Here is a 258,362-nt window from a genome sequence, read left to right as displayed (position 1 = left end):
TGTTGCATACTTATAATCCGTGAAATATCGTGACCGTTTAAAACGAGGTTGCGCGTGTCGGCTGTTTGCATCTGGATTATGTATTCATGAGAGATTATATGGGTCTTTTTCAGGGTGGTTGTACTAACCCTTCCATCCTTTTTATCATCCTTCCTCTCTCTCTCTCTCTTTCTTCCTGTAAAATGGGACAACCATGATATCATCATCATCATCATCATCGTCATTGACATCGTCAACGAATCATCTAAATGGAAAGAAAACAAAACCAGGTAATTTTGATCATTAATTAAATTGTGTAACAATAATAATTATTTAAATTATTTTTTATACAGAAAATTTCCTTTTTTTTTAAACTTGACGTATCATTAATGGTCATTATTATGATTCTCGTAGTTAAATTTTACGATTTGATTACCAAGTTTTGATATTACCTGCAAGAACAAAAAACATTTATTAATTTACGTAAAATTTAAATTATTTTTTATACAGAAAATTTCCTTTTTTTTTAAATTTTACGTATCATTAATGGTCGCTATTATGATCCTCGTAGTTAAATTTTACGATTTGATTACGAAGTTTTGATATTACCTGCAAGAGCAAAAAAAATATATATTAATTTACATAAAATTTAAATCATTTTTTATACAGAAAATTTCCTTTTTTTTAAACTTGACGTATCATTGATGTTTGTGTCGCTGTTTTGATCCTCGTTGTTGTTAAATTTTACGATTTGATTACCAAGTTTTGATATTACCTACAAGAACAAAAAAAAATACATTAATTTAGATAATATTTAAATTATTTTTTGCTATTTTTTACAGATTTGAATTGAATTATAATAATTGGTCAAAGAGTTGCATTTGTAACGTACTTTTTTAATTATCAAACCAAACCTTTTATTCCAACACACTGACTATAAAAAAAATTTAAAAATAAAATCATATACAATTTTTACAAATTTATTTATACAATTTCTGTATAAAAAAAAAAAAAAAGCAAAAATTATTGAAAATATATGTACAGTACAGTCCAAGAAAAAAAAAACTTGTAGAAAATATTACGTTGAACTTAAAGGAATAGAAGAATCACAGGTGTATTAGAAGACCTTAAAGAAAAGATTAGGATGATCGTGAAATATCCTCCCACGTGTAAAAGGAACCGGCTACTCTCTCTTTACCCCTCCTCTCTCTCTCTTTTTTTTTCTTTTTCTTTTTTGGTATCTGTTATGACTGACGAAGAGAGAGTGAGAGAGAGATAGAGATAAGTTAAGTCCTCTTCTTGTTGTCACCTCGAGCGACAAAAATGCTGTTTTCTCACAAAACACGTTGACAATACGTTCAAACACGATAAAGACGCGTTGACAGAGACCGGTATACTAGCCTAAGCGGATTATCCCGAAACTTAGAAAGCGATACTTACCAATACACTCATATATATATATATATACACACAGATATACGTATACAAATAAGAGCACGTACTAACCCAGCTTCCGTATTTTGCATTGTTAGATATAGGATCCTTTTTATAACCTTTTTATACAAAAAAAAAAACAAATTCCCGTTTATTTTCATCTTTTTCCAAATTCCCTCTCCCTTTCTTTCTTTTTTTTTTTATTCTATTCTGCCTCTTCTAATCGTACTATCTTTCGAGAGATCTTTTCTTCGAGTAAGAGTTCTCAATGATCATGCTTTTTTTTATTTCTTTTCATCTTCCTTTTGCTATCCCTCTTCTTCCTATCATTTATTCGAATCTATTTAAAAGTCTTATTTGATCATACATTTTTTTCTTTTTTTTTTCTTTTCTTCTTCTGTAAAACATTCAACGCGTTGTCCCGAATGAACATCCTCCTATATCGTTTGATCAAATATTTTTATAACATACCTTCCAATTTATTATAATAATAATAATTATTATTATTATTATTTTAATCAGTAATTAATTTTAATCAGTTCGTCAATGACGAATATACACGTCAATCGCAGTTAATCGATTAAAGGAATGTCGAGCAAAAAAAAAAAGAAGTACGCTGTTGATACTTTGCTAGAACGTCAATACAAAAAGTAAAGATAAAAAGAGAAGGGGAATGATAAAGAATCTAAAATAGTAAAAAAGAAAAAGGGGTGGGGAGAGGGGAGTTGGGGCCATTGTACTACCCTCTTGTAACCCCTCAGAACCCAACCCCTCTGAAATCGGAACATACTCGTAAGGGTTCTTCCTCGTAGCAGTGCAAAAATCATTGGCTCGTAAATATAATCAGCCAGTGAAAGAGGGGAGGGGGGAGGGTTGCTGCACGTAGCATAACTCGAAATCGGATTGGCTAATTACAAGGGTAAAAGGGGAACTCCTGTGACGTCATGGGGCGTGCTCCCATACAGGGATTGGCTAACGGTAAGGGAGGATTTTTCTTGACAGCAGGCCAAACCCACCCCTCATGTTCGTTCACAGAGTTTGCGCGTTATTTCCAACCTCCCCTAAGTTGAAATGGGGGTTGGTAGACGGTACTTTGGATAGGGAGTGTTGAAAGATGAGGAAGGGGGAGATGAAGGAATAGAAATAGGGAGAAAAAAAGAGCTCTCTTCGAAGGAGGACCCCATAGTTAATCGATAAGTGTATTTTATACCCGTCGAATGTGAATTATAATAAAAAATAAACATGTAAATACTTGAGAGGTTAGAATGGCAATGTTTTGTTCAATACAAATCTGTATAAGTATGTATATATGTGAGGATGTGTAATTATTTGTCGAATTTTTCTATATCATTCAAACGAGAAACCTTTAGACACAGGTTTATTTCTTACAGTATTTTTTTGGAGAAGACGTTTGTGTTCAGTATTCCTAAATAGAGTTAGTATAATTACAGGAGATCACGCACAAGCCAGATGGGTCTCGCGTTCTCCAATTTTCAATGCGTTTGCTCGAATTTTTGCCGGACTCTTCTTGTCACGACATTTGCAGCTGGCAAACGACGGGAATGAGAAACTGGCTCGTGCCATTGACTTCTTTCAAGGACAAGACGTTTATCTGAAGAAAGATATTGTTTAATATTTAAATTTAATACACACATTTAATGTTTATATATATATATATATGTTTGATCATTCAATCATTATTTCTATTTTAATATTAGTTCTTGTTATAGAAAACTGTATAAAATGATGTTGGGGGGAGGGGGGCTAGTGGATTTATTTACGTATGAAGAATAAGTGCAACTTTGTGAAATAATCTTCCGTGACACATGATTCGTACGCATCGACGATCACTATGCATCGGTAGATCCCATCGTTAATATCGATGACGACCAACGTATATACATGGTGAACCGTTACAACATGACCATAGAAGAAAACTTCAAATAAAGTAAAGTAAAAGAAAACAAATATTGGATTGTTCAAAAAAGTAATTTGTTTTTCTCCTAACACAATAAAAACATTGTTTGATGCAAACCGGCAAATAATAACCCGTGATTTATCAAATTCAACTGTTTATGTCCACTTGAAAAGGCCTAAGTTTTAGGTTAGGATGTAAAAGTTATCTTCATTTTTACAAAAGAAAACTGAAATTACTTTCCAAACAATCCAGTAATTTATGTACGACAAGTAACTTTGCACGTGATTGTATGGTGTTGATGGTGATATTGCAATAAGAATTGTCGTCTTTCCTGCGTGTGCCATATTCGTATTGGATTACGTTATCGATATCAAATTATACGCCGTCTTAAATCGATATCTTAGAAGGGTGAAGAAGAAAAAAAAAAGGTTTATGTGGTTCTGATACCATAAAACAAAAAAAACCTAACCAAAAATAAATCTCACAGTCATAAATTGTAAAAATTGTTCACCATGAACAGATACCTGTAATATCAACGTATTGTCTCCATTATAATTTCTTTATTTTTTTATTTTAATAATTTTATGAAATAAAAAAGACATAAACTGACTCAAGTGGTGCTGGTGGTGGGGGGAAGGTACGGCCGAGTAAATTCGTGTTGCGGTATCAGAGAAAAAGGGAAAATAAAAAAGGAAACAAGAAATGAACAACAACAACGAAACAACAAAAAAAAAAAAAAAAGAAAAGAAATATATAAAAAGAGGAAGAAGAAAGGATGAGCAGAAGTTGTGATGGGAGGTGGGGGTGCAGGGGGAGGGGGGGATGTAGGTATTCTCGAAGGGTCGTTGGTTGCAGTTCGCTCCGCGAAATTTCCTTTGTGCGGTTTTGCACGCACGGTATACTTCGTGCTCTTCTTCTTCTTCTTCTTCTTCTTCTTCTTCTTCTTCTTCTTTTTGTTCTTTTTATTCTTTTATTTTTTCTTCTTCTTCTTCTTCTTCGTCTTCTTCATCTTCTTTTTTCGTTGCAATGTTTCTGAAGAAACATTTGCGATCACCATAAGAGAGAGAGACGTGATCATCTCTGTTCAACAGTATCTTCTACAGTTTTCTTTACCGGTATGTTTTAGGTTAGGTTTTCTATTGATGATGGCAAAGTAACCGTGTAATCGAAACTCTCCGAGAGGAATTGAGAGAAAGAGAAAGAGAAAGAGAGAGAGAGAGAGAGATAATCTTTTTCTTTATTTCTTTCTTCTATTCTTCCATGTATTTTTTCTTTTTCTTTTTCTTCGAATATTGCTACCGATATACACACCCAACTAACTATTGGTCGTAAAAATCGTACGAAATTTCCATCCCCTCTCCCAATCAATCCTCTCTCCCCCATTTTCCCTTCTCTCCCCCCCCCTTGCCCCCTTCCTCCAATGAATGCATTATTTAAGGGATACACAAGAATAAGGTTTTTCTACCGTTGTCCGGCAAGAAGAAAACGTACAAGTCAATCCGGTTAAATTGTTCGAACCTGGAACGAATTTTTCTCAATGGGAAGTTCGTTTCTGTATTTTTTTTCTTAGTTGTTGTTGTTGTGTTGTTGGCCCTTCATAAACTTTTTCCTGCTTTTTTTCTTTTTTTTCTTTCTTTTTTTTTTTTTCAAGAAATAAATCTTTTCTTGTTACAAGTTTCGGATACTTTTGAGAAAAGATTTATTGAGAAATAAATTCGTTTATTATACGTGTATCTATGTATATGTGTGTGTTAAATCGTTGACCATGAATTTCGAAATATACAGTAAATAGTAAATATTATAGAAATTTACAAAAAAAAAACAAACAAACAAACAAACGTTTGAATCGAACAAAAGGAAAATGATTGACCAAAGGAAACAAATATTGTACAATATTATTTACATAGTTGAGAAAAGTCACGAAGGTTTTTGAAGTTCATGGTGTCATAATAAACATCTGGAGGATCCTCCATCACATCCCTTCGATCCTTTCAAGAAGCTCTCTAGAAAATGAGTCGAGGACTCCAACCATGATGGGACGACGATGACGACGACGACGACGACGACCATGAGTCCTTTTTAAAGGACTCTGTGTTAGTTTTACAAACACACACTTATACAATCGTATCCAACCGTTTTCTATTTTTAGTTAAGAAAACAGGAAAAAAAGAAAATAGAAATGAAGGAATGAAGGGAAATATTTTTTCAAAATTTCACAAAATCAAATCAATCTTGTCAAATGATTATTTTTACATGATAAATTAGATTTGATTTTTTAGATCAAGTATATTGATAAAAGACAATAAATAAATAAATTTAATTTAGATTGAGATCTTTTAACAAGTTAAAAAAAATAAAAAAGTCAAAAAGATTCCAGACCACCCTGGCCATTTAAACGGTTTAATGCAAAAACTGGGTACCCAGTAGTACTGAAAGACTCGTGTAACGGCTGATTATAGAGAACAAAGAGGGCATATTTTTGTGCACGGGTGGCACAAAAGTACAAAGTGCAGCCTAAGGACAATAGGGGTGGGGGTGGGGAGAGAATACAAGGACAATGCTAAGCATCGCTTTGATTATTATGAGAATTAGGGAATTACAGCAAAAGGCTTAATTGCCTGTCGAGACTTATCACGTCAACATTCTACAATTCTACATATATATATATATATATATATTTTTTTTTTTTTGAATAGATATCAAAGTACTTTAGACACACCCTCCTAATTTTGGATCATAGGCGTTAAACGTGACACTTCGTGAATTATGCTATGAAAAGAATCATTAAACAAAACACAAACACCTATGATTTTAATTAGTAATTAAAAAAGGGGGTTGTATATGTGTATATATATATATAAATGGCGATGGGTGTATAGAAATTTTCTTTTTAATATTTTATATTATATTATATTTGTGTGATTATTTTGTAATTATATATATAAATAATTTTTATTTTTTAAATTTTATTTCGTATATTTATAATAATAATTGTTAAATTATTTTTTGTTATAAATATGGATATAATAAATTATAATATTTAATATTTCCAAATACAGTTTTTGGGAAATATAATATTTAATATTTCTAAATACAGTTTTTGGAAAATATAATATTATAATATTTCCAAAAATACAATTTTTGTAAAACATAATATTTAATATTTCCAAATTACAATTATATATATGTTTTATATTCTTTAATATTTCCAAATATAATTATACATATTTTCCAAATATAATATTTACAAATTTATCCAAAAATTGTATTTGAAAACGTTAAATATTATTTGAACAATATCCAAAAATAGTATTAGCAAATACTAAATATTATAACATAAATATAAAGCTTACAACACCTAAAACAACAACAACAACAACAACAATAATAATAATAATAATAATTTAAAAAATAAAACAAAACAAAAATCAAAGAGAATCAACTACAAAGGATGATGACCGATGATTATAAAAGATATGTTTGAAGTTTAACGCGTAGGAGTGAATTAAACAACACCGGCTGCATTTTACGATCCTTGCATACCCTTTCCTTTCTATATCTATCTCTTCCACTCTTATACAGTGATGTACAAAATGTTAATATCCTGCGACGAGAAGTTAATGGACAGTCTGCCTGCCTGCCTGCCTGCCGATCGTGTAAGGTAGGTGTGGGCTGTAATATATAGTGGATGTAACAAGGTTATAACTGCGAACTTTAGGGGGTTCCGTTCGTATCGTTCCTAACGCTCGAACCCCTTCCTTTAGCCCTTTTTCCTTTTTTTTTTCCTCTATGGTTAGAAAGAGAGAGAGAGAGAGAGAGAGACTGACACGTTAAACGTGACGAGGACAAATTGTAGATACGTCGTCGGTCCCTTCTTTTCGTTATACAGTTCCTCCCTCGCCTGGTAGACGTCTTTTTCTACATGTGTATGTGTACCCCAAGTATGTATGCGTAATGTACACGTACATGTTCCTTTCGTTCTCTTTTTTCTCTTTAAAAACGTCCCCTCTTCCTTTTCGTATCGTGTGATAGATGGTTCTACCAGGTGATGCACCCTCTCTATTTCTCCGTCAAATTCACCCCCAACTATTTAACAACGACTTACCCGTTCTTCTGCTTTCAATCCACCCCCCCTCTCCTACTCCTCTCCCTCCTCATCTTTCTCTTTTTCTCAGATACCATTTCACGCTATCCACGTCTTCCTTTTTAATACTTTCATGCTCGTTAAACAATCACTTATGGGGAGTAGTATATTATTTGATTCGTTCGATTAATTTTTTTTCTTGTATATTGATAGTTGTTTTTTTATTTTTTTTTTTTTTAATGAAAATAAGGTATTATTAAATCTAAAAGTGAATAATAAATTATATAATAATATCTTTATATATAAAAATTCATCGTCACAATGTTTGTCCACGAATAACTCGGAAATTGGTTAATCAATTTGAATGAAATTTTTGGGTGTATTTTGTGTGATTTGTTTTCAATTTAGAATATAGGATAATTTTTACTCGCGTTTATTTTCTATTTTTTATCGCAAATTTAAACATTTATTATGTAAAAGTTATCTAGATTTCTATCTACTGTAAATTTTCGTTAGATGGCGCGTATTGTATTGCAATTCAATTTATTTCAATTTACGTGATAACATAACCTTACTTTTTCAATTAATAATTAAAAGTATTGATTAATAATAAAATCATTAAATTGGGATATCATCTAGTGTGCGCGTATTATTTAAATCATTGAAATTATTGTTTATATAAAACAATTAATTTTATTATTTAAAAATGATAAATCAATTTTCGTTTTATTTTTTTTTTTCTAAGTTTTTTCACGATAAATTTATTTTCATACTAGCTTCAACGGTCTTAACTTATCAATAGTGTGACTATTTGATTCCATTACTTTTTGTTACCACAATGACTCGTGTCTAAGTTTCGATTTAATCGTCCTTCCATTCGTCCCGCTATCTGGGCGTATTCGTCTAAATCTCAATGTCATCCTACAGAAGACCAGTTTTTTCTTTTCTTTTCTTTTTACACTTTCTAACCCCATTTTTCACGGGGGTCCATATTATAGAAAAAAAAAAAAAAACAAAAAAAACGTTTACAGTTAGTTAGGTCTATCGTAATATCACTGATCTTCAAAATCATCCATTACCAATTTTGTTGTTCACATTCAAATTTAATACAAAAATAATTAATTTTATTTAACCAAAAGAAAAAAGAAAAAAGAAACAACAATCCTGTAGCTTAAAGTTTCGAAAAAAAAAATATTTCTCGAAAAGATAGTAATTTTCCCGATGTTCATAGAAAATGGCGTACATTTCTAACGAAATTATCACAAAATAACCTGGAATACACGTCTCAATAACGTCTACTACAGACGTTTATAGTTTTAATGACTATGAAACATTGCCAAAAAGTTCAGTCAAATCTTGTTGAATGATAATAAACAAATCTAGGAAGAAAAAATTATACGAGTTTTTAACTATTATTATTATTATTATTATTATTATTATATCGTATAGAAGTATGATCATTTTAGTGAGACGAAAATTGTTTGGATTCCTTTACAAGCTTATGTGCATGTTCCTCATATGTATATAAATATGTATACATAAACACGAATAAAATGGCTATATATGTGTGTGTATGTGTGAGAGGGTGGAAGAGGGGGTTAGAAGGGGGCAAGGCATAAAATGTCGCCTTTGACAGACGCCGCGTTACGTTTAGTGCAAAGGATGTGTGTGTCTGGTGTCTAAGAAAGATCGTAAACGATTTATCTCATTCGAAACGATTATATCTTTCAAAAACTTTATTTATCTTCTATGTCTAACTCGATCACAATTAAGAAAATGGTGTTATACCGCGACCGGAAATCGTGTTAAAATAATAAATATTTAAATATTGTTATTAAATATTTTATTTTATTTAGCGTGATATTTTCAATTGTAATTTTGAAGTATCAAATCAAATATGTGTTCATCGAGAAAAGATTAAGTAAAATAAATTCATTGGGGATATAGATTTCATGTAATATTTTTCTTTTTTTTGAGACACAGTTTGAGGTTAGGAAAAAATTCGAAAAATTTAGGATGAAACAAACAAATGACTTATAGATAGATAGAAATATTTTTAAAGGAATCCTTTACGATTGATTTACAAATAAATGAGTACATTTAGGCTAATAAAAAGTTAGAGTGTGTTACTAATAGGACAGCTATAAATAATGATCGATCACACACAGTTTAGATCCTCCCATGTGTGAATGAAGGAAGAGAGGTGTTATAAAAGGAAAGCCCATTCCTTTGTCGATGGATAGAATACAAGCTACTCTAAGGGTTTTACCTGTGTGGACAATGTCCACTGCATGCTTAACCTACCGGTCAACCTTACGCATTTCACGAAATTGACCTTCTATCCGAAAATTGGCGGTACCTACGGTTGAAGTAGGCGTTCATAAGTTAAACCATCATCAAAATGTATTTTATATATATTTCCTTTTAATGAAATACCCCTTTTTTCATCGTCACCAAAAAAAACAAAAAAAATATACAGGCGTGAACCTAACCCCACTTCTTCTTTTTTTTTTCTTGCGAAATAACCCCCTAACTTTCGTTTATTTCATTCATGTTTCTTTACTGTTTCTCTGGATGAACTTTGGCGTGGGCCCAAAGTGAAATAAATCTAAAGAAAGTAAGTTCTTTTAGTTTAGTATTTTGGGCGTTTAAAGGGCAGCTGTTAAGGTAACACATTCTCGACTACACTGTCGAGCTTAATTGAGAGAAGAAAGCTCGCTATGGGGCCACTTCGTTCATCCCATCGAATTTAGGGCCCAAATTCTGCTTACCTATAATTCGATCTAGTATAAAACCAACCCCATATGAGCGTAACACGGCTGTTGACATTTGGTTATGTTTAGACGTCAAGCTGAGCCCATCATCGTTCTTAGTTCGATGACGATAACTGAACCAAAAGAGAGAAAGAGAGAAAGAGAGAGAGAAAGAGTGATGTATAAAAGTGTTAGAGTAGAAAATACTCGAACTGTGTTGCTATTACCTTTTTCAAGAGAGAACCCTGAAGGGTTGTTGTTCAAGGACCACCCGTTGAATCCTCACAGTTATGCTCATTTCATTCTACGTAATTTTATTATTTCTATTTTTTTTTTTTAACGTTTATCTACCAAATCGTTCATTCCAAAAATTATCCTCACAATTTTTAGGTTAGTTTCGGTAATACAAATGGAATATATTTTTGTTAACAACAATATTATTACTAACTTCATATATTCTTCTTAAGATTCTATTATTAATGGCGAATATCGTGTCACATTCCAATCTTTAAATTATCGTCATAGTTTTTAGGTTAGTTTCGATAATACAAATGGAATATATTTTTGTTAACAACATTATTATTACCAACTTTGTGTAGTCTTTTTAGGATTCTATTATTAATGGGGAATATCGTGTCGTGAGTTAACAGTTATTAGGTTATTACTAAAACGTATTGTAAATCTTGTTGAATTATTGTTTCTTAAACGACTGTGAAATTAGCGGTTTTCAAGTCTTGAAGGATAAAAAAAAAAAAAAAAAAAGACAAGATATGCGTTTCATGCTACTCGTAACTGTCTTCTAGGTGCTAAATTTCACGCGGGTTTCTTTTTATAACCAAATTGGGTATTCAAAATACTATTTTGAGACGCCTATTATTTCACATTTTTTCAAAATAACAAAAACAAACGAAATATTTTTTTTTTTTCAAAATATCATCCAAAATATAAAATCATCACGTTAAATTATTAAAAATAAAAAAATAAAAAAAGAACGCTTTTAGTTTAATTTGTTCAAATAGAAAAATATCACTCGTACTCTCGTTTCACATTTCGTGATATATATTTTGTTAACCTAACCTATAATTATTAACCTAAAAAAAAAAAAAAGAATAAGAAAAATTCTTTAAGAGGTGAGTGGAGAGGGGGGGGTGAATGGAAAAAAAGAAAAAATTCGTAGTCGAATTTTCGAGTATTCAATGAAATCGTTCAGACAGTATTTCCGTTCAATAGGTCGAGGACGTTGTACATTTCAATCTTTCAGAACAAAAAAAAAAAAAAAAAAGAAAGATGGACGTTGACAGGATAGAAAATGTTTTTCTAGCAGGTAGGAGGGATGAAAGAATCATCGTCGAATGTTCTTTTATTGCCATATCTTGCGATTTACACCTAAGAAAAATCTTCAAGGAATAATACCAAATAGGATTCTTACTACTACTATTACAACTTCTTCTTTAATTTTCTGTTTTTCTTTTTTTTTTTTTTGTGTATTGTGATATACAACTATGGACAGGGTGATGGTGGCCATTGACGAAAACGACTTCCCCTCACGCCAACCGTTCGAGTTGTTGTCAATTTCTTTCATTCCATCTCTCTTTCTCATCTTTTTATTTTCTATCTTTGGTTCTCCTATCCAAAAACCTTCTTCTTCTTCTTCTTTTTCTTTCTTTCTTTCTTTATTCAACATTTCTTTTTTTTCTTCTTTTTTACATTCTTCTTATCCTTTTCGACTTCGTTCGCATCGTCTAGTTCCCCTTTTCGGCCCATCATTCACATTGGACCATAAGCCCTTTCGGTGTTGCCCTTATACTTCCTAAGGGTTGGCTACGAATGCAGAACGAATGTAGAAAGAGAGATAGAGACAAAGCTTTTTGATCCTGTTTTATTGGCAAACAGTCCTACGCTTTCACGTAACTAACGTCTCTATTATTACAAATGATTCACGTAGTAAGTAAGGTGCATCCGACATTTTATTTCTTATTTAATATATATATGTTTCTTTGATTTTTATTTTATTGAATATTTTTTGAGAGTTGAATTATCGTTTAAATATTATTTTAATTACGAGTTGAAATTTATTGAATTAATTTGTAATAGTTGGAAAATGTTTAATATATTTTTGTAATTTGTTTTTTTAGGTTATGTTTAATATGTATATGATTATTGTGTGATTTATTATTTAAGATTTTGATAGTTTTAATGTAATGTAGGATAATTAATAGGTGCATCCTAAATTTTATTTATTATTTAATATATATTTCTTTGATTTGAATTATTTTATTGTTTATTTATTAAATATTGTAAACGTTGAATTATTGTTTAATTAATATTATTTTAATTAGCAGTTTGAATTTATTTAATTAATATTTTATAGTAGTTGGAGACCATTTTCTACATTTTTGTAATTTGTTTTTAGGTTATGTTTAATATACAATTATTCTATGCTTTAGTATCTACAATTTTTATAGTTTTAATGTAACGTAGTATAATTAATACTATATAGTAATTACTATAATTACAAATAATTGTTTATAATCATTTAAAATTATTTCAAAAAAATATTTTACTCAAACTAACAGCTGTATTCTTTATTTTGTGTTTCTTTTTTGCTTACAAAATTCAAAAATATTTTCCACAATACTTATGCTAGTTTTTTTTTTTTTTTTTTTTTTTAAATGAAATGTAAAAATAAAAATTATCAATATCTATAAAATAAAATAAAATAAAAGAAAATCAAATATCGTTAGATCTGTCATCAAATTACACGCGTTAAATAAAATGGACGTATATTGACGTTTCAAATTGCATAGAAAAAAAAAAAAGAAAAAAAAAAATAAGAAAGAAAATAAATTTCACTTTTGCTTTTGATGTGTTCCTCATCTTTCTTTTTTCTTTTTTTTTCACCGACGGGAAACGGAAAGGGAAAATAGAAATGATCCACCAATGGACGTTTACCTATGATCAAAAATTCGGACGTAAATAGGGTAGCCATAAAAAGCAGGTAGATATATGCAGAAAATATTCCACATTTTGTAACAAAAAAAAAGAAAAAAGAAAAAAGAAGAAAAAAACGGATCGGTCAAAAATTACGACACATCTACGAGGAGCCGACAGTTGGACAATGCAGTCATGGCATTCACCATTCCTTCAAACGAATTACACGGATCAAAAACTATCAATACCTATCGATCATACCACGCGTATACTGACTTTATCCTAGAAAAATGTCGTCTATGCATGAATAGATATATTCAAACAAAATATATTCTCGCGTAACTGATAGCTCTTGACTAGAATAAAAACCATAACTTTACTTATGGGGATGATTTTCAAGTGTGTTACGTAAAATTCAAGAGGATGATGGCGGATACAATTCAAACTAACCTCCAATAAAAATATAAAAATATAAAAAGAAATATAATATAATATAAAAAATATTAAAAAATATAATATAATAATATATTAATAATTAATAAATAATAATTATAATTTAATATATTATTCAAACATTGCCGATATAAAACATCAAATATCTCGTAAACTGTTGACATTTCGATGATCTTCACTGAATACTTTTTAACGCAGATTAAAAAAAGGAATCGAATGGTGTAAAAAAAATTATAAGGTTCCATTTAAAAAAAAAGTGCAACTGCATCTAGCGGGTGCATCGATGCATTTTCAAAAAAAGTAAGATCATTAAAAGTTGACATTTGTTGTGTCATATAACTTTTTCCTTTATGATTTTTTTCTATTGTTTCTTTAAAAAAAGTTATTACCCGTCTCCGTTCCAAGAGAATCACCTGTATATAATAAATATATATATATATATATATATATGTATATATATGTCTATTTTTCATATGATTGGTGATATGTGAGGAAAATGATTTTATTGATTCTAAGAAAGTATATTGAAATGTAAACATATACATACTATATATATATATATATATAGATGTATGTATATTTACAAGGTTATTTACTTAACATCGATGATCACCAACACATCAAAATAAATTGCTAAGATCGTAGTTCTTCAAAGGACACCGACGAGTGTGTTCGTCCTAAGAGAGCAGATGGTGTTATCTTCCGTCGGATGAAACGGATACTTTTCTTAGTCCATTCTTTACTTAAGAGAGAGAGAGAGAGAGAGAGAGAGAGAGAGAGATTTTGAGAGTTAGAAAAGAAAATCTATGTAGAGTCGAATGAAAAGAAAAGAAAAGCGTTGCCATATTGATAAAATCTTTTTATAGAAAGAAAGAAAGAAAGAAAGAAAAAGAACTAGAATCCCTTCTACCTTTTTATTTTATTATTTTTATCTTAAAGAGCAAATCTTTTGAAGGGTTTTAGCAAATATTTTTATTTTTTTTTTTTTGCAATGTATTATATTTTTATATTATTTTTTTTTGGGGGGTTTTTTTGTTTTGTTTATATAATATTTTGTTCAAAGTTAAGCAAGTAATGTGAAATAATGTGTTTTTAAAAATAGAATAAAAATAAATTTGTCTTTAGTGTTTAATTTTAATTAATACGAATGATTAATATTTTATTTTGAAGTGTGTAAATAATAATAATAATAATAATTATTATTATTAAATATTATTGGTGTGTAAATTAATAAATTAATAATATAAATATAAATAAATTAACCCCGTTGAGTGGTGAATACTTTGAACTAAAATAATTTGTAGTAACGGAATAATTTATTAATTTTAATTATATTATTAATAATAAATTAATATATTTATTAAATAAAATAATCTAATATATATATATTTTTTTCAGTGTGAAGGTTTAGTTTCTCTGTGTGAATATAATATAATTAATTAATATATAAACATTATATTAATTGACATTAATATTATATATAATGAACGCATATATGCGTCCATAGTACATTCTAAGGTTTAATATAATAAAAATAAATGAATAAAATAATTCTAAATATTTAAATGTTGTTTATTAGTTGATGAAAAAGAGTAGTTTCGTTGTTTGATTTTCCCATATTGGAATAATGGCGGTAAATTTGGTAGGATGTTGATCTACATATAAGAATCCTTTGTTGAAGTATTATTCGAATATAGGTAAACATAGGAATAGGCATGGTAGTGAAGCTTGCTTGAATCGGCTTAAGTACCATTTTGGCCTCTGACGTTTTGACGTTTATCGTTTATACGAGTAAAAGGGGTATTATCCGTTCGAAACTGATATTTTTCGCATAATCCTCAAACTATTATGATATTAAAGAACGTGAGAAAATCAATTCATATATTTATAATAATATCATATCGTTATTATCACTATTTATTTTTATTAATATATATATTTATTTATAATAAAATATAAAAGTTAATCTCGTGCAAAAAATTCCGTGCAATTTATTTTAATTATTTTACTATAATAATAATACTATATATATATATAGTATAGCTATATATATATATATATATAGCTAGCTTATATTTTAATTAAAAAATATAAATGTAATAAATATAATAAAAATATAATATATATATATCTATAATATATAAATAAATTAATATAAAATATTAATTATTAATTTTATTATATTAAATATATAAAATGTTAATATATAAAATATAATATACAAAATATATTTAAAACAAATTGAAATAATATTAATTAATTTTTTTATATAAATTAATATTCTATATAATATGTACTATATAAATTAGTATATTATAATATATAAAATATTTTTTTTTCTATTTTTTTCTATTTTTTCTATTTTTTTTTTATGTCCATTATTATATACAATAGAATCGAAATTAATTTTATTTTCCGATAAATTATGGATAGAAATAGTAACCGATAAGTGATTCGTTCTACCACGTTTGACATTTAACTCGAATAACATTACTTTCATAAAAGAATTGACGTACAACCTTTTTTTTTTTTTTTCCCGATAAACATGGAAATTCGTGATCCACCCTTACGTTAAAAAAGGGAAAGTTCGTCGTACTCACTCACTCACTCAAAACGACGAACGGGTAACACATGTCGATATAGTTACAACTAGAAAATGTCTGGGGGTAGATAGGGAGTGATGGGGTTAGATTCGTACAATTTTTACCCCAAAAACGTTCTTTAGTGTCCCACGTGAGATAATAAATCAAACAGGGTGATAAGGGGTTGTGGTGGGGGGGGGGAGAGAGAGAGAGAGAGGCCGTAAAATCAATTATCTCTTACATCAAGCCTAACACGCGCGTCGTCCCACCTTTTTTCATATTTTTTTTTCTTTTTTGCTTCTCAACTATTTCCCCCCAAAAAAATTAACCTAAAAAAATAAAACTTTGCAAAACAAAAAATTCAATAATTGTATTCTACAATTAATCAAAAATTACGAATTTAACATGAACGAGTTATGAACAAAGAGAAAAACGAAATAAAAGGGTTTAATTCAAACAAAAAACAAAAAAAAAAGAAAAGAAAGGGGTGAGTACAAAAATATGACGGGGGTTGTTTCGTGTAACAGTTTCACCAAATTTTCACAGGTAACTCTTTCTACTAACTTCTCTCGCACGGGTTGGCCGATTTTTCTAGTTCGTCGCCCTGTAGAAAGATTTCATGCTTGTTGTTGGTACCCCCCCTCCCCCTTCTACTCTCCCCTCTCCACTCCTCTCTACTACCTCACTCTGTTCTTTTTCTTTTCCCTTTTTAACCCCCTTCGGCACCTTTTATTTTGATTTATTCGACGTTAACTCGCTTTGACGCTCAGTGGGTCGTGCCCCGTTCGTGCCCCCGAATACGAAACGCGTAAGAGCCTAGCGAGTGAATGTAATTCACGTACGTGATGGTGGTGGGGGGGAGGAACGAACGGGGGGATTCTCAACAGGACTTCTTCCTGTTTGAAGAGAAAGAAAAGAAAGCAAAGAAAAAAAAAAGAAAGAGGAGAAAAAAAGGTCTTTTAGTAAGGGTGCAACGCACCTTGATGATGATGATGATGATGATGATGATGGTGTTACAATAAGTTGAAGAGATCTTATTGCATTTTGACACACGCCGTGAAGATGTTTAAGTTATCTTTATATTTTATTATTATCTAGATATCTAATTTTGTTAGATTTTTATTTTGATATGATAGGAGGATGATTATAGGTTATAATTGTATATTAGGAATTGTTTGTGAAAGGTGTTACAATGTTTTTTGACACACGTAGTATTGAGGTTAATTTTGAATTAATTGACTTCAAATATTTTTATATTTATTTATTTATTTATAATCAAATTATTATTAATCTTGTAAAATTTGTATTTGATATGATAAAAGGATTATTATAGGTTATATATGATATAATAATAGGAATTGTATCAAAGGTGTTACAATATTTTGACATACGTAGTATTGGAAGTTAATTTTTAATTAATTACAAATAAAATAAATAATCAAATTTGTTTATATTTATTTATTTATAATTTTATTGTTATTAATCTTGTAAATTTTGTATTTTATATGATAAAAGGATTATTATAGGTTATATATGATATAATAATAGGAATTGTATCAAAGGTGTTACCAAATTTCGACACACGTAGTATTGAGGTTAATTTTGAATTAATTTACTTTAAATGTTTTTATATTTATTTATTTATAATAAAATTGTTATTGATTTTGTCAAATTTCCATTCGATATGATAACAAAATAATAATAAATTCTAATGATATAATAGAAATCATTTGAAAGATGTTATAACCTTTTTTTGACACACGTATTGAAGATTTAACTACTTGAAACATTTTTATTTTTATTTATTGACAATTTAATCACATTTTTATTTGATATAATAAAAAAATACAAATGAAAGTATTTTTAAAGATTTGCAAAGGTCTTAAAGGTTTTAAGGATAATGAGAATCATTTGGAAAGGTATTGGAAAGGATTGACGAGTCAAATGATCTTCTTTTAAATAAAGTAGATTTAAAGTCAAATTAAAAAGAGAAGAGTATAGAATAAAGGAGAGGTAAAAAGAAATTCAATTAGAGCAAGTTGTTCATTGACGCAAGCGCTGTTATAATCCCGGAAGCCATTGCTACATCACCATGGATACCAGGGAGGAGATGCAGACACAGACGAATCTCGTATCGATCGTTTAAACTTCCGAGGGTTCTTGTCCTCTCAAATACATATACATATATATATATATATATATACATTATGTAGATTTATTTAATGTTAATTCACCAACAGTATTATTTTATTATTTAACAAATGCATCTTTTCAATATCATAACCTTTTATACGAAAAATATTATTTCTTTAGGTGTCAAATGTTCAAAATATAGTTTTACAGTAGTACAATTAGTAAATTAACAAAAAAAAAACTAACCTAAATTATTTAGGTTAATTTATATATATATAATAGTTAGGTTAGTTTTTATATACATAAATATAATATAATTAGGTTAGTTTTTATATAATATATAAAGATATCAAATATAAGGGTTAATTGTATTATTAAAATATCGAAGAGATGAGTTGAAGTTGAAAAAAAAAAAAAGAAAGAAAGAATTGAAAAACAAGATGTCGGTATTATCCTAACAATTTTTCTAAATCGTAAGGGACGGAAGGAAGGGTTTTTCTATAGTTCACATTGTGTTCTATAATTTACTGTCTGCAAACATTGAACTCAGGCGTTCATTGAAAACATGTGCGAGCATACGTTGCACTCTGCCGTTGGATTAGAACGATTTCTTTCTTTCTTTCTTTCTTTCTCTTTCTCTCTTTCTTTCTTTCTTTCTTTTTTCTTTTTTCCTTTTCCTTTTAGGTTAGCGCGTACGTATCGTTTTCAATTCAATACCCCGTGCACACCGAGGATTTATTTGGAAGAGTGTAAAGTGACTCGAGTCGATTTCATTGCTACACACACACATACACACATATACCTTCTTCTTTTTTTACATTTTGCTATTATCCAACTAACAATTAACAATGAAAAACATTTTTTTTTTTTTTAATATATCCTTTGAGTCCTTCCAAGGATCATCCTACCTTTTTATATTCCTTTTTTTTTTTGTAATAGAAAGTTATTTATATATTTCATATCATTTATTTATTGTATGATTCCTTTTTTTAGGTTATGTTATTTTTAGGGTTAATTAATTTCAAAATATTTTATTTGAAATATTAATCAAATACTTTTATTATTAAACATTTTTGTTAAAAAAAACTTTTTTAATACATAAATGAAATTAATTGTTTTGATTTGATAAAGGTTTCGTTTCAAATTGTATGATTTAATTTTTTAGGTTAACTTATTCTTAGGAAGTTCATTGAAGTTTGATGGAGGATAAGATAATAGTTTTAACGTTGATTATTAAATTCCTTGACATATTATTTGACGAATAATAAATTATCTTTAAAATAAACAGATAAAAATATTTGTGAAAAAGAAATAAGACAAAAAAAGAAAAAAGAAAAAAGTAAGAAAGAAAGATAGAAGAAGTAATAATAATAATAATAATAATAATTGCGCATCACGATTGTGCGGTTAAACTGTTGCGGTTAGTTTCATCATAAGTTTTTCCTTCTTTCTTTTTTTTTATTTTTATTTTTATTTTTTTTTTGCGAGACGTAACAACATAAAACAACACACAGTCTCAAAAAGACAATTCACCGTGTAAGATTTATGAATAAAATCCTTCCATTTCCATCTAAAATGTTCCTCGAATAACGACACTTATGAACTCAACTGGAATAATAATTTTACGTATGAGTAAAGTGTGTGTGTGGGGGGGGGCGAGGAGGGGGACGGAGGGGGAGGGTCTTGGGAAGAAATCGTTTATAACAAAATATCAATTGAAAGAGTTACAAATGCTAGGACAAAAGAAGAAGACGATGATCATTTGTATCATTTTCAAATTAGTTCTACCACTTTTCCGAATGACTGCTCAAAAACCCTTTTTTTTTTTTTTTCAAAGGTTTGAAGTGTTCTAACCAGGTGAGAAACACCGTTATGTCATTCTTCGTGGTATAAAAGTGAAAGTACGAGAGTTCAAATATTTTTCACATGATTTCATTACGAAGGCGTAAAATATTCCATTAGTCACTCCTCTTGATTTTCGATAGGGTGGGGGAAGAGAAAAAGAGAAGGGAGGGATACCGATTTAATCTATAAAAATAATAATTTTAATAACGTATTCAAATTTTTTTATAGGTTATGTAATAACATCGTATTCCCAACACTCGTGTTATCAAAGTTTTTCATTTATTTATACTTTTAATTTTTATAGGTTATGTATCACATTTTCAGTGTTCCTCCTACTCGTGTTAACAAAGTTTTAAATTTATTTATACTTAAAATTTGTATAGGTTATGTATAAAATTTCCAGTGTTTCCAACACTCATATTAACAAAGTTTTCCATAAATTCATACTTTAATTTATTAATTATGCATCATAATTGTTCTTAAATTCATATCATCATTAATTTTTAAATTATTTATACTTCATTTGATTTAAAAAAATAATTGTAACACATTTTTGAACTACAAATGTTATACAAATTGAATTAATCGAAAAGAGGATACTTTTTTTTTTTTTTAAAGGGGAAGGGGGATGAACAATTATATTCATTCGAATGTTCAGGTGGTAAGTTACTGTCATGATTAATATGTCAACTGATTTAGCATAACTGACGGATTTCTCTGTCCTAACGTTAATATATTTTAATTTTCCGCTCTTCCCTATACCTAAACGTAAAACAGGGTTTGTTGTAATAGTAATAGTAGTAGTAGTAGTAGTAGTGGTAGTTGTAGTATATCGAGTTCGCGACTCGATAAAGATCCGTGAAATCATGCGTGTAGCCCAATAGCACCCTTCCAGGACAAAAGAACATAACGCATAACGTTTTGCGTACGTCATTCACTTTTGATAGATCTTTTCTCATCCAACCTTGGGTCTTAATATTATTTCTAATTATTTCAATTTAATTTTGGAATATTTATTACGATTAATTATAAAAACACGAATAATCAAACATAACCAAAATGTTGTATAAAAACATTTGTTTTTTTTTTTATTTCATTGATTATTGTTTTTATTTAAAACAAAAGTAAATGAAAAATAATCCAAACGAATTGAACGATTAATAAAAAAGGGAAAAGGAATATATATATATAGACAAAGCTTAAAGCGGATTTCCAGTTCGCGTATTCAGGTGTCTGTTCTCATAGGATCACGCGGAATCTTCTGGGTTTACTGTTCTGAGTGTTTGATGTTCGCATTACATTGGAACCCACTCCGGTTTCTCTATGATGGTATATTTGAACGCCTACGAACAGAAGATTCACAACGCATCATCGAAGTACATTATCTTCTATTATTCGTCTTCTATTCCTCGTTCCCTTTCTTTACTTTCTTTTTGTTGAAATAAAATTTGAAAACTACAATAGATCTTAACGTTTAGTCAAACTTTTTATTTATAATCAATTCTATTCAATATATTTTATTGTTAATTTAATGATTTATTATTTGGAGGTTATGTAAATCTTTAAATATTGTAAATTTTCAATAGATGGCGTTGTATTTACAATTACAATTATTTCAATTTACATACCACATAATCTTACTTTTTTCAAAGAATATTTTTTAAAATTGAAATAATTTATCTTGGTCTTAAGGTTGTTTAAATATCCAATAGATGACACAGTATTTCAATTATTTCAATTTACACACAACATAACCTAACTTTTTCAAAGAATAATTTTAACAATTGAAATGATTAAAGACGAATATTGGAATACTATGTTATCGTTAGATAATCAGATAGCTTTAAATAACAATCCTATGTCTTATTGGAATATCCCCGGGTGTGGATCGTACTTTAAAACATAATCGTTGAGAGAAGGTAGAAACTACTCCCTACAGTTGGGAGATAAAAGTACGTAGAAATTTTCGTGACGACGACCCTCGTCGCACAGGATCCAAATCCACGGGTTAGATTATCCCAGCTTATACCCGGCTTATCCCAATCATTTCTGTCCCGTTCGTCTCCTTTCCTGGTGCCAATTACGTCAAATCAACGTCACGTGACAATAGTTCTGACGTTTTAGACGTCCTTTTTACATAGTCGACATTTTTCAACGAATACAAATCAAAAGAAAATGAAGAATAATTGTCACTATTGATTATTATTAATTATTTATAAAAATAAAAATTCAATAATTTATGATAATTCATAAATAAATTGTACTGCGTGAAAATGATTTTCTTTTATTTTTTTGTATCGATTCAAAAAAAAAAGAACGAGAATTATATCCGATGGTGATAAGTTTAAATTTAGAATTGAAATTTCATTTCAATTGAATCCGACGTTTCAATACTGTTTGGAATGATTTGCATATAGTTTCTCGGTGTTGACACCCTCACCCTGCGAATAAGAGCAACGTAAAGTGGATTACGGTAATGGATAGCCTTAGATTGATCGGATTAGATTGCGCACGATTGGACTTGTGATAACTCGATCCATGCAGTCAGTGTGAAACGACATACGTTTCACAGTTACATGCATCGACAACCTCAACTATTTCTTTCTCTTTCTATCTTTGTGTTGATATTTTTATTCAACAGTAGATAAATATATCATTTCTAAATAATTTACATCAATTTTCCATTAATTTTGATTGAACATTTTGAACAAAATTTTCTATTCTAACTCTGTCGATAATTTTGATTATTCTTTTCATAGTTTATTAAAATTAATAAAAATATTGATACAGTAATTTGATTTAAATATTAAAATATTAAATATTAAATATTAATAAAGTAAAAACAAGAACAAACCTAACCTGAATAATTGCTTTATAATTACACCCATGAAATGAAAGATAATATAAAATTGCACACAATTTATTAAAATATAATAAAAATATCAATACATTAATTAGATTAAAATATTAAATTAAGCGGGGATAAATTAATAAAAAAAAAAAAAAAGAAGAAACCTAACCTCAATAATTTTTTTAAAATTACTCCCATCCAATGAAGGATAAAATATAATTAACAAATTAAAAAATAAACGAACAAACCTAACCTCTATAATTGTTTCATAATGGCATCCAATTAAAGGTAATATAAAATTGAAAAAAAATAATTCTAATAACAAATAATAAAGCATTTTGTATTGCTGGTATGTAAAATCATCGTTCCGTTGTAAAATCGTTAAAAGAGAATAATAATAATAATAGTAGGAACTAATAGAAATTCGCCATACGATTCTAATTGGCACTAATTTTCGAAGACCTGTTAGTTCTTAGTGTTTGGTAGTAGAAAGGTAAACAGAAAAGCCGGGGATACGCTCAATCGGTCGTACAATATTGACCCTCCCGTATACACACACACACATACACACACATATATATAAATACATATCAATACTTTATACGTGTATAGAATGAGAAGAGAAGAACGAATGGGAACATAATACTGTTCACCGCCCCCGCCTGTAAACGAGCTGCCAAAGCGTTTCCATTCTATTCGAAAAAGGGAACCTCTGAAGTTCGCATTGACAGCCGGTCATCAGTAGTACCTATGAAGAATTCTAGTAGCAGTGTTCACTTTTTCAATAATGAAACTCTCTCTCTCTCTTTCTATTGCTGGACTTTGTGTCGCTCGATCAGACAGGGAAACCCTCGTAATGCGATACGAGAGAAAGAAAGAAAGAAAGAAAGAAAAAAGATGGTTCATGTATATCCCAAAGCCAGACTATACCTGAGTTTGCTTTCTGCCAAATTCAGCCCCATTTATGTGTCAAAGTACCTATGACTTTTCGACTTTTCATTTTGAACCTTTGACTGATCAATGAACATACGATCAATGATTATACTTATCACCCTTCATACATTTTTCCCCTTGATCATTTATTAAAAATTGATCATATGATTTTATTTTAAAACGTTTGTCTATCAGGTAGATCAAGTTGTGATGACTATGCTAGATAATGTTCAAATCCAGTGATCTATTTATTAGGGTGGGGATATAATGTTTTATTCGTCCTGTCATCGCATATGTCGACCTTGTCTTTGATGAGTATGACACCACTATGAACGTGGTAGTTGTTTAAAAAACGTTCATTGATTAGAACAATCATTTTCTTTAGGTCCTATAGGATTCCCTTAAAGGTTTCGTACGTACTAAATAAATCGTTGAAGTATAATAATAGACATGTCATACGATTTTTGTATTCCGATTCTCATATAATACGTGACGTGTAATTAAACATAGTAGTCGCACGGAAATCGTGAAGAGTCGCGTGGCAGGGCACCTTTCCTCTTGTTGTTGGTTGTCCTCCTCCCGCGAAACGTTCCTGTCCTTGTTCCCTTGATCCCCCGTGATGCTGGCAATTATCGAGGGTTTATATAGTATAGGACCGAAGCTGTTGCGACATCGAACCTAAAGGTCGGAATCGGGGGTGAGGAAGAGGGTGGTACAGGGAGAGGTTAGGTTGACAGTGAGGAACCTTACTAACGTGCCCCAAGCAACTCAGTCAGCCAGCCACCCCCTGCTGATGACCCCAACCCACCCTCCTATCCTGAATACCAAACTTTTCGATGAACGGCACGTGTCCCTGGATATTCGAATATTCATATCCTTCTAACATTGTACTGATCTCTCTCTTTCTCTTTATATTCTTCCCTATTCTAATATTTTCTTCATGAATGTTTCCCTCATATAAAAAAAAAAAAAACAAAAAGTCCAATCATTTTTTTGCCATAGGTGAAAATCATGAAACTGTTACAGTTCCTATAATTGAGATGATTTCTTCTTTTTTTTTTAAGTACCAACATAAGTATGATATCATTATCGTTTATTCGAACGTCTCTGTGTGTTCACGTTCTTTTTATTTTATTTTATTTTTTTTTTACTTATTCTATTTAAAAAAAAAAACAAAAAAAAATCCTATAGGAACATTAATAACACTTAGAATGTTAATAGATTTCTTTTTTGGTTTCCTACATGCAAATGGGGGAGGGGGAGGGGGGGTTAGGTAATAGTAGTAGTAGTAGTAGAACACGTGCACAACGCTTATCGTGATTTATGGTTTTCTCGTAGTGAGCACGGTTGTGTTTTGCATTTAACGAGGGCGGTACCTAGAATTTAAATATCCGAATTGTACTACTCATGTATATAGAGAAGTACTACACACGTGTGCGTGATTATTACACGTGTTTGATTATTTAACTTAATCAATTCGAATATAATAATTGCATAATCAATTAAGACAATAAAAAAACAATCTTAATAATTATTTTCATTCAATTTTATTTTTATAAATATATAAATGATAGTGAATTCCAGAAGAGGGGTGAAATTGAAGAAGGGCTTGTAAGAATATTTTCGTTCGAAGAGAGAAAACAAAATGTTAAAATGGAATGCAATATATAAAATTCGACTGATTAGTCAAAGTATGCAAACTATTCCATTAACCGTTGTTGTAAAATAAAATAAAAGAAATACCAAGCCCCCCCCTCCCCTCCCCATTTAAAGGAACGCACATCTGTGAGGCGTGCAAAGCAGTCATGGGGTCGGTAGTTTTATTAATTCACTCTTTTTCCCCCCTTCCCTTTACTTTTCCCTTACGATTCGGACGAGTGCTTTCGTCGACGTAACGAAAGAAGAAAAAGAGACAAGGGGTGAACATGGTTCTTCCTTCTTTATTTCACATTCTCTTTCTTTCTTTCTCTCTCTCTCTCTCTCTCTCTTACTATTTATTACCTAATTGCCGAGCTGTTACATTCGTAAATTATACTATCGGATGCACAGGTGCTTCTCACACGTACGTATTGTACAAATGTACAAGAAAGATCACTCAACCAAATTCTCTAATTAACCTTCTACTAAACATTTCTCATTATTATACTACTCGAAATAATTATAGCAAATAAATAAACGTTTATCCTTTTCCTTTTTTTCTCTTTTTTTTTTTCAACAGGATACGAACATCTCGTTTCAAAAGGTTCTATTTTTTTTCTTGTCCAATTATCAAATATAATTGCACAACACCGTAATATAAAAAGGTTGGACTTTTTTGAAACAAAATGATGCTCATTTGAAATTGGTTTGTTTTTTTTTCTTTTTTTGAATAAACAAATGATAAATTATTATTATTATTATTATTATTATTATTATTGAAACTTTATTTATTTATTTGTATAAAATGTGAACATCAGTTTGATGTACAACGTGTCGAATCCAACTGGGTATAGTCAACCATTGAACGAAGGCGGTCATCCGTGAAACGCATTTAGCTTGTTGGCACACAAAACTCAACGGGACAACGAGAGCCCTCCCTTTTATATGTGTGTGTTATATGTCTCTATGAGCTTTAGTATTATATATATATATATGGATTTATTCGTGTTCACGTGCGTATGTGTAATCAACTAAATAAATTGATAGCACATCTAGGGGGTTTTTCTTTTTTTTTTTTCATCAAATCTGGAATACATTTAAACTTGGCTCTGTCATTTGCAGGAGAAGAAATATTTTCTTTGAATTGATAATATGACCTTGAATTAATAAACGTGCGTATAAAAATGTAATAGTAAGTTGTTAAAATTAATTTAATAACAAAAATAAATTAATATTATAAATTATCTTTTGAAATGAAATTAGGTATGCAATTGGAATTCTATTTTTATTAATAAGAAAGAATAAACATAACCTTAAAATAATAAACGTGCGTATAAAAATGTAGTAATAATTTGTCAAAATTAATTAATTAATAATAAATTAATATTTCAAATTATTTTTAAATTAAATTATAAATGAAATTAGATTTGTATTTTTATTAACAAGAAACTAATTGTTCATATAAATAAATTGATGCAAATGTGATGTGATTCGTTGTTATATAAATATGAAGTATTAATTTTGTTAAAAATATTTAAACAATAATCTTGTTATACTATAAGAATTGGTAATGTGAACAAATAGAATTTGATTGGATCTTAAGAAAAATGTAATTCCAGGATAATCTCGTACCTTTAGATAGAAAACACGTAGGTAACAGGAAGGGAACGATTTACGTAATCTCCAACCTGCGGTGTATCATCAAGGGATTATAGTTGAACCTTTAGTTATCTTTTTCTTCGTCTTTTCAGGTTGGTTACTCTCAACCCCTCCTCAAAAATTCCTCTTAATTCTCCTGTAATTTTTTTCTCCATTTTTTTTTCTTATTTTTTTTTATATAAAAGTAGCTAGCTGTACATCATCTTCAATATTTGAGTCCTGTTTTTTTTCTCTTTTTTTTTTTTTTTCTAGAAACGATCTTTTATAATAAAATCCTTAAATGTTCGGAATAAGTGAATCGTGAAAATTGAAACTCAACAAAAGATAAAATAAAAATAAAATAAAACTAAAATAAAATTAAATTAAATAAAATAAAAATAGAATAAAATAAACTTAGAAATTAACCAGAAGACTCCTTAAGAGTGTAATGAGGGTTATTTGTGAGTGTTAAAAATATAAAAATATAAAAATATAAAAATATAAAAATACAAAAATATAAAAATACAAAAATATAAAAATATAAATAATATAAAAATAAAAAAAAAAATTATGATAGTTGATGACACTAATCAAACTTTCAAATTAAATTAACTATATATATATATATTTTTTTAAAATTTAATTTTTCTATTCAAATCCAACAAACTTATTTTGTTGTAATTCAATTACAAAAATATGTTTCGCATTATTATAATAATTAATTATATTATTATTATTATCGAGATAGAACTTAATTGAATTTTATGATGTCGTATTAGGTAACACCCTGATTTTTCTTTTTTTTTGATCACAGATTTCTTCTTTCCATTCCCTCTCTCTCTCTCTCTCTTTTTCTTTCTATTTATTTTCTTCTTCTTCTTCTTCTTTTTTTTCTTCATTTTTGTATTTTTCAATGGCTACTTGAAGAAAGAATCAAAAGTTATTTCTGTAGTAACTGAAAAGGACCCTGGAGATGAGGGGTTCTCTCTTACTACCCAAGCAAAAGAGTCATCAATTACGATTGGAAATAAATCGAAGGCAGATGCGACGAGTAGTAGCTACAGGGCTAAACACCGCGGGGTTTGACAGATTTTTTTCACCCCTCAACCCCCTACCGACAATAGCACTGTTTGCTACAAATACAAAACGTTTTGAGCAAACTAAAGCGTTCAAATCTTTATTCAGGAAGTACCTTTAAAGTTAAGTATTACCGAATTCCTATGTGTCATCCTTTTCACATATTTTATAAACCTTCCAAATGAAATTGTTAACTTTTACATTAAATCATCCTTTTTTTTTTCTTTTTTTTCTTTTTGAGTCACGAGGTTGACAATTCACAAAGTGAATCCTGTATACTTTTTTTTTTTTTTTTTTTACAAGTAATAAAATATTGCTTATTTTTTTTTTGGTTGGATTATTCAGAAAGAATTTGAATTATTTGAAACATGTAAGTGGAATTTGTTAAATTTGTTTGTTAAGGGGACCTTCTACTCTGAGCACCTAAAAAAAAGGCTATTTTCGCGAATTTTTTCCAAGAAAACTATAAAAGATATCGATCTAAAAGTTGTTGGGTTTGTTAAATTGAGTCTTAAACTATATTATTATCGGCCCATTACCGGCATTTATTATCGGCCCATTACCGGCATTTATTATCGGCCCATTACCGGCATTTATTATCGGCCCATTACCGGCATTTATTATCGGCCCATTACCGGCATTTATTAACGGCCCATTACCGGCATTTATTATCGGCCCATTACCGGCATTTATTAACGGCCCATTACCGGCATTTATTATCGGCCCATTACCGGCATTTATTATCGGCCCATTACCGGCATTTATTATCGGCCCATTACCGGCATTTATTATCGGCCCATTACCGGCATTTATTAACGGCCCATTACCGGCATTTATTATCGGCCCATTACCGGCATTTATTATCGGCCCATTACCGGCATTTATTATCGGCCCATTACCGGCATTTATTATCGGCCCATTACCGGCATTTATTATCGGCCCATTACCGGCATTTATTATCGGCCCATTACCGGCATTTATTATCGGCCCATTACCGGCATTTATTATCGGCCCATTACCGGCATTTATTATCGGCCCATTACCGGCATTTATTAACGGCCCATTACCGGCATTTATTATCGGCCCATTACCGGCATTTATTATCGGCCCATTACCGGCATTTATTATCGGCCCATTACCGGCATTTATTATCGGCCCATTACCGGCATTTATTATCGGCCCATTACCGGCATTTATTATCGGCCCATTACCGGCATTTATTATCGGCCCATTACCGGCATTTATTATCGGCCCATTACCGGCATTTATTAACGGCCCATTACCGGCATTTATTATCGGCCCATTACCGGCATTTATTAACGGCCCATTACCGGCATTTATTATCGGCCCATTACCGGCATTTATTATCGGCCCATTACCGGCATTTATTATCGGCCCATTACCGGCATTTATTATCGGCCCATTACCGGCATTTATTATCGGCCCATTACCGGCATTTATTATCGGCCCATTACCGGCATTTATTATCGGCCCATTACCGGCATTTATTATCGGCCCATTACCGGCATTTATTATCGGCCCATTACCGGCATTTATTAACGGCCCATTACCGGCATTTATTATCGGCCCATTACCGGCATTTATTAACGGCCCATTACCGGCATTTATTATCGGCCCATTACCGGCATTTATTATCGGCCCATTACCGGCATTTATTATCGGCCCATTACCGGCATTTATTATCGGCCCATTACCGGCATTTATTATCGGCCCATTACCGGCATTTATTATCGGCCCATTACCGGCATTTATTATCGGCCCATTACCGGCATTTATTATCGGCCCATTACCGGCATTTATTATCGGCCCATTACCGGCATTTATTATCGGCCCATTACCGGCATTTGTTATCGGCCCATTACCGGCATTTATTATCGGCCCATTACCGGCATTTATTATCGGCCCATTACCGGCATTTATTATCGGCCCATCAAATTTATTTTCTACAAATAATATAATACAATTTCAAACAAAAATATTTTATAAAATCTCACCCCCCTAAAAGTATTTTGAACAAATTTCAAAAATATATTTTCCTTGTTAGACACTACAATATAATTTTATATATATATACAATATAATATATATATATATATGTGTGTGTGTGTATAGTTCTTATCGTATGTTTCTTATTTTAAATTCATTCTTTAAAACACACAAAAAAAAAACGTAATGAAATACTAAACTTTATTTTGGTCAAACATACTAGAGTTTAAAATGATATGAGTGTTTATCTACAAACCACAGGAAGTTAAAAACGAGACTGACTGTTTAACGATAACAATTCTTTTCTCTTCTATTTTTTCCTTTCTTTCTATTTTTTTTTTTTCTTTAATGAAATATATTCTCAACGTGGTCATCTGTGTAATCGTCAAAAAATGTGTCAAGGTAATTTCAACTATAACTCAAAGATTCTTTTCTTATCTTTTTCCTTTTCTTTTCCTTTTCTTCTTTTACTTTTACTTTTACTTTTTCTTCTTCTTCTTCTTCTTCTTCTTCTTCCTTTTTTTATTTTTTTATTTTTATGAGACACATATATAAAGAGACACACACACACACCCACAGATACTCTCGTTTTTAACAGAGAACGATCATCTCGTGGGAAGTTTCGTATTTTCTTGTTCCCTTAACTGGTATCGACTATCCAGAATCTGAAGGGCTTCTTATAAGAATTCCTTCGTCTACATTATCGTCTTACAAACGTCAAGTTCACGTAATTATCGTCTCAACAAATACACACACACACACACATTTTTATTTTTTATTCTTATTTTTTCTTATTTTTTTCTTTCCACCCTATATATATATATATATATACTTTTTTATTTTATTATTTTTTTTATACACTTTTTCTACATCAACCTGTTGACCTGACCCAACCCCCTCCATTCTTTTTTATTTAATTATTAAAATGAATATTAAAAGCACTGTAATTGCAAAAAAAAAGAAAAAAAAATACAAGATAACCAAAAATTTATTTTAATATTAATAATACCCTAGAATAGTAAAAAAATAAACTAGGAAACAAAATAATATTGTTTCTTTTCTTGAATTTTAATTCATATATACATAAACACTCGACATACACAGGTGTATGCACTCACATTCACATAAACATATACTCGTAAGGAATTTTTTTAGGATTGGTTGAATAATCAATAAAAAGAACTACAATTGTTTTTTTTTTTTTTGTTGGTTTTTAATTTAAAACTTAATGAGATTCACAATTATATTTTAATCCAAACTTATATTTAAATTCTTTACAAATATTTACAAGACAACGAAACATAAGCGTGATAATCCATAATCGTATTATAAAAAAAAAAAATAAAATAAAAGAAATTAGAATCAAATAAAAATATAAAATGAAAGAAAAAAAAAACCGAAGTAAAATATACAATGAAGAAAAAGCGTAAAAAATGAGAACCAAATAAAAATACAAAATGACAGAGAGAAATGGAATCAAAGAAAAATTAAAAAAAAAAAAAGTAAAAAAAACCAAAATGAACAATCAGAAGATAAATAAAAATAAAAAAATAAAAAAATATTCAATACATATACAATGAAAGATGACGAATAAAATTTACAAATGATTTATTATACAGTAACGTTTAAATTATCATAGCTTATATCATCGATGAAACAAATAAAATATCCCATGAATCATCATGAATGTTACCCAGGAAAAATTTAAACGAGTTGGACGATCATCCATAAAGTGTATGTGTGTGTGTGTGTGTGTGTGTGTGTGTGATTCATGTATTATTTGTATTTCGTAAATATTTTAAACACAAACACAAGTATGTTTGTGTTGTTGTTGTTGTTGTTGTTATTTTGTCTCTCATGACGTAATACAATAATTTGCATCAACTATCCTTATTTCTTCGAAGAATTTCAAACTAATTTGCATTTGATCACGTGAAACTATTTGACGTAGGTACACACACACACATACACACACACAAATAAAAAGAATTAAAAACAAAAAAAAAAGAAAATCCCACTCGTTGTTCAATGTTAATCGTAGTAAAGAATTTGATTTTTGTTTCAAAAACTAATATTTCCATTTAAAAACTAACAAGTTAAATAATAATAATAATAAACGTTTCATAATCATAATGATTTATAAATATATATATATATATCAAATGAATGAAATATATTTATAATAATAATAATCATAATAATAGTCAATCCAGATTGACTATAAATCTGAATGAATTTCAAAATTAAATGGAATACAATTTTTGTTGATCTCATTGACGATGATATTCTGAATCTATACTTTCAAATATATATATGTATATATATATATAATTTATTATATAACATATATATATTATTATTATTATTATTAATAGAAAAAGAAATAACACCACGTGCAATGAATTTATTGGATAAAATATAAATTTAGAAATTTTGCTTACAAATAAGACATTTGTTTAAGCAAAATTTAAATAATAAAAAAAAATTGTAAAAAGAAGAGCCAACGAAATGAAAGAATGTGTGTGTGTTTTTTTTATATTCAGATTACACGTATGTATATATATATATATATGAGATGTATAAGTATAATATATATATATATATATATATACAGAATACATATTATGTGATTGTAATTCTTATCATTTAAAAGATTTCATGTTTAATACTTTACATGTATATTATTGTTAGATCAAATAATTTCTTGTTTTTTTTTTATTTCATTTATTTATTAATTTTTTTTGTTAAATTGATCTAACTAAAAAAAAAATAACAGATGATTTTTAACTGAGAAATCTTTGAAAATGTTTGATGCTTAGTTTTTAAAATGTGACGTGATTCTCGTAATAATATTATTAATTAATTAATTAATTAATTATTACCATTTTAATTTTTTATACCAGCTAAAAAAACAAAATGATATATCATCACTCGTTCAATTGAAATCATATGTTATTTTCAAGAAGAAAAAAGAAAAAGAAAAAAATAGAAAAACAAAAAAACATTCAATCATTTTGTTTATTTATGAGATGTCGATAAGTCTCAGTAAGCTCTAAGCCTGACTTCCATTTCTGGGTCTTGTCGATGGGTCATATGTGGTTCAATACCAGCACTTGTAGTACCCGTACCACCTGTACCAGTCACATGATGACCCTGATGATGATGAAGATGGTGATGATTTAAATGTGGTGCTTGAGCTGTCCCACTCCTGTAACTTTTCTCGTGCAAATCACGACCACGTCTGCTGTAAACTTCCAATTGATTGCGCAAATGTGCATCTTCCTCGGCAGCCAATTCTTCATCGTATTCCAAACAACCAACACCATCTAATCTATCAAGGTCGATCCATCCACGCCATCGTACACAAACACCGTTCATAATCAAATGGGATCTTAGGTGTACCTGGAAACAATTTCAATGACAAACAAACCTATAACCTTGTATCACAATTATTTTTATTGGAATTATTATTGTTTAAATATTTGATTGTTAATTAGAAATGTTTTTTATTCTATTGTTTTATTAGGTGTTTTAATTTTTTTGATTTATTTATTTATTTATATTTTTCAATTGTATATTTTATCTTAATATATATAAATTAGGTGTCACGTTGTTTGTCCGCAATGGACTCCTAAACTGCTGAACCGATTTTAATAAAATTTTCCACACTGTGTGCAGTTTCATCTAACTTGAAAGATAGGATAATTTATATCTCAATTTATTGCGAATTATTTGTTTATTAACAAAGAGTCATGAGTATCTTTGTTAGTTCGATAAGATTTTAACAGACGGCGGTATAAGGTAATTCGTTCACTTAAAGATGTGTGTTTCGGACTGACTGTGAGCCACAGTAACGCGTGGCGGGACACCCTTAGTATATATATAAGTTATTAATTATTTTATTTAAACAAATATAGGTGTTATATATATTTTATTATATTATTATTTTATTATATTTATTTATTATTATATATATTTTATAAAATAAATATATATTGTGTGTGGGATCTCTGGCAGAGGCGTGGGGCATAAGCAAAATTCGACCTATCTACTCTAATTTTAAATTTAGCCACCAGATAGCGTATTCAAGTGTTAGAGATCCCAATATGTAACATATTTTATTTTTAATATTATTATAATTAATATTTTCAAGAATATATATACACACGTTATTGGTTATAATATTTTTTTTTTGGCGGGAATTGGTTTGTTGTTTTCTGTTCTTGTAAAATGTGTTCCAACCTAACCTCAGATATACAATAATTTATTTTTATCTTCTTTTTGTTAATTATTAAGATAAGTATTTTAACCATACTAAAAAAAGTAATTTCTCTTTACCTTCTTCATCCACTAACATAACCTTAAACGATTCTTATTTCGAAAACGATTACGCAGATTGGAAGGTACGGATCACCGGTGGTCTAACCTTTTTCTTCTGTTTTTTCTTTTTTTTTTTTTTTAGGTTAAGTCTGGGATATCAAATTGCGAGTTAAGATTGTGCCAATCTTCTGAGTTGTTACTTATTCTCGTCAGGATAGAAAATTATTGTTCTTTTTTTACTCAACAGGTAGAATTCAATTTATGTTTCTTATTTTAATAAAATATAAAATGATGTAAAAATAAAAACAGAAACGCAAGAAACATAAGAAACATGAGAAATGATAAAACGTAACAATGATTGTACTAATTCGTGTTATTATTTTGATATTTGTAGTAATACTATAATTTGTGTTGTGAAGGATCATTTTGAGAAAAGAAAAATAAAAAAAAAATAAAAAATAAAAGAAAAATTGGTGTGATAGAAGAAAAAAAAGAGAAAATAGAAATTTGTTGAAGAAGGAGAAAATTTGAGGGGAAAAATTGTAAAACTGTTGTGTGTTGGGTCCGCAAGTTACTTCGAAACGAGCAATTATCTTTCGTCAGGGAGGAGGTTATGTGTGTGTGTGTGTGTGTGTCTGTCTGTTTGAAAGATAGAAAGAGAAGGAAATAAAAAAAGAAGAGAGGGCTATTTTATTTCTTGACAAATGGTACGGTTTCCGGTCCCGGTCCCGTCTCGTTCAGTCCCGTCCCGTCCCGTGAAATCGTTTGTAGCATCGTACAAAATAAAGAAAAAAGGAAAAAAAAAGAAAAAACAAGAAAAAGAAGAAGAAGAAGAAGAAGAAGAAGAAAAAGGAACGCGTTATATAGAGGAGTTAAAATGTATTCTTAAAATTCGTTCTCAAATATATTTCCTGTTGTTTTACGGAAGCACGTACGAAAAATATTTGTCATTGTTCAGTCGACATAGTTTTTTTGTTTTTTGTTTTTTTTAATTTATATTTCGAATTAGTTTATCACTGTATTCGGACAAAAAAAAAGGAATACAAAAAATATCGTTTCAATAATAATTACGTAAATTGAAAAAATATATTTCCAAACAATTTTATAACAAGTGAAATAATTAACAACAACAATAATAATAATAATTTATTGATTATATATTTTATTATTTATTTTCATTATATTTGTTGTTAATTATTTTGTTTTATATATTTGTTGCAATTAATTCTAAATTAAATCAAATTATTTTTTCTTTAAGAAAATAATTAAAATTATTTGTACATAACCTTACTAATTGTATTACCAATTGAACTCAGTACAACTCTAATAAATACAACAATTTATTAATTCCTAAATTTTAAGTAAAAGAGAAAATTCTTGTTGCAAAAAAAGAGACACATAGAAATAATATAAAAAAAAAAAAAACTATGAGAAACATGTACAATAAAACTTACAGCTGTTTGAGTAAAATAAACGTGAACAATAACTAGCAACACCGTAGGACATTTTTATTTATATGAAATTATGAATTGTGAGTATTTTTTTGACAACGGGTGGGCATCGATTTACTTCGATCTAAACGACAATCGAAGGGCTCCACCTTCCTACATCCAATTACAAAAAAAGAAAAGTAGAAAGGTACAATACGAATCAAACGAGAAACTAATTTTTAAACGAAATCCTAACCTTTGAAAAGTACTAGTATAATAATAAAAATAATCTAAATATAAAAATACTATCAAGTGATCTTATTTGTTTAAAAATGTGTTCACGAAACAAATTCTTGTTTTTAAAAAAAAAAACATAATATTAATTTATAATTACTATTATTATTAAAATAATTATGAATAATCAAAGTACAACTAAATTACAACGTACGTAAAATAAACCCTCCTGTTATATAACTATATATATATATATATATATATAAACCTTTTCACGAACCCTCGTTAAACGTTCTCACGCGATCAGAGTTATTTCATTGTTTTTTTTTATTTTTTATTCGAATATGTTTTTTTCTTGTTATTGTTTTTCTAACACCTCTTTCCCTCTATCATGTCTGTGACTTGGGCGTGACCCATTAGCGGCAAATAATGGTAGCCGATATTTAAACTGTAACGTTTTAACACCGTTAACGATGCGTATCTTGTTCGTAAGTCAGAACGGCAACCCTTTCTTCTCACATTGATCTAATTTGCATTGGTGGTGGTAAGAAATAAAAAAAAAAAGTGTGAAAAAAGAAATAGGACAAGGAAAGAAATATAAGTCATAAGTCGTAATACGGATCTGTTAGGAGTAAAAGGGTTGACAATTTTTAGACCACCGTCCTATATATATATATCTGTATATGTGTGTATGTGTTAGAAATGAGGGAGAACACTTTGTAAAGGGAGAAGAAGAACAAGCAATATGTTTGAAAACGTGTGTACGGAGATAAATGACCGGCTAGCTAGAGTTAGGTCCTACTACGAAGGTTTTATACTCTTTTGTTTTTCGGTAGGCGTTACCTAAAGGTACCTTTTTGTGCAAGGTCCACTCTCTTCCTGCACAAAAGGGCGAACATTAGTCAGTGATAGCCCTTCCCCGAACGTACAAATCCCTCGTAGAAAAAGGCAAGGTCGTCAAGATGAGATAGGTTAGAAAGGATATTAAAATTACTATGGTCAGTATGAGTCCAACAAAAAATAAAATAAAATAAAATAAACCTTGAACATAATACTTATGTTTCTTCCTTTTATTTTATTGTATTTTTTTGTTATTGTTTAACTTTGAATTTTTCTCAAACGAACAATAAGGGGGAGGTGCAATAAAAATTCTTCTTTGTAGATTTTAGGTTAGATTTGTTTACTCGTTGCATTATTGTAATATTTTCTGTAACATTTGTTACTATAAAAATAATATTATACTTATAATTAAAAAATTATTTACTTAACAACAAATATAAGTAGTAAATTACTAACCTAACAATTTAAAAAAAGAAAGAAAGCAATGATACTCGGCTAGTCAAAACTATTCGAAACCATTTCAAAAAATAGACGACTAGTCATTGATAAAAACTACGAATTAACGAATATTAAATCAATTATTTTTAATTGTTCACTTATCTTTATTGTCTTTTGTTAATAATCTTAATGAGTGTTAACTCGTTAAATTCCACACACGACAATTTGGATCGTTTCTTAAAGTAAAAAAAGAAAAAGAACAAGAAAAATGGCTCCTACAATATTTTGATAACATCTCTTTCATCATCTAGAAGATCTAGAAATCTCAATGCGTAATTACTGTTCCTCGACAAGGAAGGGCAAAACCCGAAGACAATGCGAAAAGGGCACGTGTCGCCCTAACGTAGTGTTCTTTATGCTGCTGCCGTTTCCTTTCTCTTCTTTTTTTACTCTTTTCATTGTCCGAATAAAACAAAACGTTAGAACGATAGTAGGAGTAATAGATTTGTGCCCTACGATTTATTTTTAAACCAAAAAAAAAACAAAAAAGGTCCTTCACAGTTAACGAGATAAAAAAAGTACCAATTGAATATCTAATTAATTATTTATCAATACTCGTATTTGTCTTTACTAATGATAAACAAATATTTGTTTTCTCGTAGTACATTACATTTGTTTCACGTAGTACACTAAACTTGTTTCTCGTAGTACATACTGTACATTTGTTTCACGTAGTACACAATTAACTTGTATTAAATTATATTCTATTTTATTTTATATATTATTATATAATATTATATTTTTATTTGCAATTATTATATAATTATTAATATTATATATTATTATATTTTTATTTGCAAAATTAAATATTTATAAAAATGAGTGTTTTAATAATATATATTTTTATATTAATATAATTGAAATTTATTAAATAATAAATAAATATATATATATATATATTATAAAATAATTTAATTATAAATATTGTTTAATAAAAATATAAATAAATATAAATAAAAAAAATTTAATATTTATATAATTAAATTATAATTAAAAAAAGTATAATATCAATATATTAATTTATAATAAATATATAAATATATATCTAATGTAATTTGACGTAAAAACTCTATTGATCAAAATTGATTAATTTTAAACAAACAAAATATATAAATAATAATTTTTGAATATTTTCTTACTAAAATTTACTTTTCTAATTTTAAAATGATTGCATCAAAAAGTGAAAAACGATGCAATGGAGAAAAATAAGAAGAAGAAGGAAAAAAAAAAGTGGATTCTATGTTAAACTTTAAAATGACCTGAGGATAACACTCGAAAAGAAGGTTCAAAGAATGCGCCTTGTGTGTGTGTGTCACCTAAGTAGATTTACGAGCGTTCAAATTAACGAACACGAAACTGACTGTTCAATCTCACAAGAATATTCCATTCCACTGTCGAAATAAACTTCGTTTTTTAAAAAGAACACATTAATTCCATTAAACATCCAAATATTAACTAACAATAAAGTTAAATGTTTAAACATAAAATGTATAAAAAAAATAACTTCTACCAATCTTTCCAAAAACAAATAAAAAAATATTTAAATAAATAACACATAAAATTCATATATATAAATAAATACGAAATAATTTGTTAATTTGTTTCTCGTAGTACACTAAACTTGTTTCACGTAGTACACTCAATTTGTTTCTCGTAGTACACACTAAACTTGTATATAAATATAATGAAAAAATAAAAATAGTGTATTACATGAAACATTTTATTTGTTAATTAAAAATATTTAGAATGAAATGAAATGTAACAAATAATTTTCTAATATTTCAAAAACACACCCCACACACCCCACACTCACCCACATGTACAAACATGCATTACACATTAAACGCAATTTACGAATTATTCGTAATAACAATAAAAATCAATGTGTTAATAAATAATTCCTCAAAATATTACGTATCCTTAAAAAAAAAAAAAACCACCTAAATCTGCGAGTTATTTGTAAGTGTAAAAAGAAAATGGCGGGTGTCCAGGAACAAACTATCGATCGCAATGGCGAAGTTGGGATGTTTTCTCCCACCCTTTTGACTATATTTCGTCCTCGAAATACAAGGACAAAGAATAAAGGAAAGATTTGACAATAATAAAAAATTTAAAAAAAAAAAAAAAGGGACGAAGAAAATAATGAAAAAGAAGGTAAGGTATACCTTCTTCCTTCCAATGAAAAGTTTCATAGAATTGATCCTTAGGAATGTTTCCTATACTTTTTCAGATTTTAACAGAAAACCTTTTTTGTTGAATAGCTTCTAACCAATTTGTAGTAATAGTAAAAGACATTGTGAATTATTGGACACCAAATAGAATATATCTATGTGTGTATGTGTGTGTATAAGTTACAACAGTTAAATTCAGAATAGAAAGAGAGAGAGAGAGAGAGAGACTCCCTGCAGAGAGAAACGTGAAAAAATCTTTTCTTAAGGAATTTAGGTCAATTCTATGACACAAAATGATATAATTCATCATTAAATTATCTAAATAAATTGATCTAAGTTTACTACGTGATTCAAAGTCACGATTAATTCTTACAAATGAATGAAAAATTAATGTTAATGTGAAAAATTGAATGTTTTTATTATATTGAAATTAATTTTATTCTTAGATGAATTGTGAGAAATAATATTTAATAATGTAACAATTATATTTTGTTTTATTAATAAGACCAATGAATATTTGAATTTTGTTTAATTTTTAAGTTTAAGATATTATTATTATTATTATTATTATTATTATTATTTATGTAATTAATTTTGAAATTGTTTGATTTAAAATAAGATTTGAAAAATGAATCTTACCTTGCCGTGTTCCTTATCAAAATCACAATCCTCTCTTCTATCAGGTGGGTAATTTCCACAAGCATTACCAAAAACAATTTGTAAATTAGTTCCGGTTGCTGCAAATGCTATATCGACTTGCCCTTCACGGCAACTATTTTGAAAACGCACTTGACGTTCTTCCATAGGCCTATCACGATATCCGGTGTACCTTACCTATAACAATAATAATAATAATAATATAAATTCAGATATTTACAAATAATTATAAATACATACGTTATGTATCTCAAATATTTCTAATCAATTTATATAATATCAGAATTTATTCAAATCAATTTGAAACGATTTATTCAAACAGTTTACGTCAATATTTACACAAATATTCAACGTACATTAAATGAAAAAAATTAAAAAAAATATATATATGTATATATATATACGTATATTTGAATTATTGAATTATAGGGAATTTATAACAGTTAACGATTTTCATATTAGTGAATACATATATATAATATTTAAATAATAAATTAATATATATATGATTATAAAGGGTATTAGTATTAATATATTAGTATATTAATATATATTCGAATTACAGGGAATTTATTACAGTTAACGATATTAACATTAATTAATAATACATATATATAATATTTAAATAATAAATTATACAAAAAGATAAACTTTCTTTTTTTACAGTAATACATGTATTGCTGCATGCATTAACATTTATATTTACAGTAATACATTCGTATTACATTTAATATAAAATAATTAACTAATAACACATATATATATATACACATATAATATTTAAATAATAAATTATACTCAAATCCAAACTTATTTTTACAGTAATATATATATATATATATATATATATATATATATATATATATATAATAATACATGTTATATTTAATGTGAAAATTAAATCAGATTGTTACCTCGCTTTCACGGCTGAGTCTTCGAAATAGTTCGTCACTTTCGAACTTTGCTTTTTGATCTGGTACAACCCGTGGCATTTTTAATGCATAACGAGGCCTTGGTTGTTCGTAAAGTGCCATTGCATCGAATGGTAAAACACCAACACCGAGACCGGTTGCACCGCCGGCGTGCTCGCTCATGGCGTGCATCATTTTTTCGGCGTACATTCACAGGCTTTTTTGGTTTTGTTTTTTTTTTAATTTTCCCCACTTACTTTTTTTTTTTTTTTTGTAAACTTTTCTTCTCTCCTTCCCCTTCTCCCTACACCCCTATTAATATTTTTCTAGATGTTGTAAGAAAATTTAAGATTGCAACAACTCGTTCACCAATCTCTCAAAATTTGCGATGAATCAAAATTCTCACGGTTAAGTGAAAAATCAAAACAACAACAATTAATATTGTTTTTCAATGGTGTGTGTCGGATGTTAAATTGCAAAATGAATATTATTTTGTTTATTAAATAATTGCTCTATCACTCGTGTTTGTTCGATAATAATATACGATATGCTGTATATAAAAGAGAGTTCCGTACTATACAACGTCCCAATGGAAACTGACACAAGTTTACAGTGAAAAAGACCCCTTCTCGGTTTCGGTGGGCCTGTATTAAGTCACGCCCACCGACCAGCCTCTCTATCAATCCCACCCTACTCAACTACTTCCTGATTCGTGAAATCTCAAATAGATGTTTCCCCTCTCCTCTCTCTCTCTCTCCTACCATTCTTAGATATACATGTACTGTATATATGTAAAGATTCTTTTTTATCGTTTTACGTGTATTTTATATAACCAATCTTTTTACACGTATACACATGCACACCATTTTACACAAATATTATGATTATTATTATATACACCTTTTTTTTTATATGTTAATTTTATATTATTATATATACGGTGTTCAAAGATTTGTTTCGGTCAAACAATATAAATGTCAGTAATAATACAGTAACAATACAGATTTCAGTTATATTTTGAAAATAACGTTACATAAATTGAAATTATTTAAAATAGGGTCGAATAATTCTTCGACACCGTTTATATTTATTTATATTAAATGTATTTTATATATAACTAAACTTTAAGTACAAGTTTTTATACAGAATTTCTTTCAATATTATCAAAATATGTTTCAAACATTTTATTTAGCTATAAATACATTTAATTTAGGGATTTTTCAATGCTATGGGATCCTAGAATTGTTGTCAGTTAACTTTACTTTTATTTTTAACACGTTTATAAATATATTTATGTTCATTCTACCTTCCGTCGTATATTTGTAGAAGTTAAAGTTCTTCTTTAGAAAAAAATATGAATCAAATCAACAACATTGTGACAAGATTTTATTTATAGAAATGCAATTTTTGAAAAAGAATCCTACAAGGTCTTATAAAATAAACTGAAACTTAATAAATCATTATACATAAAACTGTTTGAAATTGATCATAACAGTTTAACTAAATATATTTGTAGAAATTAAAGTTCTTCTTTAGAAAAAAATATGAATCAAATCAGCAACATTGTGACAAGTTTTTATTTATAGAAATGCAATTTCTGAAAAAGAATCCTACAAGGTCTTATAAAATAAACTGAAACATAATAAATCATTAAACATCAAACTGTTTAAAATTGATCATAACAGTTTCACTCGAATGAATCCAAAAATAAAATTTACAGCCAAAAAAAAAAAAAAAAAAAAATTATTCGCGTTATTTCTCTCCCCGCCTCTTGAGTTATCCGATTGGTCCGAAAGTTTCGCCAATCCTAGTCCACCATTTCGGCGTTAAGATTAAAGAATACACTCGAGAGAAGATTGCATATGTATACCCCATTTACTATATACAAGTATTATATACATTTATGTACATATGTGTCTATCTCTATGTGTACGTTGTGTTGTGCTCGTTATAAGTTGAAGATTTATACTTACACATATGTAAGTATGTAAAAACGCCATTGAACGTATCATTTCCCCCTAACGATACTCGAAAGACAGTATAACAAAACATGGCTCGTTCACTCTCCCTGAATTTTTCTCCCTTGTCCTTCGTCTATTCCAACGAAAGCTGCTTTCATTTCCTTTTTTCTTTTTTTTTTTTTTTTTTTTTTTTTTTTCTATTACGTATCACGTTACACAAGGACACATATTATATTATACACTACTTCAAGAGAAAATGGAAGTACTGTAACAATATGATTTATTACAGCAAACGTAAATTTGTGTGTGTGTATGTGTATAAAAGATAATAAATACATTTGAATAATAATAATAATAATAATAATAATAATTACGTCGTTATATTGTTAAGATTTTTTTTTTCATGTTAAAGTTAATCTTCATATCAAACAATAGCATTGTAATAATAATTTCTAGTAATTTCTAGTGATTTATGTATTATCTATATACACATTTTGTTTTTTATAATAATATTTCGTTTAAAATTATGATTAAATAATTAAAAAAGATTTTTGATAGATATGTAAATGCTAATGCAACCTTGAAGAAACTTAACATGTTTAAAAAGCTTACTGTTAACAGGTTTGAACAGTTTTGGGCTTATACTACTAAGGCTTAACACTTTTCAACCCTTATTTTAGTAGTCTGACATTAGTTATCACAAATTGATTAAAAAAAATGGCTAATACATTATATTAGGAAACTTTATTCTTGTACAAAATATTTTACAAAGTTTTGTAATGGAAGATATTATTGTTCATCGACTGACAACAAAAGTTTATGTATTTGTATGAGTTAATACCTTCTTTGAAGGGATTCTAATGTAAATTATTATGCGAATAGAATGCAGCTGAAACGAATAAAAATAATCCTGATTAAGAAAGAAGCAAATATTATATTACTGTCAAGATATATTTATTTTTATTATATAAAAAATGATTTACGTTGCACTAATTTTTAATCAATTAACAAAAATATATTTGAAAAATTATATTTTATTACCGACTGTAATATATGTGTCGCCATCTATCCAAAATAGCTATTAATTCATGATACCGACTCGTAGTATAGGTGTCGTCATCTAGCGGTACTAGATGTTACTTCATTGTTACCGACTAGATAAATATGTGATGCCATCTAGCAGAACTAGCTACTACTTCATTGTTACCGACAAGTAAAAATGTGCCGCCATCTAACAGTACGAGCTATTACTTTATTGTTACCGACTAGTAATATATGTGGCGTTATCTAGCAGTACTAACTATTACTTTATCTTACCGACTGGTAAAACATTTATCGCCATCTAGTGGTAGTAACTATTATTTTATTTTACCGATCGGTAAGATAAGCGTTACAGATTTTCAATTGATTATTTGTATTTATTGAAAATAATCTATCTTCAAAATCGAAATCACATTAATGTATTGTAAAAGAAACCATATGTATGAGATTTAAATAAATAAAGTATAATTAAATTAGATTAAATAGTTTGTTGAAGTTATTTCTAACATGTAAAACCCATTCCTGAACAAAAAATCCCGATATCCCTAAGAAACAATAATTACAAAGTTGTAATTTAAAAGTAAGTAATAGTCTTATTAATATTTATAAAATCATTGGCTTATATACAAGTTTTAAAACACATCTTTCAAGTAGCAGTCTGTGGCTCCGTGCTAGAGTCGCCGACTCCTAATCCGGCATCGCGGGATCGAATCCCGCCGGTCGCAAAAAATAAAATTAATTTTATTTTAATTTTATTTTAATTTTATTTACCGCGAAAGACTTCACAGTGACGTAGTGATAGAATTTTATCACTCTTATAAAATTTTAAAGTCCTGCAAGCAATATTACATCTTAAATACAAGTTTTAAAAATCATATGATAAGAATAGTTCGTAGCTCGGTGCTAGGGTTCCCGGTTCGTAACCCCGGCATCGTACGTTCGAATCTTGCCAGCGACGAAAAATTTTATTTAATTTTATTTTATTTAAATTTTTCACGGAATGACGTCACGATGACGTAGTAGGGGGTTGAGACTAAGGGGTTGCAACACCATAATGAATGGTAAAGGGGGTGTGGCTACGAAAAATAATTTGCCGCACCCCTTGGGATTTTCTAATCCTATGTTTGGGGAATATTAATTTTTTGACTGAGAAATGAAGATTTTTAAAATAAAAAAAAAAATAGCGCGTGCCACTTCCTTGCATATCATGTGATCCTGTTACAAATCTTGATTTTTCGAGAAAGTTTCGAAAACTTGTCGAAAAATTTCTTTTGTAACAGGAGAACATGATGTGCGAGGAAGTGGCACGATTTTCGGCGATTCTTGGAAATGAGGTCGACTTCCAAGAATTCTCGACCTTAATAACCTCATTTCCAAGAATTTCCGAATTTTCGAAAAACCTCATTTCCTGGAATCGCAAACTGCTCGAAAAATCCAAATTTGTAACAGGATCACATGATGTGCGAGGAGGTGGCACGCGCTATCTTTTTTTTTGTTTTAAAAATCGTCATTTCTAAAACAAAAAATTAATATTACCATGCATAGGAGTTAGAAATCCCAAGTGGTGTGGTAAATTATTTTTCGTAGCCACACCCCCTTTACCATTCATTATGGTGTTGCAACCCCTTAGTCTCAACCCCCTACTACGTCATCATGACGTCATTCCGTGGAAAATTTAAATAAAATAAAATTAAATAAAATTTTTCGTCGCTGGCAAGATTCGAACGTACGATGCTGGGGTTACGAACCGGGAACCCTAGCACCGAGCTACGAACTATTCTTATCAAGTCTATTTTAAAACTTGTATTTAAGATGTAATATTGCTTTTGGGACTTTAAAATTTTATAAGAGTGATAAAAAAATTCTATCACTACGTCACTGTGCCGTCTTTCGCGATAAATAAAATTAAAATAAAATTAATTTTATTTTTCGCGACCGGCGGGATTCGATCCCGCGATGCCGGATTAGGAGTCGGCGACTCTTGCACGGAGCCACAGACTGCTATTTGAAAGATGTGTTTTAAAACTTGTATATAAGCGAAAGATTTTATAAATATTAATAAGACTATTACTTACTTTTAAATTACAACTTTGTAATTATTGTTTCTTAGGGATATCGGGACTTTTTGTTCAGGAATGGGTTTTACATGTTAGAAATAACTTCAACAAACTATTTAATTTAATTTAATTATATTTTATTTATTTAAATCTCATACATATGGTTTCTTTTACAATACATTAATGTGACTTCGATTTTGAAGATAGATAATTTTCAATTTATAGAAAAAATCAATTGAAAATGTGTTTGTTAAAATCGATAATGAGTGAGAACGTTCTCGTTGCCAGAGAAACTTAGTGTTTCGTGGACTTTCACGAATATATCGAATAAACATTTCTGACGAATATTTGAAGTAGGTGGAATGTCGTTGATTAAGAAACAACCATATAAAATGTCCAATCAAGATGATCACTGTAAACAATATCATTTTAAGGTTAGTACATGTCATAATAAATGAATTATTTTATTTATTGAAATAATTAATATTTAAAAGTTAACAAACCTTTCTATTTTCTTTCTTTTGTACATTTCTTGTAGTTTCTTCTTTAAATTTGATTTCATTTACAGTTAAGAGAAGTTAAATCAGCCATTGATACAAGTCCACCTAAAAGTAGATCTCACGTTATTTTTAATGCTAAACGAGCACAATTGGAACGTGAAAGACAAGCACAAATACTTAAGGATAATTTTATACTTCTACAAAAACTAAATGCGATTAGATATCGAAAACGAACTAAGGATGATTATCAACGATTAATATGGCAAGAATCAAAATGTATTAGAGTACATTGAAATCATCCTTTATTTTTTTTTTTAAATAATTACTGATCAATATTAATATTTTATATTGTACCTTGTATTTTGTTTAAATTGTTCAACAATAAATATTTGTCTTTTTGATGCTAATAACTCGTCCTATTATTTTATAATTATATTATTTCAAAATGAAATAATAAATTTTAACTTATCTAATTCAAGATTGCTACATTAGCACCATCTATGAGTCAAATTTTAAAGGTTGATACGTCAGATTCCGATATTATCATCTGTACATATTATTGAAAATAATCAAAATCAAAATTGATTAAATTTGTTGGTAATTTATCTTCTGAAGATAACATAACACTCAAACTTTACAGTACTATTTTGAACGTAAGATGGTGCTAATGTCTTCTTGAAAATTCAAAGAAGATTTAAAACTTTAAAATGATTAAATTATATATTATCAATTACTATGATATACACATAAGAAGATGTGTTTTATATAGCAGCCATTATTTTAAATGATTTGTATACTTCTGATGTTCTATATAATTCTATATATTTTTTGTAAGAGTATTAAACATACAATACCTACATTCCCATATGCTTTAATAATTATAGAATTTACTTTCATATTTATTTTGAAAAATATTACAATAGTAAACACACATTTAATAAAAGATTTTCTATACTTATACATAATTGTAAGTGTATTTCTCTTCACTGTGTACCAACCAATAGAATTAAGTAGAATTAATTACATTTTTAATAAGTGCGATACCACTCGGCATCAAATATATATATATATTACAAACTATAAATGTATGTGTTTAATTAATTTTTATTGAATGAAATGAATGTGTCATAATTAATGGCATTGAAATGCATCATCTGTCTTTCTATTGATTAAAAATCTTGTCTTGTGTTTAACTTATTATGATTAAAAAATATTGTAATTAAATTATTTAGTTAAAATTGAAAAACTAGTACCCATGTATAATAAATAGTATAAAACATTTATATATATATAGATAGATATTATAATTTGCAAAATTTAATATTATACGCTATTGAATAATTTTTTTTGCATATTCTTCATAAAATATACAAAAATTCTGAATCAGTTTCAGCTATATATTTACAATTTTCGTGCGCTTGTTTTTATTAAAAAAAAAAAACATGCAGTGTATTTGATAAACTCCGGGATTACTTGAATGTATTTTCTATAAATATATGTTTGTTTAAGTCAATAGGTGTGTAATATAAATAAAATTATTAATACAATGTACAATAACAATTAGAGAAAAAAATTCTGTTTCTAAATTATATATACTATTTAAATACTATATATATATATATGTTGTATATACATATATATTTTTATCAATCCTGCAATTTATCAGATATTACATACATGTTTAATAAAGTTTTTATTTCTAATGTTCAATGTAATAGGATTTAGATTGTAGTAATTGAAATATTTGCAAAAATGCTTCTTTCTGATACAGACAAATTCATGCGATAGTTGGACAATTAATTGTGTCAGTCAAATACCAAGATAACTACAAAATGTAAATGCTGCACAGATGCACAAGATTATCAGAAACATTCCAAACCAGAATGGTATTGTATCTGAAATGAATAAAATTTATGTTAAAAAAAAAACATAAGATATCAATTACATATTTTGTTCTTATTAAAATTAGAATTAAAAATTGATAAGAGAGAGAGAGAGAGAGAGAGATTATTTTGTATCTACTTACGTCTAAACGGTATACTGTGTATACAAATTCTGTTATCTATAGAAATGCTAATTACAGAAGTTTCAGTATTACTAGTGATAGGTGGTCCATCTAATTTAGTTGGTAAAAATTCTAAACCAGTTACAAACATATTGTGTGCGCCAGGTACATGTAAAACTCTTCTTAAACTGAAAGCAACGTATATATCTACGCTACCAGAGAACATTGTTCCAACAGCTACAAATTTGCCATCATCTGAGACTGCTAAAGCAGATAAAGTTTCCTTATAAGGAATAGATTTGATAATATTGCCAGATTTTGTATCCCACAATTGAAGAAAACTTGAATCCTTTGCCATAGTTGCATTGGAAAGAAGGAACAATTGATTTAATGGTATATTCACTTCTGATATTCTAAATCGACATCTTTTGTACATATATTTAGTATTATTAGGTGAATTCCACGTAAGTTCTTTATTCAATGATCCACTAGCAACGTCCCATAAAATTGCTTTTCCATCTTTAGCTATGGTTATCAATGAATTACCATCAGGACTAAAATCTATATCATCTATTTCTTTTTGATGTGCTGTTAAATCGTGCAATTTTTGCAATTGGGGAAATTTCCATATTCTTATGCAACCATCCGTACCACCGGTAGCCATTAATTTTCCATTTGAACTTATGCGAACTATTCTTTGCAGTGATTCGTCATCGCTATTTAATACAATAAAAAGAATCAAACATGAGATATTAAAATAATACGATAAGATAAATAATAAGATAGAAATACATTACCTGAAATCTGTTTGAACACTGTCAACTGGTTTGATAATTAATTGTAATCTTTTATTTTTAATATTAGAATTGTCATCTTTTATTTCTTCTATCTTTCCCTTCGTTGATTTTCTTTCCTCTTCCATTTTTTCATTTGCTTTTCTATTTCTAACGCTATCCTTGGTTACATTGGCAACTTTTTTAATAACCTCACCATTCTCTAGATTGACTATTTTAGTATTAACGTTGTACAATTGACAATGATTTTCTTGACCGGCTAATATCCAGGATCTTTTTGCATTATTGTAAGTAGCACAGTTCATTACCACAATAGGACCAGTTTCGTGTCTTGTAACTTCTTCAGCAATAAATTGCATTCCATCGTGAAGAAGTTCAAATATTTCCTGTCAATAATTTACAAATATCTATTTCCAATTAATATTCATTACAATTAATATACAAAATGTAAGAATATAAAAAAAAAAGTATATATCTCTTACAAATCCATTGGCTATTCCAGTTTTTGAAGAACCACCACCACCACCAACAAGTATATGTCTACTAGTTAACATTTGTAATGTGTAAAGTGGAAAATTAACCCTAGCTAAGAGGCCACCTTTGTTTCTTCTTGAAGGCATTATGCATATGTTTCCTTATTTTTTCTGTTTTTTTTTTTTTATAATTGCACTCACTGATTATGTAACTATTTATTAAACATTTATTAAGCAATTACCAATGCTATAAGTTCCACGTTTCATAAATTTGTTCCATTGCAAATTTTATGAGAATCTTAACCTTGTACAAATCACTGTCTTAAATATAACCTTTAAAAGCTATTTTAAATATAAATTAAAACAAAAAAATTATTCACGATAAACTATAAATAAATTACTATTAAATATAAATAAAAAGTATTTGTAATGAGTTTTCTATCAGGAAATAATTGACAAAATATTGATATGAACACGTACTCAATCTGTCGCTTAGTAGTTCTATTATCCACCGCTAGGTCGCGACACTTAACAGTTCTCTTGATGGCCAAAAAAGTGATATAATTAATTCTATAATTGTTTATTATTAGAATGAAAAATTATGGAACAATGTTATGTTTATAAATATATAAATGTTTATATTAAATTATAATTAAGAAAATTCGAATTTTTCGAATGAATTATTATCGGATTTATTAAAAATATTTATTTCTCTGTCACGAGTAGTATTAATTCCTGTAAAATCTGTCAATGTTGTTGCATTTGTTAAAGAAACATCAACTTCTGATTCCATTAAAGGATAATTTGGAAATTGCGAAATTTGTGAACATCTAAAAGAAATGATCGGTGACATTACCGACATGGTTTCGGTAGACACGGAATCTTTTTTATCGACATTATTTTGAGGGTCAAATTTGAAAAGTGTTGGTACACTTTTTATAGAAGTATTTAAATCCATTTGCTTTTTTAATAATTCATCCGAAGTAAAAAATAATTTTGAAGTGGTATTCATCATAGTTGTTATTTGATTATTAGTTTCATTAATTTTAAATGGAGACGAGTGTGGTGAACGTGTAACAAAGCTTGGATTTTGATTAAGTGTTTTTAAATCGGTATCTTTTATGAACCATGATTGCCCTCCAAATGAATTTTGTTGATTTTCATCAACAATATCTAAAAATTGTTTATTTAAATTTCGTCTCGTGTTAATTTCTTCTGTTTCATTAGTTTCCATCCTAACGGTTGAATTCATGTCAAAATAATTAGCTGCAGTATCGTTCAATTGATTATTAGAAGACATTTCTACATCATCCCAATTTAAATGATGAGCCGGTTGAGTAGTGGGTTGAATCTGTTGAACTAATTGAGTCGATTCGAAACTTTCTAAAGCTTCGCATAAAGCTTTTTCTTCCTGTTGCATTTTTTTAAATTCAGCAGTATAACAAACATCAAGCTCGTGTATAAGTCCGACGATATTTTTACGATTGAATTCATTATTTTCTATGAGTTTATACATTGCTGCGACACGATCGTAACACGTCTTCTCCCATGAATTTGGTTCGGTAAAATAATCATCTCTCTTAAATTGAATACAAATAATTTGATTAATATTGTACCAAAAAAATTATTTCAATTTTGTTTATTTTCTTACCTTCATCTTAGTAACTTCTTTTTGTGCATAATCTCGAGCTTTGGTAGTAATGGAAACAGGGAGACCTGATACTTCGGCTAATGCAATACCATAATTGTCTATGGGAGTTACACCAACCATTAATTTATGTGTGTATACTAATCGTGCTTCGTTTAAACCTTCAGTAAATTTAGTTTCAGTCTTGAAGCAATGGCTGTAAAAAAAGTAATAACAATTAGTTACTATATGTACAAATAAATAAATAATAACTTACTTTGTAACGTTGTAATATATTTCAGCTAATTTGGTGAGATAACGAAAATGTGTAGCACTGAAAGTAAACGCTGTGGTAATCAAAAGTCGTTCACATATCGCCCATGAAATAGAAGAACCTTCTTCAACGGTTGTACCTCTGCAAAGTTCGTCTAAGATCACTAATGATTTAGAAGTAATTGATTGTAGTATATATTGTGCTTCTTTCATCTGAAAATATAAAAATAAAATATTTATATATTTTTTGTATAAAAGAAAATTTTCATTAATAATTTACCTCAACAACAAATGTTGAAGCATTGCATTCAATGTCATCACGAAAACATATTCTACAAAATATACGATCAGTAATTCGAAATTCTGCTTTTCTTGCTGGAACATAGCAACCAATCTAAAATAAATTAATTAAATTATTTAATTAATATTTAAAATATCTAATAATATTATTATTATATTATTATATTGATCAAAAGTTTGAGTATACCTGTGCCATGATATGTAATAAAACAATTTGTTTTAAATAAATAGATTTGCCACTCATATTTGGACCAATTATTGTATGAAGATTATAAGGTATTGATGCATGCTGTAATATAATGAAATAATTTATATCATATTAATCAGGAAATATATTTTAGAACAAATTTATACTACCACATCGTTCGGTACAGGTCGTTCTGTTCCGAATACTGCCATTATGGGATGTAACGAATCTATTAGTTCTAATCTTGGTCCAAATATTGGTTTTACGTATTCAGGAGATGAACTTATATGAGATAAAGAAATAACTAAATCTAATTCTGCAACGTCAGCACTCAGTTGATAAAGGCAACCAATGTGTTCACGAATGTTCACAAGTAAATCATTCAAAATCCTGTAAATTTTATTTGTATATTAAATTAATCGATATATTTTTCTACGTTAAATAAACAATTGTTTTATTTATAATACCCCCCCCCAAAAAAAAAACATAACTTACGCGTTGCTCATTATGTGAAGATCTTCACAGGCAATTTTACATTGATGACTCAATACTAATAATTTGTTTGTCGTCATAGAATAAGTGTTCTTATTTTTTTGTACCTATTTACAAAAAAAAAAAATTAAAACATAATTAAAACTAGTTAACAATTATTATTAATATTTAATTTACTTGAACAAATTCCGATGGTAAATTGGATGGTTTGAAATCCATTTGTCGAGATACTTCGGCTAATATATAAAATCCTAAAGATGAATTGCATTCCAATGATAAATTCAATTTATATTGTATCGCTAAGTTTTCGACAAGATCTACAAATTATTACAAACATTTGTTAAATAAAATATCATATATTTCGAAAAGCAAATCTTGAATTAAACTAAAATTCCATTTAAAAGATTAACTTTTCATATCATTTATAAGTTCACAATAAGTTTGTCGTGCAATATCCAACAAATCATTAATTCCTGGCTTAATTGCGAAACATCGTTGCATGTTTGATGACGTATACCCAATCAGGGATCTTGCATCAGAATGTATTATTTGTAAAATTTTATTTTTCATTATTTCAAATTGTGAATTCTCCAAATTCTAAAAAAATATAATCGATACATTGAAAAATTCATTTATAATAATAATAATAATAATCATGTTAATGATTGATAAAATTATTAATAAAACAATTAATACTTTTCGAACTTTAACAAAAAATGAAGCACGACCACTTTCAAGTGCTTCTCGTAATTCTGGTACAATTTCAAGAGAATTTTTTAATAAAAGAACATAATTTAAATTTCTTTCTGCATTTTGTACAGTATTGTTTTGTAAAGTCATCATAGAAAGACTCAAAAGACGATCAGCACCATATAATCTTCTTACAAAAGGCTATAATAATAAATAATTATAATTTGCATCAAAATTATTTGAATAAAATATTTAATAAAAGTAAATATACCTGAACGAGATTGCATAATGTACGATTAGAAACTAACTCAGTAACACTATTTTGACGTTCTATAATTATTTCTTCATTGCAAAGAGGTTGTAAAATAGATGCTCTTAAAAGTCTTCTACCCATTGGGGTAACGCAATGATCCATTGAACTTAAAAGGCTAGCATTTTGTTGACCACATTGTGACACAACTAATTCTAAACTTTGTGCACTTTCTATATCTACAATAAAATCAGAAAAATAAATGAATATGTGTATGTATAAATGTTGGATGTACAAATATTTTATCTTTTTATTGCAATCACCTATTACTGTGGTATTGGGTGAACCTTGGAACTCAATTCTGATTGATTTTGGTGCATAAACGATATGTTGAATAAATTCGATATATTTTAATAAAGCTGCGGCTGCTGCTAACGCGTAATATCTATAATATTAATATTTAATATTTATAATAAATATAACATTGAATATAAATGTACAATAATTAACCCTTTGCATTCGAGAAATTATTTTCGGAAAAAGTCTTCGAATGGAAAGGGTTTAATTTAGCAAATATAATTCCTATCATTACTTTTGTTTCAAAAATAATTCCACTGTCGAATATTCTTTTGCACAATGTGTTTTTACACGATCCAAACCGACAGATTCATTAAAATGAATTCTTGATACCGCAGTGATACATAAATTAGGAAATTTTTCTTTGATAGAAAAATACAATTTATTTCTATTTTTGGTTTCGTTGCACATCGTATCTGGCATTAAAATCTAAAATTTTTATTAATTATATTAAATATACTATTATTTGAAATAAATCATTTTTTTTTGTATTCTGTTATTAAACTAATTATTTACCTCAATTGGATTAAATATATAAATCTTTGTCAATGTATTTATGTATGTCTGATAATCACTCATTTGACAAAGAATTAAATGCGAATGGTGAATATCCATTGCAGCTATTCCTACTTCTCCTCTTGCTTCTCCACGGCCAGATGTTACAGCTAAATATAATATTCATTATATTTAATTACATTTAATTTATATATATTTAAAAAAATTCAATAGTAGAATTTTTTGAATACGCCTGTTGACAGGCAACATTTTATACACTTCGAATTTCGTAGTTCAACGATTTGATCACTAGATGGAAATAATTATATATTCTACAGAAATCTGTATTATCGATCATACCAATTTAAAAAAGAAATGTACGAAATAAAAAATTCGAAATTAAATCAAATATATTATTAATAAACATTGTGTATATATCTTATTAATAACAATATTAAAATTACCGAGTATGATGCAAGATTCTGTTGATGTATAACTTCCTGGAGTTCTTGAAGTATTTGATCTATATATTGATGAATTATTTTAAAAAATCTTATTGTATTAAAAAATAAAAACATATCGACAAAATTTATTACCCAATACTTCCCCTACGAGTTGAACTTGGAAGAAATGATGAAGTGGATGCACTTTTTATATTTCGATGCACATTCGTTTTTACAGTATTTGAATTTGTGGGGCATAGTTCGACCAATGGTTTTCTAATTCCAAAGTCAAAGCCTATTGAAATTATTAATAAAAAGTTAATTATTATAAAAAAAAATGTTTTTTCTATTATTGGATTAGCACAAAAAGCAAATAAATTAATTATATACGATATTTAGGTAAAACATTGGTCGTCATTTCTCCTAATTTTCCTCGTCCTCTTCCTTTAACTTTTCCTCTCACAGGAGCCGCATTATCGTTGCGTATAACATTCATATTAATTATATTATTCTTTTAACAAATTTAAATATTATTTAATTATTAATAGATAATTGACGTTATTATAATAATAAAATTAAAATTTTCAATGAACTCGTTCGAACGTACACGACAATGTTTCGTTCAATCAATCGGTGGCCATATTGAATTTGCCACATTTAGCGGGATATTTGAATTTGAAATAAGGTGCAGATAAAATTAAATTTTATTGCACTCCCACAGATACAATTAATATTAAATTATTTATAGATAATTGGCGTTATTATAATTACAAGATAAGTATTATCAAGGCATTCGTTCGAACGTACGACGATTTTTCGTTTTCTAATAAATATATACGGCCAGAGGTTCGATCGTCATATTTGGCGGGACCATTATTTGAATTTGAATTATAATTAGAATGAATGAATATAAAAATTAACTTTAAAAAAGATTATCTTATAGTCTCATAGGAAGAATTTTTTATTTACAAATTCAATGCCTTTTTTTAATCTTTTTTTTTCTTTTTTTTTTTTTTAAATCCGTCCAACGTTACAGAGTTCCGCACAGAACAACAGACTTAAGCGATAATTAATAAATAAACACAATCACAATTACTATTGTTTTGTAATAAATATTATACCGTCGGCCCTCGAAATTTGTTTAAATTACATTCGTATTTACACACGATTCCTAAGTTCTATTTCAACATTAGATATTCCACGTTTATTCAATGGAATTCGATAGGGACAGTTTGAGAAACTCGTATTTTGCTCTTTGATGTAATTTTCTTATTTTTTTTTGTAAAATGCAGGGCAAGAATTGTAAGAAGTTTTCGTTTATAAAATCTACTTTCAGTAGAAGATATTTAACGCTTGAACCCTTTCAAATGAATTTCGAGTAAATTAGAGTACTCATTCTGGTCCCTAATCCAATCATCGCTCACTTTTAAATCACATCTGTTAAAACTCACATATTTTCGTTTATTTATTTATTAGAGATTTAATAATCATCATCAATGTGATTAATTAATTAAGAAAATGCATCAAAGACTTTGTTATTAATCTTCTTCTTTTTCTTATCTTCGTCATTATCTATTTGGAAATACAATTAAGCATCATCATATTGATTGCCAGATCTGCCCATACATATATATATATATATATGTATATATATAATACAATCCCTCTAAGGGAATATTTAAAGTGCAAAAAATGTTGGCAAGATGTAAATATATCTTGACCACTTTTATTACCTCGAAAATATATATATATATATATGTGTATGTGTGTGTACGTATGTGTTTTATACTATGTGAAAGCTTAACGTGAAAATTAACGTTTACATAAAACGCAATAGTAATTTTTCTTTTACATTGGTCTTTTAGAATGCAACTGCGATATAAATGACTTTTTTTTTTTTTTGTTCTCTTTTATGACGAACGTGATTTAAACATTTAACAGTATATTTCAAAATTCATTGCAAGCTTTCCCATTTCTTATTTTTTTTTTCTTTTTTTTTTTTTTTGATTCCAAAGCATATGCTTTCATAAGATTAAAATGCATTAACTTGAAAATTAGATTATTAACACATTTTTTTCTCTTTATTTTTCTCATAGCATTATTTTCGTAGTTTAAATTTCTTTCATTTTTTTTTTTATAATATATATATATATATATATGTTTTTTGAACAAACGTTTTTTTTATCATACATGATTCTCTTTCTTTCTTTCTTTCTCTCTTTCTCGGTATATATATATAAACTTAAGCCTTTTACTAGACTATAAAATACCATAACAGCAGTCTCGCACTTATTATTAAATTTAAAATAATCTTGATTACAAACTATGTAATACGCGTCGAAAATATAGTATAACGATTTTGTATATAATATGTGTATAATAATAGATACATGGATAGATAGATATATAGATAGATAGATAGACGCGTAATCATTTTTATTATCACATGGTGTATACTTTATATTTATATATATATATATATATATATATGTGTGTGTGTGTGTGTGATGAAGAAGTATAGAAAAATTAACTAATTATTAAATTACTTTTATTTTTTATTTGCTTTTTAAGCAAGCTTAATTATTTTTTTGTTTTGTTTTAATTTTAAAGAGAAGGGCATATGAAATAGAATCTTCGAAGATTTACGAATTTTCATACTTTCACATTCTATCGTTTGAACCCTTATTTTTATATATATATATATAGATTTAGCGCACGTGTATGCATATATATATATATATATATATATATATATATATATATATATGTGTACATATAATAATATGTACAAAATGATGATTAATTATTATTACAATTTGTTTGTTTGTTTGTTTTGTTTTTTTCAACACATAGACAAATGCATCAAAATTCAGCTAATTAATTATACTAAAAACGTTACAACTGTATAAGGGACCTTGTGACACAAAGCCAACGACGCTACACGAGAAACTCACAAATATATGCAAATTGATTATTAAAATATAAATTTGAAGGATTGATTTTTACGTCACGGTATAAAACTATCCTACCGTTCGTGCGGGGCCGGCTTATTATTATATAATTAATATTATTAATATTATTATATATATATATATATATTTTCTATATACAAAAATTTACTCAAATCACAATTCACAAGTATGATGTGTGTGGATAATTGACATGATATATAAATACCAAAAAAGCAAGATTAATTATTACTTGCTTTCTTTAATATATATCTTGGAAACATTATATTACTTATTCTTTGTATTCTCGTTTTAATAAAAAAAAAAAAAAAAAATCGAATAAATTTCTTCATACCAATGATGCACATTGCATTAATACTCAATACAGTTTTTAATACAATATACAGCAAAACAATCTTAAATGTATAATGTATCCCTGATACAACCCTGATCATAACGCGAGTATGTGTATCAGATATACATAGACATTCAGTGCTATTTGTTTTACTGTATAAAATAACATAATAATAATAATAATAATAATAATGTTTAATACAATATAATTTATATAACATAACATAAAATGATTTGGTCAGCTTATTAGCATGTTTGTTGTTGTTTTTTTGCTTCATTCATTTGCAAAACGATATCTAAACTGATACCACATGTAAAGCTGAAGTTTAAAAAATTCAAGTATAAGAATTAATAAAAAAAAATAAAACAATGATTAAAAATGTTCTTTTCTTTTTTTTTTTTTTTGGTTTCGTATCCATGATCCAACGCAATAATATTATTTTTGTTTGTTTGTATAAAGAACTGATGATTCATAAAAATTCTTTGGCACGGATGAATAATTTTTCTTTCCTTTTTTTTTGTTTTTTTTTTTTCGTTTATATAATATATGCATCGCACACCTACGATTCGATGAATTTGATAGCTTTTTTTTTTTTTTTTAAATATATATTATATATATATATATGTATAGATAGATATTTTGAAGAAATAGATAACTATTCTGAGTGTGTTTTTAATGCGAAGATACACAATGTCTGATATCGAATTTGATATGGCTCGTTTAGCAATTCATTGTTACACATGGGGGCGGGGCATTATCGTTATCAATCGAAAGCGAAATGTGGCAGGCATATATAATTATAATTTCATTTGAAATACAGGGTGTCCCCCAATTGTCGCTTTATCGAATTGAAACATTAGAAATCATTTTCTTTTTTATTTTTTTCTGGGCAGGTTTTTGGAGCAGTGATATTATATGTATACACTTTGTTAAACAATACTGTAACTGGTCGTTCATATTTTTAAAAAGATAAACAAAATATTCTAATTCTATTAAAAAGAATGCAATAATATTTGTTTTATGTTTTATCGGTTGAAGCGACTTTTAATGGAACATCATCATCATCATCATCATCATTATCATGTGAATTTCTTAAACGTGACTTTCAAGAGGTACTTTGAAAACTTTCGATGCTAAATTGGCGTCTGGCAAGGATTGTGGTCTCGCATTGGTAACATTAAAAACAACGTTACTCGGGCCACGAAAGCTAACTTCGATTAAAAAACTAGCATCAGCAGCTGGTACATTATTAACACGATTGGTACTTAAATCCGGTGAGCTAGTTCTTAATTGACTTTTCTTTGGCTTGTAATCATTTTTAATAACCCTCTCAGCTTCCGATTGTAATTTATTATCAAGCCAATGAACTTTGTCAAAATCTTTCGTACCACCAACGGTGTGTCTTCTTTTTATTGATCTTTCAGGCATCCCATTTTTTCTCTTCAATTTTGTAGCACTGTCCTTTCGAAAGGATTGTCGTCTTTTACTAATATTACATTCAGTTTTTTCCGTCTTGGTCAATGATTCAGATCGTTTCAATTTACTATTAGGTGATTCCGATCTGTCCGAATGTTTGTTCAAACTTTCCGAACGTTTTAATTTACTATTAGTCGGTGATGCCAATCTTTCTGAATGTTTGTTCAAACTTTCGGATCTTTTTAATTTGGAAAATGTATTTTCCGATCTCTTGTTCAACGATTCGGATCTTTTTAATCTTGATCTTTCCTCGTTATTTGTTAATATCTCGAATTTTTCTAATTTGTTTGAATAATTACTGTCGAGTTCGTGTGCTTTTTTATCATCCGTTTTATTTTCCGATTCGTTTGTTGATTTGCGAATATTTGACGATCCACATCCAACATTTTCCTTCGTAGTTGAATTATCCGATTCTTCTTTCTTTTTATCTTCATCTTTCTTGGTTGAATCTGTTATAATAGTAGCGTTGTTTGTTTCTTTTACATGATTAAGAACAACATTTTTCGTTTCCAATTTGATTGCATTTCGATCGTTGTCCGGTTTTGTCATTGCATCTGGATCGTTTACTTCGGTAACTGTTGAATCTGTATCTTTTTCTAATGCCTCCTAAACATTCATTTATTATTATTAATATCAAAAGATATTATCTTAATCTTAAACTGTTAATATTTGAAATTGAATCTTACGTCTTTAGCTCGAAGAAAATGATTTTTATCGATCGATGATTTATGAAGACTAGGATCCCGGTAGACTTTTTCCGTTGGTTGATTCTTTTCCGAATGGTCCTCCTCAACCTTGATCTTTTTTTGATCATCTGAATTATCTACATTATCGAGTGCTGCAGTTTCTATGGACGTTTGAACTATTTGACTTGATGGATTCACGAGTGACCTCCATTTACGATCGAAGGTTGTCGTAAGGCTGGTCAATAAATCGCTACCTGAAATAAAACAAATTAATTTCAATGAATATTAATTTAAAAAAAAAAGTGATTAATTTGTTTTTAATATTTTTAGTGTGAAAAAACATTCAAAGCACCGTTTAGTTATTTTTTAATTTTTTTTTTTAGAAAAGTATGTGTGAAATATGTTGGATTTTACATCATCATTAAAAATATTCTGCACGAAATATAAATAATTTGAAATAAATAAATCAATCAATCAATGAAACGCACAAATCATTTAAATGAAAATAAAAAGAAAAGAAAAAACGAAAACAACAGTTCTTCCGTACCTAAAAATGAATCACCTGTGAAAAAAATCAAATTTACCATATTTCGAAAAAAAAAAAAACAACAACAACAATATAAATAATCCAAAAAAAAAATATGATGTGGTGAACGATGACGAAAAAATATAAACAAAACAAAAAATTAACAACACAAAACGATAACAATAGCATAAGCGAACAGAAACAAAATATTGTACAAAATTGGTGACTGATATACATATATATATATATTCACATAATGATAATTATTATTCGCTAAATATCGATCATATTTAAAAACGCAACAAGGAGCGGCCATTAGTATGAAAGAAAAATTATTTTATAAATCATAATACCTCACGCATTACAGACGCATCCGCCATTTTACCAATTAAAGCTAATGATTTACGATTATTAAGCTTCACACTTATATGCATAATTATTTATAAAAATGTGACGAATGACAATTACATTTTTTTAACACAAACACACATACGTATTTTTCACATAAAATTATTCCATTGATTTTGAATTATTTAATGTTGCATTTGTCACATTTTGATATATGTTTCAATACTTATTACATAATCGATGATATTGATAATAAAAATGCATGTAATAATAATAATAATAATAATAATAATAATAATAATGATAATAATAATAATGATAATAATAATAATGATAATATACTAATAATAAATATTAAAACTAATAACAAATAGAAATGTTTGTTTTCTTTGCTATTAATCAAACGAAATACATAACGCTTTTGTAATTAATAGTAATAATAATAATAATAATAATAATAATAATAATAGTAATAATAATAATAATAATAATAATAATAAAACGATGACATTAACAATAATAATAATAATAAAAATAGCAACGACAACAATAATGATGATGAAGATGATGGTGATCAGTATAACAATAATAATGATGATAACAACAACAATAACAATAATAATAACAATAATAATAGCACTAAAAGTAGCTGTAAAAGTAGTAGCTGCAGCTGTAGTAGTGATAAGTGTAATAACATTAGTGAAATGATTAACAAAAAAAAAAAAAAACAATTGTAAGCATTTTGGAAAGGATAATAAATCGCAGCGGGACGTAAACGATATAAATAAAATAAAAAAAATAATAATAATATTAAAAATAACAGAAAAATATATTACTGTTCATTTAAGCTTATACAATTTAAAAAAAATTAAAAAAATAAATATATATATATATATATTTGTATTTTTAATTTGAATTTCATTAAAATATAAGCATACAACACATGCCCGCGTACTTGTTTGTCATACACATGATGATTTTCTTTTGCAATTTAATTACCACCGAATATATTTGAGATTGATTTTAATTACTGACGAATAATGATAATTCTTTTGTAAAAAAAAAAAATGTAAAATAATTTAACGATATCTTTGCACAACGATTTATATTCGTATTTTCCATATAACGTCATATCCTCTCCATATCGCTAATTACTGAGAGAGACATATAGTGCGAGAAACACACACATACACTCATCACGCGCACACCCACGTGAAAAAGGAAAAAAAGAGATCAAAAGATTGAAGAAAAAATATATAAAGGACAGAAATATCGAATACTAGAATTTGTTGAAAAGAATCAGGTTGGGGATAAGAAAACAAAAAAAAAAGAAAAGAAAGAGTGATAGAAAGGTGTTTAAGCGGATTAAAGTTTAGAAAAACAAAATACAAAAAAAAAAGAAAGAAAAAAGATAGAATTCGCATGTGTATCGTGTTGGCACGGTTAAAAGACAAAATAAATAAATAAATAAAAAAATAAATAAATAAATAATAATCATTAGAAGAAGAAGAAGAAGAAAAAGAAGAATATAAATTAAAAAAGAATAAGAAGAAAGAGAAAAAGAAGAAAAGATAAAAGCCATTCGAATGAGGCAACTGTCAGCAGCAGCTCCTTGGACACCGATGATGCTCTGTGGTGGTCCTCTGATGGATTTACCTCGGAGAAATCTGTTTAAAGTCTTGGAGGACGCACTGGGCCCTGACCCTGATGACCCTGCTGATCTTGACACCTCTGAAAGGTGCCCTGGTATGAAGGACTGGGTTGCTGCTGACGCTGCTGCTGTTGTTGCTGTTGTTGCTGCTGCTGCTGCTGCTTGGCTCGTTGTTCTTGAGTTTGTTGTTGGCACTGTTGCTGCTGCTGTTGCTGCTGCTGTTGCTGCTGCTGTTGATGCTGTTGAGATTGATGTTCTGTAGAGTGATCTGGTACTGTTAACACCGGTTGATGCTGGATCAGCCGATGATGAGAGCGATGTCTTCGTGGTGGTGCCACTGGACCCTGTGGTACCGTGTAGGTGGGACGATATGTAGCACCAAAAACCCGGGCTTGTTGTATGCCTACGTACGTTCAACGTATTTCGGATTTGTCATAATCGGAACCGAGTGCAAAGAAGGATTGGCTGCGACAGGCGCGATAAATCATCTCTCCCCTTTTACATCTTCTTTCTATATTTAATGTTAGATGTGTGTTTTTTTTTCTTTTTTTTGTTTTGTTTCGTTGCAGTTAAACCCTTCCGCCTCGGTCCAAATTAAACCGATACGTTTTTTTGTTTTGTTTTGGTATTTGATTTTTAATAGTCTTCCTTCACGTGGAAGATGATGATCATTGAAATCAATTTGTTCCTTGTTTGTTTTTTAATCATTGATTGTGGAGTTGAATCCTTTCTGATTTCAATGATCATATATTATTAATATTGAAAGTATAAATAATCGTAGAGACTGAGGCGGATAGGCAATAAAAAAGGCAGGAACTTGACAAAATATGAGCACAGGCGTGTAAGCAGCCAGGCAAACAAGCAGGCAGGCAGTAAACGACGTACTTCGATGCTCGTTGCTTCCAAAAGCGCAGTAAATGTTTCATTTCAATTTTCAAATACCTATATATATATATAAATGTATATCTATATTTATATATATATATCTATAAAATATATATTTAAAAATTGATATTCTTGACGAACTATCGATTTTAAACATTTCCAAACCTGCATGCACGTTTATTATACGCAAAAATTTGAACAAAATCATTGACTGTAAGACTTTTCTAATTCTATGACTAGATTTTTAATTCGTTAATTAAACTATTATTAATATTGTTACATATATATATTATATAAAAACTTTGTCTATAAAATATTTGTCTTTTGTTTTGACAAAAATTATTATTGCAAATGGCAAAAGTTATATTACAAATCAAATGATTTATGGTATTAAAAATTTGTATTAAATATTGTTTGTTGATAACCAAAACTTATTTATGTGTAAATATATATATATATATTTATTATTATTATTATTATTATTATTATTATTATTATTATTAACGATTAGAATTATTGATGTCAAGATTACTGGTAAGAAAAATGTTTATGTATAATAATCAAAGAAATAAATTGATAACACCATGCTTCGATTGACATGCTACGCTAATTTTCGTAACATTGCTGATAACAAAGCAAATTTCTAATTTCGCGTTACTGTAACTGAATAATTGTATAAAATATATGTATAAAAATTAATTTAAAAAAAAAAAAAAAAAACATAAAGAAGAAGAAGAAGATAATAATAATAATAAATAGATAGATAGATAGATAGATAGATAAAAATAAATGTGTACGAGATCAAAAACTTGGATGTATATGTAATAGATGTATAGAAATTTCGTTTGTCTGCTTTGTAAAAAGAAAATGGTTGCTTTATATAAGAACGTGAAAAGAAGTAGATAAAAGTACCTAGAAAGTTTTTTGTTAATAGTGAGAATCTTCTGAGTCCAGTGTAGAAAACATGATCCGGCTACACTCACCGACCATCAGAAGCAAGATTACAAAGAGAAAAATACAGAAAGAGAATATAAATTTATAAGATAAACGAGAAAACACGCGAGCATTTCATTCATTTAGCAATTAATCCACGTCACATTTACTTCTAACAATTATTCATTTATACGTTAATTAATAATCAATTGTTTATAAACATCATGAAAAAAAAATTAATATATTCGACATTTTTTTTCATATTTACAAAAAAAAAAAAAAAAAAAAAAAATAGAAAAAATAAATAAAAATCGCACGAAATTTACATTTTAACATTTTCAATAATTTTCTTTTCATAAATTATCACATCATTATCATTTTTATACTTCACTTTGGTCATCTATCTAAAAAAAATCTTATCTTATAAACAAACATTATTTAAATATTTATATATATATATATTATTAATTAAAGTGTCGTTTTTGTATTACATAATTTAAAGTAAATCTTTGAACTTACGGGTGTACATATTAGATCTGTACAGATTTTGGATACATCCTGATCAGAGATAATGAAGTGCCCAAAAATCAAACACGTTATCAGTCCAAACCAGTTGTATTATCGCGATAAATCGAAAATAGTTTTAATAGAGAAAGAGAGAGATAGATAGATAGATAGATAGATAGAGAGGGGGAAAAAAAATTAAAAATAAATAAATAAATAAATTTAATCTAAAAAAGACAATTCAATACTAACCATCATCCGATACATCTCCAGAAATTCCTCTCCTTTGTTGGGACGGTGATGGCGACGAATGTGGAAGGTTGTGCACTTCGTGAAGCGAATCCAAGCTGCCGTAACGAATAGGCGGTAGGCAAATAGATTCTAAAGACGGCTAAAAATGAAAAATGAAAAAAAAGAACAAAAAAACAAAAAAAAAAAAAAAAAGAAAGAAATTTCAAGGTATATTAAAAATTGTATGGAAATATTTTACCAAAAAGTTGTAGAAATTTAAATATATATATATATATACATATATATTAATGCATAAGAGAATGCATTGATCTCACCTCTTGATCTGTTTTAAACTTTTTGATAACACCATTATTTATCTTCTCGCCTAATACATTACTAAGTTGATTAGTAGCTTGTGCTTTCTGACGTGTCGTTGGTTGTTGTTGTACAGCTATCGACAAAGGAGTAGAAGCCATTCTTGTGGTAGATCTTGATCTGGCATGTTTCTCCGATAAATCAGCTAATGATTTTTCAGCCAACCTTTGATTCACATTAGTTAGTCGTCCGGATAGAAAATTCGGTATCACTGTACTGTCAACTATACTATCTAAGAGATCATCATTTTCCATTTCACGTTTTGCCAATTGCCATTCCTTATCTATTCTTCTTCTTTCCTCTTCACGCTTCTCTGCTTCGCGTCTCTGCCGATGCTGATCTCTCTGCAACATAGCCTTTGTCTCCTGTTCAAACCTTCGTATTCTTTCTTGGGTCGTTGCACTCAGTCCGGCATACGTTCTTATAGCTACCTCATCGTTACTCTGTTTATTCTCATTGGATGCATTAGATGTCATCGAATTTGTATCCAAGCAACTCAAAGCAACCTCGCTCAAAGGCCTCGACGATGATTCCGAACTCGAGGAAACACCACCAACGTGTTGATTCAAATACTTTGATCGACTAGAAGAGGATGAAGCACTTACTGGACTATTGTTATTTGTTGACGATGAACGTTCTAATGGTTCTGATGAATTATTAGAATGATTGTGTTGACTTTTGTTCTCGTGCATCAATACTATTTCACTGACTGAACATTGACGTTCGTTGAGTGCCATACTTTGACGTATTGTCGGTGAACTTTCTGAACTTTCATGCTTTATTTTAACCTATTTAATGATAATTTTTAATGTCATTATATTTGAATCAAAAGTTTATTCATTAAATCATGTACACATGTGTTTTAATAAAACACGAACCTTCTCTTCATCGTGTTCTTCATTCTCTGCTTCATCCTGGCCCTTTCTTCTCCTTTGAATTTTCCTGTTAGCTGCAGATATGATTGAAGATACAATGTCCTTTGCTGATACCATTTCGCGCATGCCTGTTATATCAAAATAAGAAAAAAGCCAGCAAAATAAATAATAGCACATAGAAATAAATAAAAATAAAGTCGAAGCATTGCAATTAGCAAAATTATAATAATCGACTAATTTATGATATTCTAATGTGTTTTCTTTTTTTTTTTTTTTTTTTTTATTTATTATAAAATAAAATGAATTCAACTAAATAAAATGAGTGATACAAATTCACACATATCTAATTTATTAAAACTAATGGAAATATATTTGAATAAAAAAAAATCGTTGATCTGTTAATATACCTTCAACTTTATGTATATTGTTTAGCAGTAGATTATGATTACTATGGGATGTTGGTTCAAGCTCACAACCATCAGCTGGAAGACTTATGTTAACACTAAGTCTACTTAAATCATCGAGATCTTCTTCCGAGAAGAACCAATCAACCTATATCACAAATTTAAATTAAACATTTGTAAAATAATTCAATATACATATATATTGTTTTAATACTTACATTGTTTAATAAACTTTCGACTATTTTACATTGATGAGACATATCAGTGACCATTGTAACCATATTATCCCTTGAACCACTTGCCCGTACTAATGTCGGCCCAAAAACGATTGCTATGTTTTTTAGCTTCCATTTTATTGATTTCACTGTGTTCTACGATTCTCTTCAAATGAAACATTAAATATTTGAGCGTTTCAAAATGATGTTCTGGAAGATCTCTTAATAATTTTCTTATTGTAGCCATTCTCCTTTGTGGATCTTCAATTTTATCAGCATCAATGAACATGGGATACAATTCTGCAGTTAACAACGAATCTGGTAATTGTCGGAAGAAAGATTTCAATAATGAAGATATCACATTCACGTCACTCCATCTTGGATCCTATCAAAAAGAATTAATTTATTAAGATGAAACGATTTAATTTATCTTAATATTATTTAATGAAATATAAAAGTATCTTTATATACCTGTAGATTAATATTCTCAAATCCTTTATTTACACTCTCAGTAAGCTGAGAAATGGCAGCAGTATTTCCTGGCACTCTGTAAATTCCAACAACCTCAAGGCCACGTGCCTCAACTATGCTAGTGCACATTTCAACTATAAGAGGTACAAATTCCGAAAAGGAAGACTACAACAAATTAATAAATAACAATGTAATAAAATAAAATAGATTTTTGTTTGATTAACTTTACGAAATGTTTCTAATTACCGATGGACAAAGTTCAAGGGGTACTTTAAAGGTGGCACCTTCCGGTGGTAATTGTGCAGTAGGCGATGATGGTGAACCAGCTTGTTGACCATGCATTTTTCTAAATTGTTTAGCTACCCTACCCTTCCAAGTTTTAGTTTTTGGTGATGAAAGTGGTTCCACAGTTTGACTTGGTTTTCTTGTTTTATTAACTGGCGATTGTCCAGTTGGTGATCTATTTCTAAATGATGTTAACTTCTTAATACCTTTGTGGCTGGGTAAGGGACTCAGTCTTTGATTAGCATTTTGAACAGAGGCAACACTGGGTGTTGTTGGTCCGGGAGTTTGTGGTACTGCTTGTTGTTTTGAAGTACTAGATGTTACATCCTAAAAATCAAATATTAATAATTAGAAATACTGTACAAATAATTTGCTTCAAAATATGAAGAAATGTATATTTACCAATGGCTTTTCAGTAGCAGCGTATTTATGAAGTGCTCTTAACCAAAGAGCCATAGAAGCTGCATCTTCTGTTTGTAAAAGCACTTCTGCTGTAGGATTAACCACTCGTAAAACATGTTTTCGTTTGGTGTAATCCTCAGCAATATCCACCAATGAACACCTTACATCAATATTTTGTACAGTACCTTCAGTATCGTTAACCGATGAAGGGCTCTGTATAATAATACAATTAATTATAATTATTTATCATGATATTAATGATAAAAAAGTAATTAAATTGCTTTTAATTTACCTGACTGTGACGATCCTTGTAAAAGAATAAAATTGGACCTCGAAGAACACCCCAAATTTGCTTCCAGGAACGATCAGAAGATCGCTGCAATATATACAGAAATATTATTATTAATAATTTGTTATAAACTTATTGTTAAATAATATAATATCAAGACATTTCATTTACCTTGCCATCGAGCACTGTAAATTTAATATGAAGTGTGCCTTCCCGTTCAACTGGTTCAACCTCCTTCGGAATTTCATTGCCACTATCCGTGGTACTTACAATACTGTTACTGTAATAATTCAAACAAACAAATTAATACATCATATTTCAATATTAATGTTGTACTTTAAACGAATCACAGACAATCAACATATAAAGTGTTACGTTGTGTAGTCACTGAAAATTTATATACATTTGATGAGAAACATTTTTTTTTTTTTTTTTATTAACAATTATGAATTTGATTTCATGAGAATGATCATTCAATGAAATATATATATATATATGTTATTAGATATTCCATAGAAATGAAAAAAATTAGATACAGTTGTGCATATATACAGGATGTTTTTTTTTTTGTTTAAATTATAAAATATATTGTTAAAAACTTTGAGGAGAGAAAAGAAAACTCGAACACCCTGTATATAGAAAATATATACAGCACTTGTTATTAATCACATACGATAAAACACTTGCAAGTATTTATGCGCATTCAAACAAAATATTGATAATACAAAAAAGCCTTGTCCACATATAATATATATATATATAGAGAGAGAGATGCGTTGTCTATTATATAACAAAATGACATCACTGAAAACAATCACCTTATATATTAATGAACAATTTTTTAATTACTGCAATAAACCAACATCTGTGTCTGTATATTTTCCCCTACATTAAGAATATTCAAGCTATAAATATTATATCGTTATGGTTTTATCACTCGCATACGTACATATATATATGTATGTATATATATATATATATACACGATAACTCAACATAAAAAGTTATTACATAAAAAAAAAAAAAAATATAAAAACTAAGCCATCTGATCTGGATAGAATAATGTTAGTCATCCTCTTGAGTCACTTTGAAGTGTAGATGATATCCTACATAAAGCAAATAATTCTCTAGTAGACATTGATTTACAAAACACATTATACACACATAATGTATCTGTAACAAAACAATAATCCGCAAATAGATATGACCCAAAACTATTCAGAGAAGGAGAATGAAGAAATATGGTAATGCTGTGCTCATTTCTTTTTTTTTTTTTTTTTTTTTTTTTTTGTACTAAATAAAGAAGAAAAAGAAGAAGATGAAGAGAAGAAGAACCCACGAGTACAACAAAATTAATGAAAAAGAAATTAGAAAATAATAGTATTATTATAACCTCCTAATCTCGCTATTCTCCCCTGAGTATGAGAAAAAGAAGAAATGTAAAAAAAAAAGAAAAAAAGAGTTAAAAGCAATCATAATTAAAAGAAGAAAAGAAAAGAAGAAGAAATAGAACAAAGAATCATATCTTCGCTTGCATACAACAACAACAACAACAAAAATTACTATTACTGTATAAATAAATTTGTCTATTACTAAAAAGAGAGGAAAAAAGAAAAAAAAACCAAAATGGTCGAACGTATTTACAAAAGCAACAAAATTCTAATAAAATTGTTTCAACCAATGGATATCATCAATCAACGAAACTTAAATCATAAATTAATGAACAAAAGAAAGAAAAAGAAAAAAAAAGAAATAAAGACGATGCTTTATCATCTTTCTTTTTTTTTTTTTATGTTTTCATTTTTTTAGGATATCTTTTTTCAAGGCCTTCTACAAAGGATTACACCCTCACCGAAGAGAATGTCGATGAAGATTTGTGGACTGCGTCATATCCTCAAAGATTCGTCTTAATGGTGTTATGTCGCTTGTAAATAATGGTGGTCTCCATCGTCTATGTGCACTGTAAATACATACACATCAACATAACTGAAAAAAAAAACAACTGTTTTGTACGCGCGCGCTCACGCACGTGGTGGAAATGGATTTAATATAACAAATCAAATACAAATACAATAAATAATAAATAATTGCATTACACAGCATCACCAGAAGGAACAACAACAATGACATCTTTTTCTTTAATTATGTGTCGGTGAATTATTTCCAAGCACCCAATACGTGTTTCTCAGCTGTGAATTATACAATGATTCGAAAAGGGAAATGGGCGAGTGGGGAGGGGGCAGACAAAAGTGTTGATTTGTTAAGAGACGCGCTTATATATCACAAATATACATTAAAAATGAATAAACGAGAATGATAAAATATGATGACGAAATATAAGCCAGATTTGTTCAGTCCATCTTGTGTTTTTCCAAACATCAACTTAACCTATACTGATTCATTAACTTATCTATATTAATTATATTATAAATTTTGTTCTACTTTATATTCTCCTTGCATAATGAAATATCTAAAAGTGTAATAATAAAAGAAAAAAGATATTTACCTTCTAAGAACATGAACAGGTTCAGTGTCACTAAGATCTAAATCACTATCAACGTGCATTCGTTCACCCCACGTAGCTTTCAGGTAGGAAACTCTTCTCGTAGCGCGCTCTTCGTCACCTAGAACATCCAAATTATTGTTTAATACTTTGTATTATTTGTAATCATTTATTTTATTAATATAAAAATCATAAAAAATAATACTTACTCAACTGTGCGTTTTTCTGTCGTCTTAAGATTACTCCATTGTTTGATGTTTCATCGCAAGGAGCTGTGAACAAAAATATAATATTAATATTATATTTAATCCTTTTATTATTAATGACCCGAAAAACAAGGACCCCGGTGGTATGAACGACCTACCCATGCGATATTTAGTTACAATTGTTACAAAAAAAATCATAAAAAAATATTATTCTAATTAACTGACCAAGTTGATTTCTAGTAGACTGTCCATAACTTTGGTTTTTACTATCACCATTATTATTATCATTTCGATTGTCCTTTTCATCATCTTCTTGCTCTGTTTGCCACGTATGTCTTGTATTTCCACGCGATCCATTTACAGCTTCCCAAGATTCCGCACTATTACTGCGTGCCCTAAGATGAACTGCTTCTATTTCCATCGTCGGTATTTCTGTAAATTATCATCAAAATTGATTGTAATGAAATTTGTTTTTCTATCGATTTTGTTTACAGTATTAATGGCAGCATGGTAGTACGTGTGTTGGTTAAAAAATCTTTCAGCGAGTGATTAAATGTTTTTTTTTTTTTTTTTTTTTTTTTTTTACGAACAATGCATACAAACTGTTCCAGTTTTGTTCATGCTACAATATTTCTAAGCATTGATCATGTCATCCTAAAGTAAAATTGTTTAATTGACATTGCTTAGACGATAAACATTTTTTTTCTCTTTTTTTTTCTTCACAACACGTTGAATAAAAATTACAACAAAAAAAGCGACGTATACATATAATAATAATAATAATAATAATAATTGTTTGTTATATATATATATAAAAAAAGCTGATCGATTTTTATATTTTAATATCCTGAAAGCTTATTTTATCTTTAATCATGCATTCACACATACTAACAATGGCACACCTCGTTTCCACAATAATATCACTCAACGTTTATTATGACGAGTATAATTTTTTACTGAAATAAATTTTGCAACGACAACAAAATAAAACATAAAGCAAAAAACAAATATCTTTGGGGGGGGGGAAGGTTACTTCTTTTTTCCCAATTGAATCTTTAGGGATACAAATGAATGATCGCGTTCACTTATAAACACTTAACATTGAAACAATATGGAGGACGACGTTCAAACAAAATGCACGATGATCACTATAATAAATCATAAAATGACGACAACAAAAAAAATAAAGGAACACATGAACCGCTTTTCTTATTCTACCTTGAACTTCTTTATAGTTGGCAGGGGGTTCACAATGGATGTACTTGCTGCCTATAGGAAATATTCTGTTTCCGGATAATCCCCTCCCTAAGCCACAATATTTAAATATACTATATACTTATATAGTAATGAATAATAATAACCAACGTCAAATAAAATTCACGTATGAATAGATAAATAAATGAATAAATGAATTAATAATTCAATGTCTGTCATTGATTAAGGTATTGATTGTAAATAAAAAAAAAAAAAAAAAAAAAAAAAAAATACAAATAAAATATTCAAACAATACTCACCGGAATCTAACGATTTGCTTTCCCTGTTAGCAGGTATTCTTCTTGGTTCTTGCGATTCTGCTTTGGATTCGAATTCTCTTTTCATGACGGCAACGTTTGGTACACTTCTTTTGTTCGACAACCTAGACAATTCGCTTTTGTATAAATTAGTTCGATCGCTGGTTGGTTCTTCATCGTCGCTGAGAAGTCTACCGGATTCAAATTGTTTCGCACGTCTGGAAACAATTTGTAATCCTTGAGGTGGTACCACAAATTTGTCATTATTTTTTTTATCCGGACCAGGAGAAGATGGTACGGAGAGTGATTCATTCCTAGAATCTTGTGGATGTTGTTGTTGGTGTTGGTGTTGATTTGTTGCAATAGAATTCGATGCGTTCTCATGGATTTTTGACAATGTACTGACAAACACAGATTTACTGTTAGCCTTATACCTATCCTGATCGTTAGTTTTAGTCGGTGGATAAACAAAATGATTTTCCTTTCCCAATTGACTCTCGTAAAGACTCGAATAAAATCTATCTCTGATGCTAATCTGACTGTCAATTAGATTCGAACGATCATCGTTCTGTTCACTTCGCGAATTATTATAATCCGATTCCGAATCAAGATCAATTTTCACCCTTTGAACATTTTGATTAGACGGTTTGGTTAATGACAATTTGCCATTGCTTTTGTTATCGATTCTTCTCGTAGGCGATTGTTGCCTTTGTTGTTGTTCATTGGGTGGCCAAATTTGCCTTTGAAGTTTTTGCGGTCTTGCGTAAAATTCTCTTTGAATAACAGCCGAGTTTGTACTAGCACTACCACTACCACCACCACCACCACCACCACCAGCACCACTACCACTACTAGCACTACCACCACTACTCTGTTGCAATCTCAATGCATCCTCGGTGACACTCCATCCAATTGGATGACTCGGTCTGCGTAAAAATTCTTCCTTTTGTTCGAAACTCTTACGTAATCTGTTCATGATGACAGAATCGTCGGAACATTCGTTTCCAGTAACAGTCGAATTGGAGTCGAACGAGGACAAACTACCCTTGCTGATTGGGGATGAGTCTCTTCGAGAATCCATACTCAATCTCGAACTTGGATCGTTAGATCTAAGTGCGTCTATACTACCATAACTGGGAACTTCGGATTCGTTAGTTTGACCACCAGTAGACCCACTACCTTCACTCGCTCGTCTTGCTATCACACGTCTGCCAGGACGGTAAATAGGAACTTGTGGTTCCGCACGGGATATTGGATAACGCAACATCGTTAATTGTTGTTGTTCTTTTTCATACTGTCCACCAGCAGATTCAGCTGATCTAACTCTCTCGTAAATAGGATCTTTGATTCTATCGTAAATTTGTTCGCTACTTGGTCTGAAATATCAAAAAAGAAAAAAGGAAAAAAAACAAACATTGTAAACAAATTTAAAACAGTTTTATACAGTTAATGAAAGAATTTCAATGTACTAACCTAGAATAAATCGATTCGGGACGCGTTCTATCGTACAAATCGAACCTCTGATCCGGTGATGGTCGGGTGTACGATTGGGGTGGCGATTCCATGGCTTCGCGAACTTGTTGTTGGTGCTGTAATTTTCTCGATTGCATTCTATCTTCGACGGGTTCGCATGGTATATTAGTTTCCTGTAAATATCTTCTTTGTTGTCCTGCGATAACTGGTATAGACGGTGACATCTTGTTGCCTTGTGATTCCTTATAAAGAACCTCTTCATTATCTCTACAAGTTGTTGCAGTTGTACTTAAATTTTCGGAATCCGGAAGGGAACACATCCATGATTGCCTGGTTGTTCTTGGCGACGGTCCTGGTATCATACTGATAGACCTGCGTTGCTTTTGAGAAATCCTCTCTGGAGAACGTAATCTTGGACGTTGATTCGTCTCAGGATTATGCGCCGTTTCACCAAAATACTATCATCAAACATTTACAAATTATTTATATATATATTGTTATTGTTTATTGTAAATTGAAATATAATTTATATACCTGTTGCAAAATATCGTCTTCCTTCGAAACAACGAGTAAACGTAACCAAGGACCCGCTTGTTGAATACGTTGAACTACACTGGCGTATTGTTCACCTCGTGTCGCTATTCCATCAACTGAAACAACCCGGTCACCCGTACGAAGGCCTGCTTCTGATGCTGGCGAATTAACTCGCACCTGTTTTACGAAGATCGTGTCCATAGGTTCATCGATCTTTGTCCGCTCGTGTCCTGGCAACATCTGAGAATAATTTATCATTTAACAATCGTATTAATTTCATTTAAATGTATAGAATTACATATTCATACAAAACGTTGTCATTTATTTCAACTTACGCAACAGGACTCGGGCGGATAAACGATAAAATGTCGAAGGGTGAATCCAAACCCATTTTCACTACGTCTAAGCAGGAGAGTTCTTGGACCACGTAGTGGCAAACTCTCCTTCCGAGTAGCTGTTGCCGATGTTGGTGCTGGTGGGGGTGGTGATGTATGTCGCACCTAAAATCATTCATCAATTTTTTTTTTTTTTAATTAATACAAAGATAATACCAACATGTTTTTTTTTTTAGTATTTAACATTGGTACTTTAGGAATATATTTTGATGCATATGCGTTTCTACGTAAGCGCAATTTTTCGATTGAATTGTAGATTCGTAACTACGTCAATCGGTAGGTTTCAAAAGACGAAATTAAATACGCCAGATGTGTTCTTTATCATTGATATCCCATGTAACTGCTGCGTATTATCGCATGTAAAACTATATATATTATATACAGTCTGGTATAATGTATGTCTGTGTGAAGTACGAGGTCGTTAGGTAATCGCAGTAGTAAAGTGCATGTTACTCGCACAGGAATGACCTTAATTGTCTGCTTCATTGCCTAGGTTAACTCTCGTTATGTGATTTATCAATATATTATTATGAATAGCCATTTTAAAGATGAAAAAGAAATTCTTGCATTCATTCTTTCATTCTTTCTACACTTGAAACAAAATAAAAAAAAAAACAAAAAAAGAAAAGAAATGTATTTATAGTATAAAAAGAAAGGGGGATGAAATAAAACACGATAAGCAATCATGAATGAATTACTTTCTTTCTTTCTTTTCTAACCTAACCTCCTAACCTAACACAATTCCAAAAAATTAAGATTATTAATTCGAATTGGAAAATTATTTTGGTTTTTAGCAAGAATGTATATAATATAACTTCCTGTGTGTGTGTGTGTGAGTCTGCCAAAAATATATGGCGGTTTTACTTTGAAAGATGTTAAATAATATTTCACAAGTTATATGTTTTAATAATTGCAATGAAATGTTGGTAAGAATTTATGTGGCATATTTTCCAAATATTTTATTTGACAAAAAAAAAAAGAAGAAAAATTAAAATTACATTATAACATAAAAAGCATTCTATTTTAATATCATTTAACACTTTAAAATAGTATTTAAAACTTGAAAACTACGTTTTATAGGTTATGAAGATAAACATGGGATTATTCTAATATGGGATGATATACTGAAATTTCATGTATCATAAACGTTAATTACAGGATTTTGGAGGTACAAAGATTGAGGGAAGGGGATGGGGAGAGGGGGAGGAAGAGGGGGAGGAGGACAAGAGATAGGATTAAGAAAACTTGCCAAGAATCTCGAGTCACATAAAATATTTCAGATAAAAGAGGAAGAGAGAGGTTGTGTTCTCTTTTTCTTTTTCTCTATCTTTCTCTCTCTCTCTTTCTCTCTTTGCTGACGGAGTTCGAATAAAAGGTGGCAACTTTCCAGGAAACAAAATAGCACCACCCAATTCGAAATAGTTTAACCAATGAGAATTTCCATGAGACTACCTTTATTACACACTACCCATTGGTAATAAATTAAAACGAAATTTTTCATTTTTAGAAAAAAAAAAAGGGGAAAATCCCCACGTGTCTCTGATTGCAAAAAAAAAAAAAAAAAAAAAACAAAAAGGAAGAAGCTCATTAATCAATTTTCACTGAATTTCGCAATACTAAGAAAGATTTCATTCCAAGAATCTCTCTCTCTCTCTCTCTCTCTCTCTTTCATTTTATAACTTGAACAAAATACTTTAAAAATGTTACTTTTACTTAAAAAAAAAAAAAAAAAAAAAAAAGAAATCTTATAAAACTGAGACATTAAATTGAAATCCTAAAAATAACACTCTCTCTTTCTTTACTTTCATAATTTTTGTCCTAAGTACTTACTACTTACTTAGTTACTTGTCTCTCAAAGATGAACTATTACGTCATCGTCGTAGATCGCTAGTTCCACTAAACGCCCACCTTCATTTTGGCAAAGCAGCAGACAGAGAAGATCATAAATTACTTTTTTTTTTTTTTTTTTTTTTTTTTTTAAATCAAAATCGTCTAACCTAAGAAAAATTTGCATTCATCAAAAAACCCTAGTTTTAACTTAACGTAACTACTCTAATCAATTATTCAAACTTAACCTAACTATTATTTATGTATAAAATACCCAAGAGAGAGAGAGAGAGAGAGAGAGAGAGAGAGAGAGAGAGAGAGAGAGAGAGAAAGAGAGTTTATTAAAACGGTATAAATGAGGTGCCGTTTTATTTGAATAAACTGTGAACATGTAACGGCACTTAAAGATGAATTAACTTAATTCAACAGATCATACAAGGATTATATTTGTCCTCCCAATCAAACAGTCCCCTTCCCCGCCATTTTATTGTCGTACTCTGTATAGTCCAATTGCTTATTTAGAAAAGAAAATAAATCAAACAGCAGCAACAGCAACAGCAACAGCAGCAGATTCTGAGTCTACTCAAGTTGAACCACAAACGTCTGCCGTGGTTCACCAACGTGTACCAGTGGTTTTCCGTGTTATCTAATATACGTATCACTTTGACAACACAACTAGGCACCCTCCTCTAATGCATTGAAGTACACACACACACACACACACCAGTCACACAAGCGTATCATTGGGTTATTAAAGAGAACGATGGCTTTCGCTTGATTTCGTTAGACCGCATACCAAAAATAATCCCCCAACTAACTTTACCTACGTATTTACTTACGTACGTATGCAGACACGTTTGTAACTCACAATGGCGGGTGTGAGCAGCATACGCTAACTCATTTAGAACAAAACCTGAGTAGCATAAATAACGAACGGGTATTTGTCAATTAAAAGAAGAAGAAGAAGAAGAAAAGGCTTAAACAAATAGACATGTGTCTATAAAACTAAAGGGTTGCTAAAAGGTTTAGTATATCCTAGAAATGTTCATCTACGTCACTAAAAAAATCGATATATTAGTTAACACGTCATACCCCATCATACATCAATGTGTCATCTCTATAGAATTCTCAGGAAGAGGTAACCGGAGAGATAGAGAAAAAAAGAAAAAAAAAAAAGAGAACAACCATGAAAAGAAGACACCCGGTGATCAACGGTGTGTCCCATTTGCACAATTTGCAATCCCCCTATTGAATATATATATATATATATAAGCGTTAGCATACGGTCACCGTGACACCATTAGCATTGTACCGGTGGTACCGTGCTGCTGGTAACTCTGCTGTTGGTTCGTCTGTTTCATTGTGACTTTGCCTTGCTGTTGCTGCTGTTGCTTCTACTCAACGTTGCAGCCGAGCGAAGCCGTCACGCGTCAGATACCACATGCGGGAAACAAAATAGGCACCGGTTTTACTGGAATACGGTAAACACACTCTCGGTATGGTACCTACCTACATAATGCGAAACTTTTGACTTCCTGATTAGAAAAAAAAAAAAAAAAAAGAAGTAAGATGGGGTGAAAGGTGGGGGCGGGACGGGGAGGGGAGGGGAGGCGGGAGTACGGGGAAAATAATGAAAGAAAGAATGATAGTTAAGTAGGTAACCACTTCCCTAAAAGCGTGACTATAGGTTATTCTAACAGGAAACTCTTTTTTAGAAGTAAAATAATAAAAGTAACAGTTTTGTTAACAGTAGATGAGAAACTATTATATTTTCACCATTAGTTGAAGTTAGTTGTAAATCGTGTGTATCCAGCAGACTCTTTTCCAGAGGAACTACATTTCTTCTTGAACATATCAAAAATATACCACACAACCACCACAGATCAGATCAGAGCAGAGCAGAGCAGAGAGTAAGCCCCACCTTTTCTTGGTTTGCTTTTATGATCATCCTTGTCCTTCGTATATTCAGATCGTCTAACAGCTTTTCTGTTAACTATCAACGCCTATAACGTGTAAACTAAAGCCCACTTAGTTAAAGTACATACTTTGTTCATTCTCAACGTTATAAACCCAATTTCTAAATAATATTATTCAATCCCCCTGTAATACAGGAATAAAATGATCTAATATACTGTACTGTATAAAGAGTTTGATCGATATAATGATTATAAAAAAAAAAGAAAAAAAATAAATAAATCTGTGAACTTCGAACTTGGTTTACGATTTTTTTTTTTTTGGTTTGTTTTTTGTTTAATTGGGTTATATTTTTAAAAATAAAAAAAAAAATAAAAAGATTTGGCTATTTTTACGTTTCCTTAAACGACGACGCCACCTATTTCTCTCTCTCTCTCTCTCTCTCTCTCTCTCTCTCTCTCTTTTTCTGTATACAATTGAAACGCGTTCTTGGATACTTTCAAAGCAAATCGAATATGTTTATATGGAAAACAGATCCTATGAACGGGAGAGTGTCAATAAACACATTTGTGTCTGACAAACGGCAAGGAGGTCGGAATTGGAGGGATATAGTTAACGCGTTGAGGAAAGTGGGTCGTGTCGAGGAAAGAGATAAAGAGAAAAGGAGAAGGGGGGGTTTTATAGGAAGAGAAAGAGAGAGAGAGAGAGAGAGAGAGAGAAAGAGATAGAAAGAGAATCGATCGACCATATTACCAGTCGTGAACAATTCACTTCAAAATCATCGACACAAATGCGATGGATTTTCTAAAAGTCGATTTATCGTATATAAAATTAAAAACCATTGAGAAGAAATGAGAGAGTGTGTGTGTGTGTGTGAGAGAGAGAGAAAAGAGACTATAAGATAAACGAAAATGATGAGCCCCATTTAAATTGCACCGTTATAACCCTCTTTCCCAAAACATTTTTAAATTTGCCCCCACTGCGCCGCCATTACCATCAATCCTTTCTTTCTTTCTTACTTTAGCGAAATATAAAATTGGAAAATGGTGTCTAACGCTCTACGAAGATAAATAATTATATAATTATTAATATATTATATTATATATTAATAAATAATATTAATTAATAAATAAATTAATAAATAATATTGTATTATTTTGTATATATGGAAAATGGCGTCTGACGGTCTACAAAAATATAATATCCAATAATAAATTAATTAATAAATAATTAATAAATAAATAATATTAATTATTATTATATATATATGTTTCAAGATAGAAGGATTATTCAAAGATAAAAATAAATAATAATATTAAGATCGTTTTCGTGCAAAAATATCGCGTTTGAAATAAAATAAAAAAAAAAAAAAAATAATCGTCGAAATGCTGATTAAATCCCGTTACGATCGAACGGGTCCTCCTCCTCCCCCTTCCTCCTCTTCCTCTACCTTTCTCGCTAACGAATTATGAGGAATAATAATTTGGAAAGTTTAGCCAATATTTTGCCGGAACATTTGAAAGAAAGTAAAAAAAAAAAAGAAAAATGAAGAATACAATATAAGAATAAATTAAATCTTAGTTTTAATTTTGCGCATTAGAAAATACAATAATATAAAAAGATTAATAACACATAACCTATAAAAACTGTATTCAAAATTTGAATAAAACAAACAAATACAAAAACCCTAAAATAAAAAACCCACAATTATCCAACAGTTCTTCTTCTTCTTCTTCTTCTTCTTCTTCTTCTTCTGAGCAAATTAGTTTTTGTACATTAGAAAATATAATAATATAAAATGATAAACCTAACCTAAAAACTGTGTTCCAAATTTGAATAAAACAAACAAACAAACAAACAAAAACCCTAAAATAAAAAACCCACAACCATCATCGAACGGTTCTTCTTCTTCTTCTTCTTCTGATCAAATTGGGAACAAGAACGAACGGTGGTTTCAGAAAGTTTCGAAATACTTTGGTTAGCGAAAAGATTAGGAGAAAGGGGAAGGAGCAAAAAAAAAAAAAAGTAACGAAAAAGGTAAAATAAAAGGACAACCCTTTTCAGAAGGAATGAGTTGGCTCGTTGGTTTCCGCCTTCCTAGTTGCAGACCTCGTCTATTAAAGACTAATCGGCCGTTAACCGATTGCGAACCGGTTCGCGTCGACGATCTACAGAAATTCCAATCTTTCTGTTTAAAATTATTACCATCGAGTGTAGTTTTGCAGTAACGTCCTCCTCAAACATTTTCCCAACGATACGGGGTTTGTGTGTGTGTGTGTGTGTCTTGGGGAGAGGGGGAGGGGGTAGGTATTAAACTGTGTACTTTTCATAGAAAACAGAAAGAAGGGAGGGAGGGAGGGAGGACGACAGTCTTTTTAAAAAACTTTAAATTCAACTTAACAAGATCTCCGACCATTTAATAACCCATGTCTAATGTTAAATGTAAGATCATCAGATTAGCAATGACTATAACACACTATTACTAATACTACTACTACTACTCCATCGTTCAATTGTAAATAACACGAAAGGTGAATTAGCTGAACAGTCATCAAAACCATTTTTAAATTTAATCTCATCACACGCTTGTGAGAATTAAAAAAAAAAAGAAAGAAAGAGAAGGTGATTGAATAACAGTATAAAAAAAAAAATTGGAAAAAAGTATTGGGATCTGTAGCACTTGAATACGCTATCTAGTGGCTAAATACAAAATCAGAGTAGATAGGTCGAATTGCTACGCTGCGTGAGATCTTCAGCACTTGAATACGCTATCTAGTGGCTAAATACAAAATCAGAATAGATAGGTCGAATTGCTACGCTGCGTGAGATCTCTAGCACTTGAATACGCTATCTGGTGGTTAAATTCAAAATTAAAGTAGATAGGTCGAATTGCTACGCCACGCCCCCCTTGCCAGAGATCCCAATGCAGAATATATCTTGATTGTGAATTACGTAAAATGGTTTTATTTAGATTGAAATTTGAAAAAAAAAAATAATAATAATAATAATCAATTGCAATAACAAGATCTTTGAGAGTGTGTTATCATATTATCGATTATGATTGACTATCGTGTAAAGTTGTGATCGATCGATCGATCGATCGATGATGATGATGATGATATTATCGATGATGTTCTCTCTTCTCTCGTTTAATAAATGCCGACATTTTCTTCTTTTTTCTTTTTTTTTGTATTCCTTTTAAGAAGATTATTCATTGGTGGTCAACACAACGACCATTTTTTTATTGACCCATTTTTTTCATTTCTCACATCAGATGTTGAGTTAGGGTGTTACAAATCATTTAATTTTTGTTTTCTCTGTCTCTCTTTTTTTTATTTATTTATTTCTTTTTTTCTCTCTCTCTCTCTCTCTTTATTCACCCTAAGTTGTTTTATGAGAATTAACAGGCTTGAGATTAAACGAGAGGAAGAGAGAAAAAAAGTTACGTAATTTCGCATTACAGACACGTTCATTGCGTAAGTTGCTACGACGCTGATCAACGATCGGTATGGAGGATGACCGGAGACCGGTAGAAACGATACGATACGATACGATATATGCGGTTTCCGTTTTGACATAGAAAAATTATTTGAGATACCAATAAATTCTTTTTTTAATCATTTATAATTACATAAACCTTGAGATTTTGCCAATATTTTGTGTGTGTGTTTTACAGTCTCTCATTGGCAAACGTAGTTTTGTTCATTCAACAACACGAGAGAAGAAATAAATAAATTTAGAAAGATAGTGTGTTTAACTAAAAATAAATAAAAAAAAAAAAATATTTTCTTAGATTTTTTGTACTTACTTTCTAATTTATCTATCCGATATCAAATCTCGAAGATTAATACTCCGTTGTTATCGATATTAAATGAATCAGAAAGTAATGTTACTTTTTTTTTAACCTCAAAACTTGAACGAATAAAAATATTTATTATTAATTAATAATTAAATTAATTAACTAAATTAAATTAATGACATGTTATCAACAATCTTTTTCTATGTGGTATGGAAAATGTTTAATATCGTTACGTAAATAAAAATCATCAATCGGTTTTTTTTTTGTATTTAAAATATTCGAAAGGATTTGACATGCGTAGTTAAGACGCCATTACTTTTTGATACCTCTATAAAATATATATTTAAAATTATATTATTATTAATATTATTATTAATATATTGTGTATTAGGTATTTATATAATATAATAAATATTATATAATTTTTTATAATTTATTAATTTATGTAATATAAAAGTTAATAATATTATAAATATAATTTATAATAAAATTTAATAAAATAAAAATTAATAAAATATTATAAATATAATTATATATATTTCATAATTTTTCAATTACCTTTGACACTGTAATCGATAAACATTAAACGATAAACTCCTATGCGTATGTGTGTGTGTGTGTGTGCATATGTGTTATGCTAATAAACGGATTATACATGTAGATCGTTTTCTCATTCATAAAATATTTTCTCAATACTTTCATGTTACGTATGTTGGATATAATTGGATAATAAAAAGAACATTCTTTTTTTCTTTAAATAATAAATCTTTATAAAAAGCATCTACGATATTCATAAACACACACACACATATATATATACATATATATATGTACAAACTCACCTAAGAAATTAATCGAGCGTAAAACGCATACACCGCTGCAATAAACCCCTTGACGATGATGCCGCAGTGCACTTTCCGAATGAACACAAAAATCTAACCACACGGTTCATCAATTTTCTAAACTTCGAATAAATAATTTCGATAATCCAAAACTACGATATTATTAATAAACATTTATATATATATATATATATATTACACCTATACACACACATACACACACACACACGCACACATAATCCTTCAAGTCACTATTTTAAAATAAACCTTGTTTTTATTTCAAACAGATAGATGTAACAATTTGTACGAGTAAATAAATAATAATTGCAATATCATCAAACGATTATTTATACGATCAAAGTTCGATCTTCTTTTTTAAGACGATAATACAGGTAAAGTGAAACAAACTCCATAAAAAGGATTTCCCTTCTCTGGTCACGTTTTTTTTTTCTTCTTCTTCTTCTTCTTCTTACTTTACTTTACTTTATTTTATTTAAGTTGAGAAAGAGAAAGCGACGGGGAAAATAAAATTTAAGGACACGAGTGACCAACTGTTTGCTACTACTGTAACTTTTCTTTTTTTCTTCAAAAGAAGAAAGGTGAGAAGGTAGAAAGGTAAATGAAGGTAAAAACGAATAACTCAGAAGAAGAATAAAAACAACAACAAGAACAACAAGAACAACAACAGTATGGTGTTCGTACGATACCAACAACGATACTGGTGAATCAAAACGATGAACGTTGTTGTAGGTTCGTTAGTTCGTTCTGTGCTACGTGGTTGCTGCTGCTGATACCTCTGCTGTTCTCACTGATGATGGTGATGGTAGTGGTGGTGGGGTTCAAGAAGATGGAAGTAAAGAGGTGGGAGAACTGCGTGTACCTAGTGTTAGTAGTTTTACCTACCTCCTCTAGCTACCGCCTCCAACTCTACCTCCACCTTTTTCCGCCTCCTCAACCCCCAACAAGTCCAACACCCAACCCCACCATCACCATCACCATCACCACACCACCACACCACACCACAGGTTTTGCTTACCGGAAGATGCCGCACTGTACCGTGACGATCTTTATTGAATTATTATTGTCGTCATTTATTCGTTTAGTATATTTTTATAATAATTATACTATTATTTAATATTAATATTAATATGTATGTTTATATATTTTGTCAACCCCCTTTTTATTTAATGTAACTAAATTGAAATGATGTAATTGTGTGTAGTATGGTTGTGTTGAAAATACATTTTATTTATTATTGATTTTTATTTTAAATAATTAAACAATAATATTTAATTTTAACAATATTTAAATTTTATATTTAAATTATTAACCCCCTTATTTAATTTAGCATAATTAAAATAAGCTAATTATTTATAGTATAATAAAAATATTTAATTTAATATTCCATTTTTTTTTTTTTTAATTAAAACAATTTTATATTCGAATATCAACCCTTCCCCCACTATTTTCTAATTAATTTTCTATATTAAAAATAAAAATTATATTAATTTAATTATATTATCTATTTTCTATAAATTTCTATGCAAATATAAACAAATAATAAATTATTCATAATTTTAAACAATGAATTAATTGAATTACTTTTAAATTCTTTCCAACATGGTGGCATTTTTTGTACCCCCTATTGACAAAAAATTGTACTAATGTTAGTTTAAACGTACACAATTTTTCCGCTAGAACCAATATAATAATTAAATTCATTAAAAATAATTGAGATAAAATAAAAAAAATTTGAATAACAATCAACATAAACAATTATAATTATAATTATAATTATAATTATCTTTCAATCATAGGTTGATTGAATAGTATAATGCATAGGTTAGATTGAAGATGCGCAGGCGTATCGAATATGATACATATATGTGTATATGTGTGTATATGTGTGTGTATAGCATAAATATCGCTTATAAACACTGTGCTCTCTATTGTAACTTGGGTTCGTGCTTGCTATGGCATTATCAGCAGTATTAAGTGCATCGTAAACTATAGCTGGTCTATTGGATGTGTACACGGATGTGTTCACCTAACATATATCTCTAAAGTAGTATATATATACATATATTATAACTTACATGTATACATATATATATATAATATATATTCAAACTATTCCATTTAAATTTCAAGCAAAATTATTTGTAGATAATTTAAAAAAAAAAAAAGAAGTGAAAAGAATAAAAAGAAAAAATAAATTCATTTTATAGCAATTAACACTAGATATACACCGCCATTTTCAATATACCACACTAGTCAAAATGAATGGTGTATAAAAAAAATACTTTTTAAGGCTTCCATTTTTTATTTATTCTTAAAAAATAACAACAAAAAAATGTTTAACAATAATAATTTTAATAGATAAATGGATTTATAGATATTTTTAAGTAACAAAACGCGTTTAATTATTTACAGAAGTCAAATGTTACATGAAGTAGAAATTTTGAATTAAAATGGCGTCAAAACCAGTCAAACTGACTGGTCTGGTATATCTAGTGTTAAAGTAAAATTTGTTGTATATATATATATATATATATATATTGTATTGATAGGTATAATATAATAAAAGAACTTTTAAAACTGATAAAATTAATCAACCTTGAGAACGTAATAATAGTATAAGAGTGAAGCCCTTAATCCTTAGGTGAGATTTACCATACACGTGCACCTTCTCATTCTCCACTTTAAAACTGCTATACATGTATATATATATATGACAGCTTTGTTTGAAAGTACTACCAACTCTTGCCTATTCATGAGAGACAATGTAGAAAGAGAAAGATAGATAAAAAGAGAAAGAAAGAGACGTTTTATCGACAGCTTTGCAAGCTATGGTGCATAAAAGGCAAAGGACGAGCACGTACTGTGAACGTATATATAGAATAATAAATATAGTTGTAAATAAATATGTCGACGTGTAATACGTGGTAATGGGTAAGGAGTATGCGCATGCGTATAAATGTAGTGTATGTGTATGCATGTATGTATGTATGTACTTGCTTAAATACATTCGTCATCGATAAAATAAATGAACTTTCAAATGATTCAATCGATTTGATGATTCTTTTTATCTATCTATCTATCTATCTTTCTATCTATCTATTTTTTTCTCTCATTTTGATATTCTTACTTTCACCCCTTTATCTCTAACTCACTCGAAATGTTCCCTTCTATTTCTGATCTACTAAACGAGGTCAAGGCTATTTATCCGTGACGAATATAACCTAACTTCTTTGTTCGAATTTTTTAAATATTCTTCTTTAATCGTAGATTTTTGTGTCATGAATTAATTTCAATATTTTATTACATAGGAAGATATTATTGTATAGGAAAATATATAGAAATTATTATTGATTTATTTTAATTGGTAAAACTAACCCCCCACTACGTTCGTCTGTTTCCCGCCTTTTTTTGGTTTCAAACTAAACCTAACTTTTTAACGAGGGATATTATAAATAAAGATATTAGACGAGTATATTTTGATATTTAAGTATGAAAGTATTAATAAATAAAATTAATAGCATTAAAATTAATAATAAATAAAAGATTATCATTGAATAATTATAATTTGCAAAACTAACCTTATTTATACCTCCATTACGTCCATTTATCTTTCCCGCTTTTTTTTTTTTTTTTGACTCAAACTAACCTAACTTTTAAGGGGACAATATAAATACGATAATACACGAGTCAATACAATTACTAATATTAAAATTAATAATTAATGTTAATATGATTTAATGTATAACATTAAAAAGAAAATTACGATGATTTTTATTTTGTTTATGACATTAAGAAAATATTACAATGTAACTTAACTACTCTAATCAGTAATTTCGATCAATAATATATATATATATATATATCATACGATTAGTATCATCGTTAGAAAACACAATGGCCGGACGTTATATTCTCCTATACTGTGTTCTATACTATTCTATTCTATTCTATTCTCTTATTTTCTCTCTTTTCAAACTCTCGCACGAGACTATTAAACGGGAAGAGTCAGACGAGTAGGCGTAAAGTCAGAAAAGATTCGTTTACGTCGAGTTTACTGGAGGAAAAGAAAAAAAAAAAGAAAAAAAATGAGAGAGAAGAAAAAGAGAGAGAGAAAAAAAAAAGGAGAAGAAAAACTGCCTGATTGCTTCGCTATCGTAACTTAAATAAAGCGAACTATATTTAAATCGCTTATTTAACCAACGAACCTACCCTCTTGAATCAACTTTAGACACCCATGGCGTGGCTTGTACATTTTTATACGGGGTCGATCCAAATGTTACCGAATTTTATTAACCATGTTCTTTTATATATATATATCTATTGAGTTACCCGAAATAAAACATTTCTGTATATATATTTCTGATATACCGTAAATTATTCACAAATTTGTTCAACAACCAAATGTAGCAATTTTAGGTTATCTAAACAATACATACCACCATTTTAAAAACAAAATTATTAATCTTCTATATATATATATATATATAAAAATTAGGGGTGCCCCGCCATGCGTTGCTGTGGTTCACAATCAGACGTCTTTAAGTTAATGAATTACCTTATACCGCCATCTGTTAGAATGATATAAACTATCCTATCTTTTAAGTTGGATGAAACTGCACAAAGTGTACAAAATTTGATTAAAATCTGTTCAGTAGTTTAGGAGTCCATTGCGGACAAACAACGTGACACATAATTTATATATATATTAAAGAAGAAAGATGTTAATTTATTTATAAAATAATTAATTAATTTACAAAAAAAGAAAAAGATGAAAATAAGTCCAGCGCCATTGTTATGGCCATAGATTTTAGTGAGTATGGTAAATATTTGAACATAACCTAACTTTTATACGACAACGTCATATTTTGACTCAAATGAGCAACCGTAACGTGTGGTGATGGTGGGGGGGGGGCACAACTATTAATTTAATTATCAGATAATCTAATAATTGTATTAAATATCTAAATTTGAAATAATGATAATAATAAATCAAATCAAGGTTTATTTAAGTTGATTACTTCGACAAACGAAAATGTTTAGAAAAAATATTTCTTGATATTTTTTTTTTATATCGAAAGTTGAAATAAATGAAGTTAAAGAAAGCGTATTGAAAAGGGGCATAAATTTTATGGCAACCCAGTATGTAGAAAATACTCCGAGTTCCGTTACTTGTTACTGAATACTCTTCACTACAGTCGGAAGTAAAAATAAGTAAGAAATTTCGAGTCGGGTCTTCTCTTCCTGATGCAGAAAGTGGAATGGAGATGTGGAGAGAGAGAGAGAGATGGAAATGGAGACGACGACTCAAGTGTGTCGGGGTTGTCTGTTAAAAGAGAGAAAAAGAGAAAGAAAAAGAGAAAAGGAAAGAAGAGAAGGGAAGAGAGGAGAGAGGGGTCGTTCACCCGTCAAGTGGAGACGCCACCACCAACTTTGCTACCCCTATTTTTTTTTCCTCCTATTTATTTGTCAAACTTATTGCCTCAATTGTCTTTCTAACAAAATAAATAAAAAAAAAAAAAAAAAAAAAAAACAACCTTCAATTTGAACCTAATTAATTTCTACAAAATCATAAAATAAATTGTTCATATTACTTTTTTATATTTGTTATAAATTAAATTGAACTTTTGACTAGGGTGGTGGTGGTGGTGGTTTTATTAATCTCTTTGTAATAAATAAATAAATAAATACAAAAAATAAAATTGAACTTTTGACTAGGGTGGTGGATGGTTTTAGTAAGTAATCCTTCCTAACAAAATTAAAAATAAATAAATTAAAACAAAAAAAAAACATTAATTGCAAGTAATAATATTTGTTAAAACAATTAATAATATTATAATAATTTACTGAAATTTATATAGGGTGTAATTTAAGTACTGATTTGCTATTGTTTCTATATAAAAACAAAAATATAAAAAAATATATTTAACTTGCATTTGATTTAATAAATGTTTGATAAATAATCAATCATATTTTTCTAATCCACTAAAATAATATATATAATACAAAGATCAAATACACACACACACACACACATATATATGGTTAGATAATCGATCACATTTAGGGGTTAATATAGGTGGAAAGCTTGGAATTATTAAAGAGCAGAGTAGTTATTGATCCTCGAACGTAACGCGGAAGATCAAAGTACGAAGGCTTTAGAAATCTCGCTTTTCTCTTATGTCAATATATATATATATATGTATGTACATACATATAGATACAACACACATATATATACAGGGTGGTTCAAATAAAGTGTTACAAGATATTACAGATAATTAAATTGTACGGAAAAGAAGCTTATCTTTCAAAGTGCAACACTTATATCAATGTAATTTAAATAAACACACTTAACCTCCAAATATTTTCCTTTTTTTTAAAATGACGAAATAATTCTCTCTCAAAAAAAAAAACACAAAAACAAAAAATAAACTAAAATTAAATAATAATTAATTTAACAAATATAATTTAACATTATTTTACCATAACTATTTAGTTAATATACAAATGAAAATGAATGAATTGAAATATTAGATGGACTGGAAAGTAATGACGGTTTTTAACCACACCATTCAAACGAATAAATTGTTCAAACAAAATTTTATTATTAATCAATAATTAAATTAATTAATTAATCAAATTAATAATCTTTTCTCTATCTGGTATGGAAAATTTGTAATATCGTAATGAATGATAAAAATGATCAATCAATTTTTTCATTAAAATATTAATAGACAAATTTGTCATTAGTAGTAACATTTGACATGCGTAGTAACGGCCATTACTTTTCGTTCTTTTTAAATACATTTTTGATGAAAATATATATATCTCTCTCTCTCTCATAAGAATTTATTTGAACCATCCTATTTTATATATATATATATATAATAAAATATGTGAAAATATATATACAGGAAGATATATATACATATATGTATATTGGAGAAAGTATGGCGATGAACATAATTTTATTTCTTCAGAGGGTGAATCAGTACGAAGTACAAAGTATGAAATGGTGATACAGTATGAGTCACCAGCACGTCGTAAAAGGGAGGGTCGCTTGTATAACGAACAAAGGGAGCGAAGGAGTAGGTAGATATTCCAAGTAGAGAAAAAGGGTGGTCGGAAGAAGGTGGGCTTGTTGTTCAGGGGTGAGAGAAAAAGATAGAAAGAAAAGGGAAAAAAAATAAAAAGAAAAAGAACAACTAACGAGGAAGAGAAGAGGACTCTCTCTCTCTCTCTCTCTCTCTCTCTCTCTCTGTCGTTTCTTTTAACATGACACAATATTATTTCTTGCCTTGGTAATTGATCTATCGGAAATACTCTAGTAATACTACTATACTCTAACAACATATATATATATATATATAGACTTTATCTTGATATTAAAATTGTATACCAGTTTATACGTTTAGTATATATATATATATATATATATATCTATTTATACCCTAACCGGTCAAGTGACCGGTCTTTAACAAAAGTTACCATATAGTTCTTTTTATTTTTTTACTATTCAATACAGATAATCAAATGATGATGATAATAATAATAATAGTAATAGTAATAACTTGATTTTTGGTATTATATATATATATATTTCTTTTTTCAATAAATTTGTTTCATTTATAATGCAAATATTAATAATATTTTATAATATTAATATTATTATAAATTATAAAATATTTTAATAATATAATATATATTTTTATTTTTGAACATAACCTAATTTTTATACTACAACGTCATATTTTGATTCAAATGAACCACTGTAACGTGTGGTGGGGGTACAACTTGTATATATATATATATATATATATATATATAATAATAATATTATTAATAAAATAATAATAAAAAATAATAATAAATTAATAAAATAAAAATAAAAAAATAAATAATAATTATTAAATATTATTATTATTAAATATAAATTTTTTTTAATTTAATATTATTAATCACGTGTGCAAAGAATTTATTTAAATTTTAACTTTTACAATATCAAAAAATATAAAATAAAATTAATCTTATTATTATTAAAAAAAAAAAAAAAAGGAAATTACTGTAAAAAAAAGTGTGGAAGATATTTCGGCTCGTAGCGTGAAAAAAAATAAAAAATAAAAAAATAAAAAAAACATCACGGTAACAGTAGTAGTAGATCTTTCTTCAAGATTATTTCAAATGATCGAACTATGATCTTCCCTAAATAGGGAGCAGCTATATAAATATATACCTGTTATATGTTTACTTTTTTCTACGAGATACCTATAAACACACTCGAAACTGTTACAGTTAGGTCGTTTCAATGTAAGCACGAACGTCGAATTCTCGATGTCTGGTAAATAAAATATTTCATTCCTTTTAATATTTTCATAATTTTTTTAATTAACTATTTATTATTTATTAATTAATTTTTTGTCTTATTAACAAACGACCGATTTATTTTCCCCGATTGAATTTTTTATTTAACATTTTAAATTAATTATTTATGTGTTCCCGTTTTACACAGCTTAATGTTAACGCGTTGAACGCCATGTCAGTCATCGGTGACTGACACCAGAGACGTGACACTAGACAAAAGACGTTACGAGCGCCACGTCAGTCACCAATGACTGACACTAGACTTTCAGTTTAGGCCAAGTCAGTCACCGATGACTGACACTAGACTTTCAGTTTAGGCCACGTCAGTCACCGATGACTGACACGTTCAAATATTTTCTAATACAAAGTAACGCCTGTGGCCTGACGAGAATTTCTCTAATAATTCACGTGGTGTTCAACGTGTTAAAAAACATACAATAAAAAAAATATTACTAAAAGAAGTATATATTTCTTTATATATAGATATATATATAGATAGGTGGTTTCTTTAAAAAAAGTTTCCTTACTTTACTTTACTTTACTTTACTTTAGTTAACTTTTTTTTTGTTCCATTACGTGGAACCTTCCAACGATAAACTTTATCTATAATGCATGCATTAAAAGAAGACTCGTACTAGTTGGTAGTATTAGTTAGAATTTCCAATAAGTTTTCCTATATACGTTGTAATTCGTGGTTTACATTCGTGCAATCGTAACAACGATGCGGTGTTGTAAATAGAACACTTAACGCAATGTTTTAATGAAAAAAAAAAAAAAAAAGAAGAAAAGAAGAAGAATCGATTAAATAGACAATGAGAAAATGATTAATTAAAACGTTTGAACTCACCGCATGAACCTGACCGATAAGCCTTTGTGCGTTCTTCCGATCGTCGGCCATTGCTTCTTCTTCTTCTTCTTCTTCTTCTCCTAGAAAATTATTAACAATTGTATTAAATTATTTCACTTGAACATTTCTTAAATCTTGAAAAAAGAATGGCCATTAAATAAATAAATAAATAAATAATAATAATAATATAAGTACAGTCTGTCTGCAAAAAATAATTATACGGTGTCAAAAATAATTTGCATTTATGCAGAATAATTTTTGTTGTGATTATATTTCAATTAAATTTATTAATTGATTAAAAATAATAATAAAATAAAATAATTTCCTACGTAAAAAATATTTCTATATATATTAATTTATTATTAATATATATTAAAACTTTAATGGCCGCACGTTTAATTCAGTCAAACGTCGCCAGAGGGCTAGATAATATTTTTGAAAAAAATTAATTTTAAAACAAACTTGATTAAATTTACGGAAAAAAAAAGAAAGTAACATAAAACAAACAACAACAAATTTAATTCTTTTTATATATAATTTTAAATATATATAATGTTATAAATAAATAACAGTCATTTCAAATATCAAACACATGTTGCGTGAGCGGCCATTAAAGTATTAATAAATTAAATAATTGTTTTGTTTTCACATTATGTTATTTATATAGATTTTTATTTCATTATATTTCTAGTATATATATATATATATTTTTTTTTGTTTTTATTTTTTTTTATTATAAGCAAGTAAAGAGAGATCATATAACTTTAACATACTAATTCATATACACGTATCTATTCGCTTATACAGAATGCACTTTCTCCTTGCGGTTATGGGTACGTGTATATTAGTCAACGAAATCGAGCACTACTTGGCAAATCCAAAAAAGCGATTTCTTTAGAGTTTCTCGATCGCCATTATAACCAATGATATCGATCACGCTAATTTCGAAAAGTTCCTCTTATTGTCGGTGTGCGCTCATTGCGTTTTATGTATTTATTTAATATCCTATCACCACGTGTGTATACATTATATACTACTATTCCTAGTAGACTGTTTATTATTTCACTATACCTAATACATAGATAAAATGGTTTTTATAACCAATGATCTAAACCACAAATCTTGTTTTTAGTTTTTTTTTTTTTTTGAGTTTCTTTTAACTACACGAAACTGTGTGCACATATAGTCAAAGTTTTTACATTGAAATACACAACGGTAAATATGAAAATAAGATATAGTAATAATATTTCAATGTAAACTAAAATAAAAAAAACAATAATAATAATAATAATAATAATCATTTCTATTAAATAAAAATAAAATGTAAAGAGAAACCCAAGAGTGCGTATTCGTGGGCTTTTTATTCCCAAGACGCAGTGGGACGGAGACGGGGGGATGTTGAAAAGACCGGTAGCCACGTTGCTTATTTAGAAAGTAAAAAAAAGGAAGGATAAATAAAAATAAATAACAACATAAAAAGAAGAAGAAGAAGAAGAAGAATAAACTGAAGGTTTCGCGTGCACGCGATTCATACACCAAGCAGCAAAGAGTGACCGACCATGAAGACCTCGAGTGTCAGCAATGCAAGCACCGATCGCGACATTTCTCGACCTCGAAATGCCTTGCGATGTTCGAGATATCGAATAAGGTGTATCCCTTTTATTGTCAGACGCGAGGACTCTCGTGTTCTGACGTGTCACGAGACTACTGCTACTACTACCTAACTCAAATGAAATACGATATTCTTTACGTATCCTAAAAAAACAAACAAACAAACAACAGTAATCTAAACTAATATTTTGCTAAAAAAAAAAAAAAAAAAACTATCGGATATATTTTTTATAAATATATTTATCGTATCGTGTGTGTGATAAAAATGACCGATTTCTATAAAAATTTATTCGCATAATAATTAAATGATATTTTATTCGATTGGCGAATAATTAATTGCGAATTTTGTCGATAGGTGGCTTTTTCAAATCAACTGATCAACTAAATAATTTAAATAAAAAAATAAAATAATAATTATTATACGAGATAAATAAGATAATATATATATATAATGTAAGATAATAATAATAATAATAATAATAATAAAACTAAATATGAAATAACAAAAGAAATGTTAAGGCGCCATTAGGAAAAGATACACCTATCGAAAGAGGAAACGTTTAATCGGCAAACCACTCTCTGCTATTTTCAGTTAACTTATTTCATTTCTACCTCGATAATACATTACTCGACATTCTCAGTAAAATAATAATAATCATTATTAGTATCTCGAGATATTTCGCAAAAATTGTATATAGAAGTTTTTTTTTTTTTTTTTTTTTTTTTTTGACGTACGTAATAAAAAAACGAGGAGGAGGAGGAGTAGTAGGTGACGCGGGATTTTGATACCGCCATGTTTGTTTGCTCGAATGTTTTATCGTTCGATCAAAATATTGATAATAAATGCAACGTTCGCAAAACTTACAAAAAAAAGAAAAAGAAAAAAAACACAGCCATTACATTTTTCACGAATATACAAACACACACACACACACATAAAAACGAATAATTATGCATAAGGTAATACGTCGAAAAGTATTCTCGATCATTAAAATAAATTACGATCATTTTCAAAGACCCTCGACGTCGTCCATCTTTAAAAAAAAAAAAAAAAAATAATAATAAAAATCCTCGTCCTCAATTTTCTCATTAAACTTTCTTTTATTTTATTATTTTCTTTTTTTTTTTTTTTTTAAGTAACTGCAATATTATCTACAATATCGACTTATAATTAAATTTAAAAAAAAACACCCTATATATATATATATAATTTTATTCGTTTCCAAATAAAAAAGAATATTATGCAATTTATTTAACATCATCGACGAATACTTTTCTGACCCTTGCACGATATACATCAATTTTAAACTTTACCCAAGATCGATCAGTGGTTCTCAATCCATTATTAAATTTGTTTAATATTAATAATAATAATAAAAAAAAAAAAAGAAAATAAATATTTTCAAATCTATCCTCCTAGCATTTAATCGTGAATAATTATTTAAAAAGAAAGAAAAGAAAGAAAGAAAGAAAGCAAAAAAAAAACATGGCGGATCTTTGAAATATACCAAAAAAAAAAAAAAAAAGAAAAAAAACCGAACATTTGGAAGAAGTGCAAATATTTGTACGTGTTAGTTGAAGAGTATTATTCCCTTCACCCTTCCTCATCCATCCCCTCTTCATGTGTACATACCATATATATATATATATATATACCTTCAATCTTCCTCCTACCAACTAATCTTATCAGGTTTGAGCCCATATCTTCTTCGAACAACATAAACCGAACGAATTGCTCGTCGAAAAGTGCGAGTCGATGACGTTTACGATATCTATCTATCTTTCTTTAAAACGTGCTTGAAAAGTAGAACCTGTTTCTTTCCCTCTTACCCTTCAACATCTTTTTTTTTTTTTTTTTATTATTTATTTTTGATGGTTTTTACTAACTCGTTCTATTCCTTTTGAAACACGACGAGGACGACGACGACGACGACGACAACGACGACGATCAGAGAAGAGAAGAGTTCATTCGTTCGTTCGTTTGTACAAACAACAAGATCGGAATAAATGATAAGTTAGGCTAGTTTAACACTTCTATGGTTCGTTCCATAGTACCTACGTCTTTATCTACTTGTGAAATCTTTTTCTAACACGAATGTAAAGTCCATTTTAGATTCTACAGAGATAGATTGTATTTATTGCGAACGGGGAAAGGGGAGGGGGAGCAGCGTTTGATTGGTTGGTTGTACTACGGGGTTCAAAACAATTCATCCTAAAGATTTAACATTTCAAATATATATATATAATAATAATGTTTTGATATACTAGTGTTAGATTTCATGAATTTTCTTTTAAAAAAACATTCAGTTATTTTATGTTGATTGAATAAATTCTTGATGGTTGTTAATTCATTGTATATTTAAGCATTGATTTGATGTTAAATTTACAGATCAGATACATAATATAAATATATATTTTATTTTAGTAGTAGGTTTCTTTTTTTCTTTTTTTATTCTCCTTTTTGATTTAATTTATAGGCCAGAAACATATATGAATATAAAAAGAGTTTTGTTATTTTAAAATACTCGTTACAAAATTGAAAATTAAAGCAGTATGCGAATTATATATTATAATGTATATCAAGTGATATTTAATTTAATTTGTATAAAACAAAGTGAATTTATTAAAGCAACAGGTTATTAATGAATTAATTTATCTATCTGATATATAATAAATATGAATAAATAAATAAAATATATCGAAACAATGCATTAATAATACATATGTATCAAATTTATAGGTTAGAATTATAAAAATGAATAATAACATTTAGAAATACATACATAATGTATACAAATAATAAATTAAAAATATAAATGAATACAAATAAAATAAAGAACACGAAGGAACAAAAATAAACAAATACAAATAAATTAAAAAAACATCATCATCAACGCCTCCGAAGAATCGATGCTCTCCATATTTGTATATCGAATTAATCTTCGAAATGCGCGTGTCAAAACAATTTTGTGATAAAAAAAAAACAAGATTTCTACTAAAACAAAACAAAAATTTATACATTCACTTGTAATCAAATGGTTTTTTTTTTTAAATCTAAAATCAACCCCATAAATAAAAATACGTAACTATTCATTTTATTTCAACATCCCATGTACGATTTTACTATTAATACATATTCGAATGAAATAAATGTTATGAATATACAAATGACTGTCACATCAATCAAACAAACAAACAAACAAATAAAATGCATAATAATAAATGTAAAGTAGTGTACATACCTTGAGCAAATTGATCTCGTTGATAGTAAAGCACCTACAACCTTGCTGCTCCCATAGACGACGATGACGACAAGTAAGATGAGAATTATTTCTTCAGTAATTTTCATTGGCGTCCAATGGAACGAAGATCAGAAGAGTCCGGTATTCGTTGCCTTTTCCAACGTTGAACACGAGAAAAAGTTCTCTCGTATCGAGACACCTTCGTTCTATCTCGACGCATCCCTGCTATTCCTTTATCGTGACAGTAATCAAGAGAAAGATTATTATCTTTCTTATTATCTTTGCACACAATTGTCAGATAGTTTAAACAAATATTATAGCCTCGTGTGTGTGTATGTGTGGGAGAGAGAGAGAGAGAGAGAGAGAATAATTAAAATAAATAATTGATAGAAAAAAATTAATGAAAGATTCACTCGAAAAACATTGAACGGATCTGACACGCGCGAATCTCGGACGATGCGATTTCTCTTTCTGTCTTCTTGAAAGTATCCCCACCACACTTTCTTTCTCACTTCCTCACTCACTCACTCTCTCTCTCTCTCTCTCTCTCTCTCTCTTTAATTCTTTCTGTTTCAATTTTTTTCTTCAATTTTTTTTTGTTTTCTTTTTCTTAATTATGTGGACGGAGAAATACACGCGGCGTTATGACGCGGACGTTGCCCCGGCGTGTGATTAGTTTTAAACGATACTTTTTTATCCGTAATTTGCGGACGGTTATAATGCAAAGGATGGAATCGTCAATACGCGTATTATCGTAATAATTAAACTGTCGTTACGAAGACGATCTCCAATAACAGTACCACGGAACATGGCGGACGCACTATCGTTTGCTTCTCCTTTGCTCTAGAAAACGTTCACACACAACAATCCGGTTACGCTCGACTCCGAATACGGACTGGTACTGATTACGTTTAAGAGAGGTACTTCGATATCGCGCAACTCGAAAGCGCCGCGTAGCGGTAGTCGCGCGAACTAACATTCAAAAAGCGCGCGTTATTCAAATGATACATCGATTGACACGACTCGGAAGTGATTGAGAAATTTTGTATATTTCTGTTTTATTTTATTATTAATATTTCTTTTCTTTTTTTTTTATTTGTGTTGTGATTAATCGAGACTAAGGAAAGACGATTTTTCTTTTTATTCGAGGTATTTATTCATTCTTTGTATTATTAATCTCGGTTTTTATTTTATTAGCCGTATAAAACGATTTGTGCAGATTAGGGTTATGCCACTATTTTTAATTGTTATTATAAACATTATAAATATAGATTACCTTTCGCTTTGATATTTAATATCTTTACAATATTGGCAGTGATATGTTTATGTACACGTAATTAAATCAATTCGATCTGCATCTTCTTAGAAGGAATGCATAACCAAAGATATGAAATACTATATAAATAATAGTCATTGATATTATATTCATCCAAAAATTGTTTTCATCAAAATCATAATATTCTAATACTTCTGATCCTTCGGTCATGCAAGGCAAATCTTCATGAACAATTTCGCAAGCTAAAAATAAATGATGTTTAATAATTTTTGATTATATTAATGATTTATATAAATATGTATAGGTCTATATCTTACATATGTTATGTACGCCTCTCCATTGAATAATAGAAAGAGCCTCCGTTGAATGCAAAAGCCATGAAATGTATCTTACCCAACGTAGATAAATTGGCAATGTACTTTAATCGAATATTTCATTAAAATATTAATTATTATAAAGATTATATTCAATTGAATTAATTTCTATCTTGTAGAAACTGTTATTACCTTAATTTAATAAAAGGACCCATACTGATCATGAGAATGTAATCAAATGGCACCAAATATGCCATAGCTAATGGTACAGAATCAAATGCCGCAGAAAAGAAACACCCTAAACAATGTATTTCTTTACATTGTCAGGTTACATGAAATATATATATATATATGTTACATTAATATAATAACATACCACAAGCAGTTGATACATTCATTGTGAACATAATAACCATTATAGATAAAATCACAGCATCCGTTGTTGCACGCAATCCAGAAAGCCAGTAAACTATTGTTATAAATAATATCGGTTCCAGTATTAGTCCAGGAATCTGAATCGAATATTTATCTTTCATACAACACACACATATATATAAATAAATTTACTAATCAATTATATAAAGAATTTAATTTACCAAAGATAATATTCGAGCTAAGTAATAAAGAAAAACAGAATACATTCCAGCACGATATTCTCTAAGAAACAATGGTAATTCTTGTGGTATCAAAGATAGGGTTGAGTACATTGGAAAAAATGCATTTTCAGAAACTATTATAAAAATAACACCCTGTGTCGCTTGTATTCCAAGTTGATCCAGATTTACTGCACCCACAAAACAAAGTCCAGCCATCGTTGCAACACACTAAATATCAAACAATAATATGCAAATTAATTTAATATTTATTATCGATATCAAAATAATTGATTGATTTACCAATTTCTGTAACATTCTAATCAGCTGTAATGAAGGATCTCTAATAACTTGCATGAAACCACGATGGACCATCCAAAATAATTTCAACCAACATTGCAATTGTTTGCTTTAAATCAAATTTTAATATTTTATCACATACGTGAATAATAAATTTATCAATGAGAATTATTACTTACAAATCGTTTGGGCGTGTAACATCATTTCTCCACTACAAAAAAAAAAAAAAAAAACAAGGAATGAGATGTTGCAATTGAAAATTATAATAAAAGAATAATATTATGTAAAGTTTCTCACATCATAGGTTTTAGCTATATGCAATTCCAATTGTATGTTAACATCTATTTCCTCACATGCCTCACTTGTTAGAAAAGCATCACAAATTCTTTGTGCTGTTCTTTTGCTATTGTCCTCATCTCCAGAAGCTATTGCAAGTGTTGCAACAAGAAAATCAGCAGGATTGTAAGCTTCAGGACACTCGTAACCCTGACTAGAAACAACCAAACATAATCAATCAAATATTAATAATTTAATTAATTTATATATAAAAAGAATACCTTGCAAAAAAACGAATAGCTTGTTCACTGGTACCAGCAAATGCAATTCTTCCATCAGCAACCAGTATAATTCGATGAAAACAATCAAAAATTGCTGAACTTGGTTGATGTATCGTACATAAAACTGTCCGACCTTTTGCTGCAAATTTCCTTAATTCTGATATCAAAACGCTGGCTGAATTAGCATCTTGACCCGTTGTTGGTTCATCCAAAAATAATATCTTTGGATCGGTGAGTAACTAAAAAAAAAATACAAAATGAATTAACTTACAATCGGTATACAAATTTTGAAAATTAAATAACTAAAATATTTTATAAACTAAATGTAAAAAAGAGTATAAAGAAAAAAAATATACCGTACTTCCGTTGCAAATGCGAGCCTCTTCTTTTCTCCACCAGATAAAATCTTTTTATCATCCTTGTCACCAATGCGAATATTACTTTTACAGGTCAAACCAACGTCGCGTAATAAATTATCTATTTTTCCACGAATATCACGATTTCGTGTTCTTCTGTCCAATTTCATTCGAGCCTAAAAAAAAAGAAAAAAAAATATTTGTAAAAATATCTACGAATTCGTCCATGTTCTTCTATTTTTTTGAATTTGATAAATGTATGAATTTAATTCTTGAAATAAATATTATGTAAATATGAACCATAAACCAAAGATGTTCCAAAACGGTCATAGTTCCAATAAATATATCTTCCTGATGCATAAAACCACTGTGGTGTTTCATATAAGATGATCCAACTGGAACACCGTTCACACGAATATCACCGTGTACCACGATACCAGCTGGAAAAATAAAAATCATCTCTGTTACGCTTGGATCTTTTAAAATATCTTTAAAAAAAAAAAAAAAAAATATTCCCAATTATTTCCATACAAATTTTTATTATACTCACGTCCCGTACGAAGTGCCAATGCCGTCATTAACGACGTTTTACCGGATCCGCTAAATAAAATTTAAAAAAGTATTATTAATATCTGATTATTTGAAAAGATAACAGGTAAATAAAATGAAATATTTTACCTGCTTCCTAATATCGCTGTTAAATTTCCAGGTTTAATCACCCCTCGTACTAAAAACAATATTTCAATGTGACAACAATAATAGTTAACGCAGAATATATTTTTTCAAAAAAAAAAATTCATTATATATATATATTTATTTGTTTACCATTATTTATCAATTGTTTACTTATACTTTTTTTATTACGATCCATTGCATAAACGGAAAGTTCACGCCAAAAAAGTATAGCCCTAGATGAATCTTCATTATTTGTTGATTTTTCCATCAATTGATCATTCATGATTATCACAAATATGAATTTATTTTAATTCTCTTAACAATATTTTATTAAACTTTTTTTTTTTAATTATTTTCAAATAATTGTTAAATCTTTTATCCGTACAATATTAATTTCGTATCAGTAATAATTAATGTGATGATAATTAAATTCAAATATTTAAAACAACATTGTCATGTAACAAAATTATCTCATCTCACATGCACAAAAACACGCGCACAAATTTACAAATTATTATTATTATTATTATTATTATTACAATTCGTGTTAAAACATTGTTGTTTTGTTGAAATTATCTTGTAATATGTACTTTGAACTTTCTCTTTCTTTTTTTTTCTATCTATCTTTCTTTCTTTCTTTTGAAACCTTAGAAAAATCCAAGAGCTATCAGAGAGGATGGTAACTTGTCAGCACAGTGTGGAGTACTGAACTGACTACACCATAGTCTTGAAATGCTTCGCTAACCCCTCGATCATATTTGCGGATAGTCTTATAAATTTGAGACGACTTTGATAAAACCAAATGTGTATTGTATTCTTTTTATTACTTTATCATCTTTTTTATTTTTTTTTCTTTCATTTTATATCTCATTAATTGGATTTGCATATAACGTGAGAATAATTGTAAAAATTCATCATAAAATTTAAAACATTTTTTTTTCTTTTTTTTTTTCATTTCTTCTTCTTCTTCTTCTTCTTCTTGTTCTTCTTGTTCTTCTCCTTTTTTTTTTTTAGACTCATAAATACAAATATGTAAGAACATAGAAGAAACAATAGACTTTCACTTGGATTGATTAAGATTAAAAAAAAAACATGAATAAGAAAAGAAACAACTGTATATTCCTTCGTAAGGTGTAAGAAGTCTGAGACTCAGATTATGGTAATTGAAAACCGAAACCTTACACTTACTATATGCCACGTAAGTGTATAAGTATTTTGCGATAGATTATATATTGTAATTTAATAACTTATTTCAATTACCAATCATATTCTTTATCATCGTTTATCTCATTAATGATAATAATCATACGTTTATTTTATTTCATAATTTCAACATTTTTGTCAAGATATTCAAATAATACCACACACAACAAAAAAATGATCATTCGCAATTGATATTAAAATAATCAACGAAAAAATAGCAATCATTACGAATAACATTAATTTCATTTAAGATGAATTTAAGTACGACTGTCTTTAAAAAAAAAATAAAAAAAATAGAACTTCTTCCCTTTTTTTATTGGGTATTTTTTTTTTTTTTTTTTTATTGTGGTCACACGGTGTATATTTGAACCGGTTTGCAACGATACTGTGACATATCAGAGGATAGTTGAACGTCTGTACGGGAAATGACGGTGGATTGTTGCGGATCGTGTGTACCTTTTTTTTTTTTTAATAACACATAGATCAATGCATCACGCACACACGCACGCTCATATCTCTTGTGGTGTTTTATATGTCGGAATCAATAAAAAATGATTATTTTGACAAGTATGAAAAAAACATTTAATTAACTAACATTTCTAATATATTTGTCAATATTTCTAATTCAATTAATATCACTTGTATTATTAATTATTAATTATTAATTATTAATTATTAATTATCATTAGGAACTCGATAAAGTTCATTGCTGCAAATACCAAATTCCGCCATTATTTATTTATTTATTTTTATATATAAAAATATTATATACTTTCTTTTTTATTACATAAAGTATGTATATAAAGATAATATCGAAGAAAGTATCTAAAGGGTGGTTTTTTTCTTGTTGTTTCTTGTTTTTTTGTTTTTTTTTATTTATATTTAAAACGTCTAAAATATAATATAAAGAGTATGATTTAATTAGTCCATTGGTAGATTGAGGCAGTGATACAAAAAATTATTCTTATTATTATTATTATTATTTATATCTAGGACGTCTTGTCTTCGATAATAATGCGATAAATGCTAGAAAACGAAACGCTATGATAAGACAGAATAGAGAAATGATATCCATCCAAAAGTTGTCCTAAAAATACAATTATTTATTAACAATCTTTCAAATTTTTAAATACAATTCTTCAAGTTAAACTTACCATGATCGGTTTTTAATTATTACAATTTTAATATATAATTATATATATATATATATAAACAAATATTGTATTCATTTAAATCTGGGATTAAATTGGAGTTAATTGGGTCAACAATTTGATTAAAAACCGATTACGGTATATTGTTGATAAAATAATTGATTAATACCGGTTTGAAATTGAAAATCTGAAGAACCATACGTCCACTCTTTGGACAGGTTGAATTACTCCTGGTACATTCAATTGTATCTACATCTGCCCATTGATTAATAAGAAGTGCCTCGTTTCCATATCGAAACCATGACAAATACGAGAACCACTCAAAATATGATGGCACAGATCTAACGAAAAAATACATAAATATGAATACTGAAAAAAAAATCTTAACATTTATTCATCCTACGATCTTTTATTTAAAAAAAAAAAAAAAAATAATAAAAGAAAAACAAGACGAATTATTAAAATGCAATAATTCCAATTGATATATTACATTTTATGAATTATTTATATTTCATTTAATGTTTTTATTTATTTCAATTATTTACCCAGCATTTAAGAAAAATCCACCAAACAATAGGAAAGGTATTATCACCGGAGGTCCTATGGATAACGCCATAGAAACATTGGTACTAATACACGAAATCAAATAACCTGAAAATATTCATTAACAAAATTTTCATTATTATTTATATTAAAAATATATTTAAAAAAAAATACTAGGGATGCTTAGCCACTCGTTGCTGTGGCTCACAATCAGTCCAATACACACGTCTTTAAATCAACGAATTACCTTATATATTATAAATTGAGATATAAACTATCCTATCTTTCAAGTTGGATAAAACTGCACACAGTGTGCAAAATTTGATTAAAATCTGTTCAGTAGTTTAGGAGTCCATTGCGGACAAACAAAGTGACACGTCATTTATATATATTTTAAGATAAGAAGAAGAAGAAGATATGATAGTGTGCATAAAATAATACACGACACGTATAATAACATTGTATATGATTAATACTTAAAAAAATAATATGTGTTTTCAAGGATCATATTTCTCAAACCTCTGACATAGTTAATCACTAGGATTTAAAATATATATTATGACTATGAAAATGATTGAAACACATGGTACGTAGTTACTCTACTTACGTTTCAATATTTTTCTTTTATTTCTTAACGTATTGAATTAGCCACGAATAAGGTTGCAATAGAAATTCAACCATCTTATTTAAATTATTGAAACGTTCATTCACTTACCGAATGAAGTAGAAACGTTTGCTACGAGAGTTACGATTGCTACAGTTATAAAAAAATGATCCACAGCGGGATATAAACCAATCATCGGATAAACGATTATGGTAAATATCAAAGGAACTGCTATGAAAATTGGTGTTTCTGCTAATGTTTTGCAAATGAAATAAACGTCAGTGCGGTACATCCCATTCCGATGTTCTCTTAAAAATATCGGCAGTTCCGCACAAAATACCTAAAATTAAAAAAAAAAAAAAAATCATTATTATTACGAAATAGTATAAAAGAGTATTGATTAACAAATAAAGAAGAAGAAAAAAACATTGGAACTTGATTCGTGATTGATTGAAAAAATATTAGCTCTTCTATCATTGCAACAAAGTTTCGTTCACGGTCGCTCATGCAATTTTCTCTTTGATATTTGATATACACCGTTATTCGATATATCTTATGCTATCAATGTAGAGGTTATCGATATATTAAAAAATATATATATATATATAACCAATAGAAAGTAATTTTTCAATTGACAAATATAAAAATGAAAAATCTTACGCTAATCACAGCAAAAACATTTTGGAAAGTCATGTTGGTCAGAAATATAAAAAGTGCACCATTAATATTCATAACACCATCTTGATCCAATCGTTGATGAAAATAAATGACGCCGATTAACAAAGAAACTAACTAAACATAAAACAAACAAATTTAATTTCTTTTTTAATTCCTATGATTGCTATTATCATTCATATTGAAAAATAACCGTACAATTGTTTGCAAAAGGCGAACTTTAATGAGAATTGGTTCTTTGATCACTGATATCCAAGATCTCCACAATACAGCACGAAATTGTTCACACCAGGAAGCTTTGTAAGGTGATTTAGTATTATTCGAATATAATTGTTCTTTCAAGGAATGTTCAAATTCCCCATTAACCGTTTCAGCTTCCAAAGCTATTTTCATTCCATATTCGCTTTTTTGAAACGTATCGCAAACTGTATTAATAGAATGTTTGCATGAATCTTCTCTACCGGGTACTACAGCAAGTACTTGAATGAAATAATCAGCTGGATTGTAATTGCTAGGACAGGCAGCTCCCAATCTGTAATATAATTCATTGTAGACATTCCAATGTTGATCAATTTGATAAACAATTGAACATACGTTTTGAAAAAGTCACAAACTTGCGTAGTTGTACCCATGAAAGCGACTCTTCCTTCAGCCATTAAAAGAATTCTATCAAATAAAGTAAACAATTCTGAGGATGGTTGATGTAACGTTGTAATAATTGTTTTTCCACGTGCTAAAAACAAATAATTATAATAAACATCAATTGTTCTATTTATCAAATGACGATACAATCGAATAATATTTACCCGTCAAGGCTTTTAAAACAGATATAACTTGATGTGCCATAAATGAATCCAGCCCAGAAGTTGGTTCGTCGCAAAACATCAAAGGTGGATCAGTGAGAACTTCCGATGCAAAAGATAATCTTTTCATTTCACCACCTGATAATCCTTTTATACGACCTGGTACACCAATGATCGTATTCCTACACTTGGTTAAAGCAAGCTACAGTGGCAATAGAAAATAATTTCATTAAGTAAAGTAGATAACGATCTAACGATTGAATACATTTGATTATCAAACGTACATTTTATTACTTTGATTAATTACCTCATTAATAACTTCATTCACGCGTTTTTTCCTTTGTTCAAAGGATATATGTTTATCCATACGAACCATCGCTTGAAATAACAAATGTTCTTTAACAGTCAATGTACCAATAAAAAGATCATCCTGTTGTACATAAGCTGTCCTTGATGTTAAAATTTGAGATGATACTTTTTTACCATTGGCTGCCATCAATCCTGAAACTGTGACACCTGGACCAGATCGAAATGTTAATGCATTTAACAAGGTTGTTTTTCCTGCACCCGATGATCCCATGATTACTAACAATTCACCAGGATATGCCACTCCAGATACTACAAATTAATACATAATTATTAAACAATAAATGAATGTATAATTAAATATTCAATTCGTACCATCTTTCAGTATGTGTTTTTGTTCAACAGGCTTTTTACTTTTAAAAAGTGCACTGTCCCATATTTTATCCTTTTTTGTAGTAACGTAAACATTAACATCACTCCACGTGTATGTAATTTTATCATTAGGAGTATTATATAATTGTGATATTTTTAATGATGAATGAAAAATAGGTTCCATGCGTATAATCGTATCTTGACATTCATTTTCAGGTGTAAGTTGTTCATTGTTATCCTATACAAAAAAAAATATATATATATACACATATGAACAATAGTACAATTTGTTAACAACATAATTTGTAATTATATTAAACGTACAAATGTGTTAATTTTCTTGAAATATAATTCAAACAATTATTAAAGAATATATTTAATACGTTGAAAAAACGTATTTATTCTTGATTCGTTAATCAATTCCATAAATCGTTCGATTGTATATTACATGTATACAGATACAGTAATACGAGAAAAGGTATTATATGCATAGAAATAAAGATCATGCTACAATACATGAAACATTTGAAAACAAAACAAAACAAAACAAAACAAAACCAAAAAATCTATATAATCGATCAATGTTAATTTAACGATAAACAATTGTATATGTTTATGAATATTATTTTTATTAATAAAAAAAGAAATAAAAATAAAAAAAAGAAATTATATGAATATATAATAAAAATCTTGTCATTGATATTGCAATAGATTGCTAATATGTTAATATATACACATAACTCCCATTTATGTAATTAAACTAGTTTGTTACGTGAAAACCTATGGCAGAGCGTATAAAGGCGTCTTGAATAAAAATTCCAATCTTTCAAATGATTAAACATAATCAAATTCTTTTCTAAAACATAAGTAGAGTTGCATAATTCTTTTGTTAACTTTTTTTAATATATATATATATATATATGAAATATATACAGGAGGCTGTATCAAAGATAAATTATTCATCAATTTTATCTACGTGATGATAATAATTATAAATTACAAAGGGAATATGATAAAGAGAAAAAAAATGGTGTTAGTTTAATGATAAAAAATGACCCCTCTCTCTCTCTCTCTCTTTCTTTCATTATTAACACATAAAAGGATAACAACGTTGTATGATTAAATTCGTATCTATGAAAGGGTTAACACAAAGATTATCAAATCACATGTAAAAGTGTTTTATTACACATATTTGTTTAATTAAAGTTTTATTTGAAATAATACGAGATAAAAAAATTAAAAAATAAAAAACAACCAAATTAATTGAGTAAAAATAATATGTACAGGAGGAGGTCAACATGTAAGATTAATCCCCCATTCGAAATCAAAACGATTTGTTCAATAATTTTATTATTATCATCATCAAAATAATTTTGACAATTATTAATGATTTCGTAGAACTCAAAAGAACGATAATAATTTGTTCATTAAAAAAATTTGTAAAATGTTAATCATTAATAAAGCAAATATTTTTGTTTAATAAATATTTTATACAATTGCGTTATATTTGCAACAAACAAAAGCAAAACAAAAATAGGAATAATGGTAAAAAGGTATTTAGGGTTGTGATATGTGGTATGTGATCGATGGTAAGCAATAAAAGTAGAGAAACCTTACGTATACAGTAGTAGTTACCGTATGTATGGTATTACATTGTGAAATTGAATTAACTAGTTTATCTTGAAAATATAATACACGTTTCTCTACAAAGATTTGAACTACTACATGAAAAGATAATATAATTCTAATTAATGTCTCTGAGTAAAAGATAATAATGCGTCAAATGATACATTGAAAATGTAAATACAGTAAGTAATATCTTCACGTATAGCAAACAACGGAAGAAAACAAAAACCCCAGACGTTATAAGCGTTAATATAGAATTAGAAAAACGATATGCTTTTACAGTTATAATCCTTCTTCTAAAATAAAAAAAAATATATATATATATATGTATATATCATACGTTAGGATACATTGTTTCTTCGATCGATGGTAAATGATTTAATTTAACTGTAAAATGAAATATAATTTTATTACAATATTTCTTTTCTTCTTTCTTTATTTGATTTTCATATCTTTCTTTTTTTATCAATTAACAAGGATGTATTTTTTTTTTGTTTAAATTATACTTACAAACAAAACTGAATTATAGGAGACTCTTTGTTGTTGTTGTTGTTTATTGCTATTAGAAGTAGAAGCCTTCGATGTTGATATCAATGGTTCAGTTTCTTCAGATGCTGTCATACTGTACCAGGAGGAAATTATCAACAAACTTAGGTAAAATCTATTTTGACTTAAATATTAACAACAAAAGTCACACTAACTAAACTAAATAATCAAAAAACGATATTAATAAACGACATTATCTACGATTGTTCGTAATTCAAAAAAAAAAAATATATATATATATATATATCACCGTATAATTTGTTCATGTGATTGATTTATTATTCAATTTTAAAAGTAATACGAATTTTTCTTATCATCGAACATCGCATTGATAATAAATCTTTCCTTATATAAAAAAAAATAAATACACGCGTTTGTTTAAACAAGTAATATATATAAAACTTAAAATAATGATCTTAAAGATCATTAATTATTCTTTGCAATATTTAGAACAATTTTATGAAAGAGAAACGCGTAGCTGTCACATCAGCTCTCGAGTGTTACTGAAGAAGATGGAAAACCTAGGTAGGTAGGTGTCCCTCTTTAGAACAAGCAAAGAAGGAAGAAAGGAAGGAGTAAAATACCCTCTCAATCCCCCTCACTACGACGACACACTGTGTTCACGCGCACACGTACATATCACTTATTTAAAAAAAAAAAAAAAAAGTGAATACGAATATGAGCCTGATGTGTTTAATAAGTATAAGTAGAAGTATACTGCAACGCAACTGTTGTGTGTCCTTGTTAATATTATATAAGATAGTTACGAACGCGCAAAAATATTTACCACTACCACTACCACTACTACTACTACTACTACTACTACTAATACTACTACTACTACTACTAATATTACTACTATGAATATAAATCAAATCACATAGATCAAATTTGGAAACTAAATTGTATAACACAATTTTCTTACGTATTTAAGAAAATAATTCATTCATAAACTTATATATTCTAATATAAATATAATAAATTAATAATAATAATAATAATAATAATAATAATAAAAAATAAACAATTTTCTATATTCCAATAGCATCCGATCATACATCGTAATTTTTGTCGACGTTCGATCAATGTTTTTTATTTATCATTTACATTATTTTTCAAACAACCGATTTTTTTTTTGTTTGTTTTTTTTTTTTTAACATCAACGGCTTTTAAATATAAAAACAAAAAACGTGTTCCTTTTTTTTTTTTTTTTTAATTATTTTTCATTTTGTTTTTCTTCTTCTTCTCATTCATCAACATAATTTTTTGTTTTTTCTTCATTTGGTTAACACCCAACTTTTTCTTTACTTTCTTTCACCACTTCTTCTTCTTCTTCTTCTTCTTCTTCTTCTTCTTCTTCTTCTTCTTCTTCTTCTTCTTCTTCTTCTTCTTCTTCTTCTTCTTCTTCTTCTTCTTCTTCTTCTTCTTCTTTCAGTTTTAATTGCAATTGCAATTGTAGTTCGCATTGTTCGTAATGGCAACAACAAATGTATTTAATTATGATTGTCATGAATATCTCTACGGATTTGTGAGATATTCCCAACGATTACGAGATGACAGTAATCGTTAAACAAACGTTCGATCGGGAGATTCTAAATCGTTTGATAGAAAAAAACATAATTAATGTTCAGTCCACATATTTTGTTTGTTTACTTTAGTTTTGTTTTGTTTTGTTTTGTTTTGTTTTCTTTGAAAAGGGCCATCGTTAGAATTCTCAAAATTCGCTGGTAGGAAAAAGCATTAGATAAATCATTGCTTAATTATTATACATTATTAATAATAATAACGTGTGTCTCTTAAATAATATGTTTCTGCTTAAGCTTAATTTAATGCATCCCTGTATAAAGAAATAAATACATTCGATTAGACTATTCGATTTATACAAAAAAAAAATAAAATAAAATAAAATAAAAAAAAGAAAGGAAATTGCTGACACATTTGCAATAATCTTCCAAAAAAAAAAAAAAAAAGTCAAGTGTATGTTTAACAACAATGATAATAACAATTATTTATCACGAACTTATTTTAAGGCTGGATGAGGGGAAACAAAATAAAAATATATGAATAACTTACATTTTGATAACGCAAAACAAAAATAAAAATTAGACTTGTTCCTTATGCACGCCTGCATTAAAAAAAAAAAAAAAAATACAAACAAAAAAACAAAAAGAAGTATAAAATTCTTTTTCTTTTTCTTTTTGGCACCTAAAACGGTCGCCATGTCGACCTAGAGCGGCAGAAATAACCCTGCTGGTGATTGATGATGATGATGATGATGATGATGATGATGATGATTGGTGATGATGATGATGTTGATTGTGGTGGTGGTGGTGGTGGTATATCCGCTTATAAATTTAATTTATATTTTAAAACATAATTTTTGTTATGAATAATAAATATTGCTTTGAATTATCACACTATCACTGACTATTGCATAGTACAATTTATATTAAGAAATAATTCTCAGAAAATGATCTGTTTTTTTTTTTATAAATAATAAGATAAAATATTATCGTTATTATTATTATTATTATTATTTATTATTAATATTATTATTATTATTATTATTAATTTCTGTACTACTGTTCAACTACTAAGTAATAAAAATACAATAGCTTTATTTTTATTCTTCTTTTATTTCGTTCTATTTTATCGTTCTTAACCAGTTAAGCGTATTTGACGACTATATCCGTCATGAGGAGAAGATGTGACAACATTTTCTATTATGACTATGTCTATTATTCGTCATGCGTAAAAAGTTTGTTACAATTTGTCGTTTAAATTGTTATTTTGGCGAAAATTAAATTATATTCGTAAATTTTAATATATTTCAAATGTTTAGAGGTGAAAAAACAAAAAACAGTCAAGAATAAATTGTTAACTTTTATAAATATTCGATCATTTTTTTTTCTCTAATTTTTCCTTTTATTATGTATAAATATATGTTCATATTAAGAAACTGTGTACATTACTAATAAACAAAACAACTGTTCATTTTCTAAAATAAATAAGTCGTCTTTTTGACTATCCAATAATTTGAACAGCGGCACTTACTCAGTGTTTGACGACTATATCCGTCATCGCTTGATTATCGCGACACACACCAGAGCGCGCGCTCTGCGCACAGATCATCGCCACACTTAACTGGTTAAGGTTTTTCTTTTTTACTTTTTTATTTTTTTTTTTATATACTTCAGAATGTACTTATTTTGCCTTTATATAGAATTGGATTTTTTTTTTGTTTTTTTTTTTAAACAATAATAATCATCTAGTCAAATTTCTATGCATTTATTAACCACCATTGTAAAAGGCGCCTGCGTGTTAAGTGTAGTGTGATTTGTTTTTTTTTTTTTTTCAATTCCTTTTTCTACCAACCATTTTTATCAGCATTTTTTTTTTTTTTTTTTTTCAATGAAATTAATTTTCTTCTTTTAATACAAAATTCAAAGCAATATATTTGTTGAAAAATGAAAGATAATTTTATTTGTTAAACTTATGAATATTAGGCTGTTTATGTTTAAGAAATGATATGTATCATACATCAGCCTCTGAAAATATATGCCACAGTGTGTGTGTGTGTTGTGTGTGTATGTATGTGTATTATTTCTTACTATTTAGATATATTTTTTTTTTGTCTTTTCTTTTCCTTTCTTTTTTGTATTTTTTTGTTTTTGTTTTGTTTTGTTTAGTTTTCTTTTTAAATGGGTTATCGCGGTTCATTGAGACGACGACGACGACGACGACGACTGAGAGCGTAATAAAAACCGTTCGTTCGTCTTAAATTGCATTGTTTTTTTTTTTTTCTTCATTCCCATAGAGGAGGAGACTGCGACGAATTCACATTGTTGTTTACAGCTTCAATTTGAAAACATTATACATGTCACATACGTGTAGTAGTAGTAGTAAATACTGTCTCATTCACAACTTCTTACATTGACCTTGACGATGGATAATCGTTTCTTTTAGTTTCAAAACTGGCATACTTTCACTGATTTTTTGTTTTTGTCTTTGTCCTTTTTACACTGCCATGCCATGGTGGTTCCTGCGATGATCATCCGTAGTTTTTTTTTTTGTTTAACTTGGCGTTTTTTAACTATCGTCAAACACATTGAAATAATATCGTTCCTTTTCTAATGTAATCCTTCATATCGTTTTATTATTTTTAGCCATATTATGGGAAGCCCAATTAAGCGAAGTTTTCCATGAATTGCAAAGCGCTTCGTCGAATTTACTTCTAAAATGTTTTTGAGCTTCAATTTCAGACATTTCTAATACCTGCAATTTTAAAAACAAAGATTAATAATTAGTCAAACAAACATTTCAATATTTTCTTTTTCTCAAAAAAAGTATAAAAGTATATAAATAAAATACCAAAGTGTCCCTTAAATAATTGAGATCTTTTTCTGATGAAAGTTCAGGAAGTCCAGTAGATATCATCATCGCAAATAAAGATAGAATTAAACCACCGTGTTGTCTCAAAATTAAAAAAGCTTGTTCGCAATGACTTTGAAATCGTTGAAATTCAACAGCTTGGCCTTTTTTAGTTTGTCCTTTATTAATAACATGAACAAAGTCGTTTGTTAATACGAACGGTACACGTTCGCGTCTAAATCCAAATTTCTCTTTAAAGTGTCCAAGGATGTGACCAAAATCAACGTGAAATAATTGACCAGTCTTTTTAACCATAATGTTATCGGAATGCCTATCAGCAATTCCAAGAACGTATGTTGCTACGCAGTATCCAGCACAACTCAATGTAAATTCTTCTATGGCTTTATTTAAAGCTGCTTCCGTATGATTATAATCTTTCAACCAAGCTAACAATGAACCTCTCCTAAAAAATTATTCGACGATAATAATAATAATAGAAAATATTTAAATATATTGCAATGGGTGTTCATATTTGCAATATGATGTACCTAAAGGCAGCAGTAGCAGAAAATGTTCCTTTTTCTTTTTGTATATTAGCAATAGTTTCAGCATTTAAAACAACTTCGATCATTCCAACTCTATTTTCGGTAGATATACAACCATACGGATTCATACGTAAATCTAAACCTTCTCTTTTCCATAATTTATCCATGATTCTTAACATTTGAAGTGTAAGCATGTCTTGTCTCAAATCATCACCATGTTTAAGTATTAAATAAATGTCTTCACCAAATGGATCCGCATTTTCAAATACAAGCCACAATGGTCGCATTTTGCTATCCATAACTCGACATTTTTCTATTCTACAAAAATAGAAAAAAGAAGAAGAAGAAAAAAAAGAAGAAAATGTTAAAAGAACAACATTCATAAAATAAGAAAAACATGAAACTTAAAAACGTACAAAATATTAGCTTTTACAAAAGCTTACTTTAAATGTTTCCACCTAAAACTTGGATCTAATGGATTGAGAACTTCGGATAATGCTTCTTGACAATGTGGTTCTTGAATATATTCTTGAAAAGTTTGTAATGCCATTTTACGATCTTTTTTCATTTTAACTTGTTCAGAAGCACTTCTTAATTTATCCATACACTCCATTTGTTTAAAAAGTGCTCGCATATGTTGTTGACTACCTCTGCAATAAGCTTCAAGTATGAGACCAAAACGAACGGAAACTGAACCAACTTGCATTTCTGACCTGAGAAATATTCAAATGTTGAATTAATTTATATTTTTATGCAAGCTTATGTATAAACAATAATAAAATATCAACAAACCTAAGATGCCAAAACAAATAATGTCCTATCCTTTGGTTATTAAGAGCACGTCCTAATAAAAATTCAGTTAAATCACACGACAAATAATTTTCATGTTTCAATGCTTGAACCAATTGTAAAAGATATAAACTCAAATCCTCATCACTGACATCAAAAAGACAACGTACAGCAAAACTCCTAACATTTTGATCGGCATAAGCATAATCTAATAATTCTAATGCTTTTTCTACTGGCAACACTGGCCACTGTTGTATTAATGCTGTAGCTTCTGCTACTTCTCTGAAAAAAAAAAATAACGACAATAAGATTTTATATAATTTTTGACTATTAAAGTATTGGGATCTGTAGCACTTGAATACGCTATCTGGTGGCTAAATTCCAAATCAGAGTAGATAGGTCGAATTGCCAGAGATCCTAAGATAAAATTGATATTAAGTAGAGTTACCTGTGATCATTCCATTCTACACATTGCAATAATTTAGCCAAAACTGTTGGAATTTCATGAAGACAGTGATGTCTCAATGCCCACATTATTTTCTTCTCCTGTTCATGGAGTTCATGTAGGGGATCTCTGTCCGCCAAAGATCTCAATTGTTCTAATTGCTGAAACTTATTAATATCATTTTCTTGATTTGGTTCTTCTTGCATTACTTTTTCGCTACCGGATTCACGTAATTTTCTAGCATATTCGACCATTTTTTCTGGAGTAGGATAGAGCACAGACTTTTCCTTTCCATAACTATAATTAAAATTGATATCATAAACGTAATTTGAAAGAAACAGAATAAACATAAAGAAAAGCATAAACATACTTAGGAAAGGTCAACATAAGTGCTGCTGCTCTATCAATATGTGGATTTGATACTACTGTTCCTAAAGGATGAAGTAAATCATCACTCTGCATATCCTCTGCATATGTCCATGTATATAATGTCATTGCTCCAGTCTTTAATTGAGACTTAAAGTCATATATAGTTGTGTTAGCCCAACACAAAGGATTTATAAAGAATTCCTGCTTAGAATCCTTAACCAGTCTTCTACTCTTTAGGCCTTTTGAAGTTTTACTAATTTCATACAAGACAAAACATAAACGTGCCATTCGAGGTATATCCTTAACTTTAATATCAAATCTAAGAAGTTCTTCCCATTCGCAACTACCATCAGAGCTTACTATAGTTTCTTTGGTTTTCTGACTCTCGCACAATGACTTCCCGCCATGGAAAAGGCCAGCTTGCAACCCAATCTACATACACAATATTTAAACAAATTAATCTAATTAATTCTATTAATTAATTACGAAATGTATATTTATAATACCTCTACTGTCCGATGGGCAGCATCACAGTTGAGTCGAGAAATACCATTTACAGTGAACGTAAATTGATCATCTATCTTCCAAGCAGAAATATGTTTGCCTTTCTTACGAAGTGTAAGTGTAGAAAAGGAAGGTCTTGTGCGTTGCAGTGCATCGACGTCTGGATTTTCAGGACCATTATCCTGATCTAATGATACACTATCTGCATTGAGAGTAACAAGCGTCGGTGTAATGTCTTTTGCTAAACAATCTTGAATATAATTAAACTGTATAAGAGGATATTCTCCAATCAAATATTCTTCTTGACCACAAACTTTAAGTATGAAGTCATTTGGATGTTCCCCTCTTAACATCATTGTGTTTGCTCTTTTATTTAAAATAAGTACCAATAGCTCGTACGGCGTAATAGAATGTGGAATTTGAAACGTGAAAGATGTCTAAAAAAAAATAATACATTATTATTATTAATATATTATCAAATATTTGTTTCTATGTGTTAACCTCAAAACTTTTCAATCCACAACCTTATATATTATAATTAATAAACCATATATATTAATAATTACACTTTTATTATATTTCATATTTATTAACAATTAATTATGCATCATTTAATTATATATGTCTATGTATTAATTATTTGATTGTTGATAGAATAAATTCTTCTATTAAATATTACCACAGTGCAACTAAAGTGCATTACAAATTCAAATTCTTCCATTGTTTCCCGCCAAACGCTGGCATTGAGAAAAACATAAACATAACCCCAAAATGTCTGACACAATGATTTCGTCTGATGAGAGTGCATTTATAAACTCAAAGAGTGAATATTTAAGCGAGACTTTGGATGGAAATGCATTAGATTGTCGTAAATTACAACAACAAAATGAAAATTATCGTCAAGAGTTACACGAATTGCAATTAAAACTAATCCATACTGAGGCTATGCAAAAGGAGCTTCAAGAAGCTAATGAGTCATTGGAACAATTATTATTAAAGGAACAAGAGAAAGCACAAGAAAAAATACATAAAATTCAAGAAAAGTAAATAAACATATGTAATTATAATAATATATATATATATATATATATATATATATATATATATATATATATAAATTAATTATTATATTAAAAATATTGTTAATAATGTTATATGTGTGTTTTGATTTTATATAATTTCTTTAACTTGTTTTTTTTTGTTTTCTAATATTTAGAAACCGTGAAAATACAGAAGTGTATGAAAATGAACTTGCAGATTTAGGATTAGTATTGGATAAAAAAGAAAAAGAAAATAAGGAATTACATGAATCATTGCAACAACTTAAAGTAAAAAAACAACAAGATAAACCACTTAAAATTGATGATATTGAAGACAAGTTAAAACCATTGAAAGAACAGATTCAAGAATTATTATATAATTTAGAAGATGAAAGACGAAAAAGAGAAGATACTGAAGATTATATTAAAGATCTTAAAAGTCAACTTGTTGAACATCAAGAAATTTTACAAGTACGAATATTATTTTTGTTACAAAACAAAATTATACATTTACAACATTAATATGCAAAGTTTCAAGCTTCTTATTAAACTTCTTATTTAAACAATAATGAAAAACAAATTATAATAAGTAATTATATTTTATTTTATTACATAGGAGACTAAAAATAATTTGAGAGAAAAAACTGAAGGATTAGAAACTGTTCGTGAAGAATTAGCTATTTGTCGTTCAGAATTAGAAACATTGAGAATTACACCTGCTAGTGAAACATGCAAAGGTAATCATTATTTAGTTTTCAATTAATTATCATACATACAGGAAAGAAATATCGAAGAAGATAAAATAATCATTGTAATTTTGTCATCAGGTAATTCTTTGTTTGCTGAAGTCGAGGATCGATATCGTTTGACATTAGATAAAGCTACTACAATGAAAAAATATGATGAACTAAAACGAGCATATGGAGCAAAATGTAAAGAGATTAACTCTTTTAAAATAGAAAAAGCATCATTATTGAAAAAATGGGATGAGTGCATGAAAACATTTTCAGATGATGACGAATTAACAAACAGATATAAAAATAGAATTCGCGATTTAGAAAAAAAATTAGCAGAAATTCAAGAAGTTGAAAAAACAACGAATGACGATGATGATTCATTTAGGTAAGCATATTTTTGTTTACAAAATAAAATTTTCTCATGCAATTTGTATTAAAAAAAATATATATATATATTATATGTATAATACTTTAGTTACATGGAAAAGTTATTAGCGGAAAAAAAGAAACAAATTCAAGAATTAAATCAAAAGATTGAACGAGATTCCGTCGATATGTTGTTTCAAATGGAAATGAAACATAAAGTGACCAAACAAATGCAATATTGGCGATATAGAGCAATGTACATGGAAGTAAGTGTATTTTTTTTTTTTTTAATTAAACATACAATTATTTTTATATGTATGTATTAATGAATTTTAACATTAAACTTTGCAGACACAATTATCGGCTATTCAAAGTCAATTGGAATTGGAAAACATATGTTCTTCGGATTGTAAATCAATTTTTGAAAAGATAGAACAGCACAAAATTAATTGTAAAGATACTCTTGATAAACAAGACATGAAAAATATAGAAATGAATGAATCTGAAATTATGACATTCGAAGATGCATCATCAATGAATAATCCCAAATGTAAAAATGTATTACAAACAAAGATTGATAATCTAGATATCAAATGTAATTCAAATACTGATCAAAATCATCTTGATAATGTCAGCAACAAATTTGTAAATACAAAATTGGATGGAAATGCAAATGTAGGACAATGCAAAACAACGGATAATGTTGCAACATTAAATTATAATGAAACAACTAATTTAAATTTAATGGAAGAAACACAAAAGTTGAAGAAAAACGTACAATTTACCGAAGATACCAAAGATGTATCTGGTAACGAATCGACATTTAAAAAGAAATTAAGTGAAGATAAAAAGAAAACTCATAAACCATATCAAACTATGTATATTTCTTCATCTAAATCGTCTAACTAATAATAATAATACTAATAATAATAATAATAATAATAATGAAAGACTACAAATAATTACAATGATAAGGAATGTAAAAGTTTCCATTTTTAAAAAAATATGTTAAACTAATCTCGTTTATAGCTTTGTACTTTTTGTAATGCTTATTTTTATAATATAAAAAAAAAATGATTGCATACCTCTGAATTCCTGAATTTCGTAACGAGAACAAGATTTCCATCCTTCAGTCGACATTCAATATTTTTAGGTATCTCAGGAGTTGGAGCTAACCTTAACGGATATTGATATTGTATTTTTTCCATAGACGATTTCTTTTGCCTAGCACGAGCCACTTCATCACCCAATACTCGCATCTTCCATCTGAAGTCATTGACTTCGGAATTTTTTAAGGCAGCAAATTCATGTAATCCTTTTCCGATAATATGACCTATTTGGGCATCTAAATTTCTATCATTTTTTATACCCTCCCGTTCAATAACTTTTAATACGGAACAAAATGGTTTAATATCACAAAGACGTCTTGATTCATCTCTCAGTTCTTCTGCTTCTGCGTTAGTGTTAATGTATGAAAATACATATGATTGCGCATCTTTTAATATTCCATGAAGGGGATACTTGCTAGCCTCGTCCCAAAGATCCTAAAATATACATAGACGTTAAGAAAATATCTATAAAATCTTATACCATTTTTCAATGATTGAAACCAAAGAACTATAGAAGGAGAAGAATACTTACTTCTTTAATTTCAGCCAATATAGCATTACGATTTGTATCCAGTGGAACTAACACACCATTGGGCATTAGGCATGTTAGCTCAACGATATCTGTCGGTGTTATTGCCCAAAAATCGTAACTGTACGTGTTTGGCTTATTTACCATGATGAAAAATGTATTAGTGCATTAGGCACATAGAACAAGGCTATATTTATTATTCAGGCACAATAACAACAACAACAACAACAACAGTGTTGGATTTTAAATAGCCAGTTATCAAATACATCCCCTGTCTGGTTTACATAATTTCATGAGCTCTATGTCAAGCAAATTATCTCCCCCCATTTTAATGGAGGAAATCTAAACGATATTTTCTTATGATCATTTAATATTTATTTATTTTTCTTTTGTTCTTTTTTTCTCTCTCTTTTCTTTTGACACGAATCACATATTGATCAGTAATTAATTATAATCACTTTCCTACAGAAACAAAATATACAACCTATGGTGTTGAAAAAGTACACACCACACAACACACTGTCACTTCTTCTATTCGAGATCCAAAACAATGTTACGTCTTCGTGATTAGAACTAATTAAATAACTAAATATTTCATCCTTTGTTTTGATAGAAACTTAAAGAATTTGGTTTAATCAATAATTTACTATTTATATTCGTCTACATGCAATAATCTTCCTTGCAAATAACAACACAAGTCATCCATTATTTGTTGCGTTGAGCGAGCGAGCGAGCGAGCGAGCGAGCCAAAGCAAGCACAATTTACAGATAATTTAACGACAGAAGGGTAAAACTTAGGTTATGTTTACATGTAACCAAATAGACCATACATAGATATACTATTTCATGAAAATCGTTAATGGTAATATACTTCTCGTTGATTGGTCTAGTTTTATATCACTGACTATCGATAAATTATAGTAAATTATAAATAAAATAGTATATAAATAATTATAAGATCGATAATCGAACAAAATATAAATATAAATCGATTGTAGTGTCAATTGTTACCAAACGTCATAATTGTGATTTTATTAAATTAATAAATATAAGATATATTTAATTAATTAGACAAATATATTTAGATAATGGAAAAATAAATTTGATGAGAATCGCCATTATACTAGTGTAAAATGGTCGTTGCAATAAAAATACGCCCGCAGATAGCAAAGTCGACTTTCTGATGCAACATTCTGGAAGAAGTCTTAAATACGTTGGGTGGACGAATTTCGATTAAAAAGTGCTGTGAGCTATTCATTAAATAAAATCTATATAAAGTTATTATAAACTATCAAATATTTTAGTTTTCTTTTGAAGCAATTTAATTCGGCGTGTAAAATGACAGAAGAAGATTCGGTAAGTCATATATACCTTCAAACTATCTTTAAATAACATATTTCATCATGAATGAAGAAGAATGAAATCATAAATTATATTAATACAATTTATAGACACTTTTATTAATATTAAATATTGTTATTCTAATAATAGCAATATTTGAAAACATTTCGAACAATTTTATTGAGATTAATATCATAAAAGTTAAAACTCGTGCTAATTCAGAGAAACCCAACCTCAAAAGCATGTGGACATTCGCCATCATAAAAAAATGTTATGCCACGAGTTTAGAATTCGATGATGTGTGATAAATTAAATTCATCTTTAATTTCACTGATATATTTCCATTGAAATAGCATGATTTAATTTGACATTTGTTTTTTTTATTAATTAATAAAGCATTTAATTATTTATCAATTTATTAAATAACCAGATGTTAAAAAAATTATCATGATATCAAAGTTAAATTACAATTCAATCAAATTTCTCCCATTAATAATATATTAATTTAGTTTTACAATTATTCTAATAAATAGTGAAATAAAATAATCAATGATTAACGATGACACATTCTGTCATAGATCTTTGATCCAAGCTTGAAGAAGAAGAAGAAGAAGAAGAAGGGCATGTTTGACATCGATGGTGAATTTAATGAATCTGGTAGTACGGGTGATGCAAATGAAATTACCGGTAATAAGGAAAACCAAGAGCCCGAGCCTCTAATGGCTGAGGATGACGAAACCTTGGATTTAGAAAATTTTGGAAAGAAAAAGAAAAAAAGAAAAAGGCATTTAATTTGAACGACTTGGATGCTGCTTTGCCAGACACTAAAAAAGAAGTAAATATCATTTAAAAAATAAAACTTTATCTATGCACATACCAAATGTCAATTTCACATTGTAATAATGTTTTCTATTTAAAGGATGTTATGGAGCCACCGGTTGAAGAAACAGCTGTGGACGATGACTTGGATTTAGATATGGACTTTTCTAAAACAAAAAAAGAAGAAGAAGAGGAAGAAGGATTTAGATGAATTAGTAGCAGAAGAAGAACGGAAAGATATCGAAGACAAAGAAAATGGTAAATATAATTTAGCATTAAACGATCTATTAAAGTTTCAGTTGGTTTATCATGTTTATTATTTGTTAACATGCTGCACTGAATCTGAGCAAAGTGCAGAGTACGGTAAGAATACAAATAATGGGATCTTATAATCTATATAAGAGTCATCTAAAAAATCATTAAAATCTAATCATCTAAATAATAAGTCATCATCTAATACAAATAATTACTGTTTATCAATCTTACTTTTCTATCATATTAAATGTCCTATCAATTTCTACAGATTAGTCTTAGACTTTACACACTTAATCATTTAATCAATTTTGTTCTATTTTTAAAATGAATTTCTAAAACATAATGTTTATTCTCTTTAGTGGAGGTACCAAGTTTATGGATCGGATCGGATAGAGATTATACGTATGATGAATTACTTGTACGAGTATTTAACATCATGCGAGAAAAGAATCCTGATATGGTGGCTGGTAAAAAGCAGAAGTTTGTTATGCGTCCTCCACAGGTTGTACGTATAGGTACAAAAAAAACATCCTTCGCTAATTTTACAGAGGTAATTTATTTCTATATGTAATGTAATATTTTAATTATTGATCATTTTGTTAATACTTTAAAAAAAAAAAAAAACTTTGTATTATAGATTTGTAAAACATTGCATAGACAAGCTAAACATTTGCTTGATTTCTTGTTGGCTGAATTGGGTACTAGTGGTTCTGTAGATGGTAACAGCCAACTTATTATCAAGGGACGTTTCCAGCAAAAACAAATAGAGAATGTCCTTAGGAGATATATTAAGGAATATGTTACCTGTCACACGTGTCGTTCACCTGACACTATTCTTCAGAAAGATACTAGACTATTTTTCTTACAATGTGAAACCTGTGGATCTAGGTGCTCTGTAGCCAGTATAAAATCTGGATTTCAAGTAAGATATTATATATATATATATTTTTTTTTATATGCATATGTTTGACATAACTTTTCAAAATATATATATATATTGTACTCTTAACTATAATATGTTATATTTGATATTATTCTAGGCTGTCACAGGAAAACGTGCTGCTATTCGAGCAAAAACTGCCTAAACAATTAATCTTTATTTTCCATGGAAAAAATCATAAAATTTTTTTTAACAATCTATCTCTCAGCTTGCTTATATCAAAAAGATCATACTCCTTTAATTTATTATTATTATTATTATTTTTATTAATAATATTATTATAATTATTATATCAGTACATAAAGCTAAACTGAAAGTATTACTTAACATGCACCAACAACAACAACATCTATAAATATTCGTCTCTATTTTAATTTGACTTTATATTACCATATTAAAAAGAAAAACAAACAAACAAACAAAACAAAACATAACTGAATGTATATAAATGGTAATATCTAGAAGATTATCTATCTAATTTATTTCGACATATATTTCATTTTCCTGTTGGATTATGCTGATGAGTAATACGCATTATTATGCTCTTAAGGAAACATTTTTGTTTAAATTCATATTATTGAATCATCATCAAAGATAATAATTCAAAATTACTTTAACCCAAAATGCGTAGTTTAGTTAACGCATTATTTATCTACGTCTCGCTGTCACCACCATTTTAAATATAATATATGTTTTACAAAACAACAAGCTCTATATTTGAGCATAAAATAATATATATAGTACTGATTGTTAACAATGCAATTGAAAAAAAAAAAAAAAAAAAAGAAAAGGAAGAAAGAAAGAAAAGAAAAAGAAAAATGTAACGATTTCTCATATTATTTCACGAAAGACAAAATTAATGATATTAGATTGAATGCCACCAGTGTTTCATATGTATACAAGAATACAAGAAGAAAAAACAAGAAAGAATTTTATTCTTGTTTTTAAACGATAGTTGGATGATCATACGTGTACGAGTAATGCATAATGAATATGTCAAGGCTTCTTTCAAATCTTACTGATGAAGATGAAGAAGAAGAAGAAGAAGAAGTTATTTTCTAGATAATAATTTATTCACAATAATGTATTTACTAGGTAATAAAATTTATTTGGAATGATTTTCTTACGGTTCTTTACGGTCACAAATGAATTAATCACGATAATGAAAAGAAAAATAATATTAGTATAAAGAAGCATCGTTATAATTTGTAATAAAATTAAAAAAACACGCAAAAACAAACAAACAAATGAAATTATAAATACAAATAATTATTGTTATGATTAAGTAAAACTTTGCTCACGTTTACACCATTATAAGTTTTACTCTTTAGCAAGTTATATATTATATAAATGGAGCGGTGCATTATTATTTTTTAGTAACAATAAATGCAAGTGTATAACAACAAATAATTATTAAAACTAGCTTATATTACAAAACATATTATGTCTATATTTTTTTAATTTATTTTTTTTTTATTTCTTCACATTTTATATATAAAATAGTAGTAGTAATATTGAATGATATTATTTGAATCTGAATTTGTTTTTTTTTTTTTTTTTTTAATTCGATGGTTTAATCCAAACGAAATCATTCATAATATACAATATATAATTATATATATATTCTTTTACATAGTATAATATTTACAGAATGTATACTTATCGTAAAATTCATTTTATCGTGTACTTTCTTTCTAATTATAAATCAAAGATTAAGCTTTTTAATTAAATAGCAAAAGATTGTGTTGCTACAAGTTGAACAACTTGTTTAGTGTCGTAACCCATTAACCATAAAACATTTAAATAAGTTTTAAGTAACCATTGAATGAAACTGTATAGCCTGTAAAAAAAAAAAATGATTATTAATAAATCTAAATAATACTAATAATAATTATTAACCCCTTGTGCATGCTATAACAACATGTGATATGTTTTACGACCCAAACACTGTATGTGTTAAATTATAGCACGAAAGGGGTTAATCTTAGACAATTAACTTACCATAAATACGTTTCAAATTTAACTTTGTATATTGTTCCTTTGATGTATTTTTTAATTGATAAATTTGTAACTTTGTATCTTCCACGTACAGCAATTTTTGCCATTATTCTATAACGATCTATAATATTTCCATGATCTTGTACGATAGCACGAATAGTATTTAAATTTCTGAAATTAACAACAATTTAAACAATTACTTTTAATCGACGTTTCGATTGTCTTTGTTTGTATGAAACAATGTACAATAATTACCTAATAATTAACATCATAGTTTTAGGCATTGTTCTTAATGTTGCTGCAATTTTATCAAAATGTTCTTGGGCTTGTTTAATCATATGTTCTTCTGCTTTCTTTCCTTTCTCAGTTGTTAAAAATGGTGATAAAGAATACGGTGCCTGAGTTAACATTTCAGCTAAAAGAATGGGATCTAAAGAACAAAAAATATTGTATTTATTTATAATACATTAGAACATTTCAAAAGATTTGAATAACATTATACATACCATCAACATTCAATTCTTTACCATAGACATTCATAGCATGATTATTTTTTAATATCATAGATTCCCAAAAATTGCACAAACTAATTCTTGTTTTTTCCGATAAATATTCGTATAATCCATGATCCAATAAAATTATTTGTGCTTTATTATCATGTCCCTTCCTAACAAAAACTATAGATGACTAATTATTTTTTGTTAAGAGAATTTATTGGATATATTTAATGTTAATTGATATTTTTTTTAAAAGGAAATATAATAAATTTGAAAAAAACAAAAAAAATATTACTATTGCCAGGATGAGGATCACCATGAACAAATCCTGTATGAAAAATTTGTTCTCCCATTAAAGTAATTAATTTAGTATCAATGTCGCGTAAATTTAATCCTTTGTTTTTTAATTCTTTAACATTGTTTATTTTAATACCATCGATCCATTCAGTTGTAAGAATTCTCTAGAATAAAAAAACACACACACAAGATAAAATAATTGAAATTGAGGATATGAACATTTTAATAATCAAATTTTGAACCTTTGTACTAAGATCCCAATAGACTTTAGGTATATGTACATAATCATGTTTTTTAAGATCTTTGGCACATCTCTCAGAATTTTTACCTTCTAATTCAAAATCTAATTCTTGTGCTAACGTTTCAAAAAGTTCCTAAAATCAATCAATTTTCAAATGATTCATAAAAATAATAATAATTAAAAAACGTAGATTATTTACTACAACATAATTACTTACATCTATTACCCAATGTAAATTAAATTTTGGATGCATAATTGTAATAATTTTAAGTAAATAATTTAATGTTCTCATGTCGGAATAAAATCTATCTCTGAGATCAATGTATTGTACTTTAACAGCAACAGGTTCACCGTCCGTAGTTTCTGCTTTGTAAACCTAAATATTTGTTATCACATTGAACATATTCATTTGTTTAAAAATACTTGTCATTATGTTTATATACCTGTGCTAAACTAGCAGCTGCTACAGGTTGTTCATCAATCTTCTTAAATACTTCATTAGGTTTTTTTCCAAATTCTTGTATAAATATTTCTTGTAATTCATTTTCACCACGTATCAAACATTTATCCTTAAATAATAGAAACGATAAGATAAATATTTAGATTCTATTGTTACAATGAGATCATTGGATAAAATTTACTACGTATTACAGATACCTGTAAAATTTCTAAAGAATTAACATACTCTTTAGGTAGGATATGATTAACAGCTCCTAAGCCTTGTCCAAGTTTAATGTATATTCCTCCGTTTTGTAAACACCCTTGTACAATACGATCTGCTGCTCGTTGATGAATTTCAGATTCTGTGTAACCCATTAACGGTGCTATCCAGTAATCTACAGATACTGTTAATCCTATCATAAGTGATCGTCCAAATCTAGCAATACTTGCAGCTTTAAATTGAAATGGTTTAACTTTGTTTGGATTAGTTAAAATATAACTAGTGCCTAATAGAAATAATCCTAAACAAATAACAATAATATTATTATCAGTTTCATAAACAATTGCATATTTATCATACATGCCTGTGCTAGTGTATTTAATAACTTTTCTCTTTGATGCATGGCTTGCTTGTTTAATAATATTTAATAATCTGTGACGTAACATTTTTGATAATAATCTACAAATAAAAGATATGCACGAAGTTCAATTCAAATTGTTTTATCAAAATTTGACAGGTGTCATTGTAGAGACTGAAGTGAGGTTATGTGATTTAATATGTTTAGCATTTATTGTTTTTTTTTTTACACCACTTTATTTCTGTGAATTCATTTAAAAAAAAAAAAAAACTACAAGTGATGTAGTTAAAAATAACTATATAGTAATACTGTATTTTTTGTTGTATATATGTAATAAATATAAAGTATATACGCATATATACTATTAGTCACTGTGATCACGTGTATAGGATTGAGTGTATATTGATAAGAGCATATCTATATACATTGTTTTTATACAATTGATTTCTTATAAGTGTGTACATATTTTAGATTTTAAATATTTTTAATACGTAAATCTAAAGATTGTACAAATTTATTGTTAGATACAAAATATGTTAAGATTTCGTAAATTATTTCCAAAAAGTACATGTTCTGTTATTGGAATGATCCATGTTGGTGCATTACCTGGTATGTAATTTTTCTCTTTTTTTTTTATAAAATACAAATTGAAATGACAAATATATAATTAAAATGTATTTTGTAGGTACTCCTAAATATAATGGAAGTATGAAAGAAATAATAAAAACTGCATTGAAAGAAGCAATGATTTATAAGGACTGTCAAGTGGTAAATAATTAAACAACAAAGTTATATCCTTTTTTTACATTTGATTATTTATTTCTATTGTGTTACATTTAGGATGGTATTATTGTAGAAAATATGCACGATGTACCATATGTCAAATCTAAAGATATATCATCAGAAACAACAGCAATGATGACAAGAATATGCGTTGAAATTAGAAAAGTAATACCTGAAAGCATAGCTTGTGGTATACAGGTAAAAATGAGAATATAATTTATTGTATAAATTTATTTATTATAATGTTTATTGTTTTATTGATCATGCAGATTTTAGCAGGTTGTAATAAAGAAGCATTAGCTGTTGCCAAAGCTGCTGATTTCAATTTCATTAGAAGCGAAGGTTATATCTTTTCACATATTGCAGATGAAGGTTTTATAGATGGTTGTTCAGGAAATCTTCTTCGTTATAGAAAACATATTGATGCAGAGAATATTCTCATCTTTGCAGATATAAAAAAAACATAGGTAAAGATTGAAGTATACATTGTTTAATCTAAATGTTTTGTTATTTTATTATATTTATGTATTGTATATTTTTTGTTCAATCATGCAGTTCACATGCGATAACATCAGATATCAGCATAGCAGAAACAGTCAAAGCTGCAGAATTCTTTTTAGCCGATGGTGTTATATTAACAGGCTCAGCAACAGGGGATCCAGCAGATTTACAAGAATTGAAGGGTAATTGTTTTCTATTTTTTAAATTAACCCTTTGCATTTGAAGGTTTCTTTTTGTACTTCTATTAGCAGTTATTTTGCATGATACTTTCCTGGTGTTTGTTACATTTCATTACAAAGTATGAAAATGACTTCTATTCAGAACCCTCAAGTGCAAAGGATTAATGTAATATTATATTAAATATTTACAAATGAACCAACAAAAAATTAATGCTACACAGAAGTTAAAAAGGTTGCTAAAGGACCAGTTCTTATTGGATCAGGAGTATCTATTGAAAACATAGATCACTATAAATCTTCAGATGCAGTAATTGTTGGAACTAGTTTTAAAATAGATGGAAACTGGAAGAATGCAGTTTCTAAAGACAAAGTCCATGACTTTGTAACTAAAATTAGAAAAAATACAACAGAACTGTTAACACAAACACAATATTAACATAAAAAGAATGTACAACGTTTTTTTTTTAAATTCTAAAAAACAAGATCAACATCTACGATATACATTACACATTTTTTTTTCCAATTTTCAAACAGTAAGATGAGATAACAAATATATCATGTCTATATTTATTTATATTTTCTATAAATGCCACTTGTAAAATATTATTTTTTAAAACAGTAAATTATTGCACACGAATAAATAGAAAATAATCGTTAAATTCGAGGCGATATGTTTACAGACAAAGTAGACAAAAGTTTGTCGTTGTTGATAGCGAGGTAATAAACCCTTCCTTCTCTTCTCCCTTTTTACCTCTTTTTCACCCTCCTACCTCTGTCATAACTATCGACGTGACAAACAGCGCAGTCTCGTGAACTATCGTTCTTTCGTGTTTAATCAGTGACGTTCTATCAACAGATTCTGTAAACACTTGTAAACACGTGTTATATCTTTTATTCTTTTTTTAAATAATTATTTTATATATCATTTAATATAAGAGTATCGCGTAATGATTAATAGAGATAAGGTTAGGAACGTTAATTGCATTGATTTAACGAAACCATCGTATTTTTGACTGGTTATTGATCAAAAGTTAAGTGATATTCAACGAGAAATGATTAATATTGATAATAATAAATTATGAATAATAATTATTACATTTTGTTTATTTAATTTATTATTATCGATCGATACAAATCGATAAAAGTTTGAGAACCACTGTTTTGATGAGTATTATATGCAGTGGCGTCAACATACACACGTCACATCTATCAACTTAAATCTAAATGGAGGAATAAATCATTGTTTATGTTGAATTAATTGTTAATAAATAATCGATTAATAAATAAATCTTTTAAACTATTAGTCCTCGTAATTACGATAAAGTGTTACACGTGTTACGTCATTAATTTGAAATTTGCATATAATGACAGTCGTATGAAATTGAAAAGATAAATAATTCTTCTTCAGGGAGCTGCATTGGTTCCTGTCGTTAAGAAGCATCCAGCAGCTGTTCGCCCAGCTGAGCGTTCCCCCTCCACCTACTCGTTTGTATCCAGTCTCGTAACAAGCAGATCGAAGATCCCCCCACTCATCCCAATCACATAATAGATTTTTACAAAAATGAATTTTAGAATGAAAATAATCGCGTGACGTTTATCAAGAATAAACGCAATGGAAACATTCCGAGAAATAATAACGACTCGATGCCAAACTCGCGAAATGATTTTCGCAATTAACATTGCACAAAAACCCTCGTGTTCGTTCTATTTTTGCGAGTTTGTAAATAAGTCTTTACTGTTACGAAGATAGGACAAAGAAGTTTCATATAATTCTTACGATACTCCTTGTGCAAGTGTATACTTGCTTTTTACCGATATTATGACGACCTTTTGACGTTCTAAATTGAGCGGATGGTATAACATAACTTGTGTGTATATATGAATATATACGTGTGTACAAAGGTCATCATCGTTAAAAGATTGCAACCCGTCTAACGAATAACACATATTTCTTTTGTTTTTCTTCAGATACCATTAAAAAATTAACGATAAAACAACAGAATTTTTTTTTATACCCTTTTAAATATACATAAAAGAAAATCATCATGATTCATAGACTTTTAGCTAATAGACGGATGAATGGAATTCTTTGATGGCGTACGATCGATCAGAACTAACCCCCTGTCTATAGATATATATCATCCCAACACTATTTTATTAATAATACTAATAATAATAAGATCAAATAATAATAAACACATAGACAAACATTACATATTAACATTTCATTTAAACAATAACATGACATTAAAATTGTATATCTTTTTATGCATATTTAATGATAAAATATAATATATACACATATACACATATATATGTATAAGAGAAGTAAATAATAGAAATATAAACGTAAAAAGTGAAGAGTATTGACATCTGGGATGATGACCTATCGTTGCCCCAACGTGATACGTCCCTGTGACTGCTTTGAAATGATTCCCCCCCTCCATGTCGCTCCTTCTACTATCTCCCTTCTCGTCTGCCATCCCCTCTATTCGGCGCTCGACCAATCAGCTTATCGTTTACCCAGCCAGCAATCCAGCCAGCCAGTCGAAATCAGCTGACGACTGTTACTGCGGGCAGTTGCTACCACGGTTCCTCAAACGCAACATTGTTCAGGCGAGTTACCTACTCCGTTTACTTCTCTCTTTCTATTACTTTTCGTATTCTTATTCATTCTCTTCATCTTATTCTTTTTTACATTTCTTCGTATCTTGTTTATTCCTTACGTGTGTCACTACATTTAAATACCATCTCGTACTCTCACTCTCATTCTCATTCATTTATTTTTTTTTTTCATAAATAATCTTACGTAAGAGTATTATTTATATATTTTATAATACACACGTATATACATGGGAGATACTTCAGTCAATTATTGCGGAAGAAATGAGCTGTCAAACGTGATGATGAACGAAACTCATCTTTGTCTCGTATATCGTTTATATATTTAATAGACATAGGAACGAAGAGGAGGAGGAGGAGAGGAGGAGGAGAGGTGGAAGAAGAGGAGAAGGGGAGGGGTAAGATAGAAAGAACAAACACACACACATATACATACACATAGCAAGATAGACAGCAGATAGACAGCAGCAAATAGAAAGGGATGAACATGGAAAATTCAAGTATTTGTGTGAAATAAACTGAACATTACTGAGATTCGAATTTTCAACGATCTATCACAATATATACTACACGTATTAAATAAATGAATACTTGCGCGCGCGCGCGCGTTAACACATATATACATACACACATTCAAAGTAAAGAGTGAAGAAAGGAAATAGAGATAGACGTTTATAGTATTAGTGCACCATTTATATACACATATATACACATAGTATACTACACATTTGTTCACTTGTACACATAATCGAGTTGGGATCATCGTATCATAGTTTTACCATCTTTCCGAGAGAAATTCTATTGCGTCGAGGAAAACTACTCAACGGTATACGAAGTACATTTATAAGAAGTAAATTCGAGATCAAGGTCGTTTTATACAACGATTCAATCATTCTTTCGTGGTATAGATCATACCTAATAATTCGTCATTGTTCGATCTAAAAAAAAAAAAAAAAAAACATCGAATAAAAGACATTCCTTTACGATCCATTTCAAAGAATCATCTGTCATTTTCTTTTTTCAATTTAAATTTCGCGGCTTTTACTCAAGGTCATTTGTTTAAAATTTCCCGGATCGATATGAAGTTGCATCGATTATCATACACTCGTTTCGATTATATTTTGATTATCGTTAATATCAAACTAAATTATCGATGATATATTCAGTTCGTTAGTATTATTATTATTATTACTACTTTTGTTTTAGTTGATGATTCATAGTGTTATATTGAAATAGTTTTTAATGTTAAATGTGTGTAAAAAGAAGACATATATATATATAGTTTTTTATTAATTATAAAACATAGGCGCGCGTGTGTTAGAAAATAATTATTAGAAAGAAAGAAAGGGAGAGGGAGAGAGAGAGAGAGAGAGAATTCTAAGAAGGGTTAGAATCTGTGTATGTGTGTGTATCTGTCGAGAGGGGCGACCATTTGAAGGAGTCTTTGTTTGTCGTATATTTCGTCGGCTACAGCGCGTAGCAACCAAGTACAGGAACAGGTAAGAGGGTGTCATTGGTGAAGAGGAGGAGGAAAGAGAAGGAAGAAGAAGAGGAGGAGGATGATGTTGGAGGAAGAACGGTTGTGGAGGGGTAGAGGGGGAGGGGTGGGGTGGGGGGGATACGTTTTTCCTATCGGTCCTTTAACGGTTAATCTATACATGTCAATTCGAGTTTTAATTTTATACGTAAATTTTATTAGACTTTAACCTTCATAGTTTGTACTATTGAAATCTTTAATTGGTTCTTAATTGGATTTGGTTACAATCATGGTGAGATTAAATTCTAATGAAATGTTTTAATGGTCGCCGTTGCTGAGGAAATGATGATGATGATGATGATAATGATGATGATAATGATAAATAAATACGTTGTATTATTTTATATTGTGAATTTTTCTGTTCTTTTTCTTTTTCTTTTTTTTTTTATTTGTATTATGTATAAAATATTTTACGATAGATTACAGAGTTTTATCATAGTGATAATATATGTATAACCTATGGGACGTTGTTAATAATTATTCGCAGAATAGTATCAGAGATACTTTTTCTGTTTATGGGGTTTATCAAATTGTAAGAAAATTTGATTTTTAATAATAAATTTTTATGTTATTTACAACAACAACAACAAAAATATGTTATAATTATTCTATTTGTATTTCAGATTTTGTCATATAAAGAAAAACGTATTTAATTTGAAGAGATAGAGATACCACGTTAATCAGTAACAGTACTACTACAGTAGATACTACGTTAATCAGTAATGAAACTATTAATTTGAATGGCAAATTATTATTACGTTCAAGATGTAACCTACAAAAAACAAATATCTCTTATTTATTTATTTATTTATTTATATTTCAGATTGATAAGAAAAAATTTGTTATATTGAAGATAACAAATCATACAATGATATTATTTGAATCATTAATAATAAAGTAAAACAATACGAAAATATAATAATACAGTTTTATTTCAAACAAAATTTGATATTGAAAAATGAAAAATGTGTCAGTAAAAAAAAAAAAAAGTTCTTAATTTATTTATTTATATTTCAGATTGTAAAAAGAAAAAAAGAAAAGAAATAATAGCGTGATATTTCGAAATGTTAAAAGACAGGGGAAGAGAAGAAAAAAAAAAGTTATTTCACAATTTCATTGGATGCAATAGAAATAATAACGGTTGGAAGTCAGGTTGTTTTAGTTTAGAGATTTAGATCGTTGACTGTTGTGTTGGTGGACCTCGTGCTGTCGTTATTGTCATTAGTGCAAGGGCAATGGCAAGGTAGCAGATATGTGAAAGGCATAGGCACAGAGAGACCACACCACGACCCTCAGGGAAAACATGTTCCTTAACGTATTACGAAGTGAAACAGGCCATTGACACCCTCTTATGTGTATATTTGTATTTTTCTCTGACGAAGTTGAAATCATTCTTGCCAACACGGCACACAACACAATCCATTGTGCAATATCGCCGATTCGCGAACACTATGTGTGAGCTAATGCTTCTATTTTTACAACGAATATTTTAACGTTGGCCAGAACACGATTGTATTCTTTTTCAAAAATCTTTCATACGCGTTTGTAAACTTTTCCATTCTAATTATGGAATATATTTCATTTTTTATATTTTATCAATTAAATTATAAATGCATATATATATATATATATGTATGTATTTCAATTCTTGTGTTTGATTTTGAAAAATATTCTTACAAATTTACATTTGAAATTTTTGATTCTTTATTAAAGATAATATATTCTTGTTTTATTTTATTAAATAAATTCAGTAAAATGAATTCAATATTATTTGAAATGAAATATTTCAACGTTGAACCAAGTACATTTAATTCTTGCTTCGTATCATTCATTCGTCTAATTTCAAATAATTTCTCTCATATAATTTATCAATGTAAACTAAAAAAAAAAAAAAAAAAAAAAAAATGTATAAGCTCATACGTTTGATCCTAAGTATTATAAAATCAAAAAAAGAAACTAGTTGGCAAGAGTGATTTTGAAGGTCATATCAAAAATAACTAAAGTTATAGAGTTTTACTGTTACGTATTTTTAAGATACGAGATTAAATCTGACATAATATTATTTTATATAATTTTATTTTGTTTCTACGTACAAACTCTTGATTTATTTATTTGTTTTTTTTTTTTTGCGATATTGTGCATATCGCAATTTGAGAATAGCAATTTTAAAAAACGAGATAACGAAGTCACTCGCTTTCACACAGCAAAGCTCATCGAAAAAAGTAAAAAAAAAAAAAAAAAACACAAACACAGAGAGAATAAATAATTGAATTGATAAATCCAATAATTCGTATTAAATCAAGTAAAATAATAGAAATTGATTTACGCGTAAATTAAATTGTTTATAAAATAAACATCAGGAATTATGAATAATAACGATGATGATGATCATAAGCTTTTGTATAATACGTGTGTTGATTTTTATTATCAACTTTCAAATCCTGACCAAGTAGTAGTAGTAGTAGTCTGTCTTTTAAATGGTAGATGAAAATCGGAACGCAAATTGCATCATCAATAGCGATCCGACGTTTCTTATCGAATTGTAGAAGGAAGATCGTATTAGTACGAAACACGAAGCTGACGTGGTTACAACTCGTATAGATAGTTTTGTTCTTGCGACGCAATATACTGTTCATTTGATAATTATTATTTTACATACGTTATGATATGTAATAAAAGTATATTACATGAATCGATTATAAATACTGTACAAACGTTTATTAATTTTATAATAAATAGGTGAAATTTGTAACATTAGTGAAAAATATAACAAAACAAAACTAGTGTGTACGTAAATTTGGTTTCAATTTATATTCATATCTATTGTATGTTTAGTCAATTACACGATTACATTCTTCGAAATTTGTAATGTACGATGTACCTGTCGTCGTCGTCGTCGTCGTTGTCGGCCTTCTTTAAAGATTACACTTTTTCTACATGTTGTAACTTTACACAATAACTTATACGATTGTTTGACCATGAATGCATATATGGCAGTGTTCGCCTTTCTCATTAGTGCTAGTGTAATTACGCGTTTCATATAATAAACATGTGTCTATGTATTACTCATGCGATAAACTAAACCGACCTATTTATCTAAGGATCATTAGTCGATTTCAAAAAATCAAATGATGAATGATAATATTTTTTCTATTGAATTTTTTGATTTTCCTTGGTTTTTATCATTAACGTTAATTGGCACAGGATTACAATTATTACATTATAAATTTTGTAATTATATTAATATTATAATATTATACCGCTATCTGTTAGAATCTTATCGAACTAACAGAGATAATCATGACTCTTTGTTAATAAACAAATAATTCGCAATTAATTGAGATATAAACTATCCTATCTTTCAAGTTAGATGAAACTGCACACAGTGTGGAAAATTTTATTCAAATAGGTTCAATAGTTTAGGAGTCCATTGCGGACAAACAACGTGTGACATGTAATTTATATTAAAATATATAATATTATATAACTAAATAAATTAAATATTAAATACTTTATTATATATATATATATATTTAATTTATAAATTATTTAATACTTAATAATATATTTAATATTTATAAATATTTATTTAGTTTTAATATTTATAGAAAAGATTTAACACCAAATCTTATAATTATTTATAATTAGATATATTTTTTCTTTTTATTACAGATATTAAAAAGAAAGGAATAAAAACAATAGACAGCATGCTAAGTAGCTTGGCAAACTATTTACTAGGAGGTAACATCTCCACAACACAAAATTCGCGCAATGCTTCTTCCAATAGTGAAAGTCTGGATCATATTCCTGTAATAGCAAGACTCAGCCAGGTGGAGGTCGAGGGCGAAGATTGGATCCTCATCGACCGCACTAGTAAGTTTTGTTAATTAATTAAATTAATTACAATTCTTTTAAATGTTGTATCTTTATATTTCCTAGAAAATATTAATATTATATTTATATTAGAATATCTCTTTTAAATATTAGAAAGGTCAAAGTAAAAACCAGACGAAAAATCACTTATACAAATATCTTATCTTAGCGATTAAAAAAAAAAAAACTGTCTCTGTCTCTACGAAATGAATTATACAATTGATCGCAATTCGAAACTATAGAGTTGAACGACATTTATTCGACTAAATTGATAAGGTATAATCGAAAGATGAGTAATATTGGATCATATTTATACAATACTTAATATTAAATCGATCAACAGTTTAATATTAACAATTATAACAGTTCAAATAACAAGTATTTTCAATCAATCTTATATAAAAGATATTTAACAATTGAATAATGATGATAAATAATCAATTAAATATTGAATTTCAATAGCAACAAATCAACGATGAAATGAAATAACATTGAAATATAATTGAAAGGTAAAATGACAAATTGAAATGCAACCCAATAAAAATTCTTTTTACAAATACAATGTATAACAATAAAAATATAAATGATAAAAATGAAAATTATATTAATTGTATGTGACAAGAATAAAAATAAAAAAAAAAAGGTAAATATTATTAATTGTAATAAAATTGTTTTTAGTTGAGGGCGCAACGGCGCTGGAGGAATCGTGGTATGTAACACCACCCGCATGTTTTACACGGGCAGGACCCGTAAACGTAGAAACCTCACCGCTCGAAGACCTGCTGATCGAGCATCCAAGTATGTCTGTTTATCGAGCAACAGCGTCTCCTATCGCTCCTGATACTCCACCACCAACGCCAGATGCTACAGAGGAACGAGACCTTGTAGAAGAAGAAGAAGAACTTACTACTCAACCTGCTCGTACCTCAGATTTATCCACCACCGTTTCCTTAGAACGTAGTTTAAGAAGGAGCGAGGATGACGATACATTATCCAGACCGGCCATCCATGACGGTAGACCTACCAATAACCGGACTAATAGCGACAAAGTCCGAGTCGTTCAGCTTCGTTCCGCTCAAAAGGTGCTTATTTACCATTGTACTACGATTGTTAACAAGAATTATTCACTTTCTATATATTCAATACTTAGATTATAAAATAATGTATTTTAACATTTTAAACAAAGATATTTTTGTTTTATTTTATTTGATGATTATTTCAAAAATTGAATGATCTTTATATGACTGTAAAATGGAGGAGGAGGAGGATACTTTATAATAGTTTAATAGAATTTTGCTTTATAAATTGTTACAAGTTGATAGAAAATGAGGCCAACCGTTATGCGCTGTGACCTACTCTTTTGTTCTTTCATTCATGACTTTTTCTTTTTCTTTTTAATGATGACTAATCTTTCATTTCTATTTCCCATAAATAGGTTCTTGAGAAAAGATCGACTCAAGTACTGAAGAGAGGTCGATTGGAGAGGAGTAACAAATTAAGGGAAGTGTTCGGTGTAAAGGGGAAACGGCCACGTCGTCAAGATCGTTTACGTCTTCAAAATAGTGGCGCAAATAACAACCGAAAATGCTAGTCATTCGATCTCAGGCTAAGGTGTACTTAAAAAACATTTTTCTTTTCTTTATTCAAGAAGAATTAAACAAAACTATTACAAAAAATAAAACAAAATAAAACAAAACAAAACACAAAACTAGAACGCAAGAAAGAAAGAAAGAAAAAAAAACAAAATGAATTGAGCCCTTTTTCAAAATGTCGTCATAATTATTTGCAATTGTGCAATTTAAGTTTATATAAAGATAAAGAGTTAAATTTAATTTAATTAATTATATATATATATATATATATGAAAAAAAAAGAAAAAAAAAATATTAATGACAAAAGAAAAAAAGAACAAGATGGAGGATAGTTCCGAATTGTTTGTCGTGCGGACACGTCGTGGAAAATGTATGGACGTATGAGATATGTTTTTTTGAAAATGCAATAGATGATGCAGATGATGATAATGATAATGATGATGATGATGATGATGATGATGATTATATAGATGTGTGAATTATGTATTAATTGTATTGAGTTATTTCTCGAGTCGTTTTTATTCATTTGATGATAGACTTGGGGTTTATAGATAATGTCGTTTTTCATGCTTTAGTCTTGTTTTTGAAAAATCTATTATTTCATTATGAGTATATATATATATACACATATATACATATAATAGATAATTTTCAATTAGTACGAATGAATACACGTATATATACACAATTATATATATATGTAATAATATGATTTGTTTGCTTTGCGATTGTTGTAAATACATGTGATGAAAAAAAAAGGATAACACAGAGCTCCTTAAAATAATAATAATAATAATAATAATAATAATAATTAATAATATTATTATTATTCGAAAAAGAACGTGCGTAGTCAAACTGATATAAAAAAAAAAAAAAGAAAAGAAGATGATAAAGAATAGAAAAAAATGTTCTTTAATCCTTAAAGTGCACATGGGGTGTTTGACACCCCCCTATCCCCAACAACAAATGTTTGATCTCTCGAAAATGGTACTGAATTCGAAAAAAATGGGTTATTTGTCTAATGCCGTCTAGTGTTAATTCAGATGGATATAAAACCTATTCTATTTAAAAAAAACAAAAAGATGTATCAAATTACTTTTAAAAAAAACAATTGCGAGGTCTAAATATTAAATAGCGACTTTAGGAGACGCTTTCTAACACGTTGGGGGTGTCAAACACCCACAGTGGTGCACTTTAATGGGTTAATGACGCATTTTTCAAAATTCTGATACTCTCTGATAAAATACTCCTGTCTATAGTTAGCCTATAAATTGCGTGCTCGAACAGACAGGGGTTTCGTTGAAAGACAAAATGAAAATAAAAATAATAATAATAATAATAATAATAATAATACATTTGTGCTTTGAAAATGCAAATAAAAATTTCTTTATCGAGTGTTGGAGCGCCTCTTATGTGATGAAATGAAATGAAATGAGATAAATAAATCAAATGAAAAAAAAAAAAAAAAATAGAGATGATGATAAATAGAAAGAAAAAAAAATAAATAAGTAAAAACACACACAAACAAACAAACAAACAAACAAAGTTACCGCGTAACGAAACGAGTGGTATTGAGACAAATTTTTTTACTACTACTAATACTAATAAAACTCGTATCGTTTTAAATCATGTTTCTTCTTTTTTTCTCTCTCATAGGGGATGATATAATAAAAACAACCCCTATACAACACCTCTTTCAAATACACCCTCGAAAAATTACAAAGAGTGAGGTGTTCTATTTAAAAACGTATATAAAACGATACAATTAATATTAATACTATTACTACTACTACTATTACTAATAATAATAATAATAATAATAATAATAATAATATAATATTAATACTAGTAAAAAAAAAAAAATAATAATAATGAGTATCGTTGCACAAAGTGGCTGTTCGTAACCTCGATATTTAAAAAGAAAATAAAAAAAAGAAAGAAGAAGAAGAAGAAGAAGTAAAAAGAAAAAAAACTTAAAAACATTCTCAAATCACAAGTACTTTGGTCGTATTCACCGTGTGAATCTTATACAGCTTGAGTCTTACTCGAGAGAGAGAAAAAAAAAAAAAAGAAGCAAAATTGTGATGATCGATGCACGATACCACAAAACAAAGAAAGAAAAGAAAAAGAAAAAAGAAAACAGGTCAAGAAAAATAATTCGGGACCACACTTCTACTTGTGGATTATAAACCGAGTCCCTGTTTTAATCTGCAGGGTATAGAAAACTGTTATTTGCGGAGTCTTCCGTGGAAAAATAATTAATTAATTAATTAATTAAATAAATAAATAAATAAAAAAAGAAACTTATTAGCAAAAGATATTATTATAAAAGAAATTAATTTGTTTGTTTTTTTTTTTGTTGTTGTTGTTTTGTTTAATTTTCGTCACCGTAAAACGGTTATTGATTAATATTAACAAACAAACAAAAGTGTATTGTAAAAGAAACAAAAGGACGGTAACAGAGTATCTGGAACACAATCTTTGTTAAAATAATCAAATAAAAAGAAAGAACAACAAGTGTACGAATGTTGTTTGCATATATTCTTCAGATAGATTTAATTAGGTTTTTATTAATGGACGTTATGCACAGAATAAAAAAATAACTAGGCAAAATGAGATCCTAGATAAATATTTATTCCATATTTAAAACACACACTCTAGTAACTCTACGTGTGTGAAATGCATTCATGATGATACTTTGCACGTATTAGGATTTGTGAAACGTATATATATACATATTGTTTTACGGTTTCTGATCGAAACATTATATGTATGTACGCACGTATACGTGTGTTTGTGTGTGTGTGTTCTTGTATATAGAAAATTTGTGTGTAACATTTTTGTTTGTTTGAGAATACAACAAGTTTTAACAAATAGTAACGTATGATAATTAGAATGCACATTGAAATTGTGTAACATCCATTAATGAAGATCTGATTGATACTTTAAATTAAAAAAAAAAAAAAAAAAAGAAGAAGAAAAGAAATAAAATAAATTAAGTATCAACAAATTTAGAAAATGTATCACAAATGTGACAGTGCATAGATAATGTACGCGCACGCATAATATAATAATATTAATAATATTAATAATAATAACAATAACAATAATAATAATAATAATAATAAACAGAAAAAAACAACACAGCTTTGCGTAGAGTAAAGTATTGTGTTAAATTTTTAGTATAATTATTAAACAAATTAAACACAAATTCTACCTGGGAATGAATCAACAACGGCCGAATATTATTCAATTATTACATTACTAAGTCGTTGTTTGTATCTCATGTGGACATTTTAAATAGACGTTAAGCATATTATATATGTTTGACAATGGACGACGCATCATTAGAATGAAATAATAAAATATACGAGTATATATACATATATATATTTAAACTTGTGTATCACAGCGAAAGGATTACAAAAAATAATTCAAAACAAGAAGAAGAAGAATAAATGAAAGCAGCAAGCCCGATAAAACGGTGCGCGTTATAGCGCATTCAATTTTGTGGTTTTTAAATAAACAAATCTGCATTCGCTAGTTATAATAATAATAATAATAATAATAATATTAATAATAATAATCTATGATGCATCAATACGATATATCTCAATGAGCAAGATATAATACAACAAAAACACAATAGATGATGTATGTAGTATAATGGTATTATTATAATATAAACATTTATTCAATTCTTTTTGCGAATTGTGAACTACTATTACAAGAACGGAGCAGAAGCAAGCCGTAATTATGACAATTTCAAGTTTTAAATTACATATATTAGGTATGAAAATCATACTTTATTGAAAAAAACACTCATGTCAGTCAAATGATGTTTCCTTCGAAGAAGAATGTTATATGTGTTTTTAAAAAAAGAAAACGTGTGAATATGATGATGATGATAATGATGATGATGATGATGATGAATTCTTGTGCGAATATTATTAAATGAATTATTTAAGTTCCACGATGATGTCGGCGCTGATTTGCACAAATTTACCGAGACTAAACAAACTTAGATATTTGCAAATTGTCAAAGAATAATAATAACAAAAAGAAAAAAAAAAGTTAACAAAAGAAAGAAAATTGTGTTCCTGAGCAGTTTTTAATTAGCTACGATGTGAAGTATTGAGTATTGTCCTAATTAATGGCAATGATTACTTTTAAACAAAACAAATTAGTTAACAAAATTTTCATTATCGAAGGAACTTAGAAAAAAAAAAAAAAAAAAGGAAGAAAAATGAAAGTTCGTATGTCGAAATAATTTAAAAATGATATTATACATATTAAAAATGACAAATTCCTTCGATTTTATTATATATGACTTGCGCTATAGTGATTAATCGATTAATTATATTATCTAATTGTACGTTCGTGCACCTTGAACCTATAAAATAATATAATAAAATATTTTATGTCATTAACGTCGTCTCTTTTTCTCATCGAAAAAGAGAGTTCGTTCAATGCAAGATGATGTATCGTTTATTCTAAAGAAAAAAAGAAGAAGAAAAAAAAATAATACGATAGAAACAATTAACAAACAAATGTATAGGATTATTGATGAATATCAATTTGTCAAATAACCACTTAACTCGTCCTCGGAACTTTTACTGTCTACGGAACAACACCAGCTATGTACAGAACGTAAAGAGCTAGTTTTCGAATTGGTAATGAAATGACAATAATCTTTACAATTTGATAATAACGTGAAACTATTTCTCTTATAATTAATATTACTTGAAGAAGGACTATTACTGTCAGTTGTTGTTCGTTTATCAACAACACATTCATGAATATTTTCGGATCTTTTTAACAAACAAATTTCCATATTAAAAACCAAATTTCCAAGTTCCTCTTCTAAATGAGAATAACGTGACGGTATCGTACTTGGTTCACATCCTGGTGCACCTGTTTATTTAGAACAATTTCTAATTTTGTTTGGTTTGATTTATATTTTTTAAAAATACGATTGTCACAGGATAATTAATTAATTAATTAATTAATTAATTAAATCAAAATAATAACCCTCAGTCTCCTGTATATTTTCCCAACGGATCATGGCTTCGCGTAATGATTTGTAAAGTTGTCTTCTTTTAGGACAACACCATAACAGATATTTAAAATCTAATCGTGTTCTTTCTCTGTCGTTTAATTCACTCCAATTTAAAAAGAGCTGTTTCAATTGCGGTGCTATAATAATACATAGAAAAATATTATTATAATTAGGTTAAATTTAGAAATATTATGTTTTTTAAATCAAACAAAAAAGTCATAAATACCTTGAGGTATTAAGTCGAATATAATGTCACATATTTCTTCGTAAATCGATTCATCGAGATCTTTTCCAACACGTTGCCTACAATTCATTATTTTATTTATTATTATTTTATTTAGAAATCAGATAAAAAATGATTAAGCAATATCGATGCAAATATATTTCATTTGTTTTCTTTTTATATAATAACAAATATAAACTCGTGTATTCTATGAGTATATATGTTTCGACATAGTATTTGAAAATAGGAACATACTCATGCATAATTAATTCAAAATTATTATATTAAATATTATTTTTAAATTGGTATTTTTGTTTGTAGAGAAGAAAAATTTAAATATACAATTACCCGCTATTTTTTTGAATATAGTACCAGTGATCGCCCCTTGATGCCGCCACGTTCGCTAGTCGTACGACAATCGCGCCAATTCAAAATTTAAATCTTTTCCAATATGGCTTCCTATCGAACAACTTTACGTCCAGATTTACAGACGTTATTAGACAATTTTACTCAATTAAAAAACGTAAGTTTAATAAATAATTGTTGTATCGATTTTTATAATATTTCGTGAATAAATTAATGATTAAATCATTATTATTATAGGTTTATTTATCGTTAAAAACGTTCAGCAACATTCAAGATGAATTGTTGCAATACGAAAAAGTTAAATCTGCCAAAATGGAAGAAGAAATGAAGAAAATGACTAAGACATTTACATTATTAGAAGAACAACGTAAAAAATCTTTAGAAGAGGTACGAAAAGAAAATGAGGAATTGAAAAAAGCATTGTTTGAATCTCGAGAGGAATGCAATCATCTTAGATTCATTTACGTTGATCGTAATATTGAAGATGAACAAAGTATGCACTTTATTTATTTATTTCTTGTGTGTGTTTTTTTTTTATAAAATTTCTTTTACTATAAAAATAGTTCATTATTTCTCATTGTAATTTATAGAATTAGTAAAGGAGTTTATTTAGTTTGTAAATTGCAGGATGAATTAGAAGTATTGAAATCTAATTTGGCATTGCAAGAAGAACGACACAAAGAAGAAATGTTTGAACTCGAAAGAAAGTACACAGAAGAGATACAAAAATATAAAATATTATTGGAAACGAGACAACAAGTAGTCTATTTTTATACCAAAATTAAAAATAATGTTAATATTTTAATTTTATTTATTTATTTATAATCTTTTTATAAAATATTAATTTTACAGTACCAAAATAAAATGGCGAGGCATCCAGCGATGGACGATACTTCAAGTCAACAATCACAAATAGTTAAAATTAAGAAAATTAAGAAAAAAGACAAACAACCAACTTTCAGGCAAGTACATTTTTTATTTATATAATAAAACAAATGATAAAAAAAACTTTATATAAAAATTTAAATTGAAATTTATTTTAAGGTGGCCTGGATTGAACGTATCGAAAGCATCTCAAATTCTAAATGATTTAGGAAATGAAGATAATATGGATAAATATAGTTCGGAAAAAGTTACTAGAAAAAAAAACTTTATTGCGAAGATACAGATGCGATAGTTGACATATAATATTAATAATTACGTATAAATTATATTTTTTGATATATTCAAATATTATACTTTTTAATAATTATATTAAAATCTATTAACACATTATATGTTAAATTTTTGATGTTTATTTGTTACGTTCATAAATTTTATTTATATATAAAAGAAAAGTTGAAAAGAAACATTTATAAAAAAAAAAAAAAAATTATAGATATTAATTAATTGTTAAATATTAAATACATCAAATATTAATTATAATTAACTCATTTGCTAATTTTTCTTTTTAGGGAGTTCCAACTGTCCGTGTAATCAATTTTAAGATGCCCATATGTATTCAAATCAAGATTTAATGGTGTCACCATATGTGTCATATAATTATCTTCCACCGGAGACATTCCTGCATAATATTCTTCAACGTTATACTGCAATTTCTCTGTTAATGGTAACAATTATATTAATTTACAATAAAAATATACATTTATAAGACACACACACACAAAAAAGTACTTTATAAATTATAATAATAAATTATACCAAGGTGTCGTACGCTATCGTTTGGCATATACTGACGAGAATAATTTTGTGTGTATCTCGAATTTGTATTTGTACGTGATTTGTACGAATTATCATCTAATGATCTGTAATCATAATCCGATATCGAATAATTTTCCATCATTTCGCAAGATGCTAAAGCTGAAAAATAAGAACAAAAATATTCAATCTTATGCACCAATGAATCGATGTTACAATTTTTATTAGTATCATTATAACTCACAATCAGATTATATAAAAAAAAAAGAAAAGTGATTATGTATGTATGTGTACGTCTGTGTGTGTGTAAAACAAGAGTATATAAACGTTGGAAAGTTAGAGGAAACAATAAAGTATTGTTTGTATTGGTTAACAATTTGTTCCGGCCGAGTTCATTAAACTTTTGCTTGATTAGATATTGTAAAAAAAAAATACTTGGAACAATAACTTGAGGCGGGGTTTATTATAGAACAAGGGAAATTTGATTACAAGTGCAAAATAGAGAAATTCGTTTGCTTTCAATTGTATGTTATATATATATATATATGTTCTAAGCTTCTTCCAACATGATACTCTTGTATGACATACATGGTATGCGTGCACACGTAAACGCATGAGTGCATCAGAGGTGCATTTAAATTGAGTTATGTATCATAGTCATTTATGGATTTCTCCTTGATTATATCGGGATGTATTAATTATTAATATCATTTTATAATCATATTACTTGAAGATAATTATAATAGAAAAAAAAAATATATTCTTATCTTTTATTGTATAAATAATTTCAATCTTCAAATATAATTATTTTCAAGTAATATTATCAATTGTAATGAATTTATTTCTATTATTGTATATCTTACATTATTCCTATATTGAAATTGGTTTATTTTTTTAATTACAGATTTGATTAAATTACAAGAGAAAAAAAGAAAAAGAAACGAGGAATAAATTACCAGAAATAGGTGTGTAGAGGGAATAGGAAGGAACACAATTTGTAACTTCATCTTCATAGATGGGATGACGATGATAATGGTAGGCATTGTTCTCCATTCTGCAGGACGGGTCACAGTAGAACTTCTCTGTTAAACTTGGTATACTATACTGTGCTTCTTTTAATGATTGGCTATACCTATTTTCACACGACAGAAACTATATTATTTTGGTTCTCATTACTATGCAACAAGTATTGCAATTTACTTTACAAAGTATAGACACTTTTTGTTTTTGTTTTTTTTAATTAATTAGATAAAAAGTTACAAAATTATTTTGTAAAAAAAAGAAACATACATTGTTTATACTCGATCTGATTTTCCATTCGAACAAAAATGTTTAACTTTTCCGTGACCCTGTTACCAACGACGCGTGAAGATCTTCATTTCTCACGAAATAACACGTTTATGTCTTTTTTTACGCAAAATTATATACACGAGCGCGCTTAGTAATATTTATTATATATATATTTGTCATTTTTTTTTTTATTAATTAACATTCGTTTAAATTTTATTTATATTTGACTCTATTCTTTTCCTTTTACTTTATTAAATGCATTGTTTAATTGATATTCAAATTAACTTAGAAATAAATGATTCATTTCTTACCAATATTCAGATTGATAAGAAGTTCGTCGTTCCTGTTGATAACGTTGGGTTGGAACATTAATACTATATCTTTTAAGATAAGCATAATTTTCTAAATCCCATGGATCAACGTAATGACGATCACTATTATTGTTCGAACTTCCACCGGAAGTAATCTTTTGAGAATCGAACGAGTTCCAATATATCGATGATTCCACCGGCATTTCAATTCTTTACAGCAAAATTCTTATTAACTTTTTGTCCTGGTTTTTTTTAATTTTTTTTTTTATGAATATTATTATTCACTATATTATTCTTACCATTGAATTTTTTAAAATTGGTGCATGTTGTGGTGGCTACCGCGCGCATGCGATTTTGCGACTGTCTTTCGTGAGGGAATATCGAGCTCAACAAACCATTATTTTACCTCTCTTCTTTTTTCCCCATAAACTTACCGCTTCTTTCTTTCTTTCTTTCTCTTTCTGTTTTCCCCCTACTCCACAACTAATCCTTATTTCTTTTTCTATCCCATTAAATATACATTCACACGTAGACTCCGAGTGAAACTCCTTTCACACCTGTAATATATTCACCTCGCTTTGCGCGTGTATGTATATATATATAGATATATGAACAGGTATTTAGATATAGATGTAAGTTTCTTACAAATTTCATAAATAAATATATATATATATATATGCACTTAGTAGTTATTATGATTTTTGAAATCGATAAACAAGATGTTGCTTAATAATGAAAATTCATAATTAAACATAAACTTTGAAAGAAACATTATATTTATATGTATACGTATAATTGTATATATAAATCTTGAAATATATTTTAAAATGATCAAATTATATTAATAAATAATCAAATAACTTCAAAATATATATAAATAGCATTTATTTGTCTATAAAATTGATTAAAAAAAGAAAAAGAAAAATACAATTTTCTTCTAAATAATAATATACATTTAATAAATATTAATTGAAAACTATACAAAATTATTGTATACTATTTTTATTCGTTACTTTAAATTTCGATGGAATCATAAATCTTAAATTAACATCATGCCTATAAATTCCAGGTAGCAAGGAAGATAAAACTACGTGAGTGATAGCAGCAGTGAGACCCCAAACACGATGTTTACCACCGAGATAAGTAGGTAACATGGAGACATTGCGAAAGTGTGTAAAACGACATAAAGATGGATTACAAAAATCTTTCAGGTATATGACAAAGGCTTCTTCAACTTCGTCTGGATTTATTTCTAAATTTGCTGGATCAATTTCACCCACGTAGCCCAATACTGGCATTACTGTTAGATTCTTAGCTGGAAACAAATTGCATGATGCCCATATGTCGATCTTTTCTTTCGGTATTTTTAACTCTTCCCAAGTTTCTCTTAACGCGGTCTCTTCTAGGTCACGATCAGTTTTGTCGTACATTCCACCTGGGAAAGATACTTGTCCTCGATTTGAATTCAATTTTGATGATCTCAAGGTGTACAGAAGACCGAGTTCCCCTTTATGAATGCAAATTGGTACTAGAACTGCCGCTTGATTTGTTTCATCTTTGTATTTGACGTTTAGTTGAAATTTTTTAAATTTTTCTATGCTTGATTTTCGATTTTGTTCAGATAAAACTTGTTCCGGCTTCAGTTTTATCTCATCAATTGTATTTAAACTCCGTTGAAAATTTGCGGACTTTATCATAAAAAAAAAAAAGAAGACACATTTTTTTTTTTAATTATATAATAATTAAATATTCATTTTATATATTTATAGAATAATTCAATTTGTTTAATTGTTATAATACACGAAATAATGCTTTTTTGAATTGAAAAAAAAAAAAAAAAATACAAAGATTGAGAATAATCGAAAATGTCGATAAAGTAGAACATTACCAACCAAGCAGATTTCATTTCTTATCATCGAAGATAATTGAATGTTTCTAAAAAAAAATCGAGTGTAGCGCTTTTATTCGTAATATCAATGAAATCATCTTGTCATTGGAATAACACGTGATCTTATTTTTTGTTAGAAATAAAATACTCACTAGAATTGATAACTGTAGATTTCTTGATAAGATTCGTAACGTAACAGTTGCCATAATTTTTCTTATACGTAAAAAGGATTAAAAGATTAAACTAGTTTTTCGATGAATTTTTGGATGTTGTCATATGACATTATTCTTTATTACTTTTTAAGTTTTTCTATTGGTCGCCAGATGACAGCTCAATCGATATGATTTAATGATAGCCAACTTAAATTACTAAAAATTAATATAGTTACTAGATCTAAACAAAATTGATCTCTTTACACTAATTATTAGAATTTATTGAATTTATAGACAAAAATCTTACCTGTTATATTTTGTTTTATTTCAAGACATTTAATAACTTGTTAACTATTCAACCATTACTAAAAAATGCAATAATTTAACATGGGTATAGTATAACAACTGATAAAAGTAGATAGCAACTGATATCACAAAATTAAAATATCAACTTTTTTTTTCCTTGTGTGTGTGTGATCTCTGCTTATGTATTTTATCTATACAAATTACTAATTTATCTAAATTAATGTCATTGATAAAATTAAAACATATTTGTGGTTTTTTTGACAGGATTTTTCTCATAGATAATTAGGAAATTATAAATTTTTTTTTAGTGTTTTTTTGAAGTTGGTGTTGCTGGTTATCACCAATTATAAAGAACAAAAAAAAAACTCAGGTCAACTCTTTTGTGTATAGATAAAGGTACATAAAAATAAAATAAAAGAAAATAAAATTCGTTCTTTTGTCAAATCTCCCTCTTGATTATTATAAATAGTCTTTTGAATTAAAGATTATTCTGTTAGCACATGTAACACGGATCTTGAATTGCATCTTTCCATTTTGTGATATCTTGTAGAACATAATAATTATTCGCTATTAAACTATTTTTTATTGAATTTGCAAAAAATTGTTTGTATAAACGTAATTGTATAATAAGTCGTCCATTTTCTGTTCCAGAGACAAATGAAGTAGAAGGATGGATAAAAGAATTTATATGTTCATTATAGCCGAGATATAAAAACTTCTGAAGATATTCAAGAAATAATCTATTATTAGGTTATATAATCTTAAATACTAATAAAAAAGCAATTTATAATCATATAATTAATAATCATTAGATTATTAAAGGAAACGATGAAACAAATCTACTTACATAAGGTTTAATCATATATTCAAATTTGATCTCTTAATACGCGTATATAATTTAAGAATTTTTACAATAATTCTAATAATATTAAAAATATCAAGCATTAATCTTTGATGTTTTCAGAATTATTTGGATTGTTTTGATCAAGAATTACCATAAATTTAAAGTCAGGGATTGTCGTATAATCGGATCGAACATAATTTGACTTTTAAATTCGCAAAAAAAATCGCGCGTATATTTCCATTGGAGTAACGACCAATGACCGATGAGTACCACCGAAGTAAATCGAAGTTACTCGAAGCTGACCGATCTCGTCTGAGACAGACTTCATGCGTCATAGAAGCGAGTAGGGAGTAGTAATATTTCAATTGAAGAATCTCGACTGGCATGACAAGTTGAATATCGACTATTAGTAATATCGAAAGAGTATTTCGAGAGGAGTGATCAGTCGAGGAGAAACGGTCGTGCAGTGCGGAAATAATAAAACTTATGGCAACGCATATAACATCGTGCGAATTACAGTGTCAATAGAAGAGGACGAAGAAGAAGGGGTGAAAAACATCGCGTTTGTAAAAACGCATAGCGTGTTGTTTTTTTTTTTTTTAGTGGGGGGTCAATCAACATCAACAATTAATAAATTTGATAAAAGAAATTAAAATTATGACGATGTATCGGACTTCTTGTGAAAAAGTTCGAGGTCGTAGTTGGCGTTTGACAGGCAGACCTTCGGCGTCTTCGACGATGTCACTTGGCTCAACCTTTTTTATTCTAATATCCTTGTCCTGGATTGCGTGCGTTGTAAGTAATTCGAAATATTATTTCATGTCGCGTTTAAGGCCACACCAAATGTATAAATAATATATATATATGTGCATGCATATATGTCATGAAGCCTACATGTGTGTGTATATATGTATGAGATAATTCATTTTATGTATTGTATACGATGTATATACCACACCCAATCAGAGTTCTCGTCGGCTGGTGTGTGCGTTTAGTGTGACGTCATCTCAGTCGATGTCCGAGAAAGCCTATCGACAACTTTCGATCGTTAACGAAGAAGAGCCTTTTATTTGATTTAATTATGCCATGTTTTCTTCTTCTTCTTTTTCTTCATGTCCCCTTTAAGAATAAGAAGAAGAGGAACGTCTAGTAAGGCGTCGGAACTTTTATTAAGCCGAGGTCAAAGCTTAATGTGGCCTCCTATTAAATACAATCGAATAAATCCAACTTCGTCATTTCTCCATTATGATTACATCTATTTATTAATTCATATATATATATATATATATATATATATATATATATATATATATAACAAGAAATTATTCTTAATTATCTATTTTTTATTAATTTTTTTCCTTTAGTTATTTTTCTTTTAATACTTGTGTGTTAATTAGCATACGTAATCATGTTCATTAGAAGAATTTAATCTTTTATGTTTTACTATTGCAAAGTCAACAAAATGGGTCTAAAGAATGAGTTGCAAAATAGTTTGAAGGTTTTAACGTGCATTCATCGTCGTCGTCGTCGTCCAGAATAAACTCTGACGCGATATGTTTTCTATCCGAAAATTGTTTACACTTGATAGAATATATACATTTCAAGTTTGATCCTTTATTACGTTTCAAATGTAATTTGATTATTCATTTGTAATATAATAATAATGTTTGATATGATTAAATTCCTTAATAGTACATCAATGATGACTAAGGATATTGATAATATATAATTAAAAATGATATACCAGTAAATATGACACTAGTGAGAAAGGAATGTTCTTTATCTAGAATTAACTTATGTTAGTATTTTATTCAGGAAATCATATTTCTTTTTTGTAACATGCAATTTCAAATATTCCTTATATTCTCTTTTTTTTTTCTTTTTTTTTTGTGCGCATAAAGAAAATTACCACGTTAAAATGATAGCTTTTAGTATTTCATATTGTTTACTATTCTTTTTGTTTTGAAATTCTTTCTTTAAGATGTAATATAAATTAATATTAAACATAATACACGATAATATGTGCAAAATGAATATTTTATTAATAAGAAATTAGCATGTTATAATTTGTTACTCATATTGTTCTGACCTCGACCTATGAGCAGAGATCATTGGCCAAAGGTTTAATATGAAAGATATTTTACTCGTGAGAGACATTCTCAATTGATGATCACTATAATAACTCTTGAAGTAATTGAACATGTTTGGATTATATTATTAGATGTACTTACGACCTTTTTTTCTTTCGTTTAATAATTGAATATTTTTTTTTTGTCAATGAGTTATTATAAAAGAATTTATCCTTTTTTTTTTATTAGTTTCAATAGAAATAACATTTAAAATGTCATACTTTTTATCTAATATATAAAATTGTAATATAATTTGTATTTATATATATATACAGGTAAACAGTGCAGATACCGATCATTGTATCTGGCATGGACAATGTTACAAAGATGCATCAACACATATCAAGAACTGCCATTATACTGGTCCTGCTTTACCATTAGATGAAGAAGGACAAAAATTACTTGCAGAACAATGTCCACATTTAATAACAGATTTAAACAAACCGACTAATACTTGTTGCGATGTTAAACAATTGGAAACGTTAAAGCAAAATATTAAATTGGCAGCAAACTTTTTGAAACGTTGTCCTAGCTGTTTGGATAATTTATCTAAACATTTTTGCGAATTTACATGCAGCCCTAATCAAAGTAGTTTTATAAATGTCACAGAAATATTAAAAGATGATAAGGGTAATTAGAGATTTTTGATTTCATTATTTTATTATTTGAAAACAAATAATTGAGGATTTATTGTTGTTTGTAATATTTATTATTTTGTACAATTTTCAGGTATTGAATATGTAAATCAAATAGATGTATATATAACTAACAAGTATCTAGATGGAACTTATAAATCTTGTAACAAGGTATCAGTTCCAAGCACAGGTCAACTTGCTTTGGATATCATGTGTGGAGAATGGGGTTCAAGTCGTTGTTCTCCACAAAAATGGTTCCACAATATGGGTGATGCTGCAAACAATCTTTACGTTCCTTTCCAAATTACATACATCAATACTGATAATCCTATTGGTCCGTTCAAACCAATGGATCCACAAGTTACCCCTTGTAGCAAACCATTAAACGTAAGTCAATTATTAGTTGTAATATAAATCATATGAAAATATATCTTGCTAGTATTATTTAATTTATTAACTTGTGATATGTGTGTTTGTTTATTAGGCCAAAACACCAGCATGTAGTTGTGTCGATTGTGAAGATAGTTGTCCAGTTCCAAAACCACTTCCTGAACCTCCAGGTCCATTCAAGCTTTTTGGTTACGATGGTTATGAAGTTACAATGATAATAATATTCATTTGTGGATCAGCTGTTTTCATTCTATTGGAAATTTGTTTCAGCAATCGACAAAAAATTGGTAAGAGACGAATAATAAATTAATTATAACGTTTTAACTATTTTAACAAATATTGAAAGAAAGATAGACAAAAAAAATACTACTACTATCGCAAAAGTTTGATTTTCAATTTACACATAGTGTTACTACAACAATTAAATGCTGCTATGCATTTTGAATTTCTTTTTATGCCATATTTTATTATCATATTTTTATATATATTATTTTTTTTTCCGCTTTGATTTGATTTGATTTAATATACACTTACACATTAATAATTCGTTTGATTTTCTATTTATATATATATATATACAGTGACTAATTTATACTAAATTCTATTTACTCATCTAGAACGAGATAATCGTCGGTAATAAAGGAAACTTCTCTTCAATTAATACTATTGGTTAATTTCTGGTTGTTATTATTATTATGGTAGTGTTTTATTGTTGTTTTTATAATCTATTTAATAACTCTTTTATTTTTGGTTGTGGTTTAATCTATTATTATTTTTTTATTTATTTTTTTTTTGTTCATAAACTATTTTATATAACAAATATATTTGATTGTTTGTAATATTTTAATGTCAGGTTTAATTGGAGATAATATTAAAAATGTTTAAGTATCGTAATGTAATTTGAATAATATTAGAAATTTATTTGTTTTTTTTTCTTATAATACTACTGTATGTGAAAATGGTATATGCAGTATAATATATGAGTCATTTATTTAAAAAAAAAAAATAATATAAATCATCTCTTTACTAATAATAATTAAAGACGAATTTACATTTGAGATTGACAGAAATAGCTAAATAATGTTTAGATGAAGATTACAATGCAAGAAATTGCACGTTCATATTTGATATCTCATAAATTTCATAATAATAATAATAATATCGACATTTTTATCTTTCAAATGAAATGATTACATAAAACATCTTAAGAATGTCAACTAAAAAACAGTGTGTAATAGTTAACGTATATATTAAACAATGAATGACGTGATTATTATCAAATGCATTTTAAATATTTCTAAAGAACAATGCAACTTATGTCTGATTTCAAAATGAATGGCTCATATCATTCTCTTGAATTTTTTTATTTTTTTTTATTTAAAAATAATAACACAACTCTTCACATGAGATAAGTGTGAATGTATTAATATACGTAAGTTGGAACTTCTCTTACTGTCCTTCAAAGTAGTCACCAGCGTTGCTTAGAATCGTCAGCAAAGCCTATTCTGTTGATGGTGCGAATGAAGTGGTCTACTGCCTGTCGAATCTCTGGAACAGTTCTGAAGCAAATGCGACGATGGGTTTCGCATGAATTGACGGAAATGCAGAAATGGATGCGTTACGACGCTACTCAGACACACTTGGTGTGCTATGAGCGCGAAGGAGAGACTTTCTTACACCGTATCGTAACACTGAATGAGACATGGCAGTAAACCCTGCTCCATTCGCACCATTAACAAAACTGGCTCTGCTGATGGTATACTACGACTTCCACATCGCTGGCAACGGGTTCTACACAATGCTGGTGATTACTTTGAAGAACAGTAACAAGTGCAAACATGTAACTCTTTTGTAGCGGTTATGAATAAATAGTTGCCATTAGTTTTAAGGTCCAATCTACGTATATATATATATGTTATAATACATGAAAAAAAAAGAACAAAATATATGAATGTAATTTAGAATGAAAATACATTCTGATTGGTCGTGTATGTATGGTGTGTGCGTATATATAGTTGCACGAGGGGAGGAAGTAGGAAGACAGGTTGGTAGGCGCCTGGCAGCTGGTTTACACCACCCAGGGGATGGGGCTCGTATTGCTCTCGCAGCTGATCAGGAAGACAGTCCACTACAATCTAAACGTTCCAGTAGGTTTTCTCAATTCTAAATCTCTCTCTCTTTCTCTTTCTGACTTGTCTTTTTTATTATTTTATTAATAATAATACGCTGCTGCTTCTTCTTCTTCTTTTGCCAAATTTATTTGTGTGTTTTTTATTTTTTTGTTTTTGCTTTATGCTTTATGTGTGTATGTTTGTAATTTCTTTGAATTACTCTTTCTTTTTTTTTTTTTTTCTCGTCACCACCTTTTATTAATTGTAATTAACTCTAATGCGAATAATATAATATCTATTAAGTTGATTACTGATAAGATAAGTATTTTTCAGTTATAAACAAAAATATCAAATCAAATGTTACAATTATGTAAGATAATTTATATGTTTTCAGCTGTGCTCTAGTAGTAATGCCATTTATTTATTGCAATTATAATAATAATGCTTGAAATAAAGTATATCAATTCCTTTTTTTTTTATAATAAATTAAATCTACATTATTTATATATATATATTATTTATTTATTTATTTCTGTTTTTGATGTAATTTTATATATGTAATTTATATAATTCATACTTAGAACATTTTGCATTATTTCTTTTTATATATATATATATATTTTTTTTTACAGCTAAATGAATGATAACATTAAAAAAATAAAAAAATGTTCTAAATACGATTTATAATATATATATTGGCTTTTGTTTATGCTTAATATGTTATTGTCATTTTGTACGCATATATAAATTTGGTCTTCTATCTAAAAAAAAAAAAAAAAAAAAAAAACAATCATTTTATGCGAACATTTATATTTATACGGTCTTGTTTACAGGTGTTATATCAGCTGATGACTTACCAAATGGTTTTGAAGATACTCAGTCAACTTTTATTGAAAGATTAGGTGCTGGCACTGACAAATTATTGCAAGAATTTTTCTGTTGGTGGGGAACAGGTACACACGTTTTTAAATCAACGAATATTATAAATTGAGATATAAACTATCCTATCTTTCAAGTTAGATGAAACTGCACACAGTGTGCACAATTTTATTCAAATCAGTTCAGTAGTTTAGGAATCCATTGCTGACAAACAACGTGACACACGTAATTTATATATATTAAAGAAGATAAGAAGATTAAATGAATATAAATATATATTTTTGATTTTAGTATGTGCATCACGTCCATGGTTAATCATCTTCTTGGGATTTATTTTTATCGTTGGTTTGGGTCATGGAATAAAATACATGAATGTTACTACAGATCCAGTTGAATTGTGGGCGTCACCAAATTCACGCTCACGCATTGAAAGAGCATATTTCGATGAACACTTTGAACCATTTTATAGAATGGAACAAATTATTATAAGTACTGTGGGTTTACCTAATGTAAGTCAGAATTAAGATTGTAGATAAAATGATTTCTTGCTTGTTCTTGTAATTTATAATGTCGTGTTGCATGCAATGTATTCGTGTGACAATTTTCAGATCGTACATAATACATCTAACGGGCCAATCACATTTGGACCAGTATTTAACCCAGATGTTCTTAAATATGTCTATACTTTGCAAGAAAAGATTAAGAAACTTGTAACTCCTAGTAATCATACTTTAAGTGACATATGTTTTGCACCTATGAGAAATGCTTTCACCGAAGAACAGACAGTAGAAAATTGTTACATTCAAAGTGTTTGGGGTTATTGGCAAAATGATTTAGAAAAATTTAATACTACGTCTCTTGAAGACAATTATACTGTCAATTATTTGGATCATTTTGTGATGTGTTCGCAGTAAGTTATTGTTTAAAATAAAAAAAAAAAAAAATCAATATTTTGTGTCAAACTTATAATAAATTCGTGATATTTTCAGAAACCCATACAATCCTGAATGTCTTGGAACATTTGAAGGACCAGTTGATCCTGCTATTGCTGTTGGTGGTTTCCTTTCAGTTGGACAAGACTTACACAATGCATCATATGAAAAAGCCACTGCTATTATTCTTACTTTTATTGTTAATAATTATCATAACAAAACCAAATTATTACCAGCTTTAGAATGGGAGAGAAGGTAATATATTATTAAAAAAATACTTTGGTTATTAAATAAATATATATATATGAGTAATAATGAATTATATTTACTACAGTTACATCGAACTTATGAAAAATGTCTCAGCAAAGTTACCAAGTTTTATGGACATGGCATTTACTTCTGAAAGATCAATCGAAGATGAATTAAATCGTGAATCTCAATCAGATATATTAACTATTCTTGTATCTTACGTTATTATGTTTGCATACATTGCAATTTCACTTGGTCAAATTAGAACTTGTAGTCGACTCTTGGTAAGTGTGTTTACATATGTTATAAATCATTGAAATATAATGGTACATTTTAGAAACATTGATTTGTTTCAGATCGATTCCAAAATTACACTTGGTCTTGGTGGTGTTATAATAGTTTTGGCATCCGTTATTTGTTCAGTCGGTTTATTTGGATTTGTGGGTGTTCCAGCAACTCTTATTATAATCGAAGTAATCCCATTCCTCGTATTAGCTGTTGGAGTTGATAATATCTTTATTATGGTACAAACACATCAAAGAGAAAGCCGAAGACCTAACGAAACAGTTCCAGAACATATTGGTCGTATACTTGGTCAAATTGGGCCCAGTATGTTACTTACAAGTGTTTCCGAAAGTTGTTGTTTTTTCCTTGGTATGTTTTATTTATTTATCTTATCTATAATATTTCAAAAATACTATACAACAATGTAATACGATGTATCATTTTATTTTCAGGTGGATTATCTGATATGCCTGCTGTTAAAGCTTTCGCTCTTTATGCTGGTATGGCATTATTAGTTGATTTTATTCTGCAAGTCACCTGTTTTGTTAGCTTATTGTCTTTAGATACAATTAGACAAATGGTATATACACATTTATCTTATATATTATTACTTTTCAAATTATTATATGAATTATGATGATTCTATTGAATATTTTCTTATTTTAGAACAACAGACTCGACGTATGCTGTTTCATCCGTGGTTCAAAGAAAGATACTGGAGAAGAAGTTGTTGATGGAATTTTATATAAAATATTTAAAGTTGCATATGTTCCTTTATTGTTAAAAAAATGGGTACGAACATCTGTAATGTTGATTTTCTTCGGTTGGCTTTGTACTAGCATTGCAGTTGTACCACATATCGAAATTGGCCTAGATCAAGAACTTTCTATGCCTGAGGATAGTTTTGTATTGAAATACTTTAAAGTATGTCAAATATTATATTTAATTAACAAGTTCTAATGTTTATATAATTCATTTTTAAAGAATTTATTTTTATATTTATTTTTCAACAGTTCTTAAATAGTTATTTGTCGATTGGTCCACCAGTGTATTTCGTTGTCAAAAATGGTTTGAACTATTCCGACACACGACAACAGAATTTAATTTGTGGTGGTCAATATTGTAATAGCGATTCAATATCTACTCAAATATTTACTGCATCTAAACAATCGAACAGGTATATAATGCATTTTAACTTTAAATAAACAAGATTAATTCAATTAAATTAAACTACATTTTTTTCTTATTACAGAACATATATTGCAAAACCTGCTTCATCTTGGTTAGACGATTACATTGATTGGTCACAGTTAACCGGTTGTTGCAAATATTTCAATACAAATAATTCATTCTGTCCACATACTGGTAAAGAAATAATTTGATATATTTTTATTATTATAGTTTTTAAATAAAAAATAAAAAAAAAACCAATCTTCTAATTAATATAATATAAATAAATTTTAGATATGTCCAGTAATTGTAATACATGCAACATAACTAGTAATCCATACGGTAGACCAGTACCAATGGATTTCCAAAGATATATATCATTTTTCTTAGAAGATAATGCAGACGAATCTTGTGCCAAAGGTGGTCACGCTGCTTATGGTCACGGTGTTAATTACGTTACTGATCCAAGTACCGGTTTATCTACAGTAGGAGCATCATATTTCATGGCTTATCATACACTTTTGAAATCATCTGCGGATTATTACGAATCAATGAGAGCAGCCAGATTAGTTTCAGCTAATATAACAAATATGATTAACCAACATTTAACATCTATGGGAGAAAACAAAACTGTCGAAGTATTTCCTTACAGCATCTTCTACGTTTTTTATGAACAATATTTAACTATGTGGCCGGATACTTTAAAAAGTATTGGAATATCTTTATTAGCCATTTTTGTTGTTACATTTTTACTTATGGGTTTGGATATTTTCTCTTCTTTGGTTGTTTTGATAACAATTACTATGATCGTTGTCAATATTGGAGGATTAATGTATTGGTGGCATATTACATTAAATGCTGTATCTCTAGTAAATCTTGTTATGGTAAGAGTATTTGACAAATAATCCAATGAAAAAATGTTTATTGGATAACAATAATTAAGTAAATATGAATTCAATATTAAAATGTTTAATAATCATTTTTTTTTTTTTCAGGCTGTAGGAATAGCTGTAGAATTTTGTAGTCACTTAGTCCATTCATTTTCTGTATCTGTTAAAACAACTCGAATTGATAGAGTGGCAGATGCTTTAACAAATATGGGAAGTTCCATATTTAGTGGCATAACGCTTACCAAATTTGGTGGTATCATAGTTCTTGGCTTTGCTAAGAGTCAAATATTCCAGGTATTTCATATTATTATATGTAACAGATATAAATTATATATATATACAGTGTATCATTAGTTATAATTAAACTAAAAAATTAATATATTTACAGGTGTTTTACTTTAGAATGTACCTAGGAATAGTTCTGTTTGGTGCTGCTCATGGTTTAATATTCTTACCAGTGTTACTCAGTTATATTGGTAAGACAAATATTAATATATAAATATAATTAGATTTAATTTTAATATATAAACAAGGATAACACTGTAATAGTTTAACAGCTTCGTTCGAGTCGATTATTCCAAAAAAAAAAGAAAAAAAATAAGTATTTTATTATTGAATATTTTGTTTTTTATAAATGTACATTGTGAAAGTACATAAGATATAAACTATATAAAATAAAAAAGAAAAGATGTGAGCTAGCATCATAGCTCCTGGTCATTTTAGGCTCACCAATGAACAAAGAGAAACTGGCCAATCACAAGAGAGCAATACGAGGAAATTTGGACAGTGTGCAAGAGACTTCTTTAAATCATCGCGTAAGCAAACCCAATTCTCCTCCCACACCCACCACAACTACACCTACCTTCAGAGTGATTGATTTTGAGAGATAGGTGTGTCTAGGAGATGAATATTTTTCTATCAAGTTTGTACCATTGTCATTTTAAATAATATTATTTCTAAATAGAAGTAAAATATAGGATGATGGATTTTTGTAATTGTCACAAACTTTGATTGGCTTTTATGCACTATATATATATATACGTATATGTATATATATATTTTATACTGTCGTATTTAAAAGGTATTTGTGGTTGTTATCTATAACATTATCAAACCTTTTTCTATCCTCTATCTTTCATGCTAACACAATGCTATTATTTCTGTTTTTTTTTTTTTTTCATTATTATTATTATTATTTAACAATATTTGATTTGTCTTCTTTTTCTTTTTCTTTTTCTTTTTCTTCTTAGCTTCTACCTGTCGCATTTAATTTTTCATTTTTAATTTTTAATTTTTAATTTTTATAGATATATTTAATAGGTAACGGGTGTTTTTTTTTTATTTTTATATTCATAACAGAGATACCTAGGAAATAATCAAATTGAAAATTGTATTATTTTTTTATTTATATATTTCATGAGTTATACACAGTTAATAACAATTCTCAATTTGATTTATTTATTTCAATGATTACAATTGAAATATACAAATAATTTCAATTGTAATTATATATATTTTTTTTTATAATTAAATATCACAACATCTTGTACCTTTTTACATGAAACAAAATCAAATATTGTTCATATAATTTTACAACCATTATTTATTTTAGTCAAATTTAAAATTGTTTTCACCTTTTGATGAGTGTGGGATGGGATGTTGTTGTATGTGTTATTTCAATTATATATCGAAATTATGTTTTTATTTATTAACGTTACATGTTTAAACATAAAAATATTTACGGTTTATAGAATTCAATTGGTATTATAGCTCTTGTGATTTGTTAGCAGTGAATTTACAAAAAAAAAAAAAAAGAATCCGACATAAAATATCACAATTTTGTTTTGTTTATTAATAGGTTGATAATTTTGTTGGGTATTTTGTTATTTTTTTTTTAATCGTTATTATTTTTGTGTTTTATATGTTTATATATTAATTTTAGATATATATTAGGTGGACCAGAAAGTAATGTGTCACTTTTTAACCTCAACATTTAAACAAATATTTTAAACAAAAGTTTTTATTATTAATCAATAATTTAATTAATTAATAATGATAATTTTTAATATTGTAACGATAAAAATCAGTAATTAATTTTGTTGAATTAAAATATTAGAAATAATTTGACATGTGTAGTAACGCCATTACTTTTCGGTTCTTCGAATATATATAATATGTGTTTACAGTGTAATATACGCTTATTATTATCAGTGAAGCCAGATCGCGGAACATTTCTACCCCTTCTCTCAAGCCCAGCAGGCCTCGCACACAACGAAATGTTACGTGTCGGTGTGTCGGGAAATCGAAAGAAGCCGAGGGAAGCCGAGGTTAGCTGTGCGACAGAGGAGAAACAATACCCCCACCACGCGCCGCGGAGAAATACATGGACACAAACACATTTGAGCCGTTCAGTACACACAGTGAAGGCAAATGTGTATTGTGTCCATGTATTTCTCCGCGGCGCGTGGTGGGGGTATTATTTCTTCTCTGTCCCGCAGCTAACCTCGGCTTCCCTCGGCTTCTTTCGGTTTCCCGACACACCGCGACACGTAACATTTCAAAATGTTCCGCGATCTGGCATCACTAATTATTATAGTATTTATTTTTCTGTTTTTGTTTTGGTCGTCGTTGTGGTAGTTGTTTAGTGATTGTTGTTGTTTAAATTGTTCATCAATATTTAATAATTAATATATAATTATAGGCGTGATGTCACGCCGAGGGGCCAGGAGAATCCAACACTGCGCCAACAACAGGTCTAAACATAATTCTAGGAATTCGACGAGTCGCAACGTCAAATCTCCTCTTCTCCAAAACGATATCTGTCAACAACCAACCACTTCCTACGCCAGTGTAAACGACATAGATGCGATAAATCATCATCACGTGACGTTTTAGCATTCATGATAAAAACGCAAAAATGAAAAAACCAAAAAAAAAAAAATAATAAGAATCATCGTTGTTCAATAAAAATTAATGCAATTTTTATATATATATATGTCTAGAGACTGAAACCAAAAAAAAAAAACAAGCAAACAAACAAACAAAATAACAAACAACAACAACAAATTGTGGCAACAAGAATAATTAATTTTTCGTATATTTAGAAAAAATGATATTATTCTTTCTTAATACAAAGAATGTGAGGATGTATTTAAAACTAATGTCTCTCATAATTTAAATTAGATTTACATACGTCAATGTATAGATTTATATATCTATATCTATATATATATATATATATATATATTTTATTTTTTTGTATTTTTATTTTTAATTTACAATATTATTAGCTTTTATCGTGCAAGTTGTATTATTTTTTATTTTTTATTTTTTTTATGCAAATGCTGCAAATGTAAACAACGTGAAAACTGTCAAAGTACATCATCACCGACAATGATTTAATTACTACGTAACGTCAAAATTTGATGATTTATTGCAATTATTGGCATTTCTTTCTTTCTTTCTTTCTTTCTTTTTTTTTTGTATTCCTAAAAAAATAAAAACAAAAGAAAATAAGCAAATGAAATTCAATAGAGAAGGACAAACGCGTTTAGGATATATATATATATATATATATATAAATATAATTTTTATTTTTCTTCTTCTTTATATTATTTATTGTCTGCAAGAATATTTTGGTTTTTTTTTTTGTATGAACCATTTTGTTTTACAAAAAAAAAACAAAAAAAAACAACACAAATAACTTGCGGATAAAAAAATTCCTATTAGAATTAAATTAAATTAAATTAAATTAATTAATACTGACACGATTATTCAGTTAGCAAAAGGAAAAGTTAAATTAAAACTAAACTAAAGTAATTTTCTAAAAAGAAAAAAAAAAGGATTCCATTTTGAAATGGAATTTCTTTTAGAAGTGGAGAATGTGTGTGTGTGTGTGTGTGTGTAGTTTACAAAAATCACACACATACACATAAAATACATACGCGCGATTTACATGCATTTGTATTAAGTTTTTTTTTTATTTTTCTTCGTTATTTTGTAGTCTTATTAGTCATTTGCATTTCTTATTAATTTGTGAGGCAGATCGTTTATTAATAATAATAATAATAATAATATACTAAATATTATTTATAATTTGTAAGAGTGTGTGAAAAAAAAAATGGAAAAAAATTGTTTGTTTTTCTAATTAATTAATTAATTAAATTTACAAATAATTCATTCTTAATCAGACATATAATAATCATATTATATTCAAAATATATATTTACATATACATACATACATACATACATACATATACAATTAATTTGTAATAACACACTATCGTCGGGAATTTTGTGAGCTTGACTCACGCAGTATACTTTTTAAAAAACATGTTATATCTTCACATCTAATAGTAAAATTTCCATGAAATTTCAAAAATAGATATCAAATAGTATTTCGAAGATGTAAAAAAACTACAACTTTCAATACTATCAAAATCAATTAACTGAATTTATCATACTTTGTTTGTAAACACGAAAATTGCAGTGTCAAAAGAGCACATTTCATCAAATTATTAATTTTACTTAATAATTCATAAATTTAAGACTAAAACACTGGTCAGGTTTTACAGAAAAAACAATCAGAAACGTCATTCCTGTTTAAAAATTAATGACAATGACAAAAAAACACAAGCATTAGTAAGTGTTTTACTGAAACTTAGCTTACGTTCTGTATAAAACGTATTAATACGTGACCCGCCGACCAGCATCAGTCTGTGGAACGGGTAAAAATATCCGACCCGCCGATAGTGCTTTATAAAAATACAACCAAAAACATCATTCCTGTTCAAAAATTAATGACAATGACAAAAAAACACAAGCATTAGTAAGTGTTTTACTGAAACTTAGCTTACGTTCTGTATAAAACGTATTAATACGTGACCCGCCGACCAGTGTCAGTCTGTGGAACGGGTAGAAATATTCAACTCGCCGATAGTGTGTTAATTATTATGTTAATATTTGGATCATAATATATGTGTTAAATAATATGGAGAAAAGAAGAATTATGTGTAACATCAAAGATGCTCTCACATTATATTTTGTCCAAACAAATGTTGCCGTCCGTAATTGAAATTAGAAAAAAAAATAAAGAGAAAAATACATCTAATTTAATACAACGTGATCTCCAAATAATAATAATAATAAAAAAAAAAAAATAATAATAAACAAATTACCGCGAAATATGTTCTGTAAAAATAACAAATGGAGAATGAAAGTATTCGATACTTATAATTAGATTATATTATTCGATTGTATTAAAATAAATTAATTATATTATATTATATCCGTATAATAATTAAGCATGAAAATAATCTGTCTCACATATTTTTCATTCTTTTGCAAACTGAAAATGAATTATTGATTTAAACAAACTGTATTAGTATTTTTTTTCATTTGCAAAGGGTATTATTAGGAAGGAGCCCGAAAAGTAATATCGTTTTCATGTATATTTTGATATTTTAATTGAAAAATCGAATTATAAATCAGTTCCAGTATTAAAAATTAACATAATAGATGAAAACAAATCATTAATAATGAGATTAAATTATGTTATTGATTAAAAATAAGAACTTGTTCAAAATTGATGTTTGAATTTAAGGTTAGAAAGCGACATTACATTCTGGTTCACCTAATATTTAATATATATATATATATATATATATATATATATATATATATATATTCGGATATAATGTTAAAAGTAATCAAGTTATTCATTATTTTTAATAATATTATCAGTATAAACGATTGAATATAGTTTTTACCTTAATTTAGGTAAAACAAAGTTTAATTAATCGTTATTAACAAAAAAAGAAGAGAAATACCATGACTAAGTTTATATAATTTATATGTTGTTTTTTTTTGTTGTTTTCTTTTAAATAATTATATTATTATTATTATTATTTCTTTTTTTATATTTGTGATTTATTTTTTGTTTACTATGAACAATATATCCGATATTATTACAAGAACTTCAATATATAATAATAGCTTTCATTGATGATGATAATAATAACATGTAACGTGAACCATTTTTCATTAATGTGATGATCGTTGGTATTAATATGTAAGATTATTATTATTATTATTATAATTATAATTATAATTAATATTTTGTTCTTTAGCAAGTAAATTTAATTATTCAATTAATCAATAATTGTTTATTTGCGATAAACATTAGAAAAAAGAAACAAAACAAAAAAAAAATGACTTTATTACAGTATTGTTTGGTTGTAAATGGTGATAAACATTAGTCCGAATTTTTCAATAGTATAATCCAAATCTTGCACGAGTATATATATATATATATAAATATTATACAGTATTCGTGATGTTTTTTTTCTTTTTTTTTTTTTTCCTTTAATAGAAACAACAATTTGTAAAAACGTTTTTTCCACAATCAAGTTAAGTAATATAAATTTTATACGAAAAAAAAAAAAAAAAAAAAAAAAACCAATGTAACTTTTATACTACTGTATAACAACAACGAGACAAACAGCATAACAATAATAATAAGAAGAAAACTTATTTGTTAACCCAAAAAAAAAAAACAAGAAAATTCCAATAGAAATGAACAATTGTTAGTCCGATACAGCGTTTTAAAAGGGAAAAAATAAATAAAAACTATATTGCTAGAATATAAAATAAAAATCAAAGTATATATTATAAATATATATATATATATATTACATGCAACAGAAAGAAAAAGTTGTTGAAACTTTTCAGAATGAGATTCTTGAAAAGAATTCAACGACTACTACTGTATATTATAATATTAATTGTCATTGAAATTTGTAAATCTTGTTGACGATTAATCCTTCTTGCTAGATGCGTAAATTTCAATATTCTATGTAAAGTATTTAAACAACAATCAATGTGTATGAGAAAAAAAAAACAAACAAACAAACAAGATATTATTGCAAATCCAATTTATAAATGTTTGTGTGTGTGTGTGTGTGTCGGCTGGATGATAATCTCTTTTTCACGAGAGAAGAAAAACTAAGAAGTGGAGGGGGAAAGAAAAAAAAAAAAAGATATAAAAAACATACGAGTATATAAAATATTTGGATTCGCTTTTAAAACAATGTATAAATCCTTTTTAAACAGACTGCATATCATTAATGGTTTTTGAGATCAACAATTGCAAATACATAACCTGAAATATATATATATATATAAAAAAAATGGTGGATAAGGATATATCAAATGGACATCAAAGTAACAACGTGTGTTAAGGGTTGTTGTACCTACCAAAGCTAAATAAACGGAGAGAGAATTGTCTCTTGTTTTGACACACCTGTTTAAAAAAAAAAAAAAAAAAAAAAAAAAAAAAACAAAAAGAAGAATAAATTCTCTCCTGTTTGTATCAGATTGTTGATAATTATTTCTATTATTTCTTTTGTCTTTACACCTTCATTCATCAAACGCATTATACTTGTGTTTTTTTTATTTCTTTTTTTTAAATAAATAAATATAACATATTATATATATATATTTACTTAAAAGTAATTCTTAAAGTGATAAAAACACCACAACCATTATAAATTACAAATTATAAATTACAATTAAAAATTATGAAATACCTTGTACACCAGTGTGTTTGTCTTTTGTAAATGAAGAGAAGAAAATAAAAAATAGGGATCATTTTAAACATAATGAAAAACATTTTGTTAACATAATTCATGTAAAGGACCAAATAGATGAACAGCAGGACAATTTTCATCAGGATTACCCAAAAATTGTGCGTATAATTCTTGATATCTTGACAATGTTAAACCACCTCGTCTTCTATCGTCATCCTGTATCAATAATTTCATTTGAAAAAAAAAAAAAACAAAACATATTATTCATTTTGTTTATAATTATTTAGAAAAATAAAAAAAATAAAACAAACAAACTTACATTGAGAAGATTTTGATAAGCTTCATCAAGAATATTAACATTGTCCACGGCTATTCTTGTAACGCAATTGTAACGAAATTCATCTGCAGCAATGACACCATCGTCTGAAAGAAAATATAAGTTATATATATATATATATATATAACATCCGTATTAAATATGTATATGTATTATAAAAATAGATAGGACATATATATTTTGAAAAACGTCAAGTTGTTAACATAGATTTAAACCAACCATTTAAATCAACTATCTTGAAATGACTGTCTATAAACATTTTCATAGCTTGTGGAAAATCTCTGTAATCTCTACCAACACAACTCCTTTGTACAGCTTCCTTAAATTCTTCAATTGTTACTATATCATCCTAAACAAAAAGAAAATGTAAATATTATAACGAAAAATATGTAAAATTGCATGGTATACATACGACACCTAATATGGGTTATTCATTTCTACAATTTTTATATGGGTTGATCATTCATTTCTACGATCCCCTATATGGGGTTCATTGCTAACTTTTATATGGGAAGTTTATTAGTGTTGTTTTACGTTTTTTAATGTGTTATAAGCTCAACATTTTTCAACCCACCTGTATATGTATATATTTTTGTCTATAATTTCAACCCCATTTTATTGTTGTTTACAAATGTAATTTTTTTCAATTTAAAACAAAACTAGTTTACAATTTAATAATTTTTTCAACTTCTCACACTTTACTTTGATTTTTTTAAATTAAATTACAATCAAATGTACTTTTTATTCTACGAAACAATTCGGTATTTTTCGAGATAATTTATTATTAATATTAATAATAATTATTTACCTTGTTAAAATCAGCCAATTCAGCGATTTCTTCCCATAGTGAGAGCATCACGTGAAGATTTTCTTGATATCTGTTGTAATTAAATTCACCTTTTCCTTCGATCAATGTCATTTTCAATGCAATACACTCAAAATCATGTTTCTCAAGTATTCCATTATTATCGATATCTAAACAATAAAGAAATTGTTCATTGTTATTTATTTTAATCAATAATAAACATTAAATAATTGTTAAATTTGATCAATGTAACATTTAATTTTGTCATCAAAGATTAAATGAAAAATCTGCGTAAATTATTAATAATTATTAATATAAATAATATGATGTCAATGTTAGTTGAAAAATCAATCGAAAAATTGTGCCAATTTTGTTGAAAGAAAAACATTTTTGCCATTTCACATTGGCAATTAGTCAAAATTTGTACATTTTGGCAATGCCAAAAGTCGTAACAAGACAACGTCACGTGTGCTCTTTGAATTTTACAACTATGGATCATTTTTAGATTCTATAAAAAAAAAAAATGGACGAACATTAATGCCGATGAATAAATCATTCGACAAATAAAACAAAAATCAGGAAACTTATTCGACTATAATAAATCTTGTTTGCATGTTAATCGTTCATAGGAAAAAAAAAAAAGAAAAAAAAATGGAACATGTTTAAGTTAAGATAACGAGGACTAGGTTTCACGATTATGTCATAAAATAAAGTTAAGCACCGATTTAGATTTGGCATGAACGAAATGCGGACATTGATACTACGCCTTGGTACACTTTTATATCATTTCTTTTTGTTTTTAATTTTATACAATAAAATACAATCACACAAAGTGTAAAACAAAAATGTCAGATTGATAGCAGTTTTTAAATTCGTATAAAAAATTATATTATTTAATAATGTTAGTATATAAAATACGAAATATACCGAAATTTAATTAAATAATAAATACAAATATTAATTTTATTGTAGTTATGCAAATGAAATAGAAACTTTTCTTTTAATTTTAATTGTATACAATAAAATACAATCACTCAAAGTGTAAAACAAAAATGTCAGATTGATAGCAGTTTTTAAATTCGTATAAAAAAATATATTATTTAATAATGTTAGTATATAAAATACGAAATATACCGAAATTTAATTAAATAATAAATACAAATATTAATTTTATTGTAGTTATGCAAATGAAATAGAAAATCACACCAAGATTGTTTTCAAGTTTGTGTATATCATATACAATCAAAATTTCAATGTTAGTTTAATGTAATTTCAAAAACGCAAATTAACAAATTGCAAAGTTAACAAATTAACATAACATATGATGAATAATTTTATTGTATTATGATATAAAAAATGAAATAGATAATCACACCAAGTTTGTTTTCAAGTTTGTGTATATCATATACAATAAAAGTTTCAATGTTGGTTTTAGTGTAATTTCAAAAACACAAGTTAACAAAATAACATAAGAAACATGTGATGAATGATTTGATATAAAAATTAAGCCACAAAATAATTAATATAAATTATAAACAATGAAAAATATAAAAAAAAAATTATGCTATCATCCACGTGGTTGTTGTTGTTGTTGTTTTTGTTGTTGTTACAAACACAAAAATAATAATAATAATCTAAATGTTTGTTTTTTTTTCTTCACACGCATGCTCCTGCTCTTCGAAAAGGGCAACAGCAACGGCGTGTACTAACCATACAGAAATTTCACAATAAAACTAACGCGATTGTCCCAGCTGTAAGCCATTCTTCTTCTTATTTAAAAAAAAAAAAAAAAAAAAAAAAAAACAACAACTTTAATCCCAAAGGATTATACTTAAATATCAAATTGAATCTTTTATTTGTTAACAAGTGTCTCTTGTTTCCTTCTATATTTTATTATTTGTAATCTTGATAGGTTTGTAAAAAAGTGGGTTTTCTCTTTGATATATTTTGAAAATGCTTCTTCTTCTTCTTCTTCTTCTTAATCTTCTTTCATTTATTAATTTAAATAATCTTCAGTTTCAGGTAACTTTATGTTCTTAGAAATGTTTCTTCACGATGACCACTTGTATCTTCTTCACTCTTTTAAAAGACAAAAAGGATTGTGTGTATGTGTATTTGTGTCTGTGGCTGTGTGTAGAAGAAAAACAGAAAATTCTTCTTTAACGAAGAGAAAGTCGGTCTCGAGAAAAGAGAGGATGGTGCTCTTTGCACTGAACTCAAGACGACTGTCTGGCACTGTTGATTCTAAGTTTAGATTTCTCTTCTTCTACGAGGGAAAAACATTATTAGAGGTGGTGGTAATGGTGGTGGTGGTGGTGGTGGTGGTTGTGGTGTTACACTTGTTACGAGATCAAGTGGGGAATGACAGAAAAGTCAACCAGGTGGTAACGATACTGTTGTCACTGAAATTACACACACTATTCTTATTCTTATTAGTTGTATTAGGTATTCCTAGTTTTATTATATCTAAATGTTTGATCGTTAAAAGTTTACAATTGATTTGTTATAAATTTTCACACGACTCACACAATGGTATTTTAATATTTTGGCCAATTTGAAATTTGTGGTCACGAGGCAAACTTAAAATAATAAATATCACATCTAGAGAACATTTGTGATTGTTTCTAATTTCAACTTAGGAGCTCTGTAACATTTGAAACAACAGTCAGTTTAACTTTGTCTTCTTTACCGATTTACCCAGATTTCTTTTTATATAACATAAACTATATATATATATATTTTTTTTTCTTCTTCTTCTTCTTCTTAGCTGACATTTGTCTTTTTTCTTTTGGGATCACACATGATAGAAGATCACGTTCATTTTTATTCTAATTATTTAGAATTGTTTGAAATTTCATTTATTTATCATATTGAACGTCATTTATTAAATATTATTATTGACATCAACTAAATTTATCTTTGAAGTTTCTGATATTTCATTTATTCATTTAAACAAAAGGGAGTCAGGTGTATATAAACGATGACGATAAACGTTTATTGTAAAATACATCAATTTTGCTTTTGATTACATCATCAGAACAGTTTGGCTCTTAGAACAGATACAGAGATTTACGGCGTTTAAATAGAAATAGAAAAGAGGAAAATTCAAAATGTCTTTCATAATATTTACCAATGCGTTTAACATTATGTTTATTCGATTTAATTAAAGGAACTATCTTAAGCCAAGATCATTAATCAAAATTCATCATTATGTCGTTAAAATTCATGTATCTTGTAATATATTAAATCAACATCTATCAATCTTACTTAAAAAAAAAAAAAAAAAAAAGAAAAAACGTACAAATGTCAATAACAAACTATATTTAATATTACATAACAAATTTATAAATCTATTTCAAAAAATATGTATCAGAAATTTACGTCGATTTAAAAAACACAATTTCAAGACTCTTCTACGAGGCCTAATTAAAAATACCCTACGTAGTAAGTGAGGTTTTTTTCACCGCGTTTATTTACTTTTCAGATCACTCCTATTCTAAAGAAGTTTTCACTTCAAAAAAATTGTAACATACATATATAAGTAATATTATATCAGTGTAAGTAAGTAAGTAAGTAAGTAAGACACACAAGAAAATAATCGTCATATAAGGCATCATCGTAGTGAGAGGTGTTAGTTCGAAAGTGCGAGCTCTCGTAGGAAGATCGTTTTAAGTCGTGTGATGATCGGTATGAGATCGTGGTTTCATTCGTTGATCGTTACTCTCTTTTGCTTTTCCGGTGAGTTAAATACTCATATACTTTCTTATTAGTGTCGTGTCATTGACCGATTCAAAGAAACAATATTATATTTTGTTAATCAATCTAATTAAATCACATTTTGATATCTACTGATCATTTTTCGATCATCTATGATCATCTATTTGAATTTATAATTCTATGATGTATCAATTAACATATTAAAAATGAAAAACATATCATTTGGAAAGTGATTTCCGCATAGATTAGTACGTCATGTAAGAATAGATCTATTAAGATAATAAAATAAAACTAATTAGAACATTTGGTGACTATAAATCTAAAGAGTACTTCTACTGCGATCTAAAATTGACGATCGATGAAAGATCTACGATGCCTGGTGCGTTCCTTGCCTCGGGCAAAAGTCCATTGACACGTTAACCCACTACCGGAGTGATCAATTCAATAAAACTGAGATCAAAGTTGCAAGTTGCGTATTCTTTTAACATTACAACTAATAAAAATATCAATGAAAAGGATCAATTAAATTTCAACGAATTTCTTATTAATTTTTATGTAATGTAACATTTTCATTATTTACAATGTTTGATTTAAGGATCATAGTTTTAACGTTAAAAGAATTTAAGAAATGTAATAAAAGAAAATGTTATTTATGTTTTTATACATTAAGTGAAAGTTAGTTACATTTGTGCGAATTTCTCTGTGACTTGATATATATATATTATTTTATTTTATTTTATTTTTCAGCTATAGCGGTAAAGGCAACGGAAAAAATAAGAAATGCACCTTGCATCGATGACAACAAGTTTTATCGAAATCCTAACACACCTGCTTACAACGTTTGGTCACCCTCCGAATGTGCCAAATATTATTTGTGTTTAGGTAATTTTATTAAATATATAATTGTGTTTAGGTATTATATATATATATATATATATATATATGTATTAATTTATTAAAAAATTAAATTTATTTACAGACAACGAAGTATTCGAATTTAAATGCTCGCAAGGATTACTTTTTGATGTGACGAGACAAATATGCGATTATAAAGTGAACGTTGACAATTGCGATGTAACGATTGGTAATTAATGATATTTTAATTCATTAAAAAAAATATTAACGTCATTTATTAAAGTATACTTTCTATATTCAAATCGAGTTCTAGATCGTTTATCGTTATGGACTATTAATCAACGACATTTATAATTTCATTTATGAGAAAGTAAATCGTTTGTTTGCATATCACTTTACTCGATTCATTTTTTAAATGAAAACTTCTTTAGAATAAGTGCGATTTGAAAAAATGTAACGGAGCGGTAGGCGGCGATGTAACGGAGCGGTAGGCGGTGGTGTAACAGAGCAGCTGGCGTTTATAAATTGACCAAGAAACTAAATAAGACAAAAAAAAAACATGTAGGATTAAGCCTGCGAAAATGAGACAGAATAATTTTATTGAAATTGAAAAATGACTTTTTCAGAGCCACAATCGCCAAAACCTTTGTTAGAAAATGGCAAATGCGATGAGAAAAGTTTGGCTTGCGGTGATGGAACCTGTCTTCCGGCTTTGTACTTTTGTGACGGAAGTATCGATTGTCCTGACGGATCTGACGAAAGTTGGTGCGGTAAGTTTAAATAATTATGATTATAAATCAATAAAAATTGCATTAATTATATTAAATTTTAAAACAGATATGAGAAATGATCCAAGAGCTGCAATTGAATGTGATGAAAGCAAATGTCAATTACCAGATTGTTGGTGTTCAAAAGATGGTACACGCGTGCCAGGAAATTTATCAATTTCCGTCATTCCACAAATGATTACAATTACTTTCAGTGATGCTATCAATGCTGAGAATTTTGATCTCTTCACAAGTAAGTTTGATTATTATGTTTAATGTTTTAATATTAATAAATTATAATCATTCCCCTTAGAGATATTTTCAAACGATAAAAGGAATCCAAATGGTTGTCCCATTCGTGGAACATTTTATGTTAGTCATCAATTTACTAATTACAGAGATGTTCAATATTTGTGGAATAAAGGTCACGAAATTGCAGTACATTCCATTACGTACGTAAATTGTGCAAAAACTGCAAAAATAATACCTTTTACATTTTATTATTTAATTTGATATTTCGTAGTCATCGTGGACCGGAAGAATGGTGGTCACGAAATGCAACAGTTGAAGATTGGTTTGATGAAATGGTTGGTGTAGCAAATATTATTAACAAATATGCTGCCGTAAGGATTGAGGATATTAAAGGTCTGTCTTTCAATATATTTTCTATAAGTAGAAAGTGAAAGTTAAATTCTCATTGACATATTTGGAATTTATTTCAGGATTACGAGCACCTTTTTTACAAGTTGGATGGAACCGTCAATTTTTAATGATGTTAGAATTTGGATTCGTATACGATTCATCCATAATTGTACCATTTTCAGATACACCATTGTGGCCTTATACTTTTGATTACAAAATACCACACGTGTGCGTACAATCGGAACAGTTTTGTCCCACGCGTGTTTATCCTGGTGTATGGGAACTTCCATTAAACCAATTTGTAGCAGGTGTAAGTAAATCCTCATAAATAATCCTCATTAATTCCAAATTTATATTTGTAAACATTGTTTTCAGGAATACACTTGCGCAACAATGAATTCCTGTCCATCTAATTTATCAGTCAATGAAGTTTACGAAATGTTAATGTTTAATTTCAAAAGACATTATCTTAGCAATCGGGCACCTATGGGTCTTCATTTTCATACATCGTGGTTTCAAAGTTCAACGTATTATCATGCATTTAATGTAAGACATTTCTCAAATTTAATAACATTTTTTTGTTTTTTTTTTTTCAGATATTAATTACAATATATTCTTTATCAATATTATTATATACATGTTTAGAAATTTTTGGAAGATTTACTTCGACTACCAGATGTATATTTCGTAACGGGTCATCAAGTTATAAAATGGATGCATTCACCGACACCATTAGATCAACTTCACAAATTTAAATCATGGCAATGCAATGAGCGTCAATTTGAAAAATTTGAAGTTGCATGTGACGTACCTACAACTTGTTCACTTCCTAGTAAAATATTGAAGTCTTACAGAGATTTATATACATGTTTTGAATGTCCAAAAGAATATCCATGGTTGAGAAATGAATTTGGACAAGATTAAACGTATTCGAATATACAGGATATTTGAGATTTATAATCATAGATCATTGAAAACATTTATTCATAGAATTCATTCAAAATTTATGACACTATTTGATAGAAATAATCTCAGACACCCTGTATAATATATATCGTTATCATTTGACATATATTGGAAAGTTTTGCATTTAATATCATTTCGCTGAACTAGATTTAATATAAACATAAGACTGTTATTTATTTAAAAAAAAAGGGATACTACGAAAGATATAATCTAATAAGAAACAATTGTTATTTTTATACTTTTTTTTGCATAAAAATAACTTTATTTAGACAATAAAAAGAACATATCAATATTTTAGGAAATTATATATATATATAAATTGATTTATATTTAAATTATTATTAACTAATATCATTCAACCCTCCTGTTGTATAAATGGATTTTGTATTGATTCCATGCCATCGACAGGACAAATAAGTACAACTGAAGTTCCTCTGCAAACTGTCAAACCCAACATACGTGTGTCTTGATTTAATTTGTAAGGATCATCAGGATCTGTCAAATGAATTAACAACCACATTATTAACTCATTAAACTACTAACACACTACTAACTCATTAAAAGTATGAATTAAATAATTAATACTATTGTGTACTTACCCCTAAGATATTCAGTAGTATTATCAAGCACTAAATTCAAAAGTGGATCATAACCTTTTAAAATACCTGCAGCTTCTCTACCCCCTGCAAATTTGACTCTGATATTTTTTTCTAAATATTTTGACAAATCTAGAATACTTTCTTTCCTTTTCTTTTCCTTATGATCCCCATGAGCATTTTGTTGCTAAAATTCAAACAGAAAACGTTGAAAATACCAAATAATAATAGGTTATGTTATCCTGTTATTTTTATTGTTTAGTAGTTTAAAAAGAGACAGCAAAATATATTTAAATGGAAGATATAATTGTATTTTATAAATTTATTATTAATTATATATAAATACTAACCGACATTTTGGCGATAAATAATAATACAAGTTAATACGTAGAAATTAATTCTTTACCGCCTAGAATTAACCGACATGACAGCGATATTCTACAAACTCTCTGATTGGTTAATCGCAATTTCGATTATCGAAATAGAAATTTATCGAACTTTCGATTAATTGCATCGAAATTTGAAATTATTTTAAAATTCGGTTTAATGACATGTAACAAATTGTATCAGTGCAGGCAATTTTATTATAATATTTTAATTATTGATAATTAAATATAAATATCGTCAGAGTAATTCAAGGTAATGAATTGTTTCAGATAAAATAATGCATCGTTTAAAAGTTTCAATATTTCATTTAATTCTTACCTCTAATATTTAAAATAAAATATTTGAATTTTTTGTCTTTCTAGAAGAACATTGAGAGATAGATAGATAGATAGATAGATAGAGAGAGAGAGAGAGAGAGAGAGAGAGAGAGAGAGAGAGAGATCATTGAATTTATTTTCAAAATGATTGTTACTTATACTATCAATGTGATAACTATATGAATTAGTGTATATAATTTAATATAATGAAAACAATTTCGTAAAAGCTTGGATTTATTCATATTTGACATTATAAAAAAATACATGTTAATACATGATGTGTGTGTTGTGTGTGTGTGTGTGTGAATGATGCAATATGATAAAAGTGTGTATTGTTGTTCTTTTTTTTTGGGGGGGGGGATAGATCTGAGTACTTTATAATAATTGCTTTTTAACGAATGTTCATTACAATCTATGATAACATTTTCAATTTTGCACATGGCACAATATGGAAAAAAAAAAAACCACTTTTCTCTAACTCTTCAGTGTTTTGTCGATCACTTTGGTTTCTTTCTTTCTTTCTTTCTTTCTTTCTTGCATATACATCAGACATTATTTGAAATAAAAGTGTACAATCAATTATGTACATAATATGACCTTGTGCTTGCTAGTAGTTGCTGATAGTATTTAACAGTGTAATCTCACTCTCTACACCGCTGACGGAATTAACATTGTACGTTGACTTTTTTTTGAATATGATAATTATTCACCCATTCATTTTCTTCATCATCATCATCATCTTCTTCATCTATCTGCTAGTTTATCTTCAATCTTAATTATTATATTGTCCTGAATCATTAATTATTTTCTCTGGCTGGCTGCATGGATGGACATTATTATTGTATTGCTAAAACTAAACAATATTACAAGCATCGCCAAGGAATTTGAAGCCTGGAAACAAATTCTTATATCTTATATCTTAACTTTCCTTCTTTTGTTTATTGTTTATTCTCCCTTATTAAAAAAAAAACAAGTTTCGATGTATCGAGATTGTATATTGGCCAAAAAAAAGAAAGAAAAAAAAAAGGATTTTGTTATACTTAGTAATTATATTGACTATTTCAAAAATCTACTTCACATTATGAGACATATACATTAAATTGCGTAGTTTTGAAATTGTATAACTTTGCTATATGATAAGTGGGATTTGTTGAGAGAAAAAAAGAAACAACAAAAAAATGTCATTTAAATATATCTGTTGGCAATGGTAATAATTGCATTACTATTATTTGCTCCAGTATGATGTAAAGAGAGATAATCTATCCTGTGTTTAATGAAGCCTATAGTAGATTAATGTTACGAGTACTAAAATAATTTCCTGCATAACATTATATAACAACGTTATTTTATTATTCCTTTTTTTTCCTTTTTCTTTTTCTTTTTCTTTTTCATATCTTATTTTTGTTTTGTTTTCTTTTTCTTTTTCTCTTCATTCCAGCCACATCGAAAAATATGTAATTAAATGTTCTTTTTTTTTTTTTGTTTTTTTTTATTAGGGCATGGAGATGATCGAACGTTATTAATTATGAATATCTTATTTTCTTTCTTTCTTTCTTTCTTTCTTTCTTTTATTTTCGTTTCAGATTAATCAAAAATATTATCATCGTCATGTAGCTTGACGATTCTCTTCTTGTTCAGAAAGCAGTGGAATACCATTGGTTAATTGTTCACCATTATTATTTTCTGTTTCATCCTGCTCCGATAGCAAAGGAACTACTTGTTGATTGTTATTATCCGTTTCAGATGGCCGTCTACTTTGTCCTGGTAAAAAGGACATTGGTATTGTACCGGATGGGGTTGTAGGCGCTGATCGTGATAACCATCGTTTAGTTTTATTTCTTGAATTTGGCAGTCCTAATGGCATATACATTTTTCCACGCATTCTTCTTGTTCTATATGATCCAACATCATTTGGACTTAAAGGCCGTTGTTGTTGTTGTTGTTGTTGTTGTACAGTACCATTTACATTATTAGTATGGAGAAATTGAGGCTGATTTTGAGAAGGCAAAAGTGTGCTATGGCCGCTAGGTAATTGTGGTAGTTGTTGAATTTTGTCTAGCAACTCACGTAGCTAAAACAATTCAATATATACATTTTATTATTCATAATGATAAATTAAACTACTAAATTTAACAATATATTTCATTATAATTACCTCTATTGTAGGACTGGTAGCCCTTGGCGGTGAACACGGTGACTGAGCTGCTAAACTCGATATGTCTGATGTTGTTCTATGATTAGCCAACGAAACAACTGACACAACATCTCCATTTTCTTCTCTTCCGCATTCAACCGCTGATAATTCATCTGCACTGTTGTTACAGGAGTACGGTGGTGGAATAATGGTGTTAGCTTCGTTGACAACATTGCACATAAAACTTGAACTCAAAGAATCCAACGTGCTCGCATGGGACAATGATCTAAAATACCGCATAACAAATCCTGATGTTCCCTTTCCATTACTCTCATCGTATCCGATAACCAGTGGATACAAATCTGGTTTTGCGGTAACCTAAACGATGATTACAAAATATTGGTAAGTCTAATGATATTAAAAAGATAATTGTATCTTGAGATAAACAGAAAATGAACATACTTCATTATAAGGTGGTGGTAACGCTTGCACAAAAGAACTGCAACGACTATAATGCGGTGGAGGAAACCAAGGACCTGTAGATGCTCTGTCAGAAGAACCACAGTCTTCTATAATAGCAGAGCGTCTTCGTTTCCATAGCCAGCAGCCAAAAATAGCTGCCACAGCTAAACCTGAGAGTACTGCTGCCCTGAAGAAGACAATATGGAAATAATATTGAAAAGTAAATTTGTTTAGATTTTTGTCAAGACATAAGGTAAGAATATTTAATTACTAACCATAAGTACCAATAAGTCCAAATCAGGAAATTAATCATTCCTGACAAATGAGAGTGCACTTGCGGAAATACTCCGTAACAACAGCCGAATGAGCAGCAATATTTCGGAGGAGAGCAACTAAAAATATAAGAAATTATTTTTTACAGACATAAATCAATCATGCAAAACATATTATTATATTTCACATTAAAACTTACACATGCCCCCCATCGCATAGTTTAGAAGAGGCCTTGAAAGATAAAATAAAGAAATTATTGATTTTTCTAAAATAGAATATTACTTAAATTTAAATATAAATATAAATAATAATCTAATTAATTACTACAATGTAATAAATCTAACAAGAGAATATTATTAAATCGATATAAAACACGTTAACGGCAAATGAATTTGATCGTTACGTTTGGCCCCGTTCGTTGCGATGAAGATTTGAAGGAATAAACAATCTCGAGAGTTTAGATATTTTAAAACTCTTTAGATGTTCATTTTATATGAATCAAGTGAAGATAGAATGAAGACAGAATGACGACAATGAAGGAAGGTATCGTTCACATAGAACGTAATAAAGATAACTTACGTATGAATGAAAAGTACATCGAGTAAGAGTTCATTGTCTAGCAGAACTGTGCGTGAAACCGACGTATTGATCGACGTCAAGTCGAAGGGAATACGATAACGAGAGGAGACGTCGTGGGTGAGAGAGGATATGCACTAAGTTCCTACAAATCTATATCATGTAACAGAGTTATATGTTTTGGCTGCATCATTATGGAACACTGCGCTGTTCTTACTTGATCAACGAACAGTAGTGTCAGGAGTACGCTCGGCACAACCACACCAAACACGCGGCCTGCACCTTGCACCATAATTCTAACACACATACTGCACGCCGTCGCGTTTCAATGTATTCCTGCACACGCTATATATATCTATATATATATATATATATCACTATCCTTTTCATTCCATATATATATATATATATATATATATAGACATATTGTATAATTGCGGAATATATTCCAATAATTAATGTACACGATTTACTATTTAAATAAAACAATGAAGTTCTCTTGTTAATTGATTAAAAAAAAAAAAAAAAAACAATGAATTAAATATCTTTCAAAATACAATAAATAATATTATTTATTTCAGATACGATGTTGCACAAGCAGAAATTAGTTAAAACAATTGTCAAAACAATACATTGTCGTTGTTTGAACGTATATTTGGAAAGATCATTAAGTATTCAAAAAAAGAAAAGCAAATAGAAGAACGCGAGTGTATTTAAAATTAGCGCGTTGCGCTAGACACGTTGATTGGTCAGTTGCATAGAAATTGGATCTCCCACGCTGTTTTCGTCATTGGATTGAACGTATTTGATTGGTTGCTGTGTTCTGTTACGAGACGGATAGGACTTCGGTGAAGTCGTCGTCAGACATCGTAATCGTTCGCGCAGCTCGCAGTAACGCGGCGTGAGTGCGTGAGTAAACTTAAAGTAAGTAAGTAAGTAAGTTATGTTGTATAATAGACGTGTGTCGTCGGTCGAGTTGCGCGTGAGAAAGAGATAAAGAGTGAAAGAAAGAAAGACAGAGAGAGAGAGAGAGAGAGACAGACAGACAAGGACATGTGTCGCGGTACGAAAAAAGGGCGCGCTTACGAAATCTCATGTATTTCGTGTGAATACTAATGAAATTATATTATGAAGATATTCAACGTGAACAATCATTGGATTTTTTTACAAACTTACCAAGAAGAAACATTGAATTCTAATAACGTCATGATTTTCTTTGGTGCAACAAGAAGATGGTATCAAAATTCGATTCGAACAAGATGAGAGTTTTGTAAAAATTAATATAAAGGTTCGTTAAATTTGAATATTTTTTTTTTATAATATTGTTAAAAGAATTATAGTATTTATTATTGTTCAATATTAAATAATATTTATTATTTATATTATTTAAATAACAATGATTTGCTGTATAGCAAACGTTTATAAAAACATAATTTTATATATTATTAATTAAATTACAATTTGAAAATGAAAATACGTCATTTTTAATTATCTTATTTAAATAATATAATATGTGATATATATGTTATAAAAAAATTAATAATTGTTATATATATATATATTTATGATGATATAATTTGTATGTTTTTTAACGATTAAATCTTTATGAGCGTAATTGACGCTTTAGATCAAAGCTTTTAATCTGCATTAGTATTTTTTTTTTTTATTTCTTTCCAAGGTGTATGATAGTATGATACAAATATTTATCGACATATTATAGTATAGTTCTTTAGTTGTCATAGAGTATATAGAAACAAACACTCTCATAAGTATATGACCCGTTTTATTTCATTCTATCGATAATACTCAGCTCGTTCCGCGACTTTAGTTCAAACTGTCTATCTTTTTCTCTTTCTCTCACATTTCCGCTTATTTTTTTTTTCTTTACATAAACTAGTATTTTTCTTATATATATATATTTTTTTGCATTCTTACATACTTTATTATCAACGAATACTTTTATACGTTTATATATTCCTAGAAGATTGTTTCCTTCTCGCTGTTTTCCCATTAATTCGTCAGCGTACATCCGTAAGATAATAATGTTTTATGATTGTGTGTGTGTTGTATTTTTTTCTTTTTTTCGTACAACATATAATCGACAATGGAATAAACTTCCTTTTGCTAACAAATAATATTAACCATTTGAACATCATTCATTATTTAAATATGTAACAAATAATAGATTTATTGTAAAATGTTTTTATTTTTTTTTTCCATTGCAGCGAAATCGCGTTATCCTTGATCCAAGACTTTAATCAAATTAGGTAACTCATTGGATCATGAGAAACCATTTAACTCGATCAAACCATTAACTTGAAATAGAAAAATAGAAAGAGAAAATCAAGTAAAATCCAACAACAAACATTGAACATTAACAATCTTACTGTATAAAAAGATGAACACAAAAGTATGTAAATGTAATTATCGACAAATCTCATAACATTGATTTGATTAATAATGAACATGTATTATTTTCATTTAAATAATCACGTATTGTACGATTTGTACAGTTTGATTTTTATATTTGCATCAAATGATCACATTAATATGTTGACAATTTGTAAAACAATAAATGAAAATTCTTTTTTTATGATCATATTTTCATTTATAGGATCGCGTGGGTGTCGCGGACAGAATAAAGGTAGACGCATTGCTGCCAGGTGTAAAATAAAAGCGGGAGTAACCCTCCGGTTTCAAAGTGCGTCCGAGCAGAACGCAACTCGAGCTTTTCTCTTTCTTTCTCTTTCCCTGTTTCATTCACTTTTTTTCTCTCTCTCTCTCTCTCTCTCTCTTCTCACAATGTCAGCTGGGCCAGTCGTTTGTTAGTTCTTTTGTGTTTCGTCAACCGCGACTGGAACGTCGCATGGTATAACTCTCTCGTCAAACATATTGGTTATTACCATAAGAATTTTTCTTCTACGTTTGTCCAAACTTTCTTTATTCTTCTTCTTCTTCTTCTTCTTCTTCCCTTTTATTCTTTTTTTTTTTTTGATAATGGACTACATCCCGAGATACATTTCAATAGAATTACCATATCTTTTTCTTTTTGTATGTGTGTGTGTGTCGGACATATTAAATAAAAGAAATAATTAACCCTTTTGTGTATGGAGGAGCAATTCTATGAAACCAAACAACGATACCATCACTTCAATTTAGTTTAGTATTATATCGAATATTCAATTTTTGTTTAATTATAATTGTTGGCCCCCCCTCCTGTTCGGGAATTGGGCGTAGGTCTGATCACCCCACTACGTAAAAAAACTTTCTTTCAAGAAACAAAGAAAACTGCCATTGAATGGCAGGATTTGGTATTTGCGGCAATGAACTTTCGAGTTTCTATAATGTCAGTTAATAATATAATATATATATATATATAATATAATTGTTATATTGGACATACATTAATTTAAATTTATACAATACATTTTAATATTATCAATCGTAAGTTTAATCGAATAGAAATTGTTGATGATGGGTTTCACATTGAACGTGTATTTAAAACATTGCTTTTAATATCTTTCTTTCATAGAAAAATCTATCATTATTTTTCTAACATTTTTCTTTCAATAAATGAAGTTGAATATAATAAAAGATAAACAACTGTGAAAGTATATTTATGAGTAATGGTATAGGAACAACGTTAGGAGAAGAAAGTAAGATGCTATTTAAGATAATATGTTCGACTGGTTGGGAACGACTTTACAATGATCCTGTTATTACTCGAATGTAAACTTGTGTAAGTGCCCATCCTTTAAAAAAGTATAATAAAAATTTTGTATGATGTAGGAACACAGAAAAAAAAAGAAATATATATATATATACACCCATTATCAATGTTTCAACCGTGAACTTACTCACGAGGACAAACAGTTTTTATCTTCTTCTTCTTCTTCTTTCTTGTTTTTTTTTTTTTTTCTTTATTTTATCTTCCCATTTGAAAAAGGGTTGTACCGCATTCTGTAAAAAAGAATGTTATACGAAATTTAATGATTTATTTACTTTATTTTGTAGGTATATTCATATAAGAGAATAATAAAAGAGATATAAGAGAGAAGGGTTATTTGAAAGATATCCGTAGAAGAACGCTCGGTTATTATAACCGACCGAATGACTTACGGTTGTGTGCATGCCAGTGACGTGTAGTCATCGTTCAATGGTTGATGGCGATAGCCCTTCGGTTGTGGACCCTATACTTAGTAGATAATCGACGCAATATACTGCACTTATTAGCGTTATAATAAGGCGAATGTTGAATCGGAACAAATTTTCAAGCTTTATCTTCTTTTGTTCGTAAGTAATCCTTTGTTGTCTCAACCCTGGTTAGGGCTCATCATTTTTTTGATATATATATATATATATTCATCAAAAATAATAATGTATCTATATATTTTAGGTATTGCTTTAATCAGGTATAGTCAGATATATTGTTTTATAAATACAATAAATTGTCTACGTTGTATTTTTTCATGTTGCATCGATTATTTATTGTTAATCAGATTGTTAATTTTGTCAATTTTGTAATAATTATTTTTAAAAAAGTATAGGAAGAATTGTTCGGTTATATAAATCTGAAATAATTAGAAGTTCTATCGTCAGGGGATGTAGCTCAGTGGTAGAGCGTTCGCTTTGCATGTGAAAGGCCCCGGGTTCGATCCCCGGCATCTCCACATTTTTTTTTCTTTTTTTTCTTTTTCAAATATCCAAAAAATTCTTTATAACTAACATTGATACTTGTCATTCTCAATATATATATATTTTTTGTTTAAACAATATTAATTTTTCTTTACTAAATTTATTATGTAGAAAAATGGTGCACTATTAGGGAAACGTAAGAAACTTAGATAGAATTCTTATAGTTTACGTTCATTTTTTTATTTAACATCTTTTTTCTTTTTTCGTATCGATGGATTGCATTTTAGTTATGTCAAGTACCTGTAAAACTTTCTTTTTACGGAACGATGATGCAACGGCATATGGTGGGACACGTGCTGCGGAATAACAACCGGGTTTGCTCATACGTACTGGAAAGTAATGTGCAAGGGGAGGAACGATCGGATAGGGTTAGCCTCTAGACTTTATCGTGTGTTCAATGTGCCTTTGCAAAGCAAGGGTTCTATGTATATTCATCAATATACGTATACATATATATATAAGTACGTAAAGTACACTTAACGCACGTGTGACTGAGTCTATGCATCGAATCTAACATCGTTCTGTTTCGTACTGAAAACTGGCATACACGAAATAGTTCTTTAATCACTAACTGACCAATTATAGAAAACGTTGGACCGAGACGAATTCCTATTGTTAAATAATAAACTATTGTTGTTATATTTCAAACGATACTTCTTGTTTCTTTTTTTTTTATTCAATCAATCTGATGGATATTATTACAGTCCTATTTATGACACTATGCGTTAATATACTTATAACAAGATTATCGTATCAATTAATTACTATCCTTAGAATGTTTTAGATTGACAGAGTTAATCCTTGATTGAGATTAATCATTAAATCTAATTATATACGGTTACTAATTTCTTCTTTCTTTTACATTGTGATTAACTTTTATTGAAATAATGATTGAAGATTTGTATTTGATTTATAATAAACTCATATTTTGTTATTTTATTTTATTTTATTTTTTATAAGACACGTGCGTTCATTGCAGACGAATGACGAACGAACATTTTAGGTATAGTTTATTTTAAGCGTAAGGAGAGAAGGCAACCATAGAAGTATGAGGACAAATTAGCTATTAGTCGGTTCAGTTAACTTATTGGCGCCTACGGCTAAGACTTCTCACATTCCGTTTGGTATCTTCCGTTGAGGAATCGAATTCCTTTTCTATACCTTCGGTATTAGTTTAGTTAAAACATCTCTAACATTTTTCTTACTTTTTATTCAAACGTTAATTGCAATCCGTTGCAGTAACACAGGAGATGTTAAGAAAAAAAAAAAAAGGAGAATACGGAGGGTTTATTCAATGACTAAAACACATAGTTAATACTTTGTGATAGTATGCAGTATACAAGTTCTTGGTTAACCACATTGAAATGCTAGTTGAGTACGCAATACTATTACCAATGTGCAATGCGTCATCCAAAAATACCTTTGTAAGAATGCTGTTAGGTTCCTTATATCTTGTGAATATATTCAATTAATTGAATTTAGAAATTGTCTTGATCAATTTATAATTGAAATGAATGAACATGTTTGTGGTAATTTTTTGTTTTTGTTTAACAAATGTTTATCATCATGTGCATACAAATATTAGGACAATTGTCAGAAAATGTTGTTTTCGTTAGGAAGTATATTTTAGTCCATGGTTGAGGACTAAGATTGTAAATGATCTATGGGGACAGATGACGTCAGATGCCTTGGTTGGGATCAATCGAAGAGTCAAGTCGCGATAATTGCAGTAATCGCGCTTATAAATTAGTAACAGGCTCGTTTCTACTACTTCATCATCCTGTTTCAACTATTTATCTTTATCTTTTGTATAATGTAAACTAAAAATGCATTACCATTGTCATTAATTTAACTTTTGATCGGAATATCATTTGAAAGATGAAACTAATGAATTTCATTCTAATTGGATTGATTGAAAATTGCAGAGATATGCATCCTGATGCAATATTAATCCATTTAACGACGATAAAGATCATCGTGGGACAGTCAGACTTTTTCAATACCCACACACACATTCGATTAACGTGAACATTGGTATTTCGAATGGGAGTTAGCAAAGAGAGAAGAAAAACTAATCGTTTATCGGGGACACAATAATTGGCAAACCCGACGACTCGTATACTCGCTAAATCATTAATTATCTCGGAAATCAACAAGCCTTTTACCCTTGTGAAATATATTGAGACAATTTCTAACAGTCTCTTTTACTCTGATCGAATGTCTTTCATAAAATATTATTTAATGAATAAATCATTCGGGATGTTTTCAAACTCGTTCAGTTATATATAAATCGATTGATACTTGTTTCAATTAAAACACTGTGTATAGAAAATGAATTTGATTTCAAATAGTTGTGATTAATCAAAGACATCTAATCGATTGATTGATTGATTGATTATTATTCGTGTTTCAGATGGAGAATCAAGGATTTGAAGGAGAACAATATCGTAATAACGGAAACAATGGTTCTCTCATTAACACGGATTCCGGAATACATCCTGATGTTCACGTTTACGAGGACATTGGTCCAAGTCGTGAAGAATTTTGTCGAATTTCTTCTTCCGGATTCTCGGAAGAGGACTCAACTTATTCTAGAATAGAACAGAATGCACGTTCATTTCGTACTTCGAACTTTCTTAACGATACGATTGAAGGAATTCAATCGAATTCATCACAGTCGATTTATTTTCAACGAAATTTAACGTTGCCATTTCGTCGAGGACTTTCATCGTCAAATAATCCTTCCACGAGTTATTCCATTTGGGAAAAGAGATGGAAAAGTAGTAAAGAAAGGAAAGAACGTTCGTTTGATCATACAAATTGTTCTGATAATTCAGATAATACAAATTGTGCTTTATCAAGGCTACAAGAAGAGGATTATATCAGACCAAGTGAAAAACGTAGAAGAAAGGATTGCAAACATTGTAAAAATAATGAAAACTTTGTTAATTCTGAAAATCATGAAATGATAAATGATCATTTAAGTAGAGAATTATCTAATTCGTGTTTACAAACGGAAACAATTCTTTCAAAACGTAATGACAAGTTTCTTCCGCTTTGTCATACGTTGAGCAAGACTACAGAAGAATCCGAAGAGTCTGTAGGACAAAATTCTTCTTCCATTACGATATTTTCAATCTCCGAGAAGGTTCAACAGCAACAGCAACAGCAACATCATCATCGTCATCATCATGAACAGCAGCAGCAGGAACACTTACCATCAAGAACACTCGAGTACCTGCAGTACGATAGAAACGACGTTGAGACTAAACTCGCCCACGTGGTTGAGACCAACGAAGACAAGGCACTCATTATATCGAAAAGTAGTCAACCAAGTATGAGAATAAATTCGATTTACACCCAAGATCATTGGTATGCCAAGGAAGCTCCTGTATTTTACACCGATCTCAAAGAACCAACTGCTTTTCAGGTAAAAAACACAATTATTATTAGGTGTCTCATTTTAAATTTGATTTAATTTTATAAACAAAGTTACTTCAATCATAATAATATTACTGAACAGTTTGCATCATAGTTATTCTCGTTGAATTCATATTGATATTCTCGTCCCATTAAAAAATGTTGTTATGACTTCCGTATCATGACAACAGTGCCTTGTATGAAACACCTGCAGTAATTATTATACATTCTCACCTCGATGTCTATTAAAATTAATTAGAAATATTTTGCTTTTCAAAAATATCAATTAAAATCACGAATCGTAATATTTAAAACGAGACACCAGATATACAATTCGTATTTTTAGAAATAATTATTGATCCGTGTTGTTAAAAGTTAGTTTTCAAATGAAGTCAATTTAACTGTAAAAAAAAAAAAAAGAAAAAAAAAATACTAATAATAAGAAAGACAGCTGATGACATAGTAATTAAAAGGAAGCCTCTTTTGAACATATGGAATAGTTCCAATGCACCACTTCTGTTAAAGTATAGAACTTAGTTCGACAGTTTACCGCAGTGTGGTGCATAGTAGATGTGCTATTCTCGCTAGTAAAACGTATGCAGTAAAACTATAAGTAGGAACTTGTGACTGAGGAAAGCATACTTACCTGGCGCAGAGGTTACCGTGATCATGAAGGCGGTTCCTCCAGGGCGAGGCTTTTCCATTGCACTTCGGTTAGGCTGACCCTTGCGAATATCCCTAATGTGGATATCTCGGGCGTATAATTTTTGGTAGTCGGGACTGCGTTCGCGCTGTCCCGGATAAATAAATTAAAAAATAAAATTTCCTCCAATCTAGCAATAAAAACCATCTTAGGTAAAATAAATTAAAATTTTTCTAAGATTCATTTTGAGGTTATAGATAAATTCAATTTTATTTCAACCCTTCTTTCATTTAATTGTAAGATGAATTGAATACAGAGTTGGGTTATGATTTGAATAAATCTGATCTTAGAAAAATTAGTAAATAAAACCTTTTCTTAAAATTTATTTTGAGGTTATAAATAAATTTATTTTTACTTCTTCAACTCCTTCCTTTCATTTGATTTTAAGATGAATGAATGCAGAGTAAGTAGAGTTTTGGGTTTATAATTTGCAATCTTAAGTTAGAATTGAATAGGAAGGAATAAATCTGATTTCCTAGGGGAAAATGAAATAAACCTTTAACTTTTAAATTTATTTATAGGTTATAAATATTGCTTTTTATTTTAACACTCCCTCTCTCACATATTTCTAGATGAATGAATGCAGAATTGGGTTTATAATTTGCATTTTAGGTTAGAATTGAATAAAGAATGATTAAATGTGGTGTGGAGAGGAAGAAATCTCATTCAATAAAAATAGTAGTAACTTATTTATTTTATTTCTCAATGAATTTTAAATCTCCTCCTATATTTATTATTTCTTAAAGTGTCTCACTGGATTAATGAACCGAAGGATTAATTGCAGTATTGAATGAAATCCTCTGTACTCTTTTCCTATTCATCCTAACAAAGACTGACTTTGTGTTTTATGAATCGAATCTTTGTTATACTTGTTATTATCGATAACAAATTATGATTAGATGAGTATAAAAATAATCTCGGATAAAATTCTTCCCATTCAATTTATCTCCCTTTGAATTTATTAATGAAACAGTTTTACTCTGACGTTAGGTATTTTTAGAATTTATTTGTGTTATATTTAATCAAGATTATATTTCCCACTACTCATCCCTTCTTCATTCAACTCAACGTTTATTGAAGATGCATTAAGTATGAATAACGAAGAGATTTTAAGGGTCTCGTGGCTTTCATTCTTCTATCATCGTCACGTGTTACAACAAGGGGTTGCATTTAGTGTGCATTAGCCATCAAACACACAAAAGTGTGTGTGGTTCATAGTGTTACATCAGTTTTGCACACGTGCATAGTCCTCGTGTCAAGGCCTTTTACTAATAAAGGGTATACAATAGGAGAGAGAGATATATTCTGAAAAGGTTTGTGTGTCGAGTGTTGAATAAGTAAATTATTTGTTCATTTAATTACAATATAACTCTAAAACCTATTTTCTGTAGGAATTAAGGACACCTGTAAAATAAAACCACACCTATTTGTAAGAATATGAAATCCAACAAAATTGTACAGTATGGAAATTGGGGATTGGAAAAATGAGAATGGATAAACAAGTGAAGAGTTAAAAATAAAACTAATAAATATATATATACACACATAAGATGTAGGTAGATATGTATTAGTAATATCCTATAAAGTCAATGCCGTGTTCTTGCACGGTTTCAGTCTGTAAAAACGTAAGACGCGACAGTCGTCCGGTCGATTCTTGACCGAAGAAGATGTGGCCGCTTTAGAATCTGGCTCCTACTCTTCTTTGCACTCTTCTTTTGCAAAAGAAACGAAAGGGAAACTAAACTAAACTAAACGGAGTGGAGCGGAAGTGGAAAATATCTATCTATAGCCAGACAGAGAAGTGTGGGCTGCTGGTGTGTCTGGCGGTTGTGAAAAGCTGCGTCGGCTCATCGACGGCAATCTCCAACCATCGGCTCGCGTTCTTCCAACAGTTTTAAAACACTATGTTGTTCAAAGTGATAATCAACGTTTTTAAATATTACATTGATCTTTATAATCAATAAAGATCATTTTGTTGACAAATAATAACAATCAAATATAACACATATATTGTGTATTAATGATTTTGTAGTTAGGGGAGAGAGAATGCAGTATCAATGGCCGAGCTCAAGGTGCAATGTGTAGATTTGTATTTTATTGGGGTACCAAAACGTTTTATACATTTCTAGAATTTTTCTATATATAATTTTATTTATTTATTTATTTATTTTAATAGTGTACTTATATTATTATCATCATCATCATCATCATTCAATTCATTTATTCATTTATATTCATTTATTGTATTTATTATACTATTCCTATTGTTTTTGTTTATTTTCAGAGGGCTTATTCCCTCCCAGTACGAATGCAAACTCCTACATCACAAAATCGAGTCAACTTACGAAGAAGTGTACGTGGTGAACCACCACCAGATCCAGCAAGACTTCACAAAAGTCATCGTGGATGGACGTTACATCTTGCAAGACCATTAGAAGGATCTGGTTGTAACAGATCTTTGATATTCTTATTGGTTTTAATATTGATACTACTTGGTGTTGGTGCTGCTGCACTTTATATCGTTTTCGGTTAGTTGTTTGATTTTATTTCGTTGATTATTGACGACATATTTTATAATTTCGAGGAGGGGAGGTAGGATAAAAAAAATGTTAAATCTACACTTTGATTCAACGAAGCTTACCAATTGGTTCTAGTAGATGAATTTAACCGCTGGGTCAACAGAACCATTTCCTTTAACTACCTCTCCCTCTTATTCGTTTCCTTCTTTTTACCATCTCAATCTTTTACGATCAAGTTAAAAGTACAGTCAATGAAAAGAGATGTTTTGTTGTCTTTATAATATCGTTCAACTTATATTTTCAGAACCGCAAAAATTGCAGATTATTCAATTGTATTTGAAATCATCGACGAACGGTGGAAATTCATCGTCGCAAAATGTCACGTCCGATGAAACGTTTAATCAATTTTTCTCTAACGAATCGAATGAAATTGATTCGTCGACTGTGAGAACAACTTCGAGTACCGTTCAAATGACCGATGATGTATTTTTAAACGTAGATTTATCGTTAACCGATGATGATGATGATGATACTTCATCCTCAGTGATCACGAAAACGGAAACGGAAGCAACCAACGTTGATCATGCGAATACTAATTCCACGAGATATTGCGATGACTGCTTAAGTGGAGAGGTCTGCGTTGGTTTGGTCGATGAAGAAGTACCTATTTGTAGAATCGGTTTGGATCCTGATGATCCAACAGGATGTGCTGGTCTGTGTCTTATCAACAAGCAAAGATGTCATCGTCTTGACGTCGATGCTTTTAGGTACACACATTATTTTGTTTTTAGAATTTACTTATATCCAATCTTCTATTCTGGGATTCTTTCTAAGAAGAATTAGAACAATGCATGTAAACTATTTTTTCAAAAAAAAAAATACAGTCAGAGATAAAAATATGTTTAACGTGAATTAAACTAATATTTGTTTAAACTTGTACTTTGGTACTTTGTAGGAAATATATTGAATTATTGATATAATTTAATTTTCAATCTATTTAGATAGTTTAACAAAAAAAGTTAGGTTATTAGAGTAACCTAATAATCTAATAGTTAATAGTTATTACTAATAGTTATTATAGTAACTAATAAGTTAATATAGTATAGTATTAGTTACTTAAGTATAATAAGTTAATAGTTATTACTATTAGTTACTAATAACCTAACATTTGTATCTAAAAACCTTAAAAACATATTTTTTACTCTATTTCAACATTTTATATTTACATTTTTGTTCTCATTCATATATTTTTGTATTATTATTTTTTTTTTTTATTGCAGATGCGTTGAGATAGAACATTATTGTTTGGACGACGAGTGGACATGTTTGAATACACTTTGTATTCCCATGGAAAAACGTTGCGACGGTCATATGAATTGTTACGATCATTCGGACGAATATAATTGTGGTCAGTATATATAAAATAAAATTCAAAGGATTGATTCGTTTTTTTCTTTTTTTTTTTTTTTAAACATATCCTCGTGTTTGACCGTATTAACCTAGTTTTCTTTTATGATCTACAAATTTGTATTTATCGGCTTGCCTAGTTTTACATTGGTGCTTTGCGAGGCTTCTGTGTTTCCAATTTTTTTTTTTGTAATAAAGTAAAATAATGTCGCTTTTTAACCACACAATAAATTTTTCAAACAATAATTAAATCAATTAATCAAGTTATAAACAATCTTTCTTTTTTTTTATATATGGTATGCAAAATTTGGAATATCGTAACGATACAAATCATCAATCGGTTTTTTTTTTTTGATTTAAAATATTAGAAATAATTTGGCATACGTAGTAACGACATTACTACGTTAATAGTAATCATCCTAATATATTACAATATTTATTTATTAAGTAATTGGTTTTTTATATGTAATATAATAATTAATATTTTTATTAATATTTTTAGTTTGCGATTCGATGACGCATTTTCAATGTGGCAATGATACTTCATGCCTTCCATTGGAAAGGAGGTGTGATGGTAGAATAGATTGTTGGGATGCTAGCGATGAAATTAATTGCACATTAGGTAAGTAATATCATTAGTTTGTTTAAATAATTATTAAATATTATTATTATTATTTATAATTAATTTATATAACGGCACAAATATTTGTGGATTATTTGTTTTTTTTTCTTTTTTTTTTTATACAAAAATATATTTGAAAATACGATGATGACAATTATTAATTAAATTGTTAACCGGAGAATTTCGTGTTTAATTACGCAGCCATCTTTATTCTTTATATATTTATTTATTTATTATATAAGATACGTAAAATACGTTTTTGACGTATTTATACGTCCCGCCCGATATTAACAGGTTAATAATATAATAAACAATTATTTTTATTGATCATCCAATTTTCAAATTAATTCATTATTATAAATATATTGTAGTACGATCACACGTAAAAGAATAAAAGCTTGTGTAGTTCTTATTACTTTTTTCTTTACAGTAATTTAGTTCTCCATTTTGAAATCTATATATATATATATATAATACATTTCTGTATTTACTGTATGTTCCTACTATTTTTCTTGTTTTCTTTTTGTTTCAATATTTTATAAATATATATATTTTTCACCATCTATCTTTGATTTGTTTTCTTCTTCGTAGGTCATAATCTTGGTCGGTGTGAGTACATATCGGTATTTTGAATGCACTAATAAAAAAAAAAATAAAAATAAAAAAAACAAACCAAAAATAAGTTTTGCATGTAATTTGTTTACACTTTTCCTGTAATATTTAATACAATATTGATTTTTGCATGATTATATTATTATTTTAACAATAATTTTTACATCAAAGTATTAAGGGGGGACTGAAAAGTAATGTCTATTACTACGTATGTCAAATTATTTCTAATATTTTAATCAAAACAATGATTGTGATGATTTTTATTCGTTACGATATTTTCAAAATTTTGTATACCCATTGTTTATAACGTGATTAATTAATTTAATTATTGATTAATAATAAAAATTTATTTTTGTTTAAATTTTGAGGTTAAAAAGCGACATTACTTTCTGGTCAATCTAATATTTAAATAATTATAATTGCATATTATTCATTTATTATAATTGTTTCTTTTTTTTTTTAAATAAATTATTTGATGATGATAATAATAATAATAATAATAAAATATTTATATCTTAGCTTGCCCATTGGAAAGCGAATTTACGTGCAGTAATGGTCAATGTATATTAAGGGCACGATTTTGTGATGGTTTGGTTGATTGCACCGATGGATCGGACGAACCACATGGATGCGAGGGTCGATGCAATAAGCACGAATTCACGTGCCAGTAAATAATACTTTGAAATTTTTTCATTTATTAAATAATACATCACAGTGTCTCTTGATTTATACAGTAAAAAAAAAAAAAAAGAAAAAAAAAATGAAACAATCAAAATTAAAAATAAAATTGAGAATGGGAGAAATGTGATTTGAAATAAACGCTGATTTAATTTTTAATTTCTAATAAATTGAGGGACAAGTGTTGTTGTATTTGTTTAATAAATTATTTTATACAATTTTATATATATATTTATATAATTATATTTGTTTATTTTATTTTTTATTTTTTTAGAAATAGTCGATGCATTGCAAAGGGTGCAAAATGCAATGGAATTGACGATTGTGGTGACAATAGTGACGAAAGGCACTGTAAAGATCATATTATATAATATTTATAAACAAATAAAAAGTATTTGCAATAAAAAAAACAACAAAAAGACTCATGTGACTCCTATACAGTATTTGATATAAAACAAAAATACTGGGATACGTATGTAATGTAAATATATATATGTAAAAAAAAAAAAAGAAAACGTCTCGTATAAAAATAGTACAGCAAATTTTATGAACGGATAATGAATATTATTATAAAATAAACAATTATTATATTATTATTATAATAATATTTTTGAGTTTATTTTTAAATTAAATTTTCTTTTTTTTTTTTTATTATTATTTTATATATATATTTTTTTTTTATTTTTTTACAGTAGTTATTACTTAAATCATATTTGTCATATTATTACATACACACAATTGGTCGCCATTTTGTATTTGTATTTATTAGCCCTCCCCCCCCAAAAAAAAGAAAAATTAAAATAACAATTTCATATACCCAATTTTGTTTTTTTAATAATTATAATTTTTTAAAGATACATATATATATATATTTATATAATAATAATAATAATAATAATTATAATAATAATTTCACTTTTATATATTTAATACGAATATATATAATATATTATATATTATATTATATATATAATATATTATATATATTATATATATAATATATTATATATATTATATAATTAATTATTAATCTAAATATTTGTCAAAAAAATGTGACAAACATTTGAAAAAAAAAATTAATTATCGTGTGATTAGATTATCTATTTCAATAGAAGCTTTTTATCGTCATTATTATTTATTTAATTATTTTTATTATTTTTTTTCTTCTTTTTTAGTAGTTTGTCTATTTTTTTTCTTTTCTTTCTGTTTATTAATTTAATTATTATTATGCTACTTCCTGTTGATAATAATATTTGTGTGTGTGAGAGAGAGAGAGAGAGAGAATATGCACGACGTTTCTTTTTTGTTGTTGTTGTTTTCTTTTAGGATGTTGGTCGTAGTTCCCATTGATGAGAGAAAAAAAAAAGTTTAAAAATATTTTTATAAAAACTCGTCTGGTTCACGTGGTGCGTCAAGGTCACGATAATGTATGACAGGTCGGAAATCTCCACCACCGCCACTGTAATAGTGATTATCATTAGTTCATCATATATTTATACATCAATGATATATATATATATATATATACACATATAGAGGTATTTTTTCTAGTTACTAGAAAAATAACTAGAAATGGGTTTTAAAATAAAAAAGATAAAAAAGAAGTCACAAACAATTAGAAAAAAACAGAAAAAAGGTTCATATATTTATACATCAATTATTTACACACACACACACACAGAGGTATTTATTTAGTTACTAGAAAAATAACTAGAAATGGGTTTTTAAAATAAAAAAGATACAAAAAAAAAAGTCACAAACAATTAGAAAAAAAAACACAAAGAAGGTTTTTTATTAACTTGTTTACACACAATTTGTAAATTACAGCATCGATTGATCCTTTCATTGATTTATATTCAATGAATTTAAATCATACAAACAAGAAAATACTATACTAATATACAAGTATGTAGATGTTCCATTTTGTTTTTTTGTTTTTTTGGGTATACGTTTGGATCTCGATGCTTGTAAATTTTTTTTGGTTATATTTAAATTAAATGAAATACATGTATAAATTATGTGTCAATATTATGACAGTGTAGTTCAATTGAGAGATTGAAAATACGAATTTTGGAATTTATTTTGATATGTAACACCTGTCACAATTATTAGCACACATTTATATATATATATGTCAGATTTAGTAACACGTGTACAGAACAGATAGGAGGTGATAGTAGTGAATGAATTTGTGTTTGTTTGTTTGTTTTTTTTTTTTATAAATATATTATATTTAATATTATAATAAATTTATAAAATATATATATTAGGTAGACTGGAAAGTAATGTCACTTTCTAACCTCAAATTCAAACAAATAAAGTTTTAAAATAAATTCTTATTATTAATCAATAATAAAATAATTATATATCGTTATCAATTATGTAAATATGTAATACTGATAAAAATCAAACCGGTTTTTTGATTGAAATATAAAATATGACTTGCGTAGTAACATTACTTTCCGGTCCTCCTCTAATATATATAACATAAATTATATTAAATATAATATTACATAATGTTAAAACAAAAGTAATCTATTGGCTCGGATAACTAGATATTTTGTTTTTTCTATTTGAAAAAAAAAAAAAAAACAGAAAAATTAAAATAATGGAATAAAAAACATTCAAAAGATATTGCTCATCAGTTCCAAGTCACTATAATTAATAATAGGTCTTGACGTCGATACGGTTTCTTCCTCATCATAATCCCTGTAAACATTGTTTTGTCTTTGTTTAAAAAAAAAAAAAAAAAAAAATGAAAAAAAAACAAAAAAACCAAATCTAATCTAAGATAACTTTAATCTAAATGATTATCTTGAATTTATATGACACATATTTTATGTGTATAATAAAATGTGTTTAAATAGTGTTTTTGTGTATTCATGTATTAAGATGTGTTAACACAACAAAATAATACATTTGATAAATAAGTTATGTTATAAATATGTTTTAAAGGTTATGTTTGAAATTAGTAACACGAAAATTGAAACCAAATAGTAATCATGCAAAGATATTGAAAGTGAAAAGAAAATTATCTAAGATAAAATAAATTATCTTACCGTCCTCTGTTAAAACCACCACGACCAGGACGAGGTGCACCAAATCCTCCGCCAAATCCACCACCATAACTGGATCCATAACCTCCTCTTCCTCCTCCATAACCAGCACCATAACTTCCAAATCTGAAGATGAATAATTAAACAATTTGTTAATAAATTATAGTGTTAATAGAATGAAGGTTACATTATAATACTTACGTGCTACAACCATATGGGTTAAATCCTTCACGTGGTCCTTCTCTAGGTGTTGCTTTATTACCAGGATGTTCCGGAAGTTGTGGTCGTTTAGGATCTTTCAAATAATTATTAAAATATTCAGCCTCAGTCATAACCTCGTTAACTTTCTCTGCATGTTTGTTGAATATGTGTTTGCGAATAAAATCAGGACCTTTAAATTTCTTCCCACTTAAAGGACACAACCATTTGTCTTTTGCCAATTCTTGCGTGTTAGCTTGAACAAACTTTTCTACCTCACTGTACATTGTTTAATTAAGAAAATTATTGATATAGTTAAATATTATTAATTAATTCATTACGAGAGTCGTGTGCAATGTTAGACACACACAACACACACACATATACATAGTTTTCATTTAAAAAAACAAAAAAAAAGGATACGCATCAGCATTTTTAGCACCGAGCTTATCAAATTCTTCTGTTGACAGGGAAGCAGCAGGTTGTAGAAAAGCAGACATTTTACTTTCAAAATTGCGACAATATTCTTGTAATTCCGTACTAGTAATTTTAGCAGTAGGTGGAGAACCCCTAACGTGCATTATTCCACACCTGTTAGGCATTTCATCTTCATTTGGATATTCACAATGATTGTAGTAATCAACTGAATGTACTACACGTAAATACAATATTAATCTATCCAATACCTAAAAAATAAACAAATTAATAACTTCATCAAATCAACCCAATCAAATTGAATAATAATTCATTTTTAAAATAGTTTCAAGATTACTTTAATCAAAGATGGATCTCTTTCTATTGGACCATCACCGTCTCCTCCCAATTGACCTTCTTCTTGATCACCTGACATGCCTAACAATTCTTCTTCTTCTGCAGATGCTTCTTCTATCAAATAATCTGTTATATTTTTCAATACTGGATTTTTCGATGACAATCCAAAAGCCTAAAAAAAAAAAACAAAAACCATAGTTGAACTTTATTTAGTTTTAGGTTAAAAGAAAATAGAATTAACTTACAGCTTGTTCAACTTCACTCTGTGACGTGGTGGTGGTTGTTGTTGTCGTAGTATTTTCTTTATTATCGTCATTTTGTTTGTTAGAATTGTCTTCTTTCTTATCATCTTTCCACAATCCAACTCGATTGTCTAAATTATGAACAATTTTAGCGCTAAGTTTAATATCGTGTCGGACTATTTGTTTATGGGATGTTAATCCATTAACAGTACGAATACGACGTGACAAATCTCTGTTGACAATTGCACCTAATTCACAATCTCTCAACTATTGAAAAATAAATAAATAAATAATTAATTAATTAATGTAATAAATGATATAAGAAGATAAATAATATTTTATACTAACTCGTATATTGTTCAAACTCCAACAAATTTCTTTAATATTAACTTGTCTTTCAAATGAAACCCAACCACGTCGAAACCATCTTCTCTCTGGTTGTGGATCAGCTATTGCAACTCGTAGAAAACCAGGAAAACGTTTACACATCTAAAATATCACAATTACAATTTTGTAATTTGTATTTCATTAAAATTGATTTGTAATTAAAAATAATAATTTACCGCTTCAACTTCAGCTTTTGTAATAGTCGGTGCTAAGTTTCTTAAAAATATGCTACTCGTTTTATGAAGAGCTCTTGGTTCCTTTTCTTTATCTTCACTTGCTAGATCAATAACCGTTTCCGGTTCAATCGTAGGCTTTTTAACTTCCGTTGAATCTACTTGGTCCAATTTTGTTTCTTCCTTTTCTTCTTTTACAGCTATATCTTCATTATTGTCATTTTCATTCTCATTGTCGTTATCATTGTCATTAGTTTCTTCCATCTTTTCATTTGCAGCTGAATATAATAATTATTTATTATATAAATGATAATATATGATATTAATATTAAAATTTAATTAAATAATTATAAATAATATTTACATGTTTTATCAGCTTTAAGAGTATTCAGTTTATTGGTCCCACTTTCAGATGAACTACTGCTACTACTGCTACTGCTACTACTGTTGCTATTGGTTCGTTTTCTTTTTCTTGTATTAGTAGTCTCTTCTAATTTATCATCTGTAATAAAAATGTCTATATATATATAAATTACGTGTCACGTTGTTTGTCTGCAATGGACTCCTAAACTACTGAACCGATTTTAATCAAATTTTACACACTGTGTGCAGTTTCATTCAACTTGAAAGATAGGATAGTTTATATCTTAATTTATAATATATAAGGTATAGGTATAAGGTAATTCGTTGACTTAAAGACGTGTGTACCGGACTGATTGTGAGTTACAGGGGCACCTCTAGTTATATAATAATAATGAACATACTCGTTTCTTCAGATTTAGAATTTTCTTCTTTAATTTTAGTCTCATCCGAAACTTCGTCCATCTTTTCTGGTTCGTTAACAGCATTGTCATTGTCTTCAGCATCTTTAACTTCCATGTCAACATTCTCTCCATTTTTATTACTCGATTTTTCCTCTGCCACCGACTCCTCGTTTTTAACATTTTCACTAAAAATAAAAACAATGTTACAATGTAAAAAAAGAAAATTCATAAAATCATTTGATATTAATTTCATAAATAAAAAATAATAATTAATACCTTTTTCAGATTGTTGCTTTTGTTGTTGTTCGCTTGTAGATTTAATTTTAGTATCAATTTTATCTTTCATTCCAGTATCCTTAGGAATCATGATGTTCGATGGTTTGACATCTAAAATTTGTAAATCTTCTTCCGTACCACCTTCCAATTTAATTACAACTGCATCTAAAAGTCGTAACAGTGGATCTGATTGTTCAGCATCTACGGAAACATTATCTACTTCTCCATTTTCAAGCATATCTATAAATACTTCAACACGTTTCTAAAAAAAAAAAAAAAAGACAATTATTTGTATATTAAATGAAAAAATAATTAAACAATTTGTGTATGTAAAATTGTTACATTGGTATATTTATTAATACCTTAAGGGCTGCAAGTTGTTCCTCTTTTCTCTTCAATGATTCTTCCGGATGATATTTTATTTTGAACCTATCGAATAAACAAATGAAATTATCATTTTAATATATTATCTTATATCGAATATATCATTATTTTTATTTATATATTTTGATATATAGATTTTCATTGTTTATAATATTATTGTTGAAGTTTCAAGGTATTTTAGTATTAACATGTAGATATGTTTTTTTTTTTTCAACAAGTTGTCTCTAACAACTTAGATTCATTGAATATCTTCTAACAGACATACACGATAGCTTTAATAATTTGATTATATATTACTATCATGTTGATAAATAATAATAATATAATATGAGTTAATTTGATCAAAATAATATATATATATATATATGTAAATTTACGTAGAGTATGCCCAAAATAAAATAGCATTTATATATCATTAACATTGTTTCAAATCAGAAACATTGTTTCCAATTGAAAAATTTGATAATAAAGAATAAACAAAATAACTCGAAAGATGTCAAACATATGAAAATAAAAGAAAAAAAAAAGAAAAAATAAATAAAAAAAGAAAGAAATTAGATAATTTTGTCAAAGTATTAATGTAAAAATAGTTCAAACCATTTTTTCTATTATTCGTTTCCAGTCTTGGAATCTAAAATAATTCATTATCATTTGAATAAAAACTAAAATGTATGACATATTGGAATGAGAGTTTATAAATACAACAAATATGATTTTTTGCATTACAAAGAATAATTTTGGTTTGTTTTTTTTTTTTTTTGATTGGTTTGGTTTGGTTTGGTTTTCAGTTACAGAATAAAGCCTCACCTGTAGTGTCATATTTTTACTTGCATTCAGTATTCTCGTTGACACAGTGGCTATTTTTCATATGATAGAGAAGAAGAGCATAGATTGTATAATTGTAATAAATGAATAAAAGCGGGTTTAGAACGCGGCCTATTGTGAGCAATATTTTGTAGGGCTTTGCGCGCCCAGCTCACATCAAATATTTATTTTATCCAACTACCTAATCATCATAATAACAACAACAACAACACCTCGAGATTCTTCTTCGATGCGCGTTACGCGAAATGGATAAAAATGTTCGTACGAATAAAATAAACGGGCGAGATGACCTGTGCCCAAGGTATAAGGCGGATGGCGGCTGTGTATGCTGTAGGGATAGACAAAGTTGGTAATATTGTTTGAAAATTATCTATCACGTTACATCTGCAAATTATACATTATCATTCTAAAAAGTAACTCCTTTACAAAGATACCTTCCTTTTTTCTTTTTTTTATTCTGTCCATTTGATATTATTTCTTTAGATATATATATATATATATACAAGATATCTGAGATTGTTTCAATTAAATGGTATCAACGTATTGCATGGCTTTTTGTTTTTGTAATTATTATACACACATATAATATGTTGAGACCGTGTTTGACTGGAACAATCATATCAGACACCTTATATATAATATCGTTTCAAATTTTTCTAATAAATAAAATGATTTAAATAGTCAAATCAAAATCCTACTTAAATTCCTGTATATACAATTATCTTTTTTTTTTTTTTTTTAATCATAATGATATATTCTATTTTGTAATATATATGTTACAGCCTTACTTTTGGCTGAATTTGATCATTATTATATATTTTTTTCTATCACGCATATACAATCACATTTTAATACAGACCTTTTATTATGATAATTCAATTTTACTAACTAAGAAATCAATAATCTTTATAATACAAATGATATTTTTTCTATTTTTTTTTTTGTAATAACGAATAATGTAATATATTGTAGAATAATAAATATCAACGTACCATTCTTCATCTTTGTGCGCTACAAAGAATTCATTGAGCTGCTGCCTTCGGAATTCCAGTTTGTACTCATTATAGCGTTTAATAGCCTCTTCGTCAGTAATAGTGTCTTCTTGTGTTCCAAGAAATGATTTGAATGACATCATATGTGGTTGAGTTTCAACATTTGAATTGCTGAAATTTCCAGCCACTTCACGACTACAACAACAACAACAACAAAAAAAAAACATTGAACATTCATTCATTTTCACTAATCTTTATGATTTTACCTTAATTTAGCTAAAAGTCTAGGAGTTAAACGACTTCGTTTTCGCATTATTATTACTATTATAATTATAATTATAATTATTTCAATGGAAATATCACATTAATTATTATACATTCAATGTAATGTAAATATGTTTATGCTAAGAAAAATAAACGAACCCGCCAGTGTTACTATGGTTCCCATAGTGATGGTTACCATGGTGAGCAGGTGCATAATGATCTGGACCCCATGCACTTCCACCGCCGCTAGCACTTCCACCACCTCCATAATAATCGTGAGCATATCTCGGTCTATCATCCCAATCAGCTCGCATTCTTTTTATAGGTGGTGTCATATCTTGAGAACGTGGTGGACTGTATCGATCACGTCCACCACCTCCACTACCACCACCACCTCCACCACCACCACCACGGTATTCACGGTAATCAGGTCTTTGTCTAGGACGACTTGACCATTCCCTATAATAATCAACATTTTAAAATTCATTTAATACAATGTTTATCAATGCATTCAACAAAATTGTATTCAATGTTATCAAAGGAAGTAATTAATGCAGTGTTACATAAATTATATGATTTCATTTGATTTAGAAAGTTCTCACCTTAGATTAAAACGAAAGGTAGCAACATTAGGAACAGGAATATGCAAATAAGGAATAAAGGACTTCTGCATCGGTAATTATAAAATATAAAGGAGTAATTATATTGTTTGATATCGCTAAGACTCAAATTCTATCTTATTTATTACCTTCAACTTGAAATTATTTTTCCTGAAAATGATTAATGCGATATCCATGTTATGTTATATGAACAACAAAAATAGGAACTTTTTTTTCTAGTTTCTTTTTGTTTTGTTTAATATTTATTAACCATTCGAGCCCTAGGAGGAATTGAGAATAAATTGTGTATTGCATTTCAATAATGTTGAACTTTATACAACAAGAAATCTTAGAATAATGCTTTTGATTCAAATGGTTAAAATGTGTTAAGCATTTTATATTTTAATAAGAAGATCATTTTTTTAATACCTATCAACCCAATCATCTCTTCTTCGGTCATCCCTACGCCCTTCACGAGAATATGATTCAGTTCTTTCACCTCTGAACTTATCACGCCTTTTTCTGTCATATTCATCGTCTGAGTCTCCCATCTTTTATTTTAGTATCTTGAAACACGTGCTATAAAATATAAAAATTGTTTTAATTAATAAAATACAAATATATCCCATTGAAAATAATAATTCTAACAAATGTTACATACTATGATAGAATTTCTCAGAATGAAAGAAGATTTAAGTGAGGTTATGTTGCAACCAACGAGTTGAACAATCAAAGTGTTTGAATAAATGAAAGATAAATTTAATAGAAATAGAAATACTTTAGGTTTTCTTATTTATAGTTTTGATAAAATAAATGCAAGTAAAGGGTTAAAGTAAAATTAAAAACACAAAATACGTTTCTTTTGATAAGAAATCATAAATCACAGAAGTACCTTTCCTTATTAATAACAACAATATTAAAGTTTAATTTGAAGATATTTTATATGCAATTTATGTAAAATATTAATAATATTATTTGAACAGTGTTGTATAGTTTAATGGATAAAACAATATGTTTGCAATTAATGTTTTAATGTTTTAAAATATAAAAAATAACTTGAACACTCACCTACTTCGGGTAAACGATTAAGTAAAATACAACATGGAGGATTGGAAAATTCTATAAAACGCCCTTTACAGGAAGCGTGGAGAATTACAAATAATTTTATTTCTCAATCGATATTTTTGGACTCGGTCGGTAACAGCGTAAAATATAACCGCGCGATTCAAATGCATTGAATTACTTTAAGAAAATTTGATCAATTTTTATGCATACGATTATTGTAACATTAACAATATAAATTTGTTTATAGAATAGAAAATATTAATAATATATTATAACAAATGTAATAATGGTTTATTTTGTTTCATACATGAATTGTTTTTCAAAGCATTTTTTCTATAATCAAAATGTTTGTATATTATTTGAAAAAAAATGAAGTAGATCGTAAATTAATTAATTATAATTTAATTTTGAAATAATTCGAGTTTAGTGTTGAATAATATAAGAATAGACACACAGAAACTCCGTTGTTTGATGCGAGTACAATGCATCATTATCGACGTTCGATATCAATGCGATATTACCGGAACAGTAATCATAGATAAAATCTCATTTTAATTACCTTAATTAATAATAAATAACCTCTGTTGCATTAAACATGTAATTTGGGAAATAATATAAGTAAGGTTAGATTAACATCGTATTAGCTGATCTATTAATTAAATAGACAAATATCGATGTAAGAGAAATATTAATATTAAATAAAACATGTCAGTTAAGTAATTTATCATAAGATAAAATCAAACATAATCGAAATAACGATAATCTAAACGATAGGATAATAAGACGGTGATGATCGATAAAAAGATTCGAAATTCCGCGCCTCGTTGAATAGGAGACAGTGGGCGGAGCATATTCCCACTAGACGATATCCCCACTCTTATTGGTAGATCACGCCGCGAGGGAAATAGTGGGGAGATGTTTGGTATCGCATTTGTTTAGTTGCTCGCTGACAGCGGTCGCGGTAGGAGCCGGTAAGGTACGTACGTACGTTCGCGAGTACGTGCGTGCGTGCGTGCCTTCGTAGTTGAGAAAAAGAGGTTTTTTTTTTTTTATCATCGGTGTGATCGCGCGCGCGAATGTAAATTTAATCGTCACCGAGTTTGACCAGATAAAAAGAAGGAAAAGAGAGAAATTAACACGTACTGACACGATCATCATTCAAAAGAGGAATCGAACGTAACAAGTAGAAGGAGAAGAAGAAAAAGAAGAAGAAGAAGAAGAAGAAGAGAACAAAGTGGAAGGCGGTGGGGGGGAGGAGCACATTTACGCGCGTGTTTTTACACTTCCTTTCTTTTCCCCGCTTAATTCTCCTATCCTTCGTGAGACCGAATCTCAAGTTCGAAAAACGCATCTACGCTTATTATATTTTCTTCCTTTTTTCTCGCTTTCGTGTTAGCAGCATTCGTTTAAGTATCAGCAACAGCATCATCATCATCATCATCATCATCATCATCATCAGCAGCAAACTTGTGTATATGTGTTCATTGTTATACAAAATTTCTTTTACGTGTGTCTAAACGTTTGTTGTGTGTTAATTAAAAAATCGTCAATCGTCTATAATATTCGCGAGTTCGTCGAAGAAAGGGTTAGAAGGGACACATTTGAGAGGACATGAGGATGTCATCGTCAAATTGGTGCTGACTTGGTGATGGCAGAGTGCCGAGGATGTCTCGACGCAAACAGAGCAACCCGAAACCGCTGAAACGTGAGTCTTCTTCCTTAACGAAAAAAGCATGTCTTAAATTCATTTTATATTTTATCGTTCTTTATTTATGTTGCTTTTCATTTGAAATTATTGTTCGTACGATTCGTATTTAATTTTTGTTGTCTGTTTGTCGTTTCGTCAACGTAGTCCATCTTAGATTTATTCTCACGTGTTGTAGATAGAGAAAGAAAGAAATTAAAGATGATAAATATATATATATATATATAATCATAATAGAAGTTAAATTCGAATTCGTATTTATTTTTATTCGAATAAAAACGTGAATGAGTAAATTAGAATAAAAAGAATGGCTGAACAAATTTCCAATTCATAAATAATAATAATAATTCGTTCCAAATACCAATTCCAATTGTGATTCCCGCGCAAATCACGGGGAACGTTCCGCTGTTCCGAGTTCAAATTTTACGCGCGGTCAACACGCGGGAAAATTAGTCGCGGGAAAATTTAAAAATAGAAAATTTCATATAAATATATTGTCGACAAATTCGTCAATAGAATAATTGCACGTTAAATAAATAAATAAATAAATAAATAAATAATAATAATAATAATAATAAAGAAGTAGACATCTTTATAATTATTTTAATAATTAATTTTGCAATATGAAATGAATGAGAGGAACACGTGGAAAAGTATTTATCTTGAATCTTACTTATATCTTACGATAAAGTTTTCCCTCCCCCCTCTCCCCAAATGATTAAATTAATTGTAGAAGAAGGATTAAGTTTATTTTAATAGTGTCGAGTAATATCGAAAGTAAGAAAAAAAAATAAAATAAAAAGGAAGCTGAAGGAATTCGATGTGATAAACGTGACCGCGTGTGTAAAGGGTTATTGTCACTCGAACGTGGTCGTTCGGCCGCTACCGGCCTGTCAGCTAACCTTTCGATGCTAACGGGGGTCACGTGCTCGAGCATGCACGCAACCGAATGTGAACATGTGTATACATATATATATGTGTGTATGAATGTGTCAATGCGAATGTTGAAGAGGTGTATATATATATGTGTGTGTGTGTGTGTATGCGTCGTTGACCGACAACGCGACGGGGATTCAATCGTGTCTCCTCAACGTCTGCCAAACAGTACACGTGGGATTTTATGTTTTGTTTATTATTATTCATTTAAAACACGTTAAAAGGGAGCTTTATATTAATTATTATTATATTTTGTTTTAATAAATTTGATTAAACTCATACGCGATGAAGTTTCAAACGGGATTTCAAATATAATGAAAATGATTGTTGTTGTTGTTGTAGGTTTTTCGTTTTTATTTAGTTCACACATACGTTGATATTTTTAAATTAATATTTTGTAGGGAGAATAAATGAGAGATTGAATATTGTTAAAATCGTGTTGGAACTGGAGTTATTATTATTATTATTATTATTATTTTTTGTTTTCTAGTACTCGTTGAGTTTCTTTCATGTGTTGTGTTGTTGTTGTTTTTTTGTTGTTAAACTTTGAACACTCGAGATCTCACGTGATGTTTACATTTTATATTATATGTAAGTGTATTCGTTGTTAGTTTTTTAGTGTATTAGATATCAGTTATTTTGAAATGTTGAGTTTAAAAGTAAAGAAGATTTTTTTTAATTGGGTTTCGTGGAATTTACTTTTGTTATTGTTTTTCTATTAACTTTCTTACGTTCATAACAAGATGGATTTTATGTAGAGTAATACAGTGTATGTCACTTGTAAGTATTTAGTAAGATTTTATTATTCAAATATTGAAATTGTAAACATTTAAAAGAGTAAAATTGTAGTTTTATTAATAATATTCTTTTTACAATAATAAATAGTAATCAAAATAATATAAAATTATATTAATTAATTAACATTTTGATTAAGATTGTAGAAAATTAAATTGAATGAATTTAGTATAGGAAGGTAAAAATGTGTAAAAATTATGTAACAAAAAAATTTTAAATTAAATTAAATTAAATATAAATTAAATATATTTAATTATATTTAAATAAAATTAATATAATAAATAAATTAAATAATATGTAATTATATTAATATTATAAATTAATTATTATATTAATAAATTTAATTATTAATTAGTAATAAATTATATATATATATATTTATAATTAAATATAATTTTGTTATTATTATTATTAATTTATTATATTATTATTTTATTATAATTAATTAAATATAATAAATATAATTAAATGCCAATTTGAAGAAAATCAACGTAGTCTTTAAAAATCAACGTAGTCTTAAAAAACCAACGTAGTCTTAAAAAACCAACTTAGTCTTAAAAAATCAACGTAGTCTTAAAAAACCGACGTAGTCTTAAAAAACCAACGTAGTCTTAAAAAACCGACGTAGTCTTTAAAAATCAACGTAGTCTAAAAAAACCAACGTAGTCTAAAAAAATCAACGTAGTCTTAAAAAACCAACGTAGTCTTCAAAAGTCACGTGTTCTCGAATTGATTTTAGAAGATATCGATGACGATGACAATCGTTTATTTGAACTCATCAGGTGTGTGTATGTGTGTATGTGTGTGTGTGTATTTTTTATCGATGGGTTATGTGTGTTCTTTGCGAAATTGTAAAAAGATTTGGTTTCGAGGTCGCGCGGGATCCTAAATGTTCTGTTGGAAATCTCCTTGTTCGTCGTGTGTACCTCGGCGCCCTTGTCGCACGATGATCACGTGGTCAGATCACGAAACCCAACGACGACGACGACGACGACGACGACGACGACGACGACGACTTTCACGTGGCTACTCGTCGAACCGGGTCTCTTTCTCTTTCTCTTTCTCTTTATTTCTATCTATCTTTCTTTCTTTCTTTCTCTTTAATATTTTTTTTTATTATGGTGTGTCCGTTCGATTTTGTCTCCTTTGGGTAGGTGATTCGTCGTCGGGCTTTTAAAATACATCAAATTCATCAACATTTATTATTTGTACATTTAAAAAATGCTTTGTTAAAAATGTTATTTAATTTTGTTATCATTTGATTGAATTATATTATCATTTGCAATGTTTAAACACACATAATATACATGCATATGTATGCATATGATGGTATGTATATGTATGTTTGTACAATTCGTGTAGAGTTTTTTGTATGTTTTATTTTTATTTATGTAATTAATAAATGAAATTAAATAAAATAAACGAGAGGTTTAGAAAAATCTTTAATATTGTGTAGAAAAATTAATTTACAAGAGTTTGTAATAATAAAAGTTAATTTATTTTATAAATTATATTATAATTTATTAATTAAATAAATAATAACAATTAATTTACACAAGCTCTTAATATATATATATATATATATATATATATATATATATATATATATAATAAGTTAATTTATAATAAATATATTATATTAATAATAATAATAATATTATTATTTATTAACCATATAATTATATAATTAATAAATAATAATAATAATAATTATAAATATAATTTATTAATTAAATAAATAATAAATATATTAATTTACAAATTAAATATATATCATAAATATTAATTTACAAGCTTGTAATATTAAAAAGTTGTTTTTCTAAGTGTCAATTTTTGTAATTTTTTATTATATTATTTTGTTGTCCTTGTAATTAAATAAAATCATATATTTATTTATCAACAATATTTTATAATACAAAATAAAATCAAATCAAATTAAAAAAAAAACCAAAAGTTTAAAATTATCTTTGATATCACTTATAAAAATAAATTTACAATATTGTAATATTACAAGTTTCTTTTTTTTTAATGTTAACGTTGTAATTTTGTATTTTTGTTTTTGTTTTTTTATTTTTTTTTTTTTATTTATTTCCTTTTTAATGAAATAAAATCACGTCTAATGGAAACTCGTTTAAATTGTTGAGAAAATAAAGGCAAGCAGAAGAAAAAGTAGATAAGGATAAATAATTATTTGCATTTGTTGCATAAACATACGTATCTTACACACACTTACACACATACTTACACACATATATATACATATACGCACGTGTATTGCATTCGTTACTCAGCTTGCATTCGTTCTTTGTCCCGATGCCGATTTAGCCGATTACTTTTTATCGATTAAATATCTACTTTTTACAATGTGTCCCTTTCCATATAATTTCATCGTTTCATTTATTGCTTACTTTTGCTTCATTGTTTTTAATTATCAACTCAGATGAAGATGATCGAACAAATAAGATTAATCAAAATATTATGTAAATAAAGGAAATATAAAAAAAAGGAAAAAAAAATTATTATTAATTAATCATTTTTGTGTTCAAACTGTCCAATTGAATCAAACTTCGTAATAGAAACATTTGATGGTTCTGATAGTTGATGAAAGGGATAGTTGATTTATTTAAAATTATCAAAACATTTTATTATAAATTAATTCTATAGACATTAAAACAATAATAGTTTTTGTTTGCAATAATGTATGTTAAAATGAATTATTTATAAAAATATATATATATCAAAATGTAATGTAATTTGATTTGAAAATGTAATGAATTTTGCAGTCAATCAAATATCAGAAATTTATTTTATTTAATTTATTAATTATTATTATTATTATCAAACTTATTACTTTATTTTTCCATATAATAATCCAAATATCATCAAAATTACTTGAATTTATTTTATTTTAATTTATTAATTATTTTATATATATATATATATATATATATATATATATATATATATTATATAATTATTTATAATTTATTAAAATATTATTACTAAATTAAAATTTAATAATAATATTATTTAATTATTTACAATTTATTAAATAATATTATTAATTATTACAAACTTATTATTTACTATACTTTACTTCATTTTCCATATAATCAAATATCATCAAAATTATTTTATTTTATATTCATTTACTAATTATATTATTTTATATATTATATAATAATTATTAACAAACCCCCTTACATACTATACTATACTTAATTATTAATATCAAACTTTATTAATCATGTATAAAGAATCTTATCAAATGTTTCACGTCTAAATATTATAACAAGTTTACAATCAAATGATGATGAATAATAAACCAAAATAATAATAATAAAAAAAAACAAATTATAAAATGAATAAAATAAAAGAGTGTCAAAAAGTATAGTTATCTTTTTAAAGAGGTGCAGATAGAAAGAAAGAAAGAAGTTGGGTTCGGTATCGTATCGGATTGTTAATCGATGATTCGTATTGGATAAAAGGTACCCCGTAGTGAATCGGCAATCGCCCCCCGTAGTGAGCGACCGTCAAATTAATAACCGATGATTTTCTAGAATGCTTTATTGAATCGTGTTCACCGTAAATAATATCTCTGGACACCATCGATGTTGTTATATGGTGGTTGTGCGTTAAAGGTACAGACAAGTTCCAAAGGCGGAACCAGACGGGGTTGGGTTCGGTGTATGCTGGGTGTACAAGGGGTGGGTGGATTATACAAGAGAAGGTGAGGGTGTTCAGGGTGTTCAAAGTGTTCAGGGTGTTCAAAGTGTTCAGAATGTTCAGGGTGTTCAAAGTGTTCATTTTTTTCTTTACTTTCTTTGAGATCTGTTCTTTCATCTTTGTTGCATGCGTTTCACGAGTATTATATATATATATAGTTTGGTTTCTTGTTTCGCTAATAGCGAGACGAACTTCACTGCCACACCTATCTTTTCACCTGGATTCTCTTCTCTACGTCTTCTCTCACCTCGTGGAAAAGTATCGCGAGATAAAACGTGTGTTCTTCTTTCATATTTTTATCTAACCACCCCCAACCCCCGATCTTCGATCGTGTCGATCTTTCTTTCATTCAATCCTTGATTCTCATTAATATTTTATATATAAAATTATTTTTTATTTTATTTTATTTATTAATTATATTATTTTAATATAATATATATTAATATAATTAATTATAATTATTTTATTAATTATATTATTAAATAAACTATATATATATATATATATATATATATAATATAATTACAAATTAGAACACAAATACATGTTACTAAATATGTAACATAATTACAAATAAATACTTCTAATAATATTATTATTATTATTATTATTATTATTAGGATTTTATAAAATTGGTAGAAAATTTATCCACCGATCATTCTTTCATAATTTAATTTATATCCAATCCTAATTAAGATCCCCTTTTAATTAAAAATTATTGCAATTTTTATTCAACAATAATAAATATATTTTTCTATTAATTTTTCTTGCTATCCGTATTTGTACTTTGATTGGTTTATTGATAAGGATAATTTTTGAATATACATACCAATATGCAAGAGTTAAGTTAAAGTACGTATAACTTTCTTCTTTGGATACCCAAAGAATAAGAAATAAGAAATAAGAATAAGAATAAGAAGGAAAAGGATAGGTGAACACACAAAAGCCTCAGTCGCAAATCCTGTCGTGCCCGGTTTCCCGCGTACGGTCGTACCGGCGACGGCTATCAGTGTCGATCGGCCGGCGGTGTGTGCAATAAGCGTCTTGGAAGAGGAGAGACCGGGTGACGTGAAAGGGAAAAGAAGAAGAAGAAGAAGAAGAAGAAAACTTGGAGGAGTAGAAGGAAGAAGAGAAGTTCCGAAGGAGCAACCACACAACAAGACGAACAAGAATAAGAACAAGAAAAAGAACAAGAAAAGGATGAAGAAAGAGTGGGAGGATGTGGAAGAGAGGAAGGTCCGTCAGGGTCCTCCTTATCTGTTCGCCCGGGTCCCTTATTCCGTGCAAACGCATGAATCCACAACCGCCGGCACCACCACCACCACCACCACTGTACCAGATGTCTTTCCCTCACCCTGGAGACCCCTCTCCGCCCATTGGAAGCATCTTTCCATCCTCGGTTCCACCTCCAACCTCCTCCACCCAACCTCCTACTCCTCCTCCACCTTCTTTTCCCTCTTTCACCTTCTTCTCTCATCCGCCAAGAAGAAACGCGGGGAGAGACAACTATCGTGCCGCTGATCTCGCCTAGTTAGCCCTTCTCCTTCTCCATAGGGAATTTTTTTCTTTCTTTGTATCGTCTGTTCCCCTACCCCTCCCCCTCATCCTCTCTTTCTCTTTCTCTCTTCCGCCTTTTTCGTTTCTTCCTTGTTCATCTTCTTCTTTGAAAGCAAAGGCAGAAAGAACGTTCTTCCTTTGCTTGGACTCCTTTAACGTTTTCTAGAGCCGTCTTTCCAACCTTTACCGATACAAACCGCTCTTGCTCCTCACTCGGCTCATAAATACACCAACAACGTGAAACAGGAGGTGGTGGTGAAGGAGGATGAGGAGGAGGGACGCTGTATATTGCTTCTGCTTAACCGCTACTACTAACTCCTACTGTGTTCTACTACTCCTGTTGGTGGTGGTGGTGCTGCTGCTGTTGTTGTTGTTGTTGGTGCTGCTGCTGCTGCTGCTGCTGATGTTGCTGTTGGTACTTGGGTGCTGCTGCTGCTGTGGATGGACACGGAGGGGCTCGAGGACGAAGGGCGAGCCTACAAATTGCTACACCGCATTGTGGTGTCACTCCAGCCTGTTACAACACGGCCCTGGCATCGTTGGAATGGTGTCTACGAGAGTCGTTCCACCTCTCTCTCTCTCTCTTTCTCTCTTTCTCCTTTTATTCTCTTCTCTTTACCCCTTCCATATTCTTCTCTTCTTCGTATTCTTATACTTCTTATTGTTTTTATTCTTGTTTTAACTTCTCCTTCTTTTCTTCGGCGTGAAGCAACCCTTGGGTTTCCCCCCTCCCCCCACCCCTCGATCCTTACACGCGTGTAAACGCGGTTTTATTCTGATAACAAGGATGTATACGAGCTGGATAGAATGCTCCTTCTTTTTCGGATATATTACCTTCTTACCTTTTTGTTGTTTTTTTTTTGTCTTAATGTTCAAACATGAGTTCTTTATTTTTGTTTGTTTATTTGTTTGTTTGTTTAAATCGTATATTATATATAAACTATCGTTTAATTCATTTGATGTTAAATTCTAACCTATTTATCTGTAATATTATATCTAATTGATGATGATTATAAAAAACAAAGTACAAATATACGTGAGATAGTATGAATAATGGATAATTATTTTGCAAATAAAAAAGAAGATAAATAAATTCTTCGAATATCGTATTTTTCTTAGTCATAAAAAAAAAGAAGAAAAAATGTTTTCATATCTAAAGTAACTCATATATGATCAACGTAGTCAATAAAACAATGAGTAGTCAATATGGCGGCATACGTGGTATGAATAATCCAAGTTTGAATCATTATACGCATATCTTGTTCATTTCTAACAGAAACAGAGAAAGAAAAGAAAAGAAAAGAAATGAATTGAAATGAAAAGAAAGATTGTAGATTATGAAAGATGATGATAAAAATAGCGTATCGCGGGGTCCGAATTATGGTGAAACCGGTGCGATAAGGTTATTCCAATATGGTTGACTTCGCTCTTCGACCGTAAGAGATTAGCCATATTGCCGAGTGCGTCATAACGAACGATTAGTCCTCTCTCCTCCTCGCGATGCTTTTGATCGGCGGATCGTACGAACGTGACAGTCGGCTAGGTTAAAATCTACTATCTGTTTGGTATCAGCTCATTACGCTAATATTCACTCGGAATGCCCGTCAGATAGGGTTATCTCGATCGTGCCTCTCGCGTTTCGCCAAGCTTTTTTTTTTGTCTTTTAACCATCACCATCACCATCACCACTACTAATACTAATACTATTACTACTACTATTACTATTAGTAAATAATATTAGTACTATGATTATACATACAGTATGAGGAGGATGAACATAATCTTTTCGTAATAGTTTTAATGTATATTTGTGTTGTATTTGAGTTTCATGTATTATTTAGTTTAGGTATTTGTATGGTTTTGTATATTTGGATAAATATTCATATTTTATGTTAAATATAAATGGATAACGGTGGGGAATTTAATTTGTAAAATGTTTTTAGAATTTGTTTTTATTTATACAGTTGAATTTTTGGATTTTTTGGATTTTTTGGATTGTTTTTTTTTTTAGTAGTTTTGATAATACAAAACATAAAATTCATGCAAATGTGTAATATCGGTTATGAGATTAAAGTATATTGACGTGTGTATATATATATATATATATATATATATATATATATATATATATATATATATATATATTTAAAGAAATTATGTATGATATTTAAGTATTAAAATGGACGTGCTCGAGATATGGAAACACGAATAAGATTATCCAATTTCTTTGTATCTTCATCAATTTCTTTCTCTTTCTTTCATTCTCTGTCTCTCTTTCTCTTTTATTTTCTCTTTTCTTTTTTTTTTCGTGACATAAAAGATTTTTCATTATCAAATATAATTAAGAGAAATATTCGATCAACTAAATTTTCGTATACGTCGACTAAAGATAACATTGATAATCGGATATCCGATATTAAAACAATTCAAAGATTTTATAATACAAAGTTTATAAAAAAAAAAAAAAAAAACCATAATCAAATAAAATAAAATAAAATAATATTTTACGAGAAAAGAAGAAGAAAAGAAAAAAAAATATATATATATAGATATATGAACTTTGTATTAAAATAAGATAAATCTTCTTATCTCACATGTTAAAACGATAAATCTATCTATCTATCTATCTATCTATCTATCTATTTATCTTTCTCTTTCTCTCTTTCTCTATCTTTTCTTGGTAGATTAGGACCAACTAAAAATCTACAAAGGAAAATAGATAGATAGATAGATAAATAGATATATGAATAGATACAAAAAAAAAAAGGAAGATAAAATAAGATATGTGGTTCCATGTGTAGGACATAGTTTTCTTTTTCTTTTACAAACTTGAATCTATCTCTTTTTATTTTTTATTTTTTTTTGTATCTCTTTCTCTCTCTTTCCCTCTTTCTTTCTCTCTCTCTCTCTCTCTTTCTCTTCTTTTTTCTTTTTTTTTTCTTTTTCTATTTCAGTTGTCTCTAGAACTCTCAGCGGTGGTTTTAGGGCCGCGATACGAAGCAGATTAGGCTCGCGGCGAAGCGTCTGCGTTTTCTCAAGCCTTTGGATAAGACAAGAGAGAGAGAGAGAGAGAGAGAGAGAGAGAGAGAGAGAGAGAGAAAGAGAGAAAGAGTAAGAGAGAGAGAGAGAGAGAGAGAAACGAAAGGTTGCTTGCCCGGGTTCGTCCTTCGGATCGAGAAACTCGCACACGATACGCGATACTAATTCGAAGGTACACATAAGTTTCTTTCAGGAATTCTTGAAGATTTTCAAATTAGAAAATAAAAAAAAAAAAATAAAAAAAGATTAAAAAAATATATAGAAAAGAAAACAAAATGCAATATTTAAATTAATATTTTCATTATATTATATTCAAATTAAATTTAAATATATTTATATATATATATATATATATATATATATATATATAGATATATTAATTTTTATCTTTCAGGAATAAAGATTTTCAATTAGTAATACAAAAAAAAAAAATTAAGAAATATAAATTGAATTTAAATAATTTTAATATTATCTTAATTTCAATATATAATTTGAACGTTAATTTAAAATTATTATTTAAATATTTAATATATATATATATATATATATATATATATATATATATATATATATATATATATAATAAATTTAATAATTATATATTTAATTTAAATCTAAATATAATTAAATTAAATACAAATATAATTTAAATATATATATATATAGAAAAAATAATGATTATAATAAATCAAGTTACAATTACATATTTTCAAACATATTATCATTAATTGTATTTTTTATTAATTCGTCTTTTTTTTAAATATTTTTTATTAATTTGTATCAGAAACCCTGATACATTAATCCGTGCACATACCTGAAACGTATTTACATGAATGAATGAATGACAGTATTCAATAAAATGATCTCAAATTTGTAGAAATAAAATAAAATAAAATATAATTAAAGATTAGATTGAAACACACTAGAATAGGTGTACCTATCAAAAGTAATACCTAAATAAATAAATAAATTAATTAAAAAAATATATATAGCATATTGTAGTTTGTATTTGTAAAAGAGTACTAACAATTCAGAAACAGTGTGCGAGTCTCCAAATATATCGCTCATTAGCGCTAACTGATCGAAATAACGAGAGAAAGAAAGAGAAAGAGTTACTTACTTCTTTGTGTGTGTCGTAAAGAAGAAGAAGAAGAAGAAGAAGAAGCAGTTGAAAAGGTACAGATCACATCTCTCATCTTGGGTCAGAACGATTTGGCCGTTGAGAAGTAGAAGAAGAAGAAGAAGAAGAAGAAGAAGAAGGTTTCGAGAGAACGAACCTCGGTAATTAAAAGTGTTTCCTTTCCTTCAGGGCCGTACATCGATAAAACTTATGTTAGCGAATACGATCAAACTTTTGTGTGTGTCCCCACCCCTCCCCTCTTTCTCCCCCTTTCTCCCTTTTTCTGTAACGTATTTCTACCCATTTTTTCATCCCTAATTAATTAACCACAACTACTCTTAGCTTTTTTTTTTTCTTTTATTATTTTTATTTTTATTTTATTCTTTCTGTTAAAAGGTTGAATTTGAATTGGTGCGAATTCGTATAGGTGTTAGATAGAATAATTCATCGTCACAATGTTTGTTCACTAATAATTTGGAAATTAGTTGATCGATTTTAATGAATTTTTGTTTGTATTTTGTGTGTTTTAATTTGATTTAGAATGTAGGATTATTTTTACAGCGATTATTTTTATTATTTATTGTTAAAAGGTACGAATTCGTATAAGGTGTTTGTTCGTTTGTTTTATATAGAAAAATTCATCGTCACAAATAACTCCGAAATTATTTAACCGATTTTAATGAAATTTTTTTTATTTTGTGTGTTTTAATTTGATTTAGAATGTAGAATAGTTTTTACAGCGATTATTTTTATTATTTATTGTTAAAAGGTACGAATTCGTATAAGGTGCTTGTTCGTTTGTTTTATATAGAAAAATTCATCGTCACAAATAACTCCGAAATTATTTAACCGATTTTAATGAAATTTTTTTTATTTTATGTGTTTTAATTTAATTTAGAATATAGGATAGTCTTTATCGCGTTTATTTTGTATTTTTTATCGCAAATTTAAACATTTATTATGTAGTATATAACTTTATATAGAAAAATTCATCGTCACAATGTTTGACACTAATAACTCTAAAATTAGTTAACCGATTTTAATGAATTTTTTTTTATTTTGTGTGTTTTAATTTGATTTAAAATTTAGGATAGTTTTAATTGCGATTATTTCTATTTTTTATTGCAAATGTAAGGATTTGTTATAGAAAAGTTATCTAGATCCTTAGATACTGTAAGTTTTCGATAGTTGACGTTGCATTACAATTCAATTATTTCAATTTAAACAACATAACCTTACTTTTTTTCTATTTTGTATCACATATTTGACAATTGTCTAATCATACTAATAATTAAATTAATATAAATTAATAAAATAGACATAAAACTTATAAAATAATTAAAACTACTGATTCAATACTTCCAATATTAAATTAACATAAAATTAATAATATAAATGAATAACAGAAAAATAAAATAAAAAATAACGAAAAGTATACTGTATTAGATTAATAGTTAAATTGTTGTAGTAGAAGTTTTTGTAGAAATTGTTGTTTGATTTTCTAACGAATAGAATTAAGGAACGCATAATTTCGTGTGTGTATGTGTGATGTCGTCACAGTTGGACAATTTGAAACGGACGGTTGTGATTCTTCGTCTTTCTTGAGATACTTCTTCAAGAGGAGGTATCTCAAGAGAGTGGTCCTTTCCTCCTCGATCATCTGCCTTATCCGAACCACTTCAGATAACGGTGGCGCCTTGGTCATTTCGAGCCAGTACCGGACTCGAATTCTCTCTCTTTCTTTCTCTCTTTCTCTCTTTCTCTTTCTCTTTCTCTCTCGATCGAGATAGTGTAAAATTAAGGACGACTTTTCGATGGCAATTAAACCTTTCTCCGAGGTTTAAACCTATACTATATATATATATGTTCTTTTCTTTTCAAACCTTTTCTTGTTCTAAGTAAAATCAAATGTTTTTATTCCTTTTCTTTTCTTTCTCACTTTGGTTTTTCTTTATTTGATCGATTTTAAGGTTATGTTTGTTATTTTTTGTTCTTTCTAATCACACGTGTTATCAGTTTGTAGGTTAGGTAGTATATTTATTTGATTTCAATCATATGTCAAAGGTTTAATGCAAGTTTTCACTTTGATAGGAATTTTCTTTTTATTTTTACAAATGTTTTGTGATTTTTACATTGATTCGTGTTAGAAATGTTTAATTAATTATTTTTAGATAATATTGTTGAAGTATAATTTGGTAAAAGTAATATATAACTATATATATATATATATATATATATATATATATCTTTATATATAAAAATTCATCGTCACAATGTTCGACCACTAATAACTTCGAAATTACTGAACTGATCTTAATGAATTTTTATTTTATTTTGTGTGATTTTTCTCAACTTAGAATATAAGATAATTTTTACAGCGATTAGTTTTATTGTTTTATAGCTAATTTACCGAATTATTAGGTAAAAGTTTTCTAGAGTTTCAAAGTATTGCAATTTTTCGATAGTTGGCGCTGTATTACAATTCAATTATTTCCATTTACACGCAACATAACCTTACTTTTTCTATTTTAACATCCTAATACACACATACATACATATATATATATATATTTAAATAGAATCTTTAAACAGAAGATAAGATCGGTAAGATAAAAGAAAGGTTAATAAAATCTCTTAAAGAAATAATCGTATAAAATTCCTTCTACCCCTTCCCCTCCCCCTACCCCCCCAAACAAAAAAAAACGATTGATTTTATTCGTATAAAAAGTTAAAAACTTGTTTAAAGCATGTGTTATGGTGTTGTGTGTCTCTACCATGAAACGTTTTATATACACTGTCTTCTCGAAGATGTTTACCGAGCAAATACAAGCAGGCAATTAGGTCTCCTGCTCTTCTTCTTCTTCTTCTTCTTCTTCTGATTCAGCTTCTTCCCTCTTTCTATCTTTCTCTCATTCCTTTTTGAGTCGACAAGCAACGCGTGCCGTTGTTTGTCCGGTTAAACAAGATATTATTATAGGAAACATACTTGAGACGACAACGATGACGATAATGATGACGATGATTATGACTATGATTATGACGATGATGATAATGATGACGATGATTATGACTATGATTATGACGATGATGATAATGATGACGATGATTATGACTATGATTATGACGATGATGATAATGATGATGATAATGATGACGATGATCCACAAATAAGATTGTTTTCTTCTTCTTCTTCTTCTTCTTCTTCGTTCATTCTATGTACATTTAGGAAAACATATATGTATATATGTGTGTATATATTAGAGACATTCTTATGTGTTATTATGTTTTTATCTTTGACTATACCTGTTTAAATCTTTTGGTAGGTTTAAAAGGCTCTCTGCTGTATTTAGGTTACTATTACACACTTGAAGCTTTCTTATCGATGTTTGAAATATGTTGTTTTTTTTTTTTTTAAACATACTTATGTTAGTTTATGTTTATTATTTTTTTTTTTAAATAATAATAATAGGAGAAATATTTGTATTTTTGTTTTTATTTTTAATATTATTTTTCTGTGATCAAAATACTATAGTATTTTCATGTAGGTGTATATTCATACGTATACGATAACGGGTCCTCCTCACGAACCCCCATACTCATACATTTAAATACTTGCATATTTGCACATACACACACACACACACACATATATATAGTACTGTGATATCCAAAGATGCAAATGTATTCGTATAATATATGTGTACACACGTCCGAGCATTCAGAGGACTCACGTACTTACGTCCCTCGTTTCGAAGATGCATAGATAAAAGGATGGAATGAGGTGATGCCGCTTCTCGATCTTTCTTAAATGCCCTCCTCCTCCCTCTCCTCCTCCTCCTCCCTCTCCTCCTCCTCCTCCCTCTCCTCCTCCTCCTCCTCCTCCTTCTTTTTTTCTTTCTCTTTCACCTCTTTTACCTTCCTTCTTTTACTTCGTCTTTTTACACATTTTCTTTTTTGTTGTTGTATTTCTTTTTTTAAACTTCGTTTTTGCTCACCTCTGTCATCTCGTCATTCTTCTCCTTTTCTGTGTTCAAAACCACCCACGTGTTGTGGCACTTTAAGCACCGTTCAGTTCAACTCAGTTCAGTTTAGTTTTTGTTTGGTTCTGTTCAAACCAATGACGTGCCTTTTTTTTTAGTAATATCAAAACATCATTTTATTTTAATAAGAATTTTTATGATGATTTTCATTGTAATTGAATTGATTTGTCAATTATTTTGTGGTGTTTTAAAAAATATATGTGTGAAAGTACGTAGGTTTGTTATTATTTATTGAAAATACAATTTTATATTTTAATACGAATTTATTTTGTATAAAATAATTAATATAATATTATATAATAATAATAATAATATTAATTTGGTATATAATAATATTAATATTAATATTAATAATATAATATTTATTTATATAAAATTAAATAATTGGTTTAATGATATATAATAATAAATTATTTATATATAATATATATTAATAATAATTTTATATATTTATTTATATATTTAATATAATTATTTATATTATTATATAATAATTCATCTATAAAATATAATTGCATTTTAAACATTTTATCCGCAAATTAATTTACAATATATCCTAAAATTGTAATAATAATTCCTTCCTACAAATCTGAACTCAAAAAAAAAAAAAATAATAAAACATTTCGTGTTAACAATAATTCGTGTAACAACTGTACACCGATTTCATGCAGGTGTTAACCTAATCAAACATCACAAACCCGATTTACCATGATAAATATACTCTAATATGTGAATCGTGAGAGAAACACATTTTAATAGTTCAATAAAATAAAGAAAAATCATAGAAAGGTATCAAAATAATGTTGATAAATCAACTTCAAATAGATTACATAGGTTAGGTTAGTTTGATAGGTTAGATTGACACTTTGGTAGAGTATTACGAAAAAAAAAAAAAAAAAAAAACACAGAAATAAAATAATGATGAGTTGTATAAATGGTATTAAAAAAGGATTGATATCATGTAAATGTATGTCTCTATGTGTATGTATACGAATGAAACGAGTCTAATTTATTGATCTAACCTCAAACGTAATCCGTAATGGTACGTGTCAGTGTCGATCGGTAAGACCGATCGTCGTGTTATTTTGACAAGACTTTTGCACAGCTCAGTTAATTAGGCGAGAAAACTTTCTTATCTCTATCTTTTATTTATTTATTTATTTATTTATATGTCTTCTTTTTCAATGTACATATATATATATATATATATAGAAACAAACACACTAATACAAAGATATGTATGTATAGATCATATAAAACCCTTAACGTTCCTCTTTCTTTATGGTATTCATGGTGTTCATTTTCTTCTTCTTCTTCTTCTTCTTTTTCATCTTCATCTTATTCTAGATCTTCATCTTCACGTTTGTTTCTTTTCACAGCATTCACTTTGCAACCGTGTTGAAAGTATCACCGTAAACTTCTTTCCACGCCATCAAATCCATGGACTCTTTCGCGATCATGTCAATTGATAATAGCAAAATACACCCATACATATATATATATATATATATGATACATATATACACGTATTTAAAAACATATACATTGAATAATTTTCAATCGTGATAATCGTCACCAATGTTCATTCGTATATCATCGTCATCTTTTTCTTCTTCTTCTTTTTTTTTTTAGGTTAGGAATGGTACACTAAATTAAATGAATTATTCAAAAAAAAAAGACAAAAAAAAGGTTGAGGGGTAAATTAATATTATATATATGGTGTGTAATTTTTTATTTAATTAATACATGAGTTTGTTCTCGTAGTATCAGAATATAACCTCAAAAAACATGTCGTAAACAAGACATGTAGTTGTTTTGGTTTGATAATTAAGTTTGTTGTAAATAATTGTTTACTTTTTTTTCGTGAATGAATAGGAAAATGGGGTTAATATTGTTTTTCATTCTTAAAAGATAAATTAAAAAATATTTTCTAGTAATATCTAGTAACTTTACAACTGTTACATTTTGATAAGTATCCTAGGTATTTGTTCAACATAAGATAAGACTCGTTTCATTCATCTTTCATCTTTCCTGATCGATAACATATAATCTAAGACTAACATTTTAAAGTTCAAGTTTTTAGGTTAGGATACAAAGTTAATCACGTGGTTAGATTTAGAAATGGATAAATACAAATGATTAAGTAAAAAAAGAAATAATATTAAATGATTCACAATGATACAATTTAAATGAAAACTAAGAAACTAAAGAAACAAAAAGAGGAAGAAGAAGAAGAAGAAGAAGATGTTGAAATTGAAGTTGTAGTTAAAGTTGAAGTTGAAGTTGAAGTTGAGTAGTATTCGTTTCAGTGCATACGGAAGTGGCAGCTGAGAGGGATGAGGAAAGACCAGAGAGAGAGATTATCGCGAAAAGTCAGAAACAGACGAACTCTGGACGTAAAAGGGGTAAGACGGGTGGTGGACTAAAACGAGAGAGAGAGAGAGAGAAAGAGAAAGAGAGAAACGGGGGTGGTAGAAGGATAGGGAGAAAGAGAAAGGGTATGGGTTAGGGGTTGGTGAGGAGGAGGAAGAGGAGGGAACGTTATCATTCGCAGTTTTATCAGTCTCCGCATCGTCTGGGGTTGCTTCCTCTTTCTCTCTTTCCCTTCTACGGTGATTCGACCAACGACCGTACGACCAACCGTATCGTACCGTACCGTACCGTACCGTACCGCACCTCACTTCACCCCACTGTTACTCGCACAACCCAACCACCCCCTCCTCATTTCTTCCTAACCTAGGTCCACGAGTTTTTCTTATTTTTCTTATTCTTGTTCTTGTTTTATGGTTAAATATATAAATGTGTGTGTGTGTGTATTCAAATATTTTTATTAAATTTATTATTTAATTTATTAATTGTATTATATATAATAATTGTATTTTATTTAATTGGTCTTGAAAATATTTGTTATTTATATTTGTATAAAATCACAGCACCCCCACCATTACTCGCACAACCACGGCCCCTTTCTTTTTACCTAACCTCAATCCACAAGTTCTTCTTCTTATTCTTATTCTATTTTATGGTTAAACATCCACGTATTTGAATATTTTTATTTAAATTTAATTGATCTTGAAAATATTCAAAAGAAAAATAATGATATTGATAACGAGATAAAAATAATCGAGTGAAAGATAAAAAAAACTCAAGTATTATAAAATATTCTCATTGAGAAAGAGTAAAAGAAGGGTGGTGGGGGTTAATATACTCGGAACAAGAAGGAACAAGAACAAGAATAAGAAGAAGTGTCCGTGAAAGTACGCAAAACGTCGAAGAGCACAGATATGAGATATCGTTAGCGTCCCTGAGATGCGGTATATTTGTCTGAATGAGTGTGACAGAGATAGAAAACTCGTGTCTTTCTTGTGCCATGTATTTACTTATGTTAGTTTATGCACCATGCCCACGATATGCGCGTAGTTTCCGTGAGGGAAGGAAGGAAGGGCAGAAGGGTGGAAAGGGTGGAAAGGAACAAGAAGAAGAAAAAGAGGTGAAAAAGGAGGACTAGGAAGGAGGTGAAAGAGGAGGAGGAGAAGGAGGAGGAGAAGGAGGAGGAGGAGGAGTTGAAGGATAGAAATAAATAAAGAAAGAAAGAAAAAACAAGGGGGTGGGGGTAAGGGGAAGGTAGAATCCTATCTGGTTAAAAATCGTCTGCGTGCCGTTCACTCCGGTCCCATTCGCGAGGACGACGTCCGGCTTAATGCATTCCGCGAGATGGAAACGCGCCTTCGTTCTTCCCCATCCTCCACCTCATCCTCCTCCTCCTCCTCTTCTTCTTCTTCTTCTTCTTCTTCTTCTTCTTCTTCTTCTTCTTGTTCGTAGTAGTTCGGTTAAGAGTACGACGAGAAACGATCGATCTTTTCGAATCTTTTGCTTTTCTATATACTTCGATTCTCACCGTTTCGTCTGATTTTTATCGCACACCCGTTACACTTGCACCAGTTATTCTTCTTTTTATTATTATTATTATTCTTTTTATTATTATTTCTTTATTTTTTATTTTTATTTTTATTTTTCATTATTTGTGTTCTTTGATTTAGATTTTAGACATTTTTTTAGGTTAGGTTTTTGTTAGGAATTTTATTTTATTTTGTTTTATTTTGTTGATGTTTTTTATTAACATTTATCAGTACACGTGGACCAATTATTCTTCTTTCGTTTTGTTATTTTTATTTTGCATTATTATTCGTGTTTTTAAAATTTAGCGCCTTTTTTTTTTAGGGTAGGTCTTTGTAAAGAATTTTATTTGTAATTTGGTGTTTTTGGTGTTTTTTATTAACCAAAATTACTACACATGCATCAATGTTATTTTTCTTTTTATTATTATTATAATTGTTATTATTAATATTGTATTACAATTATATTTATCGTTGTATTGAAAATTGCAGGTTATATTTTTCTTTTGAATTTTTCCATTGCCCCACTTCACGATTATTATTACTATTATTATTATATTTATGGGATTATATTGAAAATTTGAAAAATTAATAATTATGGTATTTTCTTCTATATCGTAACAATTTGTCGTTTATTTAATAATAATAATAATAATAATAAAAATAATAATAATAATAACGGTTAGAGAGGGATCCGGATAAAATGATGCGATTAAAAACGTGATATGGAAATGAATTTGAAAACAAATGTGTACGTAAGTGGTTATGGGGACACACGAAAAAAAGAAAAAATATGTGAAATCTTTTTTTAAAAAGATATATATATATATTTTCGAGAAGATTTTTTTTTCTTTCCTTATTAAAATATCGAAGTTTGAATGATCGTTTCATGATAATCGATAAGGAGTTAGAAGAAATGATGCGATTTTAAAATGAGATATTAAAATGAATTTCAAAAAAAAAAAATGTCTTACTAAAAGATAAAGAGAGAGAATATTTTTTTTTTTTTTTTTTCAAAATATTTTCCATTTGAAATATTTTTTATGTTGACTGTTTTAATCGATCTTCGAATAAAATCGTCCTCGATGTTTAACGGTAATATAAAACTGGTTATATAAATGTATCCCAAATATTATACGATTCAAAATGATATACCTATGTGAAAATGATTAAATCAGTACACTATAATAATAATAATAAGATTATTATTAATAATAATAATAAAAATGAAAGATCATTATAAAGATTTTGTATATTAATTATTCCTTCATGTTAAGACACTTAGAAAATTTCGAAAATAAAATAAAATAAAATAAAGAAGTAACATATACTAACATCGAATGTTACAATATTAATTTAAAACAAACTATTCAAAATACTTTAATAAATAAATTGTATGAAAAAAAAAACTCAAATTTAATATTATTATTATTATTAAATATATATAATAATAATAATAATAATTGTATTAATAATAATAATAATTGTTGGGTGGAGAGTGTAAGGAATAATTAAATGGAAAGATAATTTACAATTTACAATAAAACGATAAATATAATTGTAATAAAATATTAATAATAATAATATTAATAATAATAATAATAATAATGATCGTATGGTGGGGTAGGGAGGTAAAAAAAAATTGAAAGAAAAGATAATCTGCAAGTCTCTTGGAATTTAGTCAGTCACGCTCGCGAATTAATCTTATCATCAATTTCGTTCATGAGCAAATTTTGTAAATAATTAATATACATATATATATATATAAGTATTAAAACATGCCATAAATAACACGCGTATCGAATCTATATAATAAAATTATATATATGTGTGTTAAGGTATATTATAATAATAAAAAGAAAAAAACGACAGAACTCGGTTAATCTTTGTCAAGGACTTTTCATAAAATTGTCCGTGCTTTATTTATTCACGATTTTCCTATCCACTTAGATACGATCAAGAGATTTGTTTATCTCTTACCAACCACTAACCACACACACACACACACGCATACACATATACACATCCATACACGTAGGACAACGTATTATTCATATACCAGCAGCAGAGAAATGAAGAGAAGACATATTTAAATGTTTATCAAAATTTATACGATGATTTCTTATTTAATATCACTCCTAGTATTTGTATGAGTGTGTATGTCTATGTGTTCTTTTTATTTTTCTACGATTTTCCCCATATAACATCCACGTTTTCGTATTGGGATCTCTAGCACCTGAATACGCCATCTGGTGGCTCAATTCAAAATTAGAGTAGGATACGTCGAATTGTTACGTCACGTGGTGGGATCTCTAGCACTTGAATACGCTATCTGGTGGCTCAATTCAAAACTAGAGTAGGATAGGTCGAATTGCTACGTCACGTGGTGGGATCTCTAGCACTTGAATACGCTATCTGGTGGCTCAATTCAAAATTAGAGTAGATAGGTCGAATTGTTACGCCACGGCCCTTGCCAAAGATCCCAATATGGGGAAACTAATTTCAGTTTGTTGGTTAGGTTTCGTAAAAAAGGGTAGCTTCTTTTTTATTGTTACTTCCCTTTACATTTTTCTTTTCTTTTCTGTTCTTTTTTATATTTTATTTTTCTAAATAATCGTTGAAAAGTCGTGGCAATGGAACATTTCGATATACCTTCCTTATACCTTACCCCCCTCCCTTTTTCTCCCCCCTCTTTCCATCGGTTAAAAAGGTCTCTTACGTTGGTTGGGTTGTACAGCTCGATGCAATATACACGCGATCCGGGTTCTGATAATAAAGGGAGCCTTATGCAGGAGGCATAGGCACAAGGCACAAGTGTGTGTTTATGCGAACAAGGGTAAAGAGGTAACACAACGAGATAGGCAAACGAAACAACCATAAGAGAGAAAAAGAGAAAGAGTAGTGGAGGGGGGGGGGGTTGTGAAGGATAAGAAAGAAAAAAAAAAGAGAGAGAGAGAGAAAAAGAGAGACCGTTATCGGGAAGCGCAACGCATATGGGGGTGTGTGTGGTGGGGGGTGGCTGAAGGAGAAGAAGAAGAAGAAGAAGAAGGTGGATATGAAGAGAAAAAGAGGACCTAGTGGGGAACAACCAACTTGTAGGAGTATGGGGAGGTGGTGGAGGAGGTGGGACAGGGTATGGGGGAGGGGGAGGAGAGTGGCCGCAAGAAGAATGTTCACAATACTGTAATTTCAGTGTTTGATCTTCTCATCTCTCCATGGGGGTATTATATGGGTATACTTGTTATGTATCTGTAAATGTATTTGTATAATACATCTACGTATCTGTATGTATGTATGTATGTGTGTATGTATGTATATGTGAACTTATGTCTATGCAATCCTATTCGTGGTTTTACGTGAGGGGGTGTAGGATATTATAGGACGTATAATATGCGTGTTTGATCTATAGTTATGTGTTAGTACTGAATGTATTTATGGTGTATAAGTGCATGTGTGTGTGTGTGTGTGTGTGGAGTGTTCGAGGGGGAGCATGGTTTTATTTTACCCGCATTATTATTCCGTTGGAGATCGCGCGCTGATCCGTTGCACATCCACTCTTTCTTTCTTTCTTTCTTTCTTTCTTTCTTTCTTTCTTTACTTTCTTGATGTTGTTTTTTTTTCTTTTTCTTTTTCTTTTTCTTTTTGATTCCTTTTTTTTTTTTTTCATGGGACTCTCTCTCTCTCTGCGTGTGGAGAGGACGATCCTCGAGAGCAACGCGCTTATTTATGGATGGATTCCCTTTTAACTTTCGGCAGGTTACCCTTCTGATATTCCTTTTGTTTTGTTTTTCTTTCCTAGCTTTTGTTTTATCCCTTAAAACTATTCTTATATTGTTCTAGTTATTCTTGTTCTATGAATAATATTTGTTGTCTTTGTCTTATTCACTACTCAGTTTGGTAGTTTTGGTTTTGAATTTTGGTTTGGTAGTTTCTTTTTATTTTTGTAGGTTAGAACAAACACTTTACGGCCAAATTTTAGCGCCAAATATTATTAGAGTACGATTGAGAAATAAACAAGGATATATATATAGGTATATATATATATTTAACAACAAAAACTTATTAAATAATTATTAATTATTTATAAATATAAATATATAATCATATTTAATATTATAAAACTAATTGTTTCTTTAAATATAAAACATCATTTTCCTAGTCCTACAGTTTAGTGAATTGGTGGTGGGGGGGGTGAGAGTGGGGATAGGATGAGAAAGAAGAGAAGAAGATGATAGCCACCAAAAAAGAAAAATTAGAAAAGGGTAAAGTGATTTTTAGATACGTTCATCTTGAATAATATATGTATCACAAATAGTAAAACCAAAAACAAAATAAAACGAAAAAAGAAAGAAGAAGTCTAATCGCTTCATCATCCGGCACTCTTTTAACTCCCCCTCCCCCTCCCTACCCCTAACCCCCGCCCCCTCCCAACCCACCAGGATTTCTTGGTGGGGAATTGGATTACTGGTTATTCGCCCGATGGAAAGTTTCCTCGCTCATTACTGTTATCTACGTCTGGCTGACCATCAACTGATATCCTATCGACGGCCAGCACCAAGCTTGCAACTTGTTTCTCTCATTTCTTTTCTCTCTTTCTCTCTCTCTCTCATCCTCTCTTTCTCATCCTCACTTTCTCTCTCTCTCTTTTTTTCTACATTTATTTATAAACATTTTATTGGTAATAATTTGTATAGTATTTTGTACTTTGTTATTTGAAATTTATTCAAAGAACCTGACACAAACACAACCCTGACGCAACCCCCATAAACTTATCTCTTGCAGCCTTGTTTCATGAAAAAAAAAAACAAATAATTCGTAAAATATTAATGTTAGTAATTGGGGTTAATATTTTTTTTTTTTAAGTATATTTTTTTTTATTAATATAATTTTGTTTATAAATATTTATATTTGGTAAATTATATTATGTATATATTTAATAATTAATTATTAATTATAATATTAAGTTAAATTAAGTATAATAATTTTATACTTTTTTATTATTTTAATAAAATAATTTTTAATATAATATTATTATTTATAATTATTAATAAATTAACAAATGAAAAACAAAACATCCAAATTTGGTATAATTGAAAATTGTTTTATGTTTCTAGAAAAAAAATTATAAATGACATGTTTAATATTAAAATTTGTTATAATAAAAAAAAAAAAACAAAAAAAATACAATAATACAAATTTGAATTTAATTACCAATATTAAATATATCACAAATATATTTTGACTAAATCAAAAAAAAAAAAATAAAAACAAGACAAAACAAATCAAATCAAAAAAGATTTTATTGTCTCATCATAAATAAAGAAAAATATTGTCGACTAAAGTGTCAATGCGGTTATCACATCAAAAACGTTGTTGAAGTTTTTTGTCTATCGACTTCCCGGGTCAAAGTCATCATCCTATTTCGATGATGATGATGATGATGATGATGATCAATCATGAAAATGAATTTCTTTCTTATTTTTTTACTCATTTGTTATTTTCTAAAATTTCCATAACTCAAGTTCATGGTCAGCGAACAACAAAGATGATTTGTTAATATTTGAAAATCCAATCATTTTACGTTGATTTCAAATTTTATTAATAATATATATAGATGTGTGTGTGTGTGTGTGTTTGTGTGTGTGTGAAAAGTATACGGTGATAGAATAAGAAAATGTTTTCCAATGAATCGTATGCCCGGACGCGGTACAGATTGCATTGTTGTCTTGTCCCAGAGATCATCGCGAGGGTATCGGCCTTACCATATCTTACAAAAAGCAAGGAAGAAGAAGCAGAAGAAGAAATTTACTAGAGTTAAAGTATCACATTCTTATTCCATTAGTAAGAAAAAAAAAAACCTACATACTCATATATATATATATATATATAGTATGATGGATGCAAGTTGGGGGTGGGGGTAAAAAACAAAAAGTATAAAAGTAAGATGAGAGATGTGTTAATCAATCGTTTAAATAAATTAAAATACAAGTTCAAATAAAAACGCATTAAACGATTACAATAATCGACTATGATATGATATAAATGCATGTTTGCATCCAAATCATTTATAATATATATATATATATATATGTATCTTCTGTTGTTTAGTTATAAATAAATTGTTGATTGAATTTAATTCTATAAATTATTTAATAACTTCTAACAACATGTAGAATGATACTACGATTAGAATGGAATATATAAAATATTAGTACATGAAACAATATAAAAAAGTAAGGTTAGTTTAGGTACTGTAAGTTTTCAATAGATGATGCTGTGTTTCAATTCAATTATTTGACTATATTCACGTCGTACGTTTGTTTCTGATTTACATATGGAATAATCTAGCTTTACTTTGGATATTTTAATAAATTAATCTTCGTTTTTTAATTAGAATATTTTAAAATAATTATAGACACATATATATATATATATATATATATTTAAATTAAAAATTGTTTTGTATTTTTATTGCTAATTTTAGGATTTAATATCTGAAGTTTATGTAGGTCTTTAGGTACCTTAAGTTTTCAATAGATGGTGCTGTGTTTCAATTGAATTATTTGACTATATTCACGTTGTAGATTTGTTTCTGATTTACATATGGAATAACCTAGCTTTACTTTGGATATTTTGATTAATTAATCTTCGTTTTTTAATTAGAATATTTTTAAATAATTATAGGTACACATATATATTTAAATTAAACATTATGTAGGTCTTTAGGTACAGTTCAATAGATGGTGCTGTATTATAACTCAAATATTTTGCTATATTCACTTCATACACGTTTTTATCAGATTTATGATATAACTAGATAACTTTTAGGGTAATAAATCCTTAAATTAACAATAAAAAATACAAAATAAATTATCCTATATTCTAAGTTGATAAAAATCACACAAAATAAAACAAATTTCATTAAAATCTGTTCAGTAGTCTCGAAGTTATTAGTGGCGATGAATTTTTCTAGATAAAGATAGAAAGAAAAAAGAAGAATAGAATAAATGTGACGATGAATTTATATATATATATATATAAAGATATTAAATTAAAATAATAATAATAATAATAATAAAAAATACTTTATCACATATAGAAATAAAAATTTGATGTAATTCTCACGTTCATGTATGTCATTTGACATATTTTCATAATTTTCTGACGTAGATGATCTTAAACAAAATACCTCAAAGATAATGTTTTTAGAATGAAAAGAAAGAGATAAACACACACACACACACACACACACACACACACACACAAAGAAAAAAGAAAAGATAAATGGTTAGATAATAAAAGTAAGAGAACGAGATAGAAATAGAAAGTGTGTGCCTGTATACATATACATGTATATGTGTGTAAGTATATATGTGAGATAGGAAAAGGGTAAAGAAGAAGTGGGGAATAGGTTGGGTAGCATCCCCGTACACACCCACCTGTTGACATCGGAGTTGAGTTGAATCGGGGGGTGGCTATCGTTCGGGGGTAAAAGGGTATGAAGGGTAGGGAAAGAGGAAGAAAGGGGTGGTGGCTTTGAAACGGTAGTATAGACCAGTTGGTGCAAGGGTGCTGCTGCTGTTGCTGCTGCTGCTGTTGCTGCTGCTGCTGCTGCTGTTGCTCGTTCATTATCAGCCTTCTGGAATGCACCACGAAAGCACCAACCCTGACAGCGCACCACCACCATTACCACCACCACCACCACTACCACCACAACCTTCAAAAGCTGAAAGAGCAACGGGGTTTGCTCGTTTGCACTCGTTTGCTATGTTAGTTTCTATCTATTCTACATACAACGTGGAAGGCTTTATTTTATAAAGGGTTGAAAATGCTTTTCTTTTTTCTTGGTTTGTTTTTTATTTTGGATGAGGGTGAGTTAGGGTGTCGTTTTCTTTTTTTATTTAGTCAAACACTTTTTGGAAAGGTGTTAGACGATGATTGTAAAAGTAATCTTTTGGTATTTGATAATTTGGTGTGAGTTTGAAGATGTTTTATTAGATTTGTTTATTTAATATTGGTAGGTAGACAATAATAGTTATTATGTTTAAATTAATTATTATATAGTGGTAGGATATTTTAGAAGAATATTATATATACTTTATACTAATTACTAATTTATAGTAATAGTAATAATTTAATATAAATATAATATATAAATGAATATAAAATAAATTTAATAGTGGTAGGATATTTTAGTAGGAATATTAGGTATTTAATATTAGGTAATAATAATTTGAGATTAAAATATTAAATAAAATAATTTAGATAAATTATTAATAAAAATTTGAGATTTAAAATATTGGGTAATAATAATTTTTAATTTAATATTAAATTATTCGATAATAATAATTTAAAAATAAATATAATCAATGTAATATTATTTAATGATATTATTATGGTGTTAGAGAAAATTACATTTTATTATATTTAAATAACATAAAAAATAAATATCACAGTTAATAATTTGAAAAATACGTATATAATTAATACATTATAATACAAATTGTTATTTTCTATTTTTAATAAATAATATTTCTTCCAAAAAAAATAATTCATTACTTTTATCATAAACAATTGTAGTATAATTAAAAAAAATAAAATCTAAAATAATAATATAAAAAATATAGAGATAATATAATCATTAAGTTAAATCTCTCGTAATCAATTGAATTTAATATTTTCTAATTTAATTTATTTATCTATCTATCTTTTTTTTTTTTCTTCTTCTTCTTTTTTCTTGTTCTTATTCTTACAACAAACTGTTTGTGTTCAAAGGATGAAACTCGTGTTATCGAGGAAACTGATAACTTGTCGTTGTTCGTCTTCGAAGCTTTCAATTTTACTATCTTATTCTTTCTCTCTCTCTCTCTCTCTGTCTCTCTCTCTCTGTCTCTCTCTCTATCTATCTTGTTGCTTCGCGAAATATCAAACGATCATTTTCTTTTGCAAAAAGTAACAATACTTGACTACCGATATCGCACACACGTTCGTACTTTTCTTAAATGGATAGCTAAAAGTATCTGAGTTTATATTTCATGAACAAAGTCACGTCAACGTTTAACATGGATAAGGAAAAGGACACTTTTGTGAAGGTCATTCATATGATATTATAAGACACTATCTTTTTTTTTTTTTTAATTTTATTTTAATATATATTTTTTTAACCTGTTAACTAGACGTGACGTATAAATACGTCAAACGTATTTTACGTATTTTATATATATATATATATATATATATATATATATATATATATATATATATTTCATAGTGTTTTCATTTAAGCATAAATAATATTATATAATTAATAATAAATAATACATAAATAAATAATTAAATGAAGGTGTGTAATTACAAAAAAGGAAATTTCTCGGTTAACAGATTGAAATATTATCTTTTTTTTTTTTTTTTTTTTCTAATAAAAATTGTTCAATCTTATATTCGTTAAAAAAAAAAAAATAGTAGATTAAAATAATAATTGTAATAAAAAATCTAATTTTTAAATATATATTTCTCGTTAATAATTTTTGTCAAAATAAATTGTTTAATCTTTTTAATAAAAAAGAAATTGGATTCGTGCTAGTTTTTCTTTACAAATTATTACCAAAAAAAAAATATATATATATCTATATTTATATATCTATAAAAAAAAAAAATGATTATTTGATAATATTTCACTTTTGTAATAATAATTTCGTGTAATTTTGAAATAATACGATATCTTTTCTGTCATATATATATATATATATCTAGATAAGTTTTAACTTGTTTTTCGTTTCTCCATGTTTTCGTGTTAATCGCGTTATAATCGTGATAAAATTAATTACCATGTTTATTATTTTTCTTTTTCTTTTTCTTTTTTTTATATACTCTCTCAAATTTGTCCCGTTATTTATTTTAAAAGAAAAACATTTTACATTTCGTATTTTCAACGTTAGATAGATGATATTATTATTATTATTTGTCATCGTTAAATATAAAAAAAAAAAAAAAAACAAAAATCAAATCAGATTGAAAATTAGCGAGACGTTCCATTTGATTATCTTACAAAAATAAAAAAAAATAAAAAAGAAACTCAAAAATATTTTCGAATAAAATCCTATCAAAAATATACAGTAGATAACATACCGTATAAAAAAAAAAATATTGAACTGTATATATTATAAAATAAAATGTCATTAAATAATACACATACATACGTCGTGTTATAAAAGCAGTTAACAAAATAATTTTACTGTAAAATTAAACTGTAAAAAATTCAACTGTATATAATACAAAAAGAAATGTAATTAAATAATACACACAAACACACATACACACACACACACACACGTCATATTATTCATCTTTTCGTATCATCTAAACCAACCCCATAAAAAAGATCATAAATATACAAAATAAAACAAGAAAAAAGAATTCACTAAAAAAAAAAAAAAAAAAGTGTAAGAATTCGAGAAATCTCTGATATGTGTGTGAGAGAGAGTAAATCGTCGATTAATTCAATTACACGTCCGGGGCACGTACGAAAGGGTGGTGTTTCGCGCCTCTTAAGTGATTGCACGAGTCGTTTTATTATTTCGCGGCGGGCGGCCAGATGTAATGGACACCTAGCCATTATAAACGAACGTCGTCTCGATTGGTCTCGAGATACGGTCACCAACCTGTGCGTCGCGTCCTCATACACACATACAAACACATACACACCCAACAAATACACTCACATATATCTAAATGAAACAGAAATGTACCTGCACGTATAAAACGTTTCACTTAAGAATGTGTTTGTTTTCAGTCACACTTCTTTACATTTCTATAAACACACATACATATATATATATAAATATATATATTTCTATATGTGTGTATATGTACGTGTGTAATTTATATATAGATATGTGTGCGTATAACGTTATGGTACGCAGTGAGTTCTGCGCATGAACTCGAAGAGAATCTGAAAGAGAAAGAAAGAGAGAGAGAGAGAGAGAGAGAGAGAATAAAAGAGTGAAAGGGCGGAGGATGGGGATGAGGAGGAGGGGGAGGAGGTATATGGGAAGGAGGTGGAGGAGGAGGTAACATTCGCATGGTCAGGATGGAGGCGTGTATGTTTTATGGGCCGCATAAAACATACCTTCCTTCTTGCGATCGACGGATAGCAGACGAGGGACAAGGATAACCCTCTCCACACACCACCCCCTTTACCGTTTTCCCCCTATTGGTTATTTACATTTATCGGTAGATCGATTCGACTAAGAACAAAAAAAAAATGAAATTCACTTCTTCGGGAGACTTCTTTCCTTTAACGTGATTTCTTCAGATCGATTTTATGCATGTTGCTGTATGTGTGTGTGTGTGTGTGTTTCTTTTCGTAATAATAAAAACAATAACAATAACAATAATAATAATAAAATAAAAAAGAAATGAAGTATCTTTTATAAATCGTACGTTTTATTTCATCATTCGTTACTTTCTTTTAACACTAAATATATCAGACCAGTCATTTTGATGTAAGTCATTTGAAATTAGCAATAAACAATAAAAATAATCGGGATAACAATTATCCTATATTGTAAGTTGATAAAAATCACACAAAATAAAAAAAATTTCATTAAAATCGTGTAATTAATTTCGGAGTTATTTGTGACGATGAATTTTTCAATATAAAACAAACGAACAAACACCTATACAAATTCGTACCTTTTAGCAATAAAAAATAAAACTAATCGCTGTAAAAACTATCCTACATTCTAAATCAAATTAAAACACACAAAATAAAAAAAAATAATTAAAATCGTGTAATTAATTTCGGAGTTATTTGTGACGATGAATTTTTCAATATAAAACAAACGAACAAACACCTATACGAATTTGTACCGTTTAGCAATAAAAAATAAAACTAATCGTTGTAAAAACTATCCTATATCTTAAATTAAATTAAATCACACCAAATAAAAAAAAAATAATTAAAATCGGTTTAATAATTTCGGAGTTATTTGTGACGATGAATTTTTCAATATAAAACAAACGAACAAACACCTATACGAATTTGTACCGTTTAGCAATAAAAAATAAAACTAATCGTTGTAAAAACTATCCTATATCTTAAATTAAATTAAATCACACCAAATAAAAAAAAAATAATTAAAATCGTGTAATTAATTTCGGAGTTATTTGTGACGATGAATTTTTCAATATAAAACAAACGAACAAACACCTATACGAATTTGTACCGTTTAGCAATAAAAAATAAAACTAATCGTTGTAAAAACTATCCTATATCTTAAATTAAATTAAATCACACCAAATAAAAAAAAATAATTAAAATCGGTTTAATAATTTCGGAGTTATTTGTGACGATGAATTTTTCAATATAAAACAAACGAACAAACACCTATACGAATTTGTACCGTTTAGCAATACAATATAAAACTAATCGTTGTAAAAACTATCCTATATCTTAAATTAAATTAAATCACACCAAATAAAAAAAATAATTAAAATCGGTTTAATAATTTCGGAGTTATTTGTGACGATGAATTTTTCTATATAAAACAAACGAACAAACACCTATACAAATTCATACCTTTTAACAATAAATAATAAAACTAATCTCTTTAAAAACTATCCTATATCTTAAATTAAAACAAAAATCACATAAAATAAACAAAATTTCATTAAAACCGGTTAACTAATTTTAGATTTGTCCATTATTCGTTGAACAAACATTTTCACACCAAATTTTTCTATATTAAGATCCTTTATTGCATTCATGTTTCATTCGTTTCTTCTATAAATGTGTGAATGAATTTATATGTGTGTAAATTCACACGTGTGTTTGTGTGTCTGTCTGTATGTATATGTGCACGTGTGTTTATGTTTGTAATAGAAGGTGAAAAAGGTAGAAAGAAATCAGATATAAAAAGGACGCAATAATTTCCATTAGCCTAGTCGGCCTCTGACCCCATGTCTTCGTTTTCTTTTAATGACTTTTCCCTTCCCGATTAAGAATTATCGGGGCACGTACCTACTAGTCTACACTAGTCAGTCCCCGCACTAGTCCCGTAAAAGGCTTGCCGACACAAACAACCAACCAACCAACCAACCAACCCTCGGTGAGAACTCATTGTAACATAGGGGTACGATAGGAGAAACGTTTGCACTCAAAGATACGATATACATAACCTAACCAACCTTTTGCTACTTCGTACTGTTTCTCTTTTTATACTAACTAGTATTTACTATTGTACTTGTATATGTGTATATTTGTGGGTATGTGTGAGTGTGTATACGTTTGCATATATTTATAAACTCTTTACTACCACCTGTTCTCTTCAAAAGAAGCAAATACCATTACTATAAGTGAATTTTTATTTTTTATTTATTGTAAATTAAATTTTGTGTTATAGTTTTTAATTAAGTAAAGATTATAGTTTTTTTATTATTATTATTATTTTATTATTTTAATATACTGAGTGTATATTATAATATAATATAATAATAGTTATATTAATTATAATAATAACTAATACATGATAATATATAATTTGTAATTAATAATATATAACAGTAATATTAATTTTTATTAATATTATTATTTTATTATTTAATATATTACATTTAAAAAAAATGTTTATATTAACGTTTATTAGTTAAACAAAATGTAATTTTATTTATTTCATTTATTAATTCTTTTTGTCAATTATTCCAATTTTGTATTAACCGTTTCTAACATTGATTTTATTCTCATTAAATTGCTGATCTTTTTTTTTACTAATACTTTATTTAATAATTAAAATCATTTGATATACTTGAAAAGAAAAAGAACAATAAATGCCACTTTGAAATTTTTTTTGTTAATAACAATTGATCGTAATTTATCGTAAAAATAAAAACAGGGATAAAAATTTCGTTGTGGGGTTTATTTTTTCATTTTTTTTCGTTCGTAGCTCTCACCCTTCTCTCTCGTGCGTTGTACCATTCGAGTTTGCCTCAATGTCCCTTTACATTTTTGATAAGATAACAAAACAAACGCGGAGTTACAAAGAGTATTAATAAATTAGAAAAGCGCATTTCGAACGACGGAGACACGTTTCCGCTCCTAATTCGTGCCGGCGTCGGGAGAAACGAGGGAGATTCTTATCGGAAGGACAGTCACACACATACACATCCAAACGTGCACACAAATACAAACATGAATACACACTAGTGCAAAGAAACCACCAAGTAGAAAGAATCGTAGATGCTGTTGGTTGTCGTCAAAAAAAAAAAAAAAAAAAATCAACGCGATCTTATTGAAAAAAATATTGGGGTTGAAAATGATTTGTTATGTTTTTATTCGTGTCCAACCCCCAATCTTATCAATGATAATTAATTATATTAAATTAATTTATTTATTTTGTTAATATTGTTAAAATTACAATTTTAAAATTGGATCACAGTTGAGTACAAAATTTGACGTAGTACTAAGTAAATTATTTTATAATTTGTTTTTGTTTTAAAATACTAAAACAGTAATAAAACCAACTAAAAAAAATATTAATCCTAAATTTAAAAATTACATTTGTTTTAAAATATTATTATTAATATTATAAATATTAATTGGTATTAGGAATCCGAAAGTTCATTGCCACAAATATTAAATCCCACCAATTTATAAATATTACAACCCCTAATACACCCAATACACCCCAATTATAGGACTAACAAAAAAAAAACTAATCCCAGATTAGCAAATTAGATTTGTTTAAAAATATTACAACCCCACAATACCCCCTTTACCCCCAATACACTACCCAATACACTCCCCAATATCAATTTGATCAAATCAGACTCATTTAAGAATGTTTCATCCCCACCACTCTTATATCAACCTATAATTAATTATATTAATCCTATTTCAATATTCTTCCCATCAATTTAATCAGAACACCATAAATCCTTTTATAAACCAATAGAAAACAATTAGAAATAACCTAACAACAAAAATAATGTGACAATCTCTTTGGTAAGAGTTTGTATTCGTCATCGTCATCGTCATCGTTTTGTAGTCATAGTTGTATGTGTGTGTCGGCTTATCAAAGGAGCTCGCGAGAGAGAGAGAGAGAGAGAGTGGTGGTATCGCATACGGGTCGCTAATGTCTCCTTATCAAGGGTACCTCTACCTATTCCCTTGGTTTTCCTCACCCCCTTTCAACCCACACATACGGCGGCGGTGTTGTACCCATTGGATTTTCAGCTACCAGCACACAACCACACACAGCTGGTGGTTTTACCTATAACCAAGTACACTGTACAACAACGTCATCGTTGTTGGGTACGCTATCACACGCTCGTGTCCTGGGACAAAGACTTTCTAGTTTCTCGTTTCTGTTTCCGCCGATACTGTTCTATGATAACAACTCCCTTACGTTTAAAATGACCCAAAACCTGTTCACTTTACACTTTACTTTCTTTTTTTTTTTAGGTTGGCTAATATAATTCTAATGTAATTGGTGTTTGTATGATGAATTTAGATTTGTTTGATCATATGAAAATCTGAAAATGAATGTACGACGTGAATATGTCTAATTAATTGAATTTTAATACACTGCCATCTATCGAGAAACTTACAGTACTTATAAACCTGTTCATTTGACAGTTTATTCTTTTCTATTTGCCTAATATATTTTTTTTAACTATGCCTATTTTGATAAAAAGGGGGTAGGTATCTTTAATTTTAATGTAATTGATGTATGTTTGATGAATTTGGATTTGTTTGATCATATAAAAATCTGAAAATGAATGTACGACGTGAATATATCAACATAATTGAATTCCAATACACTGCCATCTATCGAAAATTTATAGTATCTTGAGATCTAGATAACCTCTAAATAATATAACCTTAAATTAGTAATAAAAATTACAAAATAATCGTGATAAACGCAATCTTATTTACTAAATTGAACAAAAATAACACAAAATACAACAAATTTCATTAATTTCGAACTTCATTGGAAACCATACGATTAAATATTTGATCAGTTAAAAGGAATGTTCATTTCTTGGTTTTACGATGAATTTGTATCTGTTTGAATCAAAATGTTCATTGTAATTTTTGTTTATTTTTAAAAAAGAATATTCTTTTATGAAAAGTTACGATTATTATTTTGATTAGTTTTATTTTGAACTGAGTAGTAGATGTATTATTAATATGGTAAATTTTTCGGAGTCTCTTCCGCTTGTACAGATGTTATATCTAATCAAAATGGTAAACGCCTTATTATCGTGTTGTAACGTTACGATTGGTCAAACTATGCTTCTAATCTTTGACCAATCGTGAAACGGAGTCTGATAAAAGACAACCAGTATATTTTTGTTACTTCTTATCACGAATAGAGTTACTTCTTCTTATCATGAATAAAAAAAAGCAATTAGGAGACACATGGTATATGTTTGTAACACGTATCAAGAAATCTTTTTTTGATTTAATATAATTAACAATTCCTGTATCAAATTTTATTAATAACAAGTTTTTGGTTTATTTGTTTTAGAATAAAAAGTAAAACAAAAGAACATTTTGAGGTTAACTTTGATTCACTTATGATGCAGCAAACAATTAAATATAATTTATATAATATAAAAATATAATTACAAATTAAAAATAGTGAAATTATGTTACAGTATGTTGTACTGTAAAAAGGACTACCAGTAATATTGAAATATAAAGAAAGATAGAACATAACCAAAAAAAAAAAAAAAACTTAAAACCAATATTTTAAATAATACAAAAACTATTATAAAAATAAAATAAACCAAAACGTAATAAACCTTAAAAAAAGGGCTACAATATAAATAACAAATAAGACACATAATAAATTGCATACAAACCTATCCAAGTAACATTGAAAGCTTACGGAATGAAGGAAGGAATGAAAAGGGCCACGTGCGTAAGGGGAATCCCAAGAGTAAGAAATCTCTTCGTCACCTTTTCCTTTTGCTTATGTTTTGTATTTTATTTCTTTCTCTCTCTCATTCAGTATCATCTTGACCACCCTTCTTGTTAGTCGACCTATCCACGAGCCCTGCAGCACGTTTGCATACGCACGCCGCCAATTATAAGCTTCCCCCACCACCAAACTCGGTATTTTCTTCCAGTATCGAGTTGTTCTTTTCTTGCCCCACCCACCCCTTTACGAACCAACCAAGGAGAGATAATCCAAGTGTGTGTGAGTTAGTGTGAGAAACACGTTGGTGTGAGTGTTTCTCACTCCTTCAGGGCTAGGAGGATCCTTTCTGTTATCTGATCCTGCGTTGGAGGTGTTAATTCACACTCCGATCCTTCATCCTCCTTTCCCCCCTTCTCATCATTTCTTTCTTTTCTTCCCCCACCCTTTCCCTCCCCTCTTCCCTTTTAAAACCCCACCATAACGGACACGTTACTTTCTCGGATCTAACATCATTATATATTTGTGTCTGTGTTTGGTGTTTTAATGTCTTATTTCCGACAGTAAACTATAATTAATTGATACCTTTTTTGTTTTTTTTTTTTTTATATTAGAGTCAACTTAAATCTCAAATGTTTTATTATTATTATTATTTAAATGATTTATTTATTTAGTTTTTAGGTTAGGATACACATAACTTTTTGGTTAGTTTCTATTAGAGTCAATTTAAATCTCAAATGTTTTATTCTTATCATTATTATTGAAATGATTCTTACTTAGTTTGAATGATGATTACTTAGTTATTGTTTTTTAGGTTAGGATACATATTGTACACATAATGAAATGTTTTTTAACGACAGTGTCCCCATTTCATCATTTAACAAATGTGAACTTATAAAATTACATTTCTTTTTTGGTGAAGATGAAAGAAACATAATGCAATAGTTAACCTAACTTTCATATTGGACACTTTAAAAGTCGAGTACCCATGCAATTATGGTATTCTATATAAGGTGGGGTTGTAATAGTTTTAACGAGAGAGACTTTTTGGGGCGGGGGAGGGGTGAGGTGAGGTGGGGGAGGGGAGGGGGAGGGGGGAATAAAATCGTAAATGGAGAGAAATCGAGTCTTGTGTTTTAACACGTAACAGTCAGAATAAGAGAATCTATCTTTTGGATCGTTGAAAAAAAAAAAAAAGGGTGCTGCAGCGTTATAAGCTCACAGATAGAAACCAAGTAGAAAACAGTAGAAAATACGTAGGAAAACAGAGAACGGCAATCCAATGATTCGTGAGAAACCACGATAAACACGCTTTTACGAGCCTGGACGAGCTAGAAAAGCGATTAAAACTTACCTATATATAGTATAACATACTATATATATATATATATATATACATATATAAAACATATCTACATACATGTACGCCTACATAAGTACTTACTTATCCATATATATATATATATATATTTCACATTCGTTCAAAGCTTAAGGTATGTATTTGCAAAGTTAACATTTCCGTTCGGGACTTTTATCGCTCTCGAAACGATGTTTGTTCCCTTTTAGTGGCAGTTCGATAGCAAAACCAACCCAACCCAATCCAATCCAACCAATTCAAACCAACCAACTAGTCGGTTATCTCATTTTTCTGTCCCACTCGTTTTTTTTCTTTATTTTTTTCTTCCTATTTCTCGTGCCAATTTATGAATAATTAATAATAGAATCAAGGAAAATGAATAGACGTATATGATTGAAATATTAAAAAAGCCAAGGACGCGATGAGAGAAATTAAAGGTTAGGGTGATAGGTGAGGGATGACTTTCTTTGGTGGGAAACAGAAAGGCACGGGGTTGGGGGGTGGGGGGTGAGGGGTGAGGTTGGTAGTACTTCTGTGCTGCACATCGAAGATTCACATCTGACAGCGTCGTTAGGTGAGTCCACTGGACAGATACACAAGAGATCGGCGCTGATTGGACATGCTCCTCGTCCTACGTACAGCAGGTATACCGGGTGACTTCGTTAGCAACACTGGGGACTGATTTTATCGACTTATACCAACTGAAATACCTGCTCTCTGATCATCTTTCTTCAACGGAGAGAAAGACACTGTAAAAGAGATACACTATAATAATAATAATAATAATAATAATAATAATCAAATTGTTAGAGTTGATCGTTTCAAGAGAAAATGTGATTATATTTCTGTCAGATTAGGGGTCTCATTTTATGTAAAAAAAAAATAAAAATGGCTCGTGGGAACCTTGCTAAAACAAAAGTCATGGTTTCCAATGGGTTATTCAATTAATATTGTTATTATATTTAAAATAGTAGGGGGTTGTTATGAGTGGGAAGATAAAAGAGATGAGAAAAAGATCTGTCAAGTTAGTTTGGTTACTTTTGGGAGAAAATTTGGGTGGTGGAGATTGGGGTGGGGGTAGGAGTGGGGTTGAGAGTATTTAAAATCGGTTGCTGAGGGCCACACCCCGACACTTTGTCGACCTGAATGTTATAATATTATCACTTTGATAGTTGTCTGTAATAAGTCGTTTTGCATCATTGTCACGTGCCACCAACGAGGACCCTCTCTCTCTCTCTCTTTCTCATTCTGTCTGTCTGTCTGTTTCTTTTTTTATTTTTTTTTATTTCTTTCTCTCACTTTGTCTACTTACGTTTCTTATCCGTGTACGCTTCGTGTACAGCGATCAACGATCGGGATAAGACGAAACGTGTTAGCTGGAAAAGTTGACGGGTGATGGTGGTGGTAGTGGGAGGGGATGTGGAGGAAGGTAGGGGGTCAATGGCCAGTTTCACAGGTCACAACTCCTTTCATATAATTTTTTATGTTGTTTTTTTTTTTGTCAAATTATCAATCTACATACATCGAAAATTAAATATTGTTTTGTTTTATTTAATTAAATATACTAATTGCAAGTATTATAGAAATATATATTTAATGATTAACCCTCACTCTCCTCAACCCCCCCCAAAAAATATGTGAACGTTTTATCTTAATTTGTAAATAAGAATTGAATTTCTAGATTGAACAAGTAAACCAACAACAACGATGAGTAAAACGATGGTACGATAATAAAAAGAGCGTAACAGCAGCCCCCCTAGGAAGCCATTTATCGCAACATATATATACACACACACACACACACACACACACTATTACTAGTACAACTACTATTATAGAAAAGAACGAATGAAGTGAGGTGGGGGGGGAGGAGGCTAGGGAAAACTGTTTAGGTGAGGTGAGAAGAGATCGAGCACGCGTGCGTGAACATGTCCGCATTATAAACGCGCGAGCAACGTGTCCGGACACTTATAGAACCTAGGTAGTGGAATGGGTTTTGTTGGAATGATGCTGGGGAGTGAGGGGGTGGTTAGAACGAGAAAGCATTCGTTGTCATGCAGGATGCAAAAGGGGATGGAACGCCCCCTTTTACACCAATCTCACTCACACTCACTCATTCTTACTCTTTTATCCTTTGCAGCATCCACCTAGCAAGCAAGCAAGCAAGCAGCACATCTACAAACTCACCCCCCTATTCCTCCACATCCAACCCCCGAACCACTTGGTGGATATCCTATCCCCTTTCTACACCTCCCCCTTTTCAGCTCATCCTCTCATTCCGTTTGGTTCTCTTCTTCATCCTCGTGGCAGGTTCCACCACCTCCAACTTCTCTTCCATCTACCCTGGTTGGTGGCAGATGGTAAAGCCGGTGCGCAGCACTTCATTTCCGCGTCTTACAGTCAGCCGGCATGCCGAAGGAAATGAAAACAATGAGATACAGCGGTCATCCGTTACCTCACGTTCTCTCACCCTCTCCCTCACTCCTCTTACTCTCTCTCTCTCATACTCTTGTTCTCTTTCTATCGTCGTACGGCGTCTCTTAACTCGCATTTATATTACTTAAGCGGTTCTAAAAGCATCCCCAGGCCTTTATCCGCATCCTTGCTTCCCCCCCCCCACTCCTTTCCTTTACGTTCTCATCTCTTCTTCTACGTTTATCCACCTTCTCAACATTTCTCTAGCTTCCCGTACTCTCTTCAGACCATTTTTTCATTTTATATTATCTGTGTGTCTCTTTTGTCGAGAGTTATAGTATCCGATGTCTCTATTTACACATCGCGAAACACGCATTCTTTTATGATTTCTATCCGTGGTTCTGGGTTTGTTAGTTTGATTTTGTGTGTGTGTATGGGTATGTGGATTTAATGTAAATCGTTTATGGGTTATTTAATATGGTGGAAATTATATTTATTGTCTTTATACTTCAGGGTTTTATAATAATTCTATTTGGTTTAATATTGGGTTAGCAACTAAGTGTGAATTTTATCGATAAGTGGCTTTTTAGAATTAACAATGACTTAGTTACTAACCCAATATTTAAATTAAATTATAAATAATGTATTTATTATATATTTTTTTAATTTTTATTTTGTTATAAACTAATCGTTTACAGGATAATTAACTAACAATTATTATTGGTTTGATAATATTGTTTTTATTACACCCTAACTTTGTTGTTTGGTATCAATAGTGCACTGTGTTTCAAAAGGTCTCCCATTACATTAAATAAATATTTAATAATAAATTAGATTAATAAATAATTAATTTAATTGTAGGATCTACGTATGCCTGTATTTTATTTACATTTTGTTTTGTTAAAACCTAGCGTATTAGAAAAGTTAGGAATTTGTTTTTTGTTAGCCAGGTTTAGGATGAAAGATCCATTAATCCATCTTTCCTTTCGTTTCTTCTCGACTTTCATCGTTCCCCATTAAATCCATCTTCTTCTTCCTACTCCCCCTCCTCCTCCTCCTCCTCCTCCTCATCCTCTTTCCTCTTCATCTTTTAATCGTGCACGTCCCGCCTACGGAAATTATGAAATCAGAGACACAGAGCACGTACTCCGGTTGGCACCGTTCACGCGCGCGTTTGTCTCACTCGTTCAAGAAGGGATAACAGTTGGTACTTATACTTTACTCCTATCCAATCCCTTTTCCTATCCATCCCTAACAGATTGACTAAAGTTTTCTACCTAAAATATGATGGATATATCGATTGCAATAAACCCCCAAAACTGGAAATGTTCATTTCGTTTAGATTGATGATGTTTCTTCTCAAATCAAAAAGAATATTCTCCTCTATTTATTTGTATTTGTTTTTGCATTTTAAAAATAAATAAATGAAAGAAAAATCAGACACAGAATGTAATAGTTCGAAACAAATATCACGTATGAATATTATTTTATGATTTGTTAAACTTATTAAGTTAGTTTGATTCAAAATGTTGCAACCCCCATATAACAGGGTAATCATAGTTGAATGAGGATTAAGTTAGAATAATGTTACAAATTAAAATAATCATCTTTACGTTTATATTTAGTTCTGTATCCCTTCTACAAAAAACCGTGCTAGTCTAATTCGAAATTTGTCAACCCCCATACAATAGGGTAGTCACAGTTACATTAGGATTGCATTAGAATAAAGTGCCTTAAATGTTACCAACAAAACTCATCATCTTTACGTTTATATTTAGTTCTGTACCCCTTTCTACCAAAAACTGAACTATTCCAAAAACCGGACTAGTCTAATTCGAAATTTTCCAACCCCCATACAATAGGGTTGTCACAGTTACATTAGGGTTGCATTAGAATCAAGTGCCATAGATGTTACCAACAAAAATAATCATCTTTACTTTTATATTTAGTTCTGTAAGGGTCTACTAAGAGTTTACTAAGGTCTACTAAGTTATATTAGGTCTACCAAAAAATTCTGTCCGTTCATACAAACACTGATTCAATTTTTCACCTTCAAAGGCTAAGAAATTTACAAAAAAAAAAATGGAATATAAAAACTACCATCACAATTCAAAATTATTATTTAATAAACTTTATTCAAACTACAACACAATAAATATAAATGTATTTTATTTCAAAAACTGACAGAACTTTCCTTTAAATCATACGAACATAATACGAACGAGAATATCGAGTATTTCAGAGTATTCAAAAAAAGAAAAACAACAATAACAAGAAATGACTGTTATAAACAGTAAGAGGTGAGGGGTGAATGTTGTATCCTCTTTTCGACAGACACGGCACCGATCGTGTTCCGTTGCAATCGACAGGATGTTTGTTACTCTATAAAACCCGTTTCGTTCTATCGTAAGCATTAATTGGTTCGATGCCAAAGCGGCTTAAAACGAAGTAAACGAGAGTACGACGATGCAACCAACGATGGGGGTTGGAATCAGGGAGGGAAGGAAGGAAGGATGGGGTGAGTTGGATCGAGGATGAGAAGAGGGGTGTGGGTGTTGGGTGGCTGAGGGGTTTGCTTTGGATCGAGTTGAGTCGAGTCGAGTCGAGTGAGTGCTAGGGAAAGAGAAACGTTATCACGAGAGGGTACTTTACTGTATTTGTAATGATGAGAGTAAGAGAGAAAGAGAGAGAGAGAGAGAGAGAGAGAGAGAGAGAGAAGAAGAGGATGGGAATGCATGAGGGGAAGGGGGAAAGGAAGAGGTAATCAGATAAAGGCCTCAAAAGTAGTACCCGTTCCATGTCGAAAAAAACTTGGGCTATCCGAACCCTGATTATACTCAGGGACGCATAACAATATTCCTACTCCCTATCCCAAATTTGTTCCTAGTCTTTTTTGAAGTGAATACTTCTTTAGAATGTAAGAAATTTAAATAAATGAAACGCTTTTATGAAAAATGACGATTAGAAATTCATATAAACAAGATTGAATATAAGAATTTTGGGGCAGTTGACAACCTGTCAGTCTGAAGGTGAATTTCGAAGAGGACGGTACTTCGATCACATTGTTCGAGCTTTTAAATAACATTAGACACTAGTATCGATTAATTAATAATTATTTTAATATTCCTATACACTTTGTCTTTATATTATATGTAAATTTAACCCTCGAAGTCATTACTGAGCAAATGTGATAAAATAATTCTAAAAAAAAAAAAACAATAATTTTTGGTTAAAAGTTTATAAGGGAAACAATGAGTGTACAAAAGTTAGGGTTTTGATTTGTATGTAAAAGGAAAGACAGGTGAATCAACGACTTGATTGAGAATGTTACTTTTTGCTGCTACCCCCACAATCATCCCTTACATTACTATCAATGTATGCTTTGAATAATTCTACTACTACTACTACTACTACTACTACTAGTACTAGTACTAGTACTAGTTCAATCTTTCTCTGAGAGAAGAGTCTCTAACGCGAATGAAGCTTCGTTTTTCAATTGGCTTTATGGTAACAGCTTTGTCGCTTTTATCCGCTTTTAAGCGCAAAAGTGGAAACTGTACTGTCGTATTCTATTGTTCAGTAAAACCGTACACCTACTATTTTCACCATCTCTCACTAGTGTGAGAAAACACGTTGCTACGTACGTAAATATATGTATATATATATATATAAATGTTTGTATATGTTTGTATATATATATATATTGTATATATATTGTTCACTCTTTCTATCCCCATTTCTCGCGAAACCTCTGACGGGTGTTTATCTCAACATTTCATAGAACCACCAGCACCACAACCACCACCAGTGACGATGACGACGATGAAGTCTACGACTACGAAGCTTTCTCTTGTCAATTCTGAGATTTTACTATTTGCAATTGATATGACAATATTTTCCAAAAAAAAAATAAAATAAAATAAAATAAAAAGAATACACTTGAAATAATTCAATATTTATTAATTTATTAGTATATTTTATTAATGATTTATATTGTACTTATTATTTATTCTTAAAACATAGTCCTCAATACTAGTAATTTGTTTTTGATTTTTTTTTAGGTTTGTCACAGTGAAGTGTATTTTTGTATTGTCATGAAATTGATCAGTATTGCATTTTATACATTTTATAATTAATTTAATATTAATATAATAGGAATATTAGTTTTAATTAAATTTTAATTATAAAATAAAAACACAATATAAATAACAATAATTTCGAATTTTTCATCAAACAAATAATTTACAATTTATATAATATTTCTAATAATAATAATCGTAAGATTAGAGGTTAGGAATAAAATTTTGTTTAACCAATGTAAAAAAAATCATTGATAAGAAAGAGAAGAATTAAAAAAAAAAAAAAGAAAGAGATGGAGAGAACATCGGTTAGGGGTAGGGGATTGTGAGGGGGTGAGAAAGAGAAAAGGGTAGTGTGTGCAGGAGGGTGGAAAAAGGTACGCTTTTCCGCACTATCTGGAGAACTATTTCTCCGGTGTCTGGAAAAGCATTGCTGCCATGATAACGACTATACGAAGAGAGAGAGAGAGAGAGAGAGAGAGAGAGGATGGTGGAGAAAGGGCAAATTTATCGGATCGGTGAGATGGTAGAAAACCGGCCCACGTTTCCTATGGATTCTAACTTTTATATATATATATCTATAGATATATTTCTTTAGTTTGTTTATTATTCTGACGATAAATGAACGATCCTAACCTCTCACCTTCTTTTCGAATACCTTAAAACGATAATAAAAATAAAATACAATTGTAAATCGAAAAAATAGAAAAATCAAATCAAATCAAATTAAATCAAATGATAAAAGATAATTATCTTAATCTTTTGTAAAATAATTATCTTTTCTTATTTTTAGGTAATTTTATTGTATTTTATTTGTTAATTTCAAGATTTAGTATTTAGAGGTTATGTGTGTGTAGGTTTTTAGGTTTTTTTTTTTTTTAAAGTATATTATAGATAGTGTTGTATTTTAATTTAATTATTTTCATTTAGGTATGACATAACCTTACTTTTTCTAATTTTTTGGTATATATTATTATTTTAATTATTACATTATATTTTATTATTATATTAAATAGTTTAGAATTACATTAAATCAACATTTTATAACAAAACCATATTTATATTATTAAAAATTAAGTATTTATTATTTAGATGTTATCTAAGTCTTTAATTACTTTCAGTTTTCAACAGATGGCGTCGTATTTCAATTCAATTATTTCAATTTACATACAACATAACCTTACTTTCTCTATATTTTTTTCATACATTATTACTTCATGTATTAAATACTTTAGAATTATATAATATAATATACATTATTAAAATAAAAATCACACTTTCTTTAAATAAGAAAGAAAATAAAATAAAATAAAATAAAATAACAAAAAGCTCAAGAAAAAGCAAAAGAAAAGAAAAGGAAAAGGGGTGAGAGAGTTGCAATAGTAGTAGTAGTAGTAGTAGTAGGACGATAACGTTGAATGGCTACGTACAAATAAGAATAAAGAAAAGAAAAAGAAAAAGAAAAGAAAGTACAAAGGTAAAGGGAGATCGAAAGTAGAAGGGTGAGTGGTGTAGGTCGTGTAGTACGATGCAGCTAGGTGCACCTATTCTAACGGAACCGATAAGAGTGGTGAAATGGCCGACTGCAACCCGTAAATATTGAGAAGGGGTAGGACCCAACACTAACACACCATTACTAACACCAACAACAATAACAACAACAACACTCTTACTACCCTTTTAACCATCGGTGTAACAAAACAACACCACCACCACCACCACCACCCCATCCCCCCTTCCCACTATCGAGCTTAACAGTTTATCCGCAGTATCGGAAGTCGTGGACCGAACTTAGGCCAATTGTTTTATGGCCTTGTGACCTTACCCTATCGTTACTACACGCACGACCCTTTTATTATTCTTTTTTTTTTTAATTTTTCTTTTTTTAAACCTTTACAAACGTCAAACGTGTTTTTTTGTTTATTCTGAACATTTCATCATTAATAACAAAATTATTTCGATAATTCAATGTCTCTTTTTTTTTATTATTATTATAAATGTTATTGTTATATTATTTCATTTAAATTGATAACAAAATTTACAACATTATTTTTCTTTTTTTATTTTAATTATTACTAATGTTATTGTTATATGTTATTGTTAATTGAAATCACTGATATATTTATATTTAATCTCATATGATTTTTATTTTTATTATTACAAATGTTATTTTGTCATATTATTCAATTTAAATTAATAATAAAATTATTTCTTTTTTTTTTATTTTAATTATTACAAATTTCATTGTCATTTTATTTAATTTAAATCAATGAAATTTACATACTCATATTATTTTTATTTTAATTACAGGTAACACACACACACACACACACTCATTATATTTCATTTATTATATACACCTTTATTATATATTAATTTATTATATTTATTAGTATGATAAATGAAAAAATAATAATAATTATAAATAATTTCTTAATACTCGTCAAAACTAAAATCAAATCAAACGATTATCAATACTAATTAATACAAATGTTATATATATATGTATATTATACAGGTAACACACTATCTTTCCATATGCATAAACATATTATTAAATTATTCCTATCATTTTTTATGATAAAGTGTGAAAAAAAAGATCAATTATCGATAGTGAATTAATTTAACTCAATTAATGATAATCAATCCTTGAAGAAATATCGTCATAGGTGTTAAGTTACTGTTAGAATTTATATACACGTACACTTATAAATCTACTTTTACTTCTATATATGTGTGTATGTGTATACATTTAAGATTGTTGTACAGTCAATATTGAAAAGTTTTTCATTAACATTAATCCAACTTTTTTATTTTTATTTTTTTTTAATTCAACTTCGCACATTAATAATGTGATTTACATTTTTTATAAATAAATAAAAAAAAAAAAAATGTTGTTACTAACGATTCATGTAAGATTGATGATTGAAATGATTTTTACATTCAGATATATATATATATTTATAAATTATCTAAACGAGATGAAGATAATTTTTCTTCCTTTTTCTTTTTCTTTGATTGTACTTCACATGCAACACTTGCAACACATGCAACACATGCAACACATGCAACACATATGTAGATATGCATTTCTAATACACTGAGTGTAGTATGAAAGTAAGAGAACAACGACGACCAGGTGCACAGTGTCGGTGTAACAGGGACGTATTGAACTCTGCAGGGTACCCTCTCCCACCTCCCACCCCTTCTCGATCGTCCGATTCAATTATCCAGATCTGTATCGTTTTTCTTTCTTTCTTTCTTTCTTTCTTTCTTTTATTCTTTCTTTCTTTTCAACTATCCTTCTCTTACCAACTCTTTTATTTCATAACCAAAGAGAGGCACACCTTTATAACTTGGAACACCTTGTAAAACCTGTCCGCCCTCTCAACATGACGATGACGATCCCCCTTATGATTAATGACGTCATTCTAAAGACTTTTTACACATCTTTTATATATATACAGATTATTTTTTTTAAATATCGATTCAAGGAGTAACAGTTAAATGTAAAACTTACTTTTTATTTTTTTATTAATTCGGACAGTTGGATTGGTTAGCAATAATAAAAAAAAAAATAATAATAAAACAATATAAAAACGTGTTGAATTTTAATATTGGATAAGAAGGGATAAAGGGTGGGGATGATCGATGTGTGAGAATGGAATTTACATTTACCTTCTTTAAAGATTTCAAACAGGTATATATACATATATGTATACATATATACTTGATTGACCTCGAAGTAGAATGACCGAGATTATTTCAAGATTACCATAACATTTTCTTTATTATTATTATTTATTGTTAATATTGCAATGATTATATTTCCCAAAATATTTTTTATAGCAAATTACAGAATAATTTTTAATCATTTAAATTCTTGTCAATGATATTTACAATTTATTTTTGTAATAATTATATTAATTATTGTTATTTTATTTTCGTTACCATATATATATCTTGAATTATTTATTTATTTTTATATATAAAAATTTAATGTTACATTGTTAATTTTATATTTTTTATTACTAATTTAAAGATTTAATTAATTGGAGGTTATCTAGGTCTTTAGTTATTGAAAGATTTCGATAGATGGTGTGACATAACTAACCTTACTTTTTATATTTTTTCGAATAGTATTATTTTATGTATTTCATTATAATTGTAATATTATTTTATGTGTTATTATAATTTAGTAAATAGTTTAGAATTATATTAAAATTAACATTTATTATTTAAAGTTATCTAGTTCTTTAAGTATTGTAATTTTTCAATAGATGGTGCTGTATCACAATTCAATTATTTTGATATTGGGATCTCTAGCACTTGAATACGCTATCTGGTGGACAAATTCAAAATTATATTAGATAGGTCGACTTTTGCTAAGCCACGTTCCTACTGGAGATCCCAATATTTACATCATACATTTTTCAGATTTATATATGACTTAACTAACCTCACTTTTTCTATTCGGTGTGTTGTATTAAATTAAATCAACATTTTATGACAAAACCACAGTACAATATATAGCCGGAACATAGTATATATATATTCTTTGAAAATAAAAAAAGCAGAGATAGAAATAAAGAAATCAATGAACGATATCCGTTCGTATGTTCACATTTCTCGAATACGGAGGATCACCATTAGCAAGTGCGTAGTAGAATAGTTCGTAGTTGCATATCCGGCAGTCCTATCACTAGTAGAATGAAGTTGTACACCCATACATACACACATATACAAATATTTATACATATACATTGATATATACATAGTCATCTCATCACGTGTTTACATGACAGTGTTGCATACAACATTCTATATACATATGTGTATATGTTTGATGTTACGAGTAAAGGCATTCGCACTGGACTATGTAGGAGAGCAGTAGCAGCAAACCCGATGGGTTTCGCATCAATCAAGACTTTCTCGAACGGGTAATGGACGATTCATGTCTGTCGTTTCTTCTGTCTCTGACTACTATCTAAACCAGGATTATCGATATACTACTACTACTATTACTACTACTACCTTCTACAGTTTACATTTACAGTAATTAAACACCCTCCCTCCCTCCTTCTTCTCTACCCTCTATTCCTCTTTTTTCTTAGTATAATTATTTCTTTTAGTTAAGATTTCAAAATTACTAACAATATTTAATATGCACATTAATTAATTATTCGTACACCTTTTTATATTGTTTAGTATTTTATTTATCATTTATTATGAAGATACTTTGTTTTTTTATTGAAAGTTGAGACAAAATGTAATAATAAGAGAAAGGGTATGGATAAATTTATGTTAGTTGTAATTTTTCTTGTATTTCTTTCTTCCTGTTTGCTTGCATAGCATTTAACTTACTCATTTAATCATGTTCTGACGCATAGTTCAAAAGATCAGACAATGTCTCTTATCACTATCTCTTTCTTTAATAAATACATTAAATAAATGAATTTAATAGATGAAATTATATCAATTCGATTTTAAATTAAAAAAAAAAAAAAAAGTATCTTAGTATACCAAATTATTTCTTCATCCCTTCCAACTAAATAAATGAAAATAAAATGAGTATACGCATAAAAGAATTTTGTAAAATATTTTTTTTTTTTGAATTAATAATAAATAATATTTTCTACCAATTATTTATAAAAATTATTAATGGATTAAATGAAGAAATTAATTATATATTTTGTTGATCAAAAATAATCAAGGTGTTTGATTAGTGCCATGTGTGTCTTAGTATCGTTGAAAATGAAATAGAAAAAAAGAAAATGATATGGATGAAAAAAGAATTTTTAAAATATTTATTATTTATATTTTTTAATAATTAATAATAAAAATTAATACTATAACAATTGAGGAAATTAATTATATATTTTGTTGATAAAAAATAATCAAGGTGTTTGATTAGTGGCATGTGTTTCTTAGTATCGTTAAGAATAATAGACTAAGAAAAAACTACAAAAACGAAGGTTATACGTGAAAGAATTGTCAAAATATTTTCTCGCATTTATTAATAATATTGTTTATTAATCAATGATAATAATTAATACTATAATAAATGTAAAAATTAATTACAAAAAATAATCAGTTTGTTTGATTATTGGCATGTGTGACTTAGGATTGTTTGGAATGGAATAGAGAAAAAAAAAAAGAAAAAAAAAATAGGAAAAAATAGGGAGGGGGGGGAGAGGAGGAAAAAACAAGAATAAAAAGGTTACGATCGTGAGTCGAAATTCCAAAGAAGTAGTAACAATGTCGTTACTTTTAAATCGCGGTTGACTGTAAAATTGTGTTCGCGTGATCGGATTTAAAATAGTACTCGTTTGATGAGAACCGCCTTTCAAACAGAGAAAAAGAGAAAGATAGAGAGAGAGAGAAAAGGAACTTTAAAAGAGAAATAAAGGAGTCGGAGATCGAGTGCCAATCAAGGGAGGCGCCTCCTCTTTCTCTCTCTCTCTCTTTCTCTCACACACTCTCTCACAC

General features: G+C 28.5%; 25 protein-coding genes, 2 long non-coding RNA genes and 2 other non-coding genes across 48 annotated transcripts in view; 13 read left to right on the top strand and 16 right to left on the bottom strand.

The window, feature by feature from the left end:
• Positions 1-31,444: 31,444 nt before the first annotated feature.
• On the bottom strand, positions 31,445-41,924 carry LOC107069277 (protein big brother). The gene is made up of 3 exons (XM_015326447.2): positions 41,321-41,924; positions 40,389-40,583; positions 31,445-33,658 (listed from the first exon to the last, which is right to left on the bottom strand). Exons 1-3 carry the CDS (start codon positions 41,525-41,527, stop codon positions 33,299-33,301), a joined length of 762 nt encoding a protein of 253 aa, XP_015181933.1. The 5' UTR covers positions 41,528-41,924; the 3' UTR covers positions 31,445-33,298.
• Positions 41,925-46,650: 4,726 nt separating this feature from the next.
• On the bottom strand, positions 46,651-47,465 carry LOC149031389 (uncharacterized). Its single transcript, XR_016177750.1, has 3 exons — positions 47,231-47,465; positions 46,880-46,981; positions 46,651-46,788 (listed from the first exon to the last, which is right to left on the bottom strand). It is a non-coding gene; the product is annotated as an uncharacterized LOC149031389 (long non-coding RNA).
• LOC107069213 (uncharacterized) lies at positions 46,671-47,224 on the top strand. Its single transcript, XM_015326309.2, has 2 exons — positions 46,671-46,810; positions 46,945-47,224. The coding sequence occupies exons 1-2, from the start codon at positions 46,739-46,741 to the stop codon at positions 47,167-47,169; spliced, it is 297 nt and encodes a 98-aa protein (XP_015181795.1). The 5' UTR covers positions 46,671-46,738; the 3' UTR covers positions 47,170-47,224.
• Positions 47,466-47,754: 289 nt separating the features above from the next.
• Positions 47,755-50,615, bottom strand: LOC107069301 (guanine nucleotide-exchange factor SEC12). Of its 2 annotated transcripts, none has more exons than XM_015326505.2 (4): positions 50,158-50,615; positions 49,679-50,061; positions 48,903-49,597; positions 47,755-48,771 (listed from the first exon to the last, which is right to left on the bottom strand). In XM_015326505.2, exons 1-4 carry the CDS (start codon positions 50,293-50,295, stop codon positions 48,686-48,688), a joined length of 1,302 nt encoding a protein of 433 aa, XP_015181991.1. In that variant the 5' UTR covers positions 50,296-50,615; the 3' UTR covers positions 47,755-48,685. The 2 variants fall into 2 exon arrangements, with proteins under 2 accessions (XP_015181991.1, XP_015181992.1); XM_015326506.2 differs by having other exon boundaries at positions 49,679-50,082; positions 50,158-50,295.
• Positions 50,311-56,055, bottom strand: LOC107069214 (mutS protein homolog 4). Its single transcript, XM_015326310.2, has 17 exons — positions 55,653-56,055; positions 55,416-55,557; positions 55,284-55,342; positions 54,841-54,989; positions 54,560-54,753; positions 54,291-54,412; positions 53,989-54,206; positions 53,724-53,918; positions 53,438-53,624; positions 53,205-53,344; positions 53,031-53,134; positions 52,706-52,925; positions 52,536-52,637; positions 52,329-52,442; positions 52,053-52,261; positions 51,800-51,992; positions 50,311-51,727 (listed from the first exon to the last, which is right to left on the bottom strand). The coding sequence occupies exons 1-17, from the start codon at positions 55,756-55,758 to the stop codon at positions 50,801-50,803; spliced, it is 3,381 nt and encodes a 1,126-aa protein (XP_015181796.2). The 5' UTR covers positions 55,759-56,055; the 3' UTR covers positions 50,311-50,800.
• Positions 56,056-57,459: 1,404 nt separating this feature from the next.
• Positions 57,460-99,085, bottom strand: RhoGAP19D (Rho GTPase activating protein at 19D). Its single transcript, XM_015326370.2, is given in 27 exon segments — positions 57,460-60,647; positions 60,728-60,981; positions 63,258-63,655; positions 65,050-65,110; positions 65,590-65,628; positions 65,827-65,965; positions 66,141-66,968; positions 67,059-67,183; positions 67,463-67,607; positions 67,678-67,800; positions 67,802-68,059; positions 68,146-68,310; positions 68,392-68,757; positions 68,833-69,045; positions 69,125-69,208; positions 69,293-69,401; positions 70,974-71,081; positions 71,628-71,745; positions 71,834-71,896; positions 72,056-72,262; positions 73,049-73,135; positions 73,345-74,717; positions 74,815-75,272; positions 75,349-75,588; positions 75,684-75,848; positions 93,355-93,434; positions 98,208-99,085. Coding segments are annotated over 26 exon segments (7,167 nt in total). The 5' UTR covers positions 93,406-93,434; positions 98,208-99,085; the 3' UTR covers positions 57,460-59,657.
• Positions 98,631-103,214, bottom strand: LOC107069243 (protein scarlet). Of its 2 annotated transcripts, XM_015326392.2 has the most exons (14): positions 102,429-103,214; positions 102,282-102,330; positions 102,154-102,203; positions 101,904-102,043; positions 101,609-101,779; positions 101,248-101,486; positions 100,988-101,180; positions 100,870-100,901; positions 100,694-100,799; positions 100,394-100,621; positions 100,174-100,309; positions 99,990-100,095; positions 99,801-99,901; positions 98,631-99,725 (listed from the first exon to the last, which is right to left on the bottom strand). In XM_015326392.2, the coding sequence occupies exons 1-14, from the start codon at positions 102,559-102,561 to the stop codon at positions 99,550-99,552; spliced, it is 1,860 nt and encodes a 619-aa protein (XP_015181878.2). In that variant the 5' UTR covers positions 102,562-103,214; the 3' UTR covers positions 98,631-99,549. The 2 variants fall into 2 exon arrangements, with proteins under 2 accessions (XP_015181878.2, XP_015181881.2); XM_015326395.2 differs by having other exon boundaries at positions 101,904-101,970; positions 102,282-102,564.
• A 1,164-nt stretch (positions 103,215-104,378) lies between these two features.
• On the bottom strand, positions 104,379-113,100 carry LOC107069242 (eye pigment precursor family transporter white). Of its 3 annotated transcripts, none has more exons than XM_015326387.2 (12): positions 110,358-113,100; positions 110,072-110,183; positions 107,939-108,173; positions 107,565-107,875; positions 107,261-107,459; positions 107,049-107,187; positions 106,653-106,986; positions 106,440-106,571; positions 105,891-106,119; positions 105,178-105,283; positions 104,802-104,973; positions 104,379-104,568 (listed from the first exon to the last, which is right to left on the bottom strand). In XM_015326387.2, the coding sequence occupies exons 2-12, from the start codon at positions 110,180-110,182 to the stop codon at positions 104,461-104,463; spliced, it is 2,076 nt and encodes a 691-aa protein (XP_015181873.2). In that variant the 5' UTR covers position 110,183; positions 110,358-113,100; the 3' UTR covers positions 104,379-104,460. The 3 variants fall into 3 exon arrangements, with proteins under 3 accessions (XP_015181873.2, XP_015181876.2, XP_015181877.1); XM_015326390.2 differs by having other exon boundaries at positions 110,692-113,100; XM_015326391.2 differs by lacking the exon at positions 110,358-113,100 and adding an exon at positions 109,902-109,948 and having other exon boundaries at positions 110,072-110,172.
• Positions 113,101-113,443: 343 nt separating this feature from the next.
• Positions 113,444-121,671, bottom strand: Pi3K92E (phosphatidylinositol 3-kinase 92E). Its single transcript, XM_015326462.2, has 10 exons — positions 120,915-121,671; positions 120,359-120,817; positions 117,133-117,567; positions 116,628-117,058; positions 116,261-116,554; positions 115,816-116,094; positions 115,467-115,736; positions 115,027-115,341; positions 114,479-114,941; positions 113,444-114,382 (listed from the first exon to the last, which is right to left on the bottom strand). Exons 1-10 carry the CDS (start codon positions 121,056-121,058, stop codon positions 114,251-114,253), a joined length of 3,222 nt encoding a protein of 1,073 aa, XP_015181948.2. The 5' UTR covers positions 121,059-121,671; the 3' UTR covers positions 113,444-114,250.
• On the top strand, positions 117,839-120,225 carry Spindly (spindle apparatus coiled-coil protein 1 spindly). Its single transcript, XM_015326463.2, has 6 exons — positions 117,839-118,173; positions 118,347-118,641; positions 118,787-118,907; positions 118,998-119,292; positions 119,383-119,539; positions 119,625-120,225. Exons 1-6 carry the CDS (start codon positions 117,902-117,904, stop codon positions 120,180-120,182), a joined length of 1,698 nt encoding a protein of 565 aa, XP_015181949.2. The 5' UTR covers positions 117,839-117,901; the 3' UTR covers positions 120,183-120,225.
• A 356-nt stretch (positions 121,672-122,027) lies between the features above and the next one.
• On the top strand, positions 122,028-125,703 carry eIF2beta (eukaryotic translation initiation factor 2 subunit beta). Its single transcript, XM_089175949.1, is given in 8 exon segments — positions 122,028-122,267; positions 122,831-123,020; positions 123,023-123,087; positions 123,172-123,246; positions 123,248-123,434; positions 123,686-123,876; positions 123,964-124,248; positions 124,367-125,703. Coding segments are annotated over 8 exon segments (1,056 nt in total). The 5' UTR covers positions 122,028-122,249; the 3' UTR covers positions 124,412-125,703.
• A 154-nt stretch (positions 125,704-125,857) lies between these two features.
• LOC107069262 (aarF domain containing kinase 5) lies at positions 125,858-128,463 on the bottom strand. Of its 2 annotated transcripts, XM_015326427.2 has the most exons (10): positions 128,325-128,463; positions 127,957-128,261; positions 127,743-127,868; positions 127,517-127,675; positions 127,301-127,432; positions 127,057-127,222; positions 126,771-126,941; positions 126,520-126,694; positions 126,268-126,435; positions 125,858-126,106 (listed from the first exon to the last, which is right to left on the bottom strand). In XM_015326427.2, the coding sequence occupies exons 1-10, from the start codon at positions 128,404-128,406 to the stop codon at positions 125,992-125,994; spliced, it is 1,599 nt and encodes a 532-aa protein (XP_015181913.1). In that variant the 5' UTR covers positions 128,407-128,463; the 3' UTR covers positions 125,858-125,991. The 2 variants fall into 2 exon arrangements, with proteins under 2 accessions (XP_015181913.1, XP_015181912.1); XM_015326426.2 differs by having other exon boundaries at positions 127,957-128,407.
• Positions 128,464-128,788: 325 nt separating this feature from the next.
• Positions 128,789-131,084, top strand: LOC107069263 (uncharacterized protein F13E9.13, mitochondrial). The gene is made up of 6 exons (XM_089175955.1): positions 128,789-128,927; positions 129,004-129,086; positions 129,159-129,299; positions 129,371-129,567; positions 129,654-129,784; positions 130,003-131,084. The coding sequence occupies exons 1-6, from the start codon at positions 128,852-128,854 to the stop codon at positions 130,215-130,217; spliced, it is 843 nt and encodes a 280-aa protein (XP_089032081.1). The 5' UTR covers positions 128,789-128,851; the 3' UTR covers positions 130,218-131,084.
• A 1,194-nt stretch (positions 131,085-132,278) lies between these two features.
• Positions 132,279-141,545, top strand: TP53INP (Tumor protein p53 inducible nuclear protein). Of its 3 annotated transcripts, none has more exons than XM_089175952.1 (4): positions 132,279-132,397; positions 137,613-137,813; positions 138,492-138,895; positions 139,249-141,545. In XM_089175952.1, exons 2-4 carry the CDS (start codon positions 137,648-137,650, stop codon positions 139,402-139,404), a joined length of 726 nt encoding a protein of 241 aa, XP_089032078.1. In that variant the 5' UTR covers positions 132,279-132,397; positions 137,613-137,647; the 3' UTR covers positions 139,405-141,545. The 3 variants fall into 3 exon arrangements, with proteins under 3 accessions (XP_089032078.1, XP_089032080.1, XP_089032079.1); XM_089175954.1 differs by lacking the exon at positions 132,279-132,397 and adding an exon at positions 133,701-133,902; XM_089175953.1 differs by lacking the exon at positions 132,279-132,397 and adding an exon at positions 136,514-136,727.
• Positions 141,462-145,275, bottom strand: LOC107069245 (uncharacterized). The gene is made up of 3 exons (XM_015326398.2): positions 144,691-145,275; positions 144,437-144,601; positions 141,462-144,319 (listed from the first exon to the last, which is right to left on the bottom strand). Exons 1-3 carry the CDS (start codon positions 144,776-144,778, stop codon positions 143,979-143,981), a joined length of 594 nt encoding a protein of 197 aa, XP_015181884.2. The 5' UTR covers positions 144,779-145,275; the 3' UTR covers positions 141,462-143,978.
• Positions 145,076-146,328, top strand: LOC107069244 (uncharacterized). The gene is given in 6 exon segments (XM_015326397.2): positions 145,076-145,210; positions 145,291-145,546; positions 145,667-145,812; positions 145,906-146,015; positions 146,098-146,198; positions 146,201-146,328. Coding segments are annotated over 6 exon segments (726 nt in total). The 5' UTR covers positions 145,076-145,138; the 3' UTR covers positions 146,242-146,328.
• Positions 146,329-146,337: 9 nt separating this feature from the next.
• On the bottom strand, positions 146,338-148,791 carry LOC107069249 (uncharacterized). The gene is made up of 5 exons (XM_015326406.2): positions 148,652-148,791; positions 148,353-148,562; positions 147,708-147,883; positions 146,755-146,913; positions 146,338-146,653 (listed from the first exon to the last, which is right to left on the bottom strand). The coding sequence occupies exons 2-5, from the start codon at positions 148,553-148,555 to the stop codon at positions 146,484-146,486; spliced, it is 708 nt and encodes a 235-aa protein (XP_015181892.1). The 5' UTR covers positions 148,556-148,562; positions 148,652-148,791; the 3' UTR covers positions 146,338-146,483.
• A 50-nt stretch (positions 148,792-148,841) lies between these two features.
• LOC107069250 (uncharacterized) lies at positions 148,842-149,704 on the top strand. Its single transcript, XR_016177749.1, has 3 exons — positions 148,842-148,984; positions 149,422-149,495; positions 149,564-149,704. It is a non-coding gene; the product is annotated as an uncharacterized LOC107069250 (long non-coding RNA).
• Positions 149,221-150,827, bottom strand: LOC107069248 (mitochondrial coenzyme A diphosphatase NUDT8). Of its 3 annotated transcripts, none has more exons than XM_089175951.1 (4): positions 150,700-150,827; positions 150,393-150,608; positions 150,241-150,287; positions 149,221-150,040 (listed from the first exon to the last, which is right to left on the bottom strand). In XM_089175951.1, exons 3-4 carry the CDS (start codon positions 150,256-150,258, stop codon positions 149,339-149,341), a joined length of 720 nt encoding a protein of 239 aa, XP_089032077.1. In that variant the 5' UTR covers positions 150,259-150,287; positions 150,393-150,608; positions 150,700-150,827; the 3' UTR covers positions 149,221-149,338. The 3 variants fall into 3 exon arrangements, with proteins under 3 accessions (XP_089032077.1, XP_089032076.1, XP_015181891.2); XM_089175950.1 differs by having other exon boundaries at positions 150,245-150,287; XM_015326405.2 differs by lacking the exon at positions 150,241-150,287.
• On the top strand, positions 150,643-166,589 carry Npc1a (Niemann-Pick type C-1a). Of its 5 annotated transcripts, none has more exons than XM_015326402.2 (22): positions 150,643-150,783; positions 151,350-151,550; positions 151,663-152,337; positions 153,947-154,301; positions 154,401-154,693; positions 154,791-154,983; positions 156,712-156,843; positions 157,641-157,760; positions 157,978-158,195; positions 158,295-158,596; positions 158,676-158,873; positions 158,953-159,151; positions 159,224-159,521; positions 159,605-159,732; positions 159,819-160,076; positions 160,166-160,329; positions 160,405-160,517; positions 160,617-161,206; positions 161,318-161,506; positions 161,601-161,688; positions 161,936-162,027; positions 163,914-164,162. In XM_015326402.2, exons 3-22 carry the CDS (start codon positions 152,200-152,202, stop codon positions 163,917-163,919), a joined length of 4,074 nt encoding a protein of 1,357 aa, XP_015181888.2. In that variant the 5' UTR covers positions 150,643-150,783; positions 151,350-151,550; positions 151,663-152,199; the 3' UTR covers positions 163,920-164,162. The 5 variants fall into 5 exon arrangements, with proteins under 5 accessions (XP_015181888.2, XP_015181886.2, XP_015181887.2 ...); XM_015326400.2 differs by having other exon boundaries at positions 161,936-162,102; positions 163,914-164,085; XM_015326401.2 differs by having other exon boundaries at positions 161,936-162,134; positions 163,914-164,085.
• A 962-nt stretch (positions 166,590-167,551) lies between these two features.
• Scp1 (Sarcoplasmic calcium-binding protein 1) lies at positions 167,552-172,160 on the bottom strand. Of its 2 annotated transcripts, none has more exons than XM_015326443.2 (5): positions 171,653-172,160; positions 169,946-170,112; positions 169,357-169,486; positions 169,120-169,223; positions 167,552-169,016 (listed from the first exon to the last, which is right to left on the bottom strand). In XM_015326443.2, exons 1-5 carry the CDS (start codon positions 171,702-171,704, stop codon positions 168,888-168,890), a joined length of 582 nt encoding a protein of 193 aa, XP_015181929.1. In that variant the 5' UTR covers positions 171,705-172,160; the 3' UTR covers positions 167,552-168,887. The 2 variants fall into 2 exon arrangements, with proteins under 2 accessions (XP_015181929.1, XP_089032074.1); XM_089175948.1 differs by having other exon boundaries at positions 171,681-172,158.
• ChLD3 (Chitin and LDLR binding deacetylase 3) lies at positions 171,973-176,936 on the top strand. 2 transcript variants are annotated; one of them, XM_015326437.2, is made up of 10 exons: positions 171,973-172,387; positions 174,407-174,541; positions 174,639-174,743; positions 175,141-175,284; positions 175,352-175,534; positions 175,595-175,733; positions 175,805-175,926; positions 176,004-176,233; positions 176,299-176,469; positions 176,569-176,936. In XM_015326437.2, the coding sequence occupies exons 1-10, from the start codon at positions 171,973-171,975 to the stop codon at positions 176,845-176,847; spliced, it is 1,923 nt and encodes a 640-aa protein (XP_015181923.2). In that variant the 3' UTR covers positions 176,848-176,936. The 2 variants fall into 2 exon arrangements, with proteins under 2 accessions (XP_015181923.2, XP_015181924.2); XM_015326438.2 differs by lacking the exon at positions 171,973-172,387 and adding an exon at positions 173,249-173,680.
• A 136-nt stretch (positions 176,937-177,072) lies between these two features.
• On the bottom strand, positions 177,073-177,976 carry LSm7 (U6 snRNA-associated Sm-like protein LSm7). The gene is made up of 3 exons (XM_015326444.2): positions 177,836-177,976; positions 177,489-177,672; positions 177,073-177,384 (listed from the first exon to the last, which is right to left on the bottom strand). Exons 1-3 carry the CDS (start codon positions 177,839-177,841, stop codon positions 177,245-177,247), a joined length of 330 nt encoding a protein of 109 aa, XP_015181930.1. The 5' UTR covers positions 177,842-177,976; the 3' UTR covers positions 177,073-177,244.
• A 329-nt stretch (positions 177,977-178,305) lies between these two features.
• Positions 178,306-181,974, bottom strand: LOC107069272 (uncharacterized). Of its 3 annotated transcripts, XM_015326442.2 has the most exons (7): positions 181,852-181,958; positions 181,638-181,787; positions 181,258-181,289; positions 181,061-181,177; positions 180,786-180,972; positions 180,345-180,701; positions 178,306-180,260 (listed from the first exon to the last, which is right to left on the bottom strand). In XM_015326442.2, the coding sequence occupies exons 4-7, from the start codon at positions 181,096-181,098 to the stop codon at positions 179,796-179,798; spliced, it is 1,047 nt and encodes a 348-aa protein (XP_015181928.2). In that variant the 5' UTR covers positions 181,099-181,177; positions 181,258-181,289; positions 181,638-181,787; positions 181,852-181,958; the 3' UTR covers positions 178,306-179,795. The 3 variants fall into 3 exon arrangements, with proteins under 3 accessions (XP_015181928.2, XP_015181926.2, XP_089032073.1); XM_015326440.2 differs by lacking the exon at positions 181,638-181,787 and having other exon boundaries at positions 181,852-181,974; XM_089175947.1 differs by lacking the exons at positions 181,638-181,787; positions 181,852-181,958 and adding an exon at positions 181,462-181,618.
• A 268-nt stretch (positions 181,975-182,242) lies between these two features.
• On the top strand, positions 182,243-196,712 carry LOC107069289 (uncharacterized). Of its 3 annotated transcripts, none has more exons than XM_089175945.1 (9): positions 182,246-182,558; positions 188,743-189,759; positions 192,737-192,980; positions 193,276-193,738; positions 194,252-194,379; positions 194,881-195,000; positions 195,592-195,609; positions 196,132-196,279; positions 196,565-196,712. In XM_089175945.1, exons 2-9 carry the CDS (start codon positions 188,743-188,745, stop codon positions 196,659-196,661), a joined length of 2,235 nt encoding a protein of 744 aa, XP_089032071.1. In that variant the 5' UTR covers positions 182,246-182,558; the 3' UTR covers positions 196,662-196,712. The 3 variants fall into 3 exon arrangements, with proteins under 3 accessions (XP_089032072.1, XP_089032071.1, XP_089032070.1); XM_089175944.1 differs by having other exon boundaries at positions 182,248-182,922; XM_089175946.1 differs by lacking the exon at positions 195,592-195,609 and having other exon boundaries at positions 182,243-182,922.
• TRNAA-UGC (transfer RNA alanine (anticodon UGC)) lies at positions 186,233-186,304 on the top strand. The gene has a single exon. It is a non-coding gene; the product is annotated as a tRNA-Ala (tRNA).
• On the top strand, positions 190,388-190,549 carry LOC149031387 (U1 spliceosomal RNA). The gene has a single exon (XR_016177835.1). It is a non-coding gene; the product is annotated as a U1 spliceosomal RNA (small nuclear RNA).
• A 764-nt stretch (positions 196,713-197,476) lies between the features above and the next one.
• Ars2 (arsenic resistance protein 2) lies at positions 197,477-206,336 on the bottom strand. Its single transcript, XM_089175943.1, has 16 exons — positions 206,290-206,336; positions 205,651-205,800; positions 204,782-205,081; positions 204,359-204,553; positions 202,520-202,586; positions 202,159-202,419; positions 201,882-202,068; positions 201,482-201,619; positions 201,121-201,395; positions 200,906-201,046; positions 200,561-200,824; positions 200,317-200,487; positions 199,968-200,230; positions 199,548-199,823; positions 199,350-199,472; positions 197,477-197,749 (listed from the first exon to the last, which is right to left on the bottom strand). The coding sequence occupies exons 2-16, from the start codon at positions 205,770-205,772 to the stop codon at positions 197,671-197,673; spliced, it is 2,862 nt and encodes a 953-aa protein (XP_089032069.1). The 5' UTR covers positions 205,773-205,800; positions 206,290-206,336; the 3' UTR covers positions 197,477-197,670.
• Positions 206,337-207,244: 908 nt separating this feature from the next.
• The window catches only part of ush (Zinc finger protein ush), a 193,922-nt gene continuing 142,804 nt past the window's right edge, over positions 207,245-258,362 (top strand). Inside the window, exon 1 of the mRNA XM_015326408.2 lies at positions 207,245-207,991. Coding sequence (XP_015181894.1) covers positions 207,952-207,991 — 40 coding nt within the window. The 5' untranslated portion in view covers positions 207,245-207,951. The remainder of the gene's footprint in view (positions 207,992-258,362) is intronic.

Source organism: Polistes dominula, unplaced genomic scaffold (genome assembly GCF_049000335.1).
Source record: "Polistes dominula isolate Pdom_NZ unplaced genomic scaffold, Pdom_raw_medaka contig_21, whole genome shotgun sequence".
Lineage (NCBI taxonomy): Eukaryota > Metazoa > Arthropoda > Insecta > Hymenoptera > Vespidae > Polistes > Polistes dominula.
The sequence above is the reverse complement of the archived record's forward strand: the minus strand, read 5'-3'. Positions and strand labels throughout refer to the sequence as shown.

Excerpts from the sequence above, each read along its gene's own strand:
- LOC107069277 (XM_015326447.2), bottom strand. The coding sequence starts at position 41,527 with ATGTACGCCGAAAAAATGATGCACGCCATGAGCGAGCACGCCGGCGGT. Across the intron at positions 40,584-41,320 it reads GACTCAGCCGTGAAAGCGAG|GTAAGGTACACCGGATATCG; the intron begins GTAACAATCTGA and ends TTATTGTTATAG. Across the intron at positions 33,659-40,388 it reads TTGATAAGGAACACGGCAAG|GTACACCTAAGATCCCATTT; the intron begins GTAAGATTCATT and ends AATTGTTTCCAG.
- LOC107069213 (XM_015326309.2), top strand. The coding sequence starts at position 46,739 with ATGTCGTTGATTAAGAAACAACCATATAAAATGTCCAATCAAGATGAT. Across the intron at positions 46,811-46,944 it reads GTAAACAATATCATTTTAAG|TTAAGAGAAGTTAAATCAGC; the intron begins GTTAGTACATGT and ends TTTCATTTACAG.
- LOC107069301 (XM_015326505.2), bottom strand. The coding sequence starts at position 50,295 with ATGCCTTCAAGAAGAAACAAAGGTGGCCTCTTAGCTAGGGTTAATTTT. Across the intron at positions 50,062-50,157 it reads CTGGAATAGCCAATGGATTT|GAAATATTTGAACTTCTTCA; the intron begins GTAAGAGATATA and ends AATTATTGACAG. Across the intron at positions 48,772-48,902 it reads ACACAGTATACCGTTTAGAC|ATACAATACCATTCTGGTTT; the intron begins GTAAGTAGATAC and ends TATTCATTTCAG.
- LOC107069214 (XM_015326310.2), bottom strand. The coding sequence starts at position 55,758 with ATGAATGTTATACGCAACGATAATGCGGCTCCTGTGAGAGGAAAAGTT. Across the intron at positions 54,754-54,840 it reads ATATATTTAATCCAATTGAG|ATTTTAATGCCAGATACGAT; the intron begins GTAAATAATTAG and ends TAAAAATTTTAG. Across the intron at positions 52,443-52,535 it reads TATTACATATCATGGCACAG|ATTGGTTGCTATGTTCCAGC; the intron begins GTATACTCAAAC and ends AATTTATTTTAG.
- LOC107069243 (XM_015326392.2), bottom strand. The coding sequence starts at position 102,561 with ATGAATGATCAATTGATGGAAAAATCAACAAATAATGAAGATTCATCT. Across the intron at positions 102,331-102,428 it reads TAAACAATTGATAAATAATG|TACGAGGGGTGATTAAACCT; the intron begins GTAAACAAATAA and ends TATTGTTTTTAG. Across the intron at positions 99,726-99,800 it reads GAGAGGCGTACATAACATAT|CTTGCGAAATTGTTCATGAA; the intron begins GTAAGATATAGA and ends ATTTATTTTTAG.
- LOC107069242 (XM_015326387.2), bottom strand. The coding sequence starts at position 110,182 with ATGACAGCATCTGAAGAAACTGAACCATTGATATCAACATCGAAGGCT. Across the intron at positions 107,188-107,260 it reads TGTTTTAAAAGCCTTGACGG|CACGTGGAAAAACAATTATT; the intron begins GTAAATATTATT and ends ATTTGTTTTTAG. Across the intron at positions 106,987-107,048 it reads GTTTGTGACTTTTTCAAAAC|ATTGGGAGCTGCCTGTCCTA; the intron begins GTATGTTCAATT and ends ATTATATTACAG.
- Spindly (XM_015326463.2), top strand. The coding sequence starts at position 117,902 with ATGTCTGACACAATGATTTCGTCTGATGAGAGTGCATTTATAAACTCA. Across the intron at positions 119,293-119,382 it reads GACGATGATGATTCATTTAG|TTACATGGAAAAGTTATTAG; the intron begins GTAAGCATATTT and ends ATAATACTTTAG. Across the intron at positions 119,540-119,624 it reads ATAGAGCAATGTACATGGAA|ACACAATTATCGGCTATTCA; the intron begins GTAAGTGTATTT and ends TAAACTTTGCAG.
- Pi3K92E (XM_015326462.2), bottom strand. The coding sequence starts at position 121,058 with ATGGTAAATAAGCCAAACACGTACAGTTACGATTTTTGGGCAATAACA. Across the intron at positions 117,568-120,358 it reads CGAAATTCAGGAATTCAGAG|ACATCTTTCACGTTTCAAAT; the intron begins GTATGCAATCAT and ends ATTTTTTTTTAG. Across the intron at positions 114,383-114,478 it reads ATTATTTAAGGGACACTTTG|GTATTAGAAATGTCTGAAAT; the intron begins GTATTTTATTTA and ends TTAAAATTGCAG.
- LOC107069262 (XM_015326426.2), bottom strand. The coding sequence starts at position 128,406 with ATGTTACGTCACAGATTATTAAATATTATTAAACAAGCAAGCCATGCA. Across the intron at positions 126,436-126,519 it reads ACTATGATGTTAATTATTAG|AAATTTAAATACTATTCGTG; the intron begins GTAATTATTGTA and ends TGTTAATTTCAG. Across the intron at positions 126,107-126,267 it reads AAATTTGAAACGTATTTATG|GCTATACAGTTTCATTCAAT; the intron begins GTAAGTTAATTG and ends TTTTTTTTACAG.
- LOC107069263 (XM_089175955.1), top strand. The coding sequence starts at position 128,852 with ATGTTAAGATTTCGTAAATTATTTCCAAAAAGTACATGTTCTGTTATT. Across the intron at positions 129,300-129,370 it reads GCATAGCTTGTGGTATACAG|ATTTTAGCAGGTTGTAATAA; the intron begins GTAAAAATGAGA and ends TTGATCATGCAG. Across the intron at positions 129,568-129,653 it reads GCAGATATAAAAAAAACATA|CAGTTCACATGCGATAACAT; the intron begins GGTAAAGATTGA and ends TGTTCAATCATG.
- TP53INP (XM_089175952.1), top strand. The coding sequence starts at position 137,648 with ATGCTAAGTAGCTTGGCAAACTATTTACTAGGAGGTAACATCTCCACA. Across the intron at positions 137,814-138,491 it reads GATCCTCATCGACCGCACTA|TTGAGGGCGCAACGGCGCTG; the intron begins GTAAGTTTTGTT and ends AATTGTTTTTAG. Across the intron at positions 138,896-139,248 it reads AGCTTCGTTCCGCTCAAAAG|GTTCTTGAGAAAAGATCGAC; the intron begins GTGCTTATTTAC and ends TCCCATAAATAG.
- LOC107069245 (XM_015326398.2), bottom strand. The coding sequence starts at position 144,778 with ATGAATTGTAGGCAACGTGTTGGAAAAGATCTCGATGAATCGATTTAC. Across the intron at positions 144,602-144,690 it reads ATTCGACTTAATACCTCAAG|CACCGCAATTGAAACAGCTC; the intron begins GTATTTATGACT and ends GTATTATTATAG. Across the intron at positions 144,320-144,436 it reads AAATATACAGGAGACTGAGG|GTGCACCAGGATGTGAACCA; the intron begins GTTATTATTTTG and ends CTAAATAAACAG.
- LOC107069249 (XM_015326406.2), bottom strand. The coding sequence starts at position 148,555 with ATGCCGGTGGAATCATCGATATATTGGAACTCGTTCGATTCTCAAAAG. Across the intron at positions 147,884-148,352 it reads TCTTATCAATCTGAATATTG|GTATAGCCAATCATTAAAAG; the intron begins GTAAGAAATGAA and ends GTGTGAAAATAG. Across the intron at positions 146,914-147,707 it reads CCTCTACACACCTATTTCTG|CTTTAGCATCTTGCGAAATG; the intron begins GTAATTTATTCC and ends CTTATTTTTCAG.
- LOC107069248 (XM_015326405.2), bottom strand. The coding sequence starts at position 150,446 with ATGGCAACTGTTACGTTACGAATCTTATCAAGAAATCTACAGTTATCA. Across the intron at positions 150,041-150,392 it reads ATCTACAGTTATCAATTCTA|TCCGCAAATTTTCAACGGAG; the intron begins GTGAGTATTTTA and ends TTTATGATAAAG.
- Npc1a (XM_015326399.2), top strand. The coding sequence starts at position 152,200 with ATGACGATGTATCGGACTTCTTGTGAAAAAGTTCGAGGTCGTAGTTGG. Across the intron at positions 154,984-156,711 it reads CAGCAATCGACAAAAAATTG|TTGCACGAGGGGAGGAAGTA; the intron begins GTAAGAGACGAA and ends GCGTATATATAG. Across the intron at positions 161,207-161,317 it reads CTCTAGTAAATCTTGTTATG|GCTGTAGGAATAGCTGTAGA; the intron begins GTAAGAGTATTT and ends TTTTTTTTTCAG.
- Scp1 (XM_015326443.2), bottom strand. The coding sequence starts at position 171,704 with ATGGCTTACAGCTGGGACAATCGCGTTAGTTTTATTGTGAAATTTCTG. Across the intron at positions 169,487-169,945 it reads AATTGGCTGATTTTAACAAG|GATGATATAGTAACAATTGA; the intron begins GTAAATAATTAT and ends CTTTTTGTTTAG. Across the intron at positions 169,224-169,356 it reads CAAGATAGTTGATTTAAATG|ACGATGGTGTCATTGCTGCA; the intron begins GTTGGTTTAAAT and ends ATTTTCTTTCAG.
- ChLD3 (XM_015326437.2), top strand. The coding sequence starts at position 171,973 with ATGTTCTTAGAAATGTTTCTTCACGATGACCACTTGTATCTTCTTCAC. Across the intron at positions 175,734-175,804 it reads ATTGCAGTACATTCCATTAC|TCATCGTGGACCGGAAGAAT; the intron begins GTACGTAAATTG and ends GATATTTCGTAG. Across the intron at positions 175,927-176,003 it reads AAGGATTGAGGATATTAAAG|GATTACGAGCACCTTTTTTA; the intron begins GTCTGTCTTTCA and ends AATTTATTTCAG.
- LSm7 (XM_015326444.2), bottom strand. Across the intron at positions 177,385-177,488 it reads TACTACTGAATATCTTAGGG|ATCCTGATGATCCTTACAAA; the intron begins GTAAGTACACAA and ends TTCATTTGACAG.
- LOC107069272 (XM_015326440.2), bottom strand. The coding sequence starts at position 181,941 with ATGTGTGTTAGAATTATGGTGCAAGGTGCAGGCCGCGTGTTTGGTGTG. Across the intron at positions 181,290-181,851 it reads CACTACTGTTCGTTGATCAA|GCCTCTTCTAAACTATGCGA; the intron begins GTAAGAACAGCG and ends TTATCTTTCAAG. Across the intron at positions 180,261-180,344 it reads CTACCAGTCCTACAATAGAG|CTACGTGAGTTGCTAGACAA; the intron begins GTAATTATAATG and ends GAATTGTTTTAG.
- LOC107069289 (XM_089175945.1), top strand. The coding sequence starts at position 188,743 with ATGGAGAATCAAGGATTTGAAGGAGAACAATATCGTAATAACGGAAAC. Across the intron at positions 192,981-193,275 it reads TGCACTTTATATCGTTTTCG|AACCGCAAAAATTGCAGATT; the intron begins GTTAGTTGTTTG and ends TTATATTTTCAG. Across the intron at positions 193,739-194,251 it reads CTTGACGTCGATGCTTTTAG|ATGCGTTGAGATAGAACATT; the intron begins GTACACACATTA and ends TTTTTATTGCAG.
- Ars2 (XM_089175943.1), bottom strand. The coding sequence starts at position 205,772 with ATGGGAGACTCAGACGATGAATATGACAGAAAAAGGCGTGATAAGTTC. Across the intron at positions 201,396-201,481 it reads TCTTAAAGCTGATAAAACAT|CTGCAAATGAAAAGATGGAA; the intron begins GTAAATATTATT and ends TATTATATTCAG. Across the intron at positions 200,488-200,560 it reads AGAGTGAAGTTGAACAAGCT|GCTTTTGGATTGTCATCGAA; the intron begins GTAAGTTAATTC and ends TTTTTTTTTTAG.